Source organism: Podarcis gaigeae, assembly GCF_964106915.1.
Source record: "Podarcis gaigeae genome assembly, chromosome: 14".
Taxonomy (NCBI): Eukaryota; Metazoa; Chordata; class Lepidosauria; order Squamata; family Lacertidae; genus Podarcis; species Podarcis gaigeae.
The window spans coordinates 52,307,408-52,594,741 of NC_139690.1; the positions used below are offsets into that span (position 1 = coordinate 52,307,408).

The following is a 287,334-nucleotide window of genomic DNA, read 5'->3' on the forward strand; positions in this document are numbered from 1 at the left end:
AGCTCCTTTCTCCTCTGGGTCCTCCTGCCCCCTGGGGTTTCATCCTTTCTGGACTCTTCTGACGCTGACCCCCCTGATTCTTGCCCCTCCTTCCGGCGGGCTTTAGGACCTGGCTCCCTATCCGGGCTACCTGCTGTGCCGCTCGCCTGTACGTTTGAACTTGGCGCGCGCGCCCAACCGGCAACCTTCCTCTTGACCGTCCCCCCGCTCTCCGATGGAGGCGTGGTCAATCCTGACTCATCTTCTCTCGCTGGTGGTGAATCCGCTGGCCCCGATACCTGGGACTCCTCCCCCCCACTACGCTCTGGTGGGGAAGCTGGTCCTGATTTCCAACTGCTGCTCTGGGAGTCCCCGCTGGCCCCTTGCTTCTGGGGTGTCCCCCTTGGGGCCCCCCTTGCCCTGGCCACCGGCGCCCCCTTCTGTGAATCTTCCAATTCGCTGGAGAGGCTCATGGAATCTCTCGGGCTACCGTCATCTTCTCCTGCGCTGCCCTCGGATTGCTCCCCCTCGCTCTCCATCGCCTCCCCTCCCTGCGCTCCCGCTCTGTCCCTGACACATGTGCATTTTATCTGCAAGTGCCTTGGAAAGGGGTTTCTAAGCAGGCAAAAGTCGTGCAAATTACACATCAGACTGGCCTGCAAGGAAGAATGGAGGAGGCTGTAGCCCTTTAACCACCAGATGGCGATGTTGCAGGCACCCATAGCCTAGTGTCTCCTAGTGGGTGCTGCTTGGGAAGGAGGTGTCGGGAACTGGGAACTTAGCCGCCACCACTCAGAGCTTGCTCAGCCGGCAGTGGAGAAAAGTCTGCTGCAGATATGGGGCAAAGGGGTTAATACAGGTGTGTGGACTCAGAAGCAGCTGCCCACCTGCCTAGCAGGGCTGGGCCTCCACCACACAGCTGCACCAATGGGCACTGCAGCTGGAAGACACACCTTGGCATAATGTACTCACTGATGATTCTGGTTCACTCTTCCTGTTTCAGTACTGTGATGTTTCTTGCCAAAAGCAGCAGAGCTTGTGGATGTCCCTTTAAAGATCGGGCGATGGAATAAGATACCTAACCCCAAACCCAAACTTGTGATGTTTCCAAAAGACTGACAAACAGGGTGGTTGTTTTTTGCCAAAGGAAGACCAAAGTTTGGGGCATGCTTTTCAACAGCACAAAAAAGTTCTGCCTGAATTTGCAGAGAGCCATAGAGTGTCTATTCTTGAACTGCTATAATAAACATGAGAATAGTAAGTGAACTATTTATCAAACTTACTCTCCATATATCTATCAAATTTAACGTTTGAGCCAGTTCAAAGAAAGTCTTTGGTAATCTAAGGCAGGGCAAAATTAAATCGCCTCTGTAATAAAAGAGAGTAATTATTTACAAACCCTAAGCTCCTGGGGCATATATATAAACATTTAAAGCAAACTGGAATCTCCCCCCCCCCCCATAAGGTATGTCCTAAAAAGAGACACTTGAAATGTCAAAGGCTATCAAGAGGTATGTCTTCTGCCTTCTCTAGAATCTGTGCAATGAAGGCACCAGGCACTCCTCTGTGAGAAGGCAGTCCCACAACTCAGGGGCCACCACAGAGAAGGCCTTCTCCCCTTCGCCCCCCCCCAAGCCTTTGAGGATGGAGGAACAACCAAGAGGGCCCCCTCTGCCAATCTCAGCACCTGAGAAGGTCTGTAGGGAAGCAGGCAACCTTGCAGGTCTTTGGGGTCCGAGTCCTTCAGGGCTTCTGACATCAGCACCTTGAATTTGGCCCAGAAACAAACTGGCAACCAGGGCAGGTTTTTGAAAATGAGGGATATATGAACTGTAAAGGGAAGCCCAGCAGATTTATGGGACCAGTCAAAGCTTCCATGTTGTCCTCCAGGGCAGCCCCACGTTGAGCTCATTGGATTATTGTAATCTGAAAGGTTATTGGAGCAATTTCAGGATAGGGTGAATTTCAAGATGGGGGGTATTCGCTGCCCCCTGTCAGCTCCTTCCTCCGAACACCTTTTCTTCCCCAGGATGATGATGATGATGATACAGCCTTTTGAGAGTTGGGGCATATTTTGGCCAACTAAAGACAGGGGGAAGGAGGTAGGAAAGTGCCCTTGCCTGTGCTGGGCCCCGGGGGCAACCCGAGTAACGGTCCGGTCCCAAATCCAAGGGTTCCGCGAGGAGTCAGTCCGACAGGGCCCAGGCCGGACACGAGGCAGGAAACGAGGTCAGGCACAGGATCACAGGCAGATTCTGGCAAACAGCAACGTTGCCACAGCAACCTGGGGTGGGGTCCAGCAGCCTTTTATCTCTGTCAGGGTAACGGCCGGTCTTGATCCCCCAGTGACTCACCTCCCTGTTTCGCCCAAAGGCAAGCACTCCTCCTGCAAGTACTCAGGTCTCTCCTTCTCTCAGACCTTAGTCTCTGCAGCTCCGGAGACGCCAGTGGGTTACTAGACCCAGAGGCCACCTCAGCCTCCCCTGACCCAATTGGTAGTGGAGCAGCTGTAAGTGATGGCCCAGCTGAAGGCAATGAGGTGATCCCTACATCTGGAGCCAGGGCAGGCTCAGGCCCCTGACTCAGCCCAGCTGGTGTTTGCTGCAGGGGAACCTGTGCAGACTGGGGCTCTTCAGAATCAGGCCCCAGACTTGGTTCAGATGCCGCCTGAGGTAAAGGATCCCATGTAGACTGAGATTCGTCTGGCTCAGAGTCCCAAGCCATCACATTGCCTTTTACATCTCTCCTTGAAATTTGCTTTTGCCCCTCCAAATAGCCAACATTACCCCCACTCCCAGCTTGGCTTCCCCACTTGGAAAAAGGGGGTCGCTGCACAAAACAAGGTGGCGCTGCCCCAGTGGGCTGGATTGTGAACAGATGCAGCGGGCAGCAGACATGGTGTGGCTCAAACGCTCATGCTGGGAGCACATTTTGCGGGAACTGCCAGGGTGAACTGTGGGGTTTCTCTACACACACCCCACTGTGGAGAGGTGGCCTTTTATTCCTTGCTTCCAGGCTGCTTGGCTCATTTGCGCTGTAACCCTTAGCAGGGTGGGGGGAGGTATTGGGGGGGGAAGCAGGCTGAGGGCCAGCCAGGCCTCTGAACACAACAGCCCCAGCCAGGATGAAAAAGGGACAGGACTCATTTCACGTCTAGAAACTCTGGATTCTCTACTTGGCCACTCTCAGGGCAAACAGGGCTGTGAGGCAGGAGGGCACACGCGCCGGGCCATCATACGGTTAGGAATTCATGGCTCCTTTGGCCCAAAGTTCTGCTGATGGCGGCAGCAGCAAAACAACAACAAACCTCTGGTTACGTGAAGCACAGTCAATAAACACACAAGGTGTAAGCGGCTGTACTTTTGAATAAATAAGGTATACTATTCATTGTATCAAATTGTAGATTTCAACGGAAGTCTCATAAAGTTGAACAAAAAAAGCAGCTCATGCACAAGGTCCATACATGTATAAGTGTCTATTCCACCTGTCTGTTCATAGAGTCCAATAATCTACATGAAGGGTTGTTTCAGTTCCACAGAATCCTTTCAGAGTCTAAAATATTAGCCTTGTTTCGCCATCATAGGCTTCATCACTAGTACAGGCTCATATGTAATGTTACAGGATAGTGATGTTACAGGATAGTGGATCTTATAGCATAGTACAGTGGTACCTCTGGTTGCGAACGGGATCCATGAGAAGAATGCAACCCGCATCTGCGTGTGCACGGGTCGCGATTTGCTGCTTCTGCGCATGCACGTCATTTTTGTGCATCTGCACATGTGCGAGCGGTGAAACCTGGAAGTAACCCTTTCCGGTACTTCCGGGTCGCAGTGGGACGTAACCTGAAAACGCACAGCCTGAAGCAAACGGAACATGAGGTATGACTGTGGGGTTGCAGTGTAACATTACATATGAGCCTGTACTATTGATGAAGCCTAGGATGGTGAAACAAGGCTAATATTCCGGAAATCCTTGTCTTAGACTTTGTGAAAGCATTCTGTGGAACCGTAACAACTCTTCATGTGGATTATTGGACTCTGTGAACAGACAGGTGGAATAGACACTTATACATGTACGGACCTTATGCATGAACTGATCCACTGGGTCTTCTGCTTTTTTCGTTTAACTTTATGAGACTGATGGTGGCAGCAGCGCACCTCTGGAACTCCTTGCCACAGGAGGCAGTGAGGATCACCAACCTGGATGGCTTTAAAAGAGGGCTGGGCATGGAGAAGAGGACTACTAGCCACGAGGGCTCCAGAGCCAGACATGCTTCTGAATTCCACAAGAGGGGAGAGGGGGGCTCTTGCACTCAGATCCCGCAGGCACAGAGAGAACAGGATGCTGTTAGTTCTGCGGCAGCCAAGCCATCACCAGCTCAGAATGTAAGGAGGCAGGAAAAGCGGGAGAGGAGAGATACCACCCTTTGTAAGTGTGGGATGTGATCCAAGGCAGTCAAGTACAACATTCCTTGTTTTCCTAGAGTGGACATGTGAGGGAATGTTTGGTCCAGCCAGTCAAAACTTCCTGTTCCTCCTGGCTGGAGCATCCTTCCTCTTGCATGTGATAGGTGGGCGTGACCTAACCTGTCCAGGTAACATGTGAGGATACCCAGAGCTTACAGGGTTAACAGCTCAAGGGAAAAAACGTCCTGTCACTGGGATGTGTTTGCATACGGGTGTTGTACTTTGTTATGTGAACGGTTTTACTTCCTGTTTTGGATGTGCCAGGAGAAGCATCCTGCCTTCGCTATCTCCTGGTTGTTTTTCGCTGCTGTACAATAAAGCTTCGTAGAAGAGAAGCAGCTGTTGTACAAGAGTTTTACTGCATGGCTGAGATTCCTTCCACACAAGCACCGTTGTGCAAGATACTCTGCTGTAGCCGGGAGAAGCAGGTTGGCACAGTGGAAGCGGACTGGACGCCACGACAGTCCCGCTGCTCACAGCTGAGACAGACGATCAACAGAACAGGTTATGGAGGCCCAAGTCGCCCAAGTTCTGGACGCTCAACGGAACATAACAAATGGACGAGTTACACAGCAACCTCCCTCTCTCTCTTTTTGACTTCCTTCTTCATTTGACCAGCTTTTAGCTAGGGCTGCTCTGCCAGCTCTCAGCTAGCAGAAGCACTGGGATTATTCCCCCATATGGGGTAGACCCGCATGTACAACTTTGTAACTAAGTCTGCCTTCCAGAATCCAACTGTGAACTGATGTGAGTAAACTTCTTTTATTGACTTTGAATAAGATTGCCGCATCAGGGGAATTTACCAGGAACGTAAATTCTGAGACAGACTGAATTGTAGAATAGTGAGAGGCTCACACAAGCCTGCAACCAGCTATCTGCTGTGGATGTAAAAAGGGGGAATGTAAACTCCGCTACTTAAAGGACCTTGCTAGCGCAAGTTAGGAAGGATATGAATAAACAATATATCCTCTTCTGCTACCCTGAACGTTCCCACAATAAGAATGTAACAGCCCTGGTGGATGCAGCCACTGCCCAGCATCCTGTTCTCACAGGGGTCAACCAGCTGCCCCAAAGGGATGCCCGCAGGCAGGATCCTGGCATAGGAGCCGTCTCCCCTCCTGCAGTTTCCAGGAGCTGGCCTTCAGAAGAGTTTACTGCTGCCAGCTATAGAGGGAGAGCATTCCCATCGTGGCGCCACTGAGAGGTTTCTGTCGTGTCCTTGGGACCGTGTGGGTTTTCGGGATCCTGTTCCCCCCTGCTGCAAACCCAACTCCTTCTACCCTCTCCGCAGGAGTTTTTAACGGACCTCTTTCTCAGCTTGGGGCAGCCACCTCCACGAGCCTTCTGCCCCATCTTAACAGCTCCTTTGGCTTCAGCAAATACAGGATCGCACCCTAATCATTTATTTTTAAAAGGTAGGGGGAAAACCAAGACGACAAAAGAAAGGCAGAGCGCGGGTTGTTTTTTTGTTTTGTTTTTCAATTGCTTTTTTTATGAAAAAGGATCGCACATAATTCGGCAACAAACAGAATGCAAAAAAGGGGGGTGCGAATCGAAAACATAAAACAACAGGGGGGGAGAAAGGGACAAAAAACCTGGCTCCTTTCCTCTCGATTGTCTGCAAAATATCCTTGTGTTCCATAGAAGGCAATGGGCAGTTAAGTGCTTTCTATTTAACATTCACATAAATTCTCTCTTTCTCTCTCTTTCTTTCTCTCTTTCTCTCTCTCTCTGCATCTCTCTTCAAACATCTGCTCACGCAAAGTTTGCTTCCACAGATACAGTACGCAGTTCGTGTGTAAGCAACGTTTTGGATCTCCTGTTTCCCCTGTGTTCTCTCTCTCTCTCTCTCTCTCTTTTTACAGTCACAATCCAACGGGAAATAAAAAATAAGACTCTAAATGTCAGACTGTGTTTTGCTTTTATAATTTCATAATTTTTTTTCACAGTTTTTTTTAAAAAAAGTTTATATATTTATATATATTTATATATTTATACTTTATATTTATAATTAAAAAGTTGAATCCATTTTTGCTTCTTCTCTTCCCCCCCCTTTCCTTTCTCTGTTTTTAAAGTTTTGTTTTGTTTTCTTTAAAGAGCTTATAATACAGGGATGGTGTGTGTGTGTGTGTGTGTGTGTGTGTGTGTGTGTGTGTGTGAAAGGGGCACATTGCGAGTCTTTTGGTACGTTAAAACTGTACAGAGTGACTGATGTTGCTTTTAGAAATATTATCCACCAAAGTCTTCGGAAAGCCGGGAGAAGGCAGGCAGTACAGCACCACTGTGGTTCTTTAAAAGGAGGGGATTGCAAATTTGGGGAGATGGGATGGCGCCTCTCTCCACGGCTACAGGTCTGTGGTATTTCTCTTTGTACCAGGTAGTTTTAAAAAAAATACATCTGTCCGAGTAAAGTGAAGTAACTCCCCTCTGTAGTGTTTGAATTGTACACTCTGTTCAGGGCAGAAACAATCGTGGCGTCTTGGGCTTGTAGTGTGTGAGGTTTCTTAAGTGCAAAAACACTGTGTCGTCATTCGAGTCCTCTGCCTCCGTCCCTCAAAACCAACCTACTCTCTGGTCGTCCCTACTTAAAGTGGGCTTTTTACCCTGCAAAGTCCAGAGCTGCTGACCCAGAAAGGGAGGTGGAAAATGGCAGAGATCCAGGGGCAAATTAATGGACACTCAAAAACTTTGGGGGAGGAAAACAATCTGATTCGGCGTGTGCTGGGTCTGCACTTAGCTCAGCGCAGGATCCTGCCATCCTGCAGGGGGCAGGAGGGAGGAAATGTGAGGTTTCTGCAAGTGCCAGTCTCCTCCTTGCCCTTCGTAAATAGTGCCAAGGGGCGGGGCACGGAGAAGTGGGGTGGGGAGTGAGCTGAGGCATCTCGTTCTGTGTGGACATCTTCAGAAGGCAGCTCATCGGGTCCAGAAAACGTAAAAAAGAAAAGAAAAATAGGAGGAGGAAAAAGTGTTTTTCTGGGTTCCTGAAGAGGCAGCAGCAAATTGACCAGCAGCAAAACACGATTCTTCTCCTCCCAAACCATTATTTAGAGAATATCTGATGTTTCCAAGCGACTTACATTCAACTTACACGAGGAAGGGAAATGCTGTTGTTTGGGAGACAACCCCCCAATGGTTGGAGAAGTGGGGCTGGCCCAAAAATAGGGGGGGGGGGTTCTCCCCATGCTGTGAAAATGGTTCAGCACCTTATCTCCTCGCCTGTTCGCTCGGCTCCTCATAACCTAAGAGGGATGTCGGCCCACAGTTCTTTGCGCCCAAGCGACCCAATGCCCCTCTTGCGACCGGAGATTTCAGGGCTTCTCCCCTGTATCAGTTCCCTGCTGGAGAGCAGAGAGGAGGTCCTTTGAGGAGAGAGAGTCAACAACGAAATGTTCCTTAACTGGCAGTCAACGCACGGTTTGCCCCCTCCCTGCCCTGGCAAAAGTCGGCTGGCGAGGAAAGGTGGGACGGGTCGCCTTGGAATGGGAAAGTCCAGAAAAAAACATGACCAGTGTCCTCAAATATCCTATGGAAGTCTGAACCCGACGAAAAAGTTCAGGGGTTGTGGCCACAAAGCCAAGGGGCAGAATCCGATCTGCCATTTCTTCTCCTGCAAATCTGTTCCCTTCTTCTACAGGAGAGACAAGCGGTTGGATCTCAGCTGATTTCGGGAAATCCCTTTGGGCAAGGCGAACCTCTTTCGTTTTACGGAACCTGTCTTGTCGCAATGCGGCTGGGCGCTTAAACAATCATGCTGTCGTCGGAAACAGGCACATTAACTTCTCTTCTGCCCCACACTGCTCCTTCCCCACCCCCCCACGGACAGGGGTGGGTGGGCTGTATTGATCCGAATGCTTTGGGACTGTCGGGGTGCCTCCCGGAATTCCCTTTCCCAGAAGCGGTTAGCAGATGACCGGCACCCCGTCCGTGTTGAAGATCATGCCTGTGGTGGGCTCGTATGTCCCCGCTAGGTAGTAGAGGTCCTCGCTGTCCTGGTACTTCTTGGTCTTCAACATCTGCTCGTACTCCTCCAGGTCGACCACCAGACATTTGTGCGAGATGGTCTGGACGTCGTTCTCGTCCACATGCGAGGACTGGTACAGCGCTCGCTGGGGGAGGAATGGAAAAGGGAGAGAGAGAGAGAGAGAGAGAGAGAGAGAGAGAGAGAGAGAGAGTTAGTTAGCAGGCAGTTTGGAACACACCTCTGGGCTGCGGGTACCCAAAGCCAAAGCTTTGGAGAGGGGGGGGGGAATACTAGAACCGGTCCACCTATTGGACAAAATGAGCCAATGGCCTCAGGCAGAAGGAGGCTCACTCCCCTCTTGGTGGTGGCAGGGAATCTTGGCTTCTTTTGGTTCCTTAGGCCTCTTGAGTACCTATCCTGCATAGGACTGGCAGGAGATACCAGACAGCCTCGCTAAGAGAAATGGTGGCCCTCCTCACAGTGGCCATAGATAGTTTAACAGTTTTCATCTGGTGCCTAAAGATATTGCTGCTGCTGCTGTTGTTGTTATATTGAAGGAGCGTCTCCACCCCCATCGGTCAGCCCGGACACTGAGGTCCTTCTGGCGGTTCCCTCCCTGCAAGGAGCAAGGTTACAGGGAACCAGGCAGAGGGCCTTCTTGGTAGTGGCACCCGCCCTGTGGAACGCCCTCCCATCAGATGTCAAGGAACAACTATCTGACTTTTAGAAGACATCTGAAGGCAGCCCTGTTTAGGGAAGTTCTTAATGTTTGATGTTTTATCGTGTTTGAATATTTTGTTGGGAGTCGCCCAGAGTGGCTGGGGAAACCTAGCCAGATTGGTGGGGTAGAAATAATTTATTATTATTATTATTATTATTATTATTATTATTATTAAACGGATATACTGCCCTATACCTGGAGGTCTCGGGGCGGTTCACAAAATAAGAAGGATTCATGTGGGAGACCCTTTTCATTTTGGTGGTAATGCAGTTTAAAACTCTAGCCTGCATCAGTTGGGTAATGTAATAAAGGCACCAGGTGAGCCTCCCCAGGGATAGCATTCTGCAAATGAAGAGCCGCCCCAGAGGAAAGCCGCCCCCGCCCCCAGCAATCTTCAGGAAGGAGCACAGGTCTGCGAGGAGTCGAAAGACCCTGGAACACGTCCCAAAGACCAGTTTCAACCACCCACACCAGCTGCCTTCTCTTACAGCCAGATGGGCGGGGTATAAATTCTTCATCAGCCAGTGTGGTGTAGTGGTTAAGAGCGATAGACTCGTAATCTGGTGAACCGGGTTCGCGTCTCCGCTCCTCCACCTGCAGCTGCTGGGTGACCTTGGGCCAGTCCCACTTCTCTGAAGTCTCTCAGCCCCGCTCACCCCACAGAGTGTTTGTTGTGGGGGAAGAAGGGAAAGGAGATTGTGAGCCGCTTTGAGACTCCTGAAGGGGAGTGAAAGGCGGGATATCAAATCCAAACTCTTCATCATCATCATCATTATTATTATTATTATTATTACACACCTCCATGAAGTCCTTCCTCTGGCTGGAGGCCTGGAGAGCGGTCGAAAGACTCCTGCTGGACTTCTGATCCCAGCGCTGGGACCAAGCAGAGTGATGGGGCGGTTGGGGGTGGCGAGGAGAGGAACAAGAAAGGGAAAGCGAGATTAGGAGGCGAAGCCCAGAACTGTTCAAATCATTTTAACACTCCCCCCCCCCCTCTTTCTGCGGTTCCTTAAAAGTTATTTTTAAAATATCCTTTGCATATCCAAATCCATTTAATTTTCTTGCTCATTTATCTACTTTAAACATATACTCTTAGAAAACTGCAGGTTATTACAATAATCCTACCAATGTTGTTTTTATCTGTTTGCAATTGATGTGTGAATATTCAATACAGCATTCGTTTACAAAGACATTGGATTCTTATCTCATTATACATGACAAAGCCATTTTTCACCTTCTCACCCCTTGCTTATTCCTGTAAGACCTATTGCAGTCGTTAAGAGTCGTCAACAGGCTCATCACAGCTATCTGCCAATCACCCATTCCCACCACCCTTCTGAGTAATACCCCTCCCCACCTTCTCACTATATAGAAAGGTCTGGTGACTTCTGTTTCAGTGTATCTGAAGAAGTGTGCATGCACACGAAAGCTCATACCTAGAACTAACTTAGTTGGTCTTTAAGGTGCTACTGAAAGGAATTTTTTTATTTTGTTTTGACTATGGCAGACCAACACGGCTACCTATCTGTAACTGGTACTTATAAAAAGTCTGTTGTCTTGATTTCTTATTCTTCCAGTAAGTTTCGCTCCAGGCTAATATACAGAGACCTCCACCCATCGAGCAAACCCCCTGGCGATTCTTCGCTCATTTCTCAAGGAATCCTCGGCTGATGGTGCTGTGAGATCATGCCTGGATCGCCTACCTTGCCTTCGTTGAGCTTCTTGCCGGGGTTGGTTTCTTCCGGGTGGTAAAACCATTTCACTCGGACAACCATGTTGTTCCCCCAGGATTCCCACATGCTCTGGATGCGGCCGATGTAGGGCAGGTTGGGGCGGCCGGCCGACAGGAAGACGGCGCAGTCTCCAATGCGGATGATCTCCTTTCCGCGGACAATGGCCTTGTAGAAGAGCTTCCGGGCTTTCCCCTTCATCCCACGCCTCTGTGGAATCGGGAGAGAGAGCAGAGTGGCGTGAGCTCAGAGTCTCTACACATGGTTTTTTTAGTGTATGTGTTCGGGTTCATTGATAGCTTAAGGATGTAAAAATGAGTACAGTGGTACGTTCACCCTGAAGTGAACGTAACACGCATCTGTGTGTCTGCACGTGTGCGGGTCGCGTTTCATCGCTTCTGCGCATGTGCGTGACATCATTTTGAGCGTCTGCGCATGCGTGAGTGGCGAAACCCAGAAGTAACATGCTCCGTTACTTCTGGGTCGCCGCAGAGTGTAACTCAAAAATATTCATCCCAAAGCTACTTCAACCTGAGGTATGACTGTACTTCAAATTGTAAAACAGAAAATTTAATATATATTACATTTTCTGCTTTACAATTTAAAGTACAGTGGATGCTCGGGTTGCGAACGTGATCTGTGCGGGAGGCACGTTCACAACCTGCAACATTCGCAACCTGCAGCACTGCGTCTCCGCATGCGCAGGTTGCGATTCGGCGTTTCTGTGCATGCGCAAAGTGTAATTTAGCGCTTCTGTGCATGCGAAACCTCAGAAACCCAGAAGTAACTTGTTCCGGTACTTCTGGGTTTCAGTGCGTCCATAACCTGAAAAAAACGCAACCTGAAGTGTCTTTAACCCGAGTATGACTGTACTCATTTTTACATCCTTAAGCTATCAACAACTTCCATTCTTCTCCTTCCATGGTTCATTTTGCATATCATAAATTCCGGCATGTTTTACAGAAACGATACCATTCAGTATTCCATTATTACATCCATCATAACTTATTTACACTGAGGTCCAGCTCCGAGAGCCTTCTGGCAGTTCCCTCCCTGCGAGAAGGTTACAGGGAACCAGGCAGAGGGCCTTCTCGGTGGTGGCTCCCGCCCTGTGGAACGCCCTCCCATCAGATGTCAAGGAGATAAACAACTATCTGACTTTTAGAAGACATCTAAAGGCAGCCCTGTTTAGGGAAGTTTTTAATGATTGGTGTTTTAATGTATTTTTAATCTTTTTCAGAAGCCGTCCAGAGTGGCTGGGGAAACCCATGCAGGTGGGCAGGGTATAAATAATAAAATTATTATTATTATTATTATTATTATTATTATTATTATTATCAATGACAAGTTGGAACGCCCTGTGGAACGCCCTCCCATCAGATGTCAAGGAAATAAACAACTATCTGACTTTTAGAAGACACCGGAAGGGAAGTTTTTAAAGTTTTATGTTTTATTCTGTTTTTAATACTCTGTTGGGAGTTGCCCAGAGTGGCTGGGGAAACCCAGCCAGATGGGCAGGATATAAATAATATATTGTTGTTGTTGTTGTTGTTGTTGTTGTTGTTGTTATTCGCCAAGGCTGTATTTACATTCAATCACATCCTGTGTCATGCAACCTTTGTAATGTGCGCTAAGATAAAACCCCTGAGAAAGTGTGGGGGGCAAAAGGTCCCAGCCGAAGACGCAGAGATAAAAGGAAAGACCCCCCGGCAGGAGAAGGAGCTGACCTGGGTGGGCTTCCCAAACCACTTCCAGAGCTGTCTTGCAGGCAGGAAGGCCGCAATCTTGGGCCGGTTCTCCACGGAGGGCAGCCTCTGCCGCTTGGCCAGCTCCTTGGTCGTGGGCAGGTGAATCCCCTCGCGCTTCTTGGGGCGGGTCTTGCCCCCCGCCTGCTGTTGCTGCTGCTGTTTCTGCACCGCTTGCTGCTCCTGTTTGGGGCTTTGGGGGTTTGCGGCTGATCGAGATTTCCCCGCTTGCTTGGCCACCTTGGCGGGGAGGGTCTGCTGGGCGGAAGAGGCCCCTGTCTGGGATTCGGCCACCTCATCGTCCGAGCTGCAGGAGGAGTCTTCGTCCGTGGCGGAGGAAGACGACGACGAAGAGGAGGAAGAGCTGGAGCTGGAGGACGAGGAGGAAGAAGTGGAGGACGAGGAGGAGGAAGAGGAAGAGCTGGAGCTGCTGGAAGAAGAGGAGGACGAGGAGTTGGAAGAGGAGACAGGCGTGGAGGCCCTCGAGCTGGCTGAGCTGCTGTCGGGGGCTCCCCCTCCGTTCTTCTCCGCCTCCTCCTCCCCTTCCGAATCGGAGCTGCTGCCGCTGCTGTTGCTTTCCGACTCGTCTCCTGCCGGCCCGGCCTGCGCCTTCTCCTCTTGTTGCTTTGCAGAGTTCTCTCCGGAGCCAGCAAACTTCCCCCCAAAGTTCGGGGCCGGAGAGTCGCCGCTGGCCCCCTTGGCCCTGGACGCTTTCTGCCGCTTGGCGTCGGCCACGGGGGTGTAGCTCAGTCCCAGGATGCTTTTGGTCTCCCTCCTGCCGGCCAGGCTGGAGCTGCCCAGCATCCGCATGGCCTCCTTCGTCTTCTTGGTTTTGGGAGACATCACTCCTTCGTGGTCCAGCTTGATGAGGATATCGCTGTCGGGGATCTTCCTCTGGGCTTTGGCCGCCGATCCAAACTCTTGAGACTCCTCTGCAGATTTCTCCTTCTTAGACCGGGCTTTGCCAGAGGAGACGTCCGAAGAGCTGAAGGCCCCCAGGACACCCGGGATCTCGGCATAGGGCTCGTCCCCCCGGGTGTTGCTGAACGCCGGAGGCTGGAAGGCGGGCTGGGCCGGGCCGGGCATCTTGGAGGAGAGCTTCACTTTGCCGCCTTTGCTGTGACGTTTTTCTTCTGTCTGGGAGGAGGTCCTGGCGGGGATCTGCTGCGCTTTCTTTGAGCCTTTTGCGCTTTGCTTGCTAAGGCAAACGGGCTTCTCCGGCACGAGGGATGGGCTTGTTGAAGCTTCCCCCTGGCTTGCTTCTTCCTTGAGGACAGCATCTTCTGGAAAGCAGAAAAAGTAAAATTAAAACAATTTTGGGGGAGATGCCCTTTGCCCAAGGCCAGAGTGCTTCTGCTCTGGATCCTGGAAGGATGTTGTCAAACAATGAGGCAGGCTTCTCCAGATCCCCTGGCCCCCGGCCCCCAACCTGGTACCCTTCCGATCATTGTTGGGACTCCAGCTCTCCCACAGTGCTCCAGCCACTGGCCGTGCTATGGCTACAGCTGATGGGCATCGTAGCCCAGCAAAAGATCTGGAGAACATCTGGATGGGAGAAGGCAGAGCTGAAGACCCAGGCACAGAAAGAGGTGAGTGAACAGAGACCTCTCTTTCAAAGTACTATAGTGTTACAAAGGATGCAGAAGCTGACATGTATAACGAACGCATTAACTCCGTTATCTGCATATATTATAATGTGATGTTTGAGAGTGCCCTTCCAAGATCCATCTTGGACTGCAGTTCAGTTGACTGTCATACACACAGAGAGGTGTAGAGATGCCCAGGTACATATGGAAGAAAATCCTAGTTGATTTAATCATGTGAATACAATAGTTTTGAAGGAGAAAAATGTTCCCTCGCTATGCTTTTAGATGCCATGACTATGTATGCTCTCTGCAGACACTCTTCTGAGAAGGAGCACTCCTTCTCGCAAAAAAAGCAATGCTCTTCCAAGGTAGCCTCTGCCATTTACAGTTCTATTAAAAACAACCAACTTTTTTTTAACAGTGTTTTGCCTCATTAACTGGAGGTGCCTTTTCAGTCAATCGAAAGCTTTTTAACACGCCAACCTAGACAATCAGAAATTTTTGCTATTATTATTACATAATAGCAGTCCCAGTCTAGGACTCAAGGCAGCTTAGAACACATTGAAACAACATAGATAAAATACAAAAAAAGCTAAAAACAGATGCAATGTAATCACTTAAAAGCAATTAAATATAATTAAAACACTATAAAAGCATATCTCTTAAAACAGAGGCAGTAAAAGCAGCTCCAAAGGCCTTTCCTTAAGAAACAGCTCCTGAAGGCGTGTTGGAATAAAACAGTCTTCACCTCCCGGCGGGAGGACAACGAAGAGGGAGCCAGTCTGGCTTCCCTAGGCTGGGAGTTCCAAAGTTCCCAGCTATGGAGAGGGCAGAATGCAGAAGGTCCCAGGTTCAGTTCCCAAAGGCATCTTCAAGGAGCAGGTGATGGGAAAGAAATCCTTCTCTCTGTTTCTGACCCCGGAGAACCACTGGCAGCTCCTGACTCCAACTCCCATTGGCCTGGGCTAGACTAAGCTGGCCTAAGGCCGTTTCTCGCATTCCCCAGGGTTTCGCCCTCATTATTTCCACCCGCTAAAGAAGCTTCTGCCTCGTACCAGCTTTCTGTTTGGTGCTTGGTTTTCTCCCACGCCCTTTGCCTTTGGACGCCGCTGGCTCCTCAGACCCCGTGCCACTGCCCTCCTTCCCTTCCCCGGTATCCTTGCTGGACTTGCGGCTGCGGCGTTTTGTGCTGGGCACCAGGAGGGCGGGAGATGGCTCAGCACCTGAAAGAGACCAACAGCTATTCTTGCCATGCGCTGCAAAGACTCACACACAGAGAGAGACACGCACTCCACTCCCCCCAGCTCAACAAGGGTTTATTCAAACTGAGACTCCCACCTGCGGAGGGAATGCAGGCAAGTGTTCAATGTGGGGTGGTCAGCAGCTCAGAACCTGAATGGTGCCACTACCGAGAAGGCCCTCTGCCTGGTTCCCTGTAACTTGGCTTCTCGCAGGGAGGGAACCGCCAGAAGGCTCTCGGTACTGGACCTCAGTGTCCGGGCTGAACGATGGGGATGGAGATGCTCCTTCAGGTATACTGGGCCGAGGCCATTTAGGGCTTTAAAGGTCAGCACCAATACTTTGAATTGTGCTCGGAAACGTACTGGGCGCCAATGTAGGTCTTTCAAGACCGGTGTTATGTGGTCTCGGCGGCCGCTCCCAGTCACCAGTCTAGCTGCCGCATTCTGGATTAGTTGTAGTTTCCAGGTCACCTTCAAAGGTAGCCCCACATAGAGTGCATTGAAGTCCAAGCGGGAGATAACTAGAGCATGCACCACGCTAGCGAGACAGTCCATGGGCAGGGAGGGTCTCATCCTGCATACCAGATGGAGCTGCCCTGGACACAGAATTAACCTGCGCCTCCATGGACAGCTGTGAGTCCAAAATGACTCCCAGGCTGCGCACCTGGTCCTTCAGGGGCACAGTTAGCCCATTCAGGACCAGGGAGTCAGAAGGGCCAAACTCACACTGGATCTTGTAATCAGGCGGAAGGAGCCGGATGTGGGACAAGGGAATCCGGCCGGTGTCGCCATCATCAAACTCCACTGTTATCAGATCCCCGTCTTCCTCCTGATCATGAGCACCTTTGGATAGAAAAGGAAATGATTGTCGTCAGAACACACACACCTTCTGACTGCTAAATTCACTCTGCAGTTTTGAGTGAGCCAGTGTGGTGTAGTGGTTAGGAGCGGTAGTCTCGTAATCTGGGGAACCGGGTTCGTGTCTCAGCTCCTCCACATGCAGCTGCTGGGTGACCTTGGGCCAGTCACACTTTGAAGTCTCTCAGCCCCACTCACCTCACAGAGTGTTTGTTGTGGGGGAGGAAGGGAGAGGAGAATGTTAGCTGCTTGGAGACTCCTGAAGGGGAGTGAAAGGCGGGATATCAAATCCAAACTCTTCTTCTTCTACTTTGCGGAAACCTTTTGAAAGTCCATTGCATTAAGTGGGTCACAAATATCTACATGCTTTCTGACACTTCCAATGGACATTCCCTTGCAGAAGCCATGCTGGTTCTGCTTCAACAAGGCTTGTTCTTCTACGACGATTCACCCTTAACAATCCTCCCCAGTTTCCTGGAACTGAGGTTAACCTAGCCAGCGTGTAATTTCCAGTCCATGCCCCCACTTCCCAGATCCCTTTTCTAAAAGCAATTGGTGTTACATTGGCTACTTTCCAGTTCTGTTATGGAGGCTGAGGGACAAGTTGATTATTTTTGTTAGTTAAAATTTCACATTTAAATTCAGACCCATCCAGGCCCAGTGTTTATTTTGTCAGTAAGTTTTGGCACTTCATCTCATATCACCACCACCTGCCTCTTCCTAAGACTGTCTTCCTGCAAAAGGAACTGGGATCTTCTCTATAACTTTTGCTATGAAGACAGATGCAAATAATTCATTCTCTGCTACCTCCTTATCTTCCTATAGAGAAGGGTGGATAAAAATAAATGATTTTATTTAAATCAGAATTTTTTTATTTAAATCAGATTTTTAAAATGAAATGCTTTTGGAGGAAAAATCTTTCTAAAGATAGCTTTCTATTTAAGTTACATTCTAGTCTGAAGGCTATTCATCAGGAAATAAGGGTTTGTTTTAAGTTTTTCATGTGCTAAAACTCAGTCCAAGTTTGTTTTTTTAAAATGCTTAACCACATCACTTAACAAACATGGATACATATGCTATAATGTTATTGTTTTAGCTAAATAAATTGTTTAAATTGTTACTAACGATTATTTTTCTCCTTTCGATAAAGAACAGCAGAAAAGTTGTCCAAATATAAACAGTTAATTTATCAAACCTCACAATAATTTCATAATTATCGGCCTATGTATTTCTAATAGTATAACCAAATCAGTAGTTTTTGATATAACTGTAAAAACTACTCTCAAAATTTTATTATTCCAAAAATGAAACCTTCATCTGGTTGTAAATATTAAGATTATACCAGCAAGGATGAGTCTTTCTGCTAAAAAAAAAAAAGGAAAAAGATTTAAATCAAGTCTTACTGACTAGTGATTTAAATCAAATCCACCCTGCTTTAGAGCACCTTTGACTCCCTCGTCATCTGACTGAATTACAGTCTCACCTCGTACAACTGTCCCTGGGTAGAGGCAACGATACTGCTGGCTCCAGTAGGCGGCGATTCGTGTGCCTTCCGGAAGGAATCGCACCGAAGGAGGTTTCACATCAATGATCTGTGCAGAAGAAAGCATCCGTTAACTCTTGCTTTTTGCCCTGTGTGGTAGGTCAGGGGTGAGCAAAAGCTAGACCAGGGTGGCAACACGAGAACAGTGCCTTTTCAGTGGTGGCTCCCTGTTTGTGCAATGCTCTCTCCCCAGAGGCTCACTTGGCACCATCATTACATGTCTTTAGACGCCAGGCAGATACATTCCTCTACAATAAAGCCTATGGCTCTTAACTACCTTTTATCCTTTCAATGTTTCTGGGGCGGGGGGAGTTTCTCATTTTTAACTGAATTTATCTGGTTGTATTTTGTACTGTTAAGTCACTTTGGGACTTTTTGTATTTGTCGAAAGCAACTAAGAAATCTAATAAATAATAATAAAAGCCGGAGCTCCACCAGACCAGCCCAGATGTCTTGTGAAGCCCCTCCCTCCTCTTCCTCTCTCCTTTCCCCAAAGGCAACATGGAGCGTCCGTCTTCCTAGAAAACTAAGGGGTCCCACTTACTGCCTCCTGCAGTAGCTGCTCCAGACAATAAATGTGGGGTCGGTTTCCTCGCTCTCCTTCCACCACGACTCGGTATCTGAAACGCACAAACCCAAAAAGCAACAGTGAAGGAGGAGGAAGAGGAAGAGGAGGAGGCGAAGAAATATCGAGAAGTCGAAACAAAACCATCAGAGAGAGATTTTTGATGCCCAAGAACGCTTTGCAAGCCGGTTTCCTTGGGAAACAATTGCTTCGGGCCGATCTGTGCAGAATGGCAATTCGAGCTACCCAATTTCCAGTTGCAGGAGGAGATATTTATCAAGCTGGAAATATTTGCAGCATGGTTCGTCATTTTTAAGCCAGAGATTTTGGGCGGAGATAAACAAAAAAAAAGCTGTCTTTTTGCCCCAAAGTCAGAAGCAGTGGATATTTAGCAGCACTCCCCTGGTTGATAATTAGAAACAGATAGAAACAGATCCAAAACTACAAAGCTAGATCTGTTTTTTAAAAAAATTAAGAGCCAGAGGCTGTCATGGCATTTAGCATGTGGCTCGCTTTTGCACGAAGCCTGCTAGAACTATTGCAGGCACCAAGGCGTGCTATTCTGCGCTTAAGAGCACCATATAAAAGCCCAAACTCAGCATTAATCAAAGCTGGACTCAGTGGCCTTGCACAGATAAAGCACGTTCATAGTTGTGCAAGTGGCAAAAAAAATTGTTTTGCATCTATCTTAAAATGGCAGTAGATGAAAATATAGCAGGAGTTGCGGGGTGGGAGAGATGTCTATTCAATGTGATGTTGGATGCAAAATACATTGCTATATCCTGACAGCTGGTTTCTGTAACAGGGTTAAAGGCAGCTGGTTCATCTGCTACGTGGGTCTTTATGGTTTCTCGATGGCTGCAGGGACCACTGTGTCAAAAAGTGGCCTGGGAGTTTAATCAGTAAATAAAGTGAGCCAGGTTTGTACTGCTTAATGGCATTTGCCTTCAACAGGTTGCTGTCAGTTTGCATTTTTAAGTACAGAAAGTATTGATCTGATGTGGAGAGATCTTTCCTATTCTAATTAATTCAAGAGGGTTCTGGAAGCTTCTCTGTGTAAAAGAGACCAGCAGAAGCTTCCTGATGTTTGGGTTATTCCTTCTGAGAAGCTGAGTACAGTTGGCTTAAGCTGGTTCTGTTATCTCTTCTGTCAAGGTCATGCTGACTATAAAAGTAGGACCAGAAGGAGCCTGGGTTTCACTTTCTCTATATCTCTTCCTTCGGTTGTGATGTTCTATATATAGTGTTAAGGTTTAGTCTTATTATAAATTATTGCCAGTTTAAGTTAAGTCTGCTGCAACTGGACTTCTTATGGACGGTGCCAATTCTGAATTTATTGGATTTGTAATCATTATGCTCATTTGCTTTCAGTAGCAGTCAGTGATGGATTTCCGTATAAGCCAAACAAGCTATAGCTTAGGGCCCCACTCTCTTGGGGGCCCCCAAAATAATTAAAGGGGGGAAAAACACCTGGATGTACATTTCCAAAATATAAAATAAGTTCAACAGTTACTTTATAAAATACATATTTTGTTATGTGCAAATGGCTTTAGGTCCATCAATTACCATATACTAGCATATATTCAACACAAAAAACAGTGACAATTTGTTGTTGGCAAAGGACAGCTGGACATAGAAAGGGCCCCATTACCTTCAGGAGCTTAAGGCCTCATCAAACCTAAATCTGGCCGTGGTAGCAGTAAAGCTCTGCTGGATGAAATACAATTGCCTCTGGTCTATTTTGGGGGAATCCTGCAACGTGTTTCAAGTTTTTACTTTGCTAACTATACACTGGAGTTCTGTTCTGGATCAATATTGAGTAGAATTCCAGGATAGTTGCTTGTCATCATTTTGCCCTGCTTCGGATTACTGTATTTTTCGCTCCATAAGATGCACTTAGTTTATAGAGGAGGAAAACAAGAAAAAAAAAATTCTGACCGAAACAGTGGATGTATGATTTTTGTGGTTCATGCTGTGGCCACAGACATGATATGTGATTTGACAGTGAGTTCTGGGTAGCCCAATGCAAAAACCCTGAGAATCCATGTGGATCCATGCTTTGTAACCATGTTTTTGAGCCACTGCAGCCCCACAAAACAGTGGATGTGGGTTTTTTTGGTGGAGGCTGTAGCCATGGACATGCTATGTGATCTGATGGTGAATTTGGGGTGACCCAATGCAAAAATCCTGAGGATCCATGTGGATCCATGCTTTGTAACCACGTTTTTGCACCATTGCAGCCCCACAAAACAGCGGATGTGTGTGTTTTTTGGTGCAGACTGTAGCCATGGACATGCTATGTGATCTGATGGTGAATTTGGGGTGACCCAATTCAAAAATCCTGAGGATCCATGTGCTTTTACCTTCCCCCTCCCAGGCAGCCTCCTTTATCGCTAACGTCCCTTATCTCCCTCCTGATCGCTTGCTGATCAGCCGATCAGCAGCTTCGTTTCAACACCCCCTTCCCTCTTTCTAAAAAAGAAAAAAGCATGATCGGCTTTTCGCCCCTGGAAAATTTGGCTCCAGGGACCACGCATTTGCTCCATAAGACGCACAGACATTTCCCCTTACATTTTAGGAGGAAAAATGTGCGTCACATGGAGCGAAAAATACGGTAAGTCACAGGCAGGAATCTCGGTGGGGCATTTCCATGCCCATCACCCCCAGGGAACAGAGACCTTTGGGCTTAAGATGTTGCCAGACAGCAACTCCCAAGGTGTCATGACTTTCCAAGCATGTAGCACCCGTCCTTTTTCTTACATGTCAGGAGAGTGGACGGTCTTCACATGGCCTGCGTAGAGGAGCTTGTCATCCATGGGGATGAGGACTCTCAAACCATCCTTCAGCTCGTCTTTGTCGATGATGCAAGAACGGGGGGCTGGAGGGCGACAGAGGGAGAGAATTAGCAGCATTTTCTTTCTTTCTGTTTTTAAATAATTTTTATTAAGTTTTCCATTTAACAATCCAATCATATCACATTAATTATTCCAAATTATACCAATACATATTCTGTAGTCCGAATATTTTGCCAAATTTTAAATTTTGTTGGGGGTTCCCATGTTTCGAGCTCAGTGAGGGTCCATATTTCTGCTGCTTTTGATGTTCAGAAATCCCATCTTCCAGTCTTCTTGTTATCATTTTTCTTCTTAATAACCTCTGAGTTGTTTCACGAAGTAGCAGCATTTTCAAAGGCAGCAGAAATCTGTACCCATGTGACTTATGGCATACGCAGCCTTCTCCTTTTTATTTATTTTTTTCCATACATACAAAGAAGTTCCATGCACTGGGCCGGCCAGCCAGGTGATCTCTTAAGGCGTGAATGAGACTGATGGTATCAGGAGGAGGATTTGGGGCTCATTTTAAAGGGGGCCAAGCTCTTCCAGCTTCCTGTTTTCAGAGGAGCCAACCAGATTCCTTTGGGAAACCCACAAGCAGGATCCGAGCACAAGAGCAACTCTTCCCTCCTGGGGTTTCCGGCACCTGGCATTCAGAAACATTGATGCCCTCAATTGTGGAGGCAGAGGAGCAGAGCCATCCTGGCAGAGAAGCAGAGCTATCCATAGTCCTCTCCTCTTCTCTGAATTTGTCTAATTCTCTCTTAAAGCCATCCAAGTTGGTGGCCACACTGCCTCCTTGTGGCAGGGAGTTCCGCTGTCTTTGGAATGACGTTCCTGAACTACGTCTGAAAGCACTCCCTGTAACTGCCGGGCGAAACTAAAGGATCACAACGATTATGCCAAAATGGTTAAAGTAACCAGAAGAATAAGAAATCGGGAAGACCAAAATTTTAATAAGGAACGGGGGAAATTGATAACTGATCTTAAAGACCATTGTAAACAGTGAAAATCGTTAGTAGGATTGGAATGATCACTTGTAGTTTAATGGTGAATTTTGGACACAGTGGAGAGGTAAAATATTTGTATCATCATAAAAGATGCAGGAGAAAATGATTAATAATAGGACCCACAAAGGGGACGAGGGAAGTCCAAGAGATTCCTTGCAATCTGGTTTTTGTGATCTGTGTTCGATATATGACTGCAAGATTTTAATCTGAAAAACCAAATAATTTTTTTTAAAGGATCACAAAGATGGCTACCCCCAGCCCTGCAAAATAATAATAATAATAATAATAATAATAATAATAATAATAATAATGGAGGTGAGGGAGAATACAAACACTCCACGCGGACTGAAAGTTCTTGGAACTGTTTGCAGCCTTTTGGACGGGGCAGGAAGAAATCTAAGGAACCAGGAACGGTCTCTCACCCGGAGTCAGCGGCCTCTCCAGGAGCAAACTGAGTGGCACATTCTCATCCTCTGAGAAGCTGCTGTCCTGGTTGGGTTCAAAATCCTCTTCGGCAGCCATGCTCTCCATCAGTTTGCTGACGGCACCTCCTTTCCCTCGGTTCTGGGCAAGGGACAAAGAAACGGGGGTTAGCAAAAAAAAACCCTTTCTGCCAAGGCCCACAGCCCTGGGGCAGAACTTTTCCTGAAGCACCAACTCTCCTCTTCCTCCCCTGCAACCCCCGTTCCATCCTCTAGCTTTTCCAGATCTCTCTGTTATCTGTGTTTATTTCCCTCCCCTCAACTGAAACAGCGCAGTGGTTTGTGAAGGGCGCAAGATTGGCTAGGGGACCCCGATTCTCCTTGCGGAGCCACAATCCCTAGGATTTACACAAAACAAATGCAATACCGTGAAAATCCCTGAAACGAGAAGTAATCGACTAGAAATATTATCTTATAGAATTAAACTAAATAACAAAAATCAAAAAGTTTAAGGGGGAAAATTAGAAAACCTAGAATTGAACAAAGCCTTAACAGGTTGCTGGCTACAAACCTCGTTTCATTCAGTTTCCTCAGAAGGAAATAGAGAAATCATAAACCTTAATTGACCAAATTCAAAGAAAGGGGGTAAATCTCCCAAAAATTCTGAAGTACTATAATCCTAGCTCAACCTAGGTGAAACAAAGCGCGGTAATAAAGGATTGAGGACTCAAGAGGTACGGTTTCTAAAACTGAGTTTACAAAAAAGGTTTGAAAACCTAAACGTTTTAGACAAAGCCCAACTTAGAGAAAGCCAAGCACAGTAATAAAGAGTTGAGGACTTAGCTGTGAAAATTTTTGTATTGCCTTTACAAAAAGGTTTTTTTAAAAACCTAAATGCACAAATTCGAAGAAAGGAATACAAGATAAGCTGTTTTAGATTTTAAACAAACTCAAGAACAGGGCTATCCCGGTTGGTTTCTGTGTGTTGCCACTGTACAGTCTTAGGGAATGTGTTTAGAAAGGACTTGTAACCGTGTCCTACATGCCAGGTAATGAAATTCCTGCTGATTTATTGTCCAAGGTTGTTCCAAGGGATCAACACTGTACCTATGTACAGAAACTGGGTTTGTACTGAGATTGCACTGACACACTGCCCAGTGGAGTTCACAGAAAGGAGGAGGATGTTAGTTTCTGTGAGTTGCCACTGTGCAGTTGCTTGGAGTCACAGGACTCTGTTTTGCATTCCAGAGATTCCAGGCTATCGGAAGTCTCACGGAAGACAGGAGACAGATGTGATGTTACTGGTTTCCTGTTCCTTTGTGCTTCAGTTGCTCTCTGCTCTCACAGAGAGAGGATGTTTCTTTTCTGTCTGCGTAGTTAGAAATAAAATGCTCTTTGCAATGTAGCTCATACTATCTCGGCTCCTTCCCTGAGTGCTGGATACTCTGCATAATGGAGGAACGTGCTTGAAGCCTCATCAAAGGCTCAGGTCGTTAATCACGTCAGAGGACCCAACCGGAAGAGTCGCTCAGTCGAACGCACGTCCGACAATCCCTAGGGTAGATTAACAGCCATTCCCCTCTTCCGCCCAGGGAATTCTGGGAAATTAATAGGAGTCTCCTTGCAAACCTCAGCACACGTAACCAACTACAGATCCCAGAATCCTTTGGGTGGGAGCCATGGCTGTTTTGGCACTGCTGTGCTTTAAATGTATGGTGTAAAGGTAAAGGGACCCCTGACCATTAGGTCCAGTCGTGGCCGACTCTGGGGTTGTGGTGCTCATCTCGCTTTACTGGCCGACGGGGCCGGCGTACAGCTTCCAGGTCATGTGGCCAGGATGACTAAGCCGCTTCTGGAGAACCAGAGCAGCGCACAGAAACGCCGTTTACCTTCCCGCCAGAGTGGTACCTATTTATCTACTTGCAATTTGACGTGCTTTCAAACTGCTAGGTGGGCAGGAACTGGGACCGAGCAATGGGAGCTCACCCCATCGCGGGGTTCGAACTGCCAACCTTCTGATCGGCAAGTCCTAGGCTCTCTGGTTTAACCACCCGCATCCCTTTAATGTATGGTGTGGTAGCAGCCTAATTCTGGAAGGGGCAGAGATGCTTCTGCAGTCCCCTGTGTGGTTGTGAAGCAGGAGAAACACCCAGGGTTGCGCATGGGGGCTGCCCAGCACCTGTTCCGAGGAGGCTCCGGAAACAGTTACCGCTTCCTCAGTGGTACCCAAGAGCAAGAAGACCAGGAAACGCCTCTGAGGATGGACTGGCTGCAGGGATCAGGGTGGCATTCCTTGGGGTTGCAATATACTAAGAGCCAGGAGCACAGAAAAGGTGTCCAAAATCACAGTGGGCACCAAATCAAGCTTGCCTTGAAACCTCACCTTCCTTAATTTTTGTATGGAATTCCAAACCATGGGTGTAATTAGATCAGGGGTAGGCAACCTAAGGCCTTCTCAACCTGGCCCGCAGACGGTCTGCAAATCAGCGTGTTTTTACATGAGTAGAATGTGTCCTTTTATTTAAAATGCATCTCTGGGTTATTTGTGGGGCATAGGAATTCGTTCATTCCTCCCCCCTAAAAATATAGTACGGCTCCCCACAAGGTCTGAGGGACGGTGGACTGGCCCCCTGCTGAAAAAGTTTGCTGACCCCTGAATTAGATGCTTTCTGAAATCTCACAAGCCACGGGGGGGACCCAAGTCCGGGGGCAGTTTGAGCAACCTTGACTGTCCCCCCCCGCCCGATAACTAGCAAAACCAGAAGCCCATCATGCAAAACAGCAAAAACTGCAGAGTGAATTATGCAAAACAGCAGAAACGTGTGCAAATTCCCCCCTCCCAACATTGATGTTATTCAGAATAAATTATGCAAAACGGCAGAATGAATTATGCAAAGTAAGAGCGGGGGAATTTGCAGAGCTTCCCAGTATGAATACTTCAGATCTGACCTACACATTTTTTGTGGGGCAGATGGTTGCTGAAGTGGATTCTACCACTTCGGACCGGGCGGGTGGTGGATGGAGGTGCTGTTTTCAAATGCTTCTCCACACACCTAAGAGGCGCCGCCAGCCTGTGTGAAGACCTCACCTCTTTCTTCACTTCTTTGGCTTTGGCCTTTGTTTTGCTTTTCTTGCTAGAGCCCAGGGAGCTGGTCAGGCTGCCTCGGGCGTCGGGCATGGAGCTGGCAATACCCGGAGGTGAGAGGGAAGAGGACGAAGACGAGGAAGACGAGGAGGAGGAGGAGGAAGAGCAGAAGGGGCCTTCTTTGCTTTTCTTCTTCTGCACAACGGAAATAAGAAGGGAAAGAAAGTTCTCAGTCAATCAGTCTTGCTGGTCAGCAGGAAGGGAAAGGCAGGTGGTCAGCGAGTGCGACTCAAGAGGAGCAGGGGGAATGAAATCAGCCCGGGACTCCTATCCTCTTTTATCTTGCCCAGCCCTAGTCTCAGGTGTGGGGTGGCTGCCTGTGACTTGCTCCAAGGTGCGGGGAACTGCATTCTGCACATGCTCAAATGATGCTTTCTGCATAGGTTCTGAAACCGTTGACTACAGCTTATTACCGTGTAGTAATAATAAATTAATAATAATAAATTTTATTTATACCCTGCCCTCCCCAGCCAAGACCAGGCTCAGGGCGGCTAACACCAGGTATAAAAACAATTGATTAAAATACAACTTAGAAACAAGATTAAAACACAACATTAAAATGCAGCCTCATTTCAGCAGAAACTCAAATCAAAAACTTTTTGGGGATAAAAATGTCAAATCTACAAACAAGGCCAACTATCCAAACTGGTCCTACGAGGGCCAGAAAAAAGCCAGGGAAGTTCCCAAAGACTTCCATCCTTCCATCACAGAAGGAGGAAGGAAAAAAGGAAAAGGGGGAAGGGGATCAAGTTGATTCCAAGCCAAAGGCCAGGCAGAACAACTCTGTCTTACAGGTCCTGCAGAAAGAAATCAGATCCCGCAGGGCCCTGGTCTCAGGAGAGAGAGCGTTCCACCAGGCCGGAGCCAGTGTTGAGAAGGCCCTGGCTCTGGTTGAGGCTAATCTAACTTCCTTAGGGCCCGGGACCTCTAGGGTGTTGCTATTTAGGGACCTTAAGGTCCTCCACGGGGTAAACCAGAAGAGGCGGTCCCGTAGGTACCAGGGTCCTAGTAAAGGCAGGAGGTTCGTCTTTCAGCCCAGTTCAAGAGGACCAGAGAGCAAAGGTCTCTCGTGGCATGGAGCCCTGAAGATGCTTGGACTAGTTGGTCGGACCTCATAAAAGGCGTTTGACGAGATGATGTTTTGGGTTCCTTCCAAAACACTATGGAAAACGGATGGCCGGCAGGAATAAATGAGCTGCCAGGAGGTCAGACACCACAGAGCAGGCTTCCCCAACCTGGTGCCCTCCAGATACAACCTCAGCCAGCAGGGATCATGGCCAGGGATGTTGGTAGCTGCTGTTGTCCAACCACTGGAATTCACCAGACTGGGGATCAAGGTGGCCGACCAGGTGCGTGTGGGAAATCAGCAAGCAGGATTTGAGCACAAGAGCAACTCTCCCCTCCTCCGGTTTGCAGCAATGGGTATTCAGAAGCATTGCTGCATCTGACCGTGGAGGCAGAGAAGAGGACCACCATGTCCAGGAGCCCTCAAAAGCCCTCTCCTCCCATGAATTTGTCTAAGCCTCTTTTAAAGCCCTCCCCTCACAGGGAATCTGCCATTTTCTTAGCCGGCCACACACTGGGCCTTCCAACGATGAGAAATGAGGTGACAGGCAGGCTGAGATTCCTGCATTGCAGGGGGTTGGACTAGATGATCCTCGGTGTCCCTCTACCATTCTATGTGTGAGCTATTGGCCCAGGCCCTGTGGCCACTTCTCTAAGAAGACCCTAAGACTCTACAGGCCAGTTCGCATGTGCATCAAAAACTAATACACCAACTCCTTGGCCAACAAACAAATATGGCCAACTCAAGGCAATCGAATGCTTTAATTATGTTCTGCACCCCTGCCCTGTTTAAATATTATGCCTACACAGTCATACCTTGGTTTTTGAATAGCTTAGTTCTCGTGCGTTTTGGCTCCCAAACGCCGCAAACCCGGAAATGAGTGTTCTGGTTTGCCAACTATTTTTGGGACCCGAAATGTCAGACGGGGCTTCCATTTGGCTGCAGGAAGCTCCTACAGAAGCCGCGCTCTGGTTTCCAAACATTTTGGAAGTCGAACGGATTTCCGGAGCGGATTCCGTTCGACTTCCGAGGTACGACTCTACTACAAACAGTCCCAGTCGCTACCTCCAACAAATTCACATACCTTTGGGTTTTATGTCTCGTTTCCCCCTGACAACAATCCATAATTGCATATGGACTACAGTCATACCTCAGGTTACAGCCGCTTCAGATTGTGTTTTTTTGGGTTACGGACCGCCGAAACCCAGAACTACTGGAATGGGTTACTTCTGCATTTCAGCGGTCGCGCATGCGCATGGGCAGAGGCGCCGAATCGCAAACCGTGCATGTGCAGAAATGGGTTTCGAACGCTGTGGGTTGTGAACGTGCATCCTGCACGGATCACGTTTGCAGCCCGAGTGTCCACTGTATGTATATTGTCACCAGATCCTGTTTCCTAACACGGCATTTTGCAGAATTTTGTACAGCCTTTCCCTTTTACACCTCGTGGTTCGTACCTTGCTGGGCTCCTTCCTTTCTTTCCCTTTGCCTCCGTCTTTCTTGGGGCTGAGGGGCGTTCCCTTCCCGCAGCGCCCGGCGGCTTTGGCCATGGGGGTCGAGCTGGTCTGCGCCGTGGAGGCCAGCCCGGCCGAAGAGGCCGTGGCGTCGTGGAGGAAGATCCGCTCGCTGCGCCGGCGGCTCCAGAGGTCGTCGTCGCTCGCCTCCAGCCCAAACTCGAAGCTCAGGTCCTTTGGGGACTTGAATTTCTTCAGCTTTCTGCTGCTCTTCTCGGACGCCATCTTGGCCCTCTCCAAGCTCCCTGCAGAGGTCACGTCCATCGCGCTCCCTGGCTGGGCGCCCGGGGCACTCCCTGCTTCCACCAGCCCCTTCTTCCCACGCAGGAGGCCAGAGGGAGACTTCTTCCTGATCTTCACCTCACTCTCAGAGTCCGTGTATTCAAACTCCGTCCCTAAACGTGGAGAAAAGGGGCAGTCAAACCAAGCAACTCGACTGGACTTGGCAAGGTGCGTTCCTGGTCAAGGGCCAAAATCTGCATTTTTGCTTTGGAAGCGCTACTACAGAGAAGGAGCAGGGCCTTTGCTGAGGTGGCCCCTGTAATGGCCTCTACAGTGGCCAGCTCCTCCCTTTTAAAATATAGATATATAGATATATTTTTCAATTAAATTTTCTAAAATACATTTTGAAATATTCATTTAAACAACCTTAAATCAATGACTTCCATTCTTCTCCTTCCGTGGTTCATTTTGCATACCATACATCCCTGCATATTTTACATGAACTAACTAAACCATTCAGTAATCCATTGTTACATCCATCAAAACTTATTTACACTGTTGAATTAATCTTAACGCTACCAGCATTTAAAAAATAAACACAATAAACGACCAGCTCCTCCGTTATACGACCTTTGAAAAGGTCTTTCGGAGGCTGGCTTGATAGATGACCACTTTGACTTGCTGTTTCCCGGCTGCTGAATTTGCTGCGATGGTTTTATATTGTCCCATTGAATTTTTATGCAAACAGCCAAGAGGCTAGGAAAGGCAGTATATAACAATATTATATATTGTTCACAGCATAGCTTTCACAGCATAGCTTCAAGGCACCTGACAGCTCAGGAAGATGGCTTATGTTGCAAAAACACACATTGCACATTCCTCCCCACCCCCCGGGGAAAATAGAAAAAATATGAATTCTCAGACTTTGGCCTGTGTGTCAAACCATTCAGAAGACATCTGAAACAAGGGGAACTGCCCCCAAATTCTCTCTCTCTCTCTCCTCTTTGCAGATATTTATGTGGTAAAGGTTTGACTTTCAGGAGCTCGGACCTTATTTTGACACGCCTAGCCAGATGTTTAGAAAGTTAATGCGAGTTTTAATCTTGTTGCCTATTGCTTTATAAACATTCTGAAGTTTTAAATAATTGTGGTTCATATTTGTTATTGATAACTTTACTGTTTCCTCTTCTACAAACCTCTTGGAAGTTTGTAGAAGTTTGTTATGCTTCCCTCCCCTTATGGTTTTGATCTATGGGCTACATTTAAAATGAGGCTGCATTTTAAGTTGCATTTTAACCTGTATTTTAAATTGGTCCCCCCCCCATTATGTTTTTACTGTAATTTTTACTGGTGGTAGCCACCCTGAGCCCAGCTCTGGCCGGGGAGGGTGGGGTAGAAATAAAATTTATTATTATTATTATTAGTGTGTTTGTTTTAAGCCCAGTTTTCAGTCCTGATACCCTAAAGCCCAAAGTCATTTCAGTAGCCTCCTACTGGCTCTTTCCTTGCATTCTCTTTCAACTGTAAGTCGTTCTTTGAGCTGCAGTCTCCTGGACAAGTGGTTGGTGGGCTTTGAAGCAAAATCAAAACCAGGCAAGGTCCTAAAAGAATCACTTTTGCCCCAAGAGTGGAAGTCAGAGCTCAAAAGCCTCCGGACGGGGGTCTCTCCTTCCGGTGCGCAGCGGCGAAAGAGATGAAGGGGAAACTGGACCAGCTGGAAGGTGTGAATCTAAAGAAAGCCGTCTACCTGGCTGAGCTTCCCAATGCCGGACCCCAACACTTGCACCCCGTTTCTCCCCCTTACCTCACAGACTGAGGGGGGAGAGACCCCCCAGGGAATTACTGGACCCCCTGCGTTTCCTCTGGCCTCCTTTTGCCAGAAAGTCTTTTGCTAGCCTGAACCAACATCTCCATTTCCACATCCAGAAGGAAGGCCAAAATTCGGGAAATGAGACTGTGGAAAACCCCCCCAGTGCCGCTCTCAGACCCACAAATGGGTCACGAGATCCTTCCGCTTTTGAGGCGGAGACCTAAGCCTTTGTTTTCTTCAAGCCACGGGTATTTTTCTCAGAAATCCCCCTTGGCTCTGTTCCGACGGTGGGCTCTCTCGCTCCCTTATTCTCAAATGTGCATTTTCAAAATTAAGTTTCCGCTGCGTAAAAGGCGAAAGATTTATACGATCTGAGGCGAAACCAGAGTAAGAAAGAGTGAGGAATGGTTTGAGAAGATATTGAATTATTTGAGTAGGTTTGAACAATTTGGGGCAATTAAAATGTTAAAAGTTTAAATAAACCTTGTGGAAGGAGGAGTGTTAAGGTATATAGGAAGTGTACATATGGTTAATTTGAATATGTTATTATTGAATATTATTGAATATGTATATTATTGAATATTGTATAACCAATGTATCAGCCACCTGGGGGGTTTCACTGTTTGAGTTTTGGTGGTTGGTAAAAAATGATATATATATATATATATATATATATATATATATATATATATATATATTTCTGCTGCGGAAATTACTGATGAATCAAGGAGATCTAGATCACTCTGGAACAGGGGAAAAGACAATACCTAAATCGATTCATGCCCCAACTAGACATGGAAAGGCCTGGGGGGGAGGAAACTGGGGGGGAAATGCAAAAAAACAGGTTCCCCCCATTTTTTCCAGGGAAAACAGAAAAAAAAACTGGGTTTCCCCCCAATTTCCATGGTTTCTTTCCAGACCTTCCCATCTCTAGTTCCGCCCAAAATCCCCAACCGCCCAAAATCAGCAGTGCTCTCCTGGGACCAGGAAGAGAGCAAAACAAAAACTTCCCCACACATTCCCCCCCCCAAAGCCTGAAGGACAAAGTTGCATTAGGTTACTCATTTGTAATTATTATAAAGGCTTTAAAAAGGAGGGAGGGGGGGAGTCTACGCCAAGATGCCCTTGATTATGAAAAAAAATGAAATTTGCAATCCGTACGAACAATTCAAACCCTCACATTTTTGCATAATTTAATCTTCCAGTTCATAAACCGGACACTGAAGGAGCTGGGGGCTGAAGCTTCCTGATCACCAAATGAAGGTGAATATTTCAGGGCCTTAGGGTGAAGGGCAGGAAATCAATAAGAAGGGAAGAGGAAGACGTAGGTGTAACTGAATAATCCGTTTTCCCACAAACCTGTTCTGCTTGCAAAATGTTTTCCCTTGCACAGTTATGGTAAGTCCATTTATACATCACTGCTGTATCCAAAATCTTTTTTAAAAAATCATTCAGAAACGGGGTATTTCCAATACAAAGAGATGGATGCCTTTGTTGAAGTCAAAATAATAGTTGATGGGCTATGCTGAAATGGCAAAACTAACGGGAAGGCTCAGGAACCAAGAGGACAAGAACTTTAAAAAAGAATGGGGAGAATTTTTAATTTACTTAGGAGACCATTGTAAGCAGATGAAAACATTAGCAGGATTGTAATCACACTTGTAAGGTAACAAAGAATATGGACAATTATGATGGATTTTAACATGTAAATAATGGAATGATAATGCAGTTGTAAATGTTGACATTTAGAGCCATGAGGTGATGGGAGGGAAGTCCCGAGATTCAGAGTAGTCTCTTTATATGGATAGGTAATTGGTTTTCTTTTAAAATGATATTTGTAAAATCAAATAAAAATTATTTCAAAATATTATTATTAATAATAATAAAATAATAATAATAATAATAATAGTAATAGTAATAGTAATAATAATAACTATCTCTTTTTACAACCATCTCTAGCTGTCCTTCAGTATAGTTCAATATAGTTTAATAATACATTGGTAGTTTAAAATAGTTCAATAATATGTCAATAATATTAATATATGACTGCAAGCACTTGGAAATCCTTTTTAATGATTTCTGTGCAATTTTTCATGCATTTACTTACGAAGCAAGACTAACTTATGTTTATTTAACCAAAATAGACTATGGATTCCCAAGTCATGTTCCAACTTTTTAGCACCCCTCACTTTTTTGCAATTTGAAAGTGAACAATTCCACAGGCCCTAATGTTGTAGGGGCCACCTGGAACTGGAGAGAAAGGAAGGACAGAAATACATTCAATAATCATCATAATTACCCCTGAAATAGCCCTGAGCTATTGCTCTGTGGTTATTGAATGTTGACCTGAGTGTTGAGATGAAGGAAACTAAAAACCAGGGACAGAATGGAGCAGCTGGAAAAGGAGGGAGGAGGTAAGACCCCCCCCCTTGCACCCACAACCTCCTTCTCCATCCCCCTTTAATCTCCCTTTAGGTCCTTTGCCACACCTATATACCTTTGGGGACACTGAGATGCCACAGGAAAGCATCTCAGACCAAACCCAGGTTTCTGTCTCCTTGCAACGGAGGAAGATGTGCAAAGATAGAGCAGCGAGAAGCGAGAGGCTAAAAATAAGGCAGGCATCTTTTCCCATTCCAAATTCCGCTATAATTCCATTATCATTTAATACATATTAATAAAGGGGGACTATAAATGGAGCCTTTTTGCAGAGCTGCCTGCCTTCGAAAGATGTTGCCCTGGGGGGACTTATCCAGCCACGAGCACACGAGGGAATTTGAAAAAGCGAAATTTCCATTATTCATGGAAGAAGCCCCAGACAGGCGGTGGTGAGCTGTTGCCAGATGGGGCCGCCTCTCCAACCCAGCTCCCCTGGTCCCAGGATTCATCCCTGGCCTTTTGCATAGACCTAAACCAGGATGGGATGTGGGTGGTGCTGTGGGTCAAACCACAGAGCCTAGGACTTGCCGATCAGAAGGCTGGCGGTTCAAATCCCTGCGCCAGGGTGAACTCCTGTTGCTCGGTCCCTGCTCCTGTTCTGTTTTGTGGGTTCTATTTTGTGTTCTCCTAGCAGGCATCCCCAAACTCGGCCCTTCAGATGTTTTGGGACTACAACTCCCATCATCCCTAGCTAACAGGAGCAGTGGTCAGGGATGATGAGAATTGTAGTCCCAAAACATCTGGAGGGCCGCGTTTGGAGGTGCCCGTCTCCTAGGAACTTGAAGCCAACACCCAGAGTGCAGTGCAAAAAACATACAGGTGCTTAGAGCTGAAGAGTGCGGTGCCTCTGAGCATCTGCAGAGTGCAGGGATTAGTTCGGAGCGCCAGAACTGAGCCTGACCCATTGATGCAAACTCACCCATCAAACTCTGCCTCTCTTCCTTCTTCTTGGCTTTCTGCTTGGCTTCCAGCTGGACGATGGAAAGAGAGGGTGGGATGATGGGGCTGGGGAGGGCGCTGGCCGCAAACCTCGCCAGAAGCCCCAAGCCGCTCTCATCCAAGGCGGGGGACGAAAGCCTGGCGCTGTTCCCCACTCCATAGTCCCCCGCTTCCTCCTCCTCCTCTTCCTCCTCCTCTTCCGAGCTGGAATCTGGTAGAAGACAAGACGGCGTTACCAATCTGAAGCGTGGCGCAGCCAAGCAGCCTCTCAGCAGATCACAGCAGCAACCCATCTTGCAAGCTCGCAGCCCAAACAAGGTTCAGGGTTGGGTTGTTGTCTCAGCGTTGCCAGCTCTTTCTGGACTGCGGTTCCCATCATCCCTGGCAGCTGGGATGGTGGGAGCTGTAGTCCAACAAGACCCAAGTTTGAGAAACGTGAGGTTTGAGGAATGGGTAGGCATATGGGGGCAGAAATTCAGATCATCTGACCCTCCTTTTGCCCAGGCTCCATCCTTGAATCAGTGAGATTTACAGAACAGAGTGAAGGACCTCTAAGACCTCAGGCCAATTTTGGCTCACCAGTTTGGCCCAGAAGCCATTTCCCCAAAACTGCCCACCTATTCCTGTATTTTAATATTTTGCTGGAAGCTGCCCAGAGTGGCTGGGAAAGACCAGACACATGGGCGGGGTATAAATATTATTATTATTATTATTATTATTATTATTATTATTATTATTATTAGCTAGAAGAGGGGCTCAGGAGAGAGAGGAGACTCACGAGGAGTTATAGGGCAAGAGAAGGCCAACAACTCTGGGCTAACACTGCCCTCCCCCCATCAGTTAACAAACAGGGATATATATGCTATAATGTTATTGTTTCAGTTAAATAAATTGTTTACATTGTTATTAATTATTATTTTTCTCCTTCCAATAAAGCGCAGCAGAAAAGTTTGTCCAAACAAAAACAGCTAACTTATTAAACCTCTCAATAATTTCATAATTATCGGTCTATGTATTTCTAATAGTATAACCACATCAGTAATTTTTGACAGAACTGTAAAAACTACTCTGAAAATTTATTACTCCAGAAATGAAACCTTCATCTGGTTGTAAATATTAAGATTATATCAGCAAGAATGAGTCTTTCTGTAAAATAATAATAATGATTTAAATCAAGTCTTAATGACTAGTGATTTAAATTTTAACCGCTGCGCAAGTTGTGAGTGACCTGCGTTGAGTTTCGTAGCTGCTGCTGAAAGCTTACAGGACAGCTGCACCTCCAAAAACTGCTCGCTTAGTGTGGATTTCAAATGATACAAACTGGGAGTTTATTTTAGTAAGGCTTATCTACACACACACACACACACACACACACACACACTGGATTGCTGAATGAGTGGCCCAAAACTTTATGGAAGTATCCTGAACGTTGATCTATTTTTGTTATTTCGCATTCTAAAATAGAAACCAGCACTGGAAAGGGAACCCCCAAAGGCCATCTATCCCAACCCACAGCTACAGCATCTCCAGCAAGTGGCCAACAGCATCGTACTCCAAAAAGGATCCTCAGGGTAGCTAAAAGCCACTGTAAGATAAGCTAAAAAGTCAACGTAACACATAGATGTGCTAAAAGTCACCCTCGTTGAAGAGGACACCTTTTTTTGCGGTACCATCACGACCAAAATCCGCTTTTGATAGCTTCCCCCCCCCCCCGACAGAGCACCAAAAATAAGGGAAGCAAAAGTTTGGTCAAGCGACAGACAGACATTTGTTAAGTCACCACATAAATGCAACAAGGGGTGCGGGATGAGGGAAGCGGAGGGCGAGCAATGCACACGGAAGATTAATTTGGCATTGATATTGCGGCAAAGACAGGACGGTTTCATCACAGAGCCAAGCAGACTTGCAGTGTACAAAGCTGGCTAAGTGCAGGCAGACGTTAGACAGCTATGGGGTCCTCCACATCTGGTTTTAAATTGGCCGGTCCAAATTCCAGTAACTTTGGGGTTTTCCTTTCAGAGTCTTACACGCATTTGCAGAAGGCATAACAAGCCTCTGTTATTTTTCCATTTGCGTTTACATACTGCCGACTCCAGAAATAGACTTTCCATCAGCTACAAGAATAATAATAATAATCACTGTTATTATATTATTAACTCTGTTTCAGATGGTGGCATTGCTATTATTATTTTGTCTCTAGAAGTGAACATAATATTTACTATAATATAATAATTACAAGCAAGTGGGGTGCGGAGGTTAAAGGGTCAGACTAGGGCCTGGGAGACACCAGGGTTCAAATCTCCCCTACTGGGCCATGATGAAGCTCATTGGGTCATGGGTTCGAGTTCCGTAATGGGGTGGGCTAAATGACCCTTGGTGTCTCTTCCACCTCCACAATTCTGTGATTCTGTTGCGACATGCAAACATGGCCACAGAGCTCCTCTGCGAGAATCCGAGTTTCCGCCTTGCAGGCACCGACCTACTTTCCAAGCAAAGAAGTTGGCGCTACTGGAGTTCATCTTTTTTTAGGACATTGGCCTAGTTCTCATTCAAAGGGCAGGGAAGCAGAAATCCTCACTCAATTTTTGTGCGTTGGGTAAGTAGGAATCTTCCGAGGGGCGTATAAAACGAGGCCGGCAAAGGAGGTCTCACGTTTTCCCTCGAGGGATATCCTTTGTTCCCGAAAAACTTTCTCCATTCTCACGTTGCCTCGGGTGGAAACGTTCGCAACAGATCATAACCCGCCCCCCCCCTAATAATTGTCGCTTTTTCTGGAGCCCTCAGCAAGAAACAGCCAGCTGTTCGCAAATGTTCCTTGCGGGAATCGAAATGGGCATGCTTTACTTTTTATGAAAGAGAAGGACGGGTGGGGGGGAACCAGAAAATTTCAGTGTTTTTGTCATCAAAAACCGAAAAGACCACGAGGCTGCCGAGGTTCAAAGAGGACGTCAAAAGGGGGAACAAAAGTGTTTTTTGCCTACCTACATAACAAGGTTTAGGGACCTTTCGCTGCAGAGCGCCTGCCCTGCTCCAAGCCAATCGCTTTGCCTCTTGAGCGGAGCGCGAGAACAAATGCGAGGGACCGACACAGACATGGAAAGCGCCATGGGGAGGGGTCAGGGGCAGAGGGGCTGCAAGGAGAAAGTGAGCAATGCTAGAAAAGCTGAGGTTAATTCATGGTTTTAGTAAAATCAGGGAAAGCCATTAGAAATGTCGCTACCCAAATATCCCTCGTCGTAAAGCACTCTTCCCTCCCTCCCTCCCCTCCCCACCAAGATTACGCCAATAATGCACATTTCAAGAGTTCTGTTTTCATCACGGAACCAACACCTAATTTTTATTATTGTTGTTATTTTGGTGGTGGCGAGAAGTCCTCTCTCTTCATCTCTCGTTCCCCCCAAAACCCTAGCCGGGAAGACGTTTGGGGGCAAAGAAGTCAAAGGAAAACAGGGAATTATTATTTTTTTGACACTTTAGAGCAGCCACCCCTCAACCCGGCCCTCAGATGTTTTGGGACTACAACTCCCATCATCCCTGACCGCTGATCCCGTTAGCTAGGGATGATGGGAGTTGTAGTCCCAAAACATCTGGAGGGCTGAGTTTGGGTGATTCCTGCTTTAGAGCAAATTCTATATTTCATCCTCCAGAGCAAAGATTAAACGAAATTTCTTTTTTTAAAAAAAGGAGGGAATAGATTTCTCCAAGGTTCGAGGTTTACTTTAAAAAGCCTTGCAAAAAGACAGCTTATGGGGCAAGGAGACGAGCTAGTGCTAAACTACGGAACAGGAAAAGGAACATTTACAGCGCGAGCCAAGAAACACTTACTTAAAAGCCATTCCCCTTGTAGTCAGTGGTGCTCACTTTCAGGTAAGTGTGCACAGGGTTGCAGCTTAATAGAAGTTACATTAGATATCTTTCCTGGAAAGCCCTCCCCCTCGGGTTCCATCTTTTCTCTCAATTGCTTAAAAAAAAATTATTAGGGTTCTTCAATGCTGCCATTGATTTCGTGCTTCTGCAACCCCATTTTATAGTTTTCTATTCCAGAAGAGAGCAAACTTGGATTGAGGGTGGGGGGGTCATAGCTGTCAACTTTTCCCTTTTCTTGCGAGGAATCCTATTCGGAATAAGGGAATTTCCCTTAAAAAAAGGAAAACATTGACAGCTAGGGTGGGGGTGGGGAAGGCAGCAGAACTGGATTAAAAGGAGGATCGAGCACCAAAAATAGTCCCTCAATGACCACAAGTAGGATTTGAACCCAGCTCATCAGATAAAGTCTTTCCTTTGAAGGTAACAGCTGCATTCTACATCTCCCTCTACCCTCTTGCTAGTCCTTGTGGGATCCAAAATTGAGGTCTCTCTCCAATGACCTTTCCCTGTTACAATTATTGAATGAGTTGCTCTAAAATCGGGAAGAAGAGGGGGCAGGGACCCTTGTGGTCTAGCAGCCTAGTCCCAAGCATTTCTCATTTCACCCCTTTTTCTTTCTTTCTTTCTTTCTTTCTTTCTTTCTTTCTTTCTTTCTTTCTTTCCTTCCCTCCTTCCTTCCTTCCTTCCTTCCTTCCTTCCTTCTTTCTTTCTCCCTCCCTCCCTCCCTCCTTCCCTCTTTGCCAAGGAGCAAAGAGCACTAATAAAATTGCTGTTTTCCCCCCAAGGCATTGCATTCAGATCTCTCCCTCTACACTGATCTCATATTAAGTAATTCCTTTGCTCCTGTAAATCTGTTGCAAGGTCTGAAATATTCATAACCTGCTTTATTTATTTAATTTTCAAAAAGCAGAATTAATAGGGGTGGAGGGAAGCCTTAAAAATTATTAGAGCCCAATTGAAACTGACAAAGAAAAATCGGTTTCATTTTATAGAATTAAGCCATTTTTAGAAGCAAAAATTACTAAGCTTAATCATTTCTTTTTTCTTTTCCCAAACTACGTCTTTCTTCCTTTATTAAAAGTGAATATGCGGGGGGGGGCTGGGGGCTGGGGAAGCAGCCCACTGTGGAATAATCTGTGCAGAACATGACAAGCTGTGTTTTGGAGTGGGGGGGGGGGAGAGGAGAGATTGATGCATAATGTGCTTTTCCTCCTGGAAAACAAAGCACCTTCAGAGAATCTGCAAGCCAGGGATATTTGAATAATACAAAGAACGCCACAATTTTGTTAGTTCTCTCTTTTTCTTTGGTGCTAAGTCTTCGGGAGCGATGAGGGGACAGCGGAATGGGGCGAAGAAGCAGCAAGCTAAAATAACACACACCCCCACTAGCGAGAGATGCAGTAAGAGAGACGAGGCAGACTGGTTTAGTTAAATACAAACTGGATACTTTTAATAGAAAGCTTGGTACCAAATTGCAGTACAGACATCGAGGGGGCACTCCCACACAACATGGCATCTAAGTTACAAACCTCCTCCCAAGACCTCTAACACATGCAAAAAAAAAGCAAAGAAGAACCACATACAACAACAGCGATGGCGGGAAGAGATGGAGGGTTAAAAAAAAGGAAAGGAACAGATTTGGGAAGGGTCGGGGTGGACAGCAAAGGCTAAACGCTCCAAGGGATCTTAGAGCTCTTAGAAGAGCGAGTCAGTAATAAAATACAGGGGTACCTCGGTTCTCAAACTCCTTGGTACTCAAACAACTTGGAACCCGAACGCTGCAAACCCGGTTTGTGAACTTTTTTCGGAAGCCAAACATGGTCCGTTTTGAGTGTTATACTTCCAATTTGAGTGTCATACTTCTATTTTGAGTGTTACGCTGAGGTCTGTCTGTTTTTGCTATTTATTTTGCATGCTTGTTTGTTTTTGCGGCTCTTTTCGTTTTGTTTTTGTGACAGTGCGGAACTCAGTTCAGCTACTGATTGTGTGACTGCAGTACATTGTTGATTTATGGATCCATGGTCTCATTAGACAGTAAAATGTTCAGTTTTAGGAGTTGCTTTTAAAACTCTGGAGAAGATTCACCCATTTTGGGAAAGCGCACCTTGGTTTTGGAACGGACTTCTGGAACAGATTAAGTTTGAGAACCAAGGTACCACTGTAATAATAATAATAATAAGAGCTAGTGACACAAGCAGATGTTGTTGTTTTGCAAAAAAGAATATCAACAAAAGCACCATGAGGACCAAGATGGTCGGCCGGAGCCCCTCTCCCTGCTGCCAACACTCCCCTCATTCACTCAAACACGGACGCTTTGTTTGGTTTGTTATAATCTAGTAACCTTGATCGAACGAGTCCTCTGAAGAATCGCTGAAGGAAGACCCCTCTCCGGGAAGCAAGCAAAACTGCGGCTTCTTGCTTGCCGTGGCGGCCAGTTTAGATTTGAGAGTCCTGGCGGCACAGATGCCCTTCTTGGCTGCCGCCCTGAGGCCTCCTCCGGCGATTCGGCCGCTCTTGGGGGGCACCACACCGTACAGGCTGGGGGGTCTCGTTCTGGAGCCGTGAGAAGACCACTCGTCCTTCAGGGATCCCTCGTCTTCCTCAGAGTCTGTATCTGCAGCCAACGTAATTAATTTGGTGGAGTGTTCAAAACAAGGTGACAGAATAATTTGCAGAGGGAGAAGGAACCCACCAGCCGCCCCGATTGGCTGGGGCAGCCCAGACAGACAGGCGAGGTATAAATAGTAAAACTATTATTCCTCGCTTCCGTTTGGCTGCACGCCATTGGAGAAGGCAAGGAGAACCTTGACTACCTATCTGTTGCGGGTGTGAAGCAAAATGTTCTTCAGGACCAACGCTTGGCTCCTAGATTGCTGAGGGAGTTGTGTTGATGCTACACACATCTGTATCCCACACTGTTCTAGTAATTTCTGTGAAAAACCACCATGTGGGGACACTGCATGGTTCTTTCACGTGCAAATGGTGGTTGATGGCGCCAATGTGGGGAGACAATGCGCCATTTTCTCAAACAATTCACGTGGCAGTACTGGAATGGTGTGGGATTCAGAAAGTTCGAAGAAGAAACTGCCCCAGCCCAGGAATGTATGAATGTTTAGGCAGTATATTTGTAAGCAAGGAACTTCACCTATACAGCGGAACCTCGTCTGTTGAGCGCTTCGGAAGCCGAACAATTCGGAACCGAACACCTACAACCCGGAAGTGAATGCTTCCATTTTCGAACGCTATTCAGAAGTCAAAGGGCTTCCGATGTGTGTTTCTCCATTTTTTCCAATGGATTTTGCCCACAGCCCTTTGATCCTCAGTTGTCAAACATTTCGGAAGTCAAATGATCTTCCAGAACGGATTACGTTCAACAACCAAGGTTCCGCTGTAGAAGAAGAGTCTACAGAATTCAAAAGGGCAGCAATCAGGAATTCGTGGCCCTGTGGACATTGTGGGACTCCAACGGCCACCATTTCTCAATATGAAGAACGTCAGAAGACCCAGCTGGAGCAGGACCCTGGCCCATCTTGTCCAGAATCCTGTTCTCACAGCGGCCAAGCAGGTCCCTGTGGGAAACCTGCAATCAGGGTCCGAGCACAAGAATAACTCTCCCCTCCTGTGGTTTCCAGCCAGTGGCTAGTAGCCATCAAGAGCCCTTTCCCCTCCGTGAATTTGTCCGATCCTCTTTTAAAGCTGTCCAAATTGGTGGCCATCCCTGCGTCTTGTGGGAAGGAGTTCCACAGTTTAACTGCACTGCGTGAGGAAAGACTTCCTTTTCTCTGTCCTGAATCTTCCAACGTTCAGCTTCGTTGAATGTTTTAGAGTTATGAGAGAGGGAGAAAATCGGTTCCTTGTCCTCTTTCTCCTTGCCGGGCAACATTCCCTAAATTTCTGTCATGTCACTGTTGGGCCCTGCGTGGCTGGAGCTGCTGGGAACTGGAGTCCAACGACATTTGGAGAGCCGTTGGTCCCATGCGGCACGGATTGTGGGATCAGCCTATAGATCTCTCTTGCCCTCCCCACCATGCTCTGAGAAGCACACAGGCAGAGACGGAAAGCAGCCTTTGTCTCTCACCACGGATCCCCATCAGTGGGGATCCAGAGGCAAGATGGCGGCCGATCGCCATTCACAGTTCTCTCCAGCATGCCAAATGCTGAACGGAAATCCATTGGACATCCTGATGGAACTCCTTTCTAAGATCCCTCTGGTCTGATCGTCCCTCGATCTATTTGCCCACACCCCCGTGGTGAAGCAGGGCTCTGTCGCTGCCACTGTGAGCCCAAAGAAGTTGATCCAATATTCCCCAGCCTGGTGCCCTCCAAAGGCTGATGGACTGCATCTCCCATCAGCCCCGGCCATCATGGGTCAAGGGGGCAGCAGTCCAAAAACATCCAGAGGGCAGCAGGTTGGATGAAGCAGGATTAAACCTTTGCGAAGCCCATCAGAAACGCAACAGCTGAGGAAGAGCAGAAATAACCAAGTTACTTACTGTACGAATAACTGCTAGCTTCGGATATTGCTGGTGAAATGGATGCCTTCAAGTGACCCTTGAGCTTTAGCCCCACCTCCATCTTCTTCATTTTGGCAGCCATTTTGTTTTTACCTTCTTTGGGGTCTTTCAGCGAGTAGCTCAGCGTTTCGGCCAAGCTCCTCTTCTCGTCCCTGCCCAGCAAGGCCTCGTGGGGAGACGCGTATCTGCCGCCGTAACAGCCGCCATTTCTCGGCCTCCCCGCCGAGCCGTCGGAAAACTTAAAAGGGGATTTCAGCTTGCTGTGCCTTCCCAAGGAGAGCGCTTTGTCAAGCTTGCTCACCAGCTGCTCCTGCTCGGACGCCAGCTTCTTCTTCTTAATCTTCAGCTGGCGAAAGAAAGGAGGAAACGCAACGGGGCACGGGTGAATTCGTGGCACAGACGTCTCCAGTTTGGCCCTTCTGACTACACTGAGGCGACTTTTGAACTTTCTGCCTTCGAGACAACCTTTCCTCACTGAGGAACCCTTAGATGTCGGTCATGGGACAAAAGAGCATCACGGGGAATTTTGGGGCATGTACTTGGGCACGGCTCATGCATGGTACCTGCCACTCCTACTGGACCTCGCCCAAAAACCCACATGGCCTGAGAACATGTACACTTCGCCAAGGAAGACGGGTAATGGTCAGCAAGGAGCCTTGTCCTCCCTGGTTCTGAAAGGGCTAACTGTGCCCCGGAAGGACCAGGTGCGCAGCCTGGGAGACATTTTGGACACGCAACTGTCCATGAAGGTGCAGGTCAATTCTGTGTCCAGGGCAGCTGTCTACCAGCTCCATCTGGTACGCAGGATGAGACCCTACCTGCCTGCGGACTGTCCCACCAGAGTGCTGCATTCTGTGGTTATCTCCTGCTTGGATTACTGCAATGCGCTCTACGTGGGGCTACCTTGAAGGTGACTCGGAAACTACAACTAATCCAGAATGCAGCAGCTGGACTGGTGACTGGGAGTGGCTGCCGAGACCACATAATACCGGTCCTGAAAGACCTACACTGGCTCCCAGTACGTTTCCAAGCACAATTCAAAGTGTTGGTGCTGACCTTGAAAGCCCTAAATGGCCTCTGCCCAGTAGACCTGAAGGAGCGTCTCCACCCCCATCGTTCTGCCCGGATGCTGAGGTCCAGCTCCAAGGACTTTCTGGCGGTTCCCTCACTGCGAGAAGCGAGGTTACAGGGAACCAGGCAGAGGGCCTTCTCGGTGGTGGCGCCCACCCTGTGGAATGCCCTCCCAGCTGATGTCAAGGAAATAAACAACTATCTGACTTTTAGAAGACATCTGAAGGCAGCCCTGAATCGGGAAATTTTAATTGTTTCACTTTTTGTTGTTGTATGTGCTGGAAGCCACCCAGAGTGACTGAGGCAACCAAGACGGATAGACGGGGTTTAAATAATAATAAAAATTATTAGCAACCAACCTCGCTGGAGAAGTTTGCCAGCATGTCCTGCTCATCCCAGCTGCGATTCCGTCCTCTCAGCTTCCCGCTCCTGCTCTCTGCATCGTCCTCTTCAAGGATGAGGCCCCTGTGCCTTTTCCTGGTTCCTTCGCCAGCCTCAGAGTCTTCGGAGAGCAGCAAGGATTTGCTCAGCCTGGAAGCCAGACAGAAAATATTTGGTGAGCGGACCTCCCTTTACCTTCCCTCGCAGGGTCACGGGAGACAAACTGTAGATTCCCCTTGGGATCTGGCGCTTTGGTGGCAACCAGTAAGAGTGACGGGAGGGCTGTGGCTAGAGAGTTCCTAAAAACAAGGGTGCGGTGGTTATTTACGACATTCGGTACCTCCGGCGGGATGGGAAGTCATGGAGACGTCGCTCTGTGTTTCTGCAAAGTTGAGGGCAAAAGGAAGGTAAAGGCTAGAGGCATAGAACAGTTGAGTTGGACCCTTGCTGAAATTCACACTTTGCAATTGCAATGGTATTTTGTCTTACTTGATCGGAAAGATCATCACCTTGTCAATATAGCCTTGTTACAGCCATAGAATCATATTAAGTGGCACCTTGGTTCTCAAACACCTTGGTCCTCAAACGCCAAAAGCCCAGAAGTGTCCCAGTTTTCAATAGTTTTTTGGAAGCCAAACGTCCAATGCGGCTGTCAGCTATTGTTTCCAGGCGCTGAACCAATCAGAAGCCACGCCTTGGTTTTTGAACATTTCGGAAGATAAACGGACTTCCGGAACAGATTAAGTTTGGCGCTTTTGTTTTTGCTATTTATTTTGCGTTTTTAAGGCTCTTTCGGTGAGTTTGTTTTTGTAACTGTGTGGAACCCAGTCCAGCTACTGATTGACTGATTGTGTGACTGCGGAAATGGATAAAAGCCCCCCATCCAAGCAACGACTATCATCGGTGCAGGTAAGAAAAAAAGTAATTTTAATTTTTATCATCTACAATGTTGCCTTATTTATTTTACAGTACAGTACATTGATTGTTGCTTTCATTTTATGGATCAATGGGCTCGTTAGACGGTAAAATTCATGTTAGATTGCTGTTTTAGGGGTTGTTTTTAAAAGTCTGGAACAGATTGATCCGTTGTGCATTCCCTTCTATGGGAAAGCACGCCTTGGTTCTGGAACACTTTGGTATTGGAACAGACTTCTGGAATGGATTAAGTTTGAGAATCGAGGTACCACTGTAAATAAAGAGATGTGGGGTATCCCTGAAGGGTCACTGAGTCCAAACCCCTGCAATTCAGGAACCTCAACTATAAAATCTCTGACAGATGGGGGTGCCCCCCTACTTAGAAATCTCCAGGGGAGAAAAGCCCACTTTGTAGCACTTTTTGTGGTTGTTACATAGAACAGCGCCCTTCTGTGCAATTTTGATTTCATCCTTTGCCGCTTTCTTTTTCCAGCCACTCTTGGGCACACTTCTTCAGAGCCTAGGGCTTGCCGATCAGAAGGTCGGCGGTTCGAATCCCCACAATGGGGTGAGCTCCTGTTGCTGGGTCCCGGCTCCTGCCCACCTAGCTGTTCGAAAGCACGCCAAAGTGCAAGTAGATAAATAGGTACCACTCCAGCGGGAAGGTAAATGGCGTTTCCATGCACTGCTCTGGTTCGCCAGAAGCGGCTCAGTCATGCCGGCCACATGACCTGGAAGCTGTATGCCGGCTCCCTCGGCCAGTAAAGCAAGATGAGCGCCGCAATCCCAGAGTTGGCCACGACCGGACCTAAAGGTCAGGGGTTCCTTTACCTTTACCTATATGAGAGGTAAAAGGTTGGACGCAGGTGGCTCTGTGGTCTAAACCTCTGAGCCTCTTGGGCTTGCCGATCAGAAGGTCAGCGGTTCAAACCCCTGTGACGGAGTGAGCTCCCGTTGCTCGGTCCCTGCTCCTGCCAACCTAGCACGGCGTTTCCGTGCGCTGCTCTGGTTTGCCAGAAGCGGCTTAGTCATGCTGGCCACATGACCTGGAAGCTGTCTGCGGACAAACACCAGCTCCCTCGGCCTATAGAGCGAGAGCATGCCGCAACCCCAGAGTCGTCTACGACGGTCAGGGGTACCTTTACTTTTACCTAAGGTGCTACTGGACAATTTTTATATATATTTCAACTGCGTCAGAACCACATAGCTACCTACCTGATTCCCCAATTATTTTGTCAATGGAGAGCTGGCTGGCAGCTGTTGCAGCAAAGGAACAAGGGGCTCCGCCAGAGGCGTTGGTTTATGGCACCCCGGGAGCAAAAATCCCAAGGAGAGGCAAGCCTAATTCAATAAATTGTGCCTCAGGAAGAAATTCTGCAGAAAATAAATAAATCACATTCTTGCAAATGTTATTCCAATCCAACTGCTTAAATTTAGCACAGCACAACTCTGTTCTGAGGTAGCAGGGAGCAGCAAGACATTCTGCAGGGACCTGATCCGTAATTAAGTTCAGCCACTCCCAGGACAGTATGTCCTTGGCGCTTTGAAACGGCAATTAAAAGTTCTCTGGTGAAAACAATCAGAATCTTGCACCATCAAGAACAGCCGATTCTCTGTTTATTTGGCTTTTGCTAGTCACAGGGGAGGGGCAAGGGGGACTCTGCTCTCCACCCCCCACCCCACCCCTGATATACTGAAATTGGGAAGGCAGCCAGATGTTGAAAGGCAGTCTAGAAATACTGCAAATGAACAAACAACCCCTGCTCTGACTTTCAAGATTCCACCAGGCATTTACACACCTCCAGACTTTGAAAGTCTACAGAAACTCTCTCTGTACATACATTCTCAAGATGTTTTAATTCAGCATTCGGTACCCATTGTTGCATCTGCACAGAATGGATACAAACTATATATATTTCTGGGCCAGGATTATGTTCATACGAGACCTGCCCAGGCCCAGGAATTCAGCGGCAGAGTGGGAGCTTGGAGATCTGAGGCCACATGGGTAGAGCTGGGCAATATCTGGTTTTCAACACTGTGATATTATCCTCCGCCAGGGCCAGGGCCTTCTCAGTGATGGCTCCCACCTGGTGGAATGCTCTGTCCCATGAGACTAGGGCCCTGCAGTATTTAACTTCCTTCCGCAGGGCCTGGCTTTCAATTGGAACTTAGCCTGATCTTTTATTCCCCTTCCTTCCCTCCCCCTCCCCTTTTTATGAAGATTACCCGCTCTGGGATCCCACAGCTAATTCTCCCCTGACCTCCTCGCTGGACCAAATAGGACTAATTTAGCCAGCTAGCCCTGGTGATCATCTAATTTTTATTGAATGGATTTCCCCCCTAAACTGATTTTTGAATTCTGAATTTATTGTTACATTTTATACTGTATTTTATGCTGGTTTTTGTTGCATCAATTGTTTTAAATTTGTTGTTAGCCGCCCTGAGCCCGGTTTTCTGAACCAGGAAGGGCGGGGTATAAATAAAAATGTATTATTAGTTATTTATTATTATCACCAGCTAAACATCGTGATGTATATCGCTATGTCACGATGTTTGAAATCAGGATGGAGTTATGTGGAGTTATGTCTGGGGAGTCTTGAAACTATCCTGAGACCCACCAGCAGTTTCTTTTCTTTGGGGGGGGGCAGCTTTCCAAGCCAGATTCAGCTGCAAGGGGGCACTGGGGAAATCTACAAACTAAGGAGTAATTTATATAACGTACAACCCTATCTTACAAGATATGGGTTCAGTTCTAAGGGCTCCACATATACACCAAAAAGCACACGGTGTGTCCACCCACCATGTATGGGGGGGGGGGGTTCAGTTCCGAGGTCCACGCACAAAGGCAAAATTGTATAAAAACCACCAGAAATACACACAGACATTCCTACCTATCCAGAGCAGGTTTTGCCCTCCATATCACTTAAATGGGCTCTGGGATGTTTGCATAATAATAATAATAATAATAATAATAATAATAATAATAATAATAACGTATTATTTGCACCCCACCCATCTGGCTGGGTTTCCCCAGCCACTCTGGGCGGCTTCCAACAAAGCTTAAAAATACATTAAAAAGTCACACATTAAAACTTCCCTGAACAGGGCCCCAGAGCCCCCGCACGTCTTTGCTGGAAATAGGTTTTATCGGCCTCTTAAAAAGCATTTTTTCCATGGTGCATGTCCCCCTATTCTCCAATTATTTAGTTTTACCACCATCCTCACAAAGCTGCAATCATGTTAAGTACAGGCGAGCGTAAGTTGCAGGCCCTCTGCATATCGTGCAATCGCATCTTACGGGGTGTGTGTGTGTTTTCAGTTCCAAGACTTTTGCAAATACAGTCGTACCTTGGAAGTCGAACGGAATCCATTCCAGGAGTCCGTTCAACTTCCAAAACGTTTGGAAACCAAAGCGCGGCTTCTGATTGGCTGCAGGAAGCTCCTGCAGCCAACCGGAAGCTGCGGAAGCCCCGCCGGACGTTCAGCTTCCAAAAACAGTTTGCACACCGGAATCGTCACTTCCAGGTTTGCGGCGTCCGGGAGCCAAAACGCTCAGGAACTAAGCTGTTCCAAAACCAAGGTATGAAACAGTGCATACTCACACACTTGGAACTGAAACCCTGTGCAAGCATCTGATGCTGTCACTAGATTTTGAAAGGCCACCCAAGTTCCCGCGAGATCTTGGGGGAGCATCCCAGGCCCAGAGGGAGGAGAGCGGCAGGCTTGGCCCTGTCTGGGTGCTGTCCCCACACTGAGGCTGAGGGGTTCCAGCCAGCCTTCAACCCCGTAGATTTGAAATCTCGCAACATAAGTGCATATCAGATGCGGCCGTACTGCAGACATTCCCCTTCCCCTAGTAGCTCTTGACTATTTTTAACGAATTTAAAATATATCGTAAGCCGCCTTGAGAACTTTGGTGAGCAGGCTAGGTGTAAACACTCCAAATAAATGAATGAATCAACAGTCTTGAGCTAAGCGGGATGGAATAGTGGAGGAGGAAGTAAAGGATCTGTGCAGCAACACACATGGTTCTGGATAGCCAAATTCGGTATTCTGCCTTTAAGGAAACAGATAATTCCAGACCCTCTCGATGCCGAATGTGGCTTCTTTTAAGATTCCCATCATGTTTGTCCACACAGACATATACAGCAGTACCTTGGTTCTCAAACGCCTTGGTACTTGAACAACTTGGAACCTGAACACTGCAAACCCGGAAGCAAGTGTTCCGGTTTGCAAACTTTATTCGGAAGCCGAACGTACTCCGCTTTGAGTGTTACACTTCCAATTTCAGTGTTATGCTGAGATCTGTCTGTTTTTGCTATTTATTTTGCATTCTTGTTTTTGCGGCTCCTTCTGTTTTTGTGACTGTGCAGAACGCAGTTCAGCTACTGATGATTGGCAGATTGTGTGACTGCAGTACATTGTTGATTGCTTTCGTTTTATGGATCAATGGCCTCGTTACCCATTCATGTTAAATTTCTGTTTTCGGGGTTGCTTTTAAAAGTCTGGAACGGATTAGCACATTTTGCATTCCTTTCTATGGGAAAGCGTGCCTTGGTTTTGGAACACTTTGGTTTTGGAACGGACTTCCGGAACGGATTAAGTTTGAGAACCAAGGGACCACTGTACACATCAAACACACTTACACAAGCCCCAGATAGCAGCAATTTCCCCATGATTCCCAAACCAGCTAAGCAGACGAAGAGGGTTACAAAGAGACGGAGATTTGCAAAGACACACTGGACAAACAGCAAGAGAGGAAGAGGAGGAGAGAGAGACCGAGGGAGAGAGGAGGAGCTGAACACCCACATTGCCTGCTAAGCCCTTGGCAGAGCCATTAAGGCTCCGTCTTGGCAAAAGACTCAAGGAAAGTAAGACCAGCCTTAGTTTGCCATGTCAAGCAGGATTCCTTAAAACCGCTGCACTTCTAGTAACAGACTCCTAAGCAGAGGCGAAGCAATTTTTAAACAAATACTCCATTCGGGAGCGTAGACAGAAGGAAAAGAAGAATCAGTGTCCTGGACAGGACCCAGGGATCTTCTACACAGATCTACAATGGCGACAGTGCGCAGAGGCCACTGCCAGGATCAGGGCCCCACCAATAAGCAAGTGGCCTTGTCTTGTGTGCTGCTCTGCTGTTCAGCATCCAAAACAACTTCTCCCCCGCCCCCGCTTTGCTCATCCAGCGTCCCCTCCATGTGTGGCAGCAGCCCACCCCTTTCTGCCACACTCTGCGGCCACAAGCCATGGGCGCCTTGCGCGGCAGCCCTCCTCCGAGATGCATGCACCTGCCGACTCAGCCCTGTGCTGGAAGAGAGCGTGTGTGTGCGCGCAAGAGAGAGAGAGAGCTGAAGAGACCCTGCTGCCCACGGCTTTCCCCGCAGTCCAGCCTTACTTTCCGCTCCTGCTGTCCCTCTTCCCTCTCTCCATAGGGGGCGGCACTGCGCTCGGTCCATGCTTCCTCTTCCTGGGCCTTCCTGGGCCTCGTCTGGACAAGCTTCTACTTTTCTCCTCATGCTTTTCCCTTAAAAGAAACCACAGGCTGGGCTGTTAACCAAAAGCGACACAGGCATCAAAAATAAAATAAGTCGTCAAAAGAAAGAGAGGAAGAAACGGGAAGGAGACTGCCAAAAGCCAGCTAGATCCATCACCAAACATCTAAAGCTGCCCTATGCTCAGATCTGACGCCTCCAGGAAGGCCACCGCGAATCCAAAACATGGAGAGCGCTCAAGGCCACCTCCACAAGTCATGAAGCCATGCTCTCGACGTTTTTGCAAAGCTCAGTTCAAAGCACACCGATAACAGATGCCACCAAGAGGAGAACGAGGAAAGCCAAGGAGGAGAGTCTAGGGACAGCGGCGCCAACCAGGCAGCCGTCGAAGGCCGTGGGGGGCTCCTCCGCGGCCACTTACTCTGAGTCTCTCCGCCGCTGCAGTTTCACCAGCTCGCGCTGCTTCTCCTTGTACCTCCTCTGCAGCTCGGCCAGCCTCATCCTGAAGTCCAGCTCCATGGGATCCATGTTCTCGATGGCCGACTTGATGGAGTGCATCTGAGAGGAGAAGAGTTGGGGATGCGGCAGGAAGGGAGGCAGGAAAAGAAGAAGAAGAAGAAGAAGAAGAAGAAGAAGAAGAAGAAGAAGAAGAAGAAGAAGAAGAGAGGATAGTGAGGGCAATGGTGAGAGGGCAGCTCAGACGACAACACGGACTCATCTGCAACTAATAATAATAATAATAATAATAATATAGTGGTACCTCTGGATGCGAACGGGATCCGTTCCGGAGCCCCATTCGCATCCTGAAGCGAATGTAACACATGCCTGCGGGTCGCGTTTTGCCGCTTCCGCGCATGACGTCATTTTGAACATCTGTGCATGTACGAGCGGCAAAACCCGGAAGTAACGCGTTCTGTTACTTCCGGGTCACCACAGAGTGCAACGCAAAAATGCTCAACCTGAAGCGTATTCATCCCAAGGTATGACTGTAATTTTTTATTTGTATCCTGCCCTCCCTGGCTGAGGCTGGGCTCAGAGCGGCTAACATCATAAAAACAACATGATATGCATAAAAACGGGCATCAATTTATTAAAATACATCTTAAAATTAATTCAGACAAGTTAAAATCTGGGCAGGTGGCAATGATCAGGTTGGAATTGAGAGGGGTTCATACTTGCCAGGACCATCTGTTTCCACTGATCATACAAGGACCTGTGAGCAGGTTGGGGGTCTCCTTCAGGTTTGTTTTATACCAAAGAAAGTAAGTCAGACTGCACCCTGCCCCAAAGCCTGGCAGAACAGCTCCGTCTTGCAGGCCCTGAGGATGTGGTTCACTTCGAAGCTCAATGGGCAATGGGCAGGATGCTCAGAGCATATGACACACTGAGTCTGCGCGAGTGACTTCAAGTTGCCAGTTACAGATGGGTAGCCGTGTTGGTCTGCCATAGTCAAAACAAAATAAAAAAATTCCTTCCAGCAGCACCTTAAAGACCAACTAAGTTAGTTCTAGGTATGAGCTTTCGTGTGCATGCATCTGAAGAAGTGTGCATGCACACGAAAGCTCATACCTAGAACTAACTTAGTTGGTCTTTAAGGTGCTACTGGAAGGGATTTTTTTTATTTTGTTTCAAGTTGCCAGTTTGCTTCTAGAGTCCACATCATGTGCTTGTGTTAACTTTTAAAGTGCTCAACGGCCTAAGAGACTGTGGTCGTCCTCTGAGGTCCTTCTTCATGCCTCCTCCATGAGAGGTCTGGAGCGTGGCAACATAAGAACGGGGCCTTTTCTGCAGTGGCTCCACATTTGAGGAATTCTCTCCCCATGGAGGCTCACCTGGCACCCTCATTACACATCTGTAGGTGCCAAGTGAAAACACTCGTCTTTTCCCAGGGCTTTGGCTAATTACTGGGGGAGAGGGGAAGTATTTCTGTTATTGTTGTTATGCGTGTTGTTTTCATGTTGCAAACTGCTCTGTTATCTCTGGGTGACAGCGGTATATAAATTTGAACAACAACAAAAACAACAACAAAATAATTCAAAAGGTTCTCTTGCTTCAGCTGCATCTTGTCACTCAGAGAGTTCTCCCACTCACCCACAGAGCTCCTTGAGACCATATAACACCGGTCCTGAAAGACCTACACAGGCTCCCAGTACGTTTCCAAGCACAATTCAAAGTGTTGGTGCTGAGCTTTAAAGCCCTAGACAGCCTCAGCCCAGTATACCTGAAGGAACGTCTCCACCCCATCGTTCAGCCCAGACACTGAGGACCAGCGCCGAGGGCCTTCTGGCGGTTCCCTCACTGCGAGAAGCCAAGTTACAGGGAACCAGGCAGAGGGCCTTATCAGTAGTGGCTCCTGCCCTGTGGAACACCCTCCCATCAGATGTCAAAGAGAACAACAACTACCAGACTTTTAGAAGACATTTGAAGGCAGCCCTCTTTAGGGAAGCTTTTAATGTTTAATAGGTTATTGTATTTTAATATTCTGTTGGAAGCCGCCCAGAGTGGCTGGGGAAACCCAGCCAGATGGGCGGGGTATAAATAAATAAATATATTGTATTATTATTATTATTATTATTGCTGCCACCACCCGATGCCTCCCCCACCGCCACCTTTCAGAGCAAAGTCAGCTGCAAAGAATTCCTCACCGGTTCATCTTTCTTCTGCATCCAGCTGTACTTTTTGTTGGGATCCAGTTCCCGGGGCAGGCGGATGTTTTTCAAGCTGTCCATGAAGGGGTTCGAGAGGACTTCCATGAGCATCTGAGTGCTGGCAGCTAGCAGGCTCTCCAGGGTCGGGCGGGCGGCAAAGCTCTCCAGACCTGCTTGAGAGGCAGTTTGGGCTTCAGTTAGAAGGATGGAGAAGTCTCAGGTTCACAGAGAAAACGGGGCAGCCCTAAGCCACACACAGATAGGTAGCCATGTTGGTCTGCCATAGTCAAAACAAAAAAAACAAAAACAAAAAAGGAATTTTTTTGGTTTTGACTATGGCAGACCAACACGGCTACCTATCTGTAACTGGAACTATGGAAGGCACCACATTGAGCCGCATGAAATGGAAGTCCATCAACCTCACCAAGATATAGAAGGGTCTGGTGACTTCTGTTTCAGTGTATCTGAAGAAGTGTGCATGCACATGAAAGCTCATACCAAGAACTAACTTAGTTGGTCTTTAGGTGCTACTGGAAGGAATTTTTTTTGTTTTGACTAAGCCACACACGTAACACACAATGGCCTGGTTCGGATGAAACAGCCAGATAATGACTTGGCTGTGTGTCCCCAGCCTTTGCTCAGATTCCCTCTCCCGGATCTCCTGGGTTTGGGACACGACTACAGTTTGGCAACAAACCAGAACTGGAAGCCCTCTTCAAAGCACAACGCATGGATTTTTTTGGGGGGAGGGGAGTGGACCACAGGGAGAACTTCCTATCACTTTTTCATAGCTCTAGATCCCAGGTTCATTCAGTAGAGCTGAATGGCGGGCTTCTTCAACTATGGCAGTGGATTCCACAGCTTCCGTAGGAATGCGTAGGGGTGGCCACTGACCTGCGCAGGTTTAAAAGAGGTTCTTGGGTACCACGATGCACAAAGGCACCAATGGCTACCAGCTGCAGTTACTACAGTCTACCTCCACTGCTGGAGGCAGCGTGCTTCTGAACACCAGGGACTGGGAACTACAAGTGGGGGGAGAGAGAGCTGTTGAGCTCAGGCCTTGCTTGTGGGCATCTCCTAGGCCTCTGCAAGAACAGGAAGCTGGTCTAGGTGGGTCCCTGGCCATTCCTAGAAAAGTATAGTTTGAGAAAGCCGTAACTGACCTAGTTCAGCAGTAAGAGCAAATCATGGCATACAGTGAATCAACAGTTAAGAGGGGGGCCAAGGAGAGCAATCATAAAAACCCCTGAAATCTTAGCTAAGGAATCCCTGACAGATGGCCTTCCAAGCTTTGCTTAAAAACCTCCAAGGAAAGATACCACCTCTCTTGGGAGTCAGTTCTACTGTCGAACGACTCTCTGTGTCAGGAAGTTATTCCTAATGTTTAGTCCTTCCTTGTAAATTGAATACATTGGTTTCTGGAGCAGCAGAAAACTAGCTTGCTCCACGCGGCAGACCTCCAGATATCTGAAGGTGGCTCTCATGTCAGCTCTCAGTCGTCCAGGCTAAACATACCTGACTCCCTCGTAAGGCTGTAGAGCGCATGTGTCTTTGAGCATAGCCGCTCCAGTTCCTTGCACTGACCCAGGCCTTGTTCCTGAGCAGGACCCCCAAACGCACCTTGCCTTCGAGAGGAGCCATGGCTCAGAGGCAAAAAAAAGTGCTTTGCATTATGCAGCCCCCCCTCCCCAGTTCAACCCAGTTAAAAAGCATCTTGGGCACCTGGGAATGAGCAAGACCCTTGCTTGTGATTCTGGAGTCTGCTAGGTCAGAGGAGGCAATCCTGGCTAAATGGACCAGTGATCTGACTCTGCAAAGAGGCAGCATCAGAAACTCATTCAGCTCTACGAGGCCCCAGTCAGACTTTTGCAGTCCAAGCTCATGCATGTTTACCAAGACTGAGGTCCTGCAATGTTCAGCGAGTGCCTTGCCCTCTCTCTCTCTCTCCAGCGCAAGGAACGCAGCCCTCTGCCCCCCCAAACCCACCTTCTGCCTCCTGCCTCCTCTTCTCCAGCTCCAGCTCGGCGATTTCGCTCAGCAGCGTGATCCCTTGCAGGAAAGTGTGTTCCGGCGACAGGGTAGAGGACACCTCCAGGTTCACCACCGCCTCTTGGGCGACGCTGTCGCCCACCAGCAGTGGGCACGCCTGGGGCAACTCGGCCGCGGCCACCAGGGCATTCATCCCAGCCAGGGGGTCTTCCGGCTTGATATCCAGGGCTGAGACGAGGCAGGAGACCAGCTCGCTCCCACAGCAGGGCCTCTCCGGGAGTGGCTCCTCTTCCGGAACGAGGACGGGGAATTCCCTCCCTTGCGGAGAGCGGATGTGAGGCAGCTCCAGGGACAGCGATGGCTCCTCTGCCTGCTCGGCCGGCCGGTGCAACAACGCACCTTCGTAGTCGACGTGGACGGGGCAAGTGTTGGCGTCTGCAGCCTCTGCTTGGCTCTCCAGATCTGCAGGACAGGCTATCGCTTCATACACAGGCTGGCAGTCCTGAAGAGCTTCTGCTTCTTCTTCCTCTTCCTCTTCTTCATGCCTCAAGCTGCTCAAGGCCTTGCCGTGGCACATGAGGAGCCCTCGGCCACCCACGTCCTGGAGCGGGCGAGCCACGGAGGCCGCCAGGTCCAGGGCTCCCACGTCCTGCTTGCAGATGTCCCCCTCGTGGTTTGCGTCCAGCTCCAGCTCTGTCTTCACTCGTTCTTCCAGAGGTTCCTCTTCCTCCTCTTCTTCTTCTTCCTCCTCCTCCTCTTCGTCTACCCGCATGGGCTTCACGATTTTGGACGGGGAGAGGTGGGTGGGCTTGACCTCCGGGGAAAGGGCCATGCCCTCGGGGTCTCCAGCGGGCAGAGGGACGTCAGGCGCCAAGCCATCTGCGTCCGAGGCAGCCGTTGGCTGGAGGAGGTATGGGTAGTGTCTTCTGAAAGAAGCCGGGAGGGCCTGGAATGGGTATCCCGAAGAAATCTCTGCAGGGGGAGGGAAAGAGAAGCTGGGATCATGGCCAGAAAGCAAGGAGGAGGCCCAAGGACCCCCTGCCCTACAAACAAATATGGCTGACATATCTCAGCTAAAGCACCCATGACACATGGCCACCCAACCTTTAATTACTTTCCCCTGGCAGAAAAGAGGGTCCATGTCTTGTTTAACCGTCATGAATAGTTCCAGACACTTGTGTACCTGTAATTTATTTACTTCGGTTTTATTTTACGCCTTCATTTGTTCAACAGAGATCTGTAACTGTACAGGGGCTATGCACATTGTCATCAGATCCTGTGCGAGAACTCTCATATTTTGCAAAATCTTGTACAAGCTTTTTCTGAAAATGAATAAAATTACTGCAAGAAAGGGAGGAAGGAGGAGTCCCTTTCTTCCCAAGGAAGAAGAATTCCTTAAGCAAACCTGGAAGGTTTTCCTTAATCACGCCCAACAAGAAGCCAGGATTCAGGATATGGGCCATTTTTCAAAAAGACCGGCAATTTTCTATCGCTTCTGTTTGCAGAGACAGGCTTGAATGTATGTAAGAAGGGTGAGCAGGGTTTGGCAGAGGAATACAGAAATCTTAGCTGTTTTAAATGTTGTTCATCAATCGATTAGATGGGGGCGGGGAGAAAATGAATACTTCCTTAAGAAGCACCCACAATGTTTTTCGTTAAGGCATGCGTTGAGATCACCTTGCCCCACATCTGCCCCCTGGGCTGCTTTGATTGGCAGAATTGCTTCCATAATACTTGTTCTGCATTTGCAAGAACTCAATTGTTTAGTGTGGCAGACCCTACAGCCTGACACTCCCAGCCTATTGACAATGTTATAGTGAATTGTTGTTTTCCCTTTCCCCACTGCCCTGCTTACAGTTGTGACGGAAATTCCTACCTTATGAATGGTCTGTTTCACCATTAAGAAAAGGAGGTCAGAAGAGGCCAGTATAGATGTAAAATGTCCCTGGATTGAGTGACTGTTCTTCTTTAAGTTCTCAAAGCTCTTAACCTAGTTCAAGGTTATACCTGAGGTATACCTGAGTATACCTGAAGGAGCGTCTCCATCATTCAGCCCGGACTCTGTGAGGTCCAGCTCCGAGGGCCTTCTGGCAGTTCTCACTGCGAGAAGTGAGGTTACAAGAAACCAGGCAGAGGGCCTTCTCGGTGGTGGCGCCCACCCTGTACAATGCCCTCCCATCAGATGTCAAGGAACAACTACCTGACTTTTAGAAGACATCTGAAGGCAGCCCTGTTTAGGGAAGTTTTTAATGTTTGAAATTTTATTCTGTTTTTAGTGTTCTGTTGGGAACCACGCAGAGTGGCTGGGGAAACCCTGCCAGATGGGCAAAGTTTAAATAATTTATTATTATTATTATTATTACTACTACTACAGTGGTACTTCCGTTTACGAACAGTCCTGTTAACAAACTATTCGGTTTACGAACTCCACAACGAACTCCGGTTTGCAGACTTTGCCTCTGTCTATGAACGGAAGCCAAATGATGGAAGGCCTCATTAGAGAAAGCGTGCGTCGGTTTAAGAACGGATTTGGTTTAAGAATGAACTCTAGGAACGGATTAAGTTCGTAAACCAAGGTACCACTGTATTATGTTGTTGCTGTTGTTGTTGACCTCTGAACTAAGCCAAATGTTTAACTGATAGCTCATCAATGGAAAAACAAGACTTTAGAGCGGTCTTGCCCCAAAATGGAAACCAGACATTCTGTTTTGGCGACCACAAGCTTGGTTTGAGGAGCCATTTGGCGCCTATCTTATAGGTTTCTCCTGCTGGGTCTCCCCTCGTTTCTGCTTCACCCTCAGGGTCCCGCGTTGCAGGAGAACCCCAGCCACACATTTTTCACATGCCGATGACTTCTGAGTGGTGGAGGGGGAGTCTTTTTTGGGGGGGAGGCGGAGAGCAGGAGAAAGCTAAGGAAGGAAGCAGCAAAGACAAGGATGCCAGGATCAAAGTGCAAGGGGGATCCCTGCCCAGGTTTGGGCTCCCTTACCTGGGAACAAAGCCTGGTAGGGGCTGGAGGCTCCCTTCTCCATCTCCTTCTTCTCGGCATCGTCAGGCTCCTCCTCTTCCTTGGGGGGGATAGCGGGGGCCGGGGGCGGAGAAGCGGGGGGCGGGCTGGAAGGGTGGGAGATGGGGGTGGCAGGGTAGGAGTAGGCCGGCTGCAGCGGGGGCTCCTCCATCTTCTGGATCACCTCCGCCTTGAGGACGGGCACAGGGGATGCCCGAGGGGACAGGGCAGGGGGGCTCCCAGCCTTGCTATAGGAGGCAGAGGTGCTGGGCGACAGGACGGGGGGCTTCCGGCGCAGGAGGCCCGAGGCGGAAGTGGTGAGGCCGGGCTTGGCACCATCCAGATTCCGCTTGGACATTTTCTCCTCCATCTCTGCCCGCTGCTCGCTCGCTTTTAACCTCTCCTGCATGGGGGGCGAGAGGGGGAGAGAAGGGTGCAAAAGAATGATTAAAAGTAAAGGGACCCCTGACCATTAGGTCTAGTTGTGGATGACTCTGGGGTTGTGGCGCTCGTCTCACTTTATTGGCTGAGGGAGCCGACATACAGCTTCCGGGTCATGTGGCCAGCATGACTAAGCCACTTCTGGCGAACCAGAGCAGCGCACGGAAACGCCGTGCGTTTACCTTCCCGCCAGAGTGGTACCTATTTATCTACTTGCTCTTTGACGTGCTTTTGAACTGCTAGGTGGGCAGGAGCAGGGACCGAGCGATGGGAGCTCACCCCGTCGCGGGGATTTGAACCACTGACCTTCTAATCGGCAAGTCCTAGATTCTGTGGTTTAACCCACAGTGCCACCCGCGTCCCTATTTGTATATATAGCTCACAATAAATATATTGCACTGAAGAACCTGGAACACTGAGCATTTCTGCTAAAGCGCCGCGAAGAATTCACGACATGAAGGTGGCAGGCCGACCTTCAAGCAACAACCTGCCCAACCAGGGGCCTGTTTTGGATTGCATCGCCGGTGGTCAAAAGCAGTCGGGGACAGTGGGAGTCGATTCCAACATTGAGGGGGCACCTTGTTGGGCAAAGCCGGTTCCTTCCGCTTCGGAAAGGAGAAAACTCTGGTGCGGTTTGGGCCTTTGGCGTCGCCAGAGTGGGTTGCCAGTTTTGCCCCTGCGCTGGGGGACTTACCACCAGCTGGGCGCTCCGGTGGAGCTCCATGGCGTGGGCGGCTTGCTGCTGCAAGATGTACAGCTCGTGCTGGCGGATCAGCTGCTGGTGAGAGAGGAGCTGCAGCTGCTGCGCATGCTGCAAGGAGCTCCTCACCGGGGGGTACATGGCGGGCCAGAGGGGTGGCGCACGGTCCATCAGCTCCGCCGCTGAGGAGAGAGACAAGGCAGACAGGAAGTCACAACAACACCGCTACTCAAAAAACAAAAGACCACAACATGTTCATAGAAGCATAGAGCTGGGAGGGTCGTCGATTCCAAACCCCTGCAATGAGACCTGTAGGTTTAGGGCACAATACAAATTCAATAAATAATGATGATGATGATGATGCAGGAATTGTTCATCATCATCAGTCTTTATTACGGTCCACAGACCCAACAAATCATTACAAAGCAATATACAATTCATACAGCCTACCTCCAGGTTAAACAAGCATTTTGTTCTTGCAACCACCGATAAAAACTTTGCCACTGCTAATGTTCTAGCATTTGTCCGGTCTTCCAATAGGAACCTGACATAGTGAGCCTCTGATTTTCCCGGGAAAGGTACCAGCAAGGGTAGTATCAGTTCAGCCCTGGCTGGCTCATATTTTGCACAATGCAACAAAATATGTTTTATGGAATCAATGTCTTGAGCACACGAGCAAAGTCTGTCCTGGTAGGGAACTCCTCTCAACCTGCCATCCAACACTGCAGAAGGAAAGACGTTTAGTCTGGCTTTGGTGAAAAGCCTTCGATAGTTTGGTACTGTCAGGTTTTTAATGTAAGATGCTAACTTAAAGACACACACACATTGTACTCCTACTGCCAGCGGACTACAGACTGCGTGTGATCAAGAACGCAAGTCACTGTGTGCATTGTCCCATAATCTTTGCTTTAATTGTTTGCCGAACCTTGGGCTCAAACCCACAGCCCTGAGAGGAAGAGTCTCGTGCTCTGCCGACTGAGCATTCTCTCCCTAAGGACCACAAACAATTCCACCCCCCCGCATCTGACCACACTTTTTTGAAAAAACATATCTTTATCCAAATCTTTATCTCCTCCACCCCAGTGGGCCAACTCTGACAGGAATCACTGACCTGTCAATCAACTGGTGTCATAGTGTCTGGTAGGTGGGTGATCTGACCTGCCTGTCAAAGCCGACCCACAAGAGTTGGCAAGAGAGGTCTTGTTCGCTTGCAAGACAGCTCAACCCTCCATGCCTGTGGATATCATGAATATGGGGACACCGCAGGGGTGCGAATTGAGCCCACTTTTATATACGCTCTATACAGCTGACTGTGCCCCCAAATACCCCAGTAATAAGTTCATTAAGTTTGCAGGTGATACAACGGTGGTTGGTTTAATCACGGTTGGAGAGGGGGAGGTGGCCTATAGGAAGGAAGTTGAGCAGTTGGGTGAGTGGTGCAGGAAAAACAACTTACTCCTTAACTTAAAGAAAACAAAAGAGATTATTGTGGACTTTAGGAAATGTATATTGAATATTCAGCCACTGATTATTGAGGGGAAGTGCGTGGAACAAGTCTCCGTGTTTCGATTTCTGGGAATGGAGTTGAGAGATGACCTAACTGGGGAGAAAACAGCAAAGACCTGATGAAGAGAGCACAGCAGAGGTTATATTTTCTGAGAATCCTCCGGAAAAATAATCTCTCCAAGGACCTGTTGATGGCATTTTACCATTGTACTGTTGAGAGTGTATTAACTTATGGTCTGTGTGTGTGGTTTGGGAGCTGCACGGTCAGGGAAAAAACAATGCTGTCCAGGGTTGTAAAGACTGCGGAGAGAATAATTGGGTGCACTCTTCCCACCTTGGATCAAATCTATGCTTCCAGGTGTCATAAGAAAGCGGCAGAGATAGCGCAGGATAGTGCGCACCCCGGAAATGATCTCTTTCAGCTTCTGCCTTCTGGAAGAAGGTACAGGGTCATAAAGACTAGGACTAGCCACCTGAGAAACAGTTTCTATCCAAATGCGATTTTGGTTTTAAACGCAGTGTAAGGTAGTCTCTATGGGAGTATATTGTATTTAATTATGGGGTATCAGAGCTTTTAGGGGGCTAACCAGGCTGGGGTAGCAGGCTTGTTGGTTTTTGAATGTCTGATGCTGATTTTTTCAATTTTGTTGTTCTGTATGGGACAATGACAATAGAGATTATCGTATCCGATAAACAGAGGGCTCAATCCTTCTGCCTGCAGGGATCTGCTTGGGCACGATGTTCCCCGCAGGATTGAACTCTGCCCATCAGTGATGGACAGCTGAGCGAGGTTAGGGAAAACATAGCCTTAGGGCCAAGCTGGAAGAAAGGGAAACAGCCATGGCTTGGGCCCTGGGCTCTTGAGGGTGAAGAAGGGAGTTCTAGCGTCCCAAAAGCTCCTCCATCCCAGAAAAGAGCCTTTCAAGCCATCGCTCCTCGCTTAGGTACTCACCAAAGTGCGGCAGGTGCTCACTGGGGATCACGACAAGCTGGCCAGACTGAGGGTCCCTGGCAAACTGGTAGGCGGAAGGAAGTGCTCCCCCCATGCCAGCGGGGAAGCCGGGAGTCATGCCTTGGTGCAACGAAGGGTGGCCGAGACCTAAGAGAAAAAGGACTAGAGATTACTATACGTGGGGCTGCCTCGGAAGACGGTTCGGAAACTTCAGCCGGTGCAGTATTTGGCGGCCGGGTTGCTCACCAGGGCAAGACGGCTTCAGTGATCCCAGCCTGACTGCCCTGGCTGCCAATCAATTTCTGGACCCAATTCAAAGTGCTGGTTCTGACCCAAAAAGCCTTAAACAGCTCTGGACCACAATTCTCTCAAGGACCACCTCTCTCCATCTGAACCACCCCAGACCCTGTGATCACCATCCAAGGCCTTTCTTTGTGTGCCTCCTCCGCAGGAGGTCCGGAGAGTGGCAACACGAGAACAGGACCTTTTCTGCGGTGGCTCCCCATTTGTGGAAAGCTCTCCCTCTCAAGGCTCTCTTGGCGCCTTCACTACGTATCTTGAGGTGCGAGAAGTAAACCTTCCTCTTCTCCCAGGCCTTTGGCTACCATAGATTCCGGCGTATTAGGCGACTGGGCGTATAAGACGACCCAAGCCCAGTCGTATATGCTGGGCAGGAGAAAGCCGTCTGCCTCCCACTGCTGCCTCGGAGGTATAAGACGACCCCCGACTTTTTAACCACTTTTCCCGGGTTAAAAAGTCGTCTTATACGCCGGAATCTACGGTAATTCAACCATCTATGGGGAGTGGGGGGTATTGTTTAAGTCTGTTACTATGCTATGCATTATACTGTATTGGCCTGAATTTTAGCCGCAATTTTTTCGAAAGTCCGACCATGAAAAGTTAAAGTGAGGCTTAAAGTCGCAACCTTACAAAAATGGGCTTTTACGATATCACTGTTGAAACAGACATACAGTAAAACGGAATGGGGGTGAGTGCCTGCGGAATTTTAAGGGAGCAGCTTATATTCAGGTGCGGCTTATATTCGTGCCAATACGGCATATTGCAAACTGCCCTATGATCTTCCAATGAAATATGGCCTATAAGTGAATAAAGGAATGACCTGGCTCCTTGTCTTTGGAAACAGCAGTCCAGGAAATGGTGCCGCCTGAACGAAACTCCTCCAGGTGAGGCCTTCACAGATGATTTGCCCAGACGGATGCTGCCCCTCCCCACAAGAGCCGAGACCTTCTGCCTGCCCACCCACCTGCCCCTCACGTTTGGTAGGTGCCGGTCCAATCCTGCCCAGCAGACTCACCGTAGGGATGTCCCGCCAACCACATGGAGGAGCTGCTGGTCCTGGGCAGCCACGGGTGAGTCGCTAGGTGGGACGCGGGGTCAGCGGACCACCGCCCTGAGCCAGTCAAGGGGGGGCCCCCAGTCACCATGAGGTTGGAGTTCAAACCGTTCGCAGTGCAGCCGGCAGGATGTATCCGCGCAAAGTCGGCCAGCTCTTTGCTTTCTCTAAGGGGAGGAAAGACGAGCGAAAGGATTAGGAGCGAGGGCAGCCTTTGCCAACCTGGTGCCCACCAAGTGTTTATCAAATCAAATCAAATTTATTTATTTACGGCTATTAGCCCATAAAATATGTACAAACCTAAAAGCACAGAAACATAAAAACCAATACATCTAACAACAGAAGGGGAACACCACGATGCAAGGGTGGGTCATTGAGCAGTGACAAATAACAGCTTGGGGCCCGGAAAAATCCAAGGGACGGTTCACAGAAAAAGGAGAACTGGAGACGAGATCCGTCATGCACTCTCATCATAACTGTCCGATTAGTTTTTGTTGTTGATGTTGTTTTTTGGTGGTTTTTGTGTGTGAGATAACCGCATTCAGGAATCTCGCCACCTGCAGAGTTACAGAAGGATCTGTATCCTGCAAAAGCAGTGCGGCATGTGACTCAACAGGCCTGCCAACCAAGCGCAGTAAAGCAGGACCCAGGAATTTAGTCCTGGCTATGCTATGTAAGGGACAGTTGAACATTATATGTGGAAGAGATTCAACTGTTTTCCCGTCACACTCGCATAGCGGAGACACCAAACCCTTGGGAAATCTGTGGCTCAGCAGGTTCGATGGAAAAACATTGAACCTTGCACGAATAAATGCAAGTCGGTGTGGTACAGATGAAAGAGATGACATATATGATGGAAGGCCAAGTGGTGGGGTTATTCCATGATACCTGGGGGAGCAGACACCCCCACCCCTGGAGAGGTTGTGTTGATTTTCAATGTCTGCTAATCTTTGCTCGATAAGGCTTTTGGCTGAGCGTAGGTTCATCTTTAAGGAGTCTGCTGGGGAAATTCCGATGCTCAGAAGTTTGGCATGGATTTTTCCTACCCACGGATTAACAAAGTCATCCCGCCAGAGGCACTGAAAGAGGTAATGGTCGGGAAGCCTATGCCAGCTGGACAGCCAGTAGCCAAAGACTCGCTTCCAGATGACAGTCTCCAATGATGCAGTCCTTAGCTCCAGATGTATGGCTGCATTGCTCACACACATAGGGAGTTTCAGGAGGCGACGGAGAAACTGATTCTGCAATGTCCCCAGTGATGTTAAATTGGACCCTGGGGCCCAGAGTGGGGCAGCATAACAGAGGGTGGAAACCACTTTTGCGTGGTACACCTTCAATGCAGAAGGGATGTGGGAGGCTCCGTCGACCGCAAAAAATTGGAGTAGAGTGTAAAGTATTGTTTTCCCTTTGTTCAGTAAATACTGTATCTGTGGCTTCCAGCTTAGGTTGTAGTGAAAAAAGACTCCCAGGTATTTAAATTTGAAAACCTGTTCTAATTGGACTCCATCTAACTTCCAGCTGTAAGTTTTCCGAGACCTGGTAAAGACCAGTACTTTAGATTTTCCATGATTAATTGTCAGATGGTTGAGTTTGCAATAAGCCGCAAAAATCTTTAGAGCTCTGCATAAACCGACTCTAGTGTAGGAAAGGATCGCTGCATCGTCAGCATATAGGAGCAGAGGGCAGCGAAAATCAGCTAGGCGGGGGGCATGAATGTTGGCTTGAGACTCACTCAGAAAGAGCTTCATGTCGCTAATAAACAAGTTGAAGAGGAGTGGGGCCAAAATGCAGCCTTGGCGCACTCCTCTATTTATTGGGACCTCATTGGATAGGTTTCCCGCCGGTGTGAGTCTCACTCTAGCCGACGACCCGTGGTGTAATTGGGTTATAAGCCATAACAGCCTTCTATCTATGCCCCATCTCTCTAATTTCTTCCATAGACAGTTTCTTGGGATACTGTCGAAGGCGGCCTTTAAGTCTATGGACCAAGTGTTTAGATTAGAACTCCCATCAGCCGCAAGTTTCCATAGCTATTCTAGGCTGTATCAACAGAAGTATATTCTGTATATTCCACACTATTCTGTCTTCCTCAGATCACATCTGGAGGCCTGTGCCCAATTCTGGGCACTATATACATCTTCCCCTGGGCACACGCTCAGCCCAGGAATTTACTTTCAGTTCCACAGTCCCGACACACCTATAAATATCTGTTCTATGCAACCCTAAGCTGCCCAAATTGGGGGTGGGCTGGCTTTTTTGTTGTTTTGTTGGGGGGTCAGAGTAACTGTAGATACTTTCTGCTTCCTTGTTATAAAGTGCCGGGAAGTGCCATTATGGTACCATATACCAAATTAATCATAACCACAGCTTAAAATGCATTGTGCTGTTTTTTAAAAACAAAATCTGAATTTCAAGTTCCACATTTATTTATTAAAAGTATATTCTGACCACCTTCCCAAAGTAGCCCAGGGCAGCAAACCACAAGTGATAAAATAATGAAAGTATCTTTGAAACTTTGGTGCACTGGTATACTGGGGACATATTACAGAGCTGACATTTATTCAAAGGCACAGGAATTAAACTAAGAACATAAGGCTTTGGGACTCCCTCCTTAGAGAGGCCAAACTTGCTCCCTTCCTCTGGCAGGCAAAGATTTTTTTATTATTATTCTGGCAGTCCTGTGGGAACTGACTGCTTTTTAAGGAAAGAGCTTTGCTGTTACATTATCTGTATTTTAACGAATCTGGTTTCTGTATTGCTTTAACCCCCACAGGTAGCTTAATTGCTCGTTAACATTAACCTTTTACATGTTCTCATCTATATGTGTTTCATCTGCCTTTGCTTAAATTTTTGTGAGCCGCCTTGAGTCCTGGTTCAGGGGTGGGGGGAGACGGGATATATATGAATAAAAAGAGGAGGGGGAGGAGGGGAGAGAAAGGAAGAAGTGGAGGAGAAGGAGGAGGAGGAAGAGAAAAAGAAGGAGAGAGAGAGAGAGAGAGAGAGAGAGAGAGAGAGAGAGAGAAGAAGGAGGAGGAGGAGGAGGAGGAGAAGGAGAAGGAGGAAAAGGAGGAGGAGGGGAACAGACCAGAGAGATCCCATCTAGTCCAACATCCTGTTTTCCACAGTGGCCAACCAGATGCCCCAATCGGAAGCCACAAAACAGGAAAGAGGGGGGGCAACACCTCATGTTTTCCAGAAGCAGCGGCAGGTGCATTTCCACCACCCCCATTCAGTTCCTCCTCCGCCCACCAAATGGAGACACGGAATTGTGAAGAAGCCGCCCAGCAGCCCAGGTCTTCCCTGCAGTCCAACATTCCTGGAACTTCAGCTGCCAAGGAGCTCCCCCAAGCACAACCTGAGCTCCACGCAGCCCACCCACAGGGACGTCACCTGAGGAGCTTCTCCTGGTCTCGTTCCAGACGACTCGCCAGGAGGTGGCTGTCTCGGTGGCGCGGGCGGTCGTCCCCACAGTCCTCGCTGGAGCGTCCGTGTCCTGGAAGTCACGAGCAGAGGACAGTTGGCAAGAGAGCAAGATAAACGCCAGGGGAATTGGGGTGGGTCTGAGCGCTCTAGTTCCGCCCCGCTCCCACAAAACTGCGGTTCCCAGGGTTGTTTGTGGGAAGGCCATAGCAGAGCACAAGAGGACCAACTTATGGTGCAAATCTATGTCCTGAGAGAGCCACCTCCACCTGCAGAGGAGGTGTGGTTGTGGGCTTCACGCCCAGCCTCCGTGCAATTGGGGGAATCCCCAGCAGCGTCACCTCCTGGCCAGCCAATCGGCTGGCTCTGGGGGCGGGGGGTGGCCCTATTTAATGGAGGCGTGGCCAGGGATCTCCCTCTTTTGCCACCTACCAGCTATTCCTGTTTCCCACCCTCCCGCCTAGAAGGTTTTCGTTCCTTGACCTTCCTATGGACCTTGGTTGGTTGCCATTGAGGGACTTGGTAGGAATTTTCCCACTTGGCAAATTGGCACCAGCCACTTGGTTTTTGCCTACCTCGTAGCAAATCATCACAACTTTCTGGGTATTGGCAGTTAGGCATTGGTATTGGTATACAGTGGTACCTCTGGATATGTACTTAATTCATTCCAGAGGTCCATTCTTAACCTGAAACTGTTCTTAACCTGAAGCACCACTTTAGCTAATGGGGCCTCCAGCTGCCGCCACACTGCAGGAGCACAATTTCTGTTCTCACCCTGAAGCAAAGTTCTTAACCTGAGGTACTATTTCTGGGTTAGTGGAGTCTGTAGCCTGAAGCGTATGTAACCTGAAGCGTCTGTAACCTGAGGTACCACTGTAGTTCTGTAGATGGAAGAGGAGAGGAAGCGCCATCACCTGCCCCACATATTGAAGGGTAGTCCGAAAAAGGATTCCGGGGGGCGTGACCCTGTCCGAAGCCTGGGGAGGTGAGGGCCCAAGGCACGCCCCCGAGCAGTGACCCCGGGGGAGTTCCTAGTTGATGTGCATACGCAGGACTCCCCTACTGGTGGTTAACCCTTCCTGGACTTCAAGCAGACGGGCTGAAGTCGGATATAGTCTGTGAGGACCAATGCCTAAGCCAATACTGCTCATCACCTGTAACCAATAAAGTTGTGGCCTTATTTAGCCCATTAACCTTAATAATAGTGCCATGTGTCTTTATTTCCATGGGGGGAAGGGAGGAACTCATCACGCAACCAAGGTGGGCTTCCAGTTTTGGAGATGCTGAAGGGACCCCTCCTAAATCATTCGACCCGGTTAGGTTGACTTGGTGGTGGCAGTAACAGCAGCTAGGAGCTGGCATTTAAAATTCCCACACTGTCCTCTGACACATCAGTTCAGCACATTGTGGGAAATTCATGTGAAGCCCAAACACTCTCCTTCAATTCCCCACAATGTCCCAAAGCAATCTCACATCAGGAAGCACTGCAGGGCATTGATAAGTTGAGCTTCCAGGCCCAGCCGCCTGGGAATTTTGTTCTTTTGAGGCTGTAGGTCCTGCGGGCAGCTGCCACATGTCAATGTCAGGCCCGCAGGAAGCTATGCTTTAGGTACGGTGTCTTATCTACCAGGAGGCATGAAGGTGTGCAAGCTTCTGGATCACACAGGACTCAATGTCGCGAAGAACCAAGACTGATTCACGCAACCCAGCTGGGAAGTGTATCATTTGCTTCTGGATATAGGTAGGTAGTGGTGTTGGTCTGCCATAGTTGAAACAAAATAAAAAAAAATCCTTCCAGTAGCACCTTAGAGACCCACTAAGTTTGTTACTGGTATGAGCTTTTGTGTGCATGCGCATTTTTACCTGAAGAAGTGTGCATGCACACGAAAGCTCATATCAATAACAAACTTAGAGGGTCTCTAAGGTGCTACTGGAAGGAATTTTTTTATTTTGCTTCTGGAAATGATGTTGTCCTCCTGATAAGAGGACTGCTTTCGTGCAACAAGACAGATTGTGCGATGGGCTCCAGTTCTTATTCGCAGGGATGCCAACAGGATTTCCTGGGCCCTGGTAAACTGTTTCTGGGTTGTACTTACCCACACCTGCAATCTATTGGCAAGAACTGCTCCCTAGCCTACCTCACAGGGCTGTTGCAAAGATAAAAGGGGAGGGTGGGGAAGGCAATGTACTCAACCTTGTGCTCCTGGGTGGGAAAGCAAGCTCTAAATATATAGTGCCATTGATGGAAAGAAAACTAAACATGCACACAGCCATGAAACAGCCCCAGCCCTTTGCTTCAACTGCAAGACTTCAGAGTCTGAATATTTACAGAAGACAAAAACAAAGAAAAGCTGACAACCCTGATAAATAAAAACAACCAAAAAATACTCTAAGCACATGCAGTTTCACAACTCTGGTGTCTGGGCTACCCACTCCAAGTCTAGCCTACCTCAAAGGACTGCTGTGAAAGTTTTAAAGGCGGCATGGAGGAAGGCAAGATTGTATTTTTAATGTTTTGTTGGAAGCCACCCAGAGTGGCTGGGGAAACCCAGCCAGATGGGAAGGGTACAAAAAATAATTTTATTTATTATTTATTTATTTTATTATTATTATTATTATTATTATTATTATTATTATTACTATTATTACTATTACTATTATTACTATTACTATTATTATTATTATTATATACAGCCTTGAGCTCCTGGGACGAAAGAAAGATATAAATACATACAGTGGTACCTCGGGTTACATACGCTTCAGGTTACAGACTCCGCTAACCCATAAATAGTGCTTCAGGTTAATAACTTTGCTTCAGGATGAGAACCGAAATTGTGCTCCAGCAGCGCTGCAGCAGGAGGAGGCCCCATTAGCTAAAGTGGTGCTTCAGGTTAAGAACAGTTTCAGGTTAAGAACGGACCTCCGGAACGAATTAAGTATGTAACCAGAGGTACCACTGTAATGCCATTCAGGTAAAGAAAAATAAACATTCACAGTGCCAGAAAACCAGCCCTCTTTCCTTGTACTGCAACATTCCCACATCCCTGATCTTTCGCTCAGTTACTTGACAACCCTGGAAATGTAAAAATGCATCCACTATATTATTGCAAAAACCGGTTGGTCAATGCAAAATGACGATTTAAAAATCAGTATTAGATTCCTACTAAATAACACCAGTAACACCTAAGTGAACTCTGCCTAATTGCTTTTAAAATGGGATTGGAGGAAGCGAGGGGCAGATTAACAACATAATCCTATGTCTACTCAAAAGTAAATCCTTTTCACTTCCATGGGGTTTACTCCCAGGTAAATGGGATTAGGATTGTAGCCTCGCACTAGGAAAAATGAGTCTAGGATGCTGGGAAGGAGCAGATTCAATACACTCTCAGAATTAGAGGAGTAAACTGCACTGTTCAGCCGACCAGGGAAGAACGAAACTTGTATAGGTCTTTATATTTAGAAAATCGCTATCAGCACATTTTAATGGCATCATTAACTGCATGTGCACTTTTAGATTTCTTTTCAAAATTATTTGATGGACAAAAAGTACAATATGCTGCTCTTTCACATTTCAATGCCTCATACGTACACTTGGAGGGAAAAAAAGAACTGGCACCCAGGCTATAGTCCTATAATGTTCAGAAGTCTTAAATTCATTAAGCAGAGACATACACTTTTGCAGTGGCTTAGCGTGGGTTGTCAGCACCCGGGGCAAGGCAAGTAATTTGTGCCCCCTAACCCGTGGATTTGCGCCCCCTAACCCTAACCCCCAGATGTTGCGCCCGGTGCGGCCGGCCCCCCTGCACCCCCCACGCTACACCACTGCACTTTTGATCTGGTTTTGATGTGCACAGCCTCCCAAGAATAAAGGAAATGAAGACCCAAAGGTTCACAAATCAGGCAAGCGGGCGCACTGGAAAAAGGAAGGGAGAGCCCAACTTCTGCAGACAAAAAGTGGGGCATTATTCTCCTATGAAGGACCACTCTCCCCATCTTTAGTTGTGATTTGTGCACTGGCAGTGGGTTGACCCTGGATGACCCTTGTGCATCGTTTCCAACTCTACTGGAGCTGAAGTCTCCTAAAAAATCAGCTGTATGCGGTGTGGATTTGCTGTGGAACAGTCTTGCTTTGCACTAATTTAAAGGAAAAGAAAACAGCACACCTTCAGATTGAAGTTATAGGTAGGTAGCCATGTTGGTTTGCCGTAGTAGAAACAGAGTAAAAAAAAAAATCCTTCCAGTAGCACGTTAGAGACCAGCTAAGTTTGTTATTGGCAAGAGCTTTCATGGGTGATACAGACATCAACTTGTTTACCACACCTATCAGCCAATCACCCATTCCCACCACCCTTCTAAGTACAGTGGGCGCTCAGGTTGCGAACGTGATCCGTGCGGGATGCGTGTTCGCAACCCGCAGTGGTGTGTCTGTGCATGTGTGGGTTGCGATTCGGCGCTTCTGTGCATGTGTGACCACCGAAACCTGGAAGTATCCCGAAAAAACACAACCTGAAGCATCTGTAACCTAAGGTATGACTGTAATACCACACCCCACCTTCTCACTATACAGTGGTAACTCGGGTTACATACGCTTCAGGTTACAGACTCCGCTAACCCAGAAATAGTACCTCAGGTTAAGAACTTTGCTTCAGGATGAGAACAGAAATTGTGCTCCGACGGCACAGCAGCAGCAGGAGGCCCCATTAGCTAAAGTGCTGCTTCAGGTTAAGAACAGTTTCAGGTTAAGTACAGACCTCCAGAACGAATTAAGTTCTTAACCTGAGGTACATAAGAGTCTGGTGACTTCTCTTTCAGTGTATCTGAAGAAGTGTGCATGCACACAAAAGCTCATACCAAGAACAAACTTAGTTGGTCTCTAAGGTGCTACTGGAAGGAATTTTTTTTATTTTGTTTCAACTTCAGATTTAAGATACAGTATGCTAGAGAAACGTGAAGTGCAACTTGCCAGCTGCGCTGTGCAAAATGGCAGGCTGCTTGGTGTTTTGGTGTTCGACGTTCATGCATTTTTGGAGGGATGAGGTGCATGACGCAATTACTCCCCAGAGATTCCCACAGTCCCTCTGCCCTCTGGAGATGGAAATGTGTATGACTTCACTCTCCGCTGCTGAATTCGTCGCTCATTCTGCTGAAGGGATGCAAACCCTAAAGTATGACGAGTCTAGCTAACATTTTAACAAGGCATCGCAAGAAAGGTTTGTTTGTTTGCTTTTTAAACCAAATCAAGGAGAAAATCTGTTGCTGATTTTCTAGGTACAGATATTTTCCGCCCTCTAAAAAATAAGTTGAGCGACATCCCAGCAAATAGAGATCGGGAATCACACAGAGGCTATAAAGCAAGGACTCTTGGTGTGAAGAGAGGGAGAGTTGCAGTTTCCAGAGGGGATCTCCTTTTGCAGGAAAAACAATCTTGTGGCACCTTCAAAGTCTAGAACATTTCTTATGGCTTGATGGTCTCGACTCCATCAGCACAAAGTCCTATCCTGTGTTGCAGGTACATATATTAAAGGTAAAGGTAAAGGACCCCTGACAGTTAAGTCCAGTCACAGACGACTCTGAGGTTGTGGCACTCATCTCGCTTTACTGGCTGAGGGAGCCGGCGTACAGCTTCCGGGTCATGTGGCCAGCATGACTAAGCCGCATCTGGCGAACCAGGGCAGCACACAGAAACGCCGTTTACCTTCCCGCCAGAGCAGTACCTATTTATTTATTTACTGGCACTTTGATGTTTTTTGAACTGCTAGGTTGGCAGGAGCTGGGACTGAGCAACAGGAGCTCACCCCGTTGCAGGGATTCGAACTGCCAACCTTCCGATCAGCAAGCCCAAGGCTCAGTGGTTTACACCACAACGCCACCTGCGTAAGGTACATATATTACAGAGTGTTAAACAGTCAGGTCAGAAGGAAATGAAACCATAGAATCAGAGGAGAGGAGATTCGGAAGAGTCAACAAGGGTCATCTAGCCCAACCCTCTGCAGTACAAGGATCTTTTGCCCAACGTGGGACTCGAATCTGCAACCCTGAGATTAAGAGTACAGTGGTACCTCAGTTTAAGAACTTAATTCATTCCAGAGGTCCGTTCTTAAGCTGAAACTCTTCTTAACCTGAAGCACCACTTTAGCTAATGGAGCCTCCCGCTGCCGCCATGTGATTTCTGTTCCCATCCTGAAGCAAAGTTCTTAACCCAAGGTACTATTTCTGGGTGAGCGGAATCTGTAACCTGAAGTGTCTGTAACCCGAGGTACCACTGTATTGTGCTCTACTGACTGAGCAAAATGCACACAGGGCTATAATTGCGTCATAAAGGGCTCACTTGCGAAATATTTTCAAAAAACCTCGCTAGTTTTGCTGGCAAAAACACGGAGAGCATATGAGGGACCAACCCTCGCTGCTTTCAGGTTCCCAAACTTCTTTCCCCAGTGACACCAAACCTTCCCTGGAATGCATGCCGGAGTCCACAACCCAAAGGCGGAGTGCTTGGTGCCAGCTGATTTGGGGTTATTTTTGCACCTGCTAACTAAGCCCAGCCAACAGGCAGCCTCGGGGGTGCCGCTCGCCGCAATGGCGCATCCACCACACTAACCCATCCCGCCATGCAGTGCATTTTATTTATTTAATGAAATGCTCAGCCGCTTTTCAGGGGGGCTGCTGGGTTGGAGTCAGCCTGGACTCAGTCTCCTGCACACAGACACACACTCCCTGCCACTCTTGCATGGGCCAAAATGGCCTGAAACCAAACAAACAACTGGCGCGGTGTTTATTTTTGCAAGCTACATTATTATTATTCCAAACTATTTGTTGCTGCGGCGGTTCATTGTGACGCCTGACTGCAAAAAATAAGGAGGGTGGATAACAGCCAGCATGCTCTTTGCTCTCTCTCCCCCCCCCCACTTGCTCATAAATGTCACCCTCCCCATTCCTGCAACAGGATAGCCCCCCCTGCAATTTACAAGCCGGCAATTGTCTCTGGCAACTCAATGGCCGGTCTTGTCTCGATAAAATACGCCCGGCGTTTGACGCACGAAGCGCCTTCGAGATTCAATCAGTTATGCGCAGGCTAAAGCCAGAGGGGTGGGGAGCAACCTTGGCCCCCGTTGCCTCGGCAACCGATGCCCTGCATTAAAGGAGTATAGGTTTACTTGCCAAATACGAGGAGATTAGCCAAGTAAAGCCCTGGGCTTTTCTCTTAAGGGTGGGGGGAAAACGCTTCTGAGCATTCAAGCGCCCTCCACTCGGCGCAAGCGAACTAATGTTATTAGCAAAAACGTCTCTTGGCACACCGGGACGAGGGGAAAGGGGGCGGACGTGGCTGGAGAGAAAGGCAGGCCTTGTTTTCTTTCTGAAAGCCAATTCCATCGCTTAGCAACCGCCCGGGCAGCCTGGCAGAATGCAAGCCTTGTTTGCAGGCTTTTAGTTCTGCTCAGTAAATTATGTTTAACGCGGCCGGGGAGGGCGGCTGGGGTGGGGTGGGCTCCGGTGCAGAGCAAGGGTTGGGGGCCCCTCTCTCCAAACCAGCTCAGACAAACAAATCCCCTCCGTGGGCTTGCAGCCACCACCCCTCCCCGTCTCCTGGCTCCAGTGGGCCGGGGAGGGGGGGTGCTGTGGGAACCGGGTGCGAGGCAGAGCAGGGGGACGTCTGCCAGAAAAAACCGAGGCCCCGGAACAAAAGCGCTGGCCTGACCGTCGGCGGCAGACGGACTGATGGATACGTCCAAGTCTGCCTCTCCCTTTCTGAAGCGCAAAGAGGGAGGGTTCGCTCCGCCAGGCCCAACGCATCTGCCTCGGAGAGCATCAGCAGCACATCTTGGAGTGGCCAGAGAAGGAAGGAGAGGCAGGCAGGCTGCACGGCAACCAGTGAACATGGGACAGCGCATGCCTTGCGAGCTGGCGGCAAGGAACGGCATCCTCAGCTGGCTGGAATCCTGCTCCTCTTGACTATACAGTCATACCTCATGTTACGTTTGCTTAAAGTTGCATCCCGCGGCATAATGGAATGGGTTACTTCCAGGTTTCGCCGCTCACGCATTCGCAGATGCGCAAAATGACATCACGCGCATGCGCAGAAGAGGCAAATCACGACCCGCATGTGTGCAGGCGTGGGTTACGTTCTTTTCAGGTTGCGAACAGGCCTCCAGAACGGATCCCATTCGCAACCAGAGGTACCACTGTAAATTTAAGGAGCTCTCTGCAAATTCTAGAATTAAGATGCCTTCGCTCTTGGTTTTACCTCTCTCACACTCAAATGCATGCGCCAGCCCCTCCCAAATCTCAGCAACCTCAGTCGGTGTGCAAAAATGCCTTTCTGAGCCAAATCCTGTGTGCATTTTAACAATACGGGTCATTTTTCATGTGGGGCTCCTAAACTTAAAAGCTAGCCAGTGGGCAACACAGTGGAACCTTGGTTGTTGAACGTAATTCTTTCCAGAAGACCGTTCGACTTCTGAACCGTCCGACAACCAAGGCGCAAAGGGCGGTCAGCAAATTCCATTGAGAAATGCACCTCAGAAGCTGTCCGACTTCTGAAAAGCGTTCAGAAACAGAGGCAATTACTTCCGGGTTTTGGGCATTCAAAAGCCGAAACGTTTGGCTACCGAGACTCTCGAAAACCAAGGTTCCTCTGTAAATACTTTTTCTCACGGAGGAGGGAGATGAACAGACCACGCGGTCTTAATTTTGTGAGAGTTACATCCAGTGATGTTAACACTGCAAAGGCTTTCAGCCTTGACACGGCGCTGCTACACATAATTCACGCTCTAATATTTTGTGCAAAGCTTCTGTTCAATTTGGCAAATGGACCGGACTCCCTGACCCTCAAACCCAACAGTAATGTGAGTTGTCAGTTAATTCTGCTACAGGTTTGATTTTTCATCATGTCTCTCATTCCTTTTCCTTCTCTGTTGCACAGCACACCCATGTACAACTCAAAACCCTGGTGAAGATTTGACGTTTTCATCCCCAAAAAGTTTTTGATTTGAGTTTCTACTGAAATAAGGCTGCATTTTAATGTTGTACATTAATCTTGTCTTTAAGTTGTATTTTAATCAATGGTTTTTATACCTGGTGTTAGCTGCCCTGAGCCCAGTCTTGGCTGGGCAGGGCGGGGTATAAATAAAATTTTATTTATATTATTATTATTATTATTATTATTATTATTATTATTATTATCATCATCATCATCATCATCATCATCATCATCAGAGACATCACCTTGCCAACAAAGGTCCGTATAGTTAAAGCTATGGTTTTCCCAGTAGTGATGTATGGAAGTGAGAGCTGGACCATAAAGAAGGCTGATCACCGAAGAATTGATGCTTTTGAATTCTGGTGCTGGAGGAGACTCTTGAGAGTCCCATGGACTGCAAGAAGATCAAACCTCTCCATTCTTAAGTGCTCACTGGAAGGACAGATCCTGAAGCTGAGGCTCCAATACTTTGGCCACCTCATGAGAAGAGAAAAGACCCTGATGGTGGGAAAGATGGAGGGCCCAAGGAGAAGGGGACGACAGAGGACGAGATGGTTGGACAGTGTTCTCGAAGCTACCAGCATGAGTTTGACCAAACTGCGGGAGGCAGTGGAAGACAGGAGGGCCTGGTGTGCTCTGGTCCAGGGGGTCACGAAGAGTCGGACACGACTAAACAAAAATTATTATTGCCACAAAACAGCGGCTCATTTTGGCTCATTATGCTAGAAAGGGGGGGGCATGTCCCCAAATACTTTTTTTTTTTTAACCACTGCTCGGCGGTAGACCACATGGTTTGCATATGGACTATCCCAGCTTTGGTTCTGAGCACCTGTTGTTTAAAAGGAACCAAGCCGCAAACCCTGAGAAAAGACTCTTGGCCAAGACTCTCAAGAACTGCTGCCATTCAGAGCCTAGAATGCTGCACTCAATGGTTCAATGGGTTCACCCACTATATGGCAGCTTCCTACATTCCCCTTCTAGGGCTGCTTCCAAGTTTATGGTGGAATCCAGTGTGGCTCATTCATGTGATTTTTTTTTTATTATTATATATATATTTTGTGGTCCCCACACAGGGCTGTTGGGACCAAAAAAGGCCAGACAACATTTGAACCAGATTCTCCCTCTAACAAAATAACCCATTAAATGTTCACAGTTGCCGCTGGTGGGAGGAATCTTTCGTGGTGTGTGGGTAGGCTCTCTGGTCATGTTCCTACTTCCTTTTGCTCCTCACCTGAGCACAACCAGCGCCATTTTGTTCTCAGCAGCCTATTGCCACAGATCACCCCATGATCACATTTCCACCACCTCGCTAGGAGTAGCCGGTTGCTCAAGATCTCCACATAGGACACATCACAGCGAAGTGATTTCAGGGCCGTTTCCACAAAATGCAGCAAATGGCTACGTCCGGCTTTAAAATAAGAGCAATAATGCGAAGGTCTTGAGCAAGACCTGTTTTTCACTCTTGGGCAAGCTATGGTTAGGCAAAGAACACTCTTGGACAACAGCTGAACACTGAAAACAGAACAAGTACGCCCAGAAATGGATTTTCCCAGCACCACCAAAAGAACTAGTCTCCATTTTGCCCAGACACAACTCACTCACTCTAACATCTATCTATCATCTATCTATCTATCTATCTATCTATCTATCTATCTATCTATCATCTATCTATCTATCTATCTATCTATCTATCTATCTATCTATCATCTATCTATCTATCTATCTATCTGTCTATCTATCTATCTATCATCTATCTATCTCTATCTATCTATCTATCATGTATCTATCTATCTATCTATCTATCTATCTATCTATCATCTATCTATCTATCATCTATCTATCTATCTATCTATCTATCTATCTATCTATCTATCATCCCTCTATCTATCTATCGTTCAAAATGTACCCATGTATAGTGCAAAATGGCAGGCTGTGCACCGAACGCTGCATTGACACCAAAAAATCAGGTTTATCCTCTACCACAGGGATCGGCAAAGTTTTTGAGGCTTGGGCCGGTTCACAATCCTGCAGATGCCACGGTGGGCCGGAGTGTGCACACGCGCTCACACGCAGGCACAAACGCCATTTCTGATGCTTCGTCTGGCATGGAGGAGGCGTGCACAGCTTCCCATTGGCTGCAGGAGCTTCCTGCAGCCAATGGGAAGCCAACTAGCATGATGGAAGGCGGTCCCCACTCTGCTCCGCGCCAGTTTAGCGTGGCACACGGGAGCCGACCGAGCGGGCGGCAGGGGTCCATGGGCCGGTTAAACAACCCCATGGGCCGCTTGTGGTCCATGGGCTTTAGGTTGCCAACCCCTGCTCTACCACCACTGCCAACACATCATTCAGGAACCTAACGTCTACTAGGAGTTCTTGAGAAAGAAATGGGGCTCTTCAGCACAGCTCTAAGACAATTTTCCTCAAATGACCCAGCAAAGCTGAACAGGGATGCAGATATTCCAGAGGCAGGACCATGAAATGGGGACTGTCCTGGATAAATATGCACAGCTGGAGTTTATGCCTTTAAAAATTAAAATAAAATACACACACACACACACACACACACACACACACACACACACAGGTTGTCAGCCAAGCAAACAGAAAACAAATCAGTTTTTTTTAGGTCCAGTTGCTAGATCGTGTTGTATTCCTGCCCCCTCCCCAGCAACCGCCTCTTTAGACACACACATCAGCTGAATAAACAGGTTTTGTGCTTCATTCCACACCTCCAAACTGGCCAAAAAATGCTGGGCTTTGCCATGGGGTGAACCTGCCAAAAGCCACTGGCCCTGCCTATATCCCAGACCCATGTAAAACCAGCTGAACGCCAGCCTCCTGGCTCGGCCAACACTTCCAATAAATTGCTTTTCTCAAAAAAAGAAGGAGCCGTGTGACCAACATTACAGAGAACTTAAGTGACACACAGACACAACCCTCACAATTACTCAGGCTAAAAGATGGCTACCGACGCCAACAGCAGATTTTCAGCTTGTTTTGATTGACAGTGGTCAAGAAGAGATTTGTTTTTCAAAACGCAGGAGAGACCCAGCTAAAAGAAACCGGCGGTCATTTTGCATCATTCCCTACTGAGCACAGTAGGGCTTTCTCATGAGTAAGCATATATAGGGTCAGGCAGTCTCTCTCATATACAGTGTATACTGCACATATTTTCTCTCTCAAATATAATAACTGTTTACTCCTTTTTGTGATACAACAGTGACACCCGATGGCCAGTCTAATTTATTGCAAGTTCCGGAGATGCCCTCCTGGCCTGTTGCATCAGTTTCTACCTCGTGGGAAATAAAAATTTGACCAGACTCCGCTCAGTATGGTAAGAGCCATGGGTGATTACGGCACCTCTCGCAAAAATTAAATGTGGCAGTTCACAGATAAAGGGGTGCTTGTTTGAGAGAGAAGCTCAGAGCCTTTGGAAAACAAAGGAGAGAGACCTTCGCAAGTAACCAGCCACGTCTCTGCGCAAGGACTTTGGGACGTCTGCAAAGGGCACAAACAAACACAGACCCCCCCTTTGCATGCTAGGAGAGCTTTCAGACTTAAACACACACCCTTCCGGCCTAGGGAGTTATTACTATCACTATTGGTTATTAAATTTATCAGCCGCCTTCTCTCCCCGCAGGCAACTCAAGGCGTCTTTGCAAAACCACAAAAAAAACCCATATATTCCGTAGGATCAATGTGTGGGGTGGGTGTGTGCTGTGAACTCAAAAAGAAGGAATAATCTTAATTCTGCAACATGAAAATACTGAAATCTGCCTGTAAACTATAAACCCAAATGCCCATAAAACTCATTTTTTTGCATCGTTCATTTTGCATCGTACAGCCCTAGGAAGGACCAACAGGCCTTGCTGGGCACCAAAGCCCCCTCTCATGACCAACAGAACCCCCCCCCCCAAGCACATCGCCCCACACCTGCTAGACACTGCAGCACAACACACCAGTCTTGGCCAACCTAACACTCCCTAGACGTTGGGACTACAAAGTCCGACCGCCAGCCTCAGCCACAGACGTCTAGCTTTGCCAGCGAGTTGGGTGAGCTCTGAGGCCCCTTCGGAATCTATGAACCCACAGCGGCTGTGCCACACCCGCAGGGCACAGCCCCACAAGCAACACCCATCCAGCCCAATCCATCTAATTCAGGGGTCAGCAACCTAAGGCCCATGGGCCACAAACGGCTCATGGGGGGTCATTTAACCGGCCCGTGGACCCCCGTTGCCCACTTGGTTGGCTCCTGTGCAATAATGCAGAGGTCTTGAGCAAGACCTGATTTTCACTCTTGGGCAAGCTACGGTTAGGCAAAGAACGCTCTGGGACAAACAGCTGAGCATTAAAAACAGAACAAGACACCCAGAAATGGATTTTCCCAGCACCACCAAAAGAACAAGCCTCCATTTTGCCCAGAAACACAGACACTCACTCACTCACTCTATCATCTATCTGTCATCTAAACTCTATCATCCATCTAAAGTGGCACAGAGCAAAGCAGGGACCACTTTTCGCAATGCTGGCCAGCTTCCCATTGGGAAATAGCGTTTGTGCATGCGCACGCACTCCAGCACACCAATGCGCCTGCGGGACCGCGAACCGGCCCAAGCCACAAAACTTTGCTGACCCCTGATCTAATTCCTGCATTGCAGGGAGTAGCATTAGCTGAGCCTTCGGTTCCCCTCCATCAACCCTACAATTCTTTTTTTAATTATTATTTATTATATGAATTCATCTTTACTGATTTAAAATATCATCTTACATATACATTACAAATAGTTACAGCAAAATTAAACACAAAAAGAAAAAAGATAAAGAAAATAAAAATAAAAAAGCAAAGAAGAGTTAACAAGAGGAGATGAGCTGTGATGGCCTGGGAATCAGATTCAGAGGCTGAACCGGAGGAATCCCAGCCTGCACAGGAGTCCCCGCCTCCAGGGCCGGCTGAACTGGGGCAGGGCCTTGATTCTGAAGCGCCTGCACCTGTGCCGGAGCCTCAGGAACAGGCACCAGGTGATCCCACTCTGGCTCCAGAGGTGCTTGAGGACTCAGTGCCTACAGGTGAGTCTCCCCCTGGGCCCAGTAACCCTTCAGCCTCTCCTGAACTGCAGAGGCTCAGGGCAGAGAGGCGAAGGGAACTGGTTTCTCCCAGGAGGAGTGCTCGCCTTAAGGCCAGGAGAGGCGGGTCTCCTGGGGGCCGGGGCCGCCCCTGGCCTCAGAGAAGATAAAGGCCAGTCAGCCCTGTCCCAGGTTGCGGGAGCAACGTCATCATTGAAGAGCTGTTTCGGCCAGCATCCAGTCCTGTTCCCCCAGAGTTCCTGTCTTTGCCCGGCTCCTCGCTGTGGACCCTGCTTTGCCCGAGGAGGACTGTCTGCCGACCTTCAACTCAGGTCCTGGACCTTGCCCCACGGTAACCTCCCCCCTGGACCAGCACATGAACATTGGCTATAACATCCTGTCTTTTCTAATAAAGTCTTCTGAAAGAAACTTCCATTCATTCTTGTTGTACTTTTTCCTAGTGTCTTAATTTTATCGCACAGTTTGTTTTATAACTTTTCCTGTTTATATTTCTAGTATATTTATTCCATTTGTTTATTATATACAAGTATCATTCGGTTCTGCTAGGATAACGTCATTTTTACAATACAATCTTATATATTCTTTGAATAGTCTCCATTCTCTAAATCTTTTTTGGTTTGGGGCTCCTCTGATTTTTCTGGTCAGCTTTGCTAATTGAAAGTACTCAAGCATGAGTGATTGCCAATCTATTATTGTAGGTGTTGTTTCACATTTCCAACTTGCAGCTATCAGTATTCTTGCAGCCGTAATTGAATACATAAGCAGTGGTCTTGTATTTTGCTTTATTTCTATTGGCAGTATTCCTAGAAGGAAAATCTCCGGCCTTTCCTTCAATTCTACCATCACCTGCTACCCGCCAGAGAATGCCCAGCCACCCTCCCCATCGGGTGACCTACCTTTGACATTGCCCAGAGAGAGGGCGCGATCGCGGTCCGCCAATCCCGGCCCCACCTTGCCGCCGCCGCCACTGTTGTCCTTCTGCCTTGCCACGGCCACGGCGATACCCACGGGGAGATGACGCACCTCCCCCTCGCCCTGCGACCCGATGCTCTCGCGCCCAAACGACTTGGCACTCTCGGGGCGCTCAGGCTCCTTCTTCAGCTGTTTGCTGGCCTGGTGGGGCAGCAGCTGCTGGATCCTGGCCGAAGCCTGCAGGGCGGGGTCGGCCTTCATGTGCCCCAAACCGCCGAAGGGGCTCTTCTTGCCGCTGCCCGACCGAGCCGCCGCCGCCTCCTTGGCAAAGCTGCCGCTGTACTTGATGAGGCTCTGCATGGCCGAGCCTTCTCCGTGAGAGGTAGGATGGAGGCCTTCCGTGCTCCGTGTCGCCGTCACCACAGTCCTCTGCAGGCCTCCGGGGTCAAGGTACGCCTTCTTGGCTTCCTCCTCCGCCCGGCTGGCCTGGTTGTGCTGTGCCGCCAAGACCGCCATCTGCGTGGTGGCAAAGTTGCCCATGTCGAAAGGCTTCCATTTCTGTTCGGAGGGCTTTGGGGGCTGGCTGTGGTCAAGGTGCTGCCCCCGGGATGAGGCGGATGACAAAGAAGAAGAGGAGGAAGAACTGTCCAAAGTGCCATAGATCTTCGCCGCGTCCTTGCAGCCAGGCCGCGGAAACCGCTCCCGCTCGCAGGAGCGATGCTCTGACTCCGAGCCCGGCTTGAGCAAGTCTTTGGAGGCGAGGAAGTCGCCCCTGCTTTCGGGGGAGCCGAGCCGGGGCCTGCTGAGGAACGTCTCTGGGGGCCCCTGCTTCCTGAGCGCCGTGGAGGTGGCCCGGATGACGGAGCCCTTCTCGCGCAGAACCTCCATCCTCTTGGCATCGCCGTGCGCCGCAAAGTCCGGGGGCAGCAGGCTGCGGGCACCATCGCCCAGGCACCTCTCGGGCAAGGCCTGGAGGACGCCCACCCGGGCGGCCGGCGGGTCCTTCTCCTTCACCTTGCCGCCACCGTTGTCCCGGGCCTGCGAGGCGATTTGGATGGGTCCGCTGCGCTCGTCGTAAGCCTCCACGGAAGGCACAAAGGTGGGCGCGATGACCTTGTGCTCCCTGCCGGCCTCCTTGGCCAGAGGGAAGATGGTGTACATGTTGGAATGGACCGGCTGCGGGGGGAAGGCGGAGGAAGCGGGGGCCAGCTTCCCCGGCTGGCCCGGAGAGGGGCAGCTGCAGGCCACGTGCAAGGCAGCGGCCCCCGCCCCGGAATCCCCCCTCCGCAGCCGCTCCGAGTGCGAGGAAGGCCTCATGTTCTCGTCGTGCCGCGCGGGGTCCCTGGCGCAACGGTCCTGCTCCGAGCCCAGCGCTTTCCCCAGAGGGTCCCCTCCGCCATTGCAGTTGCTGAGCGAGGAGGTCTGCAGCGGGTTCTTGAACTTTGGTTCTCCGCCGTGGGCGCCGCGACTCGGCGCGTGCTCAGCCAGGAAGGGGGGCAGCGGCTGCTCCCCGGCCCTGGCGCCCTTGTCGGGGGCACTCACTTTCCTGTCGCTGTCGGGCTTGGCGTCCTGGGTGAGGTCCACCACGCTGTGTGGCCTGGGCTCCTCCCGGGCCTTGCTCTCTTTCTTGGGGCCAGCCAGCAGGACGTCGCCCCGGCATGCCCGCTCCTTGCCAACATCCCTGGTGCCGTCCTTCGAGGCCCTGGGCAGGTGCCCAAGCTCCTTCTCGCGGTGGAGGGCGCTGGGCCCGTGGCTGGCTGCCGTCCTCGAGGGGGGGCCCTGGGGGTGCAAGGGCGGCTGCCCTGCGTGGCTGCCAAGATAAAACCCATCTGCAAAACAAGGAACAGACTTAGGGAACCCCAAGAAAGGCTTGCAAAGGAAACACGATTGCACAGATTCAAAGTGTCACAGGGACCCAAACAATGCTATAATTCCTACAAAATGCGGCATGACTTAATTGTATATGCATAATAATGAAGAACATGGCAGAGATTTGTTTATGGCGCAGATTGGCATATAGAGAGCAGAGATGGGTTGGTGTTTTTGGTTTTTTATTTCACACCATCTGTACCCTATAACACAGAAAGTAAACAAGTTAATGTAATAAACCAAACACGGCAACGTTAATGGTAAAGTGTATTATAATTTGCCTTGGGTTAGTACCCCGTTAGTTCCTAATATTGAAGAGAGATTATTTTGCTTTGGTTTTGGGGGGCAGAGTTCTCAGATCCATTTACTTTAGCTTCTGTATGCCTGAGACACTTGCTTTTTCCTTTTCGTGTGGATTAGTATTTTGCAATTCAATAATTAAAAAATGGAGGAATAAAACAAAATATTGTTGTGTGCCGGGGAACCCCAAGTTGACCCGGCGGGTGGCGGGGAAAAGGGGTTAAGCTTTCTGCCTTGCTTGGATATGACTTGCACAATTTCAACCATGTGAGATGGCATGTGAGATGCACTCATCCTGAACCATGCAAATGTCTCCATGCACATCCCATATGCATTCAACACCATATCCGTCCCATATACATTCAGCCAATGTGGTGCGGTGGTTAGAGGGCCACACTAAGAGCCGGGAGAGACCAGGGTTCGAATTCCCCACCTGGCCATGACAAAGCTCCGTGCGTGACCTTGGGCCAGTCAATGCCTCTCTCAGCCTAACCTGCCTCACAGGGTTGTTGTGGGGAGCAAATGGGAGGGATAAGACCATGCGTACCAGTGCCTGAAATGGACCGAGCCTTCTGTGACAGAAGTCTTTGAAATTATGCCCGTTTTGGGAGGAAATTGAGGAGAGAGAGCAAGCTTTCTCCTCCCCTAGGTCTGGAGGCCACCCAGAAAACAGATTCTGGATGGAGAAATAGGGGGCTGCCCTTCTCCCAGAGCAGAAATTCCTGCCCCAAGACGGGACGCAACAGGTGACCAGCTTAGGCAGCTGCAAAAAGGAGGATCAGGCAAATGCAAGGAGAAGGAAGGAGCCATCTCAGGCCACTAGTCCTCATGGTGCCCAGGTGCACTTCCAGGACCAGAGGCACCCAGTCATGTGGCAGCCAGACTGGTGACTGGGAGTGGCTGTTGAGACCGCGTAACGCCGGTCTTGAAAGACCTACATTGGCTCCCAGTACGTTTCTGAGCACAATTCAAAGTGTTGATGCTGACCTTTAAAGCCCTAAACAGCCTTGGCCCAGTGGACCTGAAGGATCATCTCCACCCCCATCGTTTAGCCTGGACACTGAGGTCCAGATCCGAGGGGCTTCTGGTGGTTCCCTCGCTGCAAAAAGCCAAGTTACAGGGACCCAGGCAGAGGGCCTTCTCGGTGGTGGCACCCGCCCTGTGGAATCCCCTGCCATCAGATGTCAAGGAGATAAAGAACTATTTGACTTTTAGAAGACATCTGAAGGCAGCCCTGGTTTTTATCATCATCATCATTAGTGGCAGTGAGCAACCACAGGAGGGGGGGTGTTCTGCATCCGTGCCATTTGGGGGCTTCCCAGGGGCAGTTGGGGGCACTGGACAAAGGGTGGGGGGAGCCCAACTCACCTTTTGGAGACTCAAAGAGGCTGTGCTGGCCCAGCTGAGCAAGCAAGGGGCTGCCGCTGTTGTGAGGCTCCAGGTGGCTCAGAGGAATGTATGAGGGATACAGACCGTTGGGAAGGTGGGAGAATCCTGGAAAAGAGGGACAGAGGATAGTCAGATGTAAATCTTATTATTATTGTTGTTATTGTTATTATTATTATTTATTTATTTATTTATTTATTTATTTATTTATTTATTAAACACATCTAATGGTTTTTAGAAACCCATGCAACTCAAAAGTGACACGCAAGAGTGATTAAACGACATCTGTTTAATCCAGCATAGAACAGAGCACAGGAAAGTTCTAAAAATGCATTCCTAATTTTATTATGATTAAGAATAAACAAAATAAACCAAAGATAAAGAGCATGCAGAAATACTGCCACAGCTGGGCTGGAAGCAGCATGAAGTCGGATGCGGTCACTGACATTGTTGTTCCAAAACTTTGCAAAGAAAAATGCCCATTTCCCCCCATGAACCTGTTACGCCGGTCTTTATGTATTATTTTGTAATAAGTTGGCTTAGTCATAAATTAATATGGATAAAATGTTCTTAATCCATTCAGGTATAGTAGGAGATTATATCCCCCACCCCAACCCACATTTTTGGTGTTATATTGTAGCAGCAGCTATAAAACACTATTTGTTGATTATTTTCCAGAATAACATCTTTTAGATTATCCAGCAGAAATATTTTGGGTTCTAAGGGTGTAGTCAGATACCCTAACACTTCAGGGATACTAGCCTGAACGTATTCCCAGAATATTACAAAATATTCAGAAGAAAACGCATCCACATTTTTAAACGGGAGTTCTAGGGGTGCTCTCACAAGATCTTGCGAGAACATCCTAAACCAAAGAGGTTTTAAGCTTCATAGAGTTGGACGAGACCCCCCAGAGGTCATCTATTCCAACCCCCTGCGATGCAGGAATCTCATGCCTTGCTTTGATTTAACTTGCGCGATTCCAACCAGCCCTAAGGTTGAAATTGAGAAAATGAAATGCTTCTGAGCTTCAAACGCACACAAATGTCCCTCTGTGCATCCCATACATTCAGCACCATGTTCATCTCATGCATTCAGTGAGAGCAGCATAGAGGTTATTTTTTCGGACTCGTATCTGGGAGAGACCAGGGTTCGAATCCCCACTAGGCCACAAAGCTCACTCAATGACCTTGAGCTCAGTCACCACCTCTCCTCCTAGCCTGCCTCACAGGGTTGTTGTGGGGATTGAACGAGGAGGGAGAGAATCTCATGTACCACTTGGGTGCGGTGCTATTAAATGATGACTGAAACAGGCTAGAATTGCAAAATGGACTATGCCTTCTGTGCCAAAAGTCTTTGAAATTCTGCCTGTTGGGAATTGGAAGAGAGAGAAGCTTTCGTCGTCCCCTCGGTCTTGAGGCCACCAAGCAAACAGATTCTGGACAGAGAAAACGCAGGGTGCCCTCATCCCAGAACGTCAGTTTGCAGAAATTCCTGTCCCAATATTGGAGGCAACAGGCCACTCGCACACCGACTTTGGGAGTGCTGGGAATGCTTGGGAAAGACCCTATAGACCTGAAGGAGCATCTTCACCCCCATCGTTCTGCCCGGACACTGAGGTCCAGCTCTGAGGGCCTTCTGGCAGTTCCCTCACTGCAAGAAGGGAGGTATCAGGGAACCAGGAGGGATTCAACCTCAATCTGTTAGCCGCCATCCATCCTCCAACCGCCTCCAAGCAATGCTTCTAAAGACTAATTACTGTTGTACTATGAGGCCGCAGCTTTCTGCTGGCTAAAAGACTGGCTACTTCTCGAAGACACTGACGTACTGGATCTGGAAGGTTTTAACAATGCTTTTGGTTGGCATGCATACTTATGGTATGATAAGGTCAAGATCAATAAGGCCTTTAAGAACCATATTGTCAGAAAAGCAGTGTTTAATGTCTGGACAAAATATAAAGACTTATTGGAAAACAAAACTCCAAGGTAGCTATCACCTCTGGAAGCTAAGGCCCGAAAAAGACCCAATATGGAGACCAAATGGCCAAAATATTGGGAAATATTAGAAAAAGATGGAGACAATTGGAAATTGCAGAGTTTGGAGAAAATGAAAGATAAAGTGCGAGACTAGTTACACTACGCTCAGATTAAAGAAGTTTTTAAAAATGACAAAAAGTTAGGGTTCCAGGTGGAGAAATTGAAATTGGAAACTGAACTGTTAGAACCTAAGACTAAGGTACTTTCAAGAATGTATAACTTGCTGTTAAAGTGGAATACACAAGATGAAATGGTTAAATCGGCTATGATAAAGTGGGCACAGGACATTGGGTATAATATTATGTTTGAGGACTGGGAAAGGTTGTGGACCACTGGGTTGAACTTCACTGCATGTAATGCTTTGAAGGAAAATGTAATGAAAATGATATATAGATGGTACATGACCCCAGTTAAACTTGCCAAAATATACCATTTGTCTGATAACAAATGCTGGAAATGTAAAGGAAATGAAGGAACATTCTTTCACCTCTGGTGGACCTGCCCTAAAGTAAAGGCCTTTTGGGAAAAGATATATAATGAGCTGAAAAAGGTATTTAAATATACCTTCCCTAAGAAACCAGAGGCCTTCCTTCTGGGTATTGTCGGCCAGAGGGTGATAAAGAAGGACAGAACTTTTTTCCTGTATGCAACAACGGCAGCAAGGATACTCATCGCTAAGCATTGGAAAACTCAAGACCTAACCACACTGGAAGAATGGCAGATGCAACTGATAGACTATATGGAACTAGCCGAGATGACCGGCAGAATCCGAGACCTGGGTGAGGAGAGGGTTGAAGAAGACTGGAAGAAATTTAAGATTTATCTACAAAAACATTGTAATTTGGTTGAATGTTAAGAAGGATGCTAGATCACAAATAATTGTGCACCACTAAATTAGATGGAATCAGGATGATAAATGAGATTGAGGGAAATATAAACTTTTTGGAGAACTGTTGGATTATATTTAAATGAACGGGACACAAGAATGTAAACAAGATGATAAATTGCTGGTAAAAATTTATAACGATGTAAGTGGGAGCGGGAGACGTGAGGGAGTCCAAAGAAGCTTTGAAACTATGTTATGATACATGTTATATTGTTTATTATTTTTGCACTTGTATTTAAAAACCTTAATAAACATTTAAAAAAATAAAAAATAAAGACTAATTACTGGAAACCACAGGATGGTAGAATCCTGCCTGTGTTCTGGCTTCATACAGGCAACTGTTCAACCCCTGGACTAGATGGGCCATTGGCCTGATCCTGCGGTCTTCTCTTATGTCCTTATGACAGATGGACACCTGTCTGTCGTGGACTCCCTTTCACCCAGCCAAGGGAAGGAACCAAGTTAAGGCTGCTTCGGCTTGCTGGCTTTTTGCTCTGAGCACATCTGCCCTGTCTCCCCCAAAAAGCATGCAGAAAAACTGGGGACGGCGGCGCCCGTTAGCAATATTTCACCGAAAAGCAGCAGGCGGGCAGGAACCACGCAAGGAAGCGAGTCTTGCTTAACCCTGCTGCGCAACCGCGTCGGCCACAACGACGGTTCTGTCGCTGCAGAAGGGAAGCAGGTGCTGTGGCGCATGGCAGCAACATCCTCGCACATGCTTTAGCCTGCTTCCTCCCAAGCGCCCTGCCTGCGCACCACGGCCGGATCCAGCGACAGAGGAAGCACGTCCGCAAGCTTTGAGTGCCTCATGTCTTGAAAGAATGTAACAAACGTGGGTTTCGTGGTCCGGAATGGCAGCAGAATGGTGGTCTTCTGGAGGAACAGGTGGCCAGGTTTGGGGCTCGGCTGAACCGGGAGCCTTAGCTGCCCAGGAAACCACAGATCTTGCAAAATAACGCAGAGGCTGCATTACGCAATCTGAGAACGGGAAACGGATTTGCGCAGGCCTCAGAGTTGCAATAAGGAGAACATTAGCTAATGCTCTTCCAGGCTGCATCAACAGAAGTCCAGTGTCCAGATCAAGGGAACTGCTCTATTCTGCCTCGGTCGGACCACATCTGGAGTCCGGTGTTGAGATCTGGGCACCACAATTTAAGAGGCTGACAAGCTGGAAGGTGTGCAGAAGAGATAATATAATGATGATAATAATTTATTATTTATACCCCACCCCTCTGGCTGGGTTTCCCCAGCCACTCTGGGCGGATTCCAACAGAAACTTAAAATACAATAACCTATTAAACATTTAAAGCTTCCCTAAACAGGGCTGCCTTCAGATGTCTTCTAAAAGTCTGGTAGTCATTTTTCGCTTTGACATTTGGTCGGAGGGCGTTCCACAGGGCGGGTGCCACCACCAAGAAGGCCCTTTGCCTGGTTCCCTGTGACTTGGCTTCTCGCAGGGAGGGAACCATGAGAAGGCCCTCGGCGCTGGACCTCAGTGTCTGGGCAGAATGATGGGGGAGGAGACGCTCCTTCAGGTCTACTGGGCCAAGGCCGTTTAGGGCTTTCAAGGTCAGCACCAACACTTTGAATTGTGCTCGGAAACGTACTGGGAGCCAGTGTAGGTCTTTCAGGACCAGTGTTATGGGGTCCTGGCGGCCGCTCCCAGTCACCAGTCTAGCTGCCGCAATCTGGATTAATTACAGTTTCCGAGTCACCTTCAAAGATAGCCCCACGTAGAGAGCATTGCAGTAGTCCAAGCGAGAGATAACTAGAGCACGCACCACTCTGGCGAGACAGTCTGGAAGCCAAGCCTTATGAGGAGCGGTTGAGGGAGTTGGGCAGGTTTCGCCTAGAAGTAAAGGAGACTTGAGAGGAGATACGATCAACATCTTCAAATATCTCAAGAGCTGCAAGAGGAAGCAAGCTTGTTTTCTGTTGCTCCGGAGGGTAAGACTCAAACCAATGGATTCAAGTTGCATGGAAGGAGATTCCGACTTAACATCAGGAAGAACGTTCTGACAGTGAGAGCTGTTTGACAGTGGAACCAACTCCCTCTGGAGGTTGTGGAATCTCATTCGTAGGAGGTTGGATGACTGTCTGTCATGGAAACTTCAGCTGAGATCCCTTCATTAAAGGGGGCTGGATTAGATGACCCTCAGCACACCTTCCTACTCTACTATTCTATGAAAACACATCTAAAAACAGGCAGGTGGGTTCTGCAAAATGCACAGGACCACTACATTTATCTTTTGGAGTGGGGAACCTTTGGCCTTTCCAAGCATCATTGAACTACGATTCTTCCCCCCTCCCCCGGCAGCCCTAGCAAGCATGGCTGGCAGCCAGGGATGTTGGGAGCGGTAGTTTACCAACATCTGGAGGGCCAAATGTTCCCCACGGCTGACCTGGTGCATTGAGAACAAGGTTTGAATCCACGCTCAGCCACACTGAAGCTCCCTGGGTGACCTTGGACCACTCATTGCTCCTCTCCGCCTTCACATATCCCTGTATCTCATTGTGACATTCCTGCTCATGGTTGAATCGCTCATTCCTCCAGGGCGTTATAGTGGTTGGATCAACCTTGGGCCTCATGATGGGAGTTGTAGTCCAACAACATCTAAAGACCCACAGTTCAGAAATGCTGGGTTTCGGACTAGGACCCAGGGAGACCCGCGTTCGAATCCTGACTCGGCCATGAGGAACTCTGGGTTGAGCCAGACACTGTGCCTCCTGGTTGAACCTACCTCACAGGGTTGTTGTAGAGATTAAAATGAGGAGGCAAGAGCCATGTCCACTACTTTGAGCTCCCTGGAAATTAAAGTGGGAGATAAGTGCAAATCAATACCATGACTCTCGGCTAGGCCTCCCAGGTGTTCCTTGGGCACAGGTGGGCATCTAGTCCAATGGCACATTGGTAACACCAGCCCCCCAGAACGGCACCTCCAGGCTTGGAAGACGATTCGCACATCTTAGCAAAATCTCAGAAGTCCACCAAGTCCAAGCGCCCTCTCTGTCCTTCCTCACAACGAGCAAAAGAATATAATAAATAATAATAATAATAATAATAATAATAATAATAATAATAATAATTTATTATTTATCCCATGCTCATCTGACTGGGTTTCCCCAGACACTCTGGGCAGCTCCCAACAGAATATTAAAAGCACAATAAAACAACAAACACTTCCCTAAACAGGGCTGCCTTTAGATGTCTTCTAAAAGTCAGATTGTTGTTTATCTCCTTGACATCTGATGGGAGGGCGTTCCACGGGGTGGGTGCCACTACCGAGAAGGCCCTCTGCCTGGTTATAATAATAATAATAATAATAATTTATTATTTGTACCCCGCCCATTTGGCTGGGTTTCCCCAGCCACTCTCGGCGGCTTCCATAAAAACCAGAAATACACTAAAATATCACAGATTAAAAACTTCCCTGAACAGGGCTGCCTTAAGATGTCTTCTGAATGTCAGGTAGTTATTTATCACTTTGACATCTGATGGGAGGGCGTTCCACAGGGCGGGCGCCACTACCGAGAAGGCCCTCTGCCTGGTTCCCTATAGCTTTACTTCTCGCAGTGAGGGAACCGCCAGAAGGCCCTCAGCGCTGGACCTCAGCGTCCGGGCAGAATGATGGGGGTGGGGACACTCCTTCAGGTATACTGGGCCGAGGTTCCCTGTAACCTCGCTTCTCGCAGGGAGGGAAACGCCAGAAGGCTCTCAGAGCTGGACCTCGGTGTCCAGGCAGAGCAATGGGGGTGGAGACGCTCATTCAGGTCTACTGGGCAGAGACCGTTTAGGGCTTTAAAGGTCAGCACCAACACTTTGAATTGTGCTCAGAAATGTACTATATTATTATTATCATCATCATCTAAGTGGCAGGTCCACTGTATAAAATATACATTCTGTGAGAGCTCCTCGCCCCATATATGTCCACTGGACTGCTACAGATGCCCCATAATACATCTCTAAGAACTCAATTGTTTCATGTGGCAGCATCTGCACTTTGGAACTCCCTGCCTCTTGATATCATTCCCATTTATGCAGGTTTTGCCATTTACTCCAAAAGGAGAAATAGGCAACGGCTCTCGGCACACACGATGTTAAGTTTTTTGAGGGGGGGGCTGAATTTAAACAGAGGGGCTGGAAAGGAAGTTACACGTAGGTTATGGACGACTCATTTCTTTTTTTTCCTTCCCTTTTTTAATGGTCTGTAGCTTACTCCTTGGCCTGTAGACAGCAGCCTCTGGAATGCTCTGTGGCTTCCAATTCTGTTTTACAAGGAAACTGATCGGCAAGGCGAGAGGAGCCAGGCCAGAACCCCACCCCTCTTTCCTGGAGCAGTTGTTCCAGGAGGAGTTCGGATTCCTTGAAAGCAGAGTCAAGATGCTCATTCCCCCAAGTGGGGGGGCAGGTAGTCCCATGTTTGGGGCAAAGGCGGTTTCCGAGAGCCCCCCACAATCTCCCCATTAGCAGCACAAAGGGATGAAAGAGACTCCTGCAGAATCAGGCCCATGGTTCAGCATCCTATTCTTGCTGTAGCCACCCAGGGGCCTGTGGGAAAACTGCAAGCAGAACAGGGGCACCAGAGCCCTTTTCTCTCCTGCAGCAGTCAGTTCCAAAGTTTTAAGCAAAGTTCTTTCTTTTACCTGTCCTGGATCTTCCAACATTAGGTAAAGGTAAAGGGAAAAGCAGAGACATCACCTTGCCGACAAAGGTCCGTATAGTTAAAGCTATGGTTTTCCCAGTAGTGATGTATGGAAGTGAGAGCTGGACCATAAAGAAGGCTGATCACCGAAGAATTGATGCTTTTGAATTATGGTGCTGGAGGAGACTCTTGAGAGTCCCATGGACTGCAAGAAGATCAAACCTCTCCATTCTTAAGGAAATCAGCCCTGAGTGCTCACTGGAAGGACAGATCGTGAAGCTGAGGCTCCAATACTTTGGCCACCTCATGAGAAGAGAAAAGACCCTGATGCTGGGAAAGATGGAGAGCACAAGGAGAAGGGGACGACAGAGGACGAGATGGTTGGACACTGTTCCTGAAGCTACCATCATGAGTTTGACCAAACTGCGGGAGGCAATGGAAGACAGGAGGGCCTGGTGTGCTCTGGTCCAGGGGGTCACGAAGAGTCGGACACGACTAAACAACAACAAAGGTAAAGGGACGCGGGTGGCACTATGGGTTAAACCACAGAGCCTAGTGCTTGCCGATTGGAATGTCGGCAGTTCGAATCCCCGTGGCGGGAAGCTCCCGTTGCTCGGTCCCTGCTCCTGCCCACCTAGCAGTTCGAAAGCACGTCAAAGTGCAAGTAGATAAATAGCTCCGGCCAGTAAAGCAAGATGAGCGCCACAACCCCAGAGTCATTCGCTACTGGACTTAACTGTCAGGGGTCTTTTACCTTTTAAAAGTAAAGTACCCCTGGATGGTTAAGTCTAGTCAAAGCTAAATAGAAAACTATCTTTAGAAAGATTTTTCCTCCAAAAGCATTTTATTTTTAAAATCCAATTTAAATAAAAAAAATCAGATTTAAATTTTAAAAAATCAGATTTCTTTATTTATTTTATCCACACTGGTTGGAAGAGACCCCCAGGATCATCTAGTTCAATCACCTGCAATGCAGGAATCTCAGCTAAAGCATCCATGGCAGATTCTATTCAACTTCTGCTTAAAAACCTCCAAGGAAGGGGAGTCCACCATCTCCCAATGGCGGCTTGTGCCTCTGCCCAACAACTCTTGCTTAACACGAGTTCCTGCGTTATGAGAGAAGAGGAAGCCCTTTCCCCTTTCTCCATGCCAGGCGTAATTTTGCAAACCTGTGTCACCTCATCCTCGCCTCTTCTCTAAACTAGGAAGTCCTGCGACCGTTCCTCATAGGGCTGCTGCTCCACCCCCTCAATCATTTTGGTGGCCTTTTTCAGAACCTTCTTCCAACCCTTCAAGATCCTTTCTGAGGTGGCCAGAACTGCACACAGCACCCCAAATGTGGTCGCACCATAGATTAACGTAATGGCATCAGGATCAGGGCAGTTTGATTTTCAATTTCTTTGCTAAACATCTGCCCAGGCATTTGTCTGTCCAAATGATACCTTCCCGCTGGAGTGGTACCTATTGATCTACTTGCACTTTGACGTGCTTTTGAACTGCTAGGTTGGCAGGAGCAGGGACTGAGCAACGGGAGCTCACCCCGTTGTGGGGATTTGAACCGCCAACCTTCTGATCGGCAAGTCCTAGGCTCTGTGGTTTAACCCACAGCGCCACCCATGTCCGGAGATTATTCTACCACTGCATTAAACCTGGAGACTGCCCCTCTCGATTAATTTAGATATTGGAAATCCCATGGGGAGGCTATGGGGTTGTGGGACCAGTTGTGGCCCAGATTGGCTGTGCAGGAAGGAAAAGAAACAGGCTGAATGGCTTTCTCCATCCCTGGGAATGTAAGAAAGTAAAGAACTTCTGGGAAATGATATATAATGAGATGAAAAAGATGTTGAAATACACATTCTTAAAAAAAAAGAAGCATTTTTACTTGCTATTATAGGCCAAGACATTAATAGACAAGATGTCAAACTGTTCTTATATGCAACAACAGCAGCAAGAGTATTATTAGCCCAGAAATGGAAGCAAGAAGAAATTCCGACGAAAGAAGAATGGCAGATGAAATTAATGAACTACGCAGAATTGGACAAAATGACAGGAAGGATTCGAAACCTGCGAAACCAGAGATTTACAAAAGATTGGAAGAAGTATATGAATTATTTGAAGAGCAACTGCAATCAACAAATTATGCTAGTAGGACTACAATAAGTTTTGTAAGGAGAAATATACGAAGTGTTACAAAGTAGAAAAAGATAGAGATATTGGTTATGAGTTTGAAATGTAATAGGGAAAATAAGAAATGCATACTAAGAGATTAGACTGGAAAATTTTCAGACAGGACTGATGGAAGTCAAAAAAATTGAATAAGATGTAAAGGTATGTTTAATTACTTTTGAAAATGATATGTTAAAAAACTAATTTTATATATATATATATATAGAGAGAGAGAGAGAGAGAGAGAGAATGGCTTTCTCCATCCGTCCCAGCCTTGACCCCTTTCCTATTTGGCAAACCAGCTAGCAGGCACCTACAGTCCGGGTCTGGAGAACGGGCCAAAGGCACCCGACCAGGAAGAAATCGCAACCTTTCCCCCGCTCTCAGACCAGACATTTCATCTGTAGACACAAACAAGAGTTTTGAAACCTCCTAAGGGTCACATAACTCCAAACAACCGCAAGACTTTAGCAATCTTGCTGACCGTGCAGGAGGGCAAGTGGGCATTGCGACTTCCCAGTCCCAGGAAGGGGGCAAGAAAGGAGATGGGTGCAAGGGGTTTTCTGCACACACAGTGATTGGTGTTTGCTGCGCATGCAGGATTTGGGCAAATCTGGGTGCTGGGTCAATTGCAGCTTCGCTCCCATCTTTGAAAGCACAGCCACCCGCTAAGTCCTTTTTCTTCCATGCGGTTTCTGTGTCCTGTTGATTCCTAATCTCATGACCGGATGCTTCCTCTCTTGTTGGTCAGTCAGAGATATATATATATATATCTCACAAACACACAAATTAACCCCGCCCTTTCGTGTTTAGAAAGAGGAACAAAGATTAAGATTTCTTTTTCCAGGGACGAGACGGGCGGGTTTGCCAACTTCTTGCAACATCAGCCCTCGCAGGCTCTCCTCCCAATTTCTCCCGAAGTAGGTCAGGCTCATTAACCCCATTCGATGGACAGGGAACACCGAGGAACAAGGGAGGTTTAAATGACTCGTGATTCATCTTCAGGGAGGGGGGCCTCGTTCTGCAGAAGGCATAGCTTCGCAGGCACTCCTCCTCCATGGAGAAAGATGACAGGAGCCTGGACTGCCTAGTCCAACACCCTGCTCTGGCTGTGGCCGGTCGCGTCCGCTTGCATTATGAAACACAGCTCAGTCACAGGTGCTGCAGCCTGCATTGCCGTGACAATGTGGGCAGGTGCAGGGCTGCAGCCTCTAAGATGCAAAGCATGTGGAGAGGGGGGCTTCACCTGCCCCACATCTATCCCCCCCTGGCATTCACATACCGAGAGCTTTTTGGATCAGACTCATGGTCCTTTTACTGTACGAGCATCCTCTTCGCTCACTCACAATCAGCTGCCTGGGTGGGAAACTCTCAGGCAGGGCCCAAGTCAAAGGCGCCCCTCCCCGCCTGTGGTTTCCGCCAGCTGATATTCAGCACAGGGTGAGAAACTAAGATACGGTGGTCCCTTGGTTCTCAAACGCCTTGGTTCTCAAACAACTTGGAACCCAAACACTGCAAACCCGGAAATAAGTGTTCCGGTTTGCGAACTTTTTTCGGAAGCCAAACATGCTCCGTTTTGAGTGCCACGCTTCCATTTTGAGTGCCACGCTGAGTTTTTGCTATTTATTTTGCGTTTTGAAGCAAAATTTCTGACTTGCAAATCTGGAAAAATGAAAGATACCCCTCCTTAGGGATTTCAATGTTTCCTGAGGTCATTTTGTGTGTTCAGTACAGAAAAGCCAAACAGCTGCAAATTGATCTCTTTCCCGTTGCCCCCTTGTCAACTGTAGTTTATGGGAGAGTTTCTCCAGAATTTTGCATCCGGTCAACTGACAAAGTGTGGCTTGCCCTTAGCCAAATGGCTCGGGAGATAGGCTTGGGGTGGGCTCCCGATCAAAGGGCATTCAATTTCAGTGTTTTAGGAAGGAAAGCAAGTCACCTCCACAAGGTGCATTGCCCAGGATTGAAACCAATGTCCACCAGTGTTCAATCTCTGTACATTGGTACCTTGGTTCTCAAATGACTTGGTAAACAACTTGGAACCCGAACACTGCAAACCCGGAAGTAAGTGTTCCGGTTTGTGAACTTTTTTCAGAAGCCAAATGTGCTCTGTTTTGAGTGCCATTTTGAGTGTTACTCTGAGGTCTGTCTGTTTTTGCTATTTATTTTGCATTTTTGAGGCTTTTTTGTTTTGTTTTGTTTTTGTGACTGTGTGGAACCCAGTTCAGCTACTGATTGATTGATTGTGTGACTGCAGCACATTGTTCATTGCTTTCATTTTATGGATCAATGGTCTCGTTAGATAGTAAAATTCATGTTAAATTGCTGTTTTTGGGCTTGTTTTTAAAAGTCTGGAATGGATTAATCCATTTTGCATTACTTTCTATAGGAAAGCGTGCCTTGGTTTTGGAACGCTTTGGTTTTGGAACGGACTTCCGGAACGGATTAAGTTTGAGAACAAGGGTCCCGCTGTATATAAGCTCAGTGCTTTTTTTCTTAAAAAATGTTTAGGGTTATTCTCATTTTGACTCGATGAAATCACCATTTTACAGTTCAAATTGGGAAAAATAAATACAGTCAATGGACAAAAGTACAAAGATTCACAAAAAAGGTTAGGGGTTTGCGTACCCTAGAACAAAAAACACTGTATAAGCTAATCGCTAAGTGGCACCTTAAACCTAGATTACGTTCGCTACAATGGAATGTCTAGGCAACTTTTCCTTTTCCAACGATGGTGATGATTAATTCATCTCTAGACCACTTTATATTTAAAATAAATTTCACCAAGCAGTTTACAACACATTAAAACATCAAATAAAACAATCCAGAATAAAACAAATTCAAGCTTCAAGGAAAACTTTTCAGCTCCTTCAGTTTTCCCCATATTGATTTACCTGCTCAATTTATAGAGCTGCCCCATAGCAGAAGGACTCTAGGAAGGCAGTGGGGTCCAGTGGTGAGAGTGTCGGACAAAGACCTCGGAGATCAGGGTTCGAATCCCACTCCATTATGAAGTTCACTGGGTGACCTTTGGCCAGTTACAGCCTCCTAACTTCCCTCGCAGGGTCATTGTAGGGATTAACTCAGGCGAGGGGTAAACCATGTCCTCTCCTTGGAGAAAAAGGTGAGCTCTGGTCAGACCTCACCTGGAGTACTGTGTCCAGTTCTGGGCACCACAGTTCAAGATGGACACTGACAAACTGGAACGTGTCCAGAGGAGGGCAACCAAAATGGTCAAAGGCCTGGAAACGATGCCTTATGAGGAACGGCTAAGGGAGCTGGGCATGTTTAGCCTGGAGAAGAGGAGGTTAAGGGGGGATATGATAGCCATGTTCAAATATATAAAAGGATGTCACATAGAGAGGGAGAAAGGTTGTTTTCTGCTGCTCCAGAGAAGCGGACACGGAGCAATGGATCCAAACTACAAGAAAGAAGATTCCACCTAAACATTAGGAAGAACTTCCTGACAGTAAGAGCTGTTGGACAGTGGAATTTGCTGCCAAGGAGTGTGGTGGAGTCTCCTTCTTTGGAGGTCTTTAAGCAGAGGCTTGACAACCATATGTCAGGAGTGCTCTGATGGTGTTTCCTGCTTGGCAGGGGGTTGGACTCGATGGCCCTTGAGGTCTCTTCCAACTCTATCATTCTATGAATAAGCTCTTTTGCTTATCTGCGTAGGAAAGCTAGAGGGGCCAGCCAGGTGGAGATGCCCATTGCCCACCTGGCATGCAGACATCTTCACAGGGTCGCCATTGGACCCACGCCAGGTGCAAAACCCACCTGGGGAAATTTCTAGCACTATAAATGACCCTCTGGGTTCCTTCCAACTCTACAATTCCATGATTCTAGGGATGATGGGAGCTTTAAAGAGCAAACCTGCAGTTTCCCCTGCCCAGCCATCAACTGCACCATTTTCCTAGTAGGTATTTCAAGGGATGCGGGTGGCGCTGTGGCTTAACCACAGAGCCTAGGACTTGCCAATCAGAAGGTCAGCGGTTCGAATCCTCGTGACTGGGTGAGCTCCCGTTGCTCAGTCCCTGCTCCTGCCAACCTAGCAGTTCGAAAGCATGTCAAAGTGCAAGTAGATAAATAGGTACCACTCTGGCGGGAAGGTAAACAGAGTTTCCGTGCACTGCTCTGGTTTGCCAGAAGCGGCTTAATCATGCTAGCCACATGACCCGGAAGCTGTACACAGGCTCCCTCGGCCAATAAAGCGAGATGAGCGCCGCAACCCCAGAGTCGGTCACGACTGGACTTAATGGTCAGGGGTCCCTTTACCTTTTTATTTCAAGGGATGGGAGCCGCCTTGAGATCTGCTCAGCTGCTAACTTCCCCCAATGCCTTTCAACGCAGGGAACAGGCAAGGACCCATCTCTGGAAGGCTGCAAAGGGAGCCTTTTTGCTGAACGTCTTTCCAGGGGTCATCCAAGTCCCTCCCGGCCACAGACCCAGAGGCACCATCTGCACCCAGGTGGGGGCAGATGTTTCCACCTTCCACAGAATGCCATCAGCTTGCCAACATCTCCCCCCCCCCCCGCAAGCTGTATTTGACCCTCAGGAATAGGCAGGGGGGCGCTTCTCTCGGAGGAAGGCACCTCGTGGAACAGGAATGTGATGACACAGACGGGTTGGAATCCAGACCCCGTAAGCTTCCGCAGAGGCCAGCTGTGGGTCTCCTGCAAAGAATCCATGATTGATGCTCCACAAAGGCAGCCAAGGAATGAGTTAAGGCACCTAGGCAGCTCTGCAAAAAGGGGCAGGAGGAGTATTGGCACAAAAATGGAAGCAAGAAGAATTACCAACGAAAGAAGAATGGAGGATGAAGTTGATGGAGTACGCAGAATTAGATAAATTAACAGGAAGGATTCAAAACCTGCGAGACCAGAGATTCTTAGAGGACTGGAGTAAATAGATGAACTATTTGAAAAGTAATTGTGATGAACAGATTATGCTAGTAGGACTGCAAGAAATTTTGTAAGGTGGATTATTTGAAATATTACAAAAAAGACTATGAAGGGAATTATTAGTTAAGGACAATTAAATGCAGTATAGAAATTAAGAAATGCAGAATAAGTGATAAAGAATGGAAAATCATCAGAGGTGTTGGCGGAAGTCTAAAACATTGTATAAGATGAGAAGATATGTTGTAAGACTGTTGGAACTGATATGTTAAAAAAAATCAATAAAAATGTATAAAAAGGGGGGGCAGGAGGAAAGGGGGCGATCTCAAAAAGGCACCTTTCCCCTTTGCCTGTTTCCCATGCCACCGAAAGCACTCTCCTCCATCCATTTGCCCAATGTGCTCTTAAAGCCATGAAAGCTGGTGAACATCACTGCCTCCTCCTGTGGCAGGGAGTTCCACAGTCTAACTATGAGCAGCGTGAAGATGGACTCTCTCATCGGTTAACATGAGCCAAAATGTTACTGTGACTCTTTCGGTGTCAGAAATCCAGATATATTAAGGTAGGCCCCAAACGGCCCCTTAAATCTAGGTTGCCACAACACAATGTCTTATTTGCCAGGGAGGTTGGACTAGATGACCCTTGGGGTTCCTTCCAACAGTACAATTCTATGATCTCAACTACATTGCTTGACTGCAGCTTGCTCTTGCAACAATTCGCTTGTCCCAAAATGCAAGAAGGAGAAACACCCACACTGGAAATGGTATCAACCATGGACTAAGGCAGAGGTTTTTCCCATTTGGGCGGCATTTGGAAAGCCTGTAGCACAGTCAAATACAATGGTACCTTGGTTCTCAAATGCCTTGGTACTCAAACAACTTGGAACCCAAAAACTGGAAACCCGAAAGTAAGTGTTCCGGTTTGCGAACTTTTTCGGAAGCCATCCTCAGTTTTGAGTGTTATGCTTTCAATTTGAGTGCCACACTTCTATTTTGAGGGTTACACTGTCTGTTTTTGCTATTTATTTTGCGTTTTTGTTTTTGTGGCTCTTTTGATTTTTGTTTTTGTGACTGCATGGAACACTGTTCAGCTACTAATTGATTGTTTTATGGATTATATGGATCAGTGGTCTCTTTAGATAGTAAAATTCATGTTAAATTGCTCTTTTAGGGTTTGTTTTTAAAAGTCTGGCACGGATTAATCCCTTTTGCATTACTTTCTACGGGAAAGCGCACCTTGGTTTTGGAACGCTTTGGTTTTGGAACGGATTTCTGGAACAGGTTAAGTTTGAGAACCAAGATACCACTGTATATCAGCACTCAGCCCTGCATTTACTTCCCTGGATGTGATGATGGAGGACTAAGAGGCCCAGAGAGGGGTCCCCGATTCATGCGGCAGCGCAGAAGCACAAGACTTGCATCCTTTGCTGTGAACAGCTGCCTTCATTGAGATGCCAGTCAACAGCCTGGCGCCCAGAAATATGCAGGTAGTTGCAACTGGACCCACAGCAGGAGCAAAACACACCTGGCAAATTTCAAGCACTGGATTGTATACCTTACAAAAGCAGGACAAATCTGCACAAAGAAAGAGGAAACCACGTCACCATTTCACAGGTGCCAAAACGTGGGGTTACTCTGCTAAATACCGTATTTTTCGCTATATAGGACACACTTTTTCCCCTCCAAAAATTAAGGGGAAATGTGTGTGCGTCCTATGGAGCAAATGCAGGCTCCTTCAGTGGCGTAGCGTGGGGGTGCAGGGGGGGCCGGCCGCACCGGGCGCAACATCTGGGGGTTATGGTTAGGGGGCGCAAATGCACGGGTTTGGGGTCGCAAATCCATGGGTTAGGGGCGCAAATTACTTGCCTTGCCCCGGGTGCTGACAACCCATGCTACGCCACTGGGCTCCTTGGCTTCAGCGAAAGCAACACAAAGCCTCCGAAGCGCAGAGGGAATGCTCCCTCTGCACTCGAGAGGTTTTGCGTTGCTTTCGCTGAAGCCTGGAGAGCGAGACTCTCCTGGCTTCAGCAGAGAGGGAGAGCTGTGCAGCGCCCCTTCAGCCAAGGGGGAGGAGAAATGGAAGGGGCTCCGTTTCTCCTGCTGCTTTGCTGAAGGGGCGCTGAGCAGAGAGGGGGAGAATTTTTTTTCTTGTTCTTCCCCTCTAAAACAAGGTGCGTCCTATGGTCGGGTGCGTCCTATAGAGCAAAAAATACAGCGATTTGGCATTTGCCACCGAGCAAACCCAAAGCCCTGGGTCACACTGCTCTAGAAGAAAGCGAGGTTGCTCCCTCCATCTCTGGCATTCGACCCGTTCCAAATCACAGCTTATGCTCTTCCTGCAAGTTCAGCCTTTGCTGTGAGGATTGTAAAACATCTTCCCCCCACCTAATACCCGGCCTTCAACTGCCACAGTCTTAATTTTCACCCCAGCCTGCTCTCTGAGCCGGTTGTCACTTTGGAAAGTTTAATTTACACAGCCGATCTTATGCCTGCCCCCACCTCGAGAACCTGGCAGGCTCCGACTGGGCCCCCTCCCCTCCCTGAGGGCGGCAATATCAATTTGACGGGTTGTCTCATCTTCCAGCAGCAACAGAGCCCGGAGCCCTCGACAGAGGCAAGCCAGTCTATTGGGCAGAGGTGTGTTTGCATCCTGGCACTGCCAACATCCCAAGTGTGTGGCAAGAGGCTGCCACCTGGAAGGGGACCAATGGGCAATGGGAATGTGGGGGCTGCATATAGGCCGCCCGCCCCGCCCCCCCACTCCACCCCTGCATTTCTGGAAGAAGCTTGCGGCTAGATTCTCACATCGGTTTCCGGAGCGACGCTCTCAGCGGTTAGACTGTCAAGCGAATCAATCATTTACCGTCAAATTCAAAGTCGGGCGTGATCAGATCTGCCGCTGGCTTTGCATTCGCCACGAAGCAAATTCCGCCGACATGCAACCAATTGCAGACGGCGTGTATCTGGCGATCGTTCGTTCCTGCTGAGGGTTTCTTAATAAAGCACATTTTGACTTTGGCATTGCTGCTTTCTTTAAAAAATGAAACCTCTTTAGTTGTAGAGTTTTATTTATTACGCCGTGGGACTGATACAAAATAAACTCTGTGCATATCTAAAATAACCTCTGCCATGCAAGAGTAATTTATAATTGAGGGAATGGCTGCCTTTGCACATCACATTATGGCCTGGTTAATGGCCTGCTGTATGCGCCCAGATTGATCCGCCTTCACTCCTTGGCACTAGGCAGCAGGGGCAGCAAACCACGGCCTTGACTTCGTGTTCTGCTTGAACCAGGAATTGCTGTTTGCTTCCCTCTTAACAATCCCGTATCAGAAGTCGAGGCTTCTTCTCAGCGTACCAGCCATGCAAAACAAATTGGGATCCTGCAGGTGGGTGTAACTGCGTGTCCGCGGTTTAGTTTTTCTTATTATTTATTTATTTGGTTTTTCAGAATAAAATTTTACAGTCATATATTGAACACAGATCATAAAAACAAGATTCCAAGGAATCTCCTGGACTTCCACCCTCCCCTTTGTGGGTCCTGTTATTAATCATTTCCTCCTGCATCTTTTATGATGATCCAAATCTTGTACAGGGACGCGGGTGGCGCTGTGGGTAAAACCTCAGCGTCTAGGACTTGCTGATCGCATGGTTGGCGGTTCAAATACCTGCGACGGGGTGAGCTCCCGTCGTTCGGTCCCAGCGCCTGCCAACCTAGCAGTTCGAAAGCACCCCCGGGTGCAAGTAGATAAATAGGGACCGCTTACCAGCGGGAAGGTAAACAACATTCTGTGTGCTGCGCTGGCTCGCCAGATGCAGCTTCGTCACACTGGCCACCTGACCCGGAAGTGTCTGCGGACAGTGCTGGCTCCTGGCCTATAGAGTGAGATGAGCGCACAACCCTAGCGTCTGGCAAGACTGGCCCGTACGGGCAGGGGTACCTTTACCTTTACCTTTAAATCTTTTACATCCCCGTTATATCCAAAATCCACTATTACACTACAAGTGATAATTCCAATCCTACTAACAATGTTAACTGTTTACAATGGTCTTTAAGATTGGGAAATGTTTATTAGGTATATACAAAATCATTGTAAAAAGCTCAAATCATTAGCAGGATTTTAAGCACACTTGCATTGTAACAGAAAGTACAGATAATCTAGAAATATGAAAAACTGGAGAAGTATTGATATGTAGTTGGGAATAGAATTAATAGGACCCTGGGAAGGGATAGGGGGGAAGTCAAGAGATTCAGAATAATATTGAAATGTGGAATTTTTATGATATTATAATGTAACTCTTTTTTTCTGTTCTTTCCCCTTAATCTTCCTCTTTTTGAAAATCAATAAAAATCATATGATATTAAAAAAGAACTCTCTCTCCCTCTCTCTATATTTATTCAGAAAAGACCACCCATCAGATGAGTTGGCGCTGCCCCCCGCAAAACAGCCCCAGTTCCCCAAAGTGGAACTTTGAGGGGCAGCAGGAAGAAGGAGGCCAAAGCTTCGGACCAATTCTCGCTTGGACGCTTTCCCCGAGGCTCAAGGGAGGGCTGCCAACTTGGCTGCGCCCGCTTGGCCGAAGCTCTTTGGTCTGGCAGTGCCAGCCTTTGGAATGGAGGGCCTTTCCTTCTGCCATGGCAAGAGATCAAACAATCACAGCAGTGACTGTCAGGACTGTTAAGGAAAAATTCTGGGGTGAGTGTCTACTCAACAGCCCAGCTCATCAGGGTCCCCCACGGATCCATGCATCTAGTTACAGGTAAGTAGCCATGTTGGTCTGCCGTAGTCGAAACAAACAAACAAAAAATTCCTTCCAGTAGCACCTTAAAGGTAAAAGTAAAGGGACCCCTGACCATTAGGTCCAGTCGTGGCCGACTCTGGGGTTGCGGCGTTCATCTCGCTTTATTGGCCAAAGGAACCGGCGTACAGCTTCCGGGTCATGTGGCCAGCATGACTAAGCCGCTTCTGGCAAACCAGAGCAGCACACGGAAACACCATTTACCTTCCCGCTGGAGTGGTACCTATTTATCTACTTGCACTTTGACATGCCTTCGAACTGCTAGGTTGGCAGGAGCAGGGATAGAGCAACAAGAGCTCACCCCGTCGCGGGGATTCGAACCGCCAACCTTCTGATCGGCAAGTCCTAGGTCCCTAGGCGTCCCAAGGTGCCACTTAGCGATTACCTTATACAGTGCTTTTTTTCTGGGGGTACGCAAACCCCTAACCTTTTTTGTGAATTTTTGTACTTTTGTCCATTGACTGTATTTATTTTTCCCAATTTGAACTATAAAATGGTGCTTTCATTGAGTCAAAATGAGAGCACCCCTAAATGTTTTTTAAGGAAAAAAGCACCGATCTTATATACAGTGGTCCCTTGGTTCTCAAACTTAATTCATTCCAGATGTCTGCTCCAAAACCAAGGCCCACAGCACCACCCACGTCCCACCTTAGAGACCAACGAAGTTTGTTATTGGTATGAGCTTTCATGTGCATGCACACTTCTTCAGTGTCCATGCGGTCAGTAAAAAAAGGAAGTTCCAGCCAAGTCATTTGGAGCAAAACAGTGGTCAGTAGACCATGATCTTTATTGTTGCGCAACAGGTCCCCACAGGAGTAAGAACCCCAAACATGGGGTGACGTCCTCTTTAAAAACTTCCCTCTTTCCCCTAAAATACACTTTGAGCAGCATCATTGAGACATCTTCACTACATCACTAGCACGTCACAAATGGGGAGGGGTCTACAAGGGATACACAAGTTCAACATGAGGTCCCTTGATCAGACCCCTTTCCCAACACCTCTTATGTCCCCATCACTGGAAGAGCAATAAAACTCTTGACATCTCCTTGCCCTCAGGACTTGTCTGGAGATGGGCTTCCAGAACACCGGACTTGCTCAACTGCCTCTGCGGATGTCTAGTGTTGCCCCCTTGGTCACTCCCTGGGTGGGGGGCTGTGGATTTGCTCTCACGCTTGGGGAATTATGGCGGGATGCCCTCTTCCTGCTGCCTATGGGACTTCCTGCTTCTTGGTTCATAGAGGAAGGTGGAGCCCAAATTCACCTTTCTTTAAGGGTTAAATGGCGTTGGAAAGTTAAAGTATGGCTTTTCTACAAATTTATAAAGCTAAGTACAGTGGTACCTCGAGTACAGACGCTTCAGGTTACAGACTCCGCTAACCCAGAAATAGTACCTCGGGTTAAGAACTTTACTTCAGGATGAGAACATAAATAGTGCGGCGGCAGCGGGAGGCCCCATTAGCTAAAGTGGTACCTCAGGTTAAGAACAGTTTCAGGTTAAGAACAGACCTCCAGAACGAATTAAGTTCTTAACCCAAGGTACCACTGTATCTTCTCTGAGCTGTCAAGTTGAAAGGATACATTCAGGCATAATATTTGTAACACTGCAACAACTTTAAAGATGTCCCCCCCCACCCATGTCATTTCCATAACAGGACGCTCAGAGAAGCAAGACGATACGATCATCTTTATTGTCATTGTCCCATACAGAACAAGGAAATCGAAAAAAATCTACATCAGACATTCAAAAACCAACACACCTGCTATCCCAGCTACCCCAGCCTGGTTAACCCCCTAAAAACTCTGATACCCCATAATTAAATACACTGGTACCTCGGGTTAAGTACTTAATTCGTTCCGGAGGTCTGTACTTAAGCTGAAACTGTTCTTAACCTGAAGCACCACTTTAGCTAATGGGGCCTCCTGCTGCTGCCGCGCCACTGAAACACGATTTCTGTTCTCAACCTGAAGCACTATTTCTAGGTTAGCAGAGTGTGTAACCTGAAGCGTCTGTAACCTGAGGTATCACTGTACAATATACTCCCATAAAAACTACCTTACACTGTATTTAAAACCCAAATCGCATTTGGATAGAAACTGTTTCTCAGACCTCTGCTTTTCTGCATCCGTCATTTGAGGGGGGGGGGACTCAGAAACACACACACGTGGTTCTTTGGACTGCCTCATCTGGTATGGGGGGGAGCCTGTGGGCAACCAGGCATCGCTGCACTACAAATCCCAGCAACTCAGGGCAACATGTGTAGAGGAGGGCGACCAAGAGGATCAAGGGTCTGGGGGGTGGGAGCCTGAGGAGGAACGGTTGAAGGAGCTGTGTAGGTTTAGCAGGAAAAGAGGAGATTGAGAGGAGATGTGAGAGCCATCTTCAAATATCTCAAGGGCATAGAAGAGGGAGCAAGCTTGTTTTCTCCTGCAATAGAGGGCAAGACCCAAACCAATGCCTTCAAGTTACAAGGAAGCAGCATTCGAAATTCGCCAGGTGCCAGAGGTGCATTTTGCACCTGGCTCTTGGCCACTTGCGACCGAGTGGAGATGCCCGGATGCCACCTGATGTCTCCACCTTCGGGAGATGCATGGCTGGGGATCCAGGGACCTTGCCTGTTTTCACACGCTAGCAAAACATCCCGCAGAATTCTATCTGTGATACGTTATCTGCACAATCAGAACAAATGTCAGGAACCAAAAAGTGGTATAGTAATATCTCTGCAAACGTCCGCCTTGTCTAGCATCCATTCCGGCGAACGTCCACCGCAAATTCGGAAGTACCAGAATGGGTTACTTCCGGGTTTGCTGCTCGCGCATGCGCAGAAGCGCGAACCACTCCGTGCACATGCGCAGGTGCGGCACTTTGCCCTGCGTCCTTTTCGGCTAGCAGCCGGGGCTCTGGGATGCATCCCGGCAGCTAAATGAGGTATGACTGTATTGAAAATATAACTTTCGAGCTGTCCGGCCCCAAAATGGCAACTAGGAATTGCGTTTTAGCAACTGCAACCTTGGTTTAAGAAGCCATTTGGCACCTAGCTTGTATATATATCTGAGTTTCCAACACTGGAACTGTCACTTCCCCTCGAAAAGGTGAAATTCCCACAACCGAGGATCCCTCTAGGAGGGTGCTGTGCACTGTAAATGTGCATCACAATTGCTTTAAATCAATGGCATGGCTCTGAGAACTCCCAAAGAAGGACAGGATGGGCAAGACACACACGCGCACACACACGCACACACACAATGATCCATCAATCCTGGAGGCTGCAATACAGTGGTCCCTTGGTTCTCAAACTTAATCTGTTCCGGATGTCCGTTCCAAAACCAAAGCATTCCAAATCCAAGGTATGCTTTCCCATAGAAAGTAATGCAAAATGGATTAATCCATTCCAGACTTTTAAAAACAAGCCCTAAAACAGCAATTTAACATGAATTTTACTATCTGAGGAGACCACTGATCCATAAAATGAAAGCAATAAACCATGTACTGCAGTCACACAATCAATCAAACAGCTGAACTGGGTTCCACACAATCACAAAAACAAACAAAAAAAGCCGCAAAAATGCAAATTAAATAGCAAAAACAGACAGACCTCAGTGTAGCACTCAAAATGGAAGTGTAACACTCAAAACGGAGCACGACCAATTTCCGAAAAAAGTTTGTAAACCGGAACACTTACTTCCGGCTTTGCAGTGTTTGGTTTCCAAGTTGTTTGAGAACCAAAGTGTTTGAGAACCAAGGTACCACAGTAGTCCATCGTGGCCAGTTGTTTGCATCCTCCATGCATTTTGTCTAATCCCCTTTTAAACCCACCTGGGGCAGGCAGAGACGGGCTGTAGCGGGGCAGCTCCCAGCTGCAACCCCTGGGCTGCATCTCCAGGTGGGGCTGGGAGAGAAACCCCCCGAGACCTGTACTGCTGCCAGCCAGTGTAAGCAGCACTGAGCTAGGCAGACCCAAGGTCTCAGTCAGAAAAAGGCAGTTGCCTATTTTCCAGTGCAAAGAGTAACTTCTTAGCCTAAGTTGTAAGCACCTTTTCAGAACAGCATCACCACTCAAAAGGCGGGAGGAGATAGGGAAAGGAGCGACAAAGGCCCAGTCCCGGTTCTGGCTCCTGACCATCACTCGTAAATATTGGCAGCTGCCCATCACGCTCCGGGATTTGATTTCCCAAGGGGAGGGGCAGCTGCCAATTCCATGGAGGTGGGTTTCACCTGCCAGTGACATGGTCTTAAGCATGGGTAGGCAAACTAAGGCCCTGGGGCCGGATGCGGCCCAATCGCCTTCTCAATCTGGCCCGTGAATGGTCTGGGAATCAGCATGTTTTTACATGAGTAGAATGTGCCCTTTTATTTAAAATGCATGTCTGGGTTATTTGTGGGGCATAGGAATTTGTTCATCCCCGCCCCAATATAGTCCAGCCCCCCACAAGGTCTGAGGTACAGTGGACCGGCCCCCTGCTGAAAAATTTGCTGACCCCTGGTCTTAAGTCACCAGAGCTAGAAAGAGATCTGTGTCCCCCCCCCCACCCTCTGGGGCTTGGCTAATGAGCGGGGGGGGGGGGCAGAGAAGGAAATGACTGCCTTGCTGTGTGATGGAAGGGTGTCTCGCTGCTTGCAACCAGGAACTTGGCACGGGCAGAGGACACGCCAGGCGCCTGCAGCACTCAGTCACAGAATAACAGAATCAACTGCCAAGTTGGAGGGGACCCCAGAGGTTCTCTAGCCCACTCCCGCTGCAATTCAGTCACTGCAAACTTCTGTGCCGCCCGGCTGGCCTTTGAGGAAAGAGTAGGTTGAGACAACAGCTGCACGGGTGCTACTAGCCCAGAGATGGAAAGAAGACAAAGTCCGTACCAGAAAGGGATGGCAAACCAAGCTGATGGATAATAATAATAATAATAATAATAATAATAATAATAATAATAGTTGTTGTTGTTGTTGTTGTTGTTGTTGTTGTTACCCTGCCCATCTGGCTGAGTTTCCCCAGCCACTCTGGGCAGCTCTCAATCAAGTGTTAAATGGCAAAACTTGAAATGGCAAAACTGACCGGAAAACTCAGGAACCAAGAAGACAAAAACTTCAAGAAAGAATAGGGGGAAAAATATTATTTAATTTAGGAGACCACTGTAAGCAGATGAAAACATTAGGAGGATTTTAGTAACACTTGTAATGTAACAATCACTGTGGACAATAGGGAAAGATACAAAATATTATGAAATAATATGCAGTTGAAAATGTTGACAATAAGACCCATGGAGAGGATGGTGAGAAGTCGGGAAATTCAGAGAAACCTCTAAATATGGATGTGTATTTGGTATTGTTATAACTTTACACTTGTAAAATCAAATAGAAAAATATTTTCAACAGCAACAAAAAGGAGGAAAGGGTAGGTTCCCCCTTTTCCTTGAAAGTGGAACATCAGTGCCTTTTCGTTCTAGAAATGTACAGTGGTGCCCCGCAAGATGAATGCCTCGCAAGACAAAAAACCCGCTAGACGAAAGGGTTTTCCGTTTTTCGAGGCGCTTCGCAAGACGAATTTCCCTATGGGCTTGCTTCGCAAGACAAAAACGTCTTGCGAGTCTTGAGAGTTTTTTCCCTTTCCCCCCCCCCTTTTTCTAAGCTGCTAAGCCGCTAATAGCCGCTTAGCCGCTAATAGCGCTAATCCGCTAATAGGGATGCTTTGCAAGATGAAAAAACCGCTAGACGAAGAGACTCGCAGAACGGATTATTTTCGTCTTGCGAGGCACCACTGTATACTTGATCATTTTGGTGCCCTTTTTCCAAACTTTTTCCAACTCTAGACTATCCTTTTTGAGGTGAGGTGACCAGAATTGGCCGCAGCATTCCAATGCAGCCACACTATAGATATGTATAACAACATTAGGATATTGGCAGGGGGGTTTTCCAGTGCACATTATCCTGGGAATAACCTACATGAAATGCAATGCGACTTACTTCATACATAGGATTGCAAAGGACTGGGTTCCTGGCATCCACTGCCCACCCGAATTAGTGAAGCCCCAGTCACAGCCAAAGCATCTGTGCGTACCAGGCAAACCCAGCGCAAATAAATATAGGGTAAACCTGATTAAATAAGGTTTGGCGCGCCCGTCAGCAGGAATTCCAAAGCTGATCAAAAGGTAAATGCACAATCAAAGATGAGGTCATGCGGATCAAGTTATGTAAACATCATGCAAATTTTTAACAGCACAGCCCTCTGGCGACAGCGGGGGTTGTGGCAAGGAGCAGAATCCTTGCACTTTTGCCAAGCTCAAAATTGCAAAAGCTTGGGCCACCCAGCAGCACACATTTCGTGTGCTCAAGTATTGCGACCTGCAGTTCAGGCACGATGGGGTAGGGCTGGGCTGGGTGATATATTGACATACAGTGGTGCCTCGCAAGACGAAAAGAATCCGTTCCGCGAGTCTCTTCGTCTAGCGGTTTTTTCGTCTTGCGAAGCAAGCCCATTGACGGCTTAGCGGATTAGCGCTATTAGTGGCTTTTAGCGGCTTAGCGGATAAGCGGCTTAGAAAAAGGGGGGAGGGGGAAAAGTCGGAAAAAACTCGCAAGACATTTTCGTCTTGCGAAGCAAGCCCATAGGGAAATTCGTCTTGTGAAGCACCTCCAAAACGGAAAACCCTTTCGTCTAGCGGGTTTTTCGTCTTGCGAGGCATTCGTCTTGCGGGGCACCACTGTATCATCCAAAGCCAGTTTGAAGCCCGTATCGGGATATAGGCTACACACTTTTTCACCAGGCAATATACAGTGGTACCTCTGGATATGCACACCTCTGGTTGCGAATGCAGCAAAACCTGGAAGTATTTTCCCAGGTTTTGGCATGCGCGCATGCGCGGAAACACTCTACGTGCCACACACATGCGCAGAACAGGCACCTCTGGTTGCAAATTTCTCAGGATCCAACCAGAGCTCCGGAACAGATCCAGTGCACAACCGGAGGTACCACTGTACAGTGGTACCTCGGGTTAAGTACTTAAGAATGGACCTCCGTAACGAATTAACATGAAACTGTTCTTAACCTGAAGCACCACTTTAGCTAATGGGGCCTCCTGCTGCCGCTGTGCCGCCAGAGCACCATTTCTGTTCTCATCCTGAAGCAAAGTTCTTAACCCGAGGTACTATTCCTGGGTTAGCAGAGTCTGTAACCTGAAGCGTCTGTAACCTGAAGCATCTGTAACCCAAGGTACCACTGTATCGCAAATCAGGATGTTTGTGTGTTAAGCAAAAATCACAATGTGGGGGGAAATGTGAAGTCAGCCTATGCTTTTCTCGATTCCTGCAACTCCTGTAAACTCTGTCGGCTCAGCTCTCCCCTGACCTGCAGGGAGCAGCAAATCGCAAGAGTAGGCGCTGGCAGAAATCACGATGCAGGAAAAACCGTGAAGCCAGCCAACGCCTCTACATAGCTCCATCCTTACATCGTGATATATGTTTAGATGTTTAGATGGTGATATATGGCAATGTTGGAAACCAAATATCGCCCAGCCTTACACCAGGGACTAGGAGAATCCGTGCCGCTCATTCCAGAATGGCACAAACTGGGTGTTTGAGTCTCCTCAGAGCTTCTCACCTTAGCCAGGTAAAGGCCCAGATATTCCACCAGGTGCAAAATGGAGGTGAGCCAAAGGTAAGGGGAGATGGAGCAGCAGCAAACAATAATAATAAAAAAAAGATTTAAAGCAGCTTACTAAAGAAGGACGAAGGCCTCATACATTATTATTTATTACTCTGTTTACTTATTGCATTTATATTATATTGCATTTTCCTCCAAGGAGCTCAAGCTAGCATTCTCTCCCCCACCCCCGATTTCATTCTCACAACAACCCTGTGAGGTAGGTCAGGCAGAGAGGCATCTGATTGGCTCCCAAGGTCAGCTTCATAACCTGGTGAGCATGTGAAGCCTGGTTTCCCAAGTCCCAACCTGACACACTCCCCGCTACATCACACTAACTCTAGCACAGTCAATGCAGATGGCTTTTTGCAGGATCATCATAAGCCACAGGAATAGGCCCCTGCCCCAGGGAGGTTACAGTTACCGCAACCAGCAAGGTAGACTGGCGATCAGTTGTAGCCCCTGCCCCCCACCTTCCCTACCTCACAGGGTTGTTGCAGCAGTAAAGGGAGAATAACCCCCACATGAGTTGCCGCCCTGCATACCCAGGGCGGGGTGCAAACATAATAAACATTAATTGCTTAATTGCTTAATCATTTTAAAGCCAGGAGAGTTAATCGGCTAAAAAAGTCTTTAAGCCGTTGGCCTGGCTGGCTGGGGCATGCAGGAGGGAAGGCAAGTGAGGAAAAAACCCAACCCAGGGCTGACGATCTTGCTTATGCGACAACCACATGCAAGCACAACCAAACATCTTGCAGATGCTTCACCACTGCAACCCGTTTGTAACCTCCAGAATGTCAGTTTCTGCAGGAATAACTAGATCAGGGGTTGGCAAACTAAGGTCCGTGGGCCGGATCTGGCCCAATTGCCCTCTGGATGCAGCGCACAAACTGTTCTGCAATCGCCAATTGGATTGGCACGTTTGCCATTTTTTAAAAAATTAAAAAATTCGGGTGCCATTTTATTATTATTTTTTTGCAATTTCCCCCCTCCCTCCCTCTTCCTGACTTCTTCCCGTCCTGTGGAGGAAGGGGGCTGGGCTTTGATAGGAAGCCTCGCGTCGCCGCCCACCTGCCGGCCTCTCCCCATGTGGGCTGGTGATTGGTGCGCCTGCTGGAACTGCGCCCGTGTAAGTTGGCCCGAAAAGGAGAGGTGCCACTACTGCCGCCGGCTCCCAACCTCAGGCAGAGCGGCGGCGGAGGTAGACAGGGGGAGGGGAGGGGCTGGGGGGGAGAGAGGGGAGAGAGAAGCCCCCTCTGCCACATGTATCTCCGGCCCACCACTAGGTCTGGAGGACAGTGAACTGGCCCCCTCCCAAAAAACTTTGCTGACCCCTGAACTAGATGCACAAACAGAAGATGAAAGACATGGACCAGGCTTGCCAGTATTACATGAAACAAGGATTTAGGGGTCTGGGTAGACCACAAGCTTAACATGAGTCCACAGTGTGATGCAGCAGCAAAAAAAGCTCATGCATAGTGTCCAGATCAAGGGAAGTAAGAGAACCACTCTGCTGTGGGTTAAACCACAGAGCCTAGGACTTGCCGATCAGAAGGTTGGCGGTTCGAATCCCCATGACGGGGTGAGCTCCCGTCGCTCGGTCCCTGTTCCTGCCCACCTAGCAGTTCGAAAGCATGTCAAAGTGCAAGTAGATAAATAGGTACCACTCCAGCAGGAAGGTAAACAGTGTTTCCGTGCGCTGCTCTGGTTCGCCAAGAGCGGCTTAGTCATGCTGTCCACATGACCCGGAAGCTGTATGCCGGCTCCCTCGGCCAATAAAGCGAGATGAGCGCCGCAACCCCAGAGACGGCCACGACTGGACCTAATGGTCGGGGTCCCTTTACCTTTATTCTGCCTTAGTCAGACCACACCTGGAATACTGTGTCCAGTTCTGGGCACCACAATTTAAGAAGAATATTTATTGACAAGCTGGAACATGTGCAGAGGAGGGCAACTGAGATGATCAAGGACAGCAAACTTTTTCAGCAGGGGGCCGATCCACCGTCCCTCAGACCTTGTGGGGGGCCGGACTATATTTTGAAGGGAAAAATAATAATGTACCAATGCCTATCCCCCACAAATACTCCAGAGGTGCATTTTAAATAAAAGGACACATTCTATTCATGTAAAAACATGCTGATTCCTGGACCATCCGCCGGCCGGATTGAGAAGGCGATTGGGCTGGATCCAGCCCCCGGGCCTGAGTTTGCCCACCCATGGACTAGATGATCCAACTGTACAATTATATAATGCGCTCTTCTGTGGGGATGTCCTGAGGAAGCTGCAACTAATGTGGCAATGTTGCTGCTCAGCTGTGGACCAGAACTCCAAACCGTGCTTGCATATCCACCACCACCCCTTTAACATTACAAACTTCATTGAAAATCTTTAAAACAATTACCAAGCATAAATTGTTATCTTGCAGGACAAATACATGTACCATATGTTAAGTCTCGTGTGCACTCATCCACACAGCATAAAAACAGACTTGGACAATCTTAAAAGAGCTGTACTCTGGTGCCGTCAGTATAATCCTGGACCAAGCTTATGGTTCTTCCACCAACTTACAAAACCCCAAACCATCTAGGACTGGGCTGCCTCAAGGAAACCCTTTCCCCATATCATCCTGCCCCTATTCCTGCGATCAGCTTGGAAGGAGCAACCAGCTACGCTATTGCCTGCAGAGGTCCATCAAGAGGCAACCAGAGACAGGGCTTTTCTGCAGTGGCCTCCTCTCTAAGGAACAATCTCCCCGCTGGTGAAATTCCAGCGCTTGCCGAACACACACAGACTCTCCAGAGCAGGGGTCGGCAACCTAAGGCCCCTGGGCCATAGGTGGCCCATGGGGGATGTTTAACCAGCCCATGGACCCCTGTTGCCCGCTCGGTTGGCTCTCATGCGCCGCGCTAAACCAGGGACCGCCTTCTACGACGATGGCCGGCTTCCCATTGACTGCAGGAAGCTCCTGCAGCCAATGGGAAGTTGCGCATGCCACCTCCGTGCTGGAAGGATATAGCGTTTGCGCCTGTGTGCATGAATGCGTGCTCCGATCCACCGCGACGTCTGCGGGACCGTGAACCGACCCAAGCCACAAAAACGTTGCTGACCCCTGCCTTTGATGGCAAATAATGCTGGCCTGCTCCTAACACGTTTGTGATTTTCTGCGTTTGCAATTGTTATCATACACGTGTCGGTTTTATGGGCCCTTTTAAAAAAACATTGCGTTGAACACTGCTTTGTGATTTTGCAACCAACAACAGAATCATAGAACCTTAGAGCTGGAAGGGATTCAAGGGTCTTTGAGTCTGGAAGTGTGGCATTTTTCAATAAATAAATAAATAATAAATGCTTTGGGAGGCAGGGAGCCCCCAACCACAGAGAGGGGAGCCAAGGGATTTTGGAAGAGAGTTGTTATCTTTCTCAACCTGGCGCCCCCCCCCCCAAGGTTTTGAGCTATGGCTCCCATCAGCCCCAGACAGCCCATCACCAAACCTTATTATTATAATCATTATAATTATCATGTATTGCTTTATTTATTACCCAACCTTCCCCCTAAGGTCCCAGGGCGGGTTACAGCATTAAAAACAATAATTCTATTTCCTTGCTAATTGAGCGGTTTTAAATGTGTACTGCATATTTGACATCCTTAGTAACGTTTGATTTTGAAATCTTTAAGATAAATTCATTTTAATTTCACTGTGTTGAATTCTCTGTACTTGACCTTCGCGCGTGTTGTCTTATTCTGAAATCTTTAAGATAATATTTTAGTTTCCTGTTCATTACGTTGCCTCGAACGTATATTTTGTGTTTGATCTCCTCCTGCAATGTTTATTTAGCGATGCTTTATCTAGTGTTTTGATGTCGGCTGTAAACCGGTTTGAGAATTTTTTTCCTCCCCTCCTTAAAAACAGAAAGCAGAATAGAAGTGAAATGGATGATAATGTTAAAAACAATTTAAAACAACCGACAACCATGAAAATAGAGTGGGTCCTAAAATCATACATCTTGGCAGTCTAGATCCAGGGGAGTTTATGGGAGTTTATTTAATTTATTTGACGTATTTATATCACGCCTTTCTCCCGAGCTGGGCTTCGAGGCAGCTTTAGAACCACAGAATTGTAGAGTGGAAGGGGATACCAAAGATCATCCAGCCAGCCCCCAAGAATACAAGAACCGCAAACAAGAAGAACTACCAATGAAAGAAGAACAGCAAATGAAAGTAATGGACTATGCAGAATTAGATAAATTAACAGGAAGGATTCGAAACCTGTGGGATCAGAGATTCTTAGAGGACTGGAGTAAATATTTGAATTATTTGAAAAGCAATTGTAATAAACAGATTAACGCCAGTAGGATTGCAAGAAGTTTTGTAAGGAGGATTTTGTGGAATATTGCAAGGAAGACTTTGAAAAGAATTATTGGTTAATGACAATTAAAAGTAATAGAGAAATTAAGAAACGCAGAATAAGTGATAAAGAACGGAAAATCTTCAGAGATTGTTGACGGAAGTCTAAAATATTGTATAAGATAAGAAGTTATGCTAAATGATTGTTGGAAATGATATGTTAAAAAATTTATATATATATAAAATACAAGAACCTCAATTTAAAAACATCACTACGAAATAATAGAAACAAACTAGTTGCAATGCATTAACTGCATTTAAAACTGGCACTAAAATACAGTTTACCGTGACAGCAGCCTAGCAGGCAGCGTTAGAAACTCAGATATCTCTAAGCTATCCACCAAATGGAACCTTAAACCTGGGTTGTGGTCGCCACAACAGAACGGCTAGGCATTATTTTTTTACCGAGGATTATTATTATTGCTATTCTTACTTATTTCATTTCTATACTTTTACACACACACAATTATATTTTATTCCTTTTCCAATTTGAAAGTTACATTTGTTGCTGAGTTATATTCCAATTCAACAAAACAAGCCACTTCCCTCTCAACCAGCCAGCGATGTTTAGAACCCAAATTACATACAATTGCATTTTAAGATTCCGTCTCATCTAATGTCATCCTCTTTAAGATGTTTCTTAATATATTCTGCTATTTTCTTACCCCTTTATAGTTTAAAGAGAAAAAATCCCAAAGTGGTTTACAGCATATTAAAACATCACCAAATAAAAGAATCCAGAATAAAACAAATCCAAGCTCCAAGGAATATATTTCAGATCCTTTTCTAAATGGCATTTTGCACTCATATTTATTTGCCTGATTAATTTATAAAGCTGCCCCATAGCAGAAGGACTCTAGGAAGGCAGAAGAGTGTAGTGGTTAGAGGGTTGGAGGAGGACCTGGGAGATCAGGGTTCGAATCCCCACTCACTGGGTGACTTGGAGTCAGTCACAGCCTCTTAGCCTACCTCACATGGTTGTTGTAGAGATTAACTGAGGAGGGAGGTGAACCATGGAGAAAAAGGTGGGAGAAAATTGCAACGAATAAATAAGCTCTTCCGCCAGGTTGAGATGTCGGGCATCTAGAGATCTCCATTTGGGCACAACTGGACCCACATCAGCCCCTCATGACTGGAGGCAGCAAGAAGACCCTGGATGGGCCATGCATGGCGTAAGGCTAAAAGCCTGGCTTTCTGGCAGCCAAGCGCACCTGCGCAATGGATCAGCTCCTTCCGGCTGCTGAGCTGGAACCCCCAGATCCGGCTGCTGACCTCGGGACCCCTGGTTTGTAGGACACAAACAGTGGGTCTGAACTAACCCTCCCTGCCTTGGCCCAGATAGCAGGTGTGTACACAGAGAGAGAGAGAGTTATGTGCACCGATTTATGCATCTGTGTACATTAATAAAGAACTGGGCGCGACGCAGACATGAATTCATAATGCAGACAAACCGCATCTCTCTGCCGTACGCACTTCCACACCCACCGCTGCTTTCACCTCTGTTATGCAAGGCCATTCAAAAAAATGAAAGGAAAATCTGAGTAGTCCTGACTCCCCAGAGGACAGGCTGCCTTGTTCAGCCTTTTGTGTGTGTGAGTGTGTGGTTTTTATAGAGAGAAACAACAACAAATCCATCCAGGAATTACATTTTGCCAACAAGGCTGTAACGTTTACTAGCCAATAAAGCTGCGTTTTCCACAGCTCTCCCTGCAACATTCCAGCTGCAATTGTTTGTGGCCCAATGGCTGCCGAACGAAGAGTCATTCGCTCGCAGTCGTGGTTCCACCTTGCAGAACCTTCCTCCCTGGTCACCCGGAAGCCAGTCAGACTCGCCACAGGCGAGCGCCCAAAGGTTTGTCCAAAGGCCAGAATAAGGCATCCTTTGATCTTTGGAAGGTTGTGCAATGCGCCAGTGCTCTTTGGAAGGCTGGTTCTGCAGTTATGGCTGGAAAGGGGTTTCCACACTGCCAGTTTCTCCATACCTGCTCACTGTACGTAAATCTAAGCACACGGAAAGAAATCTTTTCACGTATTTCTACAAGAAGCAACAATCAATATTGATCGGAACTTTGCTTTGTGTCTTTCAACATACAGTGGTGCCCCGCAAGACGAACGCCTCGCAAGACAAAAAACCCGCTAGACGAAAGGGTTTTCCGTTTTGGAGGCGCTTCGCAAAACGAATTTCCCTATGGGGTTGCTTCGCAAGACGAAAAAAATCTTGCATCCCCCCCCGCGGTTTTTTTTTCGCTTTTTTCGCCCTTTTCTTAAGCCGCTAAGCCGCTTATCAGCTGTTCCGCTGATAAGCCGCTTAACAGCTGATCGCTGGAAGCCGCTTGACAGCTGTAGCGCTAATCCGCTAAGCTGTCAATGGGCTTGCTTCGCAAGACGAAAAAACCTCTATACGAAGAGCCTCATGGAACGGATTAATTTCGTCTTGCGAGGCAACACTGTACATATATTGATGATCTACCAGAACTGTATCACTATACAACAGAACCCAGAGAAAAATACTGATCTTCCTCATCCACAGCACAAGACACAAACCCCTTTTTCCTTATGGGAGTGAGAGGGGAAAATCCACTCCTTGGTTATATCTGTTATATCTAGATAATTAATAATAATGATAATAATAATTTATACCCTGCCCTCCAAGGCCAGAGCCAGGTTCAGGGCGGCTAAAATTTCAGTAAAAACATAATTGCCGGGGGGGGGGACCAATTTAAAATACAGGTTAAAATGAAATTTAAAATGCAACCTCATTTTAAAAGTCGCTGATAAATCAAGACCATAAGGGGAGGGAAACCTAAGGGTCAGACTGAGTCCAAACCAAAGGCCTGGCGTAACAGCTCTGTCTTGCAGGCCCTGCGGAAAGATGTCAAGTCCCGCAGGGCCCTAGTCTCTTGGGACAGAGCGTTCCACTAAGTCGGGGCCAGTACTGAAAAGGCCCTGGCCCTAGTTGAGACCAATCTAACCACCTTGCGACTTGGGACCTCCAAAGTGTTGTCATTTGTGGACCTTAAGGCTCCCATCAGCCCCAGACAGCCCATCACCAAACCTTATTATTATAATCATTATAATTATCAGGTATTGCTTTATTTATTACCCAACCTTCCCCCTAAGGTCCCAGGGCGGGTTACAGCATTAAAAACAATAATTCTATTTCCTTGCTAATTGAGCGGTTTTAAATGTGTACTGCATATTTGACATCCTTAGTAACGTTTGATTTTGAAATCTTTAAGATAAATTCATTTTAATTTCGCTGCGTTGAATTCTCTGTACTTGACCTTCGCACGTAATAATCCCACTGCTTTTTCTTTCTTTTTTTAAAAGGCACATAGACATCCATTGCGGCCACCATAACCTAGGTTTAAGGTGCCATTTGGCGATTAGCTTATGCATTTGAGTTTCTAACACTGGTCCAAACACTTTGCAACTGCCCTATGAATAAAGGTTGCAGCATTCGGGAGTCGGGACGTGTTAGATAAGTGAAGGGGAGACATGATAAACATTTATGAAGTTATGGACAGCTTGGAGAATGTGGATAGAGGGGGGGGAATTACCCCTCTCTCATAGGACTAGAACTGCTGGGCATCCCTTGAAGCTGAACGTTGAGAGGATACAGAACAGACAAAAGGAAATCCTTCTTCACGCAGCACAGAGTTTAATTGTGGAACTCCCTGCCACAGGAGCCAGGGCTGGCCAACTTGGATGGCTTTAAAAGAGGATTGGACAAATGCAAGGAAGAGGAGAGGGCTATTGAGGGCTACTCCATCCCCATCGTTCAGCCCGGACACTGAGATCCAGCGCCGAGGGCCTTCTGGCGGTTCTCTCATTGCAAGTAGTGAGGTTACAGGGAACCAGACAGAGGGCCTTCTCGGTGGTGGCACCCGCCCTGTGGAACACCCTCCCTTCAGATGTGAAGGAAATAAGCAGTTATCCTATCTTTAAAAGACATCTGAAGGCAGCCCTGTTTTGGGAAGTTTTTAATATCTAATGCTATGTTGTTTTTAACACTGAATTGGGAGCCGCCCAGAGTGGCTGGGGAGACTCAGCCAGATGGGCGGGGAATAAATTAATAATAATAATAATAATAATAATAATAATAATAATAATTTATTATTATTATTTGCCAGAATGGCTCTGCTGAACCTCAGAGGGGCCTGGGATGATGATCTCAGGGTCTGGCTTGGTTGCTATGGGGAGAGGCGGTCTTTGAGGTGTTGCATAAACTTTATCGGACAAACCATCACTTTGAACCGGGAAACTAACTGGGAGCCAGCAAGGCGAGGTCAGAATTGATGTTACGTGCTCAGGCCATTGGACTTGCGAGACTTTTTATCGCTTCGTATTTTCAAATTTTCCGTGTGACTTACAATGCAACAAAACCTACTAAAGCAATAATATCAGAACAATAACAGCGGCGGAAAAGAAACATGTTGCTAAAGCCTGGACTGAGCGACTGTAACAACAATCTCATTATAGCTGCCCCACCAGGTCTTCCTGCCAGCAACTCCCTTGCCGGAGCTATTTCAAGATCAGCATGCTAGACTGGAATTGCCAACTTACAGGGCTAGCCTGCTCTTGCCGTCTGCCGGATCAGACCAAAGGCCTGTCTAGCCCGGCCTTCTGGTCTAGGTGCCCCAAGGGAAGCCCACACGCCAGCAGGACCCAAGTTCAAGTGCTGCAACACACTCCCCCCCCCTCCACTTGTTAGCTGTCGCTCAAGGGAGAAGGTCGGGGTCAGTTTAAGGAGTTGGCAGCCCTATACTCAACTTCAGTGGTCTAAACCACTGAGCCTCTTGGGCTTGCTGATCAGAAGGTTGGCAGTTCGAATCCCAGCGACAGGGTGAGCTCCCATTGCTCTGTCCCAGCTCCTGCCAACCTTGCTGTTTGAAAGCACACCAGTGCAAGTAGATAAATAGGTACCGCTGCGGCAAGAAGGTAAACGGTGTTTCCGTGCGCTCTGGCACTTGTCACGGTCCTCGGTGCGCCAGAAGCAGTTTAGTCCTGCTGGCCACATGACCTGAAAAGCTGTCTGTGGACAAACGGCGGCTCCCTCGGCCTGAAAGTGAGATGAGCGCCACAACCCCATAGTCGCCTTTGACTGGACTTAACCATCCAGGGATCCTTTACCATTACCTAACTCAACTTCAGATCCACAACACACAAACCCCTCTGTTCCCTAAACTGTTCCTGAGAGGAGAGGCAGGCTTAAGAGGACCTGCCCATCATTTGAGGCGAAATGTCTTGCTGGGTGGCAATCGCTCACCCTGAGATAGAAAAGCCTCTCTTTAGAAACATCAACAACTGTGACTGTTTTCAAACACCTACATGCGCAACAAATACTGTGGTACCTCTGGTTGCGAATGGGATCCATTACGGAGGCCCGTTCACAACATGAAAAGAGCGCAACCTGAAGCACCGTATCTGCACAGATGTGTGGCATGATTTGGTGATTGTGCGCATGCGCGAAGCGTGTTTTAGTGCTTCTGCGCATGCACGAACGGCGAAATCCAGAAGTAACCCTTTCCAGTACTTCTGAGTCACCGCGGGACGTAACCAGAAAGAACGTAACGTGAAGCAAACGTAACAGGAGGTATGACGGTTGTCCAAGGTTCCTCTATGGCTAGGAGTGCCTTTCATCAGCCTTGTCTGGTTTGCCAGCTATGGCCATTCCCAGACGGGGATAGGCTGCCCACCGCAGTGCACATGATAGGAACCTGGACTGCTGCAATGCGTTCTATGTGGGGCTGCCCTTGGGCCTGGTTCAGAATCTCCATTTGGTGGAGACTGCAGCCGCTGGCTTGCTGATGAGAGCATCAGGCAGACAACGTGTCACACCATTGTTTTTAAAAAAATACGCACTGGCCGCCCATCTGGTCGCAATCTTTTATCTGCCCTGAATCTGTTGCATCGAGGGAGCTGCCTGCTCCCTGTAACCGTCCCTTGCCAACAGTCTGGCTCTTTCGACCTGTGGACATTTCCAAGCAACTTTTCAAAAGGCATGCTGCTGAAATCCAAGCAGGGGGAACGAAGGCATGTGTCGCTGTGGCCAAAGCAGGCAATAAGTCTACTCAAGAGAGTAAGACGCTGTTGCAAACTGCAACATCCTTCTGCCAGGTCCGAGCCAGAGAAGGTAAACGTCGCCTCTGCTCTCCCCCCCACACACACATTATTTGCAGCCCCGGCAGCACAAAGGCCAGCCTGTTCCCCAACCCAGTCTCTTTACAGGCTGCTGTTCTTGGGAAAGTTAGCATTAAAAATAAATTCGGGGAAATGTGAGGCAGCTGGTGGGGAGTCTCCTGCCAGCAAGGCCATCTTCCGCTCCCAACCCCCCACCCCACCCCCTCGCAACACACACAAACACACCCTGTTCACCGGAGGGGAGCGAACCAGAGGACTCTACCTAGAGACAAGGCTTGCCTGGCAAATCTCTTCCAAAGGCAGGGTTTAAAATAACCAGAAAAGCTGCAGCAGCACTCTGCTATTTTTAAAAAGAGACATCTATTAGGACTGGGAGACCAAGACACGACAGTCCTTTTCTCCAGCTGGAGCTTGCATTTGGATGGGGCTGCTAAACACACAAACACACACACACACACACTTTCTCCCCATGATTTTCCGCGTCCCATAACTTTAATGCAAAAACTAAAAGGGGGCCTGTTATTTAATTATTATTTTTTTGCCAGGGCAGGGGAAGTGTGACTGCGGGGTGGGGAGACGCTTTAGGAATAGAAAGCAGCTGCAGTCATCTCAAATGGAAAAGTGTCAAAGCCAACAGAGTGAGAAATCCCTTCCCCACCAGCGACAACGCAAGTTTAAATTGCTAATGGTGATTTTTGGAAAAGAGAGCAAGGAAGGTGCTTTTAAGAGCGGCTGAAAACGCTTTACCAAGGACAACACACAAAGGTTTAGCCAGAGATCTCCAGAATGTACCCCACTGCACATCCAACATGCAACAGCTGATGAGAGAAAAAGAATGTCCGAAGGGTAAAGCTGTGCCCCCTTCGGAAATGGCAGCTGACTATTTTTCCTACACGATGAGGACTTGAAGCTTGGTTGTCTTCTTTTTTTAAAAAAAGAGCAGGCATTCTGTATATTTGAATCAACCCTCGCTTGGGATAGGAAGCAGGGAGAGGGGGTGGGGAATTGCCAGCCAGCCAGGCAGGAAGGAAGAAATCAATACCCTACATGTTTTTACTACGTCCTTGAACATAACCTGCACATGGTGCTGGCTGCCTATAACCGCTAAAGCAGTAGTTTTCAACCAGTGTGCTGTGGCACCCTGGGGTGCCTTGAATGCTGGTCAGGGGTGTCGCGGTCAACCCTGGCCTCTGTCCCTCTTGCCTTCCCTCCCTCCTCTGATGCCCTTTCACATCTCTGCCTCCCAAAGGCTTGCACAGCTGTTTGTTGCAGCAGCCCCGGCTCCAAGCTCCCCAGGTGAATGGTGCCTCTGGGGCTGGTCAGGGGGTGCTGGTTGCCAGGAGAAGGAAGCAAGCCAGCGGGCGAGGGAGCCCAGCCAGCCCACCAGCCCTTGCAGTTGGGAATGGACAGACAAGTCCCAAGTCCCTGTGGGGCAGAGTGAGGAGGCATCTCTCCTTAGGGCAGCTCAGAGACCAGGGGCGGCTGCCCGGAGGACGCCCAAGGAGAGGGGAGAGGAGAGGAGGCTCAGGGAACCCTCCACAAAGGAGTGTGTTCGAAAAAGGGTGAGAAGCTGCCTGCTCTGCAAGCAAAGGGTGAGATAACTGGGCCCCTGAGCCCTCCAGGGGTGCCACAGAAAGAATGTGGTTGGCCAAGGGAGCCGTGGGCTCAGAAAGGTTGAAAACCTCTGCACTAAAAGGGCATAGTGCACAAAATAGTGCACACTCCGGAAATGATCTCTTTCAGCTTCTGCCTTCTGGAAGAAGGTACAGGGTCATAAAGACTAGGACTAGCCGCCTGAGAAACAGTTTCTATCCAAATGCGATTTTGGTTTTAAATGCAGTGTAAGGTAGTCTCTATGGAAGTATATTGTATTTTTAAAATGGGGTATCAGAGTTTTTAGGGGCTAACCAGGTTGGGATAGCTGGGATAACAGGCTTGTTGGTTTTGAATATCTTATGTAGATTTTTTTTTCAATTTTGTTATTCTGTATGGGACAATGACAATAAAGACTATCGTATCGTATAGTATACAGTGGTACCTCGGGTTAAGTACTTGATTCGTCCCGGAGGTCCGTTCTTAACCTGAAACTGTTCTTAACCTGAAGCACCACTTTAGCTAATGGGCCCTCCCGCTGCCGCCGCACGATTTCTGTTCTCATCCTGAAACAAAGTTCTTAACCCAAGGTACTATTTCTGGGTTAGAAGAGTCTGTAACCTGAAGTGTCTGTAACCTGAGGTACCACTGTATTTCTATTCCTCCACCCCTTCCCTTGTGCCTCAGGTGCAGATTGCTGCCACACTTAAAACTCAAACAACTCCTCCAGCTGCAACCTTCACCAACCTGAGGCTAGGCAGATGTTTGGGGTAGGAACCAAAGCTAGGCTGGGTTGTGCTCCAAAACATCTGGAGAGGCCCCCAGATGCTGGTTATCTTCGCTTGGAATGGAACCCAATGAATTTGCCTGCATCAGCAGGTTTTGGCGATTTGTAAATGATGTATGGTACTAGGAGCTATTTGGGAGTAAGACAGGGTGGGTGGAAATCAAACAGGTGCACATCTAAATATGTGGCTTCAGAGGAGGAGGAAGGCAGCCAATTCAGAGTGTGTAGTTGGGCTCTCCAAAATTTATTCGGTGGGCTGATCCAGCTCTCCCAAAAGAGGCTGAGCTCCTGAGCCCTTCCTCTGTTGCAATTTATACTGCAAGCTGCTCGGGGCAGGGGACTATTGCTTTCTCCACTAGTAAGAGCATAAGGACAGAAGAACAGATAGCCCATCTAGTGCAGGATCGTGTTCCTGCAATGGCCAACCAGACGCATCAGTGGGAAAATAGCCAGCAGGATTCAAGCAGAAGAGCAACTTTCCTCTCCTGCAACTGAGGTTCAGATGCAGCGCTGCTCCAACCGGCTAGGAGCCATCAATCGCCCTCTCCTCCTCCAGGAATTTGTCTAATCCTCCTTTAAAGTCATCCAGGAAGGAGTTCCACAGTTTAACTACAGGCTGTGTGAAAAAGTACTTGCTTTTATCCGCCCTGATGCTGTGAGCATCATTGGCCCAAGAGGCTGTCGTGCTCCAGAGCGGCCCAGCAATAGAAGCCAGGATGATGCAACTGCTCCTTAAGAGTAACAGACGCACATTTAATCCGCATCCCACACAGGATGTGATCTACACCAAATGTGTCAGCTGGACTTTCAAAAGACTTCCAGCAGGGTGCCTAGGAACTGTCTCATTGGAAGGGACCCCAGAGCATCGTCTAGTCCAGCCCTGCCACAAAGCAGGAATCTCAACTAAAGCACCAAACTCTGCTTAAAAGCCTCCAAGGAAGGAAAAGTTCACCGCCTCCCAAGGGAGTCAAGCAGCTCTTACTGTCGGAATCTGATGTTGAATTGGAATCTCCTAACTTGAAGCCATGGGTTCGAGTCCTACCCTCCAAAGCAGGAGAAAAGAAGCTGGCTCCATCTTCCTTGTGCCAGCCTTCGAGATATTTGAAGATGGCACATCTCCCTCTCAGCCTCCTCTTTTTCAGGCTCCAGCTCCCTCAACCATTCCTCACCAAGGACTGCTGAAGAAGCTTAGCAGTCGTGGACTGAGAGGGAGGAAGGTCCTCTGGGGGAGAAGACCATCAATGGCTGCTATATTGTCCGAGGCAGCAATGCTTCTGAATCGCAGTAACCACTGGAGGAGAAAGGGCTCTGGGTGCTTGAATTCTGCTTGTGGCAGGATTTCCAATTGGAAGACTGGAGAAATACCAACTAAAGAACACTGGCAAGAGAAGTTGATGAACTATGCAGAACTGGCAAAAATGACAGAAAGGCCAAGAGAAAAAGACAACAGAGACTTTGAAAAAGATTGGGAACCATTCCTATTATATTTGCAGAAACAAAGAAAGGCGATAGACTTGATGGCAGGATTTAAATAAACATCCACATTATTAGCATCAGAAAATGTTTAGAAGATAGTGAAATAAGATGATGTATTTAATTTTATTTTTAGGTTTGAAGTTATGTTATTAATAACCTTTTCTGTTAAGAGATAGCAAAGCGGGTGAAAATAGAAACAAACCAGAAACGCAAGTTGGGGGAAGCCTTGGAGGGGTGGGAGGGAGGGAGGAATATATAGTAAACGTTAATAGTTTGAGATGTATGTACAGTAATGAAAGAAAATGAATAATGAATTTTAAAAAATCCTGCTTGTGGGTTTCTCAATGGGGCATCTGTCTGGCCACTGGGAGAGCAGATGCTGCACCCCATTCGATTTGTTGCAGAAGCATAGAATTGTAGAATTGGATCTCCAAGGGTCATCTAGTCCAACCCCCTTCCATGGTCACATTTTGTTTCCTCCATCAAAATGGTGAACTGCTACCCTCGGCTACTCTACTGGTGCAATGCAGGCCCAAACTGTAATGTGTGACATTAAGTGGGTGGGCCTTCATGGACACAGATCCCACAGGAAAATCTCTCAGGACAGCACAGAGGAGACACTCTGCACTTCTCAGCCACTTCAGGAATGCACAAACCACTCAGCCTCAGGCACCCCACCCATCGCAAGGTTGCTCCATTTTGGCCTTTCCATCTGGGGAATCTTCCCTATTCACGACCCAAAAGAAATGTGACTATTCTTACAAAGAAAAGGATAAAAGGGCACGAATCGTGCCAGATCCATTTCCAGAGGTAAGCCGTTTGGGGCTTGCCCCTAAGCCAGAGAGTTTGTTTTTTTAAAAAAACCTTTGTTCGTTTCCACCCTCCCTTTTCAAAATTTATTAGTTTCGAAGGCAGCAGCTTCCAAGAACGCAATTAAAAACATCGGATAAACACCACCAGAATTTGAGTCGCAGCAAAGAAAACTTGCAACCACAAGACACCATCAAAAGCAGCAAGGACTTTGTGGTTCTTCCCCCCCACACACACACACACACATTAAAAGCAAATAAAATGGTTTGGCTCTGGGTGCCACCACAGAAAAGGCCCTTCTCTGCTTGCTTGCTTGCTTGCTTGCTTGCTTGCTTGCTACCTGCCTGCCTGCCTGCCTGCCTGCCCTCTGAAGGTGGGGGCACCCACAGCAGAGACACCAGGTATAACCTTACAAGACAACTGGGTTTATAAATCCTTTAAATACCCCACAGTCCTTCTCCTGTGGCTGCGCTCCAGGTGTGCAAGAACTGAGAACAACTTTGCAGGTAAGTGAGCAGAAGTTACTGGCCCACAACTTTCTAATTTTGAACTCCAGACAGCAGAAACACCATTTTCCATCACGCAATCGGGTTTTGTTTCAATTCAGCAAACTTACTGTATCATGTGTATCTTCAAAATCATAGCTTGGGCCGGGGGGGGGGGGTGTGTGCTTAGACAACTGCTACCAAATCTGTGCGTATACACTCACATATATGTTTGTAGATTTTATAAATCTATATAAAATACACACACAAACTTTTGTAAAAACTTCCCAGCTGCTCGCCTGGAAGCTCACGCCTGTTCACCAGTGGCGATCAGAAAAGTGGTTCTTCACAACTCTGGTTTAGAACTGTCAGATCATAACCGGAAAAGTGGGCAGGCAGAGATCAGACTAAACTGAAAGTAGGCTAAAATGGTTCCGGTACCCTATCAGAAAACAACCTCAACATAGGATATACAGAAGCATGCACAGTGAACGTCAGCGGTTTTCTTCAACAGATTCTAAGAACCTCTCCAGCAGCTATGAGGCCTCAAGAAAGAATTAAATGCTTAAAAAAAAAAAAGTCCATGTGAAAACAACAACCCTGAGTGTTATTCTCAGCTTGACTTAGTCTGGACAATGAGTTCACTTTTTCAAAGATTAGAGATTGCCCTAGGAGGGGGGGGAGGTGTTAAATAAAAGGGTGTTTGCTCATGTGCTTAGTTTTATTGCTCTTCATTCTACACCCCTTGTTTTAGCACCTGGAAAATTGGCGGTGCCACCTATTCAGAAAGCCAATAAATCTTCCCTCTCAACTCGACCAGACTTCCTTCTTTGCAGATGTTGGCAATCAGGTTTGCAAATTTTCAAAGTCATTCATTCCATGTGGGTGAGGTTTCATTATTGCAAAACTTGTCACCCCACCAACCCCTCCTGGTAAACTCCAAGTCACCTATGCACGCCTAACGCTTTCTTCTCTCTTTTTTCTATGAAGGAGGGGGGGAGAGAAGGCAAACACACAGCAGTGCATTGTAGTACAACAGTGTGTGTGTGTGTGTGTACACACACACATACATACACACACATTTGCCTTTTGCCGGCTTCCAGCAAGCCTCAGCACAGGTTTTAAAAGGGCCAGAGAGATGGCAGAATTTGAGGTTCCTCATCGAAGGAAGCACCATTTTCCTCCAGTTTTGCAACGGAATGCCGCACATCTGCAGAAGGCTGCCAGCTGTTTTTAAACCTAGCCCATGCTCTGGGTGGATTGTCTGATCCAAGTATTTAAAAACAAAAGGGGGTGGGAATCTAATTTGGGAAGAAGAGGAAAGGAAGGGGGGAAGAAACACCAGGCAGCTTCAAAGTCTTAGACCTTAACAGGGAAGGAAAAACGCCTAAAGCACTCGGGGAAAACTGCAAGGAAAAAACCCAATCAAGTTGGGAACGAGTGCTGTTGTTTTAAAGGGGTTCGGGAAGGCTTAGATTCCTCTCCACACAGCAGTTTTCTGTCTATGGGTTTTAAAATATTTTTTCAGAAGACCAGCTACCGCTTGGCTCTTGCACAGATACCCAACCGCAAAAATCCATCCCAAGCTAAAATGAGCACATGCCTGCAGAGGCACTTTTTAAAAGGTTCTGGCCATGGCTTAATGCTCTCCTGGATTTTGTATCACACACATGCACAGACATAGCCCACTGTGCCCTCCCTCCTTCACCTCCAGAGGGCTAGAAAGAAGTCCAGCAACAAGGAATTTCTGTAAACACTAGAACTTTTCATCTGTTTCAAATTGCATGCACACACTTGCCCTCACACCCAAAGATGGCACTTTAACTTCATTGCAGAACAATCCATTTCTCGCACACAAAAGAATTCCAAGAGAAGATTGCAGGAGATGGGGGCATTTTTTCAGAAAAGAAAAGAAAAAAAAGATGGATCCTACTATGCAAGTTTATTCTACCTGAGAGCCAAGAAATTAATAAATAAGCACAGGTTTTATCCGCCATTAGTGCATTTAAGAGAAACCCAGGTTTGCTTTGGGCACATGGTAAACAATTCTTTTCTTTTTTAATCCTGGCAGCAATTCTTTTCAACACTTTCTCTTTTTTTAAAAAAAAAAAAGTTAAAATCAACACAGGCAAACACTGGTAACTAACCAAACACAGCCAGCTAAGTTCTGCGCAATGTATATATTTGAAGACGGCAGGCCCAGTAAGATAAACAGACTTTAGCAAGTCAAAAGAATCTTTGGATATTTTAAAAGGTGCCCAGAAACAGGGAGGGGGGAGGGGGCAGTGTCCCTCCCCCACAACATTCTTCCATATTATTCTCCACCTCTACAAATTCAAACCACAAGATTTGAAAAGGTTTCTTGTATTATTCTCCATGCATTTAAATAATAAGCTATGGCAACAAAAAATAAATAAATCCGAATCTCTAGTAACAACATATTATTTTGCAACGGAGATGCAAAAAAAACTTGATCCACAACAGATGTCATTCAAATCTTGCAAGGTGAAAAGAAGAAAAGTTTGGGAAGGGGAGAGAAGAGATTCTAAAAAAAATGTCCCCAGCCATCTGTCAGCAATGCCTGCAAACCCAAAGTATCCGTAAAACTTTGGAGGGGCTGCCAAATGGCTTTTCTAATCGGGCAAAATCTTAAATCTGCCCCCCCCCCAGAAGGAAGGGAGAAATCTTCTTCCCTCAACCCCACTTTACGCTTTATGTTGGGCAGAGGGCAAAAAACAAACCAACCCAAAGCGATTGGAACATTCAGTGCTATGCAAAGTCACAGAATCCACACTAGGCAGTCATCAGCAGCAAGAATAAAACTGGCAATAAGAGAACAACTTCCAGACTTATTTAAGGCAACAGCCGCCACCGCTAGAGCCGACCATCAGAGGCACCCAGTCTCCCAACACAGCCCAGTTTGCACAAATATCTCAGTGCGGGAAAAGGTGTGGGAGAGAGGCACCGGTGTGGTACAATCGCTCCCCAGATTGTAAAGGGAAGGCTTTCCTTGCCTGTATTTATTTAAAATACAGGCATTTTGTTCAAGGGTTCAAGTTCAGCTGCACAGCCAAGGAAGGCCTGTTCCCCGCTGCCAGAAAAGGGTGGGATCCTGCGGGTCTAGAATTCCACAGGTCTGGAATGCCGGCTTCTGCCAGGCCGGCCAAGATTTATGCTTCTCGGCTGCTCTTGAAAATGTGTGTGATGCTTTGTGTATGCTTGGGCGGGGGTGATTTCAAGAAATCCTGATGGGCCGACTCCTCCGGGAGAAGAGGCTGGCTGGAAGGGCCAAGGGCACCCCAAGCCAATTGCTCTATGTAGGGCATAGCCTTAAAAGATGGGGGGGGCTGTGCCCTTATCCAAAGCAGCCTGTCTGGCATTATAGGGCAGGTTCCTATCAGTTCCAAAGCTTCGTCCTATTGCATTTATTTTATCAGCGGTTGGAGGGCTGTTCCTATGGGACCCCCAGGTTTTCTGGCTCAGGGGACCTACAGCCATGTAGAGAAAGGGGTGGTCTGTTTTGCAGAGAGGGGGCACAACAGACTACAGAGTATTCCCAAAGCCATACAGACTATTTAAGCAGAATCGCTTTTGGGGGTATTTGTCTGTTTTTAGGAAGCAGAATTAATGTGTCATCTTTATTAAAAAAGGGGGGGGGGTTGATGTGGACTTAAGGCTGCCAGGCACTTCTATAAAGCCCCATCTCGAATTATTGGGCAGAGGGCTGCTCCCAAGGGAGCCCAAGGTTTTATTTTGTTGAATTCATTTTGGGGGGAAGGGTGCTGAGCATGCCCAGGTTTTCTGTCTTATGGGGCCTTCAGTCATATGGGGAAAGGACAGATCTGTTTGGCAGGGGGCTTAGTCTGTTCTTAGGGTGGGGTGGCAAACAGACTGCAGAGTATTTATCCAGCTATTTTTACTGCTATTTAAATGCAATTGGGGAGGGGGGAACCAGCCTGCTAAGGGATTGTCAATTTTTCGGAAAGCGGGATTATACAGTATATTTTTGGAGGCTGGTAGGGAAGGAAACCAACCCAAATTTCCAAGCTTGGTACCCCCTAAAGGGTGGGGGGCATTTTGAAGGTAAATTTGCAGAGGAAGGGGCAAAGATGGACACACACCCCTTGTATCGGCCTTCCTTCCACCCCCCACCCCCCCCCCGTTTTCCTCTCCCCCAAATAAACCTTCCTCTTTCCCACCCCCCACCCCCTCTCCACGTCTGCGTGTCGACTTACCCGCGTGGGAATGGAGGTTGAGTCCGGCGGCGAGGTACTTGGCGGGGCCGAGGGGCGCGGGCGGCAGTCCAGCCGCCAAGGGGGCGAGCCGGGCGGCGGCGGCGGCGGCGCGGTGGTGCCCGTCCATGGCCAGGCCCGAGAGGAGCGGCGGCGGCGGGAGGTGGACGGCGCGCGGGGGCCCGCCGAGGTCTCGCCCATCCATGCTGCGCTCCCGCCGCCGCCGCCGCCGCCGCCGGACTCAGCGAAGGCGCAGCGAGGACAACAAGCGCCGCTGCCCGCGCCGCGCGCCCGGCCGCGCAACCATTCTCCGCGCGCGCGGGGCTCCGGCTGCCCAGGCGGCCCCGGACGGGAGCCTGCAAAAGAAGGCGAAAGGCGCCACTTGAGTCTCGCAGAAAGGCGGCGGCAGCTCGAGTTTCCCTCCCAGACCCCCACCCAGCCCCACCGAGGGGTCTCCAATTGGCAGCGGGAAAGGAGAGATCGGCATATATATATACACAGAGAGAGAGCTGCCTTTTTTTGCGCCTTCGAAAAAGGCGAGAGGAGAAAAGCAAGGAAACAAGGCTTCTTTACTCACAAGTAAACCTCGCGAGGTGCAATGGGGCTTACTCCCAAGGAAGTCCAGCACTCCCCAAATTTTAAAAAAACAAAGATTCGTCCCTGGAACCCGAGTTCACATTTTGAAGACTTTAAAAAAAAAAAAATTAGAATATATTCGTTGTATTTTGTTTGCAGGGGGGAAATGTGTGTGTGTGTGTACAAAATAAAGACTTTTTAAAAGTTAGGGAGGTTTCTCCCAAGCGGCTGTTTACTCGCGAGTAAGCTCCTTCGGCCTGCAATCGAAAGCTGCCACCGCTGCCGGTACGCGCCCGTGTTCCCGGGCAGCCAGCTCCGATGGGCTGAGGCTTACTCTCGAGTAAATAGGCGCAGGATCGTGCCCCAGCCCCCCTTTCGGAAGCAGAGAGCTAGAGTCCTGTTTAAAGTCGACCGGGCTTGCTTCGGAAAGAGACAGAATCAGGCTGGCGTTCAGCGCGTTTGGAACCGCAGCTGCGCGGCCCGATCCGAAACGCCTTGGCTGAAAAGGACTTGCTCCCCAGGGGTGGAAAGGGCTCTTTAGGATCGCGCCCTTAACCGAGACACTTTCCTGCCTCTCTTGTAACCTCGGTCATGGGGTGGGGGAAGATATGAGGAATTTAACCAGACCCACCTTCCTTGGCTTCTAGCTGTTATCTAAAAAGGACTGTCTTTTAAAATCCCGATTGGTCTGTTGTTTTTTGCCCTCTCCCTCTCCTCTCACGTTTTGCCTGGACACCCTCTCCCTCCCCAGTATCGATTTTGACAAATCCTCATTCCTTCCCCTCCATCTTATCAGATGTGGGTCGACAAAAATGTAGAAAGGGCGGCGGGTGGGGGGCTGGGAGCTCCTACTCGCCCGGAGGCGAAAATAACCCATTACATATTTTATCATCTTCTTAGCCCTGGAAAAGTATTTAATGTTTAACCTTTTACGCACACGCTGCAAGCTGGCCCCGATAAGGAGCCCGAGATTTCTTCATGCCACTTGGGCAGAATGGCTCGGAAGGAAAATGGGGTTTTATTATGATTATTATTGAGGAAGCCACCAACCCGGTTCGGTTTCCAGCGACGACCTCCCTACACTGGTTGGAATTTAAAATAAAATAAAGGTTTCTTGCGCTCTCCTTCTCTGCGAGAAATCGTGCTAGTTTCCTTCCTAGGAAGCCGAACTGACTGTCTTTAAGAAGCAAGGCTGCAATCCTCGCCCCATTTTCCCAGGAGTAAACCCCACTGTCTTCAGTGTCTCTCCGGGTTCAATGGGGCTTAGTCCCCAGTAACACTGGCAAGAATAACCATTTGTATCCTCCGTCTGGTTACTCAGCGGGGGTCGCTTCCAAATCAGGGGACAGAATTTTTCTCTCCAAAAAATGAGGCTCCAATGTCTGCCATTAAAAAAAAAAATCAACCATGCCTTCTTTTAAATGAGGAGGAATGCAGAGAGAAGTTTCCAAAGTATTTTTGGTTGTTTCCCTCTCCCCCGCCGCCATAAAATATTCCAAAATATTTAGAATTCAGCTCCCTGAAAAAATGGAGGGAGTGGAAGAGGGACTTGTTGGAAAATGACTTTCTTTTTCAAAGAAAAGCTATTCTCCCTCTCTCCAACCCTGAAGTCATTCACCAGCTGCCTTAAAATCACACACAAAAAAAGAATTTAGTCGATGTTTTAGCTCTCTGTTCCCAGGGGAAAATATCGCCTTGGAATTTCCTCAGACTGGTTCTTATGAGCTGGTTGAAGAGAACGCAGTGTTCAAAAATCCCCGTTTGGTCCCTTACTAGGTTTAATTAAGAGTTTCTTACTTTAATCTGGGTTTAGTTAAAACTACCTCCCTGTTTATTAGACAACACCCACCCCAATCCAATACACGCCGCTGAAATAGATACAAGATTGAAACGTTTGTTCCCATTTTCTTATAAGCCACGAGATACAGTAAATAAATCGGCGGCTTTGCATTTTAAGGATATAAAGGGCAAATGGTCCGTTTGTCCATTTCAATTGCACGTATTGGGGTTTTTTTTGGGGGGGGGAGCCCTTCCCCCTAACTTCTTTCTCTAACCTTCAATTTTTTTTCTTTGGAGAGGGAAGGTTCTTGTTTTAATTCCTATTTGGCCTTAATATACAGAAACACACACTTTGGATTCCTGTGTGAGAGATATGGGCACACTTTTAAGATCAGATGGGAATGAAAACCAGACCACCGCATCCCAAACATATATATATATATTCGGGGTGCGGAGGGGCCGGCTGTGCGTGTACAGAATTTCATTTAATGCCTTTTACTTTCCTTGATCTCAGTTCTTAACCCCCCCCCCAAAAAAAAAACATGGCTGGACTCCTGATTTTAATTAAAAGCAGCCTAACCGAAAATGCCTGGTTCTTGGGTTCTCTTTGCCACGGAGAAGGGGGCGGGGAGGAGAGACCAAATCTGGGGCGCCCTGGTCCGGAGAAAAATTTGGAAAGGAGGGAAAGTGGAGAGGGGCGATGGGGGAGGGGGAGGACCCGGTCCTGAAATTGCCCTGGGGTTCCCCCCCCCTACACTACTGAGAAAGCTTTTTTCCCCCCTCCCCTCCCCTCCCCAGAGACAACTTCCCAAGTCAGCAAGAGTTGCAAAGCTTACCTTTCGGAAGGAGTTGTATTTTTAATTTTTATCTAGTCCTCTTCTTTGGCATTCTTCGGCCAGGTTTTCTCGCACCTGGACCCCAACCCTCCCTCCCGTGTTTCAAAAAATTAGATCCACAACCGGGGTGTTTTGGTTTTTTTCCGGGGTGGGGGCTGCAGCGGCCTTCCTCCCCCCTTCTTCCTCTTCCTCTTCCACTCTGAGCATCCAAAAAGGTCCTTGCCTGGTTCTCCTGGGCTCCCCTCTCCACCCGGAAAAGCGGCAGGTCAGGCGGGTTCCTCGGCTCGCGGCTTTCACAAACTCGGGTTCCCTCGTCGTGTGAACGGGTCCGGCTTCCTCGTAAGCTCCAGGTCGGCGCCTTGTCGGTCGGGAGACTTCAGGATCCACACATATACAGCCCGGGCTTGGAATAGGTGCAGTCCACCAAAAAAAACCCCTTTCAAGTTCCTCTCCGTGGATCTCTTAAAAAAAAAAGAAAAAAGAGGGGGAGGGGAGAAGGGGGGGAAGCCTCTTTAGCAATGAAACAAGCATTGTTCCTTGCATCCCGCCCCCCCTCCGGGCCAGCCAGCCAAAATTTCATAGTAGGCCTCCCCATTGGCTGCCCCGCCCGCCACTCAGCCTCATGTAAACACTTTGGCCCGCCGCCATCCTTATAAAGCCAATTATGGACCGAGCGGGGCGAGAGTGGGGAGGGGAGGTTTCAAGGCTCCCCGGCGGGGAGGGCTGAATGGGCGAAGCGGGCGGTGGGAATTCAGAGAGGCGGTTTCAAGGTGTCCCCCCAAACCCCGGGGTTGGTTTTTTTTTTTTTTTTTGCCTCTGGTCTGCTCTGGCTGATCATAAACAGAAAATCGGGGCGGGGGGGGGGAGCTGCCATCTCCAACCCTCCCCCCCAACCCCGAGGGAGGGGTTGCAAGCCGGCCACCCCACATTTCTTTCGGGGAGGGGGGGTGGGGAGACTAGTGGCCCCCGGAGCGATTTTGTCGGCCCGGGCGGGTTGCAGCGCCTAGGAAGGAAGGAGGGAGGGAGGAGTGTCTGTTCCGCTCTGCATACTTACTCGGAAGTAAGCCGGCCTTAAACTCCCGGGGAGCAAAGCAAGCGCAGCATCGGCGGCCCGAGCCTAGGCATGTTTACTCAGGTGTAAGCTTCCGCCATGTAACCCCCCAACCCCTCCTCCGCAGGTAAGACAACCGGGGACGGGGGTGGGGTAGGTGGGTGGGATGGAAACCACGCAGCAGCTCTGCAGCGACGGCGGTTTACTCGAGAGTAAGGCAGCGCGCTGCTGCCGCTTGCCCAGGCTTGGGAGCAAAGCGGCCGGGGGTGGGGCGAAGGCGCTCGGTATGGAGGTGCAGCTTACATCCGAGTGAAGGTGCGTGGATCGGGGCCGCAGTTTAGAGGCTTTATTTGGGGGTTCGTGGGGGGAGCGCACCGGATCTATCCTTTCTGGGAGTTCCTATGGGGCAGAGCCAGGGAAAGCTGCACACACACCCCCCAGACATTGGGGCGGCCGGGGGTCTCGGAGCCTGATCCCAAACCCACAGCAGCGCTCCTCCCGTTTTGCCAGAGTGGTTCCCCCCCCCTTGCAATCCGAATTAATACCTTGGGGAGGGGTCGTCCCTCCGCCCCGGAGTTGCTCAGCCCTCCATCCTATTCCCCCCCCCCGGCCCCAACTACACTTTTCAGGGACTTCGGATTTATCCTCACCCCCGAGACGGGAGAACCCTGAACACTGGCCTTCTCTAGCTTGATCCGCTTTCACGCCGCTTGGTTGTGTCTACACGATCTCTCCGGCCAACAAACATCCCAGGCCTGGTCTTGGGAGCGCGCTGCTGGCGAGGATATTTGCAGTTTAGGTCTGGAAACCTGGCTGAGGGCCTGTGCCCTTTGGCGTGGGAGTAATGGCCGGTGGACTTTGGGTCTCACTTCGGAGTAAACGGAGCCGGCTGTCCGGAGTCCAGTTTGGACTCTTCCTCCCCGCCCCAACAACCTCATTTCGCTTTGCAAAGCAGTTGAACCAGGCGACCGGAGGGACAAACTGGTTGCCTTTATAAACCGAATTGGCAGGTAATGTTTCAGATTTAGACATACTTTATGTATGTATATATACATAAACGAAAATCAAAAAAGATCCTAGTTCCTGTTTTCGAGCTTGTTTTGCGTCAATATGGTAATTTAGCTGTGATAACTGCATTGCTAGGGAGATTGAGCTAGTTGATCCCTGGAGATCCCTGTGACCCGGGTACAATTCTAGAATATATTTTTTTTGCTGTAGCGGATTAAACTCGCCCACCCCGCAAACCTACCCGAAGGAAAGAGATCTGGAAGCTGCGTTTGCTTGGTCCGGAAATTTATTTTGCTTGTGTGAATTAAGAGTGTATTTGCAATAATAATAAAACATGAAACAAAACAAAAATCGCTTTTGGACACTCTTATTTGCCCCTGAATGGATAGAGGGAAGGGAGAAAAATTGGAAGGGGGGAGGGCAGACACCCTACTCTTACTTAATTCCAGTGTAAACGTAAAAAACAAAAACAAAAAAACCCACCTAGCAGTTTCAAACTGCCCCCGAAGCTCCAGCGAGGCAGTTTCTAGGCCGCCCTCTTTGGGAAGGAGAGAGCGCGGGGGGGGGGGGGAGAAAGCGACCGAAAATAGAAGCCGAAGAAGAAAAATGCAAACTTCTTTTAATGGTTTTTTTTGGGGGGGGCGGGGGGGGGGGCGTTAAAACGTCGCGATGCAAAAGGAGATAGCAACAAATAGCCAAGCTTGGTCTCTCTCTTTCTCTCCCCCCCCCCCCCCGGGCTAGTGAAGGAGTGACGACTTCGCCTCGGGATTGAATGGCTGGGGTCCAAATTAGCGGAGGAGCAACATGAGAATTGTTTTTTTTTTCTTTTTAAGCGTGGGGGGGGGAGGGAAAAAGAGGAGGGGCGAGAGCCCCGCCGCCTGGGCAGAATGCAGAAAAGGGGGAGCGCCCCCCCCGCCTCTTTTCCCACCACTCCGGTTTTATTTTACAGCGGTAACGGGTTTGCATGGAATTGTCTGCTGTTTTTTTAAGCCTGCAGATCTTTTAAAAAATAAATTAGGTATTCCCCTCCTCCCCCCCAAAAAAAATATTTTGCTGGACGGAGCCCCCTCTCAAGAGACGTGGAGCGAAGGTTGCATCAGATGCCCGGTTTTCCATGCAAGGGGGGGGGGCTGGTCGGGTTTTTTTTGGGGGGTGTACTGTATTTATTTAGCCTCATCTCTTTCTGGAGCAGAGCAAGCGTACAAGCCTGGATCCAGCCGATGGATTTTTTTTAAAAGCACCCCCCTAATAATATTTAATGTTTTCACACCCGGATCCTCTTTTGATATGGGGGGGGGGAGAGAAGCTGTGCGATAAATCCCTGCTTCGTCAGTAAAACGAAAGCGCTGCATGTTTATTTTCCTTTTTGCAAAGGCGCGTCCTTTTGCAACACCCCCCCCCCCCCCGTTAAAAAATATATATATATAAAATCGGTTCCCATCAGGCCGGGGCGCAAATCTGCATTTCATTACAGCGCCCGAGTGCCCACCCCGCCCTCTCCGGGTTAGTGACCCACCCAGTCCCTCCCCCGCGTCTCCAGATTTTCCTCCCCGGCCGGATCCTCGCGCGTGCTTCCTCCTCGGGAGTAAGGCCCGCCCGCCTTTCCTCCCGGAGGGGTTTACTCGAAGGCAAGAGGATTGCGCCAAGAAAAATACAGCTTTTGCGGGGCGGGGGGGGGGGAGGGAAGGGCCCGATCCTCTCCCTCCCCCGCACGTCGTGGCCATTTCCCGCTGCAAAAAAAAAGAAATGCACGGGGGGGGGAGAGGGAGGTCGGGTCCCCACCCCGCGCGATCCCTCCCCAGCTGCGGGAGGAGATTTTGCAATTTTGAAAATTGCAATAAAATCCCCAGTTGGGTCCTCCGATCGCCTCCGCGGCTGCAAAAAAAGAGGTTCCTACTCGCACAGAACCGCTTGTCACTGCAAGGCTGCTGGCGGATTTCCCCCCCACCTCCACCTTTTGCATCTCTCTCTTAAAAAAACAAAAACCAACAAACCACCCATTTTTAAAAAATTCGCTTTTTCCCCGCCCGGTAAACAACAGCTGGGAGCCATCTTGGCAGCAGGGTGGAGTATTGGGGGGGGGGGAGCAGAGGAGGAGGAGGACGACGAGACGTCTAAAAAGAGCCTTATTGAAGATCGCTCTCCGCTTTTCTTCCTTTCCTTGCCTCTTTCCCCTTATTTCAGTATTTTTATATATATTTTAAAAACCTGTTTGCAACGCGCCGCCTTCCAGGTTAGTGCATGGAAAGAGCTGTCCGGCAAGGCTTGCATTTCCACGCCGAGCTTTTTCCGGGGGGGGGAGTGTTGGGGTGCCCTTAACCAGAAGTTACTGCATTTCCCCGCCTCCCTTTAATTTTTATCCGGCGGGGGGGAAACATGCTTTGCCGTAAGTATTTAGACCAATTCGTCTGACTTTAGATGGAGGGAGGGGGCTGTTCTTCATTTTCACCATCTCTCCCCCCCCCCGCAACCCCGCAAAAAAATAGCACATACTTCCTTTTCCCATCCCGCCGAGATCTGTGAAACGTTGTGTTTATTTTTAGCTGCCAGGAATGTTGCTGGTGGTTTTTGCAACAAACTGTCGAGCCCAAAATGTATATATATTTTTTCTCCTCCTGAATAGATCGATCGATCGATCGATTCTCCTCCCAGTTCGGTTTGTCCATCCTGAAACTGGAGCTTAAGAGTTGCAGTTATATCCCCAACCCCCCCCCCCAAAAAAAAAGCCTATTTAACAGCACAGCCTGTGGATGTTTACTCGGGAGTAGGCCCTATTGTGGCTCTGTGTACTCTCAGGTAAGTGCAGAGGATTGTAGTCCTAAGGATTTCTCTCTCTCTCGCCCCCCCAAAAAACCCCCAGATTTAATTCAGTAGATGTCCAGGGCTAATATATCCTGAGGAATCGTAAATGCATTAATTTAGGAAGCTGCCTGAACCACAGAATAGTAAAAAAAAATTCTTTTTCTCCCACCACTTACCAAAGGTCGTTCTAACCTTGAAGCAAGCTTTACACACACACAAACACACACACACACACACACAGCCCTCCTCCAGCTTCCAGTTTCTCACCCCTGGTGCAAGCTTTGGGGCTGCAACCCTACATCTACTTTCCTGCGAGTAAACCCTATTGAAATCACATTTTTCCTTTAAATAATAATAATACATAATATTATTATTATTAAAGCACGCTTAACTTCACAAACATAATTGCTTACAGAAACACATTAGTGAGTTTGTAGTAGTGGTGTTACGCTATTTTCACTGTGGGTAGTACTTTCACTATGGCGTCTATCACCAGTTTACACTACATTCCTATTAAATTTACAAGTCTTCATTTCTTGTTTTTTCTGTTAAATAAAAAAAATCACACGCCAAATCTCAGTGTTATAGTTTGCAGTTTGTGTGTGTGTGATTAGATTAGCAATGCTGCTTGTGACGAAAATAAAACCTTTAGCTTGGTGTTTTTTTAAAGCTGTTGGTGGTTTTATGGAAAGCTTTTGGGAACCGTTATTTTCTTTTTGCAGGCACCACCCTTGTGCTAGCAAAGAAGAGGGGAAGAGAGGGGAGGCCGGTTTCACAAATTATTTCTAGAAGATCAATAGCGCAGTCCTGATCATGTTTACTCAGGAGTCGGAGCCACTGCAAGTGTGTGTACTAGAACTCCGTCCTTAGAGAGGAACCTTGAAATATTTATTTATTAGACTTGCCTGCCTTAACAGAGTAGGAAAGGGGTTAGAAACAGTCAAGGTCTCCCCACCCCACCCCCCGCGCTTATTTTTTCTTTGTATTAAAGCTTTCATGTATAAGATCAAAGTCTTTTCCCATGTGTCCCCCTTGCTTTATAAAGCTTGCTAGTTTTAAACCTGTGGATTACAAAGCTTTTTCGATTTTGACCCCCTCCCTAAAAAAAACAAATTCTCAACTGTAGGCTGCCGATTTTGTCCCAGTTTATGGAAACGACCATAAACTATTTTGGCTCTGGCTGTATTTTATGTCTTCTCCCCCATCCTTCCAACAGACAACTTGATTTATTTAAATAGGTCTTGTGGCCAAGGTGTGGGGCATCCTCCATCACCAACAATTGGGGAATCTTTTAGGGTTTGGGGGTTTTCCATAAGGGCTCGGTGGATGAGCTACAGGTTTTCTAGTCTCTGTTCCCATGTTTTAGGACTCGGGTGCAGCAAGGGGGTGTTGACCCTTCACCCATTTGGGTGTTCAGCTGCTGAAACCCAAATATAGCTTGCCTAAGAAAGGGGGGGGGAGTCCAATCTGAATATTTGGCTGTGTGTCTGCTGGGTCACAGGCCTCAGTGGGTCGATAGCCAGATACTGATATATGCATTTGCACAAGCTGGCATAAATGGCAATATGATCTTACAGAGTTTCCTTTTGGCAATGCTGCGCTGTTGTAACCGCCTGATTTAAAAGCCCAGTTTTGGGCAAGGAGGAATCTGGCCTTAAGGAGGATCCTCGCGCTCCGTCTCCCAACCACCAATGATGTAAAACTTTAAATTTCCCAACTGGAAATCCTGGACCCCAAGATTTTTGGCTGGAGGGCCGGGTAAGGGAGGGAGTATTTGTGCATGTGTCTTATTTCCCTTGTGGCCTCATGGAGCGCTGGATCGATGGGCAGCCATGGCATCTCCCTGGTGAGCCAGGAGAAGACACAGTCTGTCAGCTGCCTCCTGAGAGACGCATCGCATTTCCTGCAAAGAACTGAATAGAAGAACTGAATTGCCCCCCAGCCCATTATATCACATCAGCAACTGTGTATGCAGGTGAGGCTGAGAGGTGGCAAATTTGGCTCAAGGTCACAGTGAGCCGCTTGCCGGGGTGTGGGACTTGAACCCAGGCCTTTCCAGTCTCAGCCTTACATACTGACCATTGCACCACCCTCCAGGGTTTGGGGGCAAGTCCTGCATGCAGCTGTTGGCTTTGAACACCTTTTCACATGCTGTCTTTGGCTTGTGGGGTAAGAAAGGGGGTATTCATATCTGTTACACCTTTCGTTGGGGAAAGAGAGCCATTTGCAGTCTTCCCACGTTGCAGTGTGTACCTGCAGTACACTCTGTACGAAAGCTGGTTTTGCAAAGACTACGAAAGCTGGGTTTGCAAAGACGTCGGGTGTGTTCAAAAGCATTTCGATTTTATTCCTGGCCAGCACCAGTTAAAACACACAGAAACTATCTCTAGGAAGCAATGTCAGTTCCATTTCATTTATAACACTGCAAGTGGGAAGCACGTATTTTAATTTGCTGCCCCAAAAATCAGAGATTTAAAAAATCTTAGAACAGTAAAATGGAGTTGGACTGCCAAGGGTCATCTAGTCCAGAGTCCCTGGCAGGTGGCCATCCGACCTCTGAAAAAGGACTTTTCCCTCCCTTCCTTCCTTCCTTCCTTCCTTCCTTCCTTCCTTCCTTCCTTCCTTCCTTCCCTTTGTAAGGCATATTGTGCAGGTTGCTATTCTGTTAACCACAAATACCCACAAGACCCACCAGCAACAGGGAGGAGTGGCTTCGTCCCACAGGTTGAAGCAAACACACAACACTGAACGGGAATCCTTGGTCAAGGTCAAGGCTTCTTCACACAGAGAGGCCCATTATAATTTCTCAACACCCCCCCAAGCCTTTTTTCTGCAGGTGGATTGCCCAGCAGAGCTGGTAACAGAAGATGCTACTATTTGAGCAGAGTTTCTCATCCACATTGTGAAAAGGGTGGAGCTGCAGAATTTGCAAACTTTGACCACCAAGTTCCTTGGTGCATAGGGGAGAAGGCCCAGCTCAGTTGCCTCCCGTTTGGTGGTTACATTTAAATGATTACACCTCCCAACACTTTGCATTGATATGAAGAGTCACAGTTGCGGTGCCTGCAACAGTGTGGGCAGTTAGTTATCTCTTCTTCCAGAAAGTCACATTTCCACCAAACATTATTGCTGCTATTAATCATTTCTGCAGAATGGTTTCTGTTTGCAGACTTAATTTTTTGTATATGTTTTTATTTTTAAAATAACAGATGCAACCATATATATGAAAAATGCACAAAGTATTCCAGACAGACAGACTGTTAAGTCATGCAGGTAACAACACAAGGCTCAAAACCCCAAAGTTTCTCCATGCATTGTAAAACATCAGTATGAAGGTGCAAAGCAAACTATTCACATGACATCAGCTAGGATAAGTTGAAAATGATAAACTGCTCAGCATTTTACAGTTCGTTTATGAGCGAAGGTGACAAACATCCACTGTGCCCTTATCCAGGCTTCCTCCACCCCGGCCCTCCAGATGTTTTGAGACTACAATTCCCTTCATCCCTGACCACTGGTCCTGCTAGCTGGGGATCATGGGAGTTGTAGGCCAAAAACATCTGGAGGGCCGAGGTTGAGGAAGCCTGCTCTTATCCCTGCACTCCTGGAGGAAGGGTGAGGTGTAAATTTAATAATTTATTTCAGAAAACGTAACCATTTAATAAAACAGCCTTTATAAGGGTTCAAAGTTTGACCCTTTTGGTTTGTTTTTTGTTCCCACCCCAAAAAACACCCAAAATTATTACATGTAGTTAGGAATGCAATGGACTCTCAGACAAGGCGGGATCATTTCTGAAATCTGCAAACTGCTTCATAGTTTTTAAAAATGTGACTAAGACTACTCATAGCTGTTGAGAGTGTTCCAGTGACTCCTAGGCTAATCCTAAACCTGTTTACTCTGAAGGAAGTTCTACTCAGAACAGTGGCAATTATACCCACATAAAATAACATAAAATTTCAGAGCTGCAAGGGTCCCTGAGAGTCGTATGAGATTGAAGCCCGAGGTCTTATGAAACGGACTTGAACCAGCTCAGTTTCCTTCTTCATGAAACGATTTCCTTAAACGTCATTGTAATGCCATGTTCTTTCAAGCAATCTGAACCTCATTTGATGGGACTCCTAATTTCCTTCCAATTTTTATGTATTCTAATGGGTGAGGGCCCCAGTTCAAGCTCTGGGACAGATCTGGAGACCCCCCGGGACCCAACCATTCTCTCTGCAAAGTGGGGGCTCTGTCACTGAGCCCAGAGGACTGAGCAGCGTCCCCGAGAAACCCCAATAAAACGAACCACGGATTGCTGCGAAGAGCCAACGCTTCCTGAAGCAACCTGCAATCTCATTCCCAGGATGGCCTGGCAGTAGAGTGTCTCCCTCTCTACACACACCTGTTTCTGCATTTGCACAACCTAATACAGCAGCAGCCGCTGTGCTGTTCAACACGCTCCGCTCTCCCTCGTTCAGGGTTTAGCGATTTGCGTTTGCCTGGCAAGCTGATAGGATCACATCACGTTGCAGCATGTGGGCAAACAGAATTTTCCAGCGATTTCTCATCAGCTCAAAATGTCCAGCTTCCCAGAGAGCCAGTTTAGTGGGGGAAGGACAGGAGCTTTACGTCTGAGATTACTCTGTAGTCTCCCAGGTGAGGTGAGCCACAAAACTGGGAAGACCTTAGAAACCAGCCCATGCTGAACATCTCTACTGCTTGTTTACTATTTGTAACACACACACACACACACACACACACACACACAGAGAGAGAGAGAGAGAGAGAGAGAGAGAGAGAGAGAGAGAGATTCTCACTCCCTCCTTCCATCTCTTAATTGCCTGCCCAAAAAATCAACCAGGATTTCTTCCCAAGCTAGGCTGGGGAGAGTACAGCTACACTCTTATTTCCACAAACATCCCTCCTGCCTGCTGTGCATTTGATACAGAATTTGCTTTGAGCTATAAATCCCTAAGCAAGAGGATGAGAGAATCTGCAGTCACACTTCCAGAATCCGAGAGAGTGCTGGGTGTGCACATTTTCTTGTTGTTGCATCGTTAATGTGCCATTTTTCAAGGCACGGTGAGAGATATACTGTTAAGGGGAAGGCACAGATTTCTAACTTGGAAATCTGCATTGTTTAAAGCCATGTTTGTGCTGGCGGGGAGAGCATTGATTTGCCCCCCTTGCTGATGAATCCTTTGAAAGGAAAGCCAGTTTCAAAAGAAAAGGGTACTATTAATAGAGAGAGGAGAGAGAGAGAATGTATGGGGGGGGAGTGTTTAACCTACTCCCTCCCCAAGGCACCAGTTGATTAGAGAAACCGAGATCAGAGCGCCCTGGAAAATTCATACCAGCTGAAGTTTGCTCGGACTTTTAGCTGGAAAAGGACAGATTTCTAAAACCAACAACGGTCTGAATATACAAGATGCACTGAGATACAGCCATTTGTAAAAGGCTGCAAGTGGGCGGCATGTCCTCCATACAATATTTATGTTTTATCTGTTTAAAAAAGACAAAATTTTAAGTACATATATCTGCATTAAGGTTCCATTGAGCTGAAAGAGCCTCTGGGTGGGTTTGAGCAAGCAGCTAGCCCTCAGTGTGCATACAGTACCTCACAGGAGTGGTGTAAGGACAGCTCTGAGCTCTTTGGATGAAAAGCAGGATACGAATGTGATAAATACGCAGAGAGAGGGAGAGAGAGAGAGAGAGGGAGGGAGGGAGATCTGCCCTGAGGAACTTTCAGTCTGATAGGTAAGGAAAAGTTGCCCTAATAAAGGGGGAAAGGGGTGAATGTGAGCAAATGCCTCAATCCTTTAGAATAAGAAACATCTGGCTGCAATATTCGCATGTGAATATTGTCATTTTTAAAAGAATAGCATTGTCTGTTTTAAAAGTTATGGGTGTGGCCAGTGCCAGATTTACGTATCAGCTAAACAAGCTATAGCTTCAGGCCCCACTCTCTTGGGGACCCCTAAAAAAATTAAAGGAAAAAACCAACTGGATGTACATTTCCAAAGTATAAGATAAAATAACAAATATAATAAAACCTACATACAGCAACAGTGTTTTGTATAGGCTCCTCTGATGTAAGTCATGGGCCCCGCCTGCTCCCTCAAATATCACTGCTTTGCTCATTTCTATATATAGGGTGCCTACATTCTGCATGGACTGGTTGCACGGCAAGATGTGCAAATGGCTTGAGATATCTATTAGGTCCATAAATTACCATATAGCATATATTCAACACAAAAACCACCGGCAATTTGTTGTTGACAAAGGACAGCTGGACATATAAAGGGCCCCATTACCTTCAGTAGCTTAGAGCCTCATCAAACCTAAATCCGGCCCTGGGTGTGAGCACACATATATGCACACAGACACCCACAAGCTCGAGGTTGCAAGTGCCTCTCGCAAAGTCTTCCACCTCCTCTGGTGCCTGACAAAACATTTGAGAACAGAAAGGAAGTTATAAGCTCTGGCGCTGCTTTGGAGATGGAAGCGAAAAAAGCTGTCCAGGAAATGTAATCGCAGGTGTGATTCTGAAGACCTTGGTTTTTATTTTATTGAACAGAATAAACTAGCTTGAGAGAGGGAGGGAGGGAAGAATGAATAATGTCCTAAGTTGCAAAGCATACGAAAGCTAATGTTTGTCCTGCACATGCAGACGAGCAAAAGTTACAACCTGAGCGCCTAATGTTTTGCTGTGCTGGGATGCACTCTCTCACCCAGACATGTGCACTTTTGTTCAAGAGTGTGATGGGGCAGCAGAGCTCCAGGGGTCTATCATAGAAGCAGGGATGGTTGTTTTGGGCTGGGCTCCTGGCCTCTCTTGCAAGGCACTCTTCACAGCCTGTGTTTTGACCGTGGAGGGTGCAAATGGCCTGCTTTCAGCCATGCAGTTGGTGTGCTTAGACTATGTGTGGGTCAGAAGCCGGGATGCAGGACTTGGGGCCGGCCCTATCATTGGGCAGTGTGAGGCTGGCAGGGCGGCGGCAGCAGCAGCAGCAGCAGCACTCTGGCTGTCCCTCCTCCTGAGCGCAGAGGTTTGCAACCTTCTGTTGGAGGGGAGAGCTGTGTGTGCCACTTGGTCTCTCTTGCCTAATGGCAGGGTCGGGCCTGATCCAAGCAAAAAGCGCAATATATCAATAAAGGCAGTCCTTCAGGCAGAGGCGTAGGAAGGTCAGGTGGTACCCGGTGTAGGAATTGTCTTCTTCCCCCCGCCCCCATTGATTTTTATTTTATTTTATTTTTTGCCTGCAAAAATGGTTTAATATTATTCCATATTTTCTTACAAAGGAATGTGGATTCTGGGCCCCTGACAACAAGTAGGCGACTGTGGACAGATAAAACAAAAAAAATTCTTTCCAGTAGCACCTTAAAGACCAACTAAGTTAGTTCTTGGTATGAGCTTTCGTGTGCATGCACACTTCTTCAAATGTGTGTATCTGAAGAAGTGTGCATGCACACGAAAGCTCATACCAAGAACTAACTTAGTTGGTCTTTAAGGTGCTACTGGAAAGAATTTTTTTTGTTTTGACTATGGCAGACCAACACGGCTACCTATCTGTAACTGTGGACAGATACTTAAATCTGCAGGATGGATTGTGTTTTGGCTCCACTGAATTGAAATTTCAGCCTTCGCGACATAAGAAAAGCCAAGAAAACAGTTTTTTTCATGGAGGAGGGTCAAGATATTAACTGATATGCATGAAATTTCAGATATAGCCAAGTAATCCCTAGTGTAGAAAGATAAGACCTTTGGAGCAGGCATTTTCAAAACAAAAAGTTTTTTTTATGAACCACCCTAGTAGCACAGTAATTGTTCCTTGATAATTTGTCACCCCCCTCCATGATGGCCCCTGGGGCGGCCCGCCCCCCCCCCTTCCTACGCCTCTGCCTTCAGGGTCTTTGGGACACATTTTTGATGCTCTGCTTAGATGGGGAACTGCGGAAACATTCCATTTTCATGGTATTTGTAGCATTTTGCAAGTAGGAGGGACAGTTTTTGTATATTTATAAAGTGCAGAAGAGGGCATCCCAAATGGTCAAGGGGGTGGAGCAAATAAAGGTTTCTGCGTTGGGGACTTTTTAGAGAAAAGGTAAGTTAGAGGCGACTTCCTAAAAGTTTGTAAAATTATGCCTGGCATGGAGAAAGTGGACAAAGAGGTTTTTTCTCATGACACCAGAACTCGTGGACATCCAATGAAGCGAATGCTGGAAGATTCAGGAAAGTCATTCATGCAATGCAGAGTTAACCTGTGGAACTCCCTCCCACAGGAGGCAGAGAGGGCCAGGAACTTGGATGGTTTTAACATAGGATTAGACAAATTCATGGATGAGGAGAGGTCTATCGATGGTCACTTGCCACAATGGCCATGCGCTGCCCCCACAGTTGGAGGCAGCCACGCTTTCGAATACTAGTTACTGAAAACCACAGGAAGAGAGAGGACTCTTGTGCAAAAGTCTGGCTTGCTGGTTTCCTACAATGTGCACCTGGTTGTTCAGGGAGGCAGGAGAGGATATATTGTTCATTAATATCCTTCCTAATATCCTTGCACTAGCAAGTTCCTTCACTGGGCAGAGATTTACATTCCCCTTTTAAACGCACAGCAGATAGCTGGTTGCAGGCTTGTTTAAGCCTCTCAGTATTAGGGTCCTGGTAAGTCCCCTTATATCCCTCTTAAAAGAATGAACACGCCACAATCTTGTGCAAAGTATATAAAAGAAGTTTACTCACATCATCAGTTCACAGTTGGATCCCTGAAGGCAGATTTAGTTACAAAGTATATACATGTGGATCTATCCCATGTGGGGATAACCCAGGTGTCCTCTGTTGGCTGGAAGCCAACAGAGCGTCTCTAGCTAAAAGCTGCTCCAACGACAGAGGAGTGAAAGAGAGAGGGTGTGCTGCGTATCTTGTGCTTTTGTTACCTGCACAGGTAAGGCCACGCCCACCTCTAGTCACATGCAAGGGGAAGGATGCTCCAGGCCAGGAGGAAACAGGAAGTTTTCGACAGGATGGGCCAAGCATTCCCCTGCATGTCCACTCTATGAAAACAAGGAATGTTGTACTTGTCTGCTACTTATGTGTCACATCCCACAGTTGTTGGCATCTTGACAGACAATGGAGTACACTTCTGGGGGTGAAGTCAAACTGCTGCATTAACAGCACTGAAGTGACCTCCCTGGGGCACAAGCCCAGGCAGTGTCCTGGGATGTCCAGACAACAAGAACCTACCCCCCCCCCTCGCTGAGGTGCTCAAAGGAAATCGAAGCAACATGTTCATGCATCTGGTTGTCCCTTGTGAGAGCACAATGCTGGACATAAGTAGCAGTCAAGTAGAACATTCCTTGTTTTCCTAGAGTGGACATGCAGGGTATCAGGCCACTGGCCTGATACAGAAGGCTCTACTTATGTTCCAATTAGTCTGAAAAGTTGGCACTGGTATATAGCTGCTGGTGTGTCTTTTTTAAAAAAAAAAAATAAAAAATAAAGGAAGAACCTTTTTTCTAAAGACAACATTAAATAAAGAACTAGGCACAGAGAAAACTGTTTAAAGACCATGGCAGCTCCATAATGCATCACAATTAGTTATCCTTTCTGCCTGACCTTTTTGGCCAAAATGGATCGATAAAAGGACAGCAGGAAACTGCAGGAATGAGAAGAGACTTGTGTTATGCTTAAAATTTCCCCCAGGGACCCCCAAGGCTGAAGTTCATGGCACAACATTGTCTCAAAGCCTTGCTAGGTGGGTTTTTGCTGCAGTGCCTCCTTTGGGAGGGGAGAAGGGGGGGAGGCAGAGAATGCTTTGATGGTGGGATTTTGGATCAAGGGCAGCCTGATGTCCTCTGCTCGCTCGTATCAAATGTATTTCTGATTATATGGAAGCCGATGCACGAAAAACAGCGAGAGATATGCATACAAATCTGAAAGCCAGATGCCTTTTGCATATCTTATCAATCTGCCGTGCACTTAAAACGGGGACTTTCACGGCCATTGCGAATCTGCAAAATCTGATTAAAAACGATAAACAAAACCAAAACATACCAGCACCCCGCAAGGAGCTTTCGTTCACCTAGGAAAGAGCTTCGATATGAGCCACTGACTGTTCCCCCATGCAATGGCACAAGTTGCTTTCAAGAAATAAAATGAAACCTTTGGCCTGGCGATGCTCCCAACAGGAAAAAACAAGAGTCTGAATTGGGGAGGCCTCAGAACAGTGCAAGGAGGACATGCAGAAGCTCCAAGGTTTCACTGCTGGGATCTCAGTTTATAAACCATCTGGTACAGCTTGGAGAACCCTCTGCCACCCAGGGAAGACCAGGATTTCATTTCCTTCCACAGGGCCTGTAAGACAGAGCTATTCCGCCTGGCTTTCAACTTGAACTTAGCCTGATCTTTTATTCCCCTTCCTTCACTCTCCCTCCCCTTTTTATGAAGATTGCCCACTCTGGGATCCCACAGCTAATTCTCCCCTGGTCTCCTCACTGGCCCAAATAGGACTAACTTAGTCAGCTAGCCCTGGTGATCATCTGATGTTTATTGGATGGATTTCCCCCCTAAACTGATTTTTGAATTCCCCCTAAACAGATTTTTGAATTCTGAATTATTCATGTTTTATACTGTATTTTATGCTGTTTTTTGTTGAATCAATTAAGTGTTTTAAATTTGTTGTTAGCCGCCCTGAGCCCGGTTTTCTGAACCAGGAAGGGTGGGTATAAATCAAAAATTATTACAATAAACACAGGAAGGAGATCTCATTTCTGCCAGCTGCATTGCCAAGATCATACTCACCCACCCCCAAGCACTTTCAGTTTTCTTTTCCAGGTGGCACCAAACATGCTTAGTCTATGGGGCATGCTCAGTCCTCATTGGACAGAGGAGTTGGACCTTTTCTTTTCAGGATGTGTTGGACTTCTGCATCCCTGGGGGTGGGAGTGAAATTGCGGTTCTGCTGAAAGTGCTGATACCCCCCATCTTGTTTCTGCTTGTTTCTCCAATGAAAATAGGAACATCCTACCATACTGTGATGGCCTGGGACTCAGGCTAGGACTCTGAACCAGAGGAGTCTCAGTCTGCACCAGATCCTTTGCCTCAGGCATCATCTGAACCTAGTCTGGGACCTGATCCTGAAGAGTCCCAGTCTGCACAGGTTCCCCTGCAACAAACACCAGCTGGGCCGAGTCAGGGGCCTGAGCCTGCCCTGGCTCCAGATGCGGGGATGACCTCGTTGCCTCCAGCTGGGCCATCACTTACAGCTGCTCCACTACCAATTGGGTCAGGGGAGGCTGAGGCAGCCTCTGGGTCTAGTCACCCACCGACGTCTCCCGAGCTGCAGAGACTCAGGTCTGAGAGAAGGAGAGACCTGAGTACTCGCAGGAGGAGTGCTCACCTTCGGGTGAAACAGGGAGGTGAGTCGCCAGGGGATCAGGGCTGGCCACTACCCTGACAAAGATAAAAGGCTGTTGAACCTCGCCCCAGGTTGCGGGGGCAACATTGTTGTATGCCAGATCCTGTACATGTCCTTGCCTGGTTTCCTGTCTCGTGTCCTGCCTGCCTTGGCCCTTCTGGACAGACTCCTCGTGGAACCTTTGGATTCTAGACCAGTCCTGGACCACGTTTCATGGGTTACCCCCAGGCCCAGCACATCTGCATCCCTGGGGGTGGGAGTGAAATTGCGGTTCTGCTGATCATGCTGATACCCCCATCTTGTTTCTCCAATGAAAATGGGAACATCCTACCATACCTTCCAACATGTCTCCAATGAAAATAGGGATGTCCTAATGAAAAGTGGGACAAGATGGAGCATGCTTGTTTTCTCTTGCTCTGGAGGGTAGGACTCGAACTGATGGCTTCAAGTTACAAGGAAGGAGAGTCTGACTGAACATCATCAGGAAGAACTTTATGATGGCAAGAAGTGTTGGACAGTGGAACAGATGCACTTGGAAGGTTGTGGCCTCTCCTTCCGTGGAGGTCTTCAAGCAGAGGTTGGATGGTCACCTGTCATGGATGCTTTAGCTGAGATTCCTGCATTGTGAAGGTTGGACTAGATGGGGGCCCTTTTCCAACTCTACGGTTCTGTGCTTCCAGGATCAAATCAGAAACCAGGTCAGCTTCTGTAAGTCCAGGACTGTCCCTGGAAAATAGGGACAACTCAGAGGGTCTGAAGTTGGGGTTCTTTCTCGGAACGCAGGTGAGCTTTTCTGCACCACTGATGGTGGCAGAGACCAGTCCATTTCCTGAGATGCATCCCATGTGAAAGTCAAGAAGATAATTCTGGGATTGAAGGAAATTGTGTGTGTGTGTGTGTGTGTGTGTGTGTGAGAGAGAGAGAGAGAGAGAGAGAGAGAGAGAGAGAGAGAGAGAATGAGAATGCCGGCGTTATCTAGGTTCCAAGACATTTCATCCCAAGGCAGCTGAGTGTATCTTAATATGCATGTAAAAGTGCGTGTCTCGCCCCCCCCCGCCCCCCTCCCGTCTCAGGGACATTTCAAGGTGATACGCAAGTGCTCTGTTTGGAAGATCACAGAGCATTAACGCGGCAGGAGACAGAGAGAAAGAAAGTTGAAAAGTTACCTGCCTCCTCCTCCTCTTCGCGCTGTGCCTTTGCTGCGTCCTTCTTAAAATTCGCCTCCTCCGTTCACTGCCCTTTTAAACAAGCAGAAATCTCTTTCTCTCCCCCCCTCTCTCTGAACTGGAAAATCCAGATCTGCATTATCGGCAGATTTGCTGTATCTGAGAAAGAGGCCTTCTTGAATGCTCTGGAAAATACAGGCAATTTCTGCCCAAGGTTAGATTCCTGAAGGCACCTCGAAATAACATGAAATCAAACATAGCATTGGAGGGGGGGTGGGAAGGAGATGGCTTTCTTTGCAAAGTCAATGAGCACCTGTTTGTCTGAGAAGGACACTTGTTTAAACAAAAATGCCTGTTTAGAAGATGATGAGCTGCTCTGGTCCCAGTTTCATAGCAGTAATAAAAAGATAAACCTTGATAAGGAAGGAAGGAAGGAAGGAAGGAAGGAAGGAAGGAAGGAAGGAAGGCAAAGCTGGGAAACATTTTTACCATGCTACAAGATAAAAAATATAAACCTAGTGATTCAAAGTTCTCACATTTGGTTAACTGAAAGATTTATACCCCACATTTAACCTAATTAGGATTCCCAACATCGCTTAAGGGCAATGCAAACACCTCAAATTGTTATTCAAACAAAAATGTGAACAGACCTAGTCACTGCCTCTCTGATGAACCGACCTCACAGGGTTGTTGTGAGCAGGGAGAACCATGCAATTATAAAGATACAGTGGTACCTCAGGTTACATATGCTTCAGGTTACAGACGCTTCAAGTTACAGACTCTGCTAACCCAGAAATAGTGCTTCAGGTTAAGAACAGTTTCAAGTTAGGAATGGACCTCTGGAACGAATTAAGTACTTAACCCGAGGTACCTCTGTATCCATATATACTGTTGTGGGTTTGGGGTGCCAGTCTAGATAATGCCCTGAATCTGTAAAGACAGAAGGAATGAGAGCAAGCTTGCCCAACCAGTCATTTTGCCCAGGCAATGGCTGTGGATGACTATTTAAGCACCATGGTTCAAATAACCGAAGAATTTATCTGTGCCGTAAGATGAATGGTCTCACCTAGCTGCCAGGTAGAGACCAGTAGCTGGAGAGGAGCGTGAGAGGAAGCTGGCAGCAGGGGGGAAGCTAGAGATATGGTGAACTGCTAGATCTGTGCTGGATACCAAACTGTGACACATTTCCCCCCCCCCCCAAATACAGATGTGTTTTTACACTTGCAAGACTGGATGTTTTGCCATCTGCGGTACTTGAGGGTCGATTCCAAAAGATCCCGCCTGAGAAACGTCTTTGCCCCTGTGGAGATGGTAGCACCGAAACAGCTGCACACGTCCTCCTGTCCTGTACTTTCTACAAAGACCTGAGGAACAAGATCATCGCTCCACTCGTACTAAGCATCCCAGGGCGCTCAACCACTGCCACAATGTCTTTTCTTCCACCAGATCAAAATGAGCAGATAACAGCAAAGGTTGCTAGGTTCATAGCCGGGGAAATCAGAATAAGGGTCCCTGCTGATTCAGGACTTTAAGTTGTGCTTTTATATCAAATTTCCTTTTCTGCATATACTGTAATGTTTTATTGTTGCTATGTCCATTGGCTAATGCGAATAAAGTTTAAACTCTCTCTCATAGAGTTGTAGAGTTGGAAGGGATCACCAAGGTCACCACAACCCTCTGCAATTCAGGAATCTCAACTAGAGCACCCACAACACATGGTCCTGCAACCTCTGCTTAAAAACCTCCAAGGAAGGAGAGTCCACCGTCTCCCGAGGGAGACCGTTCCATTTTCAAACAGCTCTTACGGTCAGAAAGTTCTTCCTGAGGTTGAGTCAGAATCTCCTTTCTTATCACTTGAAGCCATTGGTTTGAGTCCTACCCTCCAGAGCAGGAGAAAACAAACTTGCTCCATCTTCCATGTGAGAGTCTTTGCCACGGTCCGGTCTACGGGTGATCGAAGTCCTGGCTGATGATGTTGGGACCGGGGGCAAGATGGTGGGGTGGGAACAGGAACGAGAGTCCAGAAGCCAGGGGTCCGAGGATCAGGAAGCAAGGAGTCGTGAAATCAAGGGTCCGAGGGTCGAGAAGCAAGGAGTCAAGGAGCCAAGGTCCGAAGATCAGGAAGCAAGAAGCCAAAGGCAGCAAGGCAGGGAACGTGTTGCTGTGGTAAAGAGCCAAAGGGAAAAGCTGACATTAGATCCCTTCCTGGCTCTTGCCACCAGGTGCTGTGAGTTACCAAGCGGCCTCACCTGTGCAGCCGTGCCTTGCCTCCCCAGAACAAACTTAGGAAGACCCCAGTCCTGCAAAGCCCTACTAGTCACAGGGCCCAGCTCCTGCACGCACACCTGACAGTCTTTTAGATAGTTGAAGATGGCTATCATATCTCCTCTTAGTCTCCTCTTTTCCGAGCTAAACATACCCAGCTCCTTCAACCATTCCTCAGTAAGGCTTAGTTTCCAGACCCATGACCATCTTGGTTGCCATAAAGAAGACCATAAAGAAGGCTGATTGTCGAAGAATTGATGCTTTTGAATTATGGTGCTGGAGGAGACTCATGAGAGTCCCATGGACTGCAAGAAGATCCAACCTATCCATTCTGAAGGAAATCAGCCCTGAGTGCTCACTGGAAGGACAGATCCTGAAGCTGAGGCTCCAATACTTTGGCCACCTCATGAGAAGAGAAGACTCCCTGGAAAAGACCCTGAAGTTGGGAAAGATGGAGGGCACAAAGAGAAGGGGACAACAGAGGACGAGATGGTGGGACAGTGTTCTCGAAGCTACCAGCATGAGTTTGACCAAACTGTGGGAGGCAGTGGAAGACAGGAGTGCCTGGCATGCTCTGGTCCAGGGGGTCACGAAGAGTCGGACACAACTAAATGACTCAATAACAACAAGCTTCTTTTAGATTTTTATAGACTTTTCATTCGTTTTAGTTTTTCAAGAGCCCCCTTAATGCTGGTCTATGACCATAATAAAGATTTGATTTGATATGTGTGTATATGAGGGTCTCCCACCTTGGTGGATACTGAACAGGTCTTTGGCCGGGATGGGAGACTGATTGGGCCCCAATCCTTGGCCTGATACCTCATGTTCCACAACAAAAGAAACCCAGCACATAAATGCTGGAAAATGAGACAGGCACAAATATTTGGACAAGCAAGGCAAACTTTGCACTTTACCAAAGACAAATTCCAGCAACCGGAGAATCAGAAGAAGAAAAAGAATTGGGATTGGTTTGTTTGCTTGTTTCCCCCACCCCCCCTCCTTTGGCGGCCAAAAGCCCCGTTCCCCAACCCCAGTCCCAATTCGCCTCCCCACCATTTCTCATCAAGCAAAGCTCTTGAGACCTCAGCACCCGCTTCCGCGGCGATTTCCTTGACAACACGGAGAGGCAGCAACAGACAGCTGCTCTAAAGTCCTCCTTAGAGCAACCTGGAATTTGATGTCATAACAACTGTTTTTCTACCGCGTGTGTCAAAAAGGAAAGGGCTCTCCAGGAGGGGAAACGGGAGAGATTTAATTATAGAGCTGCATTGTGAGATCCCTCTTCTCTCTCTCTCTCTCTCTCTCTCTCTGCGCATGGGTTTTTGTAGGTGTGCATCTCCCGCTATTATGATTTGGCTACAAGTGCATCGTGGCCGATGGGACCACACACACAAAGGAAAGCCATGGGTGTAACGGCAGGGAATTGGGGCACCCGACTTACCTCAGTCTGGGTGCTCCAAGGACAAGCTCTTATTTTGATTTCTGCAAATCAGGTTAGGAGAAAGCGGCGGCCGACCCGACATCTGGCAGAAACCAGGAAGCATGACCGGAGCGCAAGGGCACTCTCATCTCCTGTGGTTTCAGAAGCATCGCTGTCTACAGCTGACTAGTAGCCATCGATAGCCCCTCTCCTCCTCCGTGAATTTGTCTAATCCTCTTCTAAAACCATCCAGTTTGGTGCCCACCTCTGTCTCCTGCAGGAAGGAGTTCCATAGATTAACTATGCACTGCATGAAGAAAGACTTTCTATTCTCTTTTTTTAAAGAAATACATTTTATTAGTTTTTAACATATCATTTTCAACAGAAATTAAACATACTTTTACATCTTATACAGTTTTTTTTACTTCCATCAATCACATCTGAAAATTTTCCGACCTATTCCCTTAATATACATTTCTTACTTTCACTATTACATTTAAATCTCATAACTAATATCTTTATTCTTTCTCTACTTTGCAGTGTTTCATATATTCCTCCTTACAAAACTTCTTGTAGTTTTACTAGCGTAATTTGTTGATTACAGTTGCTCTTCAAATAATTCGTATGTTTCTTCCAATCTTCTGTGAATCTCCGGTCCCGCAGGTTTTGAATCCTTCCTGTCATTTTGTCCAATTCTGCATAGTCCATTAATTTCGTCTGCCATTCTTCTTTCGTCGGAATTTCTTCTTGCTTCCAAAAGACTTTCTCTTCTCTGTCCTGAATCTTCCAACATTCAGCTCCATTGCATGCCTGTGAGTTCTACTGTTAGGAGAGAGGGGGATTTCCCCCCTTCTGTCCACTTTCTCTTGGTCATGCATATGTTCAGGCCTGTCTTACCCATGGAGGCTAGTAGCACAGGGCACCCGGGCACCAAGTTCTGGAGGGCGCCAGGCGAGAGTCTGGGGAACACCAAATGAACGCGCTGAGAGAGCGAGGGTGCATGCATCTCTCCCGCCGATCGTCGGCTCAGTTTTTTTCCCTTTTAGCCTGCAGGTGCCGAATTCTGTGGGGCCAGAAGGCTAAAAGGGGGGAAACCGAGCTGACGCTCGCGTGGTGTGTTGCCTGCCACGGCCACCGCGGCACAAAGTGGCCAGCTGAGCCGGGAGGCGCCGCATCCAGCCTGCGCCTCTTCCCCGCTAGAGGGGCTGCCCTCCAGCTGCTGCCCACCTCCTCCAGCCCTAAAAAAAGGTCAACTCTAAGAAAGGGGAGGCGCCAGAGGGATCTTTGCACCATGGCGGCGGATATGTTTAAGATGGCCCTGCATACGTTTATCAACTTTTATTATGTCATCTCTTACTGTGTTTTCTTTAAACCAGGGATGTGCCAGGGATACCACAGACAGGAACTCTTTGGCTCTCGAGATGTTGTTAGACTCCAACTACCAGTAGCCTCGGTAGGACAGAACGCCCAATGGGCAGCAATGGCGTTGGCAGTAGTTGTAGTCTAGCAACATCATGGAGGTCCACATTTTCTGGTTAACTGCCCCAGCAGAAATTGTTCCAGGTGTGAAGAGATAAGTCCTGCTCACTGGTTATGGACCTACCTGATTGCAATGGCCAATAGCACTGAGACATCATTTAAGATTTTCCCACAATGCTCCAGTGCACCCAGCATTGTACCATTCTGGGGGGGTTTGGGAAATTTGAATGACAGCTTGTAGCTGCCCAGTGTGGGGAGACCAGGTCAGGGGTCAATGTGAATAGGCCAAATTGGAATCCTACTTTCTGGTCTTGCTCGGGGGGGGGGTGGAAGTATTGACCTGGTTCAGATGCTTTCGTGAGCCTGCTCTCCCCTCCCTCTTATTCACCACATCAGCTTCCAGTTCAAACCAGTGCTTTTTCCTCTTAAAGATGTTTAGGGGTACTCTCATTTTGACTCAAGAAAATCACCATTTTATAGTTCAAATTGGGGAAAATAAATACAGTCAATGGACTAAAGTACCAAGATTCACAAAATGTTTAGGGGTATGCGTACCCCAGCGCCCCCCCCCCCCCGAAAAAAGCACTGGTTTAAACCAACAGTTTGTTAGTTCTCCTGATCCGGACACTGTGGTTAGTTCTATGATTTATCTGATTATGCCAGGCTAAAAACCACCATTTGATCTCAGCATGTTTTGAAGGAAACACTATTGTGCTGGCAAAGAGGGGTTTGGGGAGGGCAGAACCCGAAGCTTTTGGATGTAACAATAAACTATGGGTTGAGCATGATGTTTGAAACCTCCCACTGCCTGTTTCCAGCCATAGAAGCCCATAAAGTAAAGGTAAAGGGACCCCTGACCATTAGGTCCAGTCGTGGCCGACTCTGGGGTTGCGGCGCTCATCTCGCTCCATAGAAGAACTTCAATTCCTTATCCTGTCTAGTTCACAAGTAGCTAATACGGTGATCTCTGGGTGCCCCAGCCAGCATGGCCAATGGTTACAGCTTCAGGAGACCTGACAAACTGTGGTTGGTCTAAAATGATAGGAAGTGGAATCCAACTTTTCTTCTAGTGCTTCTTGTAGCCAGTGACTCCACTTTAAATTTTGAGCTGTATGCAGGTTTGTGGGGTTTTTTAAAAACTGGTTTATTAATGCTGTGGGTGTCTTGTAGAAATTGTTTTTTGAATCTTTTAATTATCATTGAAGCTGTAATTTTAAATAGCTGTTGTGTAAGCTGCTTTGAGTTTTGCTCAGCAAGACAGCTTATAAATATTTTAAAATACAGTGGTACCTTGGGCTAAGAACTTAATTCATTCTGGAGGTCCGTTCTTAACCTGAAACTGTTCTTAACCTGAAGCACCACTTTAGCTAATGGGGCCTCCTGCTGCCGCTGCCGCCACTGCACAATTTCTGTTCTCATCCTGAAGCAAAGTTCTTAACCCAAGGTACTATTTCTGGGTTAGCGGAGTCTGTAACCTGAAGCGTATGTAACCCGAGGTACCACTGTAAATGGCATGAGGGACCCAGTCAGTGATTCTATGTGTGGGTTAAAATGAAAGTAATAGCCTCTGCTTCTTGCACAGTAACTTATCATGAGGCCAGTCCTCAAGAAGAGAGAGAGAGAGAGAAGAAGCCATAGATATGAACGCTTATATCCCATCCACATTGTATTCATTTAGAGACCTGCTGTGGCCAATGCAAATTCCTTTTTTGTGACATTTCATGCAGCGGGATTATTCCCCCTAAGGGGTAACATCCTGTCATTGGGGCACAAGAATGGGAATGAATGGTTTTACTTAAAACTAAGCAGATTCCTGCACCCGCTGAAAACTTCACAGCTTGTAAGTGTTAAGGCGCGCCATGGCATTGACAAATGAAATTCTTTCATGGAAATTATTTGGGCGACTCTTAATTAAATTTGCTTGGGAGTAAGGGGTGAACATAAAATGAGATAGCTGAGGAGGGCAGCTCTAAATCCGTATCCTAGCCAGAAAGCAGAAACGGAGGGGGGCGGATAGTTACCTTTGTAGCTTTGCATTCCCTAACCACAAGTTAAACACCGCTGCTACATTTCCTGGCATGGGGTTCAAGAAGAAAACAAGACATGGGGTTTATCCACACTTCTGCTTGTCCTGTAACTAGTAAGCAAGGCTCTGAGAGGTTCTGCCTTTGCTTCGCCACTTTCCCCCAGAAAACCTGCTCTTTAGTGCTAAATTGGAACAAACAGCAGTCCAAACCTGATTGCCCTTTGTTTCCTGTTCAGTGCTAAAGATTGCACTTACCTGGGGGAAAGCGGAGAGGGAAACAGAGATGTGGATAAGCCTAAGTCGAGCCTTCAAACACAACCTTTCTTTATCACGTCATAACCAGTGCTTCGTCGAATCATAGAATTGTAGAGATGGAAGGGACCACGAGGGCCATCTAGTCCAACCCCCTAGATTGCAGGCATCTTTTGCCCACTGTGAGACTCGAACCCATGACCCTGAGATTAAGAGGCTCGCGCTCTACCGACTGAGCTACCCTAGTTAAGCAAGGAGATGCAGACACACATATACGCCTCTCCACACAGCACATGGTTAAACTGCTTGCAGGTCTGCCATTGGGGTATCTGGCTGGCCACTGTGAGAACAGGATTCAGTACTAGGTGGGATATAGGTCTTATACAGCAGAACTCATTTGGGGCTTTGAGCACTAATGTGAACAGCTTGAATTGGGCCCAGAAATGAACTAGCAACCAAGGCAAGCTGTTTTAAAACGGAGGTTGTGGGAGATGATGATGATGATGATGATGATGATGATGATGATTACCCCGCCAATCTGGCTGGTTTACCCAGCCCTCTGGGAGGCTCCCAACAGAATATTAAAAACACAATAAAACATCAGACATTTAAAACTTCCCTAAACAGGGCTGCCTTCAGATGGCTTCTAAAAGTCAGATAGTTGTTTATTTCCTTGATATCTGATGGGAGGGTGTTCCACAGGGCGGGTGCCACCACTGAGAAGGCCCTCTGCCTGGTTCCCTGTAACCTCACTTCTCACAGGGAGGGAACTGCCAGAAGGCCCTTGAAGGAGGATCTCAGTGTCCAGGCAGAACGATGGGAGTGGAGATGCTCCTTCAGGTAAACTGGGCCAAGGCCATTGAAGGTATACTGGGCCAAGGCTTTGAAGGTCGGCACCAACACTTTGAATTGTGCTGGAAACATACTAGGCGCCAATGTAGGTCTTTAAAGGACTGGTGTAATATGGTCCCTGCGACCACTTCCAGTCACCCATCTAGCTGCTGCATTCTGGATTAATTGTAGTTTCCGGGTCACCTTCAAAGGTATCCCCACAGGATATCTAGCAGGAGATAACCAGAGCATGCTCCACTCTCGCCAGACAGCCTGCAGGCAGGTAGGGTCTCATGCTGCATACCAGGTGGAGCTGGTAGACAGCCACCCTGGACACAGAATTGACCTGCACCTCCATGGACAGCTGTGAGTTCCAAAATGACTCCCAGGCTGCGCACCTGGTCCTTCAGAGGCACAGCTACCCCAATCAGGGCCAGGGAGTCCTCCACACCTGTCCGCCCCCTGTCCCCCCAAAGACAGTACTTCTGTCTTGTCAGGATTCAACCTCAATCTGTTAGCCGCCATCCAACCTCCAACCACCTCCAGGCACTCACACAGGACCTTCACCGCCTTCACTGGTTCTGATTTAAAAGAGAGGTAGAGCTGGGTATCATCTGCAAGCAACCCCAGCCAGCAACCTGGCCACTGTAATTTGGACCGGCTGACATTTCCGAGCCGTCTTCAAGGGCAGCCCCACAGAGAGCGCATTGCAATAATCCAATCTGGAAGTTAGCAGAGCATGGAGCATTATTCCCCATGCTGTCAGCTAGCTGCTGCTGCTGGCAGATCCCAAGAGAACGGACAGGGTGATCGTGTAATGCCAGAGGACAACTGTGCTATTAATAGCTCTTTTCCCCAAACTGTCAGCTCACGTTGATTTATCAACTCATTCTGCAAACACACCCACACACACTGCCACTCTCCCCTCCTGGCACACAACTCTTTCGGTATTTGCTTTTTCCAAGGACTCTGCACATCATTTCCTTGTTTACCTTTACCTGGCCAAAAATAGGACACCTTTCTGGCTGCGGTGCCTGGGAGGAGAGGCCCAGCCCAGCCCAGCTACAGAGAGGGAAAACTAAGGAAGCAGAATGCTGGAAGTTTGGTCGGGTGGCGGGATTTAAACTTAACAAGCAGAAAACCAAGGTTTTGGGGAAAAAATTGACACCTTTAGAATCAGAAAGGTTTCAGAAAGAGACAGAGTTAAATGTGGTTTAAAAAGTAAGATACCTAGGGGTAAACATAACAGCGAAGAATATGAGTCTATTTAAGGATAACTATGAAAAGTGCTGGTCTGAAATTAAAAGGGATTTAGAAGTTTGGTCAAGATTGAAACTTTCCTTGTCAGGACGAATTGCTGTTATAAAGATGAATGTATTGCCAAAGATGCTGTTTTTGTTCCAGACTTTACAGATTGTGGATAAAACGGAGTGTTTTGGGAGGTGGCAAAGAGATATCTCCAAATTTGTCTGGCAGGGCAAAAAGCCCAGAATCAAGTTCAAGATACTAACTGATGCTAAAGAAAGAGGGGGCTTTGCCCTGCCAGACTTAAAGCTGTACTATGAATCAGCAGCTTTCTGCTGGTTGAAAGATTGGCTGCTTCTTGAAAACACTGATGTTTTAGATTTGGAAGGATTTAACAACGTTTTTGGATGGCATGCATATTTGTGGTATGACAAGGTTAAAATTCATAAGGCTTTCAAGAACCATATTGTCAGGAAAGCAGTGTTCAATGTCTGGATAAAATATAAAGACTTATTGGAAAATAAGACCCCAAGGTGGTTATCACCAATGGAAGCTAAGGCCCGGAAAAGACTCAATATGGAGGCCAAATGGCCGAAATATTGGGAAATAATAGAAAAAGATGGAGATAATTGGAGGTTGCAGAGTTTGGAGAAACTAAAAGATAAAGTGCGAGATTGGTTACATTACGCTCAGATCAAAGAGGTTTTCAAGATGGATAAAAAGATAGGATTCCATGTGGAAAAATCAAAGTTGGAAACGGAATTGTTAGAACCTAAGACTAAGGTACTTTCAAGAATGTATAATTTGCTGCTAAAATGGAATACACAAGATGAAACGGTTAAATCGGCTATGATAAAATGGGCACAGGACATTGGGTACAATATCATGTTTGCTGACTGGGAAAGGTTATGGACCACCGGGTTGAAATTCACGGCATGTAATGCCTTGAAAGACAATATTATGAAAATGATATATAGGTGGTACATGACCCCAGTCAAGCTTGCAAAAATATACCATTTGTCTGATAATAAATGTTGGAAATGTAAAGAAACTGAAGGAACATTCTTTCACCTCTGGTGGACCTTCCCTAGAGTTAAGGCTTTCTGGGAAATGATATATAATGAGTTGAAAAAGTTATTTAAGTATACCTTCCCTAAGAAACCAGAGGCCTTTCTTTTAGGCATCGTTGGCCAGAGGGTGTTAAAGAAGGATCGGACATTTTTTATGTATGCAACAACAGCAGCAAGGATACTTCTCGCCAAGCACTGGAAAACCCAAGATTTGCCCACACTGGAAGAATGGCAGATGCAACTGATAGACTATATGGAGTTAGCAGAAATGACTGGCAGAATCCGAGACCTGGGAGAAGAGGCTGTGGAGGAGGACTGGAAGAAATTTAAGGACTATTTACAAAAATATTGTAAATTGTATGAGTGTTAAGAAAGATGTAAGATTATTAATAATATGGCACCATTAAGATAGTTAAAAGGAATATGAAGATAAATGAAAATATAAGAAAAGACAAATTTTGGATAAATATTATGCTAAAATTAAGCTTTTAAGGTTTGGGTAAAATTATCTAAAATTAGGGACACAATATTGGAAATTATAATATAAGAATTGAAACAAGGTGATAATTTGCTGGGTAAAGTTCGAAAAACCTAGAACGCAGGAACGAGAGATGTGAGGAAGTCCAAAGAAGTGAAGAAAATGTGGATATTGAAAAAATTATATGTTATTTTGTTTGCTTTTTCTATTGTATTAAGAAAACCTTTAATAAAAAAAAAAATTTAAAAAAAATGCTGGAAGATTCGGGACAGATAAAAGAACATCTTTGTGCAGTGCGTAATTGAACCATGGAACTCACTGCTACAGGAAGCAGGGATGGCCTCCAATTCGGGTGGCTTTCAAAGAGGATGGGGCAAATTCACGGAGAAGTATTTCAATGGCTATGAGCCAGAATGGATGTGTTCTGCCTCCACATTTTTCATCTCTGCCAAGCTAAGCAGTTGGCTCCTTACCTCTCTCGCCCTGACCTAGCCACTGTGATCCACGCAACAGTCACCTCCAGGCTTGATTATTGTAACTCGCTCTATGCGGGGCTGCCCTTGAAGCTGACCCAGAAACTCCGGCGGGTGCAGAATGTCGCGGCGAGACTCCTTACGGGGTCCTTGCCACGGGATCACATTCACCCAGTGCTATACCAGCTGCACTGGCTCCCGGTGGAGTACAGGGTCAGGTTTAAGGTGCTGGTTTTAACCTCTAAAGCCCTATGTGGCCTAGGACCCTCTGTGCTGGTCCTGAGGGTTAACCATGCGGTGAGGTCCGAGTCCAGTCCGAGGTCAAGGGTGCGGTATGGAGGCTGTCTGTCAAAGCTGAAGCTGGGTCCAAGGCGGGGAGTCGAGTGGGGTCAGGAACTCTGGCAGAAGAGCAGGACAGGGTGCAGGCAGGAACAGGCTACCAACAATGTTGCTCCCGCAACCTGGGACTGGGGCTGGCTGGCTTTTATCTGTCCTGAGGCATAGCGTGGCCCCGGTCCACAGGTGACTTGTCTCTCCTGGCCTGGAGGCGAGCACTCCTCCTGCAGGAACTTAGTTCCCTCCGCCTCTCTGCCCTGAGCCTCTGCAGCTCAGGAGAGGATGGAGGGTTACCGGACCCAGAGGCAACCTCAGCTTCCTCTGCCGGGCCTGAGAGTGGAGCACCTGCAGGCAATGGGTCCTCCATCACCTCAGGAGCCAGAGCAGACTCAGATGGTGTCTGCACCTGAGGATCCAGCACAGGTGAGGACCCTTCAGGCTCATGCCCCAGCCCCTGGCTCTGGCGGCAGGGACTCCTGTGCAGACTGGGATTCCTCAGGTTCAGCCTCTGAGTCTGAATCCCAGGCTATCACACCCTCGTACCTACGGGACTGCCTCTCCTGGTATGCCCCGCGGAGGACCTTAAGGTTGACAAATGACAACACTTTGGAGGTCCCAAGTCGCAAGGAGGTTAGATTGGTCTCAACTAGGGCCAGGGCCTTTTCAGTACTGGCCCCGATCTGGTGGAACGCTCTGTCACTAGGGACCAGGGCCCTGCGGGACTTGACATCTTTCCGCAGGGCCTGCAAGACGGAGCTGTTCCACCAGGCCTTTGGCCAAGGCACAGTCTGACCCCCTCTCTCCTTCTGTAATTCTCATAGAACTCTAGCCCAATAGTTGCCATTAATTTGATTCTGAATTGATTTTAGAATGTATTTCAATTAATTGATTGTGATTTTATGTAAACTGTGGTACTTTTATTGTTAGCCGCTCTGAGCCCGGCTTCGGCTGGGGAGGGCGGGATATAAATAAATTATTATTATTATTATTATTATTATTATTATTATTATTATTATTATTCCGAAGCAGCCTTGCTTCTGAATACCACTTGCTGGAAGCCACAAGAAGAAGGCCCTTGTGCTTGAATCCTGATCCCATGGGCGCCTGGTTGGCCACTGTGAGAACAGAATGCTGGACAAGAAAAGGGCCGTTGACCTGATTCTGCATGCTCATCTTAACGTTCTTATGGGACGCAGGTGGCGCTGTGGTCTAAACCACTGAGCCTCTTGGGCTTGCCGATAGGAAGGTTGGTGGTTCGAATCCCCGCGAAAGAGTGAGCTCCCGTTGCTCAGTCCCAGCTCCTGCCAACCTAGCAGTTTGTGCTGATCCTGGGGGGAAGGTTACCGTTGGCGTAGTCAAAGTCCGGTCCTGGGTCACTAGCCTGGAATCAGTCCACAAGGAGCAGGGCGAGGTCCGAAGCAGGAAGCCGGGCGGGGACAGGAGCACTGGAGAGTCAGGTCTGGGTCCGGGCGGGAACAGGTACTCAACAACGACGTTGCTTCCACAACCTGGGACCGGGCCAACTGGCCTTTATCTGTTCTGAGGCCAGGGGCGGTCCCGGCCCCTAGGAGACCCGCCTCTCTTGGCCTTAAGGCGAGCACTCCTCCCGGGAGAAACCAGTTCCCTTGGCCTCTCTGCCCTGAGCCTCTGCAGTTCCGGAGAGGCTAAAGGGTTACTGGGCCCAGGGGGAGACACACCTGCAGGCACTGAGTCCTCAACCACCTCTGGAGCCAGAGTGGATTCACCTGGTGCCTGCTCCTGAGGATCCGGCACAGGTGCAGGCGCTTCAGAATCAAGGCCCTGCCCCAGCTCAGCTGGCCCTGGAGGCGGGGACTCCTGTGCAGGCTGGGATTCCTCTGGTTCAGCCTCTGAATCGGAATCCCAGGCCATCACACAGTTCAAAAGCACACCAGTGCAAGTAGATAAATAGGTACTGCGGGAAGGTAAATGGCATTTCCATGCACTCTGGCTTCCGTCACAGTATCCAATTGCACCAGAAGTAGTTTAGTCATGCTGGACACATGACTCGGAAAGCTGTCTGTGGACAAACGCCGACTCCTTTGGCCTGAAAGCGGAGATGAGCGCTGCAACCCCATAGTCACCTAAACCATCTAGGGGTCCTTTACCTTTTTGTTTTATTCTTTATGTCAGAACTTCATCATGGAGTGAAAATGTCCATGCGCTATTGGTGCTCATGATCCCTCAGAGAGAAAATAACAAACAGCAGCAGCAACAACTTATTATTTATACCCCACCCATCTGGCTGGGTTTCCCCAGCTACTCTGGGCTGTTTCCAGCAAAATATTAAAATACAATAATTCATCAAATATTAAAAGCTTCCCTAAACAGGGCTGCCTTCAGATGTCATCATCTCTCATCCAAGTAAACACAATCCTTTCTAGGGGGACATGGATCCTGCAATGGTGAGACTTTGAATCTGGTCCTTCTTCCAAGGAGTTCAGGGTGACACACAGCAATGGGGGTTTCCTACAAGCTTCTACTTGGCTACTAGGAGAAGAGGGTGCTGGACTGGATGCAGCACCCTTTGGCCTTATCCAGCAGGCCCTTCCTCCGAGTGCAAATCAAAGTGTTGGTGCTGACCTTTAAAGCCCTAAACGGCCTCGGCCCAGTAGACCTGAAGGAGTGTCTCCACCCCTATCGTTTAGCCCAGGCACTGAGGTCCAGCTCTGAGGGCCTTCTGGCGGTTCCCTCATTGCGAGAAGTGAGGTTACAGGGAACCAGACAGAGGGCCTTCTCGGTGGTGGCACCCGCCTTGTGGAACGCCCTCCCAGCAGATGTCAAGAAAATAAACAACTATCTGACTTTGAGAAGACATCTGAAGGCAGCCCTGTTTAGGGAAGTTTTTAATATTTAATGCTGTGTTTTTAACACTCGATTGGGAGCTGCCCAGAGTGGTTGGGGAAACTCAGCCAGATGGGCGGGGTATAAATAATAAATTCTTCTTCTTCTTCTTCTTCTTGACCACCCCCCTTGGCCACGATTGCCGGTTGCCAGGTTTCCATCAGGAAGTGGGACTTGAGGACCGCAAGGACAAGCTGATGTCCCTTTAAGGTAATCTCCCTGCGCACGTGCACGTTATATTGTTTGGCAGATTGATGCTAATGGAAATGCGTAGTTATGTTATGTAACAGAAAGCCTGCTGGAAGACAGTGATGGATGAGTTATGTGTAAGCAGAGCATTAACATAACTTACATTATTGCTTTCCCATAATCTTGGGTAGTACAGGGAGGACCACACAGCGAGCAGGATTATCGGGGAGGAACCGGCAGGGCGGGGAGAGGGAGGGTTATCTGAAGGGGTGCATTACCGCTGGTTCTGAAACAAGAGATGCACTGGACCGTCCGGTCGCTTTGCAGGGAAGAAATGTGGGTTCCCAGGTGGGATTTTGGGACGTCCTGGGTCTCTATAAAATAGCATTGGCCCAGTCTTCAAATGTGCACACCGCACTCAGAGATAATAAGTGCTGAAGTGCATCCACGGCAGGATTTCAAATCTAATGGGGATCTGACTCTGCACACCTGTGTCTTACATCGGGAGGCGATGGGATGTCCAGATGTTCTGGCACGCAATTGCACTAAAAAGTCACAGAAGACGTGGTGCGGTGTGCCAGATCCTGCTGTCTTGAAATCTCAGGTTTCATTTCCTTTTTTTTAAAAAACCCCACCAAGTTTCTAGTCCTTTTGGAGAGGTTTGAACACATGGGAAATACCTGGATGAGATCTCAGACGCCACAGAAGTTGGGGTTAGGGTTGGCGCGCCCTGCGCTTCTCCTTGTTTAGCAAAGCCAGATTAATGACGCACCCTTACTCAGAAGTGCCGTTAAATGGGGCTCACTCCCAGGTGAATGGGTGCAGGTGTAAGATTCCACTGCTGATGAACCAAAAATGTGCTTACTTAATTCGTATGTTTTGGGAGGAAACCTAGACAGCATCTTAAAAAGCAGAGACATCACCTTGCCAACAAAGGTCCATATAGTAAAAGCTATGGTTTTCCCAGTAGTGGTGTATGGAAGTGAGAGCTGGACCATAAAGAAGGCAGATCGCCGAAGAATTGATGCTTTTGAATTCTGGTGCTGGAGGAGACTCTTGAGAGTCTCATGGACTGCAAGAAGATCCAACCTCTCCATTCTGAAGGAAATCAACCCTGAGTGCTCACTGGAAGGACAGATCCTGAAGCTGAGGCTCCAATACTTTGGCCACCTCATGAGAAGAGAAGACTCCCTGGAAAAGACCCTGATGGTGGGAAAGATGGAGGGCACAAGGAGAAGGGGACGACAGAGGATGAGATGGTTGGACAGTGTTCTCAAAGCCACCAGCATGAGTTTGACCAAACTGCGTGAGGCAGCGGAAGACAGGAGTGCCTGAAGTGCTCTGGTCCAGGGGGTCACGACTAAACGACTGAACAACAACAACAATTCGTATGTGTGTGTTAAGAGTTTAGGAGTGCGAACGGGCCTCTCTTGACAGATCAAGATGCTGTTCTCTCTTGATCAATGAACTGTGTATTTCGAGTTGGGGGGGAGTTAACTGAGGAAAGAACAGTCCCTCAATGTGTTATGATGCTGCGTATTAGTGTTAAGGTTAACTAGAAAACACTGCCCAGTCGGTGACACCGTGGCATTTATTTTTAAGCTGTTAATTAGGGGAATAAGTTTTAGAGTAAGACAGTTAATCAATTCTTTTTTAAAAAAAAATGTGGTTGGCAGTCCTAATTATCTGAAAGAAATATAAACAGTGCTCAGATTGCAGGAGTTCTGGGGACATGGTGTTGTGTCCCTCAGCAAAAGTTACAGGTCCCCTCATTTTTGCATATATCCAAAAACAGTACAGGGGGAAAATGAATGTATTTTGAAAAAGTGGCATTGGTTATCTGGATTGCTGCCCTTGAATGAATTATATTTATTCAGAATAAAGGAAGGTAAAGGGACCCCTGACCATTAGGTCCAGTCATGGCCGACTCTGGGGTTGCGGCACTCATCTCGCTTTCCTGGCCGAGGGAGCCGGCGTACAGCTTCTGGGTCATGTGGTCAGCATGACTAAGCCGCTTCTGGCAAACCAGAGCAGCGCACGGAATCTCCGTTTACCTTCCTGCTGCAGCGGTACCTGTTTATCTACTTGCACTTCGATGTGCTTTCAAACTGCTAGGTTGGCAGGAGCAGGGACCAACCAACACGAGCTCACCCCGTCGCAGGGATACGAACCGCCGACCTTCTGATCGTCAAGTCCTAGGCTCTGTGGTTTAACCCACAGCGCCACCCGCATCCCTTTATTCAGAATAAGGTGGGCTTTAACTTGCAATCCTGTACACACTGACCTGGGAGTAAGTCCAACCGAGTATGGTGTGACTTACTTCTGAGTAAACATGCATAGGATCACACTCCTGCTACTCCCAGTCTAGGAGGGGGGAATCTAATCCAGCCCTCCACATGCGGATGGATTTTATCAGCCCCAGCCAGGGATTCTGGGAATTGGAGTCCTACAACATATCCAGGTCCTTCAAGACATTTTGCTGCCTGAGGCAGAGAAGCAGATGTTGTCCCTTCCTAAGTCGAGGTGCATCAGAGCCCCCAAAACAAGCCAAGTTATGTTGGGATCTGAGGCAGAAAACCCAGCAAGCTCCTCTTCCCTTCTGAGGCAGTGGGAAAACAATCCCATCAAATTAATTAACTAACAATTTGCTGCCTTTTCGTGACACCCAAATCTGCTGTCTGAGGAAGAGCCTTCACTCTGCCAAATGGCAGGACTGTGTCTGCCGGAATTGACCATGCATATGGATTTTACTTTCTTGGGCTCCATGATCACTGCAGATGGTGACAGCAGTCATGAAATTAAAAGACGCCTGCTTCCTGGGAGAAAAGCGATGACAAACCTAGACAGCATCTTAAAAAGCAGAGACATCACCTTGCCAACAAAGGTCCGTATAGTTAAAGCTATGGTTTTCACAGTAGTGATGTATGGAAGCGAGAGCTGGACCATAAAGAAGACTGATCGCCGAAGAATTGATGCTTTTGAATTCTGGTCTGGAGGAGACTCTTGAAGGTCCCATGGACTGCAAGAAGATCAAACCTGTCCATTCTGAAGGAAATCAGCCCTGAGTGCTCACTGGAAGGACAGATCCTGAAGCTGAGACTCCAACACTTTGGCCACCTCCTGAGAAGAGAAGACTCCCTGGAAAAGACCCTGATGTTGGGAAAGATGGAGGGCACAAGGCAAAGGGGGCGACAGAGGACGAGATAGAATCATAGAATCCTAGAGTTGGAAGAGACCACAAGGGCCATCGAGTCCAACCCCCTGCCAAGCAGGAAACACCATCAGAGCACTCCTGACATATGGTTGTCAAGCCTCTGCTTAAAGACCTCCAAAGAAGGAGACTCCACCACACTCCTTGGCAGCAAATTCCACTGTCAAACAGCTCTTACTGTCAGGAAGTTCTTCCTAATGTTTAGGTGGAATCTTCTTTCTTGTAGTTTGGATCCACTGCTCCGTGTCCGCTTCTCTGGAGCAGCAGAAAACAACCTTTCTCCCTCCTCTATGTGACATCCTTTTATATATTTGAACATGGCTATCATATCACCCCTTAACCTCCCCTTCTCCAGGCTAAACATGCCCAGCTCCCTTAGCCGTTCCTCATAAGGCATCGTTTCCAGGCCTTTGACCATTTTGGTTGCCCTCCTCTGGACACGTTCCAGTTTGTCAGTGTCCTTCTTGAACTGTGGTGCCCAGAACTGGACACAGTACTCCAGGTGAGGTCTGACCAGAGCAGAATACAGTGGCACTATTACTTCCCTTGATCTAGATGCTATACTCCTATTGATGCAGCCCAGAATTGCATTGGCTTTTTTAACTGCCGCGTCACACTGTTGGCTCATGTCAAGTTTGTGGTCAACCAAGACTCCTAGATCCTTTTCACATGTACTGTTCTCAAGCCAGGTGTCACCCATCTTGTATTTGTGCCTCTCATTTTTTTTACCCAAGTGCAATACTTTACATTTCTCCCTGTTAAAATTCATCTTGTTTGTTGTGGCCCAGTTCTCTAATCTGTCAAGGTCGTTTTGAAGTGTGATCCTGTCCTCTGGGGTGTTAGCCACCCCTCCCAGTTTGGTGTCATCTGCAAATTTGATCAGGATGCCCTTGAGTCCATCATCCAAGTCGTTGATAAAGATGTTGAATAAGACCGGGCCCAAGACAGAACCCTGTGGCACCCCACTAGTCACTATTCTAATATTCTCCTGGTGATGTCACCCTCCAAATGAGCAGTGGTTTCAGTGCCCAGTTCTTTCTGGACACAGCAAGGACTTTGAGAGCCAAAGTCCACAGGTGTCAACATTTGCTTTCTCTTACTTAAACAAATTGGGCCTCTGGAAGGCTAGTTGGCCGATCAATTCCACCATTTCAGGCAGAATTCACAGGACAATCCCCCCCCCTTTATTTATTTGATTTTCCATATTAAAATTTACATTCACACCACAACATACTACATAAAAACAAGATTCCCAAGAATCTCCTGGACTTCCCTGTTCCCCTTTGTGGGCCTTACTGTTAGTCCTTTTACTTCTGCATCTTTTATAATAATCCAAATTCTTATATCTCCATTATGTCCATAGTTCTGCATTACATTACAGTGGTACCTCGGGTTACATACGCTTCAGGTTACAGACACTTCAGGTTACAGACTCTGCTAACCCAGAAATAGTACCTCAGCTTAAGAACTTTGCTTCAGGATGAGAACAGAAATCACGCGACAGCAGCAGGAGGCCTCATTAGCTAAAGTGGTGCTTCAGGTTAAGAACAGTTTCAGGTTAAGAACGGACCTCCAGAACGAATTAAGTACTTAACCCGAGGTACCACTGTACAAGTGTTATTGCAATCCCACTAACGATTTTAACTGCTTACAACGGTTTTTAAGATAAATTACAACTTTTCTCCATTCCTTCTTAAAATGTTGGTCCTCCAAAACCAAAATTTCACAGGACAATTTTTTTCACCTCTCTCTCTCTCTGCCCCTCTCTTTTGAGAGAGAGGTTTGTTGGCTGGTCAATTCTACCATTTCGGGCACAAGACAATTTCCCTCTGTATTTTCACTTCTATTTGGCTGGACTCAATAAACTCAAAGCCATAGCTGTCAACTTCTCCCTTTTCTTGCGAGGAATCCTATTTGGAATAAGGGAATTTCCTTTAAAAAAGGGAAAAGCTAACAGCTATGCTCAAAGCCTGAAAGTGACTGCACTGCACACTTGTTACAAATTCATGTAGGAGAAGGCTGCTGATGGGTAGGAGCCAGGATAGCTCTGCTGCTCTGCCTCCAGCTGTGCTTCTGAATCCCGGTTGCTAGAAAGCTCAGGAGGGAACGGTTTCTTGTGCTCGGATCCTGCTTGTGGGCTTCTTCCCATGATGGGCATCTTGTTGGCCGCTGCTGAGAACAGGAGGCTGGACAAGATGGACCATTGACCTGATCCAACAGCCTCTTCTTATGTTATGATCTTAGGCAGGGATAGCCAACCTTGTGGTCCCTTGGTTCTCAAACTTAATCCGTTCCGGAAGTCTGTCCCAAAAGCAAAGCGTTCCAAAGCCAAGGTGTGCTTTCCCATAGAAAGTAATGCAAAATGGATTAATCCGTTCCAGACTTTTAAAAATAAGCCCTGAAACAGCAGTATAACATGAATTTTACTATCTGACGAGACCATTGATCCAGAAAATGAAAGCAATCAACAATGTACTGCAGTCACACAATCAGTAGCTGAACTGGGTTCCACATAGCCACACACCAAAAAAGAGAGCCACAAAAACACAAAATAATTTGCAAAAACAGATAGACCTCAGCATAACTGAAATATACTCAGAGTTGAGTGTGAGTTCAGCTCATAGTAGTGAGGAATGGAAGTTCCCCCGAAATGTCTGCTTTATATAAATTATTTACACAATTATATAAATTATTCCCACATGATTGGCTAATTCCGGGATTCTCCTGTAGGCCAATCAGGTTATGGATTCACTTCCACCGGGAGTTGGATTGGGTGGCTCCTGTGGGCCAATCAGACTGCTGCATTCTGGATCCTACTGTTCTAGGACCAATCAGACTGCTGCATTTTGGATCCTATTCAACTCAGTACATAACAATAACACTCCAAATGAAAGTGTGAGACTCAAATTGTCAGAGTAACACTCAAAACTGAGCACTTCCAAAAAAATGTTCGCAAACCGGAACACTTACTTCCGGGTTTGAGGTGTTTGGGTTCCAAGTTGTATGAGAATCAAGGCGTTTGAGAAACAAAGTACCAATGTACAACTATAGCCATAAACTTAAATAATTTTAATTGATTTGCCTTCCTAAAGGAACCCTGGGAATACAATTGCTCTCCACCAGTAAGCCTGAACTATCTCCTCAAAGACCCCTGCCTCTTCTCTGGGTTCCTTGAGGAGAGGCTGGGAGAAGGACAGCCTGCTTTGTTTGGTCCATTTTGTTGTTTAGTCATTTAGTCGTGTCCGACTCTTTGTGACCCCCTGGACCAGAGCACGCCAGGCCCTCCTGTCTTCCACTGTCTCCTGCAGTTTGGTCAAACTCATGCTGGTAGCTTCGAGAACACTATCCAACCATCTAGAAGAGTGACTAGTGGGGTGCCACAGGGTTCTGTCTTGGGCCCGGTCTTATTCAAAATCTTTATCAATGGGGAGGGGTCTACAAGGGTGATACAAATTCAACATGAGGTCCCTTGATCAGACCCCTTTCCCAACACCTCTTAAGTCCCCATCACTGGAAGAGCAATAAAACTCTTGACATCTCCTTGCCCTCAGGACTTGTCTGGAGATGGGCTTCCAGAACACCGGACTTGCTCAACTGCCTCTGCCTCTGTCTAGTGTTGCCCCCTTGGTCGCTCCCTGGGTGGGGGGCTGTGGATGTGCTCTCACGCTTGGGGAATTATGGCGGGATGCCCTGTTCCTGCTGCCTATGGGACTTCCTGCTTCTTGGTTCATGGAGGGAGGTGGAGTCCAAATTCACTTTTCTGGTTTTGACCTTTAAAGCCCTATGCGGCCAAGGACCCTCGTACCTACGGGACCGCCTCTCCTGGTATGTCCCACAGAGGACCTTAAGGTCCACAAATGACAACACTTTGGAGGTCCCAGGTCACAAGGTGGTTAGATTGGTCTCAACTAGGGCCAGGGCCTTTTCAGTACTAGCCCCGACTTAGTGGAACACTTTGTCACAAGAGACCAGGGCCCTGCAGGACTTGACATCTTTCCGCAGGGCCTGCAAGACAGAGCTGTTCCGCCTGGCCTTTGGTTTGGACTCAGTCTGACCCTTAGGTTTCCCTCTCCTTATGGTCTTGGTTTATCGGCTACTTTTAAAATGAGGCTGCATTTTAAATTGCATTTTAACCTGTATTTTAAACTGGTTTTTCTTTCTTTCCCCCCTTTTTTCTTTCCCCCCTATTATGTTTTTTACTGTGATTTTATTGGTGTTAGCCACCCTGAGCCCAGCTCTAACTGGGGGCGGTGGTGTATAAATAAAATTTATTATTATTATTATTATTATTATTATTATTATTATTTAAGGGTTAAATGGTGTTGGAATGAGGAGAGTTGGTTAAAGTATGGATTTTCTACCAATTTATAAAGCTAGGTATCTTCCATGAGCTGTCAGGTCGAAAGGATACATTGAGGCATAATATTTGTAACACTGCAACAACTTTGAAGATGTTGGGCTCACGTGGGGGTGGGCGTGAAGCCCGCAACCCCACCTCCTGGGCAGGCCGGAAGTGGCTTTGCGTGGCGAGTTCCCGCCCCCCACCAGGATAAATAAAGACACGAGACACCATAATTAAGGTTAATTGGGCGAATTAGGCCACAACTTTATTGAATTCAGGAATGAGAGGCATTGGCTTAGGCATTGGTCCTATCGACTATCCGGCTCCAGCCCATTTGCTGGAGACACGGGGAAGGGTTAACCTTATATCGGGGGAGACTCCCGCGAGGCACGTCGGCTAGGAGCTCCCCCGGGTCACCGCTCTGGGGCGTGCCTTTGGTCCACACCTCCATAGGCTTCGGACAGGGCCACGCCCCTCGGAGTCCTTTAACGGACCACCCTTCGCTCACTGGGGGGAGGTGATGGCGTTCCTCCCCCTCCACACATCCTCTTAACCCCTTCTTACCAATGCCTACCGCCACACGAGCCATCGCTCGCCGCCAATACTCTCATGCCTGAATCCAACCCCTTATCCCCTTTGCCATATCCATCAGCCAAATATCATTTCCCGCATCCGAAGATGCAAGCCATCAAACCAGTAGAGGGCCTCACCATTGAGACATATGCCCCGGAAGTCACTGACACTCCCACCCTGGGCTGCCACTCTACGCACCACCGCCAAATACAAGGCTTTCCTAGCCCTATTTATGGCTATCAGGCACGTGCAATCTCTGCAAACCCGCCTCTCCATCCACGAGGCCCACGTAAAATAGTAGTGACATTTGGATAAGAGGCCTTAAGTTCCTCAAAGTCACTAAACATATGCCACATCGAGTTGACTGCCTTTCTGTAAGCTAACTCTTATCGCCTAATTGGATAACTAAAGCATCTGGGGGGCCCTCCGCTGCCGCTCTGGCCCTAATAGCGGGCAGCATTCCGGCCCAGCGCATTCCCCTTCGAGAGATCCATTGATGTAGCTAAGGTGCGGCCCGAGACCGGAATTGATGGAGCGGACCCTGGCCCAATGCACAATGCTGTGCCCAATTATCCAGATGTGCGCCCTCATAGCTCCTGCACCCTAGGTCCCCATTAAGGGCATGGTTTCTATCCCAGTGGACGGTGCAGGGCCAATACTCCAAAAATGCATCACAACGTTACCTGAAAGCAAAAGAAGGCAACAAAGCCAGGTCAGGTATACTGTGAACAATCACAAGGTCTTATGAATATATCCTTTATATGCATCAGACTTCCCTTAATGCATCGGACTTCCACTGCCCCCAAGTCCTTCATCCTTTCAGATGAGAGTCCCAAATGCACTGCTGTGGTGGCGGCCCCAATCCTAAAAGGAGTTAACCGCGAATTCAGCTGAGGGTAAACTGCAGGCAGCAATCGCCCTTCGCATAACGCGCATGGACTGATGCCGTGCAAGGCCGGAGCCATCCCAATGTTTGAGGAATGGACCTGAGACGGTTGGTTTCACGTACATGAATTGTTTAGTGTCCTTTACTGCTGATCGGTTCTGGAACATTGGACATGCAGGACTAAATTGGATCTGAACAAGGTCAGCTCTCTCACTACCTCGGGCAGCGGAATCTGGTTGGCCCTTACAAACCACTTCGCATAGCGCCAAAGGCAATGGAGTATGCAGCTGTAAATAACTGGGCTTTGTCCTCGGACCAATAGATACTTCTTAATTTTTATATATATATATATATATATATATATATATATATATATATATATATTTATTTATTTATTTATTTATTTATAGTATTATTATTTTACTTTTATTTATTTATTTATTATTAGGAATTAGCATAGAATGTCATAAGTTAAGGGCCTTCTACCATCACTTTTAGGAGGCTGCAGCCTGCGCCAGCCACACCGTGCCCAGGGTCTCTGGATTAAACAACCTTACAGAAAAAAGGAGATTGCCGCCTACTGGATCTTTAAGAGTCTTTGTTGCACGACCCAGCACCCTCCAATGTACCAAGCATTGCAAAGCTTCAGCCTTGGTAGGAGGTGTGTCAAGCTTAGGATTCTTTCAAGCCTAGTTTTTGGTTTTGTTTTTTACGACGCAGGTGGCGCTGTGGGTCAAAGCCTCAGCGCCTAGGACTTGCCGATCGAAAGGTCGGCGGTTCGAATCCCTGCGGCGGGGTGCGCTCCCGCCGCTCGGTCCCAGCGCCTGCCAAGCTAGCAGCCTGAAAGCACCTCCGGGTGCAAGTAGATAAATAGGGACCGCTTACCAGCGGGAAGGTAAACGGCGTCTCCGTGCGCAGCTCTGGCTCGCCAGATGCAGCTCTGCCACGCTGGCCACGTGTCCCCGGACAGCGCCGGCCCCCAGCCTCTTAAGCGAGATGGGCGCACAACCCCAGAGTCTGTCAAGACTGGCCCGTACGGGCAGGGGTACCTTTACCTTTATCATTAATATTTTATAAATTTGCCTTGAAACTCCATAAAGTCCACCCATGCCTTTTTTAAGATCTACGCGTGGGCAGGGCTCCTAAAGCTAATACTCCCTTCAGGACATCATGTTCCCAAGGCTCCAAAGGTGCTCCCGGAATGGCTCTGGCAATTTGCTGTGCCTGTGCACCCGTGATGCCCTTGTTTACCACAGGGGTAAATTTGGTAGAGAAATAGATGTTTAATTCTAAGCACTAAAGGACAAAGGTCCAGGACAGCTTTGCCACTCTAGGAGAGTGCAATAATTGTTTAGACAAGACACTGCCAACCGTCTGATTGTCGGTCCAGAAGCATACCTGGTGATTCCTGAACTCTTCAGCCCGCAAATACCATTGTACTTTTCCATGAACTAACCTTCAGGTCCGACTTGACCACTTTTGAGAGGCGCACTCGGTGTTGCAGAGCGCGCAGTCCCACTGACAGCTTAGCCAGTCACACACAAAAGGGGGGGCAGGGGACCCTACCCAGCATGCAACGTTGAGGTGACTGAAGCTGAGAATTTACCCTGGCCAAGGGTGACCTTCTTGAGGGGAAGAAGTTGCAGAATTAATTTTTGAGTGCTGCTAGCCACCCCCTTGGTAGGCGGGATGTCTGTGCAATTGTGTCCACTTCAAAACCCAAAATAGTTTATGGTCAAAACTGGACCCTCTGTTTTGTTCGCCATCAAAGGTACCCCAAGCTCCTCAGGTGAAAGCCACTAAAGGAGAAGCGCAATCAGGGCTATTACTAATGATGGGGGGGGAAGAGTTATCGAGGTAATGGGTCACTTAGAACCAGTTCTAAAGCGAAGAGCCCGGTCCAGAATTGCACTAAATGACTCAAAGTGCACAAGCTACTGAGTACCCTATCGGCATAGATTTGTCTGTGGAATAAGCCCCCTCAAATCTAAAAACCTAGCCATGGAAATTCCTCAGGGTGAACTGGCAGGAGACGGAAAGTCAACTCAATGTCACACTTAGCCAAGAGCGCGCCCCTGCTGAACCTGTGCATACACTTCATAGCCTGATCAAAGGAGGCATATTTCACAGAACAAGGCTTCTGTGGCATTGCATCATTGACTGAGCCACGTCTAGGGTAGGGCAGGTTGTGGATCATAGGATACTCTCCTGGAGTCAATGGGGGGACAATGCCTAAAGGTGAAATGAGTAAACCCACTATCGGTGGCTCCATGAAGGGGCCGGCCACCCTCCCGGCCAGAAATTTCTTTAATTTCTTTCTTTCTTTTTTATTTATTTATTTATTTATTTATTTATTTATTTATTTATTTATCTATCTATTTATTTATTGGCAATAGCTCACGTGGGGATGGGCGTGAAGCCCGCAACCTCACCTCCTGGGCAGGCCGGAAGTGGCTTTGCGCAACAAGAAAGCTCATAGCCTACTGACCGCTGTTTTGCTCCAAATGACTTGGCTGGAACTTCCTTCTTTTACTGACCGCATGGACCCGCACGGGACTTGCACCCTGAAAGCCGGCCTGTTGAGTAGTTTCTCACCCCATAATTTTTCCTTATCACCTACAAGCAGGATCCTTTGCACAAGAGCAACTCTCTCCTCCTGTGGTTTCCAAGCTTCGTTCCCTCCGACCAGAGGCAGAGCATAGCCACCGTGGCTAGGAGCCCACCCACGGCGCTCTCCCCCTCCAGGAATTTGCCTAATTCTCTTTTAAAGCCAACCCAAGTGGCGGCCATCGCTGCCTCCTGCAGCAGCAAGTACCTCAGTTTAACTCTTTTGCTGAGCAAAGAAGGGCTTTCTCTTATCTGTCACAAATCTCTCAAATAATATCTCCAAGGACCTGTTGATGGCATTTTACCATTGTACTGTTGAGAGTATGTTAACTTATGGTCTGTGTGTGTGGTTTGGGAGCTGCACAGTCAGGGAAAAAACAATGCTGTCCAGGGTTGTAAAGACTGCGGAGAGAATAATTGGGCGCACTCTTCCCACCTTGGATCAAATCTGTGCTTCCAGGTGTCATAAGAAAGCGGCAGAGATAGCGCAGGATAGTGCACACCCCGGAAATGATCTCTTTCAGCTTCTGCCTTCTGGAAGAAGGTCCAGGGTTATAAAGACTAGGACTAGCCGCCTGAGAAACAGTTTCTATCCAAATGCGATTTTGGTTTTAAACGCAGTGTAAGGTAGTCTCTATGGGAGTATATTGTATTTAATTATGGGGTATCAGAGTTTTTAGGGGGTCAATCAGGCTTGGATAGCTGGGACAGCAGGCTTGTGGGTTTTTGAATGTCTGATGTAGATTTTTTCAATTTCGTTGTTCTGTATGGGACAATGACAATAAAGATTATTGTATTGTATCATATCGTAATCTCCCAACACCCGGCTTCAATGTAGGGGGAGGACCAGGCCGGTGCAAGCATGAAACAGGATCCGGCCTCTAAGCCTCGCCTTGGAGACAGAACAGCCGCCTTGACCCTGCCAGCTTCGGAGGCCGGAGGTGCCTCCCAGCGGGGGCTCAGTGGGTGTCCATATTTACACGTTTGACATTTGGGGTTGTATCAGGTTATGCCTCCGTCCTTCCCTATAAATCACACCCCCGACTTGCCGCCACCTCCAAACGGGTGCTTCTGCCAAGCTGAGTCCAGGTTCAAGCCCCCACCCAGCTCTCAAAGGCTGCAATATGCTGCCACGGTTTCTCAAGGGCACCCACAAAGCAGGCAGTGTGGCCTAGTGTTTAGAGCAACCTGTCTAAGAGAGAGAGCTGAATTTGAATCCCTGCTCAGCTACAAAATTCGCTGGGGTGCCTTGGGCTCAGTTGCAGACTCTCTCCCAGTGCAACCTACCTCACAGGGTTGTTGTTCGCAGTGGGCCAGTGTAATGTAGTGGTCAGAGTGTCAATCTAGGACCCTGGGGACCTGGGTTCAAATCCCCACTCAGCCACGAAGCTCTCACTGGGTGACCTTCAGATCCAGTCTCTGCCTCTCAGCCTAACCTACCTCGCAGGGTCGTCGTGAGGATTCAATGGGGAGGCAGAGAACTATGCAGACCACCTAGGGTTTCTTAGAGGAAAGGTGGAATAGAAATGCAATAAAGGGATAAAAATTTTATAAAGTTAAAAGTGGGGTGGTGGGGAGGAAACCTTTTATTTTTTATTTTATTAAGAAGATAAAATAATGGGGGAAGTAAAAATGGGAGGAAAAGAATACATTAAAGCATTTAAAAGGCACAGGAAAACAAGAATAACAATATGGCAATAAAATGTGATTACAGAACTATATAGCATATATGTAAATGGATTAATGGGGGGCGCGCGGGGGCGCTGTGGGTTAAACCACAGAGCATAGGACTTGCCGATCAGAAGGTCAGCGGTTCGAATCCCCGTGATGGGGTGAGCTCCCGTTGCTCGGTCCCAGCTTCTGCCAACCTAGCAGTTCGAAAGCACATCAAAGTGCAAGTTGATAAATAGGTACCAGGGGGAAGGTAAACAGCGTTTCCGTGCGCTGGTTTGCCAGAAGCAGCTTAGTCATGCTGGCCACATGACCCGGAAGCTGTACGCCAGCTCATTCGGCCAATAAAGCGAGATGAGCGCCACAACCCCAGAGTCGGCCACGACTGGATCTAATGGTCAGGGGTCCCTTTACCTTTACCTTTAAATGGATTAACTTTACGAGCAAAGGTCTGAATGCAGGTCAAAAGAGCACATTTATTTCTTTGCCACATTTTTAAGCCCCCTTCCTTCACCCCAGGTGGCTGAGATGCAGGCAACTCTTTCTCCCTACAATAACCTATTAAACATTAAAAGCTTCCCTAAACAGGGCTGCCTTCAGATGTCTTCTGAAAGTCTGGTAGTTGTTCTCTTTGATATCTGGTGAGAGGGCATACCTCCCACCAGGGAGGATGCCACCACCGAGAAGGCCCTCTGCCTGGTTCCCTGTAACTTGACTTCTTGCAGTGAAGGAACTGCCGGAAGGCCCTCAGTGCTGGAGCTCAGCGTCCGGGTAGAACGATGGGGGTGGAGACACTCCTTCAGGTATAATGGGCCGAGGCCATTTAGGGCTTTCAAGGTCAGCACCAACACTTTGAATTGTGCTTGGAAATGTACTGGAAACCAATGTAGGTCTTTCAGGACCGGTGTTATGTGGTCTCGGTGGCCGCTCCCAGTCACCAGTCTGGCTGCCGCATTCTGGATTAGTTGTAGTTTCCGGGTCACCTTCAAAGGTAGCCCCACGTAGAGCGCATTGCAGTAGTCCAAGCGGGAGATAACTAGAGCATGCACCACTTTGGCAAGGCAGAAGCATCACTGCCTTCATTTGTGGAGGGCAAAGCATAGCTGCCCTGGCGAGTAGCCAAGGTAGCCCTCTCCTCCATGGATCTGTGCAACTCTCTTAAAGCCAGCTCAGCTGGCAGCTATCCCTCTCCCCACAACCCCTTCTTCTTCTTCTTCTTCTTCTTCTTCTTCTTCTTCTTCTTCTTCTTCTTCTTCTTCTTCTCTTTGCAGAGTGGCAGGTTCAAATAGCATTTGATGCGGCGCATGGGGGCTGAAGTGCATGGTTGGAATGCCAAAAGAGGGAGCCAGCGCCACAAGGCGAAAAATGCATGAATTCGCCATTGAGGGAGGGGAGGGGAGGGGAGGCAGATGAACCTTCTCAGCTAACAGAGTTTTCTTCTTCTGTGTTAAACCCGGCAGGCCCGGGCATGTTGTGTTTCCAAGGCTAAACACAGCAGCCTTTGAGAGGCTGGTCTGTGGCTTCACGGCTGGGGTGGAGACGGGCTGGGGGATAAATGGAAGGGATTCTTCTTGCAAAAGTCAACTTGGCACAGCCCGCAAGTCGCTTAGCTTTTGCTAAATGTGTGTCCAAGGAACGATATCACAGGGCTACCTGTGCCGGAGGAGTTCCGCCTCAATTCCGCCTATCAATATCACAACATCACGGAATATGAAGTGTCAACATAGGAAGGGGCGTCACGTGGAAGATGGAGCAAGCTTGTTTTCTGCAGGTCTGGAAGAGAAGACTTGATTCAAATGACAAGAAAGGAGATTCCAGCTCAACATTAGGAGGGGGGCTGTTAATGGGTCGTTGTTTTTATTTTTATTATGTATTTTGTGGTTTTATACCTTTGATTTTATTCTGTGAACTGCCTTGAGACCCCCGAGAATAGGGGGGTATATAAATTCAATAAATAATAAATAAATAAGAGTGGCTGGGGCAACCCAGTCATACGTAAATAAAAAACTCTTATTGTTATTGTTATCCTTGAAGGTAAGAGCTGTTCAACCGTGATTGTAGACTCTCCCTCCTTGGAGGTTTTAAAGCAGAGGTTGGGTAGCCATCTGTCATGGATGCTTTAGCTGAGATGCCTGCATTGCAAGGGGGTTGGACTAGATGACCTCAGGGGGTCCCTTCCAACCAGAGACATACTTAGACTCTACGTGGGGCTCCCTTTGAAGGTGAACTGGAAACTACAACCAATCCAGAATGCGGCAGCTAGACTGGGGATTGGGAGCGGCCACCGAGACCACATAACACCGGTCCTGAAAGACCTACATTGGCTCCCAGTACATTTCCGAGCACAATTCAAAGTGTTGGTGCTACACCTTGAAAGCCCTAAACGGCCTCGGTCCAGTATACCTGAAGGAGCGTCTCCACCCCCATCATTCTGCCCAGATACTAAGGTCCAGCTCCGAGGGCCTTTTGGTGGTTCCCTCATTGCGAGAAGAGAAGCTACAGGGAACCAGGCAGAGAGCCTTCTCCACCCTGTGGAACACCCTCCCACCAGATGTCAAAGAGAAAAACAACTACCAGACTTTTAGAAGACATCTGAAGGCAGCCCTGTTCAGGGAAGCTTTTAATGTTTAATAGACTATTGTATTTTAATATTCTGCTGGAAGCCGCCCAGAGTGGCTGGGGAAACCCAGCCAGATGGGTGGGGTATAAATAATAAATCATTATTATATTATTATTGTGCCTTCTTATCTATCTGTGATCCCCAATTCTTGTTTTCTTTATGTAAATTCCATTTATATTTATGTTTTGTGAAGTTGCCTATCTTGGGTTTATGAAGATACACACAGGAAGAAGATGGATGGAAGAGGAAGGGCCTTGGCCATAGGAGCCATTCCCTCGGGTCCTGTACCCAATGAGGCTTAGAATCTAACAGAGGAGCCTATTTCTGAACAAGTCGAACAAGATTCTTTGTAGGACCTTAACTCGCCATGTGAGTGTCCTCACCAGCAACCCCAAAGAATGATCCAAGTCGCAAGAGCTGCAGTTGAGCGATGGGACCCTCAAAGCTAAGGGGTGGGCCTTTCCTTCCCCCTCTGATGTAGCTGCTAGGTAAGTGCTTTCGAACATGCTTCCAAGGAAGGTAAAAAAGGTAAAGGACCCCTGGATGGTTATGTCCACTCAAAGGCGACTATGGGGTTGCGGCACTCATCTCGCTTTCAGGCCGAGGGAGCTGGTGTTTGTCCACAGACAGCTTTCCGGGTCATGTGACCAGCAGGACTAAACCACTTCTGGCACAACGGAACACCGCGACAGAAGCCAGAATGCATGGAAACGCTGTTTACCTTCCCGCCACAGTGGTGCCTATTTATCTACTTGCACTGGTGTGCTTTCAAACTGCTAGGTAGGCAGGAGCTGGGACAGAGCAAATGGAGCTCACTCTTTTGCGTGGATTCGAACCACCGACCTTCTGATCGGCAAGCCCAAGAGGCACAGTGGTTTAGACCGCAGTGCCACCCACCTCCCTTCCAAGGAAACCAAACCCTGAATACATTCCAGAACCCCTGGATTCTCTTGCCGCTCAGTGATTGGGGTGGCGAGGAATGCCATCAACAGTACAAAGAGCATGTTTTCATTTTTCACATAATGTTTGTTCATTTTCAGGAAGAATGTTCTACACAGTGTTATCAAACAGGATCTGGTGGCGATATACGCAGTCCACATATGTACAATTATAGATCACTGCTGAACAAAAGCGGGCATGAAATAAAACCAAAGTAAATAAACCTCAGATATGTGAATGCCTGGTAGGTGGAGGCTGGAACTATTCATAGCATAGGCATAACGGTTAAACAAGACGTGGTAACAAAACACAAGCGCTATTGTGCCAAGGGAAAGTAAATAAAGTAAATAAATAACGCCCCAAGTCCTTGCATCAGCCATATTCGTTTGTAGGCTGAGGGAAGTTGTTTCTCCTTGCCTGCAAATGAAATAAATTCAGACCAAACTGGTCCCAAATCACCCTTTCTTCTTTGGCCCCTCATAAGGACATTTAGCTTATTAGTTAGGTGGGTTCTTTCCCCCCAGCAAGGCAACATCCCACAATTTAGTGTACCCAGAATATGATGTTTGACCCCATCAAAACTCTGCTAAAACCGGACCCTGAAACTGAACCCTCCTGCTGAAATCTGAGTGTGTGGAATGGGAGGGGGGCTGCCCAACGCTTAATCTTGGCTGGATCCTGCACACTCAGTCTGCGTTCCAGCAAACACCCTCCCACGCTGAGCTAAATATTTCACAAATTAGCATGTGCCACCATTAACTCATTTTATCCTTCGCATTATTATTTTCCCCCTGCCCTTAAAGCTATTTAATAATCCCGAAGAACAGACCCTATCTTACGATTCCCAATTTTTAATATGACTTTTGTCTAGGGGGTGTCAGGCTGATACCCCAGTATCGAGCTGGCGAAACCCCAAGGAAAATAATTTCCTGTCGACACTTTCTTGCTCATTAAAAAGGACATCTGAGCCGTCGAAAGGAAAACAGCACCCAGGATTTGGAGCGGGGAAGAGGATAGCAACTTTGGGGGAAGGGAATAATAAAAGCTTAAAATAAAAACTTGGCTTCTGTTTGCTGGTAGAGCAAGTGATGGGCTGCTTGGGGAGCCACAGAGACACATCGCAAGGAAGAGGAAGTGCAGCAGGAGGAGAGATTTGCATAACATTGCAGGTTTATGCAATTTGCTAATTCATAAGTATTGGTGCGGGATGTGGGTGGCGCTGTTGGTTAAACCACAGAGCCTTGGACTTGCTGATCAGAAGGTTGGCGGTTCGAATCCCCTTGATGCTGTGAGCTCCTGTTGCTGGGTCCCTGCTCCTGCCAACCTAGCAGTTTGAAAGCATGTCAAAGTGCAAGTAGATAAATAGGTACCACTCTGGCAGGAAGGTAAACGGCATTTCTGTGTGCTGCTCTGGTTCAGCAGAAGCGGCTTAGTCCTGCTGGCCACATGACCCAGAAGCTGTACGCCGGCTCCCTCAGCCAATAAAGAGAGATAAGCGCCGCAACCCCAGAGTCGGCCACGACTGGACCTAATGGTCAGGGGTCCCTTTACCTGTACTTAAGTATTGGTGCAATTTAGGAACAATTGGAAACACAGTACACTGGGTAAGGTGTGCTCTGTGCCTGCTCAGGTGCTGTCCAGGTGCTGAGCTGAGGATGGATGAGACGGTTTCTGCTCACCCTTTCTCTGCTTCTTTTTCTTACAATAATAATAACAATAATTTATTATTTATACCCCGCCCATCTGGCTAGGTTTCCCCAGCCACTCTGGGTGGCTCCCAACCAAATATTAAAAACACAATACAGCATTAAACATGAAAAACTTCCCTAAACAGGACTGCCTTCAGATGTCTTTTAAAAGTAAGATAGTTACTTATTTCCTTGACATCAGCTGGGAGGGCGTTCCAAAGGGCGGGCGCTACCACCGAGAAGGCCCTCTGCCTGGTTCCCTGCAATTTCTCTTCTCACAGGGAGGGAACTGCCAGAAGACCCTTGGAGCTGGACCTCAGTGTCCAAGCAGAACGATGGGGGTGGAGACGCTCCTTCAGGTATACAGGACCGAGGCTGTTTAGGGCTTTCAAGGTCAGCACCAACACTTTGAATTGTGCTCAGAAATGTACTGGGAGCCAATGCAGATCTTTCAGGACTGGTGTTATATGGTATCAGCGGCCACTCCCAGTCCCCAGTCTAGCTGCCGTATTCTGGATTAGTTGTAGTTTCCAGGTTGACTTCAAAGGTAGCCCCACATAGAGCACATGGAAGTAGTCCAAGCAGGAGATAAACAGAGCATGCACCACTCTGGCGAGACAGTCTGCGGGCAGGTAGGGTCACAGCCTGTGTACCAGATGGAGCTGAGAGACAGCTGCCCTGGACACAGAACTGACCTGTGCCTCCATGGACAGCTGTGAGTCCAAAATGACTCCCAGGCTGTGCCCCTGGTCCTTCAGGGGCACAGTTACCACCAGATAGCTCTTCAAACAAAAGGTCCTTCCAAACAGATAAGGACAGGGCACCCTGGGGTGCAGGTAGGACAGATGGTTTTTGATCAGCGGGACTGGCACTTTTACAGGTGCCATATAATCCCCCTTCCGCATTTGTAAGAACTCGATGTGGCACTTTGGAACTCCCCGCCTCTTGATATCAAGCAAGCACTTTCGCTGCACCCTTTTCCCAGCCTGCTGAAAACATCCTTGCTTAGACAAACCTGTCCAGATGTGTAGAAAGTGGAGGTATCTTTCATCCAGCCTTTCTCAAACCTGGTTCCCCAGATGTGGTTGGACTGTAATTCCCATCATCTCCAGCTAGCAGGACCAGTGGCCAGGGATGATGGCAATTTTAGTCCAACCACATCTGGGGACCCCAGCTGGAGAAAGGTTGTTTTAATCTGTTTTAGTATTTTAACTTTTAAAGTATTGTGGTCTTTTTTTGTTTTATTTTTTCATCTTTTTGTAAACCGCTCTGATGGGTTGTTGTTGTTGTTGTTTACAGCCAAGCGGTGTGCAAATTTTATGAAATAAGTGCAACCCCCTAGGCCATGGGTAGGCAAACTAAGGCCTGGGGGCTGGATCCGGCCCAATCGCCTTCTAAATCCGGCCCATGGACGGTCCGGGAATCAGCGTGTTTTTACATGAGTAGAATGTGCCCTTTTATTTAAAATGTATCTCTGGGTTATTTTTGGGGCATAGGAATTTGTTCATTCCCCCCCCCCAAAAAAAATATAGTCCGGCCCCCCACAAGGTCTGAGGGACAGTGGACTACTGAAAAAGTTTGCTGACCCCTGCCCTAGGCACTCCCTGCAAGCAGAAACGTCACCTGCTGCAAAATTTAGCTGCCAGAATTCTGGGCGGCTTTAAAAGAGGATAAGGCAATTTCCTGGAGCAGAGGGTTGTCACTGGCTACTGGCCACAGCTGGAGGCAGCAGTGGTTCTGAATACCAGTTGCTGGAAACCACAGGAAAGAGGGCTCTCGCACCCAGAACATGCTTGCAGGTTTCCCGGGGGGGCACCTGGTTGGCCACTGTGAGAACAGGCTGCTGGACAAGATGGGCCCTTGGCCTGGTCCATAGCTGTCAACGTTTCCCTTTTTTTTAAGGGAAATTCCCTTATTCCGAATAGGATTCCTCGCAAGAAAAAGGGAAAGTTGACAGCTATGGCCTGGTCCAAAAGGCTCTTCTTATGTTGAGAGAGAGAGAGAGAGAGAGAGAGGGGGGGGGGGGGGGAATATCTTGGCATCCTCCATCTCTCAGCATCATAGAGTTCAAATCAATAACTGATCTTTCCCTCACAGCCTGACATCTTTCATCTTGTCTAGCAGTGGAGTTAATCTCCTGCTATCAGATCGATGTCAAAAAAACCAGCATTAAGGCTTCGGGGCCCAATCAAAACTCATCTTCATCATCTTCGCCATCTCTTGTCCTTCGGAGGCAGGAGCAGCCCCATCGCTCCTCCCAGGCAGGTAAGCGTTATCTGAGCCCTGCAGGTGGCCGGGAGGAAGGTGGAAACAGGTGGAAGGATGGCGACTGTCAACTAACCCAAGGAAGAGATGGGTGACGAACCGTCTTGCCTCTTAACCAAATGAATTAATCGGCAGAATGCCCACGTTTTGCACATTGCCAAAAAAACCCTCGGGGCAGGTCTTCCTTTCCGGCACTGAGGAAAGGGTGGTGCAATTTGGAGTTTAATAAAAGTCAAGTTGCTAGTCCTTCGCACAAGGGCGGGGAAGCTTTCTTGGCATGAGGTTGGCAAGCCCTTTTGGACTAACTTGCAGGTGTGGTGTGTCGGTGGTGGGCGGGGCTAGAGGCAAAAGGTCCCTAGAGGAAAAGGTTACCTGGAAAGAGCAGGTGATGCTCAATGCTGCAAAAGTCAAAGGTTGCTAAACACACTGGCATTCATATCCTCCATCTGGGCATCATTACAGATCAAAGGACATTTTGCAGCTAGGTAAAAGCACCTGAGATGAGGCCCAGGGAGTGCTGAGGAGAGATTAATAATAATAATAATAATAATAATAATAATAATTCATAAAAATTGTATACCAGCCTATGTCTGCAAGTCTCAAGAGTGGGGCTCTAAGCTATAGCTTGTTTAGCTTATACGTAAATCTGGCACTTACTGCCCACACACGTATATGTGAAGTCTGCAGTATAAATAGGAGTCGAAAAATAGAAACAAAGCCTGCAGAGCAGGTCGTGTGGGAGAACTCTGGACCACTTCCCCAATATCTCCCTGTACAAGCATCCGTCTCCAGAGATCAGGGAAGGGAGGGAAATGCTATTCCGGGAGGGTGAATGAGAAAAAGACCCTCTTGCCCCATGGGTCAGAAAGAGGGTCAGAGGACCTCATGCAGATTGTAGGAAGCTGGTGAGGCACAGTCTGGTGTCTCCCCCCCTTTTTTTTAAAGGATTTTTATTCGGTTTTACAAATTCATTCACACACAAAATCACAAATAATAAACATTACCCAATATTTTTTTTTCAAATCTTTAGACTTCCCTCCTCCCCTCCCTGGGTTCTTTGGTTAACCTTTTCAACTCCGTCTTATAAATCCTCCTAATTTTTCCAGTCCTCCATCATATCCATAGTCTCTGTAACATTACAGGAGTTATTGAAAACCTGCCCAAGAGTTCAAGTGTTTACAGGGGTCAGTCAAATATATAATATAGATTTCTCCCATTCTTTGTTGAAGTTTTGATCCTCCTGGTATCTCATTTCCCCAGTCATTCTTGCCATCTCTGCAAGCAGCCTGGTGTCTCCAGATGTTGCCAGACTCCAAATCCCATCAGCCCCAGCCAGCCCGGCCAATGGTCCAGGGTGATGGGCGTTGTAGTCAAAAGCATCTTCACCAACAATAAGGCTGATGTTACATGTGAACCCCTTATAATATATTGGCTTGTCCCTACCCAGGGATGGAGAACTAACACAGCCTTCCCCCTTGATACTTAGTTTAAGAAGGTCTTATTTACTGCAATTTCTTTTTTAAAAACTCACCCGTTCTTCACAAATTTCCAGGGGTAAAGCGAAACCTAGGGACTTGCAGCTACATGGTGGTCACTCGTGGCTTAGGACAAAAGACAGACTCATGGCTGGCAGGTTCCTGCAAAGTATGATTTTATCTGGAGTCAATAGTATTCTAGGAATTATTATTGACGTCTCCGTCGTGCTTCCATGGGATCGAAATCTTTTTATTTGCAAGATTGCTTTTAGATCTCTGCAATAACCCTTCCTCTGCTCTGCGTCAGTTTCTTTCTTAAGCTGCGGGCCATTCGATGGCAAGCCGGCAAGCCGTGGGTCGTTTCTGTATCCCTCAAACATCTGTATGGTTCTGTGTAATAAAATAGTTTTTAAAAATTAAAGGGGGGGGAGGGATCTGAAGGGGACCAGCTTGAAGGAACCTCACTTACCCTGACAGTTAGCAATGGCACTGCAGGGTTTCAAGCAAGGCTCTCTCCTAGCCATGGGTAAGCAAACTAAGGCACAGGGCTGGATCCGGCCCAATCGCCTTCTAAATCCGGTCTGCAGACGGTCCTGGAATCAGTGTGTTTTTATATGAGTAGAATGTGTCCTTTTATTTAAAATGCATCTCTGGGTTATTTGTGGGGCCTGCCTGGTGTTTTTACCTGAGTTGAATGTGTGCTTTTATTTAAAATGTATCTCTGGGTTATTTGTGGGGCATAGGAATTCATTCATATTTTTTTTCTTTCGAAAATATAGTCCGGCCCCCCCCACAAGGTCTGAGGGACAGTGGACCGGCCCCCTGCTGAAAACGTTTGCTGACCCCTGCTGCTAGCCCTACCTGGAGATCCTGAGAACTGAATCTGAGACAACCACCGTGTCCTGAAGATGCTCTGCCATTGAGCCATGGCACTTTGCACATGAACAGGAGCTCTAGGCAGCCGCCGTTGCCATCATTTTCTAGGAGGCTGAGGAACATGGGAGAGGCTGTAGCTGTCTTAATCAGGCACTATGGCAAGTTTGCATGATAAGAACATAAGAACAGCTTGCTAGATCAGGCCAGTGGTCCGTCTTGTCCAGCATCCTGTTCTCACAGTGGCCAACCAGGTGTCTCTGGGAAACCAGGGAACAGGATCCGACCCCAAGAACTACTCTCCACTCCTGCGGTTTCCAGCCATTGTTATTCGAAAGTATTGCTGTGTTCAGTTGCGGAGACAGAGCAGAGATATCCTGGCTAATAGCCACCAAAAGCCCTCTCCTCCAAAATAATAATAATAATTTATTATTTATACCCCACCCATCTGGCTGAGTTTCTCTAGCCACTCTGGGCAGCTCCCAATCGAGTGTTAAAAACAATACAGCATTCAATATTAAAAACTTCCCTAAACAGGGCTGCCTTCAGATGACTTTTAAAGATAAGATAGCTGCTTATTTCCTTCACATCTGAAGGGAGGGCGTTCCACTGGGTGGGTGCCACCACTGAGAAGGCCCTCTGCCTGGTTCCCTGTAACTTGGCTTCTCGCAGGGAGGGAACAGAAGGCCCTCGGAGCTGGACCTCAGTGTCCGGGCAGAACGATGGGGGTGGAGACGCTCCTTCAGGTCTACCCGGACCGAGGCCATTTAGGGCTTTAAAGGTCAGCACCAACACTTTGAATTGTGCTCGAAAACGTACTGGGAGCCAATGTAGGACTTTCAGGACTGGTGTTATGTGGTCTCTGAGGCCGCTCCCAGTCACCAGTCTAGCTGCCGCGTTCTGGATTAGTTGTAGTTTCTGGGTCACCTTCAAAGGTAGCCCCACGTAGAGCGCATTGCAGTAGTCCAAGCAGGAGATAACCAGAGCATGCACCACTCTGGTGAGACAGTCTGCAGGCAGGGAGGGTCTCATCCTGCGTACCAGATGGAGCTGGTAGACAGCTGCCCTGGACACAGATTTGACCTGCACCTCCATGGACAGCTGTGAGTCCAAAATGACTCCCAGGCTGCACACCTGGTCCTTCAGGGGCACAGTTGCCCCATTCAGGACCAGGGAGTCCTCCAAACCTGTCCGCCCCCTGTCCCCCAAAAACAATACTTCTGTCTTATCAGGATTCAACCTCAATCTGTTAGCCACCATCCATCCTCCATCCGCCTCCATGAATTTGTCCTCTTTTAAAACCATCTGATTGGGTGGCCATCACCGCCTCCTGTGGCAGGGAGTTCCACAGTTCAGCTTTCTTTTTTCTGTCCTCAGACATCAGAATTTGAAAAGGTCCCCCAGGGAAGTGACAGGCTCCATATTTCCAACCAGGGCATTTTTTTCAGCCATGCAGTTCCTCTCAGGTGGGCGCCATTGCCATTATAAGAGAACAAGGGAGGCGTTCGCGGTGAGTTCCGGCACTTCCCCCCCCCCCGCCCCCGCGAAAAACAGCATTGCCTCCATCTCACCCCACCGTGGCAAGCAAGCTCAGTTCTCCCCTGGGTCCACCCCACGAAGGCAGTCCCTGCTCTGAGAGGGGGAGGCAGTAAAAAAAAAGAACAAGCCAGAATTAAAAGGGAACTGTTTGATTTACTGTTCTCAAGAAGAATTAGAGAATGCTAAAAGAAAAGCAGAGGAAAGGCTGGGGACCATAAATCTTGCTTCAGGAGCAGATAAAGAAAACATGCTTCTATTCCTGGAGGAAGGCAAAGGAGGACGAGAGAGAGAGAGAGAGAGAGAGAGAGAGAGAGAGAGAGAGAGAGAGAGATTCTCTGTTATGTACTGAGTTGAATAGGATCCAAAATGCAGCAGTCTGATTGGTTCACAGGAGCCACCCAATTCAGCTCCAGGTGGAAGTGAATCTGCAACCTGATTGGCTTACAGGAGAATCCCGGAATTAGCCAATCACGTGGGGCCCATTGTGTGAATAATGTATATAAAGCAGACATTCTGGGGGAACTTTCATTCCTCACTACTATGAGCTGAATAAAGAGCATGAAATCCACACTCGACTCCGAGTATATTTCATCGTCTTTTAAAACCATCCAACTTTTAGACCATCCCTGCTTCCTGTGGGAGGGAGTTCCATAGTCTAACAATGCGCCGCATGAAGAGGTCCTTTCTTGTATCCAGCCAGTAGTCCGTTTACATCCGCCTTTCCCAGCCTGGGGAGAATCTAGAAGCTTTAGACTCCAGCTTCCACCAGCCAGACGCCCCTTTGGAAGACTCAGGACAGAGAAAAGAAAGTCCTTCTTTATGCAACGCAGAGTTAAACTGCGGAACTCCATCCCACATGAATCGGGGGGATCTGACATATTCATGAAGAAGGAGAGGGCTATTGATGGCTACTGGTCAGAATGGCTATGCTTTTTTTTTTAAGTCCCAATGGACTTCTGTTCCTATAGTTTTGCATTACTAATAATATTAATAAATTTTTATTTATACCTTGCCCTTCCCGGTTCAAAAACCGGGCTCAGGGCGGCTAACAACAAATTTAAAACACTTAATTATAAAAGCAGCATAAATTACAGTATAAAAACATGAATAACAATAACATTCAAAAATCAATTTAGGGGAAATAAGCATTAGATAATCCCCAGGGCTAGCTGGCTGAATTATTAAATGTTAATAGCATTATTATTATTATTATTATTATTATTATTATTATTATTCTGTTAGTATTTCTATTGTTATTATTATTTCTATTCTATGTTGTTACCCGCTTTGAGCTTTCCTGTTAAGGAAATATAAATACATTTTCATATTAAATAAAAAGCCACAATTTTGTCTGCTCAACCACTAACATATTATTTCCCCTTTAATCAGAGGTTACGGCGAACCCCCTCGCCCGTCACTCCCTGGGTGGAAAATTGCCCCACCGCCGTCAGGCCACGCAAAACTGCAAGCTGCCCCTGTCCTCATGTCAAAGGTTGACCAGATTTATGGTTTTTAATATTTGCACTATTGATTGTGAGGTTGTCTCAAGGGTTGTCACAACAAGCACAATTGCTGCTCTTTGGACGGAGGCGGCTGCTTTTGAAGACTCCTGTGCGTGAAAAATGGATATTAACTAAGAGGAAAAGATTTAAAAGCATTCATAAACCTGGATGGGTTTGTTTGTGCAGTTTCCACCCCAACTTTCCCCTCCTGTAATCTTTTCCCCCTTATCCCCTTCCTCCCTTCCTCTCTCTCTCTCTGGCACATGAAGTTCTCTAATAATAATAATAATAATAATAATAATAATAATAATAATAATAATAATAATATATTTATACCCCGCCCATTTGGCTGGGTTTCCCCAGCCACTCTGGGCGGCTTCCAACAGAACACTAAAATACAATGACCTATTAAACATTAAAAGCTTCCCTAAACAGGGCTACCCTCAGATGTCTTCTAAAAGTCTGGTAGTTGTTTTTCTCTTTGACATCTGGTGGGACGGTGTTCCACAGGGCGGGTGCCACTACCGAGAAGGCCCTCTGCCTGGTTCCCTGTAACTTGGCTTCTCGCATGGAGGGAACCGCCAGAAGGCCCTTGGCACTGGACCTCAGTATCTGGGCTGAACGATGTGGGTGGAGACTCTCCTTCAGGTATACAGGGCTGAGGCCGTTTAGGGCTTTCAAGGTCAGCACCAACACTTTGAATTGTGCTCAGAAACATTTTGGGAGTCAATGTAGCTCTTTAAGGACTGGTGTTATATGGTCTCGGCAGCCATTCCCAGTCACCAGTCTGGCTGCCACATTCTGGATTAGTTGTAGTTTCTGAGTCACCTTCAAAGGTAGCCCCACATAGAGCACATTGCAGTAGTCCAAGTGGGAGATAACCAGAGCATGCACCACTCTGGTGAGACAGTCTGCGGGCAGGGAGGGTCTCATCCTGCGTACCAGATGGAGCTGGTAGACAGCTGCCCTGGAAACAGAACTGACCTGCGCCTCCATGGACAGCTGTGAGTCCAAAATGACTCCCAGGCTGCGCACCTGGTCCTTCAGGGGCACAGTTACCCTATTCAGGACCAGGGACTCCTCCACACCTGCCCGCCTCCTGTCCCCCAAAAACAGTACTTCTGTCTTGTCAGAATTCAACCTCAATCTGTTAGCCACCATCCATCCTCAAACCGCTTCCAGACACTCACACAGGACCTTCACCGCCTTCTCTAGTTCTGATTTGAAAGAGAGGTAGGTAGAGGAGGTGGAAGCTGCCCAGAGGTTCTGGGTGGTCCTAGGGGGCTGGGGTTCAGGGTGGCCTCGGAGGGAGGGCCGCATGCCCTGGGAGGCCCCGATTCCAGTGTTTGATTTCTGCTCACATCCATGCAACGCACACATACAAACCGCTCTGAGCGGCGGCTGCTCCCTCCATCATCGCAGTGCCTCTATTGACAACTGCAGAAGGAAAATTGATAGTCTGGTCAGCATGCATTGCAGTCAGTTGTAGGGGACGGTGTCTCTCAGTGGGAGAGCACACTGAGAAAATGCAGGTGTTCCCAAGTTTAAAAACCCACCTGCATCTCCAGTACAATACAGTATGGTGGCCCTGCTTGAGAGACTGTCCTTCTCTAGGGAAAGGAGCGCTCTGAGCTGGCCAGAGGGGCATGGATGCGATTCCTGCAGCACAAGGGGTTGAGCTGGATGAGCTCTGGGGGTCCCTTCCTGTGATTCTATGATTTTCCAACCCTGTCCAAGGCAGCTCCGCCTAGCAGCCAGCCCCAGGGGGAAGCGTGGCTCTCTGGCTTCCGCCTTTGCAGTCCGTTACGACTAGCTCAAGGCTCAGCAGAAGACTCAGAGCCGTGGGTTCGAGTCCCATGTTGGGCAAAATATTCCCACGCCTTGGAGGGAAGGGTTCAAAGATACAACAGTGGAGAACCCACCTTTATACCTTTAAAGCCCTATACGGCCTAGGACCCTCGTACGTACGGGACCGCCTCTCCTGGTATGTCCCACGGAGGACCTTACGGACTTCAAACAAAAACATCTTGGAGGTCCCAGGCCACAGGGAGGTTAGGCTGGCCTCAACCAGAGCCAGGGCTTTTTCAGTACTGGCCCCAATCTGGTGGAACGCTCTGTCACAAGAAACTACAACTAATCCAGAATGCAGCAGCTAGACTGGTGAATGGGAGCAGCCGCCAAGACCACATAACACCGGTCCTGAAAGACCTACATTGGCTCCCAGTATGTTTCCAAGCACAATTCAAAGTGTTGATGGTGACCTTGAAAGCCCTAAACAGCCTCAGCCCAGTATACCTGAAGGAGCATCTCCACCCCCATTGTTCAGCTCAGATACTGAGGTCCAGCTCAGAGGGCCTTCTGGCGGTTCCATCACTGCGAGAAGCCAAGTTACAGGGAACCAGGCAGAGGGCCTTCTTGGTGGTGGCACCTGCCCTGTGGAACACCCTCCTATCCGATGTCAAAGAGAACAACTACTACCAGACTTTTAGAAGACATCTGAGGGCAGCCCTGTTTAGGGAAGCTTTTAATATTTTAATATTTTGTTGGAAGCCACCCAGAGTGGCTGGGGAAGCCCAGCCAAATGGGTGGGGTATAAATAATAAATTAGTAGTAGTAGTATTTGCATGCAGAAGGTAGCAGGTCCATTCCCTCAGGGGATCCCCAGGTAAAAGGAGGAGGGAAAAGAGGTGAGGAGTCTCTCTCTCCCTCCCTCCCTCTTCCTGGAGAGCTCCTGTTTGCTTCCAAGCAAGCCAGCATGTGAGAACCGGTCCCTTGCAAAGCAAAAATAAAGGAGCAAAATGAAGGCACTCTTGCCACAATCATCCACACACCATGGACATCCATTTCAGGGAGGAGGAGGGGAAATGGGCCACCGAAATCTGACCGGCAGCTGCACTGAGGCCGCTCGCCTCTGCAGTGGGACGTGCATCGCGGCACCTTCTCGCTGTTACTAAGCAAGGCTGGCAACAGATGGACACAAAGGAGCTCTGCTCCCTGCTAGTTTATAAGCCACATGCGACGCAGGCGGCCTCTCCAACCAGCCTGGAAAAGAAGCGGCAGGAGAGAGACTCCCCGAGGTGGAAAAGACTCTTTGGCGCAGAGGAAAGGGGAGCAAAAGTTGGCGCGATGGAAGCGTGTGGAATCACGCATGGCAAGGAGAAAGTGGGTCATCTCCTAATTCATGGAAACCCAACAAAGCTGAATGTTGGAAGAGTTCAGGACAGAGACAAGGAAGTCCTTTTTCATGCAGCACAGAGTTAAACTGTGGAACTCCCTGCCACAGGGATGGTCACTGACCTGGGTGGCTTTTAAAGAAGATTAGACAAATTGGAAGAGGAGAGGGCTATCGATGGCGACTAGACATGGTGGTTACACAGTTGGAGGCAGCAGGGCTTCTGAATCCCAGTGGGTGGAAACCACAGGAGGGAAGAGGGGTCTCACACCCAGATCCTGCTTGCGGGTTTCGCACAGGCATCTGGTCCACCTCTGCGATAAGGGGATGCTGGACTAGGGGATCTGATCCAGCGGGATGCTCTTATGGGGAGCCCACAAGGAGGACTTGGGAGCAAGAGCCCCCTCTCCTCCTGGGGTTTTAAAGCAACTGGTATCTTCATAGAATCATAAAACTTTAGAGTGGGAAGGGTCCCCAAGGGTCATCTAGTCCAACCCCCCTGCAATGCAGGAATTTCAACTAAAGCATGCAAGACAGATGGCCATCCAGTCTCTGCTTAAGAACCTCCAAAGAAGGAGAGTCCACAACCTCCGGGGGGAGACCATTCCACTGTCAAACAGCTCCTACTGTCAGAAAGTTCTTCATGGTGTTGATTTGGTAGACTCCTTTCTTGTAGCTTGAAGCCATGGGTTTGAATCCTACCCTCCAGAGCAGGAGAAAAGAAGCTTGTTCCCTCTTCCATGTAACAGAGAGGGTGGCCATCAGTGTTGGCATGCGTCCGGGAAGACGGGGGAAATTGGCAGGCCCCCAGCTGGCTCCAGCCCACCGGCCGACAGCCGGGCAAACTCCGGTTCTTGGAACAGCATCAAAACTGCGGCTCAAGCCTCAGAGACCTTTAGAGACTGAGCACGCAAGCCAGCAGAGATAAGAACTCTTCGCAACAGAAGTAGCAGACAGAGGCATATGTAAACGTATTTACAAGCATTTATTCAGCAGCAGGACAAAGGAAAAACATGTCTGCTTCCCTTCGTGTCCAAGCAAACAGCAGCATAGGCAAAAGCTGTACACAACGGAAGTCCCCAGCAGACTGTGCTGGAAGTAAACAGACGCGTGACATACAACAATTCCACATGCCTGTTCTAAAGGTGGAACGGAACTATATCCTAACAATCAGATCTCCTCTCAGTCTCCTCTTTTCCTCACTAAACACACCCAGCTCCTTCAACCATTCCTCATACGGCTCAGTATCCAGACCCTTGATCATCGTGGTTGCCCCTCCTCTGCACACGTTCCAGATTGCCAACATCTTTCTTAAATTGTGGAGCCCAGGACTGGACACAGGGCTCCAGGTGTGCTCTGACCAAGGCAGAGGAGAGTGGGACTATGACTTCCCTTGATCTGGACACTCGACTCCTGTTGATGCAGCCTAGAATTGCATTAGCTTTTCCTCTTGCTGCATCACACTGTTGACTCATGTTCAGCTTGTGGTCCACAGAGACCCCCTAGATCCTTTTCACATGTACTGCTAGTAAGCCAGCCCCCCCCCCCATCTTAATATTTCTTCACCTGGTTCTTCCTGCCTAATTTCAGAGCCCTCCTCATGCTAGACCTTCCAGGCTTCTTGCAATTTTCTCAGCTTGGGACCACTTTAGTCCTTTCCCAACTCCTCCAGTGAACGAGAAGAACTCTTGGGCTCCACAATTCTTTCCTGCACCTCCACTTGGGACCCCAGACTCCACAATGGCTGACCTTCCCTCTTTACACCTGCCCGTCTTTCTTGGCAGGTTTCCGCTGGCTTCGAGAAAGAAGCATTAAAGAAAAACGACCGCAACGCCCACACAGAAAATGCCCGTGACCCTCTTTGATTCTGAGAATCAAGGTAGTGGAGGGGTGGAAGAGCACGCTTCGAAACGATGATTTCAATCTCACATTTTTTAATTAATGCTGCAATAAGGCTAAAACGCTCGTTTTTGTATCTTCTGATATGGCACGAGATCACACACTTTAATTAACATATCTGGAGGGGTAAACAAGCAAGGCTTAAAATTGTGCCAAAAGCAGGGCGGGGGCGGGGGAGAGTCCCAAACAGAAATGTAGAGTTTGTTTCTTTTACTTTCAACTAAATTCTCCAAAGCTTAGGGTCAGGACACCTTCTCAGAGTAAAAAAGGCCCCAGGTTCAGTCCTGCCATCTACAGATCTGAGGTCCCACAGCTGTGAAGATGTCTCTGACTGCCGCAGCTCCTGGAGAGATGCTTCTGAGCCAATTGCACAGCGCTAAGCTAGAAAGGGAACGGACATAAGGCAGCTTCCAACATTGTTGATCAACACCGCTCCCCGCCAGGGTAAATCCTCCAAGCTTCCTTCTGGTCGCCACTGGAGTGCCACTGGTAAAAATGATCATGCCAAGGCTACACCAGTTAACTACATCTTGACTTTGGAATTGTGTTGTTGTCGGCATTTGTCTGTCTCAAGAGACAATGGAGTAAAAGGTAAAGGTAAAGGACCCCTGGACGGTTAAGTCCAGCCAAAGGCAACTATGGGGTTGTGGCGCTCATCTCACTTTCAGGCCAAGGGAGCCGCCGTTTGTGCATAGACAGCTTTCTGGGTCATGGGGCCAGCAGGACTAAACCACTTCTGGCGCAATGGAACACTGTGACGGAAACCAGAGCGCATGGAAACACCATTTACCTTCCTGCCACAGTGGTACCCTTTTTTTAAAAAAAATATTTAACATAATTGTTACAAAATATAAGCAAAATATTGCAAATACATACATACATATATATTTCAAATAAGCACATATATATGAAAAAAGGAACAAAAGAGAAAAAGAAGAAGAAAAGAAAAAAGAAGAAAAAAGAGAAAAGAAGAAGAAGAAAAGTTGGAAGAATTTATTCTAAGGTTATTCTACAAATATCTCAATATGAAAATAATAATAAAATTTCATTGATTGACTTCCATCACTTACACTGCACTTCCTATATACATTTTAAGCAAGGTTGTATCTTTAAGCGGTACCTATTTATCTACTTGCAATTTGATGTGCTTTCGAACTGCTGGGTTGGCAGAAGCTGAGACAGAATAATGGGAGTTCACCCCGCTGCGGGGATTCGAACCACCGACCTTCTGATTGGCAAGCCCGAGAGGCTCAGTGGTTTAGACCACAGCGCCACCCACGACCTCCCTGGAGCACAGGCCTGGGCCGTTTGTCTGCAGGTCCTGGGCTGCCCAGAAGACAAGACCCCACTCTCGGCCTCACCAATGGGGTCCAAAGGAAAGCAGGGCAAGGTGTTGGGCACCAGCAGGAGTTGCTGGAAGGAGGCGTACAAGGCTCCACAAAACCGTCTTAGGGACTCTACTCTGGATCAGTGTGGGGTTTCCTCCGGAGCCTTTTCTTCTTATAAATGAAGCAAGTTGATCTGTGGTGTAAGACAACTCTGCCTTATACCGTCTTTGTGAGATACTGGTAAGCTCTCCTTGCTGCTCAGACATGCCATGTCAAATGCGGTCGGTGGTGGTGCAGTGGTTAGAGTGCTGGTCTACGACCTGGGAGACCTGGGTTCAAAGCCCCTCTCTGCCGTGAATAGTGTGACTGCAGTAGAAAAAGGGATGGATCTCAACCCTGGGATCTCAAGGAATCTATGCCTCTGGATCTCTCTTTCTCTTTCCTATGAGGAAAGGGACTTTTTAGCTTAGAGAACAGGTGAATAAGAGGCGGCACGAAAGCAGTGTATAAAATGATTCGTGACGGGGAGAAAATGCATATAGGGAACTGTTTCTTCCTCTCTAGAAACACAAGAACTCGTGGACAGCCAATGAATGGAAGAGTCAGGAGAGATGGAAGTCCTTCTCCAGGCAGCACATGGTTAATCTATGGAACTCACTTCCACAGGAGGCAGTCATACCCACCAACCTGGATGTTTTAAAAGAAGACGAGAGAAATTCACGGAGGCTGTCTATGGCTACTAGCCCCAAGGACTGACATTCGGCTTCAGCCCAAAGTCCTCGTGTCGTCAGAGAGGGAGAAAAACATTTCTCTGTCCACTTTTCCCAAGCCAGGCATGATTTCATGAATTTCTATCATGCCACCTTTTCCTAGACTTTCCTCTATGTCCCAAATGCTACAACCTTCCTCCACAAGGGAGTATCTCAATGGGAGTACCCCACTGATCATTTTGGCTGCCCTTTTCTAAACCTTCTCCTGCTCCACGATATCCTCTCTCTATTTGCACTATTTGCTTTTGAATTCTGGTGCTGGAGGAGACTCTTGAGAGTCCCAAGTACTGCAAGAAGATCAAACCTCTCCATTCTGAAGGAAAGCAGCCCTGAGTGCTCACTGGAAGGACAGATCCTGAAGCTGAGGCTCCAAGACTTTGGCCACCTCATGAGAAGAGAAGAAAAGACTCCCTGGAAAAGACCATGATGTTGGGAAAGATGGAGGGCACAAGGAGAAGAGGACAGAGGACGAGATGGTGGGACAGTGTTCTCGAAGATACCAGCATGAGTTTGACCAAACTGCGGGAGGCAGTGGAATACAGGAGTGCCTGGCGTGCTCTGGTCCATCGGGTTGCGAAGAGGCAGACACGACTAAACGACTAAACAACAACAAGCTTCCTTTAGATTTTTATAGACTTTTAATTCTTTTTAGTTTTTCAAATCGTTTTTCAGATTTTAAATGACTGTACCCCCCTTAATGCTGGTCTATGACCGTAATAAAGATTTGATTTGATATGTGCGTATATGAGGGTCTCCCACCTTGGTGGATACTGAACAGGTCTTTGGCCGGGATGGGAGACTGGTTGGGCCCCAATCCTTGGCCTGATACCTCATGTTTCAAGGCAGAAGAAACCCAGCACATAAATGCTGGAAAATAAGACAGGCACAAATATTTGGGCAAGCAAGGCAAACTTTGGACTTTACCAGAGACAAATTCCAGAATCAGAAGAAGAAAAAGAATCGGGATTGGTTTGTTTGCTTGGCTCCCCCACCCCCCTCCTTTGGCGGCCAAAAGCCCCATTCCCCCACTCCAGCCCCAAAACAACAACAACATTTGCACGAAATGCTTCCATGCTAGGAAAACAAAGAGCACCCTTAAACCCAGGGTGGCTGCATCCCCTCTCATTGTGGGCTACCTGGTGGGCAAAGAGGTGGCTGCAAGTCTGGTCTTTCTGCCAAGGGCAGCATTCCAGCCATGCAAAAGTCAGTGGTTTCTAAACAGGCACCCCCACCCCAACCATAGTTTAGAGGTCCCGGGCCCTAAGGAAGTCAGACTATCCTACACCAGGGCCAGGGCCTTTTCAGTGATAGCTCCGACCTGGTGGAATGCTCTGTCCCATGACAGCAGGGCCCTGCAGGATTTAACCTCCTTCCGTCAGGCCTGTAAGACAGAGCTATTCCGCTTGGCCTTTAATTTGAATTCAGCCTGATCCTTTATTTCCCTTCTCTTCCCTCCCCCTCCCCTTTTATGAAGATTCCCCGCTCTGAGACCCCACAGCTAATTCTCCCCAGACCTCCTCGCTGGCCCAAGTAGGACCAGTTCAGCCAGCTAGCCCTGGGGATCATCTAATGCTTATTTCCCCTAAATTGATTTCTGAATTTTATTGGTATTCATGTTTTTATACTGTATTTTATGCTGCTTTTATAATTAAGTGTTGTAAATTTGTTGTTAGCCTTCCTGAACCCAGTTTTCTGAACTGGGAAGGGCAGGGTATAAATAAAAAATTATTAATTAATTATTATTATTACCATTCGGGCAAGCAAGAGGCAGGGTTGCATTGCAAGGCTGCACTCTAGGCCAGCTGGCTGGGTGGGGAGCAGCAGGGGCCTGAGGAGGAGGGGTGTGCCTTGGGGGGGGGGGTCCCAAGCAGGGCTGGATAGAGACTGCACCAGAGAAGCTTGTAGGTCACTCAAAATCTTCTCTTCCATCAATTGAGGAGGTCACAAGTGTGGGAATGTTCAGGGAGGCAGGAGAGGATATATTGTTCATTAATATTATGCCTGGCATGGAGAAAGTGGACAGAGAGGTTTTTTCTCACCACACCAGAACTCGTGGACATCCAATGAAGCAAATGCTGGAAGATTCAGGAAAGTCATTCATGCAATGCAGAGTTAACCTGTGGAACTCCCTCCCACAGGAGGCAGAGAGGGCCAGGAACTTGGATGGTTTTAACATAGGATTAGACAAATTCATGGATGAGGAGAGGTCTATCGATGGTCACTTGCCACAATGGCCATGCGCTGCCCCCACAGTTGGAGGCAGCCACGCTTTCGAATGCTAGTTACTGAAAACCACAGGAAGAGAGAGGACTCTTCTGCAAAAGTCTGGCTTGCTGGTTTCCTATAATGTGCACCTGGTTGTTCAGGGAGGCAGGAGAGGATATATTGTTCATTAATATCCTTCCTAATATCCTTGCACTAGCAAGTTCCTTCACTGGGCAGAGATTTACATTCCCCTTTTAAACGCACAGCAGATAGCTGGTTGCAGGCTTGTTTAAGCCTCTCAGTATTAGGGTCCTGGTAAGTCTCCTTATATCCCTCTTAAAAGAATGAACACGCCACAATCTTGTGCAAAGTATATAAAAGAAGTTTACTCACATCATCAGTTCACAGTTGGATCCCTGAAGGCAGATTTAGTTACAAAGTATATACATGTGGATCTATCCCATGTGGGGATAATCCCAGTGTCCTCTGTTGGCTGGAAGCCAACAGAGCATCTCTAGCTAAAAAGCTGCTCCAACGACGGAGGAAGTCAAAAGAGAGGGTGTGTGCTGCGTGACTTATCCTTTTGTTACCTGGACAGGTAAAGTCACACCCACCTCTGGTCACATGCAAGAGGAAGGATGTTCCAGGCCAGGAGGAAACAGGATGTTTTTGACTGGCTGGACCAAACATCCCCCTGCATGTCCACTCTAGGAAAACAAGGAATGTTGTACTTGACTGCTACTTATATATCACACCCCACAACAAGCACATGGGAAGAAGGAGATCTCTGCTCTTCCAGTATTTTCAAATCAGCACTGCAACCTCCTCTCTGATTCAAATATATGTGAGGAAGTCAGGAAAGAGAACAAATGGGGAATTCTATTTATTTTCCATTTGGATAAAGGCATTATCACAAGATTTTGTAATCTTGGATCATACGTGCATGAGAATTTGATATAATTTCAGCAGACCTAAAGCAGAACTGTTTGAAAACCTTCAATGAATGGTATTTAATGCCTTGAACTTGATATCTAAGTTAGGGTTTGATAAATGTTGGCAAAGTGAATTAAACAAGGCAGATTGCATACACATCGCCTGGAATTGTTCTCAAATAGAAGCACTCTGTTCAGGCTAATATCTCCGATATGAAACCTAAAGTATTTCTGCTTGGTTATCTAAAAGATGTTATTCTGGAAAATGATCAAGAAATAAGATTATAATAGCCAAAAATGTGGGGAGCATATCTTCTACTATATCTGAATTGATTGAGAAAATTTGGTCTATAGTAAATGATGATTAAACTAGCTTATTACAAAGGAATACATATAAACCAATCTACAGGTTTATGGGGAGAAATTGGTATTTTCTGTAATGTTTTGGAACAACAACTTCAGTGATAATATCCAACTTGATGCTGCTTTCAACCTGCTGTGTCTATTTCTTTATTCTCTGTATCTTTGGTTTATTTTGTTTCATAGGGGGGTGACTCTTTTTAATTGTCTTACTCCAGCTCAAACAACTGAGTGTGCAAGTTTTTCTTCTTTCTCTGGAAGGTCTGATCCTTCCCCAGCTGCTTGCAAAAAGAAATCCCCCTTTGTTTACTAGAACTGGGAGGAAAAGAAACTGGAGATTCTTCCAACGCAAAGCTTCTCCTTTGAAACTGACATTTCCAGAACAAATCAAAACTGCAACGCCCACCTTCCGCTGCAGCAAACCTACACGGGAAAGGCGCATGGCAGGAGCAAGGCTGGAATGTCATTTGTCAAAGCCAGAAGCTGCTTTGGAGGCTTGCCTCTCTCTCAGGCCCAGGTCCTCCCTGCAGGGTTGGTGTTAAAAAAAAAAAGACATTGGTCCACAACATACTGTGATGTGGTCAGAGGTTTTCAAAGTTTTCCACATCCGCTTGCCTGCCCGCACAGGTTGTCTTGTCACCGATGCCCAGGGCAATTGCAGGGGATTCTGGGATAAAGTGGTACCTTGGTTCTCAAACGCCAAAAACATGGAAGTAAGTGTTCCGGTTTTCAAACATTTTTCGGAAGTTTTTGTTTTTGAGGCTTTTTCGGTTCATTTGTTTTTGTGACTGTGTGGAACCCAGTTCAGCTACTGATTGATTGATTGATTGATTGATTGATTGTGTGACTGGGGAAATGGATAAAAGCCCCCCATCCAAACAATGACTATCATCAGTGCAGGTAAGAAAAAAAATTAATTTTAATTTTTATCATCTACAATACTGTCTTATTTATTTTATAGTACAGCACATTGTTTATTGCTTTCATTTTATGGATCAATGGTCTCGTTAGATAGTAAAATTCATGTTCAATTGCTGTTTTAGGGGTTGTTTTTAAAAGTCTGGAACGGATTAATCTATTTTGCATTCCTTTCTATGGGAAAGCGCACCTTGGTTTTGGAACGCTTTGGTTTTGGAACGGACTTCCGGAGCAGATTAAATTTGAGAAGCAAGGTGCCACTGTATGTGGCCATTGGTGGCACATTCCTCGGCAGTATCCAGACCCCTGCTGGGTTGTGACTCTGCCCCACGTTATCTGGTAGAGCATGCCAGGAATTCCTCGTGGCTTTTCGCTATAGGGAAAAATCAGCAGTGGCGGGTGAGGTGTCTTCTCAAGGAATCTGGACCACCATTCCCAGCCTTTTCCAAGTATGTCCAGCGGGGGGAAACTAAGCATTCAAAAGGGTTTGGCAAGTGAAGAAAACAGAAAAGTAAATCTTTATTTTTTAACAAATGGCAATGGAGGTAGAGCTCAGGGTTACACATACCTTGGGCAAGTACAGTGGTACTTCGGGTTACATACGCTTCAGGTTACAGACTCTGCTAGGAGGGATCGCCAAAGAAGAAAGGCCTTTCACCTGCTTTCCAGAAGAGCGTTGGTCTTTCAGGCTAAGAAATCATCCCCTGGGTACACTGGTACCTCGAGTTACATATGCCTCAGGTTACATACGCTTCAGGTTACAGACTCTGCTAACCCAGAAATAGTGCTTCGGGTTAAGAACTTTGCTTCAGGATGAGAACAGAAATCGTGCTTCGGTGGTGCAGCAGCAGCGGGAGGCCCCATTAGCTAAAGTGGTGCTTCAGGTTAAGAACAGTTTCAGGTTAAGTACGGACCTCCGGAACAAATTAAGTACTTAACCCGAGGTACCACTGTACCGTGGTAGTGCTGTTCACTGCTGCTTCTGACCGCAAAATATCTTGAGCCTGCCAGGGCTGCAGGGACCTAAATTTCTCAGGAATATTTCAGGGGGAGACCTTGCATTTTCAGCTTCCACTTTACAAAGAGCCTCTGATTTTAGTGGTAGTGCTATAAGGTAAAAAGAAAAAAAATGTGGGCAGACCCAGTTGCTAAAGGCTCCCTAAGAAATAAACCTGTTCGCGGCTTCAAACATTTCAGCTTTTAGGAATGTTCTAGGATAGCTGACATGCATTTAAGTTTCATTTTCTCAATACTGAATAAGATTTAAACATTTTGGAGATGAAAGCACAGCTATGAAATAGCAGTTCCATTGCGCCCAAGCACGCCGCGGAAAGTTTTCTGTTTGTTCCCCTGAAAATGCAAACAGTGCTGATGAGAATTTGAACGGCTATTTCCACATATGCCTCACGAGTTCCGTTCTGGCAACAGCCAAGAAAAAGGCAACAAGCTTCCGTCTTAAAGCATAATGGGAGCAATTCCATCTGAGAAAATTATTGATTCTCTCGGCAGGTTTCACGCTGAAAGGGATTGGCACATTTCAGCGTCCTTCAGCCAAGTCGGGCAAGACCTGGCTTGCATATTCCTCAGATTAAATACTCACCAGAGCTGCTGATGTAGGTGCAAAATTTCTCAGGCTCCTGACATGCAAAGCTGCCAGAAAACTTTGATGTTCACTGTCAAACATTTTCGACTTACGCTCACTCGGGGCCTTCTGCGCTGTAAAGTTTTGCTCCAGTTCCCCCCACAAAACATGCTGGGAGTTGCAGTTTGATGAAGGCTCTGAGAATATCCCTCTTTGCAGAACTACAACTCCCAGGGCACCCCAGGAGACAGAATGATGCTCATTCAACCGGCTTAGGTCTGTGGTGTAGACCGATTTCATTTAATTGTGGCCGTCTAGGAGTTTTGGATTACAGTTCACCTCAGTCCCAGCCAGAGGAGAACTTGCTGAGCAGCCCTGCCTCCTTCGCCGAAAACACCAGGATCTTATCCTGCTTTTCGGATAGATCAGCCATGCAAAAATTCCACCAAAGTTGCACACAAACTTTTTAAACCTTTTGCCAGCTCACCTGTCCAGGCATGTCTGTGAGTCAGGCATAGCAGTTGCCTGAAAGAGGAGATGAGTTTGCATCCAGTGTACCACACACACAAAACAAGCCCCTGGAGGCTAATTGCAAATGTCGGTTGACGACTTTATGATACTTGGGCGTTTCCTGGCTAGCAATAATTGAGCTATGTAAAAATAATCAAATGACATTTGCTCCAGAGGCCGCTGCCAACATCTGATTTATTTCTACCCTGACAGGTAAGCAAGAATAGAACGTGGCAGTGGGGTGATTCTGACACATTTTTCATTATTCTTCTCACAGGTCTCTTATTTCCTGAAATCACTGTTTCTCTAAAATACTCAAACAGGGCGGTCCCAGGCGATAGTTTGGAGGGGACCAACTTCCAGGTGTTTTAGGATTACAGAAACCTTGACTCAGAAGGAAGTCCCTCTTGGATTCAAAGGCACTTGATCCTGGGTATATATAATATTTCAGCCTTCAAGAACAATTATAATCTGTGGCTGTGATCTAAACGAGGACTGAACAAGGGGCAGAGATGACCGTCTGCCGCAGATCCCAGGGGACACTTTTAGCTACACCCGCAAGACGGTGTGTTTCCTGGTCGCCTCACCCAGGAAAGGTTCAGAAAAGGGTGGCCAAAATGATCAAGGGAGGGAAGCAACTCTCCTATGAAGAACAGTTGCAGCATTTGGGACTTCTTAGATTAGAGAAGATCAAACCTCTCCATTCTGAAGGAAATCAGCCCTGAGTGCTCACTGGAAGGACAGATCCTGAAGCTGAGGCTCCAAGACTTTGGCCACCTCAGGAGTAGAGAAGACTCCCTGGAAAAGACCCTGATGTTGGGAAAGATGGAGGGCACAACGAGAAGGGGACGACAGAGGACGAGATAGTTGGACACTGTTCTCAAAGCTACAAACATGAGCCTGACCAAACTGCGGGAGGCAGTGGAAGACAGGAGGGCCTGGTGTGCTCTGGTCCAGGGGGTCACGAAGAGGCGGACACAACTAAACGACTAAAAAACAACAAAGATTAGAGAAAAGACAATGAAGAGGCAATGTGACGGAAGTTCGTGAAACTACACCTGGCGTTGAGAAAGGGGCTAGAGAAAACTTTTTCTCCCTCTCTCCTACGCGGGAACCCATGGACATCCAAGGAAGATGAAACGGAAGATTGAAGACAGATAAAAGAAATTACTTCTTCACGCAGCGCAGAGTTAAACTCTGGAACTCCCTCCCACATGAGGCCACAAACTTGGGTGGCTTTAAAAGAAGATCTGAGCAATTCATGGAGGAGGAGAGGGTTCTTGCCTCCACATTTAGAGGGCAGCAATGCCAGTTGCTGGAGAGTTGCTCTTGTGCAAAGGATCCTGCGTGCATTTGGTTGGCACAAAATGGGCCACAGGCCTGATCCAGAAAGGATCTTTTCGCATTCTTACGTTTTTGGATGCTTTTTTTCCTAGGCATTCTTCCATCCCATCTCACAAGCCGCTTCTGAAACGCCTCTCGTTCCCCCCCCCCCCCCCAGACCTGTTTTAGCCTGCAGGATGCAGAGATGGAATCTGAGGGAGGAGACGGGGGCGGCGTGAAATGCAAAGCGGTTTTAGGAATGCGGAACTGGCACCCCAGTTCTTTGCATTGAGGGGTGGGGGTGGGGGAATTGTGGGTGCAAATGGTAGCACCCGAAACAAAACCGCCAAGGAATGTGAGCATTTGAAAACAGAAATAAATGCAACTTGTCTACATGCAGAAAGAGGAGAGACCAAGCCCAGAGGCGCAAATGCACCCACGATAAAGGCTACTAATTTATGGGTGAAATAGATGTGTGTTTGTGGAGGGGGGAGTTGCGCTGCAACATTAATCCTGACGGCTGTATTGGGACCATCTGGGCAGAAACATTTCTCCCCCCCCCCAAACAAACCCACCAAGATTGCAGCTTTGCTGAAATCCAGCTGGGATTAGGATGTGATTCCAGCTAATCCAAGGGCGTTTTAAAACACCCTGAATGTTACATCCCTCCCCTCGCTCCTCTTTCCCTTTCCTTCCTTCCTTCCTTCCTTCCTTCCTTTCTCCTCTGCAACAGTTGTCCTTTCAAAGCAACGCCTTCTCTCCATCTCCCCTTTAAAATTTCATTTGGGGGAAAATAATGATTCCCCCCCCCCCTTTGCATGGTAGCTGCAGCGTGCAGATTAGGATTTTATATATGACAAATTAACATTTATAAACACAGACCCCCAACATTTTAGGGGGGCTCCCTATGGCGTCTTGGGGGTGCCTGTCCGACGTTACCTGCCCCCCTCCCTCCCTCCCCCCTTGCATTTTGCGTACAGTGCCATCTATTCAAATTAATTCTGCTAATGGAGCTGCTGGTGGCGTGTGGCGCATTTCAATTAAACAGGGTTCGTAATACTTTATAAAGCGACCTGCTGCTCTGCAGGTGGGGGCGGGGAAGAGATTGTTTTTGCTGGAGGGAGGGGAGAAGCTGAAATGTGCGTGTGTGTGTGTGTGTGTTTTAAAAGCTGCAACAAAAGAGGGAGGGTAAGAGACCTCTAACCCTTAAGAAATTAGGAATGCAAAGGTATGCAAGAAGCTTTATTCTCCATGCAAATAGGAAAAGGTGCAATGAAGCAAAAGCAACAGGGGGGTTATTTCCCCCGCCCCCCTGCGCTCAAAAAAATGAATTTTAAGTCCCCTAAATATGTTGGCAATGGATTGAAAGAGAGGAAGGGAGGGAGAGCTGCAGGCACTCTTGTTTTTCTAAGGAGAACCCTTAAGAAACCTCCTTTTTTAATAGGCAAGATTGATTGCATTTGGTCGGGAGATGCTTTGCACTGGAACGAATATATATATATCTATAGATGGCGAAATTTGGTGTTTCAGAATGCCGTTTTCTTCTTTCTGAGTAGATCTGCACACAGCACGTCGAAGAAGGTTTGCCCCCAGTTGCCCCCTTCTCACGCCTCTCTGAGCCCAGACGCCCCCACCAAAAAGGGGACCCCAAAAAACCCACCCACTTCTCTTGGGTGCAAAGAAAACGCGAGTGGGCGGTCATCGTCCTTCAGTGACTTTTGGGTGGGGTCAGATTTTGCCCTCATCCTGAACCCCAGGGGCCAAATTAGCATAGTCTGCACTGACTGGCGACAAACCTAGACAGCATCTTAAAAAGCAGAGACATCACCTTGCCAACAAAGGTCCGTATAGTTAAAGCTATGGAAGTGAGAGCTGGACCATCAAGACGGCTGATCGCCAAAGAATTGATGCTTTTGAATTATGGCGCTAGAGGAGACTCTTGAGAGTCCCATGGACGGCAAGAAGATCAAACCTCTCCATTCTGAAGGAAATCAGCCCTGAGTGCTCACTGGAAGGACAGATCCTGAAGCTGAGGCTCCAAGACTTTGGCCACCTCATGAGAAGAGAAGACTCCCTGGAAAAGACCCTGATGTTGGGGAAGATGGCGGGCACAAGGAGAAGGGGACGGCAGAGGACGAGGTGGTGGGACAGTGTTCTCGAAGCTACCAGCATGAGTTTGACCAAACTGCGGGAGGCAGTGGAAGACAGGAGTGCCTGGTGTGCTCTGGTCCAGGGGGTCATGAAGAGTCGGACACGACTAAACAACAACAAGCACTGACTGGCAGCTGCAAATCTCCAGGGGTTCAGGCACAGGACCTTGCCATCCCCCCTCCCCGAGATGCTGCCAGAGGACGATGGAACCTGGGAACCTCTGCCTGCCAAGGAGGTGCTCTAACCACTGAGCTACATTGCCCCTTCCCAGGAAGTTGCCACCCTGAGCTCATGCTGGAAGCCAGTGCTGGGATTCCAGTGGGCCTCACTGGTTCTACTGGTCCCGGCGGTGCTCAAGGAAACTGGAACGGCAACCCAGCCCAGTCCGAAATACCTTGTAAGGCGGAGATGGAAAAGGTTGAGAGGAGAAGCTGCAGGTATGTTCAGGAAAGGGTCATTGAAATGATAAAGAGAGAAAAGGTGAGGAAGAAGCAACATGACCAAAGTGTGTAAAATCATAGAATGGTGGAGTTGGAAGGGACCCCCAGGGTCATCTAGTCCAACCCCCTGGAATGCAGGAATCTCAGCTCAAGCATCCAGGACAGAGGGCCATTCAGCCTCTGCTTAAAGACCTCCAAGGAAGGAGAGTCCACCATCTCCTGAAGGAGACCATTCCAATGTCGAGCATCTCTTACTGTCAGAAAGTTCTTCCTGAGGTTCAGTCGGAATCTCCTTTCTTGTAACTTGGATCCACGGGTTCGAGTCCTGCCCTCCAGAGCAGGAGAAAAGAAGCTTGTTCCCTTTTACCTCTTCCACTTGACAGGCCTTTAGTTGCTCTCATATGTCTACTATGTAGACAAAGTTTAAATGTAAAGTATTGGTTGGGTTTAGAATAGATTTATGAAAGATTTACAAAACCTATTGATTAGAATATTTGTGTGAGATTGTATGGGGAAAATACGGAATAACACATACAATCTTGCTTAAAATGTATATAGGAAGTGCAGTGTAAGCGATGGAAGTCAATCAATGAAATTTTATTAATATTTCATATTGAGATATTTGTAGAATAAATTTGGAAGAAATTCTTCCAACTTTTCTTCTTCTTTTCTCTCTCTATTTTTTCTTCTTTTTCTTTTCTTAGTCTTTTCTCTTTTGTTCTTTTTATATAGGTGTGTGTTCTTATCTAAAATATATATGTATCTATGTATCTGCAATATTTTGGGTATATTCTGTAATAATTATGTTAAACAAATTAATTAAATTTTAACAAAACAAAACAGATACTATCCTATCTCCTCTCAGTCTCCTCTTTCCTGGACTAAACCTACTCAACTCCTTCAACCATTCCTCATCTGGCTTGGTTTCCATGCAGTAGAGAAACAACAACAAACCTCTGGTTACGTGAAACATACTCAATAAACACACAAGACGTAACCAGCTGTATTTTTGAATAAATAAGATATACCATTCATTGTATCAAATTGTAGATTTCAATGGAAGTCTCATACAGTTCAACGAAAAAAGCAGAAGACCCAGTGGATCAGTTCATTCTATATTCCGTACATGCATAAGGTCCGTACATGTATAGGTGTCTATTCCATCTGTCTGTCGTTGCAGTTCCACAGAATGCTTTCACAAAGTCTAAGACAAGGATTTCCGGAATATTAGCCTTGTTTCACCATCCTAGGCTTCATCAATAGTACAAGCTCTAGGTAATGCAAACAAATACAATATTGTAATCTCACACATTTTCCAGCAAAAATAATATAAAAAGCCTTCAACTACTGTACATACCATATGTAATGTTCCAGGATAGTGGATCTCATAGGATAGTGGTGATTGCAGTAAGCAACAAAGCAGGATTATATGGACAAGCACAATATTGGTTTGATGGTTTGACTGGTGGACAAGCACAATAATCTGGCTTGGTTTCCATGCATGGCATGGAGAAAACAGATAGACGGAACGTTTCCTCCCTCTCTCCTAACTCGTGGACAGCCAACAAAGCCAGAATGCCAGAAGATTTAGGACAGAGAAAAGGAAGGACTTCTTCATGCAGCACAGAATTACCGTATTTTTCGCTCCATAAGACAAACCTAGTTTTTAGAGGAGGAAAGGGGGAAAGGCCCATTTTGTGGGGGATCAGCTCACAGAGAGAGCCAGTGTGGTGTAGTAGTTAAGAGCGGTGGACTCGTAATCTGGTGAACCGGGTTCGCGTCTCCGCTCCTCCACCTGCAGCTGCTGGGTGACCTTGGGCCAGTCACACTTCTCTGAAGTCTCTCAGCCTCACTCACTCCACAGAGTGTTTGTTGTGGGGGAGGAAGGGAAAGGAGAATGTTAGCCGCTTGGAGACTCCTTAAAGGGAGTGAAAAGCGGGATATCAAATCCAAACTCTTCTTCTTCACAGTTATGCAGCTTACTTTGCAAAGGGGGAAAATCCTGTTTTTATGGGGTTCAACTCACAGTTACCTGCAGCTTCTTTAGGAAAGGAAAGGGAGCCATTTCTACAGTTTCCAGACAGATAATCTAATCAGCCAGTCACATGCCGCTGGGGAAACAAACAGCCTCTGTCTGCAGAACATTCAACAATAGAAGCCTGGGCAAGGGGGTGGAAAGGGAGCCAGCAACCGACGACACATTCGCTCCATAAGACGCACAGACATCTCCCCTTACTTTTTAGGAGGAAAGAAGTGCGTCTTATGGAGCGAAAAATACGGTAAACTTTGGAACTCCCTCCCACAGGAGGCAGGGATGGCCAACTTGGATGGCTTTACAAGAGGACTGGGCAAATGCATGATGGAGGAGAGGGCTATGGAGGGCTACTAGATATGGTGGCTATGCTTTGCCTCCACCGTTCAAGGCAGCAATGTTCCTGGATCCCAGTTGCTGGGAAGTTGCTCTTGTGCTCACATCCTGCTTCCTTTATTTCCCACAGGCATCTGGTGCTGGACCAGATCTTTTTAAACTGCAGCTGGGCCCCCTTCTCCCTCAATGGTTGGGGCCCCAGACAGCAAAGCCAATTGAAATCAGGGCTGTCAACTGATTATCGCTTTCCCCCCACAACGGATTAATCGCCTGCCTTTCAGCTGATCAATTAAACTGAAAGACATTTTGCATATCGCCCAGGCCCGCCTATGGGTGCCTCTCCGAGAAGTGTGAGGTCGCTTGCAATTTAATAAACAGAGCCATCACTCAGAGCTGAAGGCAAAGGTCATCTTTCGTATTTTGTTTCATCGCTTACCAAGGGAGAAACATGCAGAAACCAAAGCAGGGAGGCAGGGAGCTACCTTGGACTGAGACCAACCACTGGTTGTCCACCTGCCTCAGGACCGTCTCCATCTGGGGGGGTCCCAAACTCCCCCTCCCTCCCTCAGACCTCCAGAAAATTGCCAAGAACCTTTGCAGACCATTTAATGGTTTTTCTGCCTATAGCTGCCGTAATGCACTGTGCTAGGTGCTGCATCATTCTTCACATAAATTGCATTTGTTCTTTCTTTCTTTACAGCATTTGTGTTCCACCTGTCCTCCGAGGAGCTCAAAGGGGCATGCGTGCTTCTCGCTTTGCCCGTTTTCTCCTCACAAGAACCCTGTGAGGGAGGCCAGGCTGAGAGGAAGTGACGGGCTCACCCAGAGAGCTTCATGGGGGGAAAGGGATTTGGTCTCCCAGGTCATAGACTAGTGCTCTAACCACTAAACCACACTGGCTCTCAAACTTTGGGGGTGGGAGCTAAATTGTGGGTTTTTTAATGGAAAATACATATACAACTTGGTATGTATTTGAGGCAAGTTGTGCCACAGAGCTTGAGTTTCACAGAGTTGTAATTATCTATCTATCTATCTATCTATCTATCTATCTATCTATCTATCTATCATCTATCTATCTATCTATCTATCTATCTATCTATCTATCTATCTATATATCATCTATCTATCTATCTATCTATCATCTATCTATCTATCTATCATCTACAGTGGTCCCTTGGTTCTCAAACTTAATCCATTCCAGAAGTCCATTCCAAAACCAAAGCTTTCCAAAACCAAGGCACACTTTCCCATAGAAAGCAATGCAAAATGAATTAATCCGTTCCAGACTTTTAAAAACAACCCCTAAAACAGCAATGTAGCATGAATTTTACTATCTAACGAGACCATTGATCCATAAAATGAAAGAAATAATCAATGTACTGTACTATAAAATAAATAAGACAGTATTGTAGATGATAAAAATTAAAATTAAATATTTTTCATACCTGCACTGATGACATCTGGAGGGCCGAGTTTGGGGGTGCCTGCTAAATAAACCATACAATGCCAAGAAATGAGAAACATCTAAAGAAGGCAGTTAATTAAAGGCCGATTCGTATTGAGATGGACTGAAGTCATCTCAAAAGATTACAATGTTAATGACTGATAATTCAGAATATTAATTATAGGTAAATGGTGGAGGGAAAATGTTTATTTAGTTAATATGTATTGTTATGTTTTTGTTTATATTTATTTTTGGCTTGAACGTTGGGCTGGTTTTTTTCTTTCGGATCTATGTAAGACACAAAATGCAATAAAAATTATAAATAAATAAAAAAGATGCTCAAACCATCTTGCCTCAGTGAGCCACCTGGCTGCCGAATTCTGCGCCAGCTGAATGGAAGAAAGAGGCAAGCCCATCACCCGTTCCCTGCATCCTTCCTGGCCCCCGCCAACATTTAATGCCTCCCCCTTCCAGCTTCTCGAGGCAGGAAGGAGAACTCAGGCCAGCACACTGATTTCCCCTCCACAATTGTCCCTTTTCTGCGCAGACAAGTTTTTCAAGAGGCCTTTCTGACCAGGCGGCCTCCTTGGAATGCTGACTGGCCCAAACAAGTTCTGCAGGATTCTTCTTCTTCATCCTGAGAGAATGAAGGGGGGCAAAAGCCGCCTGTTTCCCCTCTCATCCCCAGCACCCCCCTGCCAAGCCCCAGGTGGCGGCAGAAAGGGCCTCTTTCCAGGGGCTTCCATCAAGGATCACAAAAGCTCCTTGGTTTTCAGGAAACAATAAGACATAGCATTATTAATCAACGGAGCAGATTTTTTAAAAAAATGATAATAATAATATTTTTATTGGTTTTCCATATTTTCTTTCTTCTTCTGTTCCGCCTGGCCTTTGGTTTGGACTCAGTCTGACCCTTATGTTTCCCTCCCCTTATGGTTTTGATCTATGGGCTACTTTTAAAATGAGGCTGCATTTTAACCTGTATTTTAAATTGGTGGGGTTTTTTCCTATTATGTTTTTACTGTAATTTTGCTGGTGTTAGCCACCCTGAGCCCAGCTCTGGCCGGGGAGGGTGGGGTATAAATAAAAATATATTATTACTATTTATTCTTATTCTTTGGCGATCCTTCGTAGCTGAGTCTTCCATAAACACGGGTCTTAACAATGAGTCCGTAAGTGACTGTGGAGGCCAATTCTGGACCCACACGTCCTTCCACAGTGGAGACATAGGTTTCTGGGCAGGAGTTGATCATGGTGTGGATTTGCCAAGCGTGCCTTCCTCTTAGCATGTTTCTCCCTTGTGTCCTGAGTTCGAGTGTCTTCAAAGCCCAGGACACCTTTGGTCAAGGCTGTTCTCCAACTGAAGCGCTTGAGGGCCAGTGTTTCCCAGTTGTTGGTGTTTATACTACATGTTTAAAAATTTGCCCTGAGACAGTCTTTAAACCTCTTTTGTTGATCACCAGCGTTACACTTTCCATTTTTAAGTTCGGAATAGAGTAGTTGCTTTGGAAGACGATCATCAGGCATCCACACAACAGGACCAGTCCAACAAAGTTGATGTTGAAGAATCATTGCTTCAACACTGGTGATCTTTGCTTCTTCCAGTACACTGGTCTTAGTTTGCCTGTCTTCCCAAGTGATGTGTAAAAAATTTCGCAGACACCGTTGATGGAATCTTTGAGGAGTTGGAGATGTATCCAAAAACACTAGCAAACACTGGTTACAAATGGACCGCCTTTGACCAGGGACATGCATAACTGAGTGCAGAAGCCAAAGGATGCTTTTGCAAAAATGGGTGCAAGTTGCTCAGCTAGTTCTAAGGAACATTTCACCTGAGCTTGCCCCAAACTCGGGCACCTGCGTGTCCTCCTTTCACAGAAGACAGACTTCTTCTTTTTCCCTTTTTTGCTGAAAGAGTGCCTGGCCCAAGTTCAGCTTAAAGATAAAGAACCAGCAAAAAAACACTTTGAAGTCTCTTTGGTTTCAATAAAATGGCTTGTTAATTTTTCGAAGCGAAATGGCTTGTTAATTTTTCGAAGCGAAATCTGTGCAGGCTGCCAGCTTGTTCCTGCTCAGGGCTTTACTTTTTAGTAAACGAAAGCCCGAATGGCTGTGGACTGTCTTGCCACCACCACCCCATTCCACCAGTCTGAGATGCTGGAAGTGGCCCTGCCACAAATGCCGCGGGACGTCCACTCTGCTGGCCACCAGAAAATCCCCTGCTTGTTGCCATGAGCGAGGCCCCCTCACGGACACTGCTTCAGATGCCACCTAAAATCCTTTTATTGCAGCCAGCATATCCAGGCGTGTTCGAGATGCCAGCCTCCCTCCACTGCCTCTTGGAATACTTGTCTGAGCACAAACATTTCTGCCACCTTTCTAAAGGCTTGCCGAGGCAGGCTTAAGAAGACCTCAGCAGGAGGCAAGGCATCCTCAGTTTTTTGTTTTTTTAAATAGATTTTTATTAGTTTTACATAAAGTTATACACAATAAATGAAGGCTGAGTGGCGAAGAATTGATGCTTTTGAATTATGGCGCTGGAGGAGACTCTTGAGAGTCCCATGGACTGCAAGAAGATCCAACCTGTCCATTCTGAAGGAAATCAGCCCTGAGTGCTCACTGGAAGGACAGATCCTGAAGCTGAGGCTCCAAGACTTTGGCCACCTCATGAGAAGAGAAGACTCCCTGGAAAAGACCCTGATGTTGGGAAAGATGGAGGGCACCAAGGAGAAGGGGACGACGGAGGACGAGATGGTGGGACAGTGTTCTCGCAGCTACCAGCATGAGTTTCACCAAACTGCAGGAGGCAGTGGAAGACAGGAGGGCCTGGCGTGCTCTGGCCCATGGGGTCATGAAGAATTGGACACGACTAAACGACTAAACAACAACAACATGCGCAATAACCATTACCATTCCAAAACATAAAAATAAAAAATGTTCTTTTGAACCTTCAGACCTTTTCCCCTCCCTCCATGGATTCCATTTCTAAAGATTTATTTCCCCCCCCCCAAGTCTTGCATCTTTTACCATTATCCATCTATTACGTAATCATAGTAACCAAAGTTCATTTCACTTTACAAGTGTCATTGTATTCCTGCCAATGATTTCAACCAGGCATAGGCAAACTCAGCCCTCCAGATGTTTTGGGACTACAACTCCCATCATCCCTGACCACTGGTCCTGTTAGCTAGGGATGGTGGGAGTTGTAGTCCCAAAACATCTGGAGGGCCGAGTTTGCCTATGCCTGAAATTTTCGACTGTCTACAGTGGACTTTTAAATATATTAAAAAGTCATTCCATTAAAAAAAAAAAGTTGGTCTTCCTGGTTTCTGATCTTTCCAGTCCGTCTTGCCATTTCTGCGTATGCCATCAGTTTGGTCTGCCATTCTTCTCTGGTCTGGACTTTTCCTTCTTTCCATCTCTGGCCTAGAGGCATCCTTGCTGCCATTGTTGCATACATGAACAGTCTTTTATTTTATTTTGGCAGTTCCTCACCTATTATACCTAACAGAAAAGCCTCTGGTTTTTTAACAAAAGTTTTCTTAAACATTTTCTTTAACCCATTATATATCATTTCCCAGAAAGCCTTTACCACCCCACAGGACCACCACATATGATAAAAGATACCCTCTTTCCCTTTACATTTCCAGCACAGATTTGAGATTTGAGATCCAAATCGTTGCAGCATCGGTCCCTTAAGAGCCCAATGAGTCTCTAATAGCTGTGCTGCTGCGAATAGTCTTGCTGCCTCCCTGAGGGCTGATTAGGAAAATAATAGGCATGTTTTTCATTTGGTGAGTCACAAGGGCTAACACCTAATCGCCGTGTCTGGTGGGGAAAGAGCTATTTTGCCTTCCGTCCCGAGCCACTCTTCGTCCTCAAGAGCATCTTTTGTTTTCTATGGAATCCCGACAATATTGCGTGCAATTTTGCACATGCGATTCGTGCAAATTGCACAACAGGGAAGATTGTGTGTTTGCCCTGCTGTGAAGGTAACAGCTGCAACCGCTCCTTCAGGGTGCCACTTGCCTTCCCGGGTAAACAGTCTGGAGTGTTCACAGACAAAACATGAGGCCTTTGGAGAGCCCTGGGAGAAGGCAGCCGCAAGCCACAGGCCCTCTGTGCACTCTCTTAGCCAGCTGATGTCTCAATGTCCAGCTGACTCCAGCCCAGCCGCCTCCTTTGACCCTCCTTCCCTTCCCTCTTTCGGGACAATCTGTTCTGTGCTAAGGCTAAGCTCCCAAAAATACGAAGCCTTGACCACACACAGAAGGACAACTTCCAGCTCTTTCCGGAGTCCTCCGTCAGGAATGCACTGGGAGCCTGGCAAAGGTTTCTCTCCCCTGAGAAACGGTTAGCGAGGATTCCTGCTGCGTTGGGCTGGCTGCTCTGGAGATCTGTTCCTCTGCTACTGATATGTTCATTTTCCACTTGGTTTGTGAAATCCTATAAGCTCCAGTAACACGGGCTCAGTTTGTTTCAAACGTTCGGTTTCTTAAATAGGAGAAGCCTGTTCCTCAGAGGAAGCGTTGAAACGCAGACGCGACAGAGGGAGTCCACGAAAACTCTCTTCCTGGGCCATGTCCTCGCCTCGGCTACACGCCTTAATCCTGCAGCAGGTCTGTCTATCTGCTGTGGGTTTCAGACATCCCTCCCGTCCCGCATAATCCTTCATGATTGCAGAAAGTCAGTGGGGAGAAAACTGCTTTAACTTTGGGTCAGCTGCTGGAACAGCCTTCGCCATCTCCTCTCCTCCAAATTGTCAATTCAGCTGCTATTTTCTTGAGCTTAGCATCCTTTTAAATGCGGGGACCAGGGAAGCTCTGCCTGACATTTCCAATTAATCTCCTGAGCCTATTAAATTTATGGTGTGATGGCGTTAAACATCCCTGCCTCTTTCCTCGCCAAATGCTTCTCAACGCGGCTTCGTCTCCTGCGAGGACTTTCTGCCTGGGTGGAGAGCCCTTTAGGCAGGGTACTTTTCCTACAGGGGAAGTTTTGGAATCATAGGCAAACAACCCCAAGGGTCATCTAGTCCAGCCCCCTGACAGATTTTCTCTTGGTGGGCTGAGACAATCTGGCAAGGGCAAAGGCCACAGAATTTCTAGCGCCCCGGGGAGGCTCTCTGAGTCTCGTCTCGGCCGTTTTATCTGCTCAGTTGTGTTTTCACATTTGACGTCCTCTGTATACACCTGAGTGTTTAATTTAACAGTTTTAATCCCATCTTTCCAATGGTTGCTTGGATTGACAGCAGCTTAGAGAAGCAAAACGTAGAGCAATAAATTGCAAGCCAATTAATTGGGGGTCTTCTGGTCCTCGCCTCTCGCACACCTGAGTCTCCAGTAGCCTCTTGACTAAGACAGCCTTTTACCAACTGTGGCTGCATTGCAAGCTACGCCCATCCTTGGACAGAGATAGGCTGAGCACAGAAAACTCAATACTTTATTCTAGCCATACCTGCTAGATGGGTCATGCAACACGGTGGCGACTAATATGCACACAATAATTACCAAAATAATTATCCATTCTTTATCAATCTTCTGAGAAAAATTCAAAACCTTGTGCAAAGCCACATAAACTTGTGAACTACCCAGTCTAAGATGAACTTATAATGTCTGGTTTCAATAGATTTTTCAAATGCTTAACTCAGTCTTTTGTTTTCTTTATCTTTTTAGGTAAGTTCATGAAGATACCAACAAAAGGTAAGTTCGGTGTTGTTCACAATACCGAGAGATGCAAGTGAAGATAAAGAAAACAAAAGACTAAGTTAAGCATTTGAAAGATCTATTGAAATCAGACATTCTAAGTTCATCTTAGACTGAGTAGTTCACAAGTTTCTGTGGCTCTGCACAAGTACAATTTCATTAACATCCATCTACAGCTTCACTAGCATCTCTGGGTATTGTGAACAACACTGAACTTACCTTTTGTTGGTATCTTCATGAACTTACCTAAACCATACCACATCCCATAATCATACCACCATCACCACTGTCATTTAATGGTTGCGGGGAGTGGGAGACACCTCCAAAACTCTGAAGGGGGAGGGAAAATTTAGCGTTCTCCAATATGCTGCTCAGCCTCAAATTAGTGCAATGGAAAGATCAGAAAGCCTATCTGTTTATTTTTAGCCATGATTCCTACATTGCTGGGAGTTAGACTAGATGATCCTTGGGGGTCTCTTCTAACTCTACAATTCTTTGATTGTATGATCTAGGCATACAGATGAGCATATGCAAATCTGTGTTATCCTTTGTTCTCTCTTTTATGGCCACCCTGTTGTAGCTGGTTAAGGGCCCTGGGGGGAATGTCTACAATCTCCCAGCGCTAGGAAATTGAAAGCTGCGGTATAACTATATACTGTCCTCTGGGGGTGGTGTTCTATATATAATTTTAGTAGTTTTACATAAAAGTTGTACACCATAAACATAACATTTTCACACATTAAAAAAGGGGGGTTCTTTCGAACCTTGAGCCTCCTCCCTTCCCTTCATGCGTTCCAATTCTAAATTTTATTCCTGCATCTTTGACTGTAATCTATCTGTTATATAATCATAGTATCCAAAATCCATGTTACATTACAAGTGTCATTGTATTCCTGCCAATGATTTCAACTGTTTACAGTGGTGTCTCAAATATGTTAGAAAGTTGTTCCAGTCTCTTAAGAATACTTGATCTTCCTGGTTTCTAATCTTTCCCGTCAGTCTCGCCATTTCTGCATATTCCATCAGTTTCGTCTTCCACTCTTCTCTGGTCGCTACTTCACCTTTCCATCTCTGGGCAAGAAGCATCCTTGCTGCCATCGTTGCATACATAAACAGTCTTTTATTTTCTTTTGGTAGTTCCACACCTATTACGCCTAACAAAAAAGCCTCTGGTTTTTTGACCAAAGTGATCTTAAACATTTTTTTCAGCTCATTGTATATCATTTCCCAGAAAGCTTTTACAGGACCACCACATATGATAAAATATACCCTCTTTCCTTTACATTTGCAGCACACATTTGAACTGGTTCTATACATTTTCGTGATTTTGTTGTTGTTGTTTAGTCGTTTAGTCGTGTCCAACTCTTCATGACCCCCTGGACCAGAGCACGTCAGGCACTCCTGTCTTCCACTGCCTCCCGCAGTTTCATCAAACTCATGTTGGTAGCTTCTATGACACTGTCCCACCATCTCATCCTCTGTCGTCCCCTTCTCCTTGTGCCCTCCATCTTTCCCAACACCAGGGTCTTTTCCAGGGAGTTTTCTCTTCTCATGAGGTGGCCAAAGTCTTGGAGCCTCAGCTTCAGGATCTGTCCTTCCAGTGAGCACTCAGGGCTGATTTCCTTCAGAATGGAGAGGTTTGATCTTCTTGCAGTCCATGGGACTCTCAAGGGTCTCCTCCAGCACCATAATTCAAAAGCATCAATTCTTCAGCGATCAGCCTTCTTGATGGTCCAGCTCTCGCTTCCATGCATCACTACTGGTAAAACCATTGCTTTAACTATATGGGCCTTTGTTGGCAAGGTGATGCCTCTCTTTCACGATTTTAAGGTAAAGGTAAAGGTACCCCTGCCCGTACGGGCCAGTCTTGACAGACTCTGGGGTTGTGCGCCCATCTCACTTAAGAGGCCAGGGGCCAGCGCTGTCCGGAGACACTTCCAGGTCACGTGGCCAGCGTGACATCGCTGCTCTGGCGAGCCAGAGCCGCACACGGAAACGCTGTTTACCTTCCCGCTGGTAAGCGGTCCCTATTTATCTACTTGGACCCGGAGGTGCTTTCGAACTGCTAGGTTGGCAGGCGCTGGGACCGAGCAGCGGGAGCGCACCCTGCCGCAGGGATTCGAACCGCCGACCTTTCGATCGGCAAGTCCTAGGTGCTGAGGCTTTAACCCACAGCGCCACCTGCGTCCCTCTTTCACAATTTTACTAGGTGTCAAATACCAACCGCACATCATTTTCATATTGTTTTCTTCCAACGAACAGCAAGCCGTAAACATCAAATCCTCTTCCCATTACTTTTCCCATGAAGAAAACTGTATATTACAACCCAAACTGGGGGTGATGTTTACATCCCCAATTTTTGCATACGAAAACATGTAGGGACCGAAAAAGCAGGTAAGCAGCCGAGGGAAAAGAGGGGAAAGTAAAACCGAGTTGAAGAACGGAATGAAAACAGCCAAGCAGGATGCCAAATGACAATCATACTTCCCTGAACATCATATGGTATTTAAATACCCAAACCATAATGAAGAATGAGAAGCTGGAGGGATCTGTTGATAATATATTCAAAGAAAGGGAAAACCAATCTGCATCAAAATTGCCGGGTTTAGCCTCTCTCCATGCAGCTCTGTGGCAACGACTCCATGTACTTCTGGCTTCCTGCATTTCCTTGTACTCTGTTCAAAAAGCAAAAAACAACAAAAAAAAAACCAGATTGAGATTTGGGGATCTCTGCTCGCCCCCACCATTGAAGAGGAGACGGGTGCGAATTGGAGCTGCAGGCAAGTCAAACTCTTAGCTATTGTCTGGGTGTGTTTGCTAGCAGATCTTGGTTCTTGGTTCTGGTTGCAATTGTAATGTGGGGACTGCCCCCACCCAAGCAGCCCCAGAAAACCCTTCGCACTCACAGCTCTGGTGTTTTGTGCTATTGGCACACGCAGACACAGTTCTGTCTGGTTTGGGCCTGGCAGACTGGGGGCCTCCTTTGCTTCCTGGCCCTTCCCAGAAACAATTTTTGACAACTGTTAACAGACACGCAGGCCTGGACAGAGCCACAATCGCCTTTCTCCTGTGATTTGCATTCTTCGGAGAGGTTCCATCTGTTTCTTATATATGAGGTTTTTAAAAAACTGCAGTGCTCAGTCCCCAAAGTTCCTCATATATGCAAAAATGCATACTGTGTATTCAAACCGTCCCTAGGAAATGCCCCCTGTGAGGGCAGCCCTAGCCTTCTGGGGGTGGGGGCCTTGCCCACCCCCCAAGCAAGACAGAAAGCTGAAAAGCTCTATTTGCACTGGGTTTTCCCAGTATGAAAAGAGGTTCTAGGGCAGGGGTCAGCAATTTTTTTCAGCAGGGGGCCGATCCACTGTACCTCAGACCTTGTGGGGGGCCGGACTATATTTTGAAGGGGGGGAATCTACAAATGCCTATGCCCCACAAATAACCCAGAGATGCATTTTAAATAAAAGCACACATTCTACTCATGTAAAAACACGCTGACTCCCGGACAGTCCGCGGGCCGGATTTAGAAGGTGATTGGGCAGGATCTGGCCCCCGGGCCTTAGTTTGCCTATCCATGTTCTAGGGTCTCTGCTTTACTTGCATTTAACCTGCAGAATTTCAACCAGGCAGCCTTCAACCGTGTATAGTTGAAATTGCGCAGAGAGGCAATGGAGTTCCCCTCTAGGGGTGAAGTCGAACCACTGTGTTAGCAGCACTGAAGTGATATTCAGGGGCGCAAGCCTGGGCAGTGTGTCTGGATGTCCTGGGCTGCGCATACAACAGGACACACACACACACCCCAAGCCTCGCTGATGTGGTCCAAAGGAAAGCAGAGCAAGATGTTTGGCACCAGCTTGGCTGCAGGAGTGGCCGGAAGAAGACCTACAAGGCGCTGAGATGCAGGTGGCGCTGTGGTCTAAACCACTGAGCCTCTTGGGCTTGCTGATCAGAAGGTTGGCGGTTCAAAACCTGCACAACAGGGTGAGGTCCTGTTGCTCTGTCCCAGCTCCTGCCCACCTAGCAGTTTGAAAGCACACCAGTGCAAGTAGATAAATAGGTACCACTGTGGTGAGCAGGTAAACAGCATTTCTGTGCACTCTGGCTTCCATCACAGTGTCCCGTTGCACCAGAAGCAGCTTAGTCCTGCTGACCACACAGCCCGGAAAGCTGTCACTGGACAAACGTCGACTCCCTCAGCCTGAAATTGAGGTGAGCACCACAACCCCAGAGTCATGTTTGGCTGGACTTAACTATCCAGGGGTCCTTTACCTCTTGTTGTTGTTTAGTCATTTAGTCATGTCCGACTCTTGGTGACCCCATGGACCAGAGCACGCCAGGCACTCCTGTCTTCCATCGCCTCCCGCAGTTTGGTCAGACTCATGTTCGTAGCTTCGAGAACTTGCCGTGGTGAAGGGGCTTGAATAACTCAGAGAAGCTATGAGCTATGCCATGCAGGGCCACCCAAGATGGACAGGTCATAGTGGAGAGTTTTGACCAAACATGATCCACCTGGAGCAGGAACCGGCAAGCCACTCCAGTATCCCTGCCAAGAAAACTCCATGGACAAAGGCCTTTACCTTTTAGTTTATAATAACTGGCACCTTCAAGAGTGAATGGGAAAGAAATAGGAGTCGGCGGGCTTCTCCTTCCCTTTTTCATAGAATTTTAGAGTTTGAAGGGACCACAAGACTCCTCTAGTCCAATTCCCTGCAATGCAGGAATCTTTTGCCCAAGGTGGGTCTCAAAACCACAACCCTGAAATTCAGAGCCTCCTGCTCTTCCAGTGCTTTTGAAGTGGTGCCTTCAACGCTGCAGGACTCAGGCTGCTGCCTCTTCCTGATGTTCCCTTGCTATTTCCAAGGGCAGATTCTCAGCAACAGAGGTTTTCTGGGCTTTCTTTCATGGCACAGCACTTGGGGGTTTGTGCTGCTCCGAGATCTAAGGTCTCCGATCCTTCTTTATCCCTGCGTGGGAACGCTGTTGCCGGTTTTGCAGATTTTATTTTATTTTTTTGCATGGCGAGTCCTACGCCTTGCAAAATGCAAATGCGCCAAGTTAACGACTCTCGGAGGCCGAGTAAAGACCCTCCGCCGACTCCTTCTTACAGGCAGCAAAGTTTGCTTGGCATGGCAGATCTTGGCTGAATAACCGATCTATGGTTGTGTTAAAAGGGGGCCCTGGAGAGAGATCAAAAATGGGGGGGGACATCATTTGCATGTTTGGGGAGCCTTCATGTGTGTGGTGTGTGTGTGTGTGTGTGTGTGTGTGTGTGTGTGTTTGTTTGAAATGCACAGGGAAAGAAGAGCAAAGGTAGCAAGATAATCACAAGCCGCCTGCTGGTGTAATGGGGTTGATGAATATGGATGCCACCCTGACAGAGATGAGTAATCTGGATGGGAAATTAAGATTCTAAACTGTACCGCTGCCTTGCTCAGCCGTCACAATTAGGGGCATAACTAGCCCCATGCTAAGCGAGATGCTGAGAGGAGCCAGTTTTATTGGTCTGGAAAACGGGCGCAGCAAAGAGTTCATCGTCTGCTCCGTTGCAATATCAATTGCGGTGTGCGGTGGGATGTGGTTCACATCCACCCAGCACTTACTTTCTCCCTAGGCTTGAAATAAAACTGCCAGTAGACTAGAAAACCCTCGCAGTCCCTTCCAGCCCTACAATTCTATGGTTCAATGATCAAACCTATCTATTCTTAAGGAAATCAGCCCTGAGAGCTCCCTGGAAGGACAGATCCTGAAGCTGAGGCTCCAGTACTTTGGCCACCTCATGAGAAGAGAAGACTCCCTGGAAAAGACCCTGATGGTGGGAAAGATGGAGGGCACAAGGAGAAGGGGATGAGAGAGGACGAGATGGTTGGACAGTGTTCTCGAAGCTACCAGCATGAGTTTGACCAAACTGCAGGAGGCAGCGGAAGACAGGAGGGCCTGGCGTGCTCTGGTCCAGGGGGTCACGAAGAGGCGGACACAACTAAACCAATGCAATTCTGGGATGCATCAATAGGAGTATAGCATCTAGATCAAGGGAAGTAAGAGTGCCACTGTATTCTGCTCTGGTCAGACCTCACCTGGAGTACTGTGTCCAGTTCTGGGCACCACAGTTCAAGAAGGACACTGACAAACTGGAACGTGTCCAGAGGAGGGCAACCAAAATGGTCAAAGGCCTGGAAACGATGCCTTATGAGGAACGGCTAAGGGAGCTGGGCATGTTTAGCCTGGAGAAGAGGAGGTTCAGGGGTGATATGATAGCCATGTTCAAATATATAAAAGGATGTCACAGAGGAGGGAGAAAGGTTGTTTTCTGCTGCTCCAGAGAAGCGGACACGGAGCAATGGATCCAAACTACAAGAAAGAAGATTCCACCTAAACATTAGGAAGAACTTCCTGACAGTAAGAGCTGTTCGACAGTGGAATTTGCTGCCAAGGAGTGTGGTGGAGTCTCCTTCTTTGGAGGTCTTTAAGCAGAGGCTTGACAACCATATGTCAGGAGTGCTCTGATGGTGTTTCCTGCTTGGCAGGGGGTTGGACTCGATGGCCCTTGTGGTCTCTTCCAACTCTATGATTCTATGATTCTATGATTCTATGAAACGACTAAACAACAACCACAACAATGATCATGCCATGATACAAATCTAGGGTGCAACCACATTTGGAGTTCCACATACAGCTCTTCTCAAAAAGGATATTGCAGAGTTGGGAGAAGTTGAGAGAAGTGCAACCGACATGATTTTGAGGGGATGGAGAGACTCCCCTATGAGAAAAGGTGGCAGTCTGGGACTTTTTAGTTTAGAGGAAAGGCGAGGAACAGGAGATACGGTAGAATTTTATACAATTATGCACAGCGTGGAGAAAGCAGCTAGAGAAGTTTTCCTCCCTCTCTCATAAATACAACCCAGGTGGTTTGTTGTTTAGTCGTGTCCGCCTCTTTGTGACCCCCTGGACCAGAGCACGCCAGGCACTCCTGTCTTCCACTGCCTCCCACAGTTTGGTCAAACTCATGTTTGTAGCTTAGAGAACACTGTCGCACCATCTCGTCCTCTGCCGTCCCCTTCTCCTTGTGCCCTCCATCTTTCCCAACATCAGGGTCTTTTTCAGGGAGTCTTCTCTTCTCATGAGGTGGCCAAAGTATTGGATCCAGCAGGGTTCTTCTTATGTTCTTAAGATAGATACCTCTAGAAAACCACCTTTGGTGGTTGCAAAATATGCCTGCGTATCGCAAGCACTGGTGGCTGTCAGTGAGTCTTGGCTGCTCCCTGCTGGACCCATCTCCCCGGCTCAGCTGAGATGGGGGCTCAGAGGAACTGTTTGGGTGGATGGCATTGTTGTAAACAAAAACCTGCCCTTTTCCCTTATGGGGTATCCAAGAGCCCATAAAGAGTCCTTATGTAGGTTCTCTATTGGTAGGAGAAAACAACAGAGGACAACCAGAGAATATTGAGAAGCAAAGCAGCTAGTAAGCCTGATCTTTATTGATCTGTTGCAACAGGGTGCTCCCCTCACACGCAGGAGGGAGGAGGAAACCAGAACAATGGTGAATATAGACTTTTGAAGTTGCCACCCTGTAGATCAAGACCATCCCTAGAAACATCATACATACATCACAGAAGGGGTGTAGCTCAAGACCACCCCCCCAGATACATCATACCTACATCACAGAAAGGGCGGTCTACAGCAGAAATCTGAGTGCTTTGTTTACCTCCTGTCTGCCAGCTTACCTGTTTAATGGTCAGTTAACTGGATTGCCTGGGGAGCCTGGCCATTCTTTTGTAATGATAAATACTTAGTTCCTGAGCTGGGACAGGCTTACACCCTATTCATATCTTAAATGTGCCCTTGTGAGGATTTTTGAGGAAAGAGACAATGGGGAGGTTTCCCACTTTGACCTTGCAGAGAAATAATTGAGGTCAGTTTGGGAGCCAAAAATGGTTTCAGGTCGGTCTTCCTGTGCTGATCTATGTACGTGCTTGGTTGGTACATTTATGAACATTGAACATATATCTAAGACCTCAAAATTCTTATCACAGCATGTAGCCAGCAGAGAACACAGAGGCCCCGATTCTGCAGCTGGCTGGCAAGGAGTAGCTTTGGTAGGGCCAGCAGCCACAGGAACACATTTCAGGGACTGAGGTTGCTGTAAAGGCCCACGCCACCCGCACATTGGTCTGCCCTCCCCAGCTTCAAGATTTGAATACTGGAAGTGTCGAATATGAGAATCAGAGAATATTGTGGAGTTGGAAGAGATACAGTGCAGAATTCAGCAGCCAGGTCCCTCACCAGGGCTAGACAGTCTGAACATATTATAGGGCTGCCATACGTCTGGAATTTCCAGGATGCAGCTGGAATACTAGTCAGAAGCAGTGTCCAGGCAGAAATCGCTGAAATGTCCGGGAAAATCCGGATGCAAAGTCTAGATTTGGGTAATTTTGCTTAAATATGGCTCAAAAACTTTGGGCAAAAGTTTAAAAAAGCTTAACCCACCACCCACCGAAAGCTCAACATCTCTTTTGAGTCTGGGTTTTCACTTTCTGAAAGATGGCGAACCTAATATTGCACCAATCCTGGCCTGACTGCAGTGGCTGCCAATCAGTTTCCGGGCCCAATTCAAAGTGCTGGTTTTGACCTATGAAGCCTTAAATGGCTCAGGACCACAGCACCTCAGGACCACCTTGTTCCATATGAACCTACCTGGATCCTGAGATCATCTTCTTTCCTGCAGTGGCTCCCTGCTTGTGGAATGCTCTTCCCAGCAAGGTTCACCTGGCACTTCCATTATACACCTTTAGGCACCAGGCAAAAACATTCCTCTTTTCCAGGCCTTTGGCTGATTGACATCTCATGCCCTTTTAAAATGTGTTGGGGAGGGGTTGCTTTTTTGTTTTTGTTTTTGTTATATATTTAGTATTTTTATATAGCAATTTTATGTTGTGAATCGCCCTGAAACCTGTGGTTATACAGGTGAAACTCGAACAATTAGAATATCGTGGAAAAGTTCATTTATTTCAGTAATTCAACTTAAAAGGTGAGACTAATATATGAGATAGACTCATGACATGCAAAGCGAGATACGTCAAGCCTTTATTTGTTATAATGGTGATGATTATGGTGTACAGCTGATATTCTATTTTTTCGAGTTTCACCTGCAGGGCAGTAGACAACTGTTGTTGTTGTTGTTGATCATCATCATCATCTTGGAAACTAGAAAACCTAGACAGGTAGATGTTCCCTACTTCCTAAGGAAATCCCCTCTTGTTAAAAAAAGATGACATTTTTATACCTATACAAAAGTCAGTGTTAGACTACTCCATGGTATGCTGTGTGGGGCTGCCTTTTTACGACATGAAGATGTGGCTCTCGTGCCAAAGGGACTGGCTGTTAGGAACATAAAGAGAGCCTGCAGGATCAGGCCCATGGCCCACCTAGTCCAGCATCCTGTTCTCCCAGTGGCGGAACAGTGGCCTCTGTGCGAGAGAGCCGGGCGGTTCCTTTGGGTCAGTGGCTCTTCCGGGGGCCGAGTGCAAATCCTCCACAAGGGGCCTCTCCTTGCAGAGCCAGCAGCAGCCCACCCAGGAGGCCGAGGGAGGGACTGTCTCTTGCGGACTGTGCTCTCCTGCAGGGGGGAAAGGCGATCCCCTCCTTCCTGGTAACGTGAGTGCCAGGAAACATCCTTATCAGATCGGCACCCGGTGTGGCTCTCCGCTCCGCACCACCTTGTGACATTCGGATAACACTTTCGGTAATTGATGTCTTAATCGAGCTTGTAATGGGATGCAACTCTGCTCAGCTTCCGCAAGGGGCTTCTAGAATGCTCAATGAAAACCGGAGGCCTTGTTAATTAATTAATTAAGCCTCTGTCCTGTAGTGCAGGGATCGCAACTAAAGCATGGGTAGGCAAACTAAGGCCCAGGGGACAGATCCAGCCCAATCGCCTTCTCAGTCCGGCCCACAGATGGTCCGGGAATCACCGTCTTTTTACACGAGCAGAATGTGTCCTTTTATTTAAAATGCATCTCTGGGTTCTTTGTGGGGCATAGGAATTTGTTCCTTTTTATTTTTATTTTCGAAATATATTCCGGCCCCCCACAAGGTCTGAGGGAAAGTGGACTGGCCCCCTGCTGAAAAAGTTTGCTGATCCCTGCAACTGAAGCATCCACGACAGAAGGGTTATTGCTGTTTGTTTGTTTGTTTGTTTGTTTTTAAGTATTCTAAATTATTGTCATTATTTAAATCTGTCTCCCAGCTCTCCTCCAAGGAACTCAAAAGCGGCTTGCCTAGTCCTCCTCCTTCCCATTTTGTACTCACAACAGCCCTGTGAGGTAGGTCAGGCTGAGAGGAAGTGACTGCCCCCCCCCCCCGGTCACCCCGTCAGCTTCGTGGGAATCTGAAGCCTGGCCTTCCAGGTCCTAGTCTGACACTCTGAGCACTGCCCCACCCTGGCACTCTTTATCTTCGCAATGACCCTGTGAGGTAGGAGAGGGGGAGAGAGGGGGGGGGAGAGAGAGAGAGAGAGAGAGAGAGAGAGAGAGAGAGAGAGAGAGAGAGAGAGAGACTAGCCCAAGGTTCATCAGTGAGTTTGAACCAGGGTTTCCCAAGTCCTGGCTTCACCAGGCTGCCTCTATTAGCAGTGCAGGAAGGAGCTCAGCTTGGATCAAAGCGGAATCGAGGTATCAAATATACCTTTGTATGGCAACAGTTTTCAAATTACTGTACCTTGGTACTCAAACACAACTTGGAACCTGAACACTGCAAACCCGGAAGTAAGTTGCAAACCTTTTTCGGAAGCCGAACGTGCTCCATTTTGAGTGCCACACTTCCAATTTGAGTGTTACGCTGAGGTCTGTTTTTGCTATTTATTTTGCTTTTTTGTTTTGTTTTTGTGTGGAACCCAGTTCAGCTACTGATTGATTGTGTGACTGCCGTACATTCTTTATTGCTTTCATTTTATGGATCAATGGTCTTGTTAGATAGTAAAATTCATGTTCAATTGCAGTTTTAGGGATTGTTTTTAAAGGTCTGGCACGGATTAATCCTTTTTGCATTACTTTCTATGGGAAAAGGCACCTTGATTTAGGAACGCTTTGGTTTTGGAACGGACTTCCTGAATGGATTAAGTTTGAGAACCAAGGGACCACTGTATGTCCATTTTTTTCTTGTACAGAATAATTCAGCCTGTTTTCAAGACCAGCAAACGAAAAGTCAGGTGCTTTTCACATGCAATGTCCAACCACAGTTGACTGTTGTATGCATGAGTAGCGGCAAACCTTGGTTTTGGGTGCTCTCCCTTCCCCTCTCCCCCAGCATGGCTGTGAGAAAGAGACCGGAAGCATCTGTTTCTGCTTCTCAACTAACTAGAAATTCTTCTGTCATCCAAATGTGCAAAGAGGTGTGGGGCTTGTTCAGAGGCTTAGGCAGGGCCTCATATCACAGACAAGGGCTTCATTTTCACAAACGGGTTAGACAGAGCACAGAAGACACATCATATGGGGACTTCCAGAGAGGGAAAATGGCGGGTGCCACGGCAGCGAGCAGCTCCTGAAGCCAGCCAGAGCCAACTGCGCTACCAGGCTGGCTCCGGGCTGCTGAGGCTGCCGCTGCCACGTTTCCCGGGGACAGATTTGCAAATCCGGGGACTGTCCCCAGAAACCGGGGACGTCTGGTAACCCTAGCTTAAAACCCTCCAAGGAAGTCCACCATCTTCCAAGTGAGCCCGTTGCAAACAGGTCACAGGCAGCAGGGCGTTGTTTTTTTTAATTGCTAGGTTTTTGCACGGGAAGGCCAATTCAAAATTTAACAGGGACATTTTGATACCAGGGACATTCCGCACTGTGTGTTGTTGTTGTTGTTGTTTAGTCGTTTAGTCGTGTCCGCCTCTTCGTGACCCCCTGGACCAGAGAACGCCAGGCACCTCTGTCCTCCACTGCCTCCCGCAGTTTGGTCAAACTCATGCTGGTAGCTTCAAGAACACTGTCCAACCATCTCGTCCTCTGTCGTCCCCTTCTCCTTGTGCCCTCCATCTTTCCCAACATCAGGGTCTTCTCCAGGGAGTCTTCTCTTCTCATGAGGTGGCCAAAGTACTGGAGCCTCAGCTTCACAATCTGTCCTTCCAGTGAGCACTCAGGGTTGATTTCCTTCAGTATGGAGAGGTTTGATCTTCTTGCAGTCCATGGGACTCTCAAGAGTCTCCTCCAGCACCATAATTCAAAAGCATCAATTCTTCGGCGATCAGCCTTCTTTATGGTCCAGCTCTCACTTCCATACATCACTACTGGGAAAACCATAGCTTTAACTATACGAACCTTTGTTGGCAAGGTGATGTCTCTACTTCTCAAGATGCTGTCTAGGCCTGTCATTGCCCTTCTCCCAAGAAGCAGGCGTCTTTTAATTTCGTGGCTGCTGTCACCATCTGCAGTGATCATGGAGCCCAAGAAAGTAAAATCTCTCACTACCTCCATTTCTTCCCCTTCTATTTGCCAGGAGGTGATGGAACAAGTGGCCATGATCTTCGTTTTTTTGATGTTGAGCTTCAGACCATATTTTGCGCTCTCCTCTTTCACCCTCATTAAAAGGTTCTTTAATTCCTCCTCACTTTCTGCCATCAAGGTTGTGTCATCTGCATATCTGAGGTTGTTGATATTTCTTCCGGCAATCTTAATTCCGGCTAGGGATTCATCCAGCCCAGCCTTTCGCATGATGAATTCTGCATATAAGTTAAATAAGCAGGGAGACAAAATACAGCCTTGTCGTACTCCTTTCCCAATTTTGAACCAATCAGTTGTTCCATATCCAGTTCTAACTGTAGCTTCTTGTCCCACATAGAGATTTCTCAGGAGACAGATGAGGTGATCTGGCACTCCCATTTCTTTAAGAACTTGCCCTAGTTTGCCGTGGTCGACACAGTCAAAGGCTTTTGCATAGTCAATGAAGCAGAAGTTGATGTCTTTCTGAAACTCTCTAGCTTTCTCCATAATCCAGCGCATGTTTGCAATTTGGTCTCTGGTTCCTCTGCCTCTTCTAAATCCAGCTTGTGTGAGCCCCACCAATTCTCCAAGAAACGCTCAACCCCTCCAGGCTGCACAAACAAGGACAGGATCTTTTGCTGTTGTGGTGGTGAACGATTAAACCGAAGTGTTCCCAGCCCTTCGAGGGGATAGAGACTCCCTCTGGCCTGGTCCTGGGGTCTCCCAGTCTGCTCGGCAGTGTCAGGAAGGGCACCGCAGCCCAAAGGAGAAGTTAATACGTGTTTTTGTTTGCGTTTTGCAAATGGAAAACCGTACCACAGAGCTATCAAAATTCCTTCTCACAATTCCCCAGGCTTTCGTTTGCGAAAGAAGCAGGCAGCCCAGTCGCTTCCTCTGCCCCCCCCCCCCCCGGAGTTTTAAAGTCAGCTCCATTCCATTGCCTGCCTCTCCAAGGGCCCTTTTCCTTTGGATATCGTTTCCTCTTCTTTTGCCTTCTGGAAAATGTTTTGCTGGAAATGTCACTAGTGCAGATCCATCGTTCTTCAGTCCCAGGACCGGCACCAACAGTCAGGGGTTCCTTGGTGATGACACCGGTCTTGTAGTGGGCTGGACCAAATGACCCTTTGGGGCCCAGGTAGGCAATCATGGGGTGCTCCAAGGACTCCCTTTTACACTTCCAACCTGCTTGTCCACCAGCCTCTTGCCAATTTTGCATTTGCTGATTTAGGTATATGCATGGGTGCAAATCTGCTAATTTGTTGTTGTTCTTTAGTCATTTAGTCGTGTCCGACTCTTCGTGACCCCCTGGACCAGAGCATGCCAGGCACTCCTGTCTTCCACTGCCTCCCGCAGTTTGGTCAAACTCATGCTGGTAGCTTCGAGAACACTGTCCAACCATCTCGTCCCCTGTCATCCCCTTCTCCTTGTGCCCTCCATCTTTCCCAGCATCAGGGTCTTCTCCAGGGAGTCTTCTCTTCTCGTGAGGTGGCCAAAGTCTTGGAGCCTCAGCTTCAGGATCTGTCCTTCCAGGGAGCACTCAGGGCTGATTTCCTTCAGAATGGAGAGGTTTGATCTTCTTGCAGTCCATGGGACTCTCAAGAGTCTCCTCCAGCACCATAATTCAAAAGCATCCATTCTTCGGCGATCAGCCTTCTTTATTGTCCAGCTCTCACTTCCATACATCACTACTGGGAAAACCATAGCTTTTACTATACGGACCTTTGATGGCAAGATGATGTCTCTACTTTTTAGGATGCTGTCTAGGTTTGCCATTGCTTTTCTCCCAAGAAGCAGGCGTCTCTTAATTTTGTGGCTGCTGTCACCATCTGCAGTGATCATGGAGCCCAAGAAAGTAAAATCTGCTAATAACTGCCTCTAAAATTTAGGCAGAACTGCAGTATGTCTCGCCATGGCAAGGAAAGCTGTGACCAGGTGACCTGCTCAGTCTCCTGCCTATTGCTGATGGGCACCTTCAAGGCGCCTCCCTAAACAGAGGGTGTCTTTGGATAGAGGCAGTGGCATAGCGTGGGTTGCTATTGCCCGGGGCCACGTGGATGGGGAGTGGGAGGGAGGCAAAGGATGGAGTATGCATGCTCATTAAGCTGCCTAATGGCATCTGCATCACCCAGGACATCGCAATCATTCCATTGTCTGGAGAGGTCACTTCCTGGTTCACTGGAGAAGATGTTTTTCAATGGAGCCCAGGCACAGAAGCGCACAGCTGTACTGAAGCAACACTGGGTGTTGAATTCTTGCACCTGGGGCACCATCCCTGAAGTGTAGGTGGGTTCCCATAAGGCAAGACGTAGTGATAACAGCAAGAACCTTCATTGAACTACATAGTTCGGAAACAGAGGCAAAGCAACTCCTTATATACATTTCTGGAGGCCTGGGCCACTCCCACTCCCAACATGATTGGCTGTCTAAACTTCCAAGCTGCGAATCATGACTCAGAGTTCAAGAGCCAATGGCAGAGGCCCAAATCCTGAAATGTTCTGTGATTTGACATCGTGTATCAAAACAAAACACAGGTGCTCAGAATCCTTAGTCCAGACTTAAGCTCAGGCAGACACAGACCACTGAATACATAACATTCCCTGTGCCATGCCATGCCACTGGGTAGAGGACTGTCCTCCCTAAAGTAAGACACACATACCTGCCAACATTTCTCCGATGAAAATAGGGACGTCCTAAGGAAAAGAGGGACACTCCAGGATCAAATCAGAAACCAGTACTGCTTTTGCAAATCCAGGACGGTCCCTGAAAACGTTGTTTTTATATGCAATGACAGCAGCAAGAATATTATTGGCACAAAAATGGAAGCAAGAAGAATTACCGCCGAAAGAAGAATGGTGGATGAAATTGATGGACTATGCAGAACTGGATAAATTAACGGGAAGGATACGAAACCTGCGGGACCAGAGATTCTTAGAAGACTGGAGTAAATATACGAACTATTTGAAAAGCAATTGTAATGAACAGATTACGTTAGTAGGACTGCAAGAAGTTTTGTAAGGAGGACTATCTGAAATATTGCAAGAAAGACTATGAGGATAATTATTAGTTAATGATAATTAAGAGCAATAGAGAAATTAAGAAATGCAGAATAAGTGATAAAGAACGAAAAATCATCAGAGGTGTCGACAGAAGTCTAAAACATTGTAGAAGATAAGAAGTTATGTTATATGATTGTTGGAAATGATATATTTAAAAAACCAATAAAAATGTGTGTGTGTATATAAATATAAAAGGAAAACGGGGCGCTTGAAGGGTCTGGTCAATCCTGCACTTTTTGCCAATGCAGCTACCCGGTAGAAGGAAAGGCAGCAGAAGGGATCTCGCAATCGCACTGCTTTTGAAACCAAAAAATGCTCAGGATTTGGGGGCACCTCGTGGCCACAGCTGTCCAGAATGAGCCAAGAGGGCTCCCGCATACAAAAAGTGCGCCCGCAGTGCCACAAATGCGAGTTCCGGCAAGCTGCCTGCAGCACTGGAACGAGGCTTCAATCCTCATTAAAAACTCCTCATCAGATTCTCAGCTGGCCTGCTTCATTTTGTTTCAACATCCCTTCAGAACAAAACCCTGCTTTTCCCATTCAAAGCGCTCCGCCTTTCTGCAAATTTCACATTCCCTGGGAAGTTGGCATCTGAGGCGCTGCCGCAATAGATTTTATACACACACATATATATGCCTGTGTACATTTAAAGCAGGGTCCATAGAATAGCATGTATTTATACTTCAAAACAGCTTGTTTGTATAATTGCCCATTTCCTTCCCCCACCCCCTTTTATTACAATGGCTAATTAGTCGGTTTCTTGCTTGGTACCCTGTAAACAAAAAACTGTTTTTGTCGCCAATTTGCAAAGCACTTTTGCAGAAGCCTCCAGAACACTCAGGCCTGTTTGATGCGTTTTGACATTAATTTGATAATAGCGGCTTAGCAAGAAACCCGGTCTCCATGCCTATAAATGCAGTGCTTTCAGTACTTCCTTTTATCTGCACTGGGAAATAATGTGGGTGTCCCCCCCCCCGCCCCGCCCCACAGTAATAACAAGCACCCAGGTCCTTTTTTCATAAATGCCCTGCATGTCCTCTTTTCAAAGCATTTGTTCAGCAGGTGGGGGTTTTTTTGTTTTGTTCTGTTTTTAAAGGATTTTTTTTTAAAGCATAGCTTTTCTTTATTTATTTTATCTGACAGTAAAAAGCCATTTGACAGTGGGAGCGGTGGTCGACTCTCCTTCGTTTTTAGCAGAGGTTGGATGGCCATCTGTCAAGGATGATCTAGTTGAGATTCCTGCGTTGCAGGGGGTTGGACTAGATTACCCAGGGTGTAATTCTTCTTCTTCTTCTTCCTCTTCTTCTTCTTTGGCGATCCCTCATAGCCAAGTAAGATTGTCTTCCCTAAACACGGTTTTAACAATGAGTCTGTAAGTGACTGTGGAGGCCAATTCTGGGTCCACATGTCCTTCCACAGTGGGGACATTGGTTTTCGGGTGGGAGTTGATCACAGTGTGGATTTGCCAAATGTGCTTTCCTCTTAGCACGTTTCTCCCTTGCGTCCTGAGTTTGAGTGTCTTCAAAGCCCATGACACCGTTGGTAAAGGCTGTTCTCCAACTGAAGCACTTGAGGGCCAGTGTTTCCCAGTTGTCAGTGTTTATACTACATTTTTAAAAATTTGCCCTGAGACAGTCTTTAAACCTCTTTTGTTGACCACCAGCATTGCGCTTTCCATTTTCAAGTTGGGAATAGAGTAGTTGCTTTGGAAGATGATAATCCGGCATCAGCACATGACCAGTCCAACAAAGATGATGTTGAAGAATCATCGCTTCAACACTGGTGATCTTTGCTTCACCCAGTACACTGATACTAGTTCACCTGTCTTCCCAAGTGATGTGTAAGATTTTTCAGAGACACTGTTGATGGAATCTTTCGAGAAGTTGGAGATGGCGTTTTTAAGGGGTCCATGTTTCACCATCAGACAGTAAGGTTGGTAGTACAATAGCTTTGTAAACAAGCATTTTGGTTTCCCTGCGAATGTCCCGGTCCTCAAACACTCTGCACTTCAATCTGGAGAAAGCCGCACTTGCAGAGCTCAGGCGATGCTGGATTTCAGCACAAGTGTTGGCCCTTGTGGAAAGATAACTGCCCAGTTAGGAGAAGTGATCAACATTTTCCAACGTTACACCATTGAGTTGGATTTGTGGCGCTGCAGAGGGGTTATTTTGTACTTGTTGGTGCAGCAATTTGTTTTTTTTAGATGTTGAGTGACAGGCCAAGCTTTTTGTAAGCATCTGCAAAGATATTTAGGATGGTTTGGAGGTCATCCTCTGAGCATGCACACACTACGCTGTGGTTTTATGAAGGTGTGAAGGCAATGTTAAGGGACGATGGCTATGATGGAGGTATTTGAAGCTTGCATAGATTTGCTCAAAGGTGAGTGATGAGCGAGCGATAACAGGATACGAGTGCCCATGCTCTTTGCCCATGCATCTCCTCGTTCAACCTCCTCCGTTTTCTCCCAAATATTTCATTATTAAACCATCTACCAGCTCCCTCTCCTTTGCTCACACAAGCAGTAAATGTCAATTTGATGACATTTAATTTTTAAGTCATTTTGGTTTTTAAACAAAGCTATAATTCCAAAGTTGCCACGCAAGCCTAGAACCATGTTCCGCTGGGTAACAAATAAAACTATGCCGGGTTGGTTGAAAAGGAGGGGTTGCTTGTTTTGTTCGAATCTGAGACCCAGCTTATCACTTTGACCATGGATATTAAGTCCCAGAGTGGTAAGATCCAGATCTCAAAAAGGTCTGAACCATCTTCATTGATCTACACCAGCGAGACTTGAACGGGGGGCACTTTCTGCGTCACACAGCAATTGCTGAAATGCTTGGGCGAGACTTGATTCGCAACCACAAACCTAGGCAGGTCTACTCAGAAGTGAGCCCCTTCCCCAATCCTAGTGCCTTCTAGATCCGTTGGGCTACAATTCCCATTGTTATGAGAATTATACGGTCTAAGATATAAAATAAATGTTCATAAATGTACCAGGCAAACAAATAATAATAATAATAATAATAATAATTTTTATTTATACCCCGCCCTCCCCAGCCGAAGCTGGGCTCAGAGCAGCTAACAACAATCAAAATAATTCAACATTCTAAAAACCTTTCATTATAAAAATTAATTAAAATCAAACATAAGGTAAAGGTAAAGGTACCCCTGCCCGTACGGGCCAGTCTTGACAGACTCTGGGGTTGTGCGCCCATCTCACTCAAGAGGCCAGGGGCCAGCGCTGTCCGGAGACACTTCCGGGTCACGTGGCCAGCGTGACATCGCTGCTCTGGCGAGCCAGAGCCGCACACGGAAACGCCGTTTACCTTCCCGCTGGTAAGCGGTCCCTATTTATCTACTTGCACCCGGAGGTGCTTTCGAACTGCTAGGTTGGCAGGCGCTGGGACCGAGCAGCGGGAGCGCACCCCGCCGCAGGGATTCGAACCACCGACCTTTCGATCGGCAAGTCCTAGGCGCTGAGGCTTTAACCCACAAATATATTAACCCACAAATATATAAACCACATGTCTGAAACAGTACAGGAAAAGTCCTAAAGCCATTTTGACTCTTTCAGTGACCTCAAATATTCCTCTGCAGTTTGGATGCAAATAGGAAAAGCCTCCCCATTGTCTCTGTGCTCACAAATCCTGCCTCAAGGGCACATTTGGGTATGACTAGGGTGAGCCTGTGACCCTGACTCAGGAATTAAGTATTTATCATCTCAAAAGAATGGACAGGCTCTCCAGGTAAACCCATTAATAGCCAGGTAAACCATCAACGGGGGCGCAGGTGGCGCTGTGGGTTAAAGCCTCAGCGCCTAGGACTTGCCGATCGAAAGGTCGGCGGTTCGAATCCCTGCGGCGGGGTGCGCTCCCGCTGCTCGGTCCCAGCGCCTGCCAACCTAGCAGTTCGAAAGCACCTCCGGGTGCAAGTAGATAAATAGGGACCGCTTACCAGCGGGAAGGTAAACGGCGTTTCCGTGTGCGGCTCTGGCTCGCCAGAGCAGCGATGTCACGCTGGCCACGTGACCCGGAAGTGTCTCCGGACAGCGCTGGCCCCTGGCCTCTTGAGTGAGATGGGCGCACAACCCCAGAGTCTGTCAAGACTGGCCCGTACGGGCAGGGGTACCTTTACCTTTACCTTTAAACCATCAACAGGTTTCTTGGCAGACAGGATTTCTGGTGTAGACCGCCTCCTTCTGTGATGTATGTATGATGTATTGGGGGGTGGTCTTGGACTACAGGGTGGGCAATTTCAAAAGTCTATTTAAGGGCTTGCACACCATTGTTCTGGGTTCCTCCTCCCTCCTTTGTGTGAGGGGAGCACCCTGTTGCAACAGATCAATAAAGATCAGGCTTACCAGCTGCTTTGCTTCTCAATATTCTCTGGATGGCCTCAGTTATTTTCTCCTACCGATAAGAGAACCTACATAAGGACTCTAAACGGGTACCCCATAAGGGAAAAGGAGCAGGTTTTTTTCTTATAACAATTTAACACCATCATGCCTGACCAATGAACCTGCTGGCTGCAGCTGGTGGGCACCAGAGGCCAAAACATCAGAAGGACATGGGGTTGCCAGGTCAGGAGCACCCCAGACCTGAGACCTAGGGGAGGGCCCTGGTGATGCCAAATTTCAAAAAGTGAAAACACAGAAACAAAAGTTGTTGAGCTTTTTGGGCAAAGTTTTTCAGCTTTTTAAAGTTTTGGCTAAATCTCAACAACATAAAATGAGTTTTTGAGCTAATGATTTTCATCATATCCTACATTTTCAACGTGGGCTGCCATATGTCCAGTTTTCCACCTGGATGCTGTTCACGAGGGTTGAATACTGGCTTTGTCAGGGAAATTCCAGACTTATGGGAACCCTACACAAGAGCAGGCCTTGGAGATGGAGGTTAATTGGGGGGGGGAGGAGAATTTATTTATACCTGCCCATCTGGCTGGCTTTCCCCAGCCACTCTGGGTGGCTTCCAACAAAAGATTAAACTACAATAGTCCTTCAGATATTAAAAGCTTCCCTAAACAGGGCTGCCTTCAGATGTCTTCTCAAAGTCAGATAGTTGTTTATTTTCTTGACATCTGCTGGGAGGGTGTTCCACAAGGCGGGTGCCACCACCGAGAAGGCCCTCTGCCTGGTTCCCTGTAACTTGGCTTCTTGCAGGGAGGGAACCGCCAGAAGGCCCTCAGAGCTGGACCTCAGGGTCTGGGAAGAACGATGGGGGTGGAGACGCTCCTTCAGGTATACAGGACCGAGGCCATTTAGGGCTTTAAAGCTCAGCACCAACACTTTGAATTTTGCTCGGAAACGTACTGGGAGCCAGTGTAGGTCTTTCAAGACTGGTGTTATGTGGTCTCGGCGGCCGCTACCAGTCACCAGTCTAGCTGCCGCGTTCTGGATTAGTTGTAGTTTCCGGGTCACCCTCAAAAGTAGCCCCACATAAAGCGCATGGCAGTAGTCCAAGTGGGAGATAACCAGAGCATGCACCACTCTGGCGAAGGAAGAAGGGAGCAGAGGGGGGCAGACGCTCTGCTGGTTGTATATGCTATAATTTGCAGCCAGGGCTGAAGTTTGCAAGCTGCCTGCACAGTGTTCCATACATATATAACGAATTTTAGCTACTAAAAAGTGAAAGGGTGGAAAGGAAGCCCTCCCTGCGCAGACCAGCTATCCCTTTCACTACTTTTGTAAAAAATCCACTGTTTTTATCAAATATTCCCATTTATGAGCATTATGGCTTACAAATTTAATAAAATTGCTTCCTACACACTCACACACAGTTTTTAAATCTCTCACAGCAGTTTTTAAAGTTTTCACAAGGATTTTTTTTTTTTTAAAGGACACATTTATCCCACAGCCACGGGCAAGAACTGAGCGCAGCTTTTACTTCAAAGGGAGCACATGGGGTGGAGGAGAACTTCACAAATACATAAAGCAAGCAAAAAAAAACCCAAACCCCAATGTCCTAATGGTTTTTTTTTGTTTTTGTTTTTGCTCTATGTTCCTTAATTGTCAAATGGCTAATTAGCAATGCCCAATTTAACATTCTCAGTGTGTAGAGATGGGAGTTCAGGAGCCCCCCCCTTCCCCTCCCTTTTTAAGGCAAAAAAGGGGATTAACTAAAATAAATAATTTAAGACAAAGGCATGCCGGCTTCCGCAGAATTAGCATAAAAACGCTACACTCATGAGCATTTTGAAAGCTAAAAGAGAAAAGCGGGAGGAGGGAGGACGCACAGCAATTAAACTGAAATCCTTCTGCCTGCCTTCAGATCTAGCCATACGGAATATTTTCATGGGGCTTAAATGTGACTTTGGAAGGAGACGTACTGCAAATCTTTCTCTCTCGCTTTGGTTAGGGAACATCAGAAGCAAACGCGGACACCTCTGCTCTATCTCTTCAAGGCCGGCTCTGCTGTTAGGCAGGAGGAGGAAGCTGGCTCGGCCAGCTGAATATTGGAGATTCTTTCCTTTAAAATGTAAAGCAATACTGAAAATGACGAGGATAGCAATAAATTCATGGGAAACAAATGGGCATCTAGACATTTTGTTTCGGCAACCATAGCCTTGGTTTAAGGTGCCTTTTGGTGGTTAGCTGAGAGATTTGAGTTTCTACCCCTGGGACAAGGCTGCTGGGAAAAAATACCCATCCCTAACCCTCTTTTTTGGGACGTGGGTGGTGCTGTGGGTTAAACCACAGAGGCTAGGGCTTGCTGATCAGAAGGTCGGTGGTTCAAATCCCCATGACGGGGTGAGCTCCCATCGCTCGGTCCCTGCTCCTGCCAACCTAGCAGTTCGAAAGCACCTCAAAGTGCAAGTAGATAAATAGGTACCACTTCGGCGGGAAGGTAAACGGCATTTCCGTGCGGTGCTCGGGTTCACCAGAAGCAGCTTAGTCCTGCTGGCCACATGACCCGGAAGCTGTACGCCGGCTCCCTCGGCCAGTAAAACGAGATGAGCGCTGCAACCCCAGAGTTGGTCACGACTGGACCTAATGGTCAGGGGGGGTCCCTTTACCTTTTTAACCCTCTTTTAGCTCAAATGGCAAATGTCGGGGTCTCCCCTTATTGCTAGACGACCAGCCTATCCTACCCCACCCTCCGCTACTAACCAGCGACAGCAGCGAGGACTTTGCTTGTCCTTTTAGAAACCCTTATTAATTTGAGCCATGGGGGTCGCTGCTGGGAGGGAGGGCAAGGAAACCTTTGGAAGAGAGCTAGTTGCTTTGCTAAAAAGAGGAGGGTGAAGCAGGATGGAAAACGTGCTAGGGAATAGGCTGCCTGCGGAATTCACAGGCAAAATGGTTTTCATTAGCTTTATGGGCACCTGCCTCTCCCCTCCCCCCCCCCCATGTCTGCCTCTGGCCCTCTCTGCCCCCTAAAAAATTGAAGAGGGCCTAAGGCAGCCTCCCTCGGCTATTAATCACAGCCCCTTCTCCCGCATCCTGTCCGGTTTCTATGGAAATGAGGCTTTTGCCGGAGAGCCGGTGGGGTGCGCCTACGGCATCCAATTGAGCATCTCGTGGACCTCGCGATGGAGGGCAGCTTCCCCAGGAGGCGCCGAGAATATTGCTCCTTTGACAGGCTTCAGGGAGGGGTGGAAAGGTGTCGGCGGGCAGCCGCCCCGACCTGCGGACGGTGCGCGATGAATATGGATCGGGCAAGGCGAACCCCTGCCCTCCCTCCAGAGCTCAGCACCAATGAGCCCACCACTTTTATGACAAGACCTCCTCAGGGCCGAGAAGAGCCCTGGAAACTGGCCAGAGGCAGAAGGGGGCCAGTGGCTCTGAAGCAGAGGCAAGGCTACCGGTCACTGTCCCCCGGTTAGGGCCGCAGTGCTTCTGAGTAGCAGGCACTGGGAACCACAGAAGGGGGAAAGGGCTCTTGCGCGCGAATCCTGCTTGCGAGTTTCCCACCATGGGCATCTGGCTGGACATCTATGAGAACAGGATCCTGGGCTGCTGGCTTGATCCAGTGAGGAGATTCGGATTAAACATCAGGAAGAACTTTGGGTTAGTGTCGTACCTTAGATCTCAAACGCTTTGGCTCCCGAACAAATCGCCTCCCAAACGATCATAACCCGGAAGTGGCTGTTCAGGTTTCCGAAAGCCGAACGTCCAGCGCGCCTTCCGATTGGCTGCAGGAGCTTCCCGCAGCCAATCAGAAGTCACACTTTGGTTTCCGAACATTTTGGAAGTCGAACGGACTTCTGGAACGGATTATTATTATCTGGAGCGAGAGGGTCAGTGGTCCTCCATTCCACCTCTGGAAGGCTATGGCCTCCCACCCAAACGACCTGGAACATCCTCAGGGACCTCATGGAAACAGCTCCTTCCTTCTCCCAGGTCCTGTGATAAGGCTGTTCTGGTCACCCTGGGTTTGCTCCTGGTGGGCTGGGCTGGGGGTTCAGGCCCTTAAAACTGACAGAAGCAGTGAAGAGCTCCCTGGCTTTGTGTGTAGAAGGGATCAGGCCCTGGGTGGAGCAAGGCGGTCGTGGGCCTGACCTCACTGGGGCCAGGCCTCTCTGGCAAGGGCTGGGCACCCCACACCCAAGAAAGCCGCTTAGAGATTTCAGACACTGAGTGGTTCAGAAACCCTTTCAAACAAACCAAACAGGCAAAAGGTAGCCTGGGGCTGCCCCGTGCTCTGGGGGTGGATGTTCAAAGGGATTGTGGGAGAGGTGGATGGAGAATTCAATGAGAATGCACTCAATGCTCATTAGACTAGGTTTTTTTTTGGGGGGGGGAGAGACTCTTAGGTCCCCACCCCTGAGCCATTCCTTTCTCTTCCAAAAGGTGATGCTAAAAGCAGTTCCATGTATTAAATATGAACTCATTCAAGCCGTCCGTAGGGAGCATGTGAAGCCGCTGAGCATCGGCGGATGAAGGGGAGGAGGTCACAGAATTGTAAAGTTGAGCGGGACCCCCAGCGGTCATCTAGTCCAGCCCCCTGCAATGCAGGAATTGCAACAAATGCGTCTCTGACAGATGGCCACCCAACCTCTGTATAGAAACCTCCAGAGTTGCTCTGGGCTGAAATGAAACCTGGAAGGAAAGGAGAGAGAGGGTCCAGGGACCCACCTCCCTGCCTCGCTGCCTGGCATCCCATCAAACATATGGAGCTCCGTTTAACAGCCCTTTGCCCACCCCCACCCCCGTCAGTTGGGGACCATTAAGGTGGGTTTCTTTTCCCAACATAAACGCTGCTGAATATAAATTGTAATTAACACCAATGCCAAAATGGCACTTAGAGAGAAAATAAGCACATTATTAACATCTGCTGCATCCTGCCTGGAGCAGCGGCGGCAACAGCAACAACAACTCAAATCCAGCTTCGCGTTAGGAGTATTTGTGGCCGGGACTTGGGTTGCGGAGCCAGAGAGCAGTGTGGCGTAATGGCCAGAGCTTCGGACTCAGGCCTGGGAGGAGATCAGGGTTCGAATCCTTTCTTCCCTGCATAGGGCTGCAGCTCCAGATTCCACCCGCCGTGAAGAGGGACTGGTGATTAAACCGCTCTGGGAATTGTAGCTCTGGGAGAGGAAGAGGCGGTGGCAGCTCATAACCACCAGCAGCGCCCTTAACAAGCGACAGCTTCTCTGCGGGAAGGCTTGGCTCTTCAATGCGGTATCACAGGGTTCTCGCAGTTTGGGGCGGATGTGGCCTTTGTAGCTCCTCAGCACCAGGGGACAGCAAAGATCTGCCCCAGTCCTCAGAGAAGGCTGCAAACGAGAACCTAGGCAAAGCCGTTGGGCTTCTCTCCCCACCTTCCCATCGTTCCGGGGTGCGGAGTCTCTGCTTTGCCTGCAGAGGATTCCTGGTTCAATCCCTGGAAGCAGCTCCAGATAGAGAGAGGTGGAGGGGTAGGTCCTAGAGAATCGTATATTTGGGAGGGAACCCCAGAGGTCCTCTAGTCCAACCCCCTGCAATGCAGGAATCACAGCTGAAGCATCCCTGACAGATGCCCCCCCACCTTTCTTTAACATCCTCCAAAGAATTTAATGATATTTGGAATGTATTTGTCTAAACCATAGTGATACATGGATTAGCATACGCTTGAGGGAGACAAGTTTATCCATCTACTTACATACTATATAGTTTTGTAGCCTTAATTATATTTTATGGTTATTTTGTTATTGCTGTTTCCCTCTGCTTTTTAAACTGCTTTTTAATGTACTCTCCTCACCCTCTTTTTCTAATCTTTTTCTTCCTTCCAATTCACTTAAACGTACTCTAATAATCTCAGTAAAATTCTAAATATAAAAAAGAAAAGCCCACCACCTTCTGAAGGGGTCCGCTCCACTGTCAAACAGCTCTTAACGGCCAGAAATTTCTTCCTGATGTTGAGTCGGAATCTCCTTCCTAGTAATGGGAAGCCCTGGGTTCGAGTCCCACCCTCCAGAGCAGGAGAAAACGAGCTTGCTCCCTCTTTCGCATGATAACTTTTTAGATATTTGAAGACGGCTCTCACACCACCTCTTGGTCCCCTCTTCTCCAGGCTAAACATACCGTGGAGACTCAGTGCCAGAGGAGAGGAGATTGGTTTAAGCTGGTTGAGGCTGATGGAAGTTGCAGTCAAAAACCTTTGAAGCTGGACAAAAGAGAGAGTGAGTCTGATCTGATAGAAGGCAGTTTTTTTGTCATCATCCCCCCCCCCCTGCATACACAAAAAGAGCATACTATGATAGCAAAGGTGAGTACAGAAGTGTTTATATGCCATATTTGACAGGTAAATCCACTGTTGATCCAATTAACACAGATACCAGCATCACATTGGAACAGACACATTGCTACGGATACTCAAGCTGGCCCACGACTTCAAGCGAAGAGCAGCAGAAGCTGAGAAACAGCGACTGAGGGAGATGGGGGCTTCTTCTACCCCCTCCTTCCATTGCCCCCCCCCCATTGCAAACAATGCAGCGTTACTTCCAGAACACCTAAATCTGCACCCAGGAGAAGCTGCAGCGTTGCCACTGTCGTCCCCGCAAGTGGAAAGCGAAGGGCCTTTTAATAAAGGAGTGGGGAACCCTCTGCGCCCCCCTCCAAGATGTTTGTGGCCTTGCAGCTCCCATCGCCCCCCTGACCAATGCGACCAAGCTGGCTCTCGGGAAGCTTGGGGGTCCCAACGACGTCTGGAGGGGGCACCGGGCTCCCCACTTGTGTTTTAGGAGAATGCAAAAATGGGAGTGGGAAGGGCCCTGCAGTACGATGCGAGGGAAGGACCAGGGTCAGGTTACCCCCATGGCAAAACAGTTGCATGCCCCCCCCCCCGAAGAGGGCCTTGGCAAAGGAGCATTTTGGCACGGTTTTGATAAAATTGTGTCAGTCCAAGCTAGCACCTCCAGCAGAACTAGCCTGCTAAAGGCAAAGCCTGCTTTCAAAAAAGCTGTTAGGAAGGGTTGGTTATTTGGGGAGCTGTAAAGAGAGGTGTGTATGTGTGTGTGTGTTTTTTTATGCTCACAACGGCAATTTGGAATTGGAGCTCAATGCCAGCCCCTGCTTACAAGGTGTGCTTGCTTTTCTTTAGCGCCATAAACGGCTACAAGGTTGTAAAAGCTAAAGGACACAAGACTTTGTGCTGTGGGCCTTTCAGAGCAGCTCCCAGCTCAATGAGGGTGACCTGTGCAGTGACCCGGGAGTGTTCCTGCACAGCATCCATTCACTTCATTGGGGCTTGTGCAGGAGAACTTCCTGGCACTTGGCAGCCTGTAAATTTTTTGTGGGATATTTTTATTTAGATGTATATGAAACTTGGAGGATACTCTGGCCTGGCAAACTGGCTGCACCCCAGCAGGCAAGTGTAGAAACATCCCAGGTGTCTCTGGCTAAAAAGATGGAAACTGGAATTGTATCCAGCACAGCAGGTCCTAGCGGCACAAACTATCCCCCCTCAAGATAAGAGGGCAGGATCAGCTGTACGACATATGCACACCAACCCCCCCCCCAATAAATAAAAGCTCAGGCACGTCCACTCTCTGCGTCAACCTACAAAGTCCCTTAAGACATTCGAGTGAAGACCCCGCCCCCCAAAAAGCACAAGAGCCAACCATCTCCGAGAATAAGTAACGGGAGGAGGAAGAAAAGGGAGCACATTCTTTCAAGTTAAATTCCTCTCCCCTTTAACTACATTTAAAGCTGCATGAGAATTCATGTATTAAATAGCAAGGAATCACCAGCAAAATGTGGCCCAGCCTGAGTCCCTCAGGGGTGGGGCGGGCTGTTAATTAAAACCAATAAATATTAAGATTTTTCTTCGGGGGCAAATTTTGCCCAAACAGGATACGCAAGGCCTGCCTGGCACCCTGGCAAGCTTGCCCTCGAAGCGGCATCTGAGTTGTAGAACACTGGAATACGGTGGCTCAAGGGCCGGACCGCCTGGCAAAGGAGAAGCAGCAGCAGCAGCTGTTTTGCGCTCATGCCCAGCCTCCCACTCCGCTGCGCCGACGCCGCCATCACCCCCACAGGTTGGGCGGCTCCTCGGCCACCCGGCTTTTGAACAAGGTGATTTCGTCCAAGTGCATCATGGGAACGTCCCGGATGACCTCCGTCAAGTCCTCATGCAGGAGAGGGAAAATGACAACGTTCAAGGCAGGTCGGCTGGCCTGAAAGCTAAACCAGACACAGAAGAGGTTAGGGGGTCAGGGCGGAAGGAAGGGGAGCTGGGGTGGGGGTCAGAGTCCACAGCACGGGAGAGCAGCCGCCTTATGTGACGTGGGGCCCCCAATGCTCCCCAAAGCCACCCTCATCTCCCTTCCTTAGTCAGAAAGGAATCCCTTTCCCTTGCAAATCCACACCGTGGTCAACTCCTGCCCAGAAACCAATGTCCCCACTGTGGAAGGACATGTGGATCCAGAATTGGCCTCTACAGTCACTTACGGACTCATTGTTAAAACCGTGTTTATGGAAGACAATCTTACTCGGCTAGGAGGGATCGCCAAAGAAGAAAAGCCATTCACTTGCTTTCCAGAAGAGCGTTGGTCTTTCATGCTAAGAAATCATCCCCTGGGTACAGTGGTACCTCGGGTTACAGACGCTTCAGGTTACAGACTCTGCTAACCCAGAAATAGTACCTCAGATTAAGAACTTTGCTTCAGGATGAGAACAGAAATAATGCAGCAGCGGCGCAGCAGCAGCAGGAGGCCCCATTAGCTAAAGTGGTCTGCAGGTTAAGAACAGTTTCAGGTTAAGAACAGACCTCCGGAACGACTTAAGTTCTTAACCCGAGGTACCACTGTATTTATTTCAGAGTTTGTCCATCAAGTCCAGAGAATCTTGCTTCTGATTAAACCTGCCTAGGATTTGGAATTCCGATGGTGGGAACGGAAGCAGGGGGCAGTCTAAATGAGAGCGCTGGCAGTGCCCATCCTGGAACCCTTGACAAAACCACCCCGGAGGGAATGGGACCCTCAACATGTAAGAAGCGCTTCCAATATGCTAGGCAGACTTCTCAGCTTTTGTAACAGGGACAAGAAACCTGTAACCTACCAGCTCCCAATTCCCACCCAGCTCAGAGGTCGGGGATGGTAACAGCTGGAGTCCAGCAACATCTGGAGGGCCACAGGTTCCCCAACCCCCTCCTAGAACCTGTGAAATAAGAAGTGGCCTCTCAGAGGAGTCCTCCCTGTGGCTTTATTGCAAGTGCGGCTACAGTCGGGCCCATATACAGTGGTACCTCGGGTTACATACTTAATTTGTTCCGGAGGTCTGTTCTTAACCAGAAACTATTCTTAACCTGAAGCACAACTTTAGCTAATGGGGCCTCCTGCTGCTGCCGCGCCGCTGGAGCACGATTTCTGTTCTCATCCTGAAGCAAAGTTCTTAACCTGAAGCACTATTTCTGGGTTAGTGGAGTCTGCAACCTAAAGCGTATGTAACCTGAAGCGTATGTAACCCGAGGTACCACTGTACAGAGAATACTTCCACTCCTAAGCATAGAAAGTTAGGGGTCAAACCAGATGCTCTACCTCTCAGCCTTTGCCTCTCTGCTTGGATCCTGGCCTCGGCTTGTGGCTCCCGCCCCGCCCCCCCCCCCCCGACACTTCATTCACTGCCCCTCAACTCTGGCTCACTTCCACAACTCCAATACCTCCTGTCCTTGATTTTCTGCCACGCCGCTAATTTTGCTGCATTGGAAAAAGGGGGAAAAAGTAGACCACCATAAATCTCCCCTCCCCTGGACTTTGGAAGTGGAATTAATGCACGGAGAGAAAGGACTGCGCCAGCAGGGCTGTAATTGCAGAGAAAAGGGCTGCTGCAGCTAAGCCCCCCCCCCCTACACAATGTTTACCAAAAGGGGTGGAGGGAGAAATCATTTAAAGCTGGCTTAGGCAGAAAGCCCTATATGATGATAGCCACATAGGGAGGCAATAGGACTCACAGCAGGAGGGGAAAGATAAGGCATGCTGGGAAACCGGGGAGGGAGGGAGGGAGCCCACGCACACACAGAGCAAGTTAAAATATTTGGCATTGATTGCCGGAGGGGAGAAGTGCGGGTCATGGCTGTCTCCGCGCGGGAAGAGAAGTAAGCGGGGACAAGCGGAGCCTTAAGCCGAGGCCACAGAATCAATTGAGGGGGCCCAGGACCCTTTGCCCTTGCCCAGGGTTTGATCCTTGAACCCTGCACTTTTCAAACCCCGGGAGAGCTGGCTGCACGGTCCTTCTCCCCCCAAAATCAATCCTGGGAATGTGGGCAGCTCAACAAAAGGGGGGCTTTCGGGGAATGCAGCAGAAAGGGGAAACTGCCTGCTCAGAAAAGAGGCACCTTCAGAGGAGCTGCTCATGCAGGGACACGGCGGGCAGCCTCCTCCTCTGAGAGCAGGTCGTTCCGCTGCAACAGGAGCCATCAAAAGGTCGGGTTGTGGGGGAGATGACATTTTCCACCCCCAGTTTGCAGGCAACTGGGAGGCACGGCTGCCCCTTGGCTCAAAAAAAAGGTGAGCCCCCAGAGGTGTGGAGGTGAATATTTGACCACAGGGCTGCAAGTGCAGGATGTCCACACCTTAACTGGAATTATTGCCGCCCATACTGGTCCTTGCCCTGTTATGTGGGGAGCTGTCCTTGCCCCTGCCCCCCCCCCCCAGCCACCGATGGGATGGTCTCAGCAGTTCTGTTCAACAGGTACGCTCGTCACTCTTTAAATTCCATGCCCACCTTAGCACAAGGCAAGGAGGTGGTTTATTTCTACTCTGTCGCGGCGCCTGGCAGGGTGTGGAATGAGGACTCTCTCAAATCCGACTCGGTGACTGCAAGGACAGAACCCAGCTGTGCCGTTCCTCGGGATTAATGCACACAGAATAACAATGGCCAAAAGACACCATAAACTTGCTGGGAAATACAGAGATGACAGGAGCCAGGAAAGGCCTGGTCCTTCTTCTATAGCATGCTTTCAAGGGGTCGCTTGCATTTCATTTTCACTGTTGTTCTTTTACTTATATGCATAATCGCTCTCAAAGCAGCTCACGGGAAGAGTAAAGGACAAAAATCAATATACAGACAGGACAAAAACAGAGGGATAGAATCACAGAGTTGTAGAGTTGGGAGGGACCCTGGGGGTCCTCTAGTCCAGCCCCCCGCAATGCAGGAATCACAACAAAAGAACCCTTGACGGATGGCCACATACATGGATAAATATGCCAGATTCATTAAACATATTCAACAAACTCATGCTTATGAGTATCAGGGGGAAGGTTCTTTGTACCAAAATGTCTGCTGCATAGAGACATGTAGCATGTCAGGGACAAAACGTCTTAGCCCTGCCTTCTCCCTTAATACAGTGGTGCCTCGCAAGACGAAATTAATCCGTTCCGTGAGGCTCTTCGTCTAGCGGTTTTTTCGTCTTGCGAAGCAAGCCCATTGACAGCTTAGCGGATTAGCGCTATTAGCGGTTTAGCGGCTTTTAGCGGATCAGCTGATAAGCGGCTTAGGGCTTAGGAAAAGGGGGGGAAGGGGAAAAACCCCGCAGGAACTCGCAAGACATTTTCGTCTTGCGAAGCAAGCCCATAGGGAAATTCGTTTTGCGAAGCGCCTCCAAAACGGAAAACCCTTTCGTCTAGCAGGTTTTCCGTCTTGCGAGGCGTTCGTCTTGCGGGCCACCACTGTACAGTAGTTTTCTATACGCAGGGACTATTTGTCTTTACTGGGTAAGGAGGAAAACGCAATCATATCACCTCCAGCAAGTACAAGCCCTAAAACTGAAGGTATGTCCTAATCAAGACTTACAAATATGTTCCACAGAAGTACCCAGCTTTGGTTGGCACCCGTCTGTCTCGAGAGACAATGGAGTGCACCTCCGGAGGTGAAGTTAAAGAGCTGTGCTTGCAACACCCACAAAGTGGCCTCCTTGGGGCGCAAGCCTGGAGGTCCTGAGCTGCCCAGACGACAAGAGGGCACCCCCCCCCCCAGGCCTCCAAAGGAAAGCACAGTCATTTGTTTAACACCAGCTTGGAGTTGTCAGAGGGAGGCATACAAAATGCCATCCAACTGCCTTAGGGACTCCATATTTCTGTAGGGCTTACTCCTTAGCCTTTTCTTCTCCCAAATATGTCCTGCAAGGCAGTGGAGGTTTAGGATCAGAGTTGTCTTTCTCCCAGTTGGGCTACCTTCCCGCGTGGAAAAGCACCATCTTGCCAGGCAGGGAGTATTACCCAAACCTTACTGTCTGCTTGTGAAACATGGACCACTTAAAAACGCCATCTCCAACTTATCAAAAGATTCCATCATCGGTGTCTCCGAAAAGTTTTACGCATCACTTGGGAAGGCAGGTAAACTAATGCCAGTTTCCTGGAAGAAGCAAAGATCGCCAGTGTTGAAGCAATGATTCTTCAACATCAACTTCGTTGGACTGGTCCTGTTGTGTGGATGCCTGATGATCGTCTTCCAAAGCAACTACTGTATTCCAAACTTAAAAATGGAAAGCGTAATGCTGGTGGTCAACAAAAGAGGTTTGAAGACTGTCTCAAGGCAAATTTTTTGAAATGTAATATAAACACTGACAACTGGGAAACACTGGCCTGCGAGCGCTCCAGTTGGAGAACAGCCTTTACCAAAGGTGTTGTGGGCTTTGAAGACGCTCGAACTCAGGACGCAAGGGAGAAACGTGCTAAGAGGAAGGCACACTTGGCAAATCCACACCATGATCAATCCCTGCCCAGAAACCAATGTCCCCACTGTGGAAGGACGTGTGGATCCAGAACTGGTCTCCACAGTCCCTTACGGACTCACTGTTAAGACCATGTTCATGGAAGACAATCTTACTCGGCTACGAGGGATCGCCAAAGAGAGAGAAGGTTTTCCAAACCTACCTGGAGATGCCGGGGATCAAAGAGGTCCCGGGCACAAGAGCAACTCTCCTCTCCTGTGGATTGGAGGCAAAGCAGAGCCATCATATCAAATAGCCTTATCCACCACAAATTTGTCTAATCTTCCTTATAAATATATATCTAGAACTAAACATATAAGAACAGATTTCCATACCCAAATCAAATACAATAAATTAATATCACAAGAGTTCCAAGCGACACAAGCGGGTTCTCCCGAATCTTATTACTCCAGCACATTATTGTAATCCTCCTTTCTGGCCCCCAGAGTCAACTTAAAAGCTCATGCAATCAAATTGACCAATTTCCCTAGCCAGGTGACAGCACCGGTTAAAACCCTTTCCAAGGATTCTCTGTATCAAGTGATTTATCGACAGCAGAAAGAAGAACAGACAGACACCACTAAAAGATACGAGGATAAACGTAAACGTGCGCCTTGCCCAAACCAACAAGATCAGCCCGGATGGTCGAGAAATTGAAGTGGCAGCAGCAGGATCTTCGGAGCACGACAAGCACACTCAACTCACCCCAGTGCTGCTTCTGGGCATCAGGGAGCAGAGAAATGGGAGCCGGCCCTGGGTGCAGAGATGACTAGATACGGCACCTGTTTGGCGCATAGGTGCCAAGCCTCCAAGCATGGGGAGCTGCCACCTGGGCACACATGAAAGCCCACAGCTGCAAGGCGGCCTCTGTGGATGCAGAAGTGCATTGTTCTCTTTCTTTCTTTCTTTCTTTCTTTCTTTCTTTCTTTCTTTCTTTCTCTCTCTCTCTCTCTCTCTCTCTCTTTCTCTCTCTCCTCCCACAATTCCCCTCTGACAGTGAGCTATGCTGTCGAGGTGAATTCTTACATTCAGAAAGCTTTGTGGTCTCAGAATAGATGGCATTGGACGTGCGCCAAGAATGATACCCAAGAAGCCACTTCCTAAAAAAGGAAAATGGGAGCGGGCAGCTGGGGGTGGCAGGGATCAAAGGGAAGCAGCCAGAGCAACCTTATCAAATCTCAAGGCCGGGCGCTGCCACAACAAGCTCAAACAGACTGGGAAGTTGTTTTCCAACATCTTCCGCAAATTAAGAAGTTATTTCAATAATTGGCCAATTAAGCTTAATTTCTACTTGGGAAACACATTACGGCGACGGTTGATGCCTCTTGTTCTGCCTTCCCCCTCCTGCATACATAGTGGGGAACGTTAACAAAAACAGGGTGCCGTGGCAAAGCTCCCGGGCGCAGAGGGGCTACCCTGACCCAGACTTCAGAAAGAGAGGGGGAGAGGAGAGGAACTAGCAAATGCCCGCTGTGCCCTGCAACTGGCACCACCCAAAATATCACCCCCCGAGCATATGGCAGGGGATGGGAGCTTTGGGCTGGCCACAGAGAAGCTAAGGGGAGGAAGGTGGGGATTTGCAAGTGCCCTTGGCATGTTTCTGAGGACAGCACAAATGCAGTGTTTTGAGAACTGCATCAAGTTTCGATCTCTCGTTCCTCTTGGGGGTTGTCAAAGACATCTGCATCACTTTCGCAACACTCTCTATGCAACGGTTGTGGAGAAAAGCTTGCTAACAGGTGGGTGTCATGTGCAGAGGGCTCAGAAACACCCAGGAGCAGACTAGAGCCCTTAACTAAGCATCCCAGATTCCCCCCCCCCAATTTCTGAATTACCAAGATGGCCTCCCCTCTGCTAATCTTAACATCCAAGAAGGTCTGCAGGGAAGGAGGAGGCAGTTGTCTTCAAGGGCAGCCCCACACAGAGCAAATTGCAATAATCCAGTCTGGAAGTCAGCAGTGTGGGCGAACCATAGCCAAGCCATCTGTGCCCCAAAGGAGTCAGTCTGACAGGGCCAAGGCAGGAAACCAGGCAGGAAACCAGGCAAGGACAAGGACAGGATCTCAGGCAGGATCTAGCAAACAGCAACGTTGCTCCCGCAACCTGGGGCAGGGTCCGAAAGCCTTTTATCTTTGTCGGGGTAGCGGCCGGTCCTGATCCCCCGGCAACTCACCTCCCTGTCTCACCCAAAGATGAGCACTCCTCCTGTAAGCGCTCAGGTCTCTCCTTCTCTCAGACCTCAGTCTCTGCAGCTCGGAAGATGCCAGTGGGTTACTAGACCCAGAGGCCGCCTCAGCCTCCCCTGATCCAACTGGTAGTGGAGCAGCTGCATGTGAACGAGGTAGTCCCCGCATCTGGAGCCAGGGCAGGCTCAGGCCCCGGACTCGGCCCAGCTGGTGTTTGTTGCAGGGGGACCTGGGCAGACTGGGACTCCTCAGGAACAGGCCCCAGACTTGGTTCAGATGATGCCTGAGGCAAAGGATCCGGTGCAGACTGAGTCTCCTCTGGTTCCGAGTCTGAGCCCGAGTCCCAGGCCATCACACAGAGCTGGATGCCATCTTGGTGACAGCTCCCGGAGGCTTCTTGTAGATGTTAAATAGCGTGGGGAGCAAGAAGGAATTCTGTGGGACACCATGGAGAAGCTCCCATGGCGTCAAATAGTGGCTTCCCACATCTACTGCAAGGGAACAGCCCTGAAGGTGGGGGAAAGACCACAGAAGCACAAACAGCAAACTCCTTGAGCTGCTCCAAGAGGATGCCATAGTCAACGGTATCAAAAGCCGTTGAAAGGCCAAGCAGAAAGGGCAGGGCCACTCTCTAACTATCTCACTTCCGACAAAAGCCATGAACCAGGGCAACTAAGGCAGTTTCATTGCCTGGAGTCAGATTGCAATGGAGCCAGACATTCAGTTTCTTCAAAGTATGCCTGAAGCCAGACTGCCCCATCCTCTCAAGGCCCTTGCCCCAAGAGGGGGATATCTGCCACTGCGTGAAAGCTGTTTGATGCTTCTGGGTCCAGGGAGGTCCTCTTAAGGAGGGGGTGCAGCGCCACCTCTTCAAGGCGGATGACACGCATTTAAAAACAAACACTGCGCTTCTTCACGCAGCTTGTCTGCGCCCTTGGATCACAACAACCGAAACCGATCCAGTACAAACAGCAGAGGTCACTCTCTAAAACACTTCCTGTCGTCCGCCACAGTCTCGATCAAAGGTATTTGCAAAAACCCGAAATGCAGCTTCAATGCACCGGTTGCAGAATCTGGGTTTCTGTACACCAGTGTGAAATATGAGGGTTTTCCTTAAAAAAAAGCTACCTGCCTGCCCTTCTTGCAAGAGATGCACACGGCTTTCCCCCTGCAACTTTGCAGTTTATCCTCAAAGCCGCCCCACTGGGTGGTGTACACAAGACTGGCCCCCCATGAGCTGCTGCACTTCATGGCCAAACTGGGATGGGAACGCAAATCATGGCAACCCTCGGCCAGGACACAGCGCAGGCATATGCGCAGAGCAAGGAGGTGCTAGACCTTTTGGAGACGCCTTCCAGTCAAGGGAGCTGCAGCAGCTGCTCTCTTCAGCAGTCCTTAAAACTGGAGCTGTGGATGAGGGATGGAGCCAGGGGTGGCTCTTGAGCCATTCACACTCACCTGCTCCAGCAAATGTTTTGCCCTGCTAGAGGCAGGCACCTTGTACCCCCTTTCCAAGCACAATTCAAAGTGTTGGGGCTGACCTTGAAAGCCCTAAACGGCCTCAAAGGCCCAGTAGACCTGAAGGAGCGTCTCCACCCCCATCGTTCAGCCCGGATGCTGAGGTCCAGCGCCAAGGGCCTTCTGGCAGTTCCCTCCCTGCGAGAAGTGAGGCTACAGGGAACCAGGCAGAGGGCCTTCTCGGTGGTGGCACCCGCCCTGTGGAACGCCCTCTTGTCAGATGTCAAGGAAATAAACAACTATCTGACTTTTAGAAGACATCTGAAGGCAGCCCTGTTTAGGGAAACTTTTAATGTTTGATGCATTACTGTACTTTAATATTGTGCTGGAAGCCGCCCAGAGTGGCTGGGGAAACCCAGCCACATGGGTGGAGTATAAATAATAAATTATTATTATTATTATTATTATTATTATTATTATTATTATTAGATGAAAACAAGGGCCATACATGAGAGCATGATGAATACAGAAGCTTTAGACCAGGCATAGGCAAACTCGGCCCTCCAGCTGTTTTGGGACTACAACTCCCATCATCCCTGACCACTGGTCCTGTTAGCTAGGGATGATGGGCGTTGTAGTCCCAAAACATCTGGAGGGCTGGAGTTTGCCTATGCCTGCTTTAGAAACACACCTGAATAGATAAGCCCTCGGTGGTGAAGTGGTTTGAGTGCCAGCCTAAGACATGGGAGAGACGAGGATTCAGATCCCAACTTGGCCATGAAATGCGCTGGGCCACTCACTGGCTCTCGTTTTTTTTCCTTGTAAAATGTTTCAATTTCAATTTATATAAAACAGAGAGAACAGTTATAACAACAAATGAAAACAAAAATATGAAATTGGGCCAGCTCCTGTTTTTATTATGCATTTGTTTCTTTTTTTATCCTAGTTACATGCCAACAGTGCCCTTCAGCTCTCTATATTGGACAAACAGGCCCAACCCCACGCCAAAGGATAAATGGACATAAATCTGACATCAGGAATCACAAGACAGAGAAACCAGCAGGAGAACACTTCAATCTCCCAGGACATTCTATACAAGATCTCAAAGTAGCTGTCTTACTACAAAAGAATTTCAGAAATAGACGGGAAAGAAAAGTTGCTGAATTGCAACTTATTACCAAACTTAAAACCATGGAGAGACCTGGTCTCAATAGAGACATTTTTAGCCATCTCACCCCTTGCTTTTTCCTGTAAGACCAATTGCAGTCGTTAACAGTCGTGAACAGGTTTACCACACCTATCAGCCAATCACCCATCTCCCACCACCCTTCTGAGTAATACCCCTCCCCACCCTCTCTCTATATATAAGGGTCTGGTGACTTCTGTTTCAGTGTATCTGAAGAAGTGTGCATGCACACAAAAGCTCATACCAGTAACAAACTTAGCTGGTCTCAAAGGTGCTACTGGAAGGAATTTTTAAAATTTTATCCTGTATTTTTATGTTGTGAACTGCCCTGAGACCTACGGATGAAGGGCAGCATGCAAATTTAATACATAATAAGATAATAATAATAACAACAACAACCCTAAAATAGGCACACAGAACGAGTGCCGTCACACGTGGGTTAAAATAACAAAAGTCCAAGTGAAGGATATTAGTGCTATCTGGTTATCAGGCATCGTTCCAGATCTGCCAGGCTTGTGGCACGGCATGTCATGAACATGACTGTTCCGTTGTGTATGTAATAAAGGAATGCCAAAATGATATAAAAAGTGTCTGGAGGCTCCCGCCCTTGTCGAAATCTCAAATTATGCGCAGTTTCCGCCCCCTGTTGCGGCTATATTCTGGAGCGATGAACCCCTTGCACTACCCTGGAGCTCTTTGGAGATGAGCGGCAAGGTAAAAATCAAATAAATAAGGCAGGTGACTCCTCTGCAGGACCCTTCGATTACCTAACAACCTGCTCTGTGTGTGTGTGTGTGTGTGTGTGTGTGTGTGTGTAGCCCTCCCCACTACTGAAAGTGGAAGTTAGCAAGTACCGGCCCCCACCGCACCCCCAACAGCCGCAGTTCAACAAGTGCCCGTCTGCGCTCTCGAGTTACGCAAGCCAAGGAGGAGCCCTCTCCCCCCCCCCCCCCGCCAGCCTTTATTATTAATTCAAAGTGACAGCCTTACTCGAGGGTTCCAAGAGAGCAGGAAGCCAAACAGACAATGAAAGCTGGAACGAGATCTTAAATGATTCACTACGCCAGCGATACATTAAGCCTTCCGCAATCGGAGGCGGGGACCCAGCCAGCAGACATGCTTAGGCTAGCAAAGAGGGGTTTGGCAGCCGCATCAGCCGCTGGCACACGGCAAGCAAGCAGCAACCGAGGAGCAGGAGGAGGAGGAGGAGGAGGAGGGCAGGAGCCTTCTCAAGGTCAGGAAGGAGGGGGGAAGGAGGGTGTAGGTAGGCAAGGGAAAGGGGGCACAGCAGAAAAGTAATTTTAAACGAAATGCCTTTCAAGGACCATTGTTTACACTGGAAGAACACAAGATGCTCCTGGGTTACACAACCCTTTGGTCCACCTAGCGCAGCCCTGCCTAAACTTCTGGGGCTTCAGGGAGAGGGTCTGTCCCGGCCCTACCTGGTCGGGTTTTGAACCCGGGACCTTCTGCTTGCAAGGCAGATGCTCTGCAGCTGAGCTACGGCTGCTCTCAGGCCTCACAGTGCTGCAACCGCAAGCCTGGCGGACCAGGATCCTTTCCCTGCTCCCCGGGTGAAAACAGAACAGCTGGCTGCGCTGCGAAGGCTGCGCTACATCCCAGAATCCTCTTGGCCCTGGGAATCAGCTGAGTCCAGAGAGCAGCTGCCTGCTCTGATGCTGAAGGGTGTGCCACAGTTCCTGCCAGTGTGGTGTAGTGGTTAAGAGCGGTAGTCTCGTAATCTGGTGAACCGGGTTCGATTCCCCGCTCCTCCACCTGCAGCTGCTGGGTGAGCTTGGGCCAGTCACACTTCTCTGAAGTCTCTCAGCCCCACTCACCTCACAGAGTGTTTGTTGTGGGGGAGGAAGGGAAAGGAGAATGTGAGCCGCTTGGAGACTCCTGAAGGGGAGTGAAAGGCGGGATATCAAATCCAAATTCTTCTTATTCTTCTTCTTCTTCTCTCCGTCTGGGAAGCTGGTTGTGGAAGGGGGCCGCCAAGGCTGATGCTGCACCGCCAAACTGCCGGCCTCCCCCGAGCGGCAGGAAGGCACCCATTTCATCTCCCCACCACTGCCATTAAAAACACACACACACAACACTTATTTCACCTAACACAAGGCACGCATGTTTCAAACAGAACCGGCGCAAGGTCTGCCACTGGATAGAAAAGGGATTGGAAACCTGCCTCCTGGCAAGATGTTAAAATGTTTTTATATGCAACAACAGCGGCAAGAGTATTGGTAGCCCAGAAATGGAAGCAAGAAGAAATTCCGATGGAAGAAGAATGGCAGACGAAATTAATGAATTATGCGGAATTGGACAAAATGACAGGAAGGATTCGAAAACTGCGGGACCAGAGATTCACAGAAGACTGGAAGAAGTATATGAATTATTTGAAGAGCAACTGTAACCAACAAATTACGCTAGTGGGACTACAATAAGTTTTGTAAGGAGGAATATATGAAGTGCTACAAAGTAGATAAAGAACAGAGATTTTGGTTATGAGTTTTAAATGTACAGTGGTGCCCCGCAAGACGAACGCCTCGCAAGATGGAAAACCCGCTACACAAAAGGGTTTTCTGTTTTGGAGGCGCTTCGCAAAACGAATTTCCCTATGGGCTTGCTTTGCAAGACGAAAATGTCTTGCAAGTTCCTGCGGGGTTTTTTTCCTTCCCCCCCTTTTTCTAAGCCGCTAAGCCGCTTATCAGCTGATCCGCTAAGCCGCTAATAGCGCTAATCCGCTAAGCCGTCAATGGGCTTGCTTCGCAAGACGAAAGAACCACTAGACGAAGAGACTCGCGGAATGGATTAATTTTGTCTTGTGAGGCACCACTGTAACAGAGAAAATAAGAAATGCATACTAAGAGATTAGATTGGAAAATTTTCAGACAGGACTGATGGAAGTAAAAAAAAATTGAATAAGATGTAAAAATATGTTTAATTACTGCTGAAAATGTCATGTTAAAAAAACTAATAAAAATTTATATACAGTGGTACCTCAGGTTATATGCTTCAGGTTACATACACTTCAGGTTAGACTCTGCTAACCCAGAAATAGTGCTTCAGGTTACGAACTTTGCTTCAGGATGAGAACAGAAATCGTGCAGCAACAGCGCGGCGGCAGCGGGAGGCCCCATTAGCTAAAGTGGTGCTTCAGGTTAAGAACAGTTTCAGGTTAAGAACGGACCTCCGGAACGAATTAAGTACTTAACCTGAGGTACCACTGTATATAAAAAAGGAAACCTGTCTCCTTTTGGATACTGCTGGACCCCAACTTCCACCAGTCAAAGTGGACAAGGAACAGGGGTGATGTGAGAAGGAGTCTGACAACATCCCTAAGACCACAGGCACAGTGTCAGATTTCAGACATGGGACTCACACCAAGCCTTGCCTGGCTCTGTCCAGGGCTGGGGAGCCAGAATCCTGCAAAAAGGCTGAGGAGGGGTTTCCCACACCCAGGGCAAGCCTCTGGCATTGAGGCTGCCCAAGCCTGAGGGAGAACTGGTGCTGTAAATGCCAGCTGGGAATCCAGCCCATCTAGAGAAGTGCTCTCCAGGAAGGGCTGCGGGAGGCAGAGGAAGGCGGGTGGGGTAGGTGCGGTCCACCCTGGGTGTCACCACCGAGAAGGGTGACAAAATGCTGGGTGGCACTCACCATGGTACCTGCAGTGCGCCCAAGCCATGCGTCTCTCCTGGGAGAGACGTGGTGGATTGTGCGCGCGCAGGCTCTGTGCTGCCCAAATGGTCCACCCGCTGCCTCCCCCCCCCCCAGCTGTAGGGCAGCAAAGTGGGAGGAGGCAAGCAGACTCCAGAGGCCCCACGGTGCACCCTGTTAGGATATAGTTCCGTTCCACCTTTAGAACAGGCATGTGGAATTGTTGTATGTCACGCGTCTGTTTCCTTCCAGCACAGTCTGCTGGGAGCTTCCGTTGTGTACAGCTTTTGCCTATGCTGCTGTTTGCTTGGACACGAAGGAAAGCAGACATGTTTTTCCTTTGTCCTACTGCTGAATAAATGCTTGTAAATATGCTTACATATGCCTCTGTCCGCTACTTCTGTTGCGAAGAGTTCTTATCTCTGCTGGCTTGCGTGCTCAGTCTCTAAAGGTCTCTGAGGCTTGAGCCGCAGTTTTGATGCTGTTCCAAGAACCGGAGTTCGCCCGGCTGCCGGCCAGTGGGCTGGAGCCAGCTGGGGGCCTGCCAATTGCCCCCGTCTCCCCAGACACATCATAACAATAAGGTCATGGGCCCAGATCCACGTTGCCCCAGAAGCCCAAGCTTCTTTCGCCACTGCAAGGATGCCTCAGGAGTAAGACCCTCCTCTCAAGGAGACCTCCGGGGGGGGGGATCAGCTGGGGCGTGGCTCCATCAATTCCCACTCAAAATCCCCCCAAAGAGCGGCTGGAGCGAAGCCTAGGCTCTGGGCACTTCCTCTGCCAACCTTGACCCTGGACTGCTCTCACCCAGCCTGCTTGGAGGACCTTGGCCAGCCCTGGATCCTTCTCTGGCTGCTGGCATGACTTCTGCCACATCCTCTGGTGCCCCGAGAATGGTCAGCAAAAAGCACAGAACTAACAAGACTCCCAACTCCAGCAAATGCTTCCAGCGGCCCAGATGCCTGCTGCTGCCACACTTGGACCTACTCAGGAGCAAGCAGCGAGGAATGCACAAGTTCCGGGACATGTTTTGCGTGAGAGCAAACCCACTATCCAGTTTTCCCCAGGATCTGCAGAGAAGAGGCAGAAGTCCCCACCTGCCTGCTCAGATTGGAAACCACGGCAAATCCAGAGACTCTCACACCTGTGCTTTGGCGTCCAAGGCCAAATGCCACGGAATAAAAGGCCGACTTACATACAAGCTGCAGGACAAGAGGGGGCATTTCAGAGAAAAGGAGGAGGAGAGGATGGCGATGCTTAATGAGCTGCAGGGCCGTCTGGGGGTGGGGGGAGAGAGATGAGAATTAAATATTTACAGCTTGACTAAACGACAATTAAAGGGAGTGGGGGACAGAAGAGAGAAGATAAATATTTTAAGGGTGCGATCACCGGAGCAGGGAGGGGAGGGAAGAGCTGCTGAGGGCAAGCAAAGGAGATGGAGCTGGGAGAGAACCTGGGGAGGCAGGAGGGAGGCCCCCCCCCTTCACTCTGCAGCCAGTGCGCCCACATTGCAAAGGCTAACGGGCAGAGCCTGCACGTCTAGAAAACGTAAGCACATAAGCAGAGCCTTCTGGATCAGGCCCATCTAGTCCACTGTTCTCACTGTGACCAACCAGGTGCCCCAATCAGGATCCGTGCGCAAGAGCCCTCTCCCTCCCTGTGATGATGATAAATTTTACTCATACCCCACTCTCCCCAGCCAAGACCAGGCTCAGGGCAGCTAATACCCGATATAAAACAAATTGAATGAAATACAACTTAAAAACAAGATTAAAATACAACATTAAAAAATTAAAATACAGCCTCATTTCAATGGAAACTCAAATCAAAAGCTTTTGGGGGGATGAAAACGTCAAGTCTTCACCAAGGCAAACTATCCAGACTGGTCCTACATGGGCCAGAAAAAAGCCAGGGAAGTCCCCAAATAGGAGTTCCATCACAGAAGGAGAAAGGAAAAAAGAAAGAGGGGAAGGGAATCAAGTTGATTCCAAGCCAAAGGCCAGGTGGAACAACTCTGTCTTACAGGCCCTGCGGAAAGAAATCAGATCCTGCAGGGCCCTGGTCTCATGAGGCAGAGCGTTGCACCAGGCAGGGGCCAGTGTTGAAAAGGCCCTGGCTCTGGTTGAGGGTAATCTGACTTCCTTAGGGCCCGGGACCTCTAGGGTGTTGCTATTTCTGGACCTTGAGGCTCTCCGTGGGGCATACTGGGTGAGGCGGTCCGATAGGTACAAGGGTCCTAGGAAATATCCTTCACCAGATTTGAAAACTACGCCTCATCATCCCTGCTATGTGGGCGATTCTCATGACTGATCCAGCATTGGAGGAACTGCACTCTGCACCTGCCCCAGAGGCACTTTCCATCTATTCTTTGGGACAGAGTCCGGACCCAAAGTCCGCCCTGCTTCTAGAGCTCTCTCGAAAGAGACTGCCATGGCTGGAGTGGGCAAACTCAGTGCTGCACTCATCTCCCAGGGCTGCAAAGAGTTCCCCCTTCCTTTGGAGAGGGACCGTTACTCCATGGTAGAACACCCCGCTTTGTATGCATGAGATCCCAAGTCCAACCTCTGGTGTTTCCCAGTCGGGCTGAGAAAGATCCCACCCTGGAGGTGTCAACCTTCTGGCTGGGGCTGATGGGAGTTGTAGTCCAAAACTTCTAGAAGGCTGGTGCGGTCAATAAGTGAGGTGGACCAGTGGTCTGGTTCAGTGTAAAGTAGCCTCCCATGGCCACGTCAGGACTTGGCCGGTGGGAAAACAGACCTTCCTCTAGCTTGAGCTTCACCTCCAGGCTCTTCATGCAGCATGTAAACTGTGGAACAACAACTTGTTGTTGTTTAGTCATTTAGTCATGTCCGACTCTTCGTGACCCCCTGGACCAGAGCACGCCAGTCACTCCTGTCTTCCGCTGCCTCCCGCAGTTTGGTCAAACTCATGCTGGTATCTTTGAGAACACTGTCCCACCATCTCGTCCTCTGTCGCCCCCTTCTCCTTGGGCCCTCCATCTTTCCCAACATCAGGGTCTTTTCCAGGGAGTCTTCTCTTCTCATGAGGTGGCCAGAGTATTGGAGCCTCAGCTTCAGGATCTGTCCTTCCAGTGAGCACTCAGGGCTGATTTCCTTCAGAATGGATAGGTTTGATCTTCTTGCAGTCCATGGGACTCTCAAGAGTCTCCTCCAGCACCAGAATTCAAAAGCATCAATTCTTCGGCGATCAGCCTTCTTTATGGTCCAGCTCTCACTTCCATACATCACTACTAGGAAAACCATGGCTTTAACTATACGGACCTTTGTTGGCAAGGTGATGTCTCTGCTTTTTGAGATGCCAACTCAAAAACTCCATGGACAATAACAACAGGTCACCAACTTAGATGGCTTTAAAAGAGGATTGGAGAAATTCATGGAGGAGAAGGGGGCTATGGATGGCTACTGGCCATGATGACTATGTCCTGTCTCCCCAACTGAAGGCAGCCATGCTTCTGAATGCCAGTGGCTGGAAACCATAGGAGCGGAGAGCGGCTCTGGTGCTTGAATCCTGCTTGCAGGTTTCCCACGGGCACCTGGTTGGCCACTGGGAGAACAGGCTGCTCGACTAAAGATGGGCCATTGGCCTTATCCAGCAGCCCTTCTTATGCTCTCTGAGCACCTCCAATTCTTGGTTTGACCGTCTAAGCCAGGGTTCAGCAACCTTTTTCAGTCATGGGCCGGTCCACTGTCCCTCAGACCATGTGGTGACCCGGACTATATTTTGGAAAAGAAAAAAAAATGAACGGATTCCTATGCCCCACAAATGCATTTTAAATAAAAGCACACATTCTACTCATGTAAAACATCAGGCAGGCCCCACAAATAACCCAGAGATGCATTTTAAATAAACGGACACATTGTACTCTTGTAAAAAGACACTGATTCCTGGACCGTCCGCGGGCCGCATTGAGAAGGCGATTGGGCCGCATCCGGCCCCCAGGCCTCAGGTTGCCTACCCATGGCTTAAAGCAAGGGTCAGCAACCTTTTTCAGCCGTGGGCCGGTCCACCGTCCCTCAGACCATGCGGTGGGCTGAACTATATTTTTTTGGGGGGGGGGATGAACAAATTCCTATGCCCCACAAATAACCCAGAGATGCATTTTATATAAAAGCATACATTCAACTCATGTAAAAACAAACTGATTCCCAGACCGTCTGAGGGCCGAATTGAGAAGGCGATTGGGCCACATCTGGCCCCCGGGCCTCAGGTTGCCTACCCCTGGTCTAGGCTCTTGGCTCTCCTTTGGCAGGTTCCCGTATCTCAACTCTGACAGAGACCAGGAAGCAGCAGGAGTTTGACCATCCTAGAGCTCATCAGTGACAGAGATGGGCCTGGAATCCGGAAGATCTTGGTTCTTGTGCTGAGGCAAGAGCAGACAGCTTTCCACCTTGGGTTCTCGGATGCCATGGCAAAAATAATCTCTCTCTCTCTCTCTCCAGTGTGCATGCAGGGGAACTGCAGAATGAGCTCGCCAAGCATGCTGGGACTCAGACCAGGGAAGCCCCAAAGATGGCACTACTGGGCACACGAAGGGCAGCCGTGCCAGGGGAAAGCAAAAAGACCCGAAGGCAATTCCACTCTGCTCTTACCCAGCAGCTCCCTCGGCCGCCCTTGAGCAAGGAAAGCCACATGACCGTGCAGTCTGAAGGGCCCTGCGGCTTGCCCAAGGCATCCAACCGAAGGGCAAGGCAGAATAATTGCTCAGAGAGGCAGGAGGCGAGCCAAGCACAAGCAGGGAGAACTTGGCTCCATGGCAGAGCGCCTGGTTTTGCAGCCAGGAGTTTCCAGGTCTGGTGTCCGGCATCTCCAGTCTGGCAGGCGATGAGAAAGGTTCTTCTCTTCCTGAAGCCCAGGAAAGCCTCTGCCGGTCAGAGTGGGCAAGGCAGAGAAATAGGCTGACCTGATGTAAGCCACAAAGAGGTGGATTAGCATCCTGTCCTCCCAGGAGCTGACCAGATGCCTGTGGGGAACCTGCAAGCGGCCTTTGAGCACAAGGGTATTGCTCTCCCCTCCGCAGTTTCCAGCAACTGGTCTTCAGAAGCATCACTTCCACCAAATATGGAGACAGAACACAGCCATCCTGGCTAATAGCCATCAATAGGTCTCTCCTCCGTTGTCTAATTCTCTTTAAGGCCACCCAAGTTGGTGGCTGCCACAGCCTCCGGTGGCAGTGAGTTCCACAGGACAAGGGACCAATCACAACAGAGCATCGCAAGGAGCCCTTCAACCTCCTGGGGACGTACCAAGACCAACTTCCTTTAGTGATCTGTTTATGCTGGCTGGCGGTTCCTCAAATCTGTACAAAACAGGCCCCAAGACAGCCCAAAGTCTCTCTCTCTCTCTCTTACACACATGCACACACACCAGCTATGTGTTGCCAGGCCAGCAAATGCAAGGAACGATGGCAGGCAGCAATAGGGAAATGATGGGCAGGCCACAAAAGCCTGGAGGGGATGCCCTGTGAGTGTTATATGTTCCTGGAACAAGCACACTGGATCTGGCTTGGCGAGATTTCATCCCTTGTTTATTTGAATCACGGGGGGGGGGGGGGGGGGGCTGGGCTGCAATCCTCTGGGGTTGGGCTCAGATTCTCTTGCTTCCATCATGCCAAGGAAAGGAATCGTTTACTCTCTGGTTAAAATCCCAGTGCAAGTGTGGAATCTGATTTCCAACGAGGTTAAAATGGCACATCCAGCAGTTCCCTGGCAAAGATTTCATTTTGAAAACGGCCAAGTTCTTCGCTCTCTTGGTTTCAGGGAGAAGCTTGAAAAACGAAGGCGGCGCCTGCTGCTTTTGGGGTACTTAGGGATACTCCAGGTTTCTAAGGCCCACATTTAATTCCTTCTGTCTCAGCTTCTGCCTTCTCTTAAAAGTCATAAAGGGGGAAAAGGCGGAGGTGTTTGTGAGTGTGCTTGTGTGACTCCACCTTTAAGTATGTGAAAGACTGGCCTCAACCCACCAGCTGAGGATAAATATTCCTGAAAACAGGACTGAAGGAAACCTTTTGCACCATGTGGTAGGAATACGAAGGAAATTCAAGGCATGGAGAAAGTTTTTCTTCCTCTTTCATAATCTCTCCTGCGAGGGAAAGCCAAGATGTTTAGGGGCTTGGAGAAAGGTGACAGAGGGATCAGACAGAGGTGCAGGAGAATAATGCATGGAGATAAATACATTCCCTCCCTCCCTTAGGAATGGAAAGCTGCCTGGTACAGAGTCCCCATTTACGTCAGTCTTGTCTACACTGTCTGGCAGCGGTCCTCCAGGATTCCAGGCAAATTCTCCAGGATTGGCGATCATCCTGCCCTACCTACAGGTTGCCTCCCCTCTCTGCCGAGGGTCTGGGGTCATGAGGTGGGGCTTTTTCGGGCGGGAGAAGCAGGAATGTGTTTTGCTATTGAAGGTTTCGCTTGTGCATGATAATTTAGATTGTGTCATATTGCGCTTTTAATATTTCATGATGGAAACCGTCTTGAGAGAGCGTGCTCTTAAAGCCAGCCTATAAATCTTTTCCAGACAAATAACAACAAAAAGAAATAAAAACAAATATTTTCCTCTGCTCCAACAGGGGCTCTGATGACATCCTTCTGACACCCCACTCTTCCCAATTCCCTATCCTTTCTCCAAGCCCCACAGCACCCCCCACTTCCTAGACCTCCCTGCTTGTCCACATCCAGTCCCAGCCAGCCAGCCAGCCCCCCACCCCACCCCCAGGTCTCCAGCCATTTACAACAGAAAACCTCGTCGTCCGCGCTGGCTGCCCCCCTTTCTGCTGATGCTGAATGAAGCGCAAGTCTCAATAATGAGATCAGATTGTTAAATTGAACCGGGCACGCCATTTGGACTGCTGATCCCGCTCGCCCTCTCAGCGCTCCTGCCTTCCCTTCTCTGCAGAATGCACACGTATGACTTGCCACGAGTTCACACTCACACGGCCAGCGTTTGGCATGTCAGAGCCGCCCCCCCTCCAGCTTCTCCTGCGTCAGCTGCTTCTTAAAGGCATGCCTGCTGCGGTTGCTAATTGTTCATGGGTGTAACTAGCTTGCACGCTCTCTTTCTCCCACAAACACCCTGCCCTTGAAAAGACAAGTCTCTGCAGTGCTTATGCTGAATAAAACGGGTACCTGGGGGCGGGGGGCGGGGGGTGGCAGGGGGTCCAAAAGGACACTTGCTGCAACACAAACGTTTCTTTTAACGCTGCCCTCCAGCTCCCAGCAGGTTTGGCAGGAGGGGCGGGGAGAGGGCCGCCTCTGCAAACACTTGTGCTCAACGCACCGTGCAGCAAGTGCCGTTAACGCAAGTCATTGGGATTCTTTGCTTGGCGTGACTTCTGCAGTGGAGAACGAGCGGCGACAACAGGGGCTGCTGATGCTGGTGGTGGTGGAGAAAAATACTTACCCTGCAGAATTAGCGGGTGGGGGGCGGAGAGGCGTTCCGGAGTTTTTAACACGAAGCCACAGCTCCATCTAGGGGGAAATTAATGGAGAGCCCCTCAAGCCTCTAGTAGGAAGGTGTGCAGGGCTGCGCTCTCAGGCTCGCTTCATGGCTGGGTCTGCAGGAGGTTCCCTGCAGAGCCAGGGCCTCTGTCCAAGGAGGTAAAAGCGTTTATCCAGGAGAGTGGGACCCAAGGTGTAGCAGAGCCCCAGTCAACCATTCTGCACCTGGTTATCGGCCACTTGCGACCAAGTGAAGATGCCTGGGGATCTGTGGGTCTTGCCTGTTTTCACAATATAACAACACATCCTGTAGAATTCTATCCGCTCTATTGTATCTGCACAATCAGAATGAAATTCAAGAACCAGAAATTGCATTGGAAAATGCTACTTTCGAGCCATCTGGCCCCAAAATTGCAGCTAGGCATTCCATTGTGGCCACTGCAACCCTGGTTTAAGGAGGGTTTGGCACCTAGCTTATATATCCGAGTTTCTAACACTGCTCACAATAATGGGATGCAGAAGCAAGGTCAGGAAACTGTCCAGGGTCTGTATCACAGGGAGTTTTGCAAGGAGACGGAGCCGGAGGCCGGTGCTATTTCCAGCAACTAAAAGGCTCAAGAGCCCTCTATGCCACACCCTAAGCCCAGCTGCTGGTAGGAAAGGAATTCCAGGGATCGCTTACTCGGGAGTAGATCCCTTACGCACAAGCAGCGCAAGGACTCTGGGTCTCTGGACATTTGCCATTCCTTTGCTCTTTGGCCTGGGCCCTCTTGGAGCCAGCAGGGTTATTGAGGAGCGGAGGTAAGGCTCCCCCTTCTCCTCTGACAGCTCCAAGGGTCTTCAGAAGGTCTCATGCCAGAGGACCCTCAGCCGAGGTTCTGGAAGACAACCACCTGCATCTCAAGGTCCTTGAGGACCTGTGGGGTCTCTCTTCCGAGGACTCAGTCAGGGCACCAAGTCAGCACAAGGCAGGACCACTGCAGGAGTCCTACCAGCTCAGACCATAACACCTTCCTCCTCCAGTAACCTGATTCCCACATCATGCACTACAGAAAACTGACCCACGCAAAAACCAACAAATGAAATTAATTCCTAAAACAACTACCTAGAGCAGCACTGACATAACAAAGACTCAGCCAAACACCTTCCTTGTTCTATCCAGTTGACTAACAGCACAGTGCCAAAGCCTGGCAGATCTCACAAGGAAGGGCGTTGGCCAGGGGGGAGGCCACCGCAGAAAAGGCCCCGCCCCTGGGAGCTGCCAGTTGTGTCTCATGGTGCTGATCAGAATACAGAAGAAGGAGCCTTCAGAAGGGGGCGAGTGAGCCATTTCCCTCTCTTTAGGGCTTTGCCCCCTGAATATTTCTGACGCTTCGGCAAACCTGAGGGTTCCCCGAAGGCTGCGGATACCTGCCTCTTGTGAATAGGTGGTGCCATTTTGGAAACACAAGCAAGGGAGAATTGGTGTTGTAATTAGTACTGGTGAGGAAAAGGAGGATGTCAGCAAAGCCTCAGAAGACCAAACACACACAAGGGCAGCTAGCATCACCATCACACCCTGTCCGTGAGCTCCCTAGAGGAGGGCTTTCCAAACTGTGTGTGACGACACGTTAGTGTGTCGGCTGCAGTGTGTAGGTGTGTCGCACAAATTCTCCCCGTGCTCCGGAGACTGGAAAGGCGTTCATTTAACCTTCGGTTTGCTAGTAAAACTGAATTACTGTGTCGCGAAATGATGCATGTCTAAAAAGTGTGTCACCAACACTGAAAGTTTTGAAAGCTCAGAGAGATCTGGGTGGCTGCATTTGGGAGACAGAATACAGGGCAAGTGGATCGGTTTGATCTAGCAGGGCTCTCTCTCCCTCTTTGAGAACAGAATGGCAAAAAGTGAAGGGGAATAAAGTAAGGCCGACAGGGAAATTGTTGTGTTGTTTGTATTGGTGCTGTAAATAATAAAAATTTTAAAAAAGAAGAAGTCTGTATGAAATGGAAGAAAACAGCTTCAATCTGGTTGCTGGGCAGTATAAGCCAGCACAGGAAAAAGGATATTAAAGTTTAGATCAGCTCTGCTATGAGCTATAGGACAGGCAAAGAACGATAAGACTGGAGAAAGAATTTCTGGTTCTTACAGGGAGAGAGAGAAAAATCCCCATAGATGAATTCAATTAAGACACAGGAGAGGGTTTTGTTGAAAAGAAACCCCTGACACCACGGGGAGTTTAACAGCCCACGTCTTGGCTGGCTTCCCAAAAGCCGCACTGCCAAAAGCAGAATGGTTGTGAAGGCAGCAGCTCTACAGAGAAAAGTCTCCTCTGAAGCTGATTTAAGACACCCCACAGTTCTTTCTGGGTGTAATAGAAAAGTTCCAAAGTTGTGCAGCACTTTTCCTGACAGTTCAAAGCGCTGTGAATTCAAGGCTGAAGCTATTCTTCAACGGCAGGGATGGGTAATCTGTGGCCCTCCAGCTGTTACCAAGGCTACATATGTGGTTAGGCAATTCCAGGTGTTGTTGGAGAATCACTGGGGATGACTGGCGATGCTGGGGGGGCTGGAGTATGTCAACATCTGGAGCTGCACCTCAACCTACAACAACTCTGCATGTGAATTTGGCAAGGTAAGGCTGAAAAAGTGGCCAAGACCGGCCACGGGAGACACTTGCTGAGCAGCTATTGCATCGTCTGATTTTCGTGTTACAAGATGCATTGTGGGTTTGGGAAGGCCAAAAGACGAGACACCAACTACATGAATGATCTCACCACCCCAATATTGCCGCCACTGTGGAGCTGAGCCTCTCACCCTCTAGCCACTGACAGAATTCACAGCAGAGGAAAAGCCTTCTTGGTCCCCAGCTCTGGCTGCCGTCTTCGACACATTTACCCGGGAGTAAGTCGTACTGAACTCAATAGGGCTTACAGTACTTCAAAGCAGTTGGGTATGGGGTGGTCAGTCTACTAGCTATGCTACAGGAGTTACTGCGGCCCCAAGAATTGCAGCCTACAAGGACAGCTTGCTAGGGCGGCAACTTTTCAAGAGTGAATCTGTGAATAGATTAAAATGCCACTTTCAGTTACCTGGGAAAGTTTTTAAACAAAACCAAGCACTTGCAAAAACAGAAGGTGAGCGCAATCTTGGAAGAGAACGGGGACAGCTTCTCCCGTACAACATGCCTGCATCATCCAAGCCAGTTCTGATTTAAGGGGCAACAGCACAGTCTTCTGCATGCCTACTGAGAAGTGGGTCCCACATAATTCGACCGTGTGGCCTTCATGGCCTATTTTCCCCTATAAAAATGCTGTGGATTTTATATGCAAAATTTGCGAATGCTTTTAATCAATCAATTAAATGATGAAACTCACTCAACTAAGATATCTTTTAAATCAAGCCATAGCCCTATTCCTTCTGTCAAGGCTGCAAACTTCGCCTTCTTCTCATAGCCGACGCCGTTTCTTTTCTGCCACTGGGATGAGCAGGGATTAAATCCAAAGTGTTGCGATATGTACTGGGGTAATATGGTGGTTTCCTTATAAAACTATAAAGAGGGGAGGGTGACGCGAGCAAAAGAGCACATGAGCTTGACTAACATACATGTAAATGCATTCAGAACTCAGCTATTGAAGGATCAAGAATATAGATCAGGAAACTGAGAAGAGCTACAAGATGTCAACTCTCCCTGACGTAGGAAGCCCAGCACTGTTATTATCTCCTGTGCTGATACCTGAGCTATACACCCAGGCACATTTTCAAATTTCTCTCTTTGTCATCAGGGCTGGAAAGTTGTCGCTTCAAAGAAAAACCAAGTAAAATTCAGACATTTCCAGCTATAATGATGTGCATGCATAGCTATACTGGAAAAGAACACAGAAAAATGCTTGAGTTAATCTCCTAACCACTTAGCCGAGACATCGGCCTGCCCCAAATCGGAGCCCATTCCACAACCCCCAGGAGCTCTGGTCAGGATGAGGCCGATCTGGAGGGAGGCAGCTTGGGAGAGGCTGCAAGTGATGGTCAACTAGCAGCCCGAGGGCGGAAGCAGGTCCACCAACACGGTTCTGCTCACCCGCTGAAAAAACTATTTAAGATTTCATTTATCAAAAAGCCAGAGGCTCTTCTGTTAGGCCCAATATCTAATGACATCCCCAGAGATAAGAAAAAATTATTCTTTTATGCAACAGCAGCGGCCAGAATATTGATCGCAAAGAATTGGAAGGGGGAGAAAAGACCATCATTATTAGAATGGCAAAGCAAGCCCTGTGAGTTTGTGGAAATGGCAAAATTGACGGCAATCATTAGAGGCCATTCAAATCAGAGAATAATTAAAGAGTGGGATGGAGAGAAGGAATACATGAGAAAATATGGTTCCGGAACTGGAATATTAATAGATAATGTGTAAAACGTGCAGGGGTAAGCAAGCAAATAATAAAAGAATGAATTAAACTACAACAACACAACAAGATGGAAGAAGTTAAAAAAATATTGAGATCACACATGGGTGAAAGGGAGTGGGGGGTATAGGAGAATTTATAAAAATTTCTAATATACAGTGGTACCTCGGGTTAACTACTTAATTCGTTCCGGAGGTCCGTTCTGAACTTGAAACTGTTCTTAACCTGAAGCACCACTTTAGCTAATGGGGCCTCCCGCTGCTGCTGCACCGCCGAAGCACGATTTCTGTTCTCATCCTGAAGCAAAGTTCTTAACCCAAGGTACTATTTCTGGGTTAGCAGAGTCTGTAACCTGAAGCGTATGTAACCCGAGGTACCACTGTAGTATTTCTAATTGCGTTGCATTTATATATAGCAAAGGGAAGTCTATAGCAATTAGATATATTTTAATCTAGTCAACTATGTAACTGGCTTATGTTACAAAAGGAATATGGATTTTGAATTTGATGTTTGTAATTCTTTTTCAGTTTTGGAATAAAGTTTAGAAAAAAAACAAAAAAAAAACACTGTTCTGCTCACCCTCCTGCAAACCTGCGGGAGGTTCTCAGCTGCCCTGCCAAGCTTGGAAGACAGGGGAGCCCTTGATGGCAGACGTGTCGCAGCACATAACTCTTGGCACCTTTTGTGAGCAGCTCGGGCAAAGGCAATGAGGATGCACTTATGCCGTCACTCGGCGCACTTCCAACCTCACATGTCTTTACTCTGCAGCCTGAGCCATGATGCCAAGGAGCCAAGGAGGGAGAGCCTGGGGTTCCCTGTTTAAGCCTCAAAAACATAGGACTGCCCAGAGTAACGGTATGGTCTGAACACTCACCTCTTTATCAAGGACTGCTGCAAGGTTTTGCAAACGGTGAGAGACTCCCCGGTAAACATGTGGCACATGATGACCTCGAGGCAAGCGGTCATGAAGGCCATCACGGCATCTGGCTGCAGGGATCCGCTCCGGGAGATGATGCAGAGGCGCTGGAGGGACGAGCAGTGGCTCAGGGCCTGGAAGAACTGGGCGTTGGCGTTGAAGTAGGGCTGCTCAAGCCTGCGGAGGCAAAACAAGGGTCAACCAAATGACACGCCTCGGAGAGACGACACTTGCAAAGGGGGGGGGGGCCTCTACATCTGAAGGCAGCCCTGTTTAGGGGACGTTTTTAATGTTTTATGCATTACTGTATTTTAATATTTTGTTGGGAGCTGCCCAGAGTGGCTGGGGAGGCCCAGCCAGACGGGCAGGGTATAAACAATAAATTATTATTATTATTATTATTATTATTATTATTATTGACGTTTTGTTGTGCTTTTAATATTCCATTGAGAGCCACCCAGAGCGGCTGGGGAAACCCAGCCAGATGGGTGAGGTATAAATTATTATTATTATTATTATTATTATTATTATTATTATTATTATTCCTCCAGGAGGGGAAGGGTTTGCAAAGCCAGAGGGGACAAGGAAAGAACACCCCTGCTTTTAGCAGAGTGGAGCTCAGCGCAGAGCTTTTGGGAAGGCAGAATCCATTTGATTTTAGTTGAAACCTCTGATGTAACCTCTATGAAGGAACTAGCTGGAGAGTTAACTCATTGGTGGATTTTAAAGGAGAAAGACAATTCCCCAACAAAAAGCTCCAGTTAAGAGGCTGGGTGTTTTGTAAACTGGGCTGCATCTGCTCCTGCCTTACTCCTCTCCCTTTTGTGACTCTTGGACAGGTGAAACCTGTGGCAACGCCCTGACTTCTGAGCTTTTATCTATTTACAGGGCAACCTGAGATGGTCTCATCATTGCCACAGCTTGTAAACTGCTGTTTTCCCAGTTGCCTGGAGTGAGTGGGATCAGCTCCAGGAATCCAAAGGAGGAAAACACTATTGAAAATGATCTGCTGGCAGGGTGTGTGTGTGTCTTCCTCCACCCTCCCCTCAGGTCATCTCTCTGCCACAGGGATAAGAATTCCCTTATTTGATACTCAGCATCGTGTCTCAGGTGTCAAACGCTGATCTTCCGTTTTCTCCACTGAGATCCAAAGAAAGGAAACCCGCTTTGAGGTTTTCTACAAACAAGTGGCAAACAAGTTTTATGAAATAAATCAAATAAATAAAAGGGAAGCAAAGGAAGGACTCCTTATGTGATAAGTACCATGGAAATGTAGGGGAGGGGCGAATAAACAGTTTTCACTGTTGCTCCGTGATCAAAGCAACATGTGAGCAAGCAAAGCTCAGCTGGTTAGAACATAGTGCTGATAACAGCAAGGTGACAGATTCAATCCCTATATGGGACAGCTGCATGTTCCTGCACCTCAGGGGGTTAGACTAGAAGATCTTCAGGGTCCCTTCCAACTCTACCATTCTATGACATTAAGTTACTCACAACAGTAAGTGGTCAGAAAATAGTTTTGCAATACAGCATCCCGTCCACCAGGTGACACTGTTGCCATATTATTAACATCAGAATATACTTTTTTGTTTTCAAACCCTGACAATGTTTAAATGTTCAGAGTTAGAAAAGGGTTGAGAATCAGGGTGAATCACAGACAGACACCACCCCCAGGGAGTTGCTTTGAAACTATCCTCTTTTGTATCAAAATATATTTTTTTTCTGTTTAGAACGCTGAGTCCATTGGCTCTGTGGTGTATTAATCAGCAAAGGCCAACTATTATCAATGGGCCTGGGAGTTAAAGGCATGTTCATTCGGTTTTCTTTGAGGCTATTTCAGTTTTACTGTTTCATTAGGTTGGGGGGGGGGGGAAGCAGGGGAAAAAAAATAAAACAAGGATTGGCCTTTGCTACAAACAATGCAGGGATGCTTTGATCATTGAACTCCTTTCCGTGTCTCCGGAAGGCACCCACCTTGCAATTTTGGTGACAAGCAAACTCACCAGCATTTTAATCAATTGGCCAACCAACTACAAATTCATCAATGAGCTGACAGCCTTTTATGTTAACTGTAAATTGAATAGTGTACGTCTATTGCTTCCTTCTCTAGCCTTCCCCCTTGATATTGCAAACACACGAAGCTGCTTTCTACTTATACCAAGTGAGCCTGTTGGTCTCTTCACTCCTCCAGATGTTCACAGGCTGCATATCCCATCGCAATGTCCAACGAATAGCTGTGTTGAGTTGGGCAACAACATCTGGAGGGCCACTGCATCCTTCACCCATGAACTAGCGCAGCAATGTCCAACCGGTCGACCGCGATCAACAGGTAGATCGCGAGGGTTCTCCATGTCGATCGCGGGAGTTAAAAAAGAGCTCGCCCGGTTCTTCATGAGCAGGGGTAGGCAACCTAATGCCCGGGGGCTGGATGTGGACCGAACGCCTTTTCAATCTGGCCGGCGGACGGTCCGGGAATCAGCATGTTTTTACATGAGTAGAATGTGTTCTTTTATTTAAAACGCATCTTTGGGTTATTTGTGGGGCATAGGAATTCATTCGTGTGTTTTTTCAAAATATAGTCTGGCCCAGCACATGGTCTGAGGAACAGTGGACTGGCCCATGGCTGAAAAAGGCTGATGACCCCTGTTCATGAGCGATCGCTACCCACCCCAATCGCTGCTGCCGGCGTCTGAGTGGGGGAAATAGGGAGGGCTACGGACCGGTGAGCAAATTAATGCAACCCTTCCCAAAAAAAGCTCAACAACTATGGGCAATGACAATGGGTAGATCACTGCCAGTTTTATTACACCTGGGAGTAGATCGTAGTCTCTGTAGAGTTGGATATGATATGCCTGATCTAGCGCATACCAATCTAGCCCAAACAAACGACTCTGCCTGGCCGTGGTTTCCTAGGGCGTCAGGCAAAGGTAATCCCCAGGACTAATGACCAAGAGCCTTTAGAGTCAATGTACAGTGGTGCCTCGCAAGACGAAAAGAATCCGCTCCGCGAGTCTCTTCGTCTTGCGGTTTTTTCGTCTTGCGAAGCAAGCCCATTAGCGGATTAGCGCTATTAGCGGATCAGCTGTTAAGCGGCTTAGCGGCTTGGGAAAAAGGGGGGGAAAGGAAAAAAAACCCTGCAGGAACTTGCAAGACATTTTCGTCTTGCAAAGCAAGCCCATAGGGAAATTCGTCTTGTGAAGCACCTCCAAAACGGAAAACCCTTTCGTCTAGCGGGTTTTCCGTCTTGCGAGGCGTTCGTCTTGCGGGGCCCCACTGTACCAGGGAGGGAACGTGCAGCTTCTACCCGAGTCCAGTGCTAGAAATTCCCCAGGTGCCAGGCATGTTTTGTGTCCAACTGCAACCACACGGAGATCTCCAGCTTTCTTAAGCAGGTAAGCAGAAGGGCTTATTCACTGCCTTTGAAGCCCACCTTTATCTCCAAGTAGTACACAGTTCACCCCACTCATCAGTTAATCGTTACGACGACCCTGTGAGGTAGGCTAAAAGGCTGTGACTGACTCCAAAGTCACCCAGTAACCTTCCTGACTGAGTTGGGATTTGAACCCTGATCTCCCAGGTCCTAGTCCAACACAGAGAAGGTCTGTATAGTTAAAGCCATGGTTTTCCCAGTAGTAATGTATGGAAGTGAGAGCTGGACCATAAAGAAGGCTGATCGCCAAAGAATTGATGCTTTTGAATTATGGTGCTGGAGGAGACTCTTGAGAGTCCCATGGACTGCAAGAAGATCAAACCTATCAATTCTGAAGGAAATCAGCCCTGAGTGCTCGCTGGAAGGACAGATCCTGAAGCTGAGGCTCCAGTACTTTGGCCACCTCATGAGAAGTGAAGACTCCCTGGAAAAGACCCTGATGCTGGGAAAGATGGAGGGCACAAGGAGAAGGGGACAACAGAGGACGAGATGGTGGGACAGTGTTCTCAGAGCTCATAGCTTGAGTCTGACCATACTGCGGGAGGCAGTGGAAGACAGGAGTGCCTGGCGTGCTCTGGTCCAGGGGGTCACGAAGAGTCGGACACGACTAAACAACTAAACAACAACAACAAAGGAACAGAGGATTGTTACGATGTCTGATATGTAAAACCACAGAATTCAAAGGCTTTCTTTTTCACATGACTGTGTATCTGAGTTTCTAACGCTGCCTGAGTCGTAGGCCCTCTGCCTCTTTAGGAGTTCCGCCTAGCTAAAAACCAAAATGACCCAGCACACAACCTCATTTGCCAGGAAGCAAAGAAACCCCAGGTGCCAGAGATCTCTCCCTGCTGCGACGGGATGGGAAGGCAACAGTGCTGGGCTAATTCAGGAGCTGGCCCACCTCTGCTTCACCTGAGGCCCTCACCTGAGATCTCGCAAACACCTGCAGTGCTTCAACATGTCCACGAGGGCTGGCATGTACATCACTTTGCCCATCATGCCCAGGTTGGCCAGGGAAAGAGTCCGCAGGTGCTGGCACTGGGCCCCAATGTGAACGAGCCCGGAGCCTGTGAGGATATTGGGCAGCTGGGCCAGCGTGAGGCTCTGCAGGAAGGCCAGCTGGCCAATGGCGGCCACTTCGGCATCCCCCACGTGCTGGGCCCGCCCGCAGGGAGGCAGCGAGTTCCGAATGGCCGGCTCGTTCCGCGGCATGGCGGAGGAAAAGCTGGACCCAATCAGCTCCAGCTGCTGCAGAAAGGGAAGGCTTTCTAGCAGGGTCCAAAACACGGAGGGCTGGGGTCCGGAATTCCCCTGCTCCAAGCAGTTCCGCGGATACGTCTGCACCCCGATCCGGACTTTCTTCCCAAAACTCGGGGAGGTGGCGTTGGTCGCCGGCTGCACGGACGGCTTGTCGGCGGGCACAGGGCTCACGTCGGCGATGGAGCAGACGGGCAAGGCCAGCGAGAGGAGGCACTTCAGGTGAGCAAGGAGCTGGCAGAGGTGCCTGCCCAAGTCTTCGGAGCTGTGGTGGTGGGCGCACGACAAGTTCAGGTGCCTCAGGTGGCAGCAGGAGGCGACGAGGGTCTCAGCGATGCTGCTGTCAATTTCGTCTTCCGCTTTCCGCAGCGTGGAGTCGGGAGACAGGCAGTGGACGCAGCCGCTCAGGTTCAGGCTGACTAAGCTGCGGAGGTCTTTGCTGCCGTTGAGGACTCTCTGGACCAGCTGGCTGCCGGACAAGCTGCAGCGGCTGAAGCTGAAGTAGACAGGGTTGCTGAACTTCAAGTGCTGGAGGAGGCTGGAGCCATTCATCCAAGACCCGGGCAGCTGCAAGGCATCCAGCATCACATTCCGGGCCATGGAGTCCAAGAGGTTTTTCACAGCGCAGCTCTGGGGGAAGCCGCCAGGGGCAGAAATGAGGAAGGCGTGGAGTTTCTCGGGTGTGCGGTCGCTCAGCACCGCCAAGTACAGCCTCACCACCTCCTGGTTGACCGGCCCGGGGGCCAGCCTAGCGTAGAAGACCCGAAGGTTCTGGTAGTGAGGCACGTTGCTCTCGCCAACCATGAGCTGGCCAGAGATGATCAAGCCCTCCCGCGACCGATCTAGGATCTCAAAGTACAGGAGCAGCTTCTCGAGGCTGGTGCAGCAAGGAACCACCCCGTAGGAGGGCGTGTACAGGGTCTGCTTGAGCTCCAGCACGCGACTCAGCGTGGCTTTGCACTCGCTGCTCAAGTGGGAGGCGTCAAAGCCCGGGTTCACGTCGATGGCCAGGGAGCGCAGGTGCTGCAGGGCAGACAGCATCTTGGAGAGGCGGAGGGAGGTGAGGTTGCAGCCGGACAGGTTCAGCTTCACCAGGTTCCTGCAGCGGGTCACCTGGTCAATGGTGGAGCCGGGCAGCCAATAGCAGCCGCTCATGTTCAGCTCCTGAATCTCCTTGCCAATCTCCCGCATGAGCTGCTTCACCTTGTCCTTGTCCACCTGTGGGCAACAGGCAGAAACAAAAATACACGTTAGCGATCCGTAAAAGGAGCCAGCACCACTTTCGATGTGAAGGAAGAGACACTCCAGAGACCTCTTTCTTTACAGGGCTCTCTTTGAAAGCGGCTGAGGGTTAGGGTTAGCTTCCAGTGTTTTCAGCATGGAAGGCCAGATCACCCTGCACTGTGTTCAGAGAGCTAGGCTAACCTTCAGACTGAAGAAACAGCCAGAGGGAAAGAAAGGTTGGGAGAGAGACTGATGGTGAAGTTAAGGACAGTCCTGAAAAGTGTCAGACTCAGACTGAGCCTGTTCTCTCACTCTCTCTGCTAGAGAGAGCCATATAGCAAACCCCCTACCCTGTTTGAGGCCAGAATAAAGACAAGTGAAAGCATTTTCTTACACTAAACCCAGGAAGCACCTTCTCCACGGTGCCTTTTCACTTAAAATACTAATCACCTTCTTCACCCTGATGTACAATCCCTTCACTGAAACCCAATATCCCTGAGAGCAAGTATCCCTCCCAGCTCCATCCACACCCTGTGATTCCCTCAAGGCTCTTCCTCACCTGATAGTCCTTATGCAGGGTCACAGCGTGGGTAAGGCTTTTGTCGAGACTAAGAACAGAAAGCTTCCGGCAGACTCTTCGGACATTCAGGACAAGGTCTGAAACCGGAGTGTACCTCAGGATGTGCAAAAGGATCTCATCCGAGAACTCCATTAAGTTCATAGCGTTGCTCTCCTCTCCACTCTCATCGCTCGTCACTTCCTGAAGAGAGAGAGACAGAGACAGAGAGAAAGCAAAAGAGCTCAGGACACAGAAATGAGATTCCTTTGGGGACCGTTGGAGAAGAGAATGTGTCAGTGGCGTAGCGTGGGTTGTCAGCACCCGGGGCAAGGCAAGTAATTCGCGCCCCCTAACCCGTAGATTTGCGCCCCCTAACCCATAGATTTGCGCCCCCTAACCCGTGGATTTGCGCCCCTAACCCTAACCCCCAGATGTTGCGCCCGGTGTGGCCGGCCCCCCCTGCACCCCCCACGCTACGCCACTGGAATGTGTCTGAAGGAGAGCATATGGAATGACGGGTTTTCTGGTGAAGAAACCTGCAAGCCGGTTAACAAAGAAAAGCAGGGATTTTGGAGAGAGCAGAAGAGTAAAGAACAAAATCGAGAAAAGAGCAATACAGGAAGCAACTTGGAAATGCTGGAAACTTGTTCACACATGCATGTTTATCACCTGATGACTACAATGTGTGAACGTTATCTTTTAAGTTTTCTCTGCAGCAATATTTAGTGACTTACGGTTGAGTGGATAAATATGAATGAAAGGTCAAGTTAACATCTTGTACATGTGAATGGAATACAACAGTTCCCAAGGGAGTGAAGATCACAGGCCCGCTGTGAGCCAGCAGGCCTCGAGATGCCAAATGACACCTAGGCATGCTTGAACCAGGCCTGAATTAGGGCCCTTGAGGATTGTGTCCTCCAGTTCCTCCCGGGTGCAAAACCACACCTGACTCAAGGCACTGAAAAACTGGTCTGTGAGAGAATGGTGGGCTATGAACCAAAAGTGGTGAGGGTCTGCTGTGTGGAGGGTGACTGTGGATAGAAGGAAAGGCCCCGTAGGAAGGAGATGGATGGAGACCAGAAGCTGGGGAAGAGGGGGAAAGGCTCAAAAGTGAAGTAGAGGAGTGAAGAAGAAAGTTAGGGCAAGACCACAGCTGTGGATGAAGAGAAAGTAGAATGAAATATAAGTGGTGGGGGGAGGAGAGGTGGGAATTGGTCAACTACCACAAATTTGAGCAGGGGATGATAGATGGGTGGGCAGGCTGCACCTCTAGTTCCAAGATCTCAAGTTACAATGCTGGGAGAGACGGGGGGGGGGCAGCTGCTCTGCATAGAAGAGGCCCCATTTTGAATGACCATTAGAATTGCCTCAGGAAGCAGAGCTGCAGAAGCCTCAGCCTTGGAACAGGGGTAGGGGAACATTTGTGGAGGACCCCCCCCCCAAGATACTGCTGAATTGCAACTCTCCCACCCCTCCCATGCGCAGCTGGGGCTGATGGGAGTCCCAATATCATCTGGGTATCACCCACTCGTGCTGGAAAGTAGCTGCCTGTCAGAGCGAAACAGAGGTCTCAGGCCCAGCTGCCCCCAACTTTCGGCACCAGGTTAAGGCCCATGCAATTGTCTTGGGGGGGTATGAACTCTGCAGCCTTACCTTATAGCAGCTGCTGCCCTGCACTTTGAGATTCAAGAGGCTGAAACCTCTGTCCTACCTGCTCTCACTTTAATTCATGGAAATGCTAATAAGTGATACAAATCAGATCCGAAAGGCAGCAAGGCAGGGAAAAGCCAGCAGTGACGTGCAGGCACCTCGGGGCGGGGGATCAGCCCAGCCGGGCACCACATCGGACGCCGGGGAGAGCTGCAAGCGTGCTAATAAAGGTCAACCACCCGCATATAGAAGCTTCCCCTTTGGGAACCTGCGATGTTTTCTGGATTTTTATGAAATAGATGAAATACATAAATAAGTGCAGCCTCTCCGGCTGGGGGGGGGGGGCGGTTAGCAAGCGCCGAGGAGCCGAACCCTCCCCTTCCCTCCCTGCCAAGCAGCAGGCGGCACTGACTGGGCCGCTTTCCGCCCTGACACGCGATCGGGCCGCTTCAGACGTTCGCCCCCGGGAGGAGCTGCTGGAGCGGTTGCCATGGACACGCGAGGGAGCCGGGGTTGCCATGGACACCCAGGCAGCCTGGCTGATGCTGCCGCCCCTCGTTCCGCGGGGTTACCTCTCCCGGGGAGGCCATGGTCGGCGGGCCTCGGCCTCCGAAAGCGCCTCCGCCTCTGCCGCCCCGGCCGCCGGCCCTTCCTCACGCGCAGCCTCCCAGCCGGCGGAGACCAGGACGGAGCAGCTTCCGGCGCGCTCCTGACCTCACTTCCGCTCCCCGGCCGCCTCAGAGGCGCCATTTGGGGAGAGGCGGAAGAAAGCGGAGGCGCCATCTTGAGAAGGTCCGCCTCCCCTCAGAGCCGTCTCTTCTCCAGCTTCTCCGCCTCCGTCCGGCGCTGGCGCGGGAATAGAGTTTCTGCCTCTGTGTTCCTCGTTATGTCTCCGTCTATTTCTCTCTCTCTGCCTCCGTATCTTTCCGTGTGTGTACCATCGTGTCCCGGACGCCATCTTGAGAGTGGCATTGGCAGGCCCTCAGATTTCTTGCTTTTAGGCTGCTATCCAAAACATGCCTGCTTTTATTTGCATAGTGACTGAGGGCATACTTTTCCCACCTTCCTCCCGAGGCGGCGTCCATAGCTCTCCCTCTCCCCCTGTTTGTCCTCACAACAACCCTGCGAGGGAGGCCTGACTTGGTATAAAGCAGCTTCCTAACTGTAGAGTTGGGAGGGACCCCGCGGGGTCATCTAGCCCAACCCTCTGCAATGCGGGAATTGCAGCTCAAGAATTGCAGCTGATTGACAGCGGAATGGATTCCCTCTCCTTCCTGGGGGGTTTTTAAGCAGAGCTTGGAGGGCCATCTGTCCTGGACGTTTTAGCTGAGATTCCTGCATTGCAGGGGGTCGGACTAGATGACCCACGAGAGCCCTTCCACCTCTACTGACCTAGGAATCCCCTGGCAGACGGCCACCTGTCCTCTGCTTAAAAACTTCCAAGGAAAGAAAGAGCCTGTGCCGGACCTCAATGGCTTTAAAAGGAGGACTTGGCAGATTCTTTGGGAAGGCTGCAAGTCATGATGGCTGTGTTTGCTACCTCCAGATGAGAGACTGTGGGCCTCCAAACACCAGCTGCTGTGGGGCAACAGCAAGAGTGCAATTGTGCTTGTGGACTCTGGTTAGCCACTGCATTGCACACCTTTCACCTGTTCCAGCAGGGCTCTTAAATTCCTTGCAGCAAATATGGATTATTAAGGACAGCAGAGGCTGAAATCCCGACTCCGCTCAGAATTCAGCAGGGTTGACTTCTGAGCAGACATGGCTAGGGCTGCACTTCATGCCTCTCCCAGAGGGATGGGAACTGTTGTGTGGCGGCCAAGTGCATCCCTCCTCTAGGCTTATAAGGTCATAGGATCCTAGAGTTTGAAGGGACCCTCAGGATCATGTAGTCCAAACCCCTGCATTGCAGGAATAGGCAGCTCTCCCATATAGGAATCGAACCCGCAACTTTGGAGTTAACGGCACCATGCGCTGATCAACTGAGCTGTCTGTATTCAGAGGCATATCGGCCTTTGACGGTGGACACAGGACATAGGCATCGTAGCCCTCTCCTCCATGATTTTGTCTAAACCTCTCTTAAAGCCATCCAGGTTGATCAAGGGTCTGGAAGCCAAGCCTTAGGAGGAACAGTGGAGTTGGGCGTGTTTAGTCTGGAGAAAAGCAGACTCAGGGGAGCTACAATAGCCATCTTCACATGGAAGCCACATGGAAGAGGGAGCAAGCTTGGCTTCTCCTGCTCTGGAGGGTAGGACCTGAACCCATGGCTTCAATTACAGATAGGTAGCCGTGTTGGTCTGCCATAGTCAAGACAAAAAAAATTCCTTCCAGTAGCACCTTAAAGACCAACTAAGTTAGTTCTTGGTATGAGCTTTCGTGTGCATGCACACGTGTATCTGAAGAAGTGTGCATGCACACGAAAGCTCATACCAAGAACTAACTTAGTTGGTCTTTAAGGTGCAACCGGAAGGAATTTTTTTTGTCTTGACCATGGCTTCAAGTTACAAGAAAGGAGATTCTGACTAAACATCAGGAAGACTCCCCCAGGAAATTGTGGCCTCTCCTTCTTTGGAGGTTTTTAAGCAGATGCTAGAGTGTCATCTGTCATGGATGCTTTAGTTGAAATCCCTGCATTGGACTAGAGGATCCTGGGAGTCGCTTCCAGTGGTACGATTCTATGATTCTAAGTTGGTGGCCATCCCTGTCTCCTGAGGGAGGGAGTTCCAAAGTTTTAACTCTGCTCTAGGTAAAAAATGACTTGCTTTTCTCTGCCCTGAACCTTCTAATATTCATCTTCTTTGGGTGCCCATCAGTTCTAGCGTTACATTATTATTAAGGGAGAAACACTCTGCTCGCTTTAAAGAACCATCTGTACTGTAAATCCTTTTCGCAGAACTGCTAATGAGAAAGACACACCCCCCCCCATTTCCTCAGTTCAATTCATTCAGGTAAACGCTACTGGAGGTTTTCAGGAACACAAGATCAGCCCTGCTAGAACAAAGGTCCGTCTCCTCTTCCAGCACCCCATCGCTCGCAGGAGCCTGTCTGCAAAACCCATTACTGTATCAGGGACCTTGCCCAGAGATCCACTGCTTCTGATCCTGGAGATCTCTAGAGCGCCATCCTCACTAGTAACCATCAACAGACCTCCTCTCCTCCATGAATCCACTGGATCCCTTTTAAATAGCACCTGCTATTCAAAACACCTTGACTGAAAACAGCCAGACGTCTCTAAGGAAGGAGGAACAGGATTCCAGTAAAAGGTACACGTAAAGTGGGAAAGCCTCCTTCAAGACAGCTGGAAAGGAATCGGATCAATGGCTGTCCATTAACTAATTTCTTCAACTCCCGTTAGAAGCAGTGCACCCTGGATTCCAGGCATTGCAGAGGGGCCCATATTGCCAGGCTGGCACTGTTTGCCAAGCTTCCCTAAGGTTGCTCAGCTGCATCTCAAAATGACCATTGGCAGTTGACGTCGCTCAAGGAGGGCATATCTTTAAGGGAAGGACTAAGGGACACGGGTGGAGCTGTGGGTTAAACCACAGAGCCTTGGGCTTGCCGATCAGAAGTTTGGCCATTCGACGGGGTGAGCTCCCGTTGCTCGGTCCCAGCTCCTGCCAACCTAGCAGTTTGAAAGCACGTCAAAGTGCAAGTAGATAAATAGGTACCACTTCGGCGGGAAGGTAAACGGCATTTCCGTGCGGTGCTCGGGTTCACCAGAAGCAGCTTAGTCCTGCTGGCCACATGACCCGGAAGCTGTACGCCGGCTCCCTCGGCCAGTAAAATGAGATGAGCGCTGCAACCCCAGAGTTGGCCACGACTGGACCTAATGGTCAGGGGGGTCCCTTTACCTTTTTAACCCTCTTTTAGCTCAAACGGCAAATGTCGGGGTCTCCCCTTATTGCTAGACGACCAGCCTATCCTACCCCACCCTCCGCTACTAACCAGCGACAGCGGCGAGGACTTTAAATAAATAAAGGTAAAGGTAAAGGTACCCCTGCCCGTACGGGCCAGTCTTGCCAGACTCTGGGGTTGGTGCACCCTCTCACTCAAGAGGCCGGGGGCCAGCGCTGTCCGAAGACACTTCCGGGTCACGTGGCCAGCGTTACATCGCTGCTCTGGCGAGCCAGAGCCGCACACGGAAACACCGTTTACCTTCCCGCTGGTAAGCGGTCCCTATTTATCTACTTGCACCCAGGGGTGCTTTCGAACTGCTAGGTTGGCAGGCGCTGGGACCGAACGACGGGAGCGCACCCCGCCGCAGGGATTCGAACCGCCGACCTTTCGATCGGCAAGCCCTAGGCACTGAGGCTTTTACCCACAGCGCCACCTGCGTCCCTTAAGTAGATAAATAGGCACAGGTAAATGGCATTTCCATACGCTGCTCTGGTTCGCCAGAAGCAGCTTAGTCATGCTGGCCACATGACCCGGAAGCTCCCTTGGCCAATAAGGCAAGATGAGCGCCGCAACCCAAATCATCAGGGGTCCCTTTACCTTTAAGGGGTCACACATACGACCAACATCTGAAGGAACCAGCAAATTCTCCTTGCAGACCCCCGTTCCAGTTGCAAGGCCAACTTGGGCAAGCAGATGGAATCCAAAAGTCTCAGAAGAGAAACCTCTGTGCTAGGGGATTAATACATATTTGCTTGTGTTTGCAACTAAAAAGGTTCTGCATAAGGAGACAGGAATATTAAGAGCTTTGGTCAGTTCTAGACTTATTTTCACCAGTTCTAACTCAGTACAGTATCAGGGGTTGCAGGCTGCCATCTGAGAGCTGAATGGCTTTTTATAATTAGAAATGCTTCTAAATACTATACTCAAGGTGCCAAACTGAAGAAGCTACTTTTCTTTGGTTTCTACCATCCTGTGCATCATCCCAGCCCCTCAGCTCAGTAGAACCTCCAGTACCAAGAGGA

The 287,334-nt window shown here is 48.1% G+C and overlaps 2 protein-coding genes and 1 long non-coding RNA gene across 6 annotated transcripts; 1 reads left to right on the top strand and 2 right to left on the bottom strand.

The window, feature by feature from the left end:
* Positions 1-6,134: 6,134 nt before the first annotated feature.
* Positions 6,135-135,248, bottom strand: TNRC18 (trinucleotide repeat containing 18). Of its 4 annotated transcripts, none has more exons than XM_083711202.1 (28): positions 134,766-135,248; positions 84,565-84,690; positions 81,012-82,856; positions 66,024-66,126; positions 62,595-62,800; positions 61,280-61,426; positions 58,816-59,003; positions 57,663-58,083; positions 54,671-55,645; positions 52,682-52,854; positions 50,458-50,594; positions 49,940-50,068; positions 43,608-43,779; positions 42,157-42,523; positions 40,005-40,277; positions 33,777-34,007; positions 28,330-28,781; positions 25,750-25,941; positions 22,662-22,803; positions 21,156-21,273; positions 18,375-18,450; positions 17,771-17,879; positions 16,156-16,272; positions 15,244-15,411; positions 12,585-13,885; positions 10,831-11,067; positions 9,926-10,000; positions 6,135-8,551 (listed from the first exon to the last, which is right to left on the bottom strand). In XM_083711202.1, exons 3-28 carry the CDS (start codon positions 82,342-82,344, stop codon positions 8,345-8,347), a joined length of 8,049 nt encoding a protein of 2,682 aa, XP_083567328.1. In that variant the 5' UTR covers positions 82,345-82,856; positions 84,565-84,690; positions 134,766-135,248; the 3' UTR covers positions 6,135-8,344. The 4 variants fall into 4 exon arrangements, with proteins under 4 accessions (XP_083567328.1, XP_083567326.1, XP_083567325.1 ...); XM_083711200.1 differs by lacking the exon at positions 134,766-135,248 and adding an exon at positions 131,578-131,794 and having other exon boundaries at positions 12,585-13,882; XM_083711199.1 differs by lacking the exon at positions 134,766-135,248 and adding an exon at positions 131,578-131,794.
* A 460-nt stretch (positions 135,249-135,708) lies between these two features.
* LOC310831353 lies at positions 135,709-137,175 on the top strand. Its single transcript, XR_014557797.1, has 2 exons — positions 135,709-135,943; positions 137,035-137,175. It is a non-coding gene; the product is annotated as an uncharacterized lncRNA (long non-coding RNA).
* Positions 137,176-246,618: 109,443 nt separating this feature from the next.
* On the bottom strand, positions 246,619-283,126 carry FBXL18 (F-box and leucine rich repeat protein 18). Its single transcript, XM_083711523.1, has 5 exons — positions 282,988-283,126; positions 280,766-280,966; positions 278,651-280,200; positions 274,254-274,472; positions 246,619-248,534 (listed from the first exon to the last, which is right to left on the bottom strand). Exons 1-5 carry the CDS (start codon positions 283,003-283,005, stop codon positions 248,378-248,380), a joined length of 2,145 nt encoding a protein of 714 aa, XP_083567649.1. The 5' UTR covers positions 283,006-283,126; the 3' UTR covers positions 246,619-248,377.
* Positions 283,127-287,334: the final 4,208 nt, after the last annotated feature.

What these genes read in the sequence shown, in the direction of transcription:
- FBXL18 (XM_083711523.1), bottom strand. An exon ending in CCCTGCATAAGGACTATCAG is followed by an intron (nt 280,201 to 280,765) that starts GTGAGGAAGAGC and finishes TGTTGCCCACAG; the next exon opens with GTGGACAAGGACAAGGTGAA. An exon ending in AGGTGTTTGCGAGATCTCAG is followed by an intron (nt 274,473 to 278,650) that starts GTGAGGGCCTCA and finishes TTGCCTCCGCAG; the next exon opens with GCTTGAGCAGCCCTACTTCA.
- TNRC18 (XM_083711199.1), bottom strand. Translation starts at nt 131,779, where the DNA reads ATGGATGGGCGAGACCTCGGCGGGCCCCCGCGCGCCGTCCACCTCCCG. An exon ending in CTCTCTGGGCAATGTCAAAG is followed by an intron (nt 66,127 to 81,011) that starts GTAGGTCACCCG and finishes CGTGACTTCCAG; the next exon opens with GACACGGACGCTCCAGCGAG. An exon ending in GGTTTGGGAAGCCCACCCAG is followed by an intron (nt 11,068 to 12,584) that starts GTCAGCTCCTTC and finishes CCGATTCCACAG; the next exon opens with AGGCGTGGGATGAAGGGGAA.